The following is a 230,480-nucleotide window of genomic DNA, read 5'->3' on the forward strand; positions in this document are numbered from 1 at the left end:
CCCCGGCTGCTCAGGGGGAGGGGACCAGGGAGGAGGCTGGTGCTGTTGCCCAGAGGAGAGGTGATGGGGCCTGAGAAGAACTGCAGCAGAGAACCAGCAGGCCTCGGGGGGCGGGCTGGCTGTCTGGTTTAGAGACACAGGAAGTGTGAAAACAAGAACGACAGGAGCAGTCGGAATAGTGGTTACCTCTGGGCAGAGGGGGGGGTAGGACATGAGGGAACTTCTTGGGTGCTGAGAAATTTCTGTCTCCATTTGGGTAGATTTCATTAAAAAAGAAGAAGGAGGAGGAGGAGGAAAAGAAGAAGAAGAAGAGGAGGAGGAAGAAGAGAAGAAGAAGAAGAGGAGGAAGAAAGAAAGAAAATCCCAATGGCCCAGATCTGCCTCGAATAGCTGAGTAGGTAGGGGTGCAATTTACTGCGGTGGGAGGGAAGACTGGAAGAAATGCTGACTTGGAAGAAAAGATCAGCATCCTGTTCTCTGTTTAACCAATCTCTGGACATGTAAATTGTTCCCAGCGCATAGGATAAACAATGCCAAGACAAGCGTCTGTGTGCATGCAGATGAATTTTCCTACAAGTAGAATTTCTGGATCAGAGCGTGTCCTAAAGACTTTGGCTTCCCATTGCCAACAAGGTTGTCTCTATTGGCAGGACTGCCAGTGTTCATTCATGGGTTCGTCCATTCCTTCCGTGAGTGCCAACTCTGTGCCAGGCCCTGTCCCGGGTCCTGGAGACACGGTGGCAAAGGAGACAGGGAGCTAGGGAGATGGCTGCCACGCCCTGCCTGGAACGCCCGGTCTGGGATGGAGAGCAGGGTAGGAAGAGGGGCCCTCTTGTTCAGCGGGATCCACTCAATCCTGAAGGGGTGCACACACTGAAAATGCTTGCCCATAACCTTGGCCTGAAACCAGTGATCACCTGTTTGTAGCGACTTTTCTTCTAGAGCTGGAGACAGCCAGAGCCGGAGGAGCTCGGGGTGGGGGGGGTGGGGGGGGAGGGGTACTGCAGAGAGCACAGAACGTGCAAAGGTACGGAGGGGTATGGAGCAGGGAAGCAGGGCCAGGCAAGAGGTTTGAACTTCATCCCCAGAGCAATGGGAACCAGGAGGGGATTGCATTAGGGGAAGGGCTGGTAGGGATGGGGGTGGGGGGAGGAGTTGAAAGTCTGTTGAGTAAGTTCGATGCTATCTGGTCCACAGAATTTGCATTTAGGTCCTCCACACTTGCCACGAACTAACAACAGCTTATACACAAAAGAAGTATGGCTTTTAGTCAGCAAAATTAATGTGATCTTAAGTTATATTTACAGAGGTTCACTATCAAGACGTGGAGAGATGGCCAAACTAAGGAGAGGTGGTCACATTTTTTAAAAAAGTTCCAGAACAATAGCTATAGTATCCATCCCCCGCCTTTTTTTTTTGTACAAACAACAGCAAATATCCACACATAGAAACAGCCATCCGGGGCGCCTGGGTGGCTCAGTTGGTTAAGTGACTGCCTTCGGCTCAGGTCATGATCCTGGAGTCCTGGGATCGAGTTCCACATCGGGCTCCCTGCTCGGCAGGGAGTCTGCTTCTCCCTCTGACCCTCTCATGCTCTATCTCATTCTCTCTCTCAAATAAATAAATAAAATCTTAAAAAAAAAAAAAAAAAAGAAACAGCCATCCATTTGTAGAAGCAGAGAAAAAGGCCTGGAAGTAGGGACAGCCAGCCAGTAACTGGGCATCTCTGGGGAGAAGGACCAGAAAGGTGGGGGACTGACCATCTCTCCTTAATTACACACTTCTGTATCGTGGGAGATTTTATTTATTTATATAGTTTTTAAGGATTTATTTATCTATCTGAGAGAGAAAGAGCACATGAGCATGTGGGGAGGGGCAGAGGGAGAGGGAGAGAGAGCCTCAAGCAGACTCCTCGCTGGGTGCAGAGCCCGACTTGGGGCTCGATACCGTGGCCCGGAGTTTAAAACCCAAGCCGAAACCAGCTCAACCGACTGCACCACCCTGGCACTCCCGGATTGTGGGAGATTTTAATCAGGGTCTCATATTTCACACCATCCAGCCTTGCTTTAACTTCCCGTTTAGAGGAAATATGGGGGATGGAGGAATACATTCCATCACACCAAAAGGCAGCGAGGGACAAATCTAGGGGGTGAGGCTTTCCCTGGAACACCTGGCTCCATCTCTCCAACAGGTCACTGTCACAAAAAGGGGGCACACTAGCTTAGAACCCCGAGGACATACAATCAGATGTCATGCATGCCCCGCTTGAATGCCAGTATGCACAAACCAGCTATGAAAAACAGGGTGGGGTTAACTGAGAAATCTTTTTTCTTTTTTTTTTTGTAAAGATTTTATTTATTTGAGAGAGAGAATGAGAGACAGAGAGCATGAGAGGGGGAGGGTCAGAGGGAGAAGCAGACTTCCTGCTGAGCAGGGAGCCCGATGTGGGACGCGATCCGGGACTCCAGGATCATGACCTGAGCCGAAGGCAGTCACTTAACCAACTGAGCCACCCAGGCGCCCTTAACTGGGAAATCTTAAATAAAATCTTGCTTTAAGTAAGATGAGAATTGTCTGAAATGGAAACATGGAAATCACTGGCAGATTAAAGCAGGTCATAAAACAGTGTATTTTGCTTGGTCCCCCACATGAAAGCACATCAGGATCATTAAATCGGCCCCTCCGGGGAACAATGGACATTCTCCTATAAAGCTGCAGCACCTCCTCATCCAGTGATCCTGTCGTGTGGGGTCTCAGTCCGGAAAACAAAGCCCTAACCTGGGTAAGCACCTGCCTGGTGAAAGATCTGGAAGTCTAGTATTTGAACAGCTATGATGTCTGGGTGGTGGGGATGTGACATTTTGGCTTATTTTTGCTTGTGTATTTTCTCATTTTCTTCAGGCACGTGTCCTGTTTCTGTGATTTAAAAAAAATATTTAAAAATATACGCGCACATTATGGTGCTTTTGATTTTATTATTTAAACGTCAACGGAAGCACGAGTGGTAGCCTAAGGCTCCCCACCTCCACAGTTAGACCCTTCTTTCCGTTGTTCAGGCTCTTTCAAAAAACTTATGTGAGACCTCAGGTGGAGGAGAGACGCCCCCCCGCCCCCCAAACCCCAGGAAACCGCGCAGGGAGCCAGGGCCCAAGCCTTGTGCCCTGGAACCGCGCACCCCGGATCCGCGCACCCTGGGGTCCTGCGTCTTGGCTTCGCCCCAGCGGCGCCACCGGATTGTGCGTTTGGTTTGATCAGAGTCAGCCAGAGTGGGTTCAAATCCCAGCTTCCCCACTCTCAAGCCGGAGGACTTGGGGCAAGGCTTTGCGGCTTTTTCTCATCTACCACACCCGGGCGATGGCAGCTCAGCTCTCTGATAAGGACACTACCTCCCACCTTTCCTCTATAAACGTGGGCAGCAGCCCCCACCAAGCTGTTCTGAGGGTCCCCGAGATGCCCTCTGCGCCGTCCTTCCCTCCCACGCCTGGGCCCTTCAAGTTCTCACACAGGCTAGCAATTTTCATTAATTTTGGTTCAGTTCCAAATCTGGCTTCCATGACAACCAAATGCAAGGCCTAGTCCTTGATTAGATCTTGGATTAAAAAAACCCCAAAACCTCTAAAAGACAGTATTGGGGGTAATTGGAGGAATTTGAACGTGGGGTGTAATTGATAATATTATTATATTGAAATTAAATTGTGTAGGGTAGTGGTTTGTGGTTTTATAGGCATTGTCCTTAACCGTAGGAAATACACAATGAAGGGTTTAGGGTTAAAGTTTAATTTAGATGTCTGCAAAGTGCTTTCAAATGGGTCAGCAAAAGGGATAGAGAGGTGGCTCAATGGGAGAACATTCACACTGGGTGGATCCATGGGAGGGACACATGAATTTGTCGTAGTGGTTTTTCGTAGTAGTCTTTCCATTTTTCTGTAGGTTCAGATTCTTTTCCCCCAAATAAAATGCTACCAATTTTCTAAGAAGGAGGCTCTTGCTTTCTTGTATTAGGAACGGGGTTGGGAACTTTTCTCCCCCTTCTCTCTCTTTCCCCTGAATCCCCCCACTTGGGGCACAGGGTTGGGTGTTAACACATGTGGTGGGCTAGCCTGGGAACCTTGGCATTCTTCTTAATGCTGTCCCCAGGAAGAACTGCCACAAGCACACTTCTAGAACCACCTACCCCCCATCCTTGCTGGGCCGGTGCAGCCTGGACATGGGTTCAGGATCATGTCTGTTTGGTCATTGCTGGCCACTGTCCTCCAGCTTCCACCAGGAGATGCTCTGAGCAATGTCCCCACCCAAAGGCCCACATTTTTTGACCAGAACGATAAATAACTCCACCTAATTTAGACTGAACCAACTTCACTTAGTCCAGAGTCGTGTTTCTGTATATGGGAGGATGGTCATCGTACCCTTGGAGAGTCTGTGGAAATTACAGAACTTCTCCCATAAAAATCACACACACTCATTGTGCATGTCATGTCAAGAAGCTGACAGACTGTGTGAAGTCCACCCCCTGGCCCTAGGTTAAAATTTGGTAGATCAGACAGAAATGGGACACAACCTAAATGTCCTTATAATGGAATACTAGTCAGCAATAAAGAGGAGTAGTCTACAGATACATGCTATGACATGAATGACCTTGAAAATATGGTGCTCAGGAAAAGAAGCTGGACGCAAGAGACCATACGTTATTGACCTATTTACGTGAAATATCCAGAAAAGGCAAAGCCATAGAGACAGAAAGTAGATGTGGTTGCCTGGGGTGGGGACAGGAAATAACAGTAAATATCCAAGAGGGAGCATACTGGGGAGATGAACTGGTTTAAAGCTGATTAATGGTGATGGTTGCATAACCTGGTAAATTTATTAAAAATCACTGAATTGCACCCATGAAAAGGGTGAGCTACATGATATGCAAATATGCTCCATAATGTTATTTTAAAATGTCACTGGGCTAGAACATATTGACAAATAGTGTTTTGTTTTGTTTCAAAGAGACTTACTTTTGACAGGCCTGCCCACCTCTGCTGGACACACGGGGCCTCATGATTCAGACTCATGATCTAATCCCTGACCTCACACCCTTTGCCCCCAAACCCTCACAGGTTTGTTCTGCCCCAACTGGGTTGTGCGTCCCTGGGGTGGGGGTGGGGCAGTGTGTCTTACCACGGTGTCTCACGGCCTACAAAGGAAGCTGGCCTCCTAATACTTGTCTAAGGAGTAAAAGAAGGAAAGAATGGTGTCATTCCCCCACCCTTGGGGTCTCCAGCTGCATCTTTTACACGTTCATCACATATCTAACTACTCTCTTTCCCCATGGCTGGGTGCTTGAGAATATCTTGATCCCTCAGGAGAGCATTAAACTTTGTTCACTGTGTTGCTGGTTGACACCTCATGCTCACTCCCTGGAAATACTTTAGAGTGGTGTGGGCATTAGCACCTAATGTTTCTTCCGTTTGGCAAAGGCCTACTATGTGCCAGGGGCTCCATGTGTGTAATCTCATTTAACCCTTGTAACAGTCCATAGTAGGTACTATTATTATCCCCAGTTGGCAGATCAGAAAACTAAGGCCCAGAGAGGTTAAGACATTAACCCAAGGTCACACAGCTGGTCAGAAGCAGAGCCAGGATGTGAACTTAGGGCCTTTATGCCGAAGTCCAGACACTTGAGACTAAAAAACGGATCATTCCCCCTTCCAGAGGGTACATACACCTCTGGGTCATTCAGTGGACAGGAGTGAAATGGTATCAGTCAGACGTGGGGGTGGGAGCTCGACCCCTTGTTAATGCCGAAGAACTGCATCTTGGATAATTTCAAGTATTAAGAAATAGACACTTTATCAATACCTGTGAATGGTATTGCTGCGTCAGCTAGGGGTCCTTTTGTTACCTGGGCGCTCTTTTCTACCTCTACCTGCCTCTCCTGCTCTCAGATACATTCTCTCCTCTGCTTTGTCTTGCAAAAAAAAAAATCGCTTCTTCCTTGGTTCAGGTTGCTGGCACCATCTAGTGGTTAGAGTTGGGAACTACACCAGCCTCTCTGCCGAGCCTCCAGGTGAGAGGCAAGGTTTGGGGAAATGAACGCCTTCTGGTCCTTCTCTCTTGGACAAAAATACAACATTCTTCAGGTTACTAGATTCTCCAGATGTGTTCAAGCTACCTCTCTGGAGGCCACCCTAACTCTAGTATTTAAGTATAAACGATTTCATTGAAGGAAATAACATTTTGCTACAGTAGTTCCTTCTGCTCTCTGTATAAGGAAAGCTCCAAGCCCCCTCCCTTTGACCTTCCTCCCCGAAAGGCATCTCCATGCCGAAATTGGGGTTTATCAATTCCTTGTCATGTTTCGTTTTTACTTTAAACGTGTATGTATCCATAAACGACGTGTAGCACATGCGCATTTTTTTATTACAATTTTTAATTCCAGTTAGTTAACATACAGCATTATATTAATTTCAGGTGTATAATATAGTGACTCAACAATTCTTTACATTACTCTGTGTTCATCGTTAAGTGTTCTCTTTAATCCCCATCACCTGTTTCGCCCATCCCCCCACCCACTTGTCCTCTGGTGACCAGCAGTTTGTTCTCTATAGTTAAGGGTCGTTTCTTGGTTTGTCCCTCTCTTATTTTTCCCTTTGCTTGTTCGTTTTGTTTCTTAAATTCCACATATGAGTGAAATCATATGGTATTTGTCTTTCTCTAACTTATTTCGCTTAGCATAATACTCTAGATCCATCCACGTTGTTGCAAATGGCAAGATTTCATTCCTTTTTATGGCTGGATAATACTCCAGTGTGTGTGTATCACATCTTCCTTATCCATTCATCAATAGATGGACACGTGGGCTGCTTCCATAATTTGGCTCTTGTAAATAATGCTGCAATAAACATAGGCGTGCCTGTATCCCTTTGAATTAGTGTTTTTATATTTGGGGGGTAAACACCCAGTAGTGTGATTACTAGATTGTAGGGATAGTTCTATTTTTAACTCTTTGAGAAGCCTCCATACTGTTTTCCACAGTGGCTACACCAGTTTGCATTCCCACCAGCAGAGCATGAGGGTTCCTTTTTCTCCACATCTTCGCCAACACTTATCATTTCTTGTGTTGTTGATTTTAGCCATTCTGACAGGTGTGAGGTGGTATCTCACTGTTTTTTGTTTGTTTGTTTGTTTGCATTTCCCTGGTGATGAGTGATGTTGAGCATCTTTTTGTGTGTCTGTTGGCCATCTGGATGTCTTCTTTGGAGAAATGTCTGTTCATGTCTTCCATCCATTTTTAAATCAGATTATTTGGGGTTTGGGTGTTGAGTTGTATCAGTTCTTTATATATTTTGGACACTATCCTTTATCCGATATGTCATTTGCAAATATCTTCTCCCATTCTGTAGGTTGCCTTTTAGTTTTATCAACTGTTTCCTTTGCTGTGCAGACGCTTTATTTTGATGTGGTCCCAATAGTTTATTTTTGTTCTTATTTCCCTTCCTCAGGAGACATATCTAGAAAAATGTTGCTATAGCCGATGTCAGAGAAATTGCTGCCTGTGCTCTCTTCTAGGATTTATGGTTTCAGGGCTCACAGGTAGGTCCTTTTTTTTTTAATTTTTTAAAAAGATTTTTATTTATTTATTTGACAGAGAGAGACACAGTGAGAGAAGGAACACAAGCAGGGAGAGTGGGAGAGGGAGAAGCAGGCTTCCCGCCGGGCAGGGAGCCCGGTGCGGGGCTCGATCCCAGGACCCTGGGATCATGACCTGAGCTGAAGGCAGACGCTTAACGACTGAGCCACCCAGGCGCCCCTCACAGGTAGGTCCTTAATCCATTTTGGGTTTATTTTTGTATGTGGTGTAAGAAACTGGTCCAGTCTCATTCTCTTGCATGTAGCTGTCCAGTTTTCCCAACGCCATTTGTGAAGAGACTGTCTTTTTCCCATTCCATCTTCTTTCCTCCTTTGTCGAAGATTAATTGACCATATAATTGTGGTTTTCTGTTCTGTTTTCTTGATCTATGTGTCTATTTTTGTGCCAGTACCATACTGTTTTGATTATTACATCTTTGTAATAGAGCTTGAAGTTGGAGCGCATGTGCATTTTTAATAGATAAATAAATGGTGTGCTGTGCCATATCCTTTCATTATTTCCACTCAACTCTGGTTCCTGAGATTTACAGACATTCATACACATAGTTTCAGTTCATCCATTTTTATCTGCCACAGAATATTCCACTATAGGACTAGACAATGGTTTGCTTATCCACTCCCCTCATCATGGGAAATTAGGCTTGATTCCAATTTTTAATATTACAAACAGAGCCTCAACAAACATCCTCAAATGCATCTCCTGTGCACATGTATGAGTCCCTCTAGGGCTGGGCTTTATACCCTCCATGCTATGAATGGGCTGCAGGTGGGCAGCTAGGAAGAGGCCAGGGCAGCCAGAGCCCTGAGCTCAGTCACCTCATCCAGCAGCCCCTCCACTGACCCCAGTGGGATGTACTCATACGTTCATTTTCTTCATGTGCCATAATGTGATAAAGGCTTGAAGAGTGGAATTTCTGGGTCACAGGGCACACACACCTTAACTTTGCCAGGTATTTGCCAAATTGGTCTTGTCTTCTACCTTATCTCTTTAACTGACTTTGGGGGGCTTTTGCTCCCCCCAAAGATCTGGTTGACTGCCATTTCCTGGGTATGTAGCTTAGGACTGCAGAGGATCCAACCATTCATTCATTTCACAAATATTTATTGACATCTGTGCCATGAGTAATAAAGTCCCCATCTCTGACCTAGGAAGCTCATGTGTTTGACAGCCTCTGTGAAACTGGAAGGCCAGCATGTGAATTTGCAAGCAGGGTGAAATCTGAGCCCCTTTGCTATTCTTGACAAGACACCCCCCTTCTCCACCATGTGCAAAGCAGTCACAAGCCTGAAGGGTGCAAAGAGAAGGGTCAAACTTCGTCTCTTTTGAAGGGTATGATGTTAATTTTATGTGTTAGCTGGATTAGGTCATGAGATGCCCATATATTTGGTTAAACATTGTTTCTGGGTGGGTCTGTGAGGGAGTTTCTGGGTGAGATTAACATTTGAATGGTAAACTAAGTAAAGCAGATTGCCCTCCCCCGTGTGGGTGGGCCTCATCCAATCTGTTGAAGGTCAGTAGAACAAAATGCTGGTAAGAAAGAATTCTCTGGTTGAGTGAATGAATGAAAGGACCTAGGTCTGGAACGGGGCTGAGCAGCGCTGTTGGGCAGAGTGAGAATGGCAGGGCAAACATGGGGGCCAGGTTGGAGGACACTGGGAGATCCGCACTATAAGTGGATCCCTTTTTGGGAGCAGTCCTTTCCTCATTTGCATGGTCCATACCGGGGGATGCTGCCCCTACCCCAGGCCACAGCTGGCTGGATCAGGGGGCACATAACCCAGGCTGGGCCAATCAAATCTCTTCCCTGGAGTTTGGAATTGGGGTCAGGAGTGGAGGGGGGAGAAGAAGACCGTGAGTGTGTGGTCTCTGGATGTCTGGAGTAGCACACACAAAGCCAGGTGCTGTGCAGAGAATGGAGCAGATCCACAGAGGGAAGGTGATGAAAGAGAAGGAGGGGGAGAGGCGGGCACTCTGGGCCTGACTCAAGTCCCTCCCTTGACCCCCAGAACCTCTGCACTTTAGGTGAGGTACTGTGAGTCTCCCCCGGCCTGATGATCCACTTCCTTTTGCTGCTTAACCCAGCACCGGTGGTTTTTTTAGCTTGAAACCCACAGTCGCTATGGATGCCATCCATTAACCATCTTCTCCCGCATTGGGTTTGTGATCCATCTGGGCAGCGGATTTCCCTTGCCCACTGTGTTCTGTTTATCAAGTGGGTTGGCAGCCCTTGAGCCCACACCCATCAGGAGGTCAAAGGGAGTGGCTGGGTCCCAGGGGGAGAAGAAGCCAGCTTTCAGTTAAACACATTCTGCCGAGAATTCACGAGTGAACATCTGAGACTCAAGTGGAAATAAGTGATTGCCAAGGACACACGGCCTGCAGTGGTATGGCTGGGTTTTCAATGACAAGAGGAATCTTCTGGGAATGATGGTCCCCGTGGTGATGGTTTCGTGGGTGTATACAGATGTTAAAACATATCAAACTGAACACTTTAAATATGTGCAGTTTGTTGCATGTCAACTTTAGCTCAAGAAAGCTGTTTAAAAGCATATGTAGGGCGCCTGGGTGGCTCAGTTGGTTAAGCGACTGCCTTCGGCTCAGGTCATGATCCCAGGGTCCTAGGATCGAGTCCCGCATCGGGCTCCCGGCTCCGTGGGAAGCCTGCTTCTCCCTCTGACCCTATCCCCTCTCATGCTGTTTCTCTCTCTCTCTCTCTCAAATAAATAAATTAAAAAAATTTTTTTTAATTAAAATAAATAAATAAATAAATAAAAATAAAAGCATATGTAATATTCTATAGCTGTAAGATTTCCTAGAAACAAACTGGGTATCATTGTATGCAAAGTAACAAACAAGAGAAGGAAAACACCAACCACGGTGCACCCCCAGGAGAACCCTTCTGTATAATATAGACACTGATAAGACTTGGGTGAGAAGAGGCCTTAATGTAAACAATCGGCATTTTAAATAATCTAGGCTTTTTGAACCTTTTTTGTTGTCATTATTTTTTGTGACCTTCTGAAGCTCAAAGAGGTGGTGATAGAGTCAGGATTTGAATGGACCTCTCCGAATCCTCAGACCAGCAGCTCACTAGCACCCTCTAGTGCTTCCCTCCCCAGGTCTCTCCAGCATCGGGTGGGTTCCCAGTCTATCAGGTGGGGTCACCTCTCCTGACAGTCAAATCCAAAGCTCCCCAGGAAACAGGTGTGGGTCGGGGGGAGGGGGGGGGGGGGGCGCTGTCTCTGGTCCTGAAAATCTCAGCCAGCAGGGAAACCAGAGAGCCGAGACCTGTCTCCTGCAGAATCACACCCTTTCAAGACTTTTCTGGTCGCTCTTTCAACTTATGACAGCCTTGAGGAGTCAAGCTGGTGGTTTTGAATGTTTTTGGTCAACAATTTAAACATTGAAAGCAATGCTCCAACAGAGCGATGATAGAAAGCGTAAAGGGAATGGTACAGCATGAGGGCCAGGGGATGGGTGGAGGGTGAAGAAGGCACCAGGCTTCCAATGACAGTAACAGAAGATGGCAGCCAGCGCAGGCTTGGACAATTTATGAAACCCGAACAGACAGCCTTAAGATAGAATGTGGATCTAAATGCCCAGAATCACTCCCCTTTGTAAGATTTGTAGCAAAAATTAATATGAATGGAGTAGTAGTTCTAATGAAGTGGTCACTCAAGGCCACATCAGTGCCAGCAAAATGGCAGAATTAGCATAGCATCAAAGCTGTCTTACGACAGTTTTGGTGCCTAATGGCATCTAAAGAAAATATGAAACTCCCTCAGCCACCGAAGGACAGTATTACAGCAATTAATAAAAAAGAACCATTGGCTGTCACTACCTACCCCCTGATCTGACTTAAACAGTCTTCATTTTCTATAGAATCCAGGTTTCTAGATCTACATTGCAGACCTCAGAGTACTGGAAGTTCCCATTCTAAGGCAATGTATCCTAAGATACTGTAAATGATAGTGATTTTTGTCCATTTGAAATAAATAAGTTGTTTTATTAAAAATTTTAAAACTTTCTTAAAAGAGCAGGAGTGGAGCACAAAGCAGTGTCAGAATGATTATGTAGTTGGGGGGCAACTGTTGGGCTCAGCTATGTTCACTCCTGGGGCTCCAGTGTGTCTTGGTCCCCCAGAGAGCTCTTTGTGAGGGGGCTTGGAGGTCCTCTACTCTTACGGCCATCTTCCCGCCCTCCATGGATTCCAGTGGCCAACTTCACAATAAATGACCAAATGGCAAGTCAGGAACTAGTCACACTTTTAGGGGAACAAAATGCCACAGAAATGTGTAGAATAGTACAAACTGGGGGCTACTTTGGCACAACACCCCTGCCCATAGTTAGTTGATCCAAGGTCGAGATACCTGACCCAGGTTGGGCCAATCAGATTCTCTCTCTACGAGGACAATGCCAGAGCATCAAGGGCTCAGAGCTCCTGCCACTCACACCCCGCCCCTGGGGTCCTCCCTCCTTTTCACAGATATAAAATAGACAATTTATCCATTGCACATATGTTGCATTCAGTCTTTCGAGCATTTCTGCCCATCAAGTGCAATTTACACACTCTCACAAACCAACTTCAGTTTAGAAGAATTAAAGCTTGTGTGATTAGGATTTTTACAACATCACTGATGATCAGACAGTAGCACAGACAAAATTACTTTTTTTTTTAACAAAAGAAACCTTTTATTTTAGATTTACAGAAAATCTGCAGATGGTACAGAGAGTTTCCATATAGCCCTCACCCAGTTTCCCCAGTTATTAACATCTTTTTTTTTAAGATTTATTTATTTATTTATTTATTTGAGAGCGAGAATGAGAGAGACAGAGCATGAGAGGGGGGAGGGTCAGAGGGAGAAGCAGGCTCCCCGCCGAGCAGGGAGCCCGATGCGGGACTCGATCCCGGGACTCCAGGATCATGACCTGAGCCGAAGGCAGTCGCTTAACCAACTGAGCCACCCAGGTGCCCCCCAGTTATTAACATCTTAATGTTAAGGGCTCCATCCTCCTGAGCCAACCACTTCCCAAAGGCCCCTCCTCTGAATACCATCACATTCAGAATATGAATTTTGGGGGATGAGAACATTTAGTCCATAGTGGCATCTCTGGCCCTCAGATCAGAGTTCGCCTTATTGGAGAGTATGCTATCCTTGAACGTTATTCATATTTATTGAGCAACTACTGTGTATGTGGCACAGTTCTGAGAATTAGAGAAACAGGACACAACAGATAAGTTCCCTCCTGAAGCTCTCAGGCCAGTGCGAGAGATGGACAATAGACAAGGACACAAACAGGGTGATAGGGACAGTGGGCCATGGGGGGTGGAAGTGGAGTTACTTTAGATAGGGCAGGTGGGCTTTAAGCTGAGGCCTGAAAGTTCTTTGCCAGGTGGGACTCTGAAGCAAGAGTCCAGGCAGAGAGAACATGGTGCTCAGGAGAGAGACGGAGCTGTGGGTTTGAGAACAAGGGAGTATGTGGGATGTGAAGGTCTGGGAGAGGAAGGCAGGGGCACATCATGTAGGGCTTTGCGGTCAGAATAAAAAGGGTGGATTTTTTCTTAAGGGTTTTTGGAAGCCATTGACAGGTTGAACGCAGGGGTGACATGATCCCATCTGTTGTGAAAACACCACCTGTCTCTCTCATGGGGAGTATGGATCAGGGAGGATGAGTGCAGAAGCAGGGGACCCCCTATGGGGCTACTGTGGCCATCCATGATGGAGGCTTGGACTAGGGATGGCCCAAGGAGATGGAAATGGTGACTGAAGAGCTTTGGAGAGGTTTTAGACATGGGGTCAGCAACCTGCTGATGGATTGGAAGTGGAGGCTGGGGGAGAAAAGAATCCAGGACAATCACTAGCTTTGGGTCTAAGCAACTGGTGGAAGATGGGTCCACTTCCTGAGATAAGGACCATGGGTGAGGGACATGTTTGCAGAAAACAATCAAGGCTTCTGTTTGACTGTATGGGTGCTGAGATGTCTGGAGAATAGCCAAATGGAGATGTCCAGTGTGCAGCCAGATGCAGGGTCTTGAGGGAGAAAGTTGGGGCCCCTCACCCAGGGAGAGAGGAGAGAGAGAGAAGGGGTCTAGAAGAGAGCCTCAGGGCAGGTCAGTACTGTAGAGTGGGGAGACAGGGAAGATGTGGCAACAAAGAGGCTGATGGTGGAGAGGAAGAAGGCCATCTGGCTAGAGAACCAAGCTCCGGATCCATACATAAGTCCTCTCCTAGAATGGGGGAGGCACCAACTACTTACACTAAGTGCAGAGTTAACATGGAGGATGAAGGGTCAATGCCTACTAAGCAGGGTATGATTTCCGGGAGGGGTCTTCACGTGTTTTTGCTCATACATCCCCTCTGTGCATTTTTAGATCGACACGGAAAATTTTCATCATAAGCTTAAATGGTTACAAAACACCCGATTTCCTGTCTATTGTACCAACATTTTAAGCTGATAGTTACTTTGCTCTTCTAGCATACTCAATGGAATCTCAGCCCATAGCAATTTTACTCATTGTTCAGGTCTAAACTGAGGTATGGAGGAGAGCCTTCCCCAACCTGCAGATTGGGTAAGGTGCCTCCTCCATGCATCCCGCATCACAGCACTGACCACACTGGATAAAACCCATCTGCTGCCGGTCTGTCTCCCTCACCCCAGACCGAGAGCTCCGTGAGGACAGGGTCTCTGTTTGCCCTGCTCCTGCTGTATCCCCAGCATACGGCACTGAATCTGACACAGAGCCAGTGTTCATTAAATATCTGTTGAACGGTTAGCTGATGGGTAAACTCAACCGGTCTCAGCAAAGGCTGGGCCAAGGTTACCTGGGCCATTCTCCTCACTGAACCCAACAGCCAGAGTGATCTTTGTTCTGACCATGCCGCTCCCTGTGTGAAACCATCTGTGGCTCCCTATGGCCCCCAGACTCCTTAGAGCACTTGCAGGCCTTCCCATTCCAGCCTCCCCTAGCTCTGCATCCTCATTCTCACCAGCCTCCAGTATGTGAGATACTTCCCCAAACTGCACTTTCTGTTCTCTGTGTAAACGTTCCGCTCCTCACTTGTTGCTTGAGGAACTCTTTGAGTTCTCAGTTTAGACGGAAGCCTTGCCTGCTCCACGGCCCCTGGGCCTCTCCCGCCGCTCAGGGTGGGGCCCTTGCCCACCGTCTGCCTTTGCCAGAGCCTGGAGGCTCGGGACGGCCAGGGCCACTCCCGCTCCTTCCCGGCTGTCTTCCCAGCACCAGACAAGTGGCCGGCCTTGCAGCACGCGGAAGGACGCAACGGGCTTCGGGGCTGACTGTGCGCCAGGGTTCGGTTGGCCGGGGCCCCCAGAGCGCAGAGCAGCGGTCTCAGGAAGGCAGGCAGGTGGGCAGACAGGGGAGAGGCTCCCTACAGCTCCGGGGGAAGGGATGACAAATGACAAAGCCAAGTGTGGGGCTTCGGAAAAGGTCTAGGACACCGAGCAGTAGGAAGCAGGCGTGGGGTTCGCGAAAGCCGAGGCACTGGACAGCTCTCGCGCCACGCACAAAGATGGCGACACAGAGCCCCGCCTCCGCCGATATGGCCGTTCCGAGGAGTGGGTGGGCCTGCGGGGCGGAAGTGACGCACCGGAAGTCCGGTTCAGCTCTCCGGGGGCGGGCCCCACGACGCGGGGGTTGGCGGGCTGCGAGTGGGGCGATGTGGCGGGCTGGTCGCCTGCGACGTGGTCGCCTAGGACGTGGGGCGGCGCTGGGGCTGCTGCTGGCGGTCCACGCGGTGGCGGCGTTCGAGCCCATCAGCGTGGGCCTCGCCATCGGGGCCGCGTCGGTGCTCACCGGCTACCTGTCCTACAGGGATCTGTACTGCCGATTCGCCGAGTGCTGCCGCGAGGAGCAGCGGCTCAACGCGTCGGGTAGGGCGGGTCGGCCCGCGAGGGGCGCGGCGCTCACCCTGAGCTGGGGCGGGAGGGAGCACGGACGGGGCCTCGGTCCGGACTCCAGCCCTGGAAGCCGTGCCCTCCGAGACCCAGGCTCCAGATCGTGGGGCTCTCTGCTCAGGCTCCTTCTTAAATGCCTCGGACTCCCTGCGAGTACAGTAAGAAGAAGCTGAAGGCAGCGTGTCCAGCCCTTTGCACCATGTCAGTCCTATTAAGTAGCTTTCTCTGTGCATCGGCTACCCAGAAAGCCCACATTTGGCCCTTGGTTTTCTTACGAGCCAGCAGGGGTGGCTGGGGAATAGCATGCAGCTCAGTCAAGAGAGGGCTAATCCTTGGATGAACGAACACGTTTAGCTTCCTTATCAGACACTGGAGTATTAAGGAGGACATCCGTCTAGTGCATATCCTTGGAAGTGGCATCGTGTGACAATGCACCCCGAGGTCCTGCCTCTGGGCCAGCCCTGGGGTTTGGCAGATGCCCTGCTGGACCGCTTGCTAATATTGCCTCTCGCTTTGGCCAGCTGGGGAAAGTGCTGCTTTTCTGGTGCCTGTTTAATGTGTATTTTTCTCTCTGTTCTCCGGCTGGCTCCTGCAGCCCTCAAGCTGGAATTAGAGGAGAAGCTGTTTGGGCAGCATCTGGCCACAGAGGTGATTCTCAAGGCGCTGACTGGCTTTAAGAACAACAAAAATCCCAAGAAACCGCTGACTCTTTCCTTACATGGCTGGGCTGGCACGGGCAAGAATTTTGTCAGCCAAATTGTGGCGGAAAATCTTCACTCAAAAGGCCTGAAGAGTAACTTTGTCCACCTGTTTGTCTCGACTCTGCACTTCCCTCACGAGCAGCAGATAAAACTGTACCAGGCAAGAAAATGCTGTTACTGTGTCCACCAGCCACTCGGACTGGTCTGGGTGACCTGCTCACTAACTCTGGCCTCTGCTGCTTCTCTTTGCACTGCAGTAGCCCTGGGCCCCCACTGAGTTAAGGCACACTTGTCCCCAGTAACCCTTTGCTGTTTGCAGAGCTCTCCTACAGCTTTTTTTCTCATTTGATTCCAAAAGCATACAGTGGGGTAGCTGACCTTATTTCCACTAAAAGATGGAGCCAAGAGAGGCGAGGGGACTTGCTCCTTACAATCTCTCTGGCCTTGTGGCAAATCAGAAACTTGGGCGCAAATCTCCAAACTCCCTGTTTGAGGCATAGCCACGTTCTGCAATGAATGAGTATGTTTACTGTTTCCATCCCAGCCCTTGGTGAAGCGGAGCAGTCTTAAGTGATTTGTTCTGAAACGACTTCATTAAAATCTCCCACCTATGATGCAGCGTCTGCAGTTAACACTCAGCAGTTAGCACTGTAGGCTAGAGGATTTTTTTCCCCCTCAGTAGCTTTTATTTCCTTTGTTCTTCACATCCAAATCCTAGGCGTTGCTTTCTTTATTCAAATGAAAGCCTCGAAGAACCCAATCTTAAGACCGTTCCGCCTTTTGACATATTCTGTCTACATTTATATTAAGTTGTCTAGTAGGGTTCTCATTTCAATGGCCATTGTCCTTATAAAGATTAATAGTTCTGGGTGCCTGGGTGGCTCAGTCAGTTAAGCGACTGCCTTCAGCTCAGGTCATGATCCTGGAGTCCCAGGATCGAGTCCCACGTCAGGCTCCCTGCTCAGCAGGGAGTCTGCTTCTCCCTCTGACCTTCCCCCTCTCATGTGCTCTCTCTCTCTCTCTCTCATTCTCACTCTCTCAAATAAATAAATAAATAAAATCTTTAAAAAAAAAAAAAGATTAATAGTTCTACTGTTAGGTGGGGACCTAAATAAGAAACAGAAACTGAACTGAACAAGAAAGTGAAAGTGGCTATTTGCCACACAAACAGCCGGGAAATTGCTGGAAAGAAGGAATAAGTTTTTTTTTTCCAAATTCTTTCATGAATCTCTAGAAATACAGTAATTAGATGAGGGGGCCTCTGGAGCCGTTCATGTTTTGGGTTGGAGGGCTTGTTGCTTGGGTGTCTTTTTCTCAGGAAAGCATAGGAACAGTGCTTTCCATGAAATGCCAGTTCCCTTGTTCACTGCATTGTCCGGGCACTGGTTGGGGGCACTGTGCAAGCCTGAGTCCAGTTTCTTATTCCTCAATATGTCTGCTAAAATTAACTTGAGATTTCAGGCCACGGTGAGCTGAAATGATGGGCTGGTTAACAGTGAACTGATCAATATTCACATATCTTGCTCCTCTTATACCTTTAAAAAGTCACATTTAGCACATCATTTGAGTTAGGGAAAAAACTTTATTTGCATTTGAGCACCTGTCAGTTTTCACTTTTTATAAAGTTATGGAAAAGCTGTTACCCAGTGAATGGAGATTAGGATGCAGTTTCCAAGAGTTCTTTGTAAAGGCCCAGAGAGCTCCGATTTATCATCTGGGAGAGCATGAGGAACTGTGCCATGCTTCTGCTCCCCTTGGCACATCCTTTGAGCCTTTGCATCCTCTTTCTTTTATGTTTGGTTTAGGACCAGTTACAAGGATGGATTCGGGGTAACGTGAGTGCATGTGCGAGCTCTGTGTTCATATTTGACGAGATGGATAAATTGCACCCTGGGGTCATCGATGCAATCAAGCCATTTCTAGACTACTACGAGCAGGTTGATGGCGTGTCTTACCGGAAGGCCATCTTCATCTTTCTCAGGTCAGCGGGAGGTGTTTTCTCGGGGGCACACAAGCCACTCATTCTCCCAGTGCTAGAATGAGGTCCTGGCAACCGTCAGCACTCTGTTGCCCAGGGACAAAGGTGCCTGGCAAAAGTGGATTGTTGACGGTTTTTTTTTTTTATGTTATGTTAAGATTGTTGACTTTCTTTTACTTTGGGGTTGCTCCAATTGGCATGGCAAGGAGTGTGAGAGCTGAAGAAAATGAATTAGATATTGCTGATAACAGGCAATTTTGTTTACCTGCCCATGCCTCCGAAGGTTGTCAAAAGTCAGCATTGTGTGGCAAGTTTTGTAAAAGCAGATTTCAAGCTCCGTGAGGGCAGACGCTTATTTTGTCCTTGTCCAGGAGCACTTAGTAAATATTCCCCAGTTGAGAAGAAACCTCAGAGCAGGTATGATCCTCGATTAGACACAGAATCTAACTGTAATTTTTACTCTGCTTCTTTGGCAAATTCAGCAATGCTGGTGGGGACCTCATAACTAAGATTGCCCTTGACTTTTGGCGGGCGGGAAGAAAGAGGGAAGACATTCAGCTGAAGGATCTCGAACCCGTGCTTTCTGTCGGAGTCTTCAACAATAAACACAGTGAGTCTCCCAGGCTGAGGAGCCCCCTGACCCTGCTAGCGGAGTCCCCTCCTTTAAACCTTCCATAAAGCCACTGAATCTGTGGGCCTCTGTGGCTTCTCTGAAATAGGTACTTAGTCTTCGGGCATTCCATAACAGAAGCCGGTTAGCAGGGGTAACCGACCAGTCCTTTTACCAGGCTTGTTGCACGCTTGATAAAAAGAGAATCTCAAGGGGTAGAGACATGAAGGATATACTGTGGGTTGGGATCAGAATGGGCCCTGTAAGCGCAGTGAGCTTGGCCAGGTGACAGGGACAGTGATGGGAAGACCCAGCTGTGTCTTGCTTTGCAGGTGGCCTGTGGCGCAGCGGACTGATAGACAGAAACCTCATCGATTACTTTATCCCCTTCCTCCCCCTGGAGTACAGACACGTGAAGATGTGTGTGCGGGCAGAGATGAGGGCCCGCGGCTCTGCCATCAATGAGGACGTTGTCACCAGAGTGGCAGATGAAATGACTTTTTTCCCCAAAAGCGAGAAAATCTACTCAGACAAGGGCTGCAAGACTGTGCAGTCACGGTTGGATTTTCACTGACCTCTTACTCAAGTGGGCTAAGAGACTGCTGGGAGCTCGGCAAGCGAGGATCTTGCCTTCCGGAAGCACTTCGAAGCCCTCTTTGGGGTTTGCACTTTGCACCTGTGGACTTTCGGGACGTAGAAGTTTCTAAGAGTTGAGTTTTGAACAGACACCCATCTGTTGAGGGCAGTTGTCATTTTGGACCTGATAGCAACCCATCTGTTAACTGCGGTGGAAAATGGACTTTTAACCACCCTCCCCTTGCTGGCCTTGACAGAAGTGCCTTGCAGACAGCTATGTGAGCGAGACCCACAGCACCCACACCTCAGAGGCTGCTGCTCTAACTCAGGGAGTTCAAGGGCCCTGCTGCAACCTGGGGAGCATTTGGTTTGCACCTGCTGAAAACCTGTTTCTTTGCACAGAGAGTGTTCACTGGCTTCAGGAATTTTCAGTTGAAATCAGTGGCACCTTCAGGCGCAGACAGTGTCCGGTGGAGATGTGGCCTGCACACGGAACATTCTCGACCAGGTGATCTCTCTGCCTGTGGTGTGGGGTCTCCACCCGAGGCCACTGCAGCAGCCCAGGACCGACGGCCTCGCAGTTTGTCCGTTGCTTTGGCTGGTCGTGGAATTCCTTTGCCGTCCCTCAGTTGGTATTGATCTCAGCCTGCCTTGTACCACTTCTGCTCCTGCACTTCAGTCGCTGCTAGATTTGCCCCTAATCACACCTCATCATGAGAGTCAAATCAGAATGAGGCTGTTGGTTTTGAATTTGAGCTCTTGGTTCCCATGGTGAAATGTGTTACAATTTATGCATGGATCAGTCTCTCACTTTATTCCAGAGAATCATTTGAAAGCCATAGGACATGCTCAAGTCTCCCTGGATGCCACACGCCAGAGTGGTCAGCTGGCAGAGTCGGCTTTGCCAAAGAAGTGTGAGTACTGGACACAGAAATGCTAGAATTTTCAAGGATATGTATGTTTTTTATGATGTTTTTACTTGTGAATCTTAGATAATAGAAAAATATAGGACATGGCTTATTTTAAAACCTGGGAAGGACACCAAAAAATGGAATAATTGCCCATCCCTTTATCAGAAATCTTAACAAAAACAGTATGCATTTTTATTGTTCAGTCCGTGGCACAGCTGTAGGTCAAACAAGGTCAGTGTGAAGCGGCTGGTCCCGGGTGTCCTCTGATGACGAGCACCCTCTATGACAGCGCTAGGCTGGACCGCCCTGGTCACCGGGAAGTAAGACAGATTCCAGCCCGTGTGAATTGGTGTCACAGCTGCGATGCGACCACAGACACTTTAGAAGAACAGCGTGCAGTGTGTTCATACGGAAGATGTAGAAGGAACATCCTTACGACATAGGAGTGCCTTACAGAGGGTCACCTTTAGTCTTTTAAAAATGCCAAGTTAAGGGGCGCCTGGGTGGCTCAGTGGGTTAAGCGTCTGCCTTCGGCTCAGGTCATGATCCCAGGGTCCTGGGATCGAGCCCCGCATTGCACTCCGCCTGCTTCTCCTTCTCCCTCTCCCTGCTGCTTCCCCTACTTGTGCTCTCTCTCTCTCGATTTTTGATTTAAAAAAAAAATGCCAAGTTAAGGCTTAAAATTTTTGGTTTTGTGTTCTTGCATTGGAGCCGAGTTAACAATTCTTTCATAACCCCATGTCTGGTCAGGGAGAGACAAGATTTTCCCTGTTCACAGTGACGCAATTCACTCACGACGTGTAGGCCACTTTTGGACTTGTAACCTGAAGAGGCCACGGCTGACCACAGCCCAGCCTCCCTCGCCCCATGTAAGAGGTAGACAAGAACTTGAATTGACCTACTGAATATGAAATAAAGCCTACATTTTATCATGTGACATGTCACTTGCAAACCTTTTTTTTTTTTTTTTCTAGTTTATTTGGTAACTCTGGAAAGTTTGAGCTTGGGATAAAGGCTGTTCAACAGCTCGGGTGTCAGGTTTACTACACCCCAGACGTACTGGCGGGTCATCTGCGTCAGACAGTCGGTATTGACCTTCAGAGCTGCCCCCCCCCCGCCCCCCGCCACACACACACAGTTACACTGGATTAGGTGATGGGTTATACACTACAGTTCCACAGATGAAAATGCAGGAAGAGCTGGACTTCTTTCTAGCAAGTGTTCTCTCCTAAAATTAACATAGGAAGGAAATTAAGGCAGTGGGAAAACAGGACTTCCTGCTGACATTCTGCACCTGAGCAAGGCCGGGCTCAGCCCGAAACCAGAACTGGTACAGTGAAGTCCTCACTCGAGCGCACTCCACCTGGCCTCTCCTCTGTTGGCGAATCGTTAACACCAACCCTCTTTCCAGGACTGAGGACAAGCCAGCTACTTTATAGAAAGTTCAAACCCTCTTTGCCAGTGTCCCACCCACTCCCCCCATTAATTGAAGGTGCTCAAGTCCCAAGACAGGACTTTCCAGGTCTGTTCCCAGCCTTGTGCAATTTCCAGTCTGCCCCGTACTGCCTCATCTACCAAGACTGAACTTGCCAACTGAGGTCAGGGATTCCTGGGTTCCCTAAGTAGGGGCGCCCAGGTGCTGGGGCTGCCATCTGAAAGGGAGTAGCTCGATCTGTGACTCCTGGGGATAGGACGACAGGCCGACTTCTGCTCCACACCAAGAACCTTCCAACACTTGGGATGCCTGGGTGGCTCAGTTGGTGAAGCGTCTGCCTTCGGCTCAGGTCATGATCTCGGGGTCCTGGGCTCGAGCCCCGCATCAGCCTCCCCGCTCAGTGCGGAGTCTGCTTCTCCCTCTCCCTCTGACCCTCACCCCTGCTCATGCTCTCGCTTGCTCGCTCTCAAATGAATGAATAAATCTTAAAAAAAAACAACTCCCAACACTTGCAGTCATCCTTAGAAGGCCTGGACGCCCTTGAAGAGGCTCTCTGCAGGCCAGGTACAGGCAGAGGGGTCCTGTGGCAGCCGGGTGCCAGCTGGTCCTCTGGGCCTGCAAAAAAATGGGCCCCTGTGCGCACTTAGGTACCACCCCCCACAGGAGCCCCACCCGCCTGCAGGCACACATGGGTGTGGCACACACCAAGGTACGTCTAGTCTGTGGTGCTCTGTACTCCTGCCTGGCATCTCAGCTGGGGTTGTCTCTCGATTTGAACTCTATGGCTGGGTGTCAGGAGCGCCATGAAGCCCAGTGCAGCTGAGCGAAGAGCAAGAGCTCTCAGGATCCTCAGAGTGCCTGCGTTAGACGTCACTCCAGCCTGCACTGCACCTCTTAGGTCTTAATTCATAGCTAAAGCACCTAAGACCTACGGTGGAGGGTTTTTTTTTTTCCTCCTTTAAAGATGTATTCACAAATTACGTGCAATTTTATTGCAAAATGGTAGCTCTTCTGTAGTTATAAGTAAAAACACTTCTCAGCATCCTCAGGGTGGATTGGTGGTGGGGGGAGCAGCTAAGAGGTTTTGGGAGTTCTCATTAAACAACAAGAACTAGCAACGAGGGGCGCCTGGGTGGCTCAGTCGTTGAGCGTCTGCCTGCAGCTCAGGTCATGATCCCAGGGTCCTGGGATCGAGCCCCGCATCGGGCTCCCTGCTCAGCGGGAAGCCTGCTTCTCCCTCTCCCTCTACTCCTCCCCTGCTTGTGTTCATTCTCTCTCAAGTAAATAAATAAAACCTTTTATTTTATTAATAAAGGGCAAGGGCAGGGTGCCTGGGTGGCTCAGTCGTTAAGCGTCTGCCTTCGGCTCGGGTCATGATCCCAGGGTCCTGGGATCGAGCCCCGCATCGGGCTCCCTGCTTCGCGGGAAGCCTGCTTCTCCCTCTCCCATTCCCCCTGCTTGTGTTCCCTCTCTCGCTGTGTCTCTCTCTGTCGAATAAATAAATAAAATTTAAAAAAACCCAAAAACTAGCAACGAGTACAGTTTTTAAAAATATGGCAAAATAACACATGGCTCATTCAGGGATGGAAAAAGGAGAAGGGTCTTCCTTTGCAAAGCTGAAGGACTGGCAAGTGAGACACTGGAAATACTTTTATCCAAGGAAACTGTTTCTAACAAATGTTCACAATGTTGCTAAGATCATTCCCACAGTTCACAATGTTACTGAGATCAAAACCTTTGGAAAGGGGATTTAAGGCTTATCTGTGACTTGCCTGAGTGTGTCCCCTCTTACGCACTCATCCTTCTATCTAAACAGTTCATTGCCCCTTGCGATGGTCAGCCTGGGACAGGTCTGATCACTGCTCCAGGCTTGGTCCCCAGTTATGCCATCCTAGGGACTACGTGCCGAGAACCCAGGCTTGGGCTTTTTTGCAGTAAAGATATCACGGTATGCAATATGATGACAGGAACTTAAAAAAAAAAAAAAACACACAAAGCCAGAAATGTAGTCTGAAAAGTTTCTCATAATGTTAAAAACCATTTTAAATAAAGTCACCACATTTTCAGTAAAACTTAGACGTCCTTCCTTGAAACAGAAACACTTGAAATTAAAACATGATTTTTAAAAAATCATGAGCCTTAGGCTGAGCAGACTGGGAGCTAGCTGCTTCCTCCTCTGAAGGCTCCAGGGGCTGTTCCGAAGTCCACGATCTGTAGGGTCTGATGCCTGCAGGCTCCGCTGGATGCAACCTGCCCAGGAAAATTCCCATCCTGTTCCACAGGAAGCGTTCCCTTTAGTCCTCTTCTAGAGTACGGAGCCTGGGGAGGTCCGGGAAGAGAGCTGGGTGTTGAGTACCTTCTCCAAGTCAAAGCAGTGACTCCGGGGCCGTCAGTCATCGTAGTAGTAATCTAACTTGGTGAACACCGTTTTGCAGCCTTTGTCAGAGAAAACTCTCTCCTCTTTGGGGAAAAATGTCATCTCGTCAGCCACTTTGGTTACAATGTCCTCGTCAATTTCAAAGCCTCGGGCCTGCATTTCGACTCTGATGCACATTTTTAGGTGTTTATATTCCAGGGGGAGGAAGGGAACAAAATAATCAATGAGATTTCGGTCAATTAAGCTGCTATGCCAGAAGCCACCTGCGAAAAAGAAAAAGGTGTTGTTCATCCATCGTCCACCTGCCCCCCCATCCATCCAACACACATCCACAGGGCGTCCACTGGGGGCCAGACTCGGAGGTGGAGCCCGCAATCCAGTGAGTCAGGTGTAACCCGGGCGCTCGGTGCCTCCACGAAAGCCAAGCACAGGAGACGTGGCACCTTCCTTAGGCCTCTGGCTCAGGGGAGGCCTCTCGGATGGACCTACAGATCCGAAGTGGGAGAGAGGCGCACTAGCCCAGGGTGCCAGGAGCTCGCAGAGAGGCGGAGTGGGGTGCAGGGGGAACCAGCTTTCCAGGCTGGCACAAGGAGGGAGGAGGCCCCAGGGGAGGATGAGCTGCTCCCTTACTTGGGGAACTTGGGACTCACCGGACAGCGACAGGGCAGCTGCCTGCACGTCCAAACCACGCAGCCCGCACTGAGGGACCAGGAACTGGAACCGTCAAGCGCGATACTGGGTGGTGGCGGTGCTCTGGTGGGGCCACAGGACACAGCCTTTGCTGTGTTTTCACCCGGGACGAGTGAAGGCTGGTTTTCCAGGAGGACCCAGCACACGCTCCCTCCCGACGACAGCGCGCCCGCCGGATCGCACCCAACGCCTGCAGAGGTGAACGGCTTCCCTTCCGCTTTGCCGCTTCCTTCTGGGGCCTCAAGCCTGGTCTCACTCTGACACCAATTCCCATGTGTGTGGGGTTTTGTTTTGTTTTTTTTTTTCACACCACCAAGCAATTCTCCAACACCAGCTGGGTGCGCTACACAGTTCAGCTCAGTTAAAGGACACCGTTCAGGTACAGCCCGATGGAAGAGACGCAGAGGGCAGGGAATGCAGAAAGGACGTACAGCTTCCATGCCCCCTCCCAGAGGACCACTCTCCCCAAATCTCCACATGTTCAACCCAGAAGCTCTCTGAACTCCATCCTTCTGGGTTTTTATGGAAGCTTAGTTCCATAGGCATGCCTGATCAAATCATTGGCTATTGGCGACTCATCCGACCTCCACCCCTGTCCTCTCCCCAGCCATCAGGGAATAGGACTGAAAGTTCCAACCCTCCAGTCACATGGCTGGTTCCCCTGGAAACCGGACTATGCCCTTCAGATGCTTCCCCAAAGGACCCTTATTAACACAAACTCAGGTGTGGTTAACAGCTTTGTTATGAGTATCAAGACACTTTTATGGCTCTTGTTACTTAGGAAATTCTGAGCGTTTTATATCTGTGCCAGAAACGGGGACAAAGAGCAAATACATCTTACTATAAATCATAATTTTCCTTTCCCAGCAGTGCTTTGCACAAAGCTGGTGCTCCATAAAGATCTCACTGCCTGGATGGGGTGGAGTCGGCCGTGGGAAAGAACAAAACTAATGGCCAAGCAGTAACAAAGGGGGGACAGCTCGTTTCCTGAAGGCCTGCTCTGCGTCGCGCAAGCCCTGGGCCCTGGGGAGAGAACCCGGAGCCGGGCAGACATAGACGCTGCCCTCGGGTTCACAACCTGACAAGCCAGTATACAGACGATTTCAGATCGTGCCGGGGCTGTGAGCACTGAGATGGGATGAGTGGGCAAGGAGGACAGGCTACTTGGCCAGAGTGGGCAGCCACGGCCCGGAGGTGACCTCTGGGCAGAGAGGGCACGACAAGAACCCGACCACAGGAAGAGTGTTCTGGCGAAAAAATGATCTCAGATGGGGTCTCTTGAAAAACCAGCTACGGACCAATCCCCATTTGTACCCTCAGCCTGAGTGTCCCGCCGGAACCCCACTGGAACGGCCAGCCATCTGCCCCACATCTCTACAGGGGTGCCGCGCTCACTGTCCACGCCTGTCTCCATCTCTCACCCGGCCCCACAAACTTGCAACTCTGCAGTCTGTCCCCCAAAATGGCAATGCCACCCTTCCATGGCTCAAGCCGGATCCTTGAGTCAGTGTGCTCTCATTCCCACACCAATCCCTTAGGAAATCTTATTCTACCTTCTGTAGGTTTCTCCCTTCAAAACGCATCCTCATCCCACCATGTTGCCCGAGCCCACCACTAGCATGAGGGGCTGGGCCACCAGCATCTGTCCCCTGGGCTGCTGCATAGCTTCTGCCTGGTGTCCCTGCCCCTGCCGCCTTCAGTCCATTCTCCCCCCAGCAGCCAGCGTGGTCCTGTTAAAACCAAGGCTGGTCACGTCACTGTTTGCTCAAAACAACTCCAGGGGCTCCCTCCTCCACTGGGAGTCAAACCCAAAGCCTCCCTATGGCCCTCCAGGCCTTCCATGACCAGCACGCCCAGTGCAAGTCTTGCCTCTTATCCAACCCCTTTCTCCTTTGTTCCTCAGTGCCACAGTGACCCTGGGCACACCCCCACCTCAGTGCTCCTGCATGTGCTGTTCCCTCTGATTGAATGCTGTTCCCTGTGGTAGCCACCTGGCTCACCCCCTCAGTCCTCGGATCAGCTCAAATATTACCCTCAGTGAACCATCCCTGATCACTCTATTTAAAACTGCAGCCCATCCTCATTCCAGCACCCCCAAAGCCTCGTTATTGACTGACTTTTTACCTATTGGAGAGGAAAATATATCTCTACTTCTATATAGATGCAGATATCCATCATCTGACCCATTTCCTTCCTTATTTATTATTATTAGAATGTAAACCCCATGAGGATAAGGATTTGCTTTTGTTCACTGCTATGTCCCCAGTTTTTGGACCGGTGCCTGCCACCTAGTAGGTGCTCAATAAACACTTGTGGAATGAATGAATGAGTTCAGCCATCTGCCTGAGGCTGCAGTCAGTAAATGGCTGAGCCAGGTCCACGTGATTCTGAAGCTTATACTCTGGAACCCTTTATAACCCCCCAGAACGTGGGTTCTAGGCAACCGGCCTCACCCTGATGAAGCATTTAGGCTAAGGTTTCTAGTGCATGTGTTCATACTGTTTGCGTGCCAAGGAACCATCTAACAGATTACAAAATATCCTGGCTTTCATCAGTAATATTCTGGCTACACAAATGGATATACAACACCCGATACTGTTCACGTATCTCTGCAGTAAAACGAATTCCTTGTTTCAAAGGAGAACTTTTGTTTTCTAAGCTCAAGAAGGAACCTGAACAGAGCAGACTTAAATGGTAACAGTCAGCCTGTGTAGCTCCCAGGTTACCCGGTGAGTCATTCTGCATCATGGGGAGTTCCCACCGCCAAGGGTTCAAGGTCAAAGGTGCGTGAGTTCACTGGAAAAACCATGAGCTGGGCAGTGAAAAGCTCAGGCTCTGGGACCAGAGACACCAAACAGGCTGGGTAGCCTTGGGCAAGCTTTGAGCCCCCGTTTCCGTGGGGACGATGACAGTTTCTACCCCATGAGGTTATTGTGGAGATCAAAGGAAATCTGCAGGTAGAGTTTCTACAAGGCGCCCAGTGCAGAACAAGGGCCCACCCACTGCTTGGCTGTTAATCTCGGGCACAGAATCTCTTCAAAGTTCCAGGGCAGGGGCGCCCGGGTGGCTCAGTTGGTTAAGCAGCTGCCTTCGGCTCGGGTCATGATCCCAGGGTCCTGGGATCGAGCCCCGCGTCGGGTTCCCTGCTCGGCGGGAAGCCTGCTTCTCTCTCTCCCTCTGACTGCCACTCTGCCTACTTGTGCTCTCTATCTCTCTGTCAAATAAATAAAAACCTTTGGGGGAAAAAAAAAAAAAGTTCCAGGGCAAAACACAGAGAGAAAAGGACCCGACAGGTCCTTTCTTTTGGAGGCACCTATAGCAGCCTTCCTTGCTCAATTGCTTGCTTTTCTTCCACAAAGGAAAAGGATTTAGCTAAAGAAAACAGGGAACTAATCTTTAAGACCTTGATGATCAAGACTGTCCCTCTTTCTTTAAAACAGCATTTTCCAAACTTTAGGGTGTATGAAAGTCACCTGGAGTTTAACACAGATTCTTCCAAGAAATTCTGCCTCAGTAGGTCTGGGGAAGGGACCAAGAATTGGCATTTCTAGCCAGCTCCCAGGCCATGGCGATGCCGAAGATCTATAACTTAGGGACGCAGGATCACGAACGCGAGGGATTAGTAACGGCGGGCACTTACTGTTCTTGTTATTGAAGGCCGACACAGACAAGGCTGGCTCCATGTCTTTGAGCTTGATCTCCTCCCTCTGCTTCCCACTTCTCCAGAAATCTAAAGCCACGTCTGTGATCCTTTCTGCTCCAGCATTGCTGCAACAGAATTCTGCTGAGTGAGTTCCGGGTTTCGTTCCGAAGCCCACGGACTTGGGCTCAGGGTTCTTCAAGCAGGTCCCCGCCCTGACCTTACCTGAGAAATATGAAGATGGCTTTCTGGTAGGAGACCCCATCCACGTGGTCATAATAGTCTAGGAAAGGCTTGATGGCATCTATGAGGCCGGCATGCATCTTGTCCATCTCATCGAATATGAAGACGGACCTCCCACAGGCGCTCACGTTGCCGCGGATCCACAACTGTAACTGGTCCTGAATGACAAGGGGGAAAAGCCAAAGTTCTCAGCGAGTGCAACAGAAACAAATAGCAGAGAAGCATCAGCGCTACAAATGCTTCCACAATGGTCGCATTCACAGAGTGCTTACTGTATGCTCAGCACCATGCTAAGAACTTTACACACACAAGCTCTTTGGTTCCTCACCACAGCTCCGTGCAGTGCGGGTTATCACACCCATTTTACAGATTGGGAGACTGAGGCATAGACTGCATCATCTCGCCCAAGATCACAATATTAGTATGTGGTAGAGTTGGGATCTGAATCCTGCCCTGCCTGGTTCCAAAGCCCCACACTGACTGTAATTCCTGTGCTGTGCGGATATCATAGCAATGCTGTGTCACTCAGTTGCTGGTCCTTTGTCATTTAAATGGCGATGTTAATATGTATCCCGTGTCCACCGGCCTTCTTCAGTCCCATGATTACACAGCTGGCAGGTGGAAGAGTTAGGACTCACAACCAGGTGTGTCTGCTGCCGAAGTCTAAGCTATTCATCAGTGACTTAAACTGTAAAAGCAGTTTACAACACTTCGGCTAAACCACCTCAGGCCTTTCTAGAAATGTTTCCTCTTTTACAAAATGAGTTAGAGGTGATGATCTTTAGGTTGGATGTGATGACATCCACGTCTAACCCCACTTACTGAAAAGAGTAGCATACAGAGCCTGTTTTCAGCAACCACCACGAAGCTGGGATGGTGTAACTGCTCCATACAACCTCAAACCCTCCCTAACTTCCATACCTTTCAGAGGAGGAGCCCACACGTGTAGACGTCTTCAGGGCTCACTCACTCCAACACAGAATTCCCAAATCCCACCCCACGACAAAGAAACCGGGAACCCGGCATCATCCAGGAAGGATTCCAAAATTCTGCTCTTGCCTTATACAGGGTGATGTTGGAGGCATGTGGAAAGTGCAGCGTGGCCACAAACAGGTGGACATAGTCACTGTTCAGACCACCCTCGTAAATATTCTCCGCGATGATCTTGCTGACAAAATTTTTGCCCGTGCCCGTCCACCCGTGCAGAGAGAGGGTGAGAGGTTTCTTGGGCTTCGGGTTGCTTATGAAGCCGGACACAGCGTTTAAGATGACTTTCTTTGCAAGATGCTGTCCAAAGAGCTTGCTGTCCAGATCCTTCTGCAGCGCTGGGAAAAACAAAGCCAGTCAGGGAGGGGGTGTCTGTGTGTCCGGCGAAATCTGGCTACGTGTGCAGGCGCGTGTGAGAGCCCGCAGAGCCGGCTAAGCTCTTCGAGCACCGCGTGAAACGCTGGGGTGCGTCGTCAGCACTTGGCCCGCAGGTGGCGGTGGGCCTGCAGGCCTCCCCGGCCAGCCCTGCGCCTCCTCCGCGCCCCGCAGGGCAGGGCTGCGCGTCGGCCGCCGCCCACGGCGCGAGCAGACTGCCCACCATCCCTGCTGCCTCGGGCTGGAAAGAACCGAAACTCTCGGCGGAGGAAGTGGCCCGGCCCGCGGCCCGCCTGCTCGGGTCTGCGACCAAACCGGTCCGTCCGTGGTCGTGGCCGGGAGCCAGGCGCCACCCCAGCCGGGCCCCGCCGGGGGCCCGACGCCCGCCTCGGACGCCCGCCCCGCCCGTCCTACCTTCCCGGCTGAGGCTCCGCTTCTGGCCGCAGCACTCCGTGAAGAGGCAGTAGAGGCGCGGGTAGATGTAGCCGGTGAGGACGCCGGCCAGGGCCAGTCCCAGGCTGATGGGCTCCACCGCCCGCACCGCCAACGGCGCCAGCAGCAGCAGGCCCAGCGCGGCCCGGCCCAGCTTCATACCCGGACCCGGGCCGCCCCGCGCGTTCTCGCGCTACCCCAGACCCGCGCCACTGCCAGAGCGCGCTTCCGGCTCCGCCCCGGCGCGGCCGCCATCTTTGTGCGGGGCGGGCCTCCCCGCGCCGCCGCCGCCGCCATCTTTGTGTGGGGCAGAGCCCCTGCCTGCTTCTGGGAGGTGAGCGCAGGGGGCCGCTGGGGGCGTTTTTGAAAAATAAGACTATTTTCGGGGAACAGTTTTAGATATATGGAAAAATGGAGAAGACAGTACAAAGAGGTCCTATACACCCTCCTACGTAATCTCCCGTATTAACATATTAGTGTTTTACACTTGTTAAAATTAATGAACCTATATCGATACAACTAAAGTTCGTACATTTTCCCTTAGTTTTTACCTGATGTCCTACATCTGATCTAGGATCCCGTCCAAGATACCGCATTACATTTCCTTCTCATGTCTCCTTAGGCTCCTCCTTGGATAAGACTGTTTCTCACGCTCTCCTTGGTTTTGAAGACCTTGACAGTTCTGGGGGAGTGCTGGTCAAATCTTTTGTAAGATACCCCACTATCGGGATGTGATGTTTTCCCATGATTAGACTGGGGATATGAGCGTTGGGAAGGAACATAATTTACAAGGGTAGAGTGCTATTTTCACGACATATGAAGGATACATACTAGCAACATTATTTATGACTGTTACTGACCTTCACCACCTGGATGAGGTAGTGTTCCTCAGATTTCTCCACCCAAAAGTTACTTGCACTCATTCACCCATTCATTCATGGTTTTGAGGATTGCCCATGTGTTGGGTTATGGACTAGACCCTGGGGATTCAAGAAAAAAAAACAAGGCATCCATGATTCCTGCCTTCACTGATCCTGCATTCTAATGGAGGAAAAAATAGAAAAATAAAAACTATCTCCATTTTACAGATGAGAAACCAGACTCAGAGGGAAAGAGATTTGTGCAAGGGTATAATACGCAGTGAGCAGGGCTCAGCTCAGCCTCCAAAGCCGAACTCCTCTAGCCACAACACCCACTCTAAAAATCAGCCCTAGGTCAACCAACCTGCTCATCTTTTCTCATCTTGACCTGTGTTAAGTGCCTCAGGAAAATGACAGCACAGGGGGCACCACCCCGGCAGCCAGCAGGCTGGAGCTTGTCCACATCTCTCAAACTCAGTGAGAAAATCTCTCAGTAACTGAGTTTTGCATTTGAGCTGCCCACGCCCCAGGCTCTCAACACATTACCTAGTGTTGGTAGAAGGAGACACAATACAAACAAGAAGGTTGGATTCGTTTCATATTTAATACTTAAGTGCTGAAAATGATAGAAATTTTTTCTTTCTTAATGAAAAGAAATAGGTAACTTTGTAAAAGTCAGAAAATGCCAGTGTCCCTTTGATTCCATCCTAGATTTTTCTGCTTTCAGCTCGATCCGGCATAAACAGTGCAGGATGCATTTCTGAACTCCAGGTATTTGAACGTAGAATACACGATTGCATATATTAATAATTAACAGCACAATCTAAAGGGTTTCATCTCACTCTGAACACAGCTGTTTCCTCCTGCCCTGGGGCCAATATTAAGAGAAAGTCAACATATTTACAAACAAGATTTAATAATGCTCACAAGAATAAGAGTTTGCCCTCAAATAGGGAAACTACACGTTGTTTTGTTTCAAAAGGTTATAAATGCGGTGCCTGAAAAATCCAGCAGGTAAGCAGCAGGGCTAATAGAGTCTGTTTTTGGAATGGTCTGCTAGCAAATAAGCAAACTTCTGTCCAGGAAGCGTCTTGTTGGGGCGGGGGGAGGGGTACGGAAGGCACAGCGCTATTTACATCCCATTCTGCACTTTTCCCTTTCGCCACCCTTAGTACCGTCTGTTCATCTTCTTGAACTTCTCATAGTGATAGTCGTCGGTGGCCTTCTCATTAGCAGGACGCTTGCGGTTAGGAGGGGATCCTACAAAGGGAAAGAGGAAAAGCTGTTTCCCATGCTGCAAGCCGCCAAGAGGCTCTGCTTAGGGTAGGACCATGCCTGTCTCATTCCACACAGGAGCCCCAGGTGCCTACCCTCGTGAATAGGAACATAGTAGGGCCTCAGTGAATACCTGTTATTGAGTGAATGAAAATAAACAGAGGGTGGGGCTGGGTGACAGTATGGTGGCGTATGGTGACACAGCATCAGACTAGGTGACCAGTCGGTGGGTGCAGTGAGAGTTTGACTAGGTACAAAGTGCCCAACACTTTCAGATACAACTTCTTTTACCCCTCACCGCAATTCTAACAGGGGCATGTTGCCACCACTGTCCAGAAAGCTTAGGTGACTTCCTCACGGTTGCTCAGAAAGTGAAGGGAGCTTGAGAGTGGAAGCCGAGTCTCGTGACTCCAAAGTCCTTGCTTACTATGTGTGAATGACACAAAGCTCTGGGAATCAAAGACTACGCAACCAAGATGTTACAGAAACTAATTTCTCAAGTGGGAGGGAAGGGAAAACAACAGCCTGGATTTTTCAGAAGCCTCAGCAACTTTAGCATTTCCTTAGGACCACCCCGTTGTTGATGAAAAGGGAGACCCCCCCGCCCCCCCGGTGCTGGTTAGCATGAGAGAAAGGGGCTCAGGAGGATCAAATAGCCCCATGTCTAGAGAAGCCTTTGGCGACTTCTTGGTATGTAGCTTAAGGACAAATACAGTGTTTAAATAGGGAAAAAAGAGAAACAACCGAAGTGTCCAACCAGAGGGAACTGCCGTATATCCATACAATGGAACATGAAATGGCCACTGAACAGGAAAGTATGTATTTACTGTCACAGAGAGACATGCAGGGCACACTACTGAGTGAAACACTATGAGATCCTATTATATATGTATACAATATGCGTTTCTATATACATATGTTTTTGAAGTCTGGAAGGTTGTACGTAAAAATGTCAACGCGTTCATCTTTGGGTGACACTATGGGTAACTTTGAATTTATTTTTGCTTATTGAAATGTCCCAATTTTTTAAGTCTCTAATATATTTGATAGCCCAGTGAATCCTCAGGGCAACCCCAAATGGTTGGTTTTATGACGGTCCCCATTCACAGGTGAGTAAACCGAGGCTTGGAAAGGGGAAGGCAAATGGCCATGGTCTGGAGCATGGAGTGGAACCCGGGTGCCCTGGCCCCAAAGTCCAAGCTCCACCCCTGCAGAGGCCACCCTGCCTCCATAGGCCCTGATGACTGCTCCAGGCAGCCCTGAGGCCTCTGCTGTACTCACGCTCAGGCTCTGGCTTCTCCGTGTCACCCACTCTTAAGGGTCGGGCTTTGGGCTCTTCTTTGTTTCTCCGTATGGGGGCATTGAGCTCCTCATGATAAACTGGATCAAAAGAGACCAGGGGACACATCAGACAGAATATGGGAACCAGGGGACCTCCCCGGCAGGGCAGGGCTACTTCCCCAGAAAAGCTTACATCGGTTGTGCTGCACGTAATTCACGGCCATGTTGGTGGGCACGAAAGATGTCTCGCTGTCTTTCTTCTTGTTCTGCTGCTCTGCCAGCAGACGGGCCTTGGCATCCTCCGTGGAAATGATATTTTTTATTTTAGCGCTGCAGGGAGAAAGAAGCCATGCCATGTATTAGATCATCTCACTGTTGGTTCTCAGACAGAACTGACGGTCAGGCTGGAAGCCCACCAGTGCCTAAGGAGATCCTCTCTTGGAGCCCGGTGCTCCACAGTTGACCTGCTCTCCTACAGTCCCATTCTCACGTGTCCTCACAGCTGTCGGAGATATAGACGTACTGTCCTCTCCTGATCAAGAGGAAACTGAGCCTCAGAGAAGGAAAGAGAACTGCTCAAGGCCCAGAGCTAGTAAGGCCAGAAAAGAGGCAAGAACCCAACTTCCTACTACACCCAAAGAAGATTCTGACCATCGTATTTCTTCCATGACAATCCAGTGGGTTAGAGCAGATGTTTGGCAAAAAATAAAGAAGAGGATCATGAGATGGGTAAGCCTTTAACATTGCTCCTGCCAGAATAAAGGAGAGGAATACAAGGATCTGATTAGAACAGCTGAAGAACTGTGAACAAAGATTAAATAAACACCTGTATACAAATATTGAATCATTATATACCTGAAACCAATATAATGTTACATGTTAATTATATCTCAATAAACAAAACATCACACTTATGCGTTCAGGAGACTTTCCCTTAAGTCTAACAACACTGACCAATCCTTTAGAGACACTGTGGGCACAAGCATCTCAGCCTGCCAAAGAAAAGATAGTTATTTGTGGGTTTCCAAGGAGACAGGTAAGAAACAGTCCCCTTCACTGGAAAGCAGAGCGCTCTTCGGTGGGATAGGGCAGGAGAGAGGCCAGAAGGGGTCTGAAACGTACTCGATGCCTAGGTCCACCTCAGGGATGCCACTCAGCATCTGGTTGGAAAGCATCTCTTCTGTCTTCTTTGCTGAGGAAACACGGATGTTTTCAGGAAGTTCGTAAAGACAGTCCTCTGCATTCTTCGGCTTGACTTTCTGTTCCTCGTGTTCTACAATCCCTTTCCTCTTCTTTAGCTCTGTCTCAATGTACTTCATCCTGAAATGAGAAAGCCATAAGCCTCAGGGAGAGGCAGGAGGCTCACAAAACCTGTCTTTAAATTTAGTGGTCCCCGGGGCACCTGGGTGACTCAGTTGGTTAAGTGTCTGCCTTTGGCTCAGGTCATGATCTTGGGGTCCTGGGATCGAGCCTCATGTCTGGCTCCCCACTCGGCAGGGAGTCTCCTTCTCTCTCTCTCAGCCCTTCCCCCCTGCTCGTGCTCTCTCTCTCTTAAATAAATCTTAAAAAAAAAAAAATTCTCTCTAAAACAACAACAAAAAACATTTACAAAATTAGTGGTCCCCAACACTGGCCCACAGCGCAGTGATGGTCCATGAAGTTTTCATCAGTCCGTGGAAAAATGAGAAACATAAAAATAACCTGAGTTTTTTCAGCTTAAAGCACCAACCTCTATTATGAGATTATGCCCTCCCAATCTATTGGTGTTAATATATGTAAGGTTCACCGAAAACAGAAAGGTAATGGCAGATGGTAGTCATCTGTTCAACAGCCTTGTTAGCAAAAAAGTGGGCAAATCCAATGTTTATTTCTACAGTGTTTAGTTACTAGTCAAGGAATCTAAACTCCCAAGAACCACTTTTTAAAGAATTTTTAGAAAAGCCTGGGAAGTGGGGTGACAGGGGCCACCTTTGCTGCCTTTGGATAATTCTAAAAATGTCATCTGTGACTAAACATCTTGCACTCTATCTGGCTGGAGCCAACCCCGAACTGCTCACAGCCAGACTGATACCCACATGTCAGCATCCTCATCCCTTCGGTTGGTTTCAGCGGAAAATGATGTCCCCAGGTGGAGGTCTTCCTCTTCGCTGATCCTATAAGGAGAAGCAATGTAGCCCAGTCTTAAAGTCACAACTTAGTGAGGCCGAGTTTGATATTATACAAAAAAAAAAAACCAAAAAAAACACAGAAAAGTACAACCTGTTTATGGTTGGGAAAAAATATATATATGATATGTAAATAGAAGAAACAGAAGCAAGCAAACTGTTGGCCTCTGGAGATTTCTCTGGGGAAGGAGTAGATACTTTTATTTTTTACTTTTCTATTATTTTTATAATTGTGTTTTTGTAGGTTTCTTAAAAAAGAAAAACAAAACTTCCACATGGGTTTGAGATACACTAAACAATGCACCTTGACAAAAAGAGAGTATCCGCAACACACTTCAAGAGTTTTTGTTTTGGGGGCGCCTGGGTAGCTCAGTCAGTTGAGCATCTGACTCTTGATTTCGGCTCAGGTAATGATCTCAGGGTCGTGGGATCGAGCCCCACGCTGGGCTCTGCGCTCAGCTGGGAGTCTGCTTGAGATTCTCTCGCTCCCTCTCCCTCTGCCCTTCCCCCAGCACGTGTGTGGACGTGCACTCTCCCTCTCTCTAAAAAAAAAAAAAAAAAAGAGTTTTGCTTTCATTTGTTTTTAAGCTGCATACCCTTTACACAGCACGAAGGATACCTCAGGATGTCCCACTAAAGCTGCTGCTGCAGGCCCCAGCTATCTGGAGTCACACAGACCCAGGCAGGGGCTACAGGTTAGTGTGTATCAAGTAAGGTCTGCACTTACTTATCTTTGCCTCTTTCCTTCAGTTTCTTCATGTCCACCATACCGCCTGTCTTCATCTGAAAGGGATCATCCTGCAGAAAGCAAACATAGCTGAGAAGAAGCATCTATATAACTGGCAGCGGACTTTTTTTTTTAAACACAATCACCCACTGGAGAGCAGCCACAACTCCCCATTACCCAGGAAGGCCCCCACAACTCACCACTAGGGTGGTCTCTTCTTGTACCTTCTCTCCCACCAGCAGGGCCACAGCACTGAGCAAAAACAAAAAGGAAAAGTGAGAGAGTAAGAGTGTGTGAGAGTGAGAGACAGAGAGAGATAGAAATTGCATAACTGAGATATGAGGAAAACACTTAGGAAGTTTGTATGTTGCAACATTAGAGCAAAGGCAATTTCTGAGGAGTGGGCACCAAAGCCAGCTGGAAAAGCCTACAAGCATAAAACAGAGTTCAGCAAGTACTTTAGATGCTGGGTGGGGGGTACGGTGAAGTGGTACACTCTCCTACAAGGCCATTTGACGTTATCGTGGCTTGGAAATCTCATTTCTAAGATTTTGCCTTTGGGGAACATGAAGCTGAAGACAAATGTAGAAAAATACTTATCGCACCCTTATTTCTTACACCTTATTTGGTGAACTTTTACAAATGACCTACTGTCCCCTACAAACGACCCCTAAGTAGGGGATTAGGTACGGCACATGCACGGGGTGGGATACTATGCAGCCACTAAAAAGGGCTTTGGAAAATGTTAATGTCTGAAATGTGAGGGAAAAAAAACAGATTAGCCAGAACATTAAATGTTTTAGTATATGTGCTGCCGAAGCGAGCACCAGAACATTAAATGTTAACACTGGTTACCTGTGGATGGGAGAATTATGGGCGCTGCTTATTTTTTTGATTACACTTTTCTAAATTTTCCAAACTCTTAACAATCAATGTGCATTTCACAATCGGGTGCAATAAAAACACGAGTTAGTAACCCGTTTCTGCACCTCTGGGGCAAACCTCAAGACCACACAGCTCAGGCCATCTCCTGGTTAAACGTCTTTAAAAGAACGCTGGACTCCTTTCAGGGCAGTGGAAGGTGTACAGTGTGTTAAGAGAAGGAGCTACGTCGGAGGAGATAGTTGTGATGGCGACTCAGGCAGGGGCGTGTCTCTGTCATCTGCGCCTCCTCCTCCGGGTCCCCCCGCAGGCACCCACCTCACCCCGTTGGGCCTCTTCCTCAAGTTTTGCACCTCGCGGGTCTCTTCTAGTTTTAATCTGAAAAAAGGCAATGCACAAGATTGAGAGACCCTCCGCAGAACTCAGACTCAAAAGGCAGCTTCGACTGGCACCCCTGCTCAGATGCTGAGCCGCCAGCACAATGGTCCAGAAGGCGACCCTGCGCTTAGACCCATTGGGTGTCAGACCCACCGTGCATCCTGGGGACACCTCTCCCTATTGTGCGGCGGCCTCATCCCTAGGAGCCTCAGTTTTTGTCTGCAGAAAGGGACAATTTCCGCTCACAAAGAGGAGGATGGCCGGTGATAAGTCCCGCAGCCGGCTCTCTTCTTGCCCCTTGGAAGCCCCATCCCAAACGCACCGAACCTCCTCTGATTCCTGCTCATCTTCCTCCGACTCTGAGTCGGCCCGGCGCCGGCGGAAACTCTTGCCGGTGACCGGCATCGTCGCGCCGGCCCCGCGGTCCGGACGCCGGGCCCCTGCACCGTGGCCGGGGCTGCTTCCGGCGCGCAGCAGTGAGGTCAGAGCGCAGGGCTCACAGCGCCAGCCCCTCCCGGCCCCGCCCCAAGCCCTCCCGGCCCCGCCCCCGACCTGCACTTTCCGCCTGGCCCCGCCCCCATCCGCGGCGTCCGCCTCTCCCGATTGGGCGGGCGAGGGGAGGAGGCGGGGCGCGGCCCGCGGGCCACACGGCCCTGCGCGGTGCAGCGGTGGGTGCGCTTGACTGACAGGCGGCGGCGGCGCGGTTGCGACGGCAGGTGAGTTCCGGGCCGTCGCCGGCTGCTTCGGGGGGCCGGGCCTCTCCGAGCAGGGGCTACCCGAGCCTGGCTCCGGGCTGGCTGGGGCCTGGCCCTGCCAGGTGCGCAGAACGCCGCTGCCAGGTGAGCGGAGCCCGGGACCCCCGGCCGCCGCCGCCCTCTCCTCTCCTCCGGCCGGCGCCCAGGGGGTGTCCTCTGGGGCCCCGATGCCCCACTTGGAGCCCTGGGGGGCTCGTTGCTTCTCCGGAACGGGGGCCGCCATCTCTTTTATCTCTGCGGGGCCTGACCCAGCGTTGAAAGCACGAGTGTGGCGTCTCGGGGCGCTGACTTATTCCCCCGGGGTCTGGGCCCTGACGTGCATTTTTTTCTTTAGGGATAAAAGATGACCACTTCTTAGCAGTGGTGAATTAAAGCCCTGGCGCCGACTGCCCCGCTAATGATGGCCTCCAGCCACTTCATCCCCGCGTCCGATGTTTTGAACCTACTCCTGGAGGGTTTTGAGGGGAGAGGGCCCCTCCTCGTGTGCTTGCCGTCCGCCTCCCCGGACCTTCAGGGGCCTTGTTTTCGTCCTTTGTCACGAGGACTGTCGCTCTGCCCTCCGCCCTTTCCACCCCGAGGATGCCGTGAGGCTTAGTTTATTTGAAAACAAACAAACAGGCATCAACGAACGCTTAGGAAATAAGTAAATATATCAATGCTGGCTTACAGGACTTTTAGGAACCTCTTAAATAGTTTTCCTTTTCTCAGTATAGGCCAGTGCTTTTCTTTGAAAGCACTGCCTCGTATTAAGCGCTACTGTGTGGCAGGCACTGGGCTAAGCATTATCTCGGTGAGCTCCCACAGCAATCCTATGAAGTAGATCGAGTTATTTTTCATTTTGCAAACGAGAACTTTGGTTCAGAGAGGCAGTAAGTGCCTGAAGTTACACAGCTGGAAGGTGGGGCAGGGATCAGTGGCAGGCCCACGTCTGCTGCAGGTTATGCCCAGTACCCAGCACAGTAGAAGCTTAGTAAATGTTTGCTGCAGCTGCTGTTCTTATAGCTCATTGGCTGGGGGGAGGGGCTGACGGAGACTGTTTTGGTTTCCTCTTCTGGAAGACCATTCAGACGCAGGGCAGCACTTCTGGAATGCCTTCCTTTTCTCTGGAACAGTCTCTCCTGAGATTGCTGTTCTCTCCCTTGGACTGAGACAAATGAATTCAGGACTTCTTGGAACAGCTTTTTGGCTTTGATCGAAAGCCGTATATTAAAATCTCAAAGTCTTGCCTTCTGCAGTCTGGTTCAACCAACCCCAGATGCACCTGGGAATCACTGGACACCCTGTCCCTGCTGGCTGAAGGGGAAGCTCCCAGGGAATTGCTGCAGGAACCCAGGGAGTCCGTGTCTGCAGACATCACCCTTTCAGAGGTAGCTCTGATTTTGCCCACCCAGCTGCCCTCCTACTAGGAGGAACTGGACAGCATCAAGGAGAGGGCCAGAAGGCCAAGGACATTTCTGGACCCTTCTTCTCTTCTGCCATCCCAGGAAGGAGCATCTGGTACAAATGAGCCGGGGGCCAGAGTACCCAGTGCTACTCACCTCCTGGGCTGTGGCAGATCTCACTGTGACCTATTTAGCAAAAGCTGTGCTGGAAACGTAGCAGCTGTGAATGTGGCAGTGGGTCGCCAGGCTAAGGGACTGCAGACCCTCTAAGTCTTGCTGGGCCTTTTTTGAGGGGTGAGATGAAACTGCTTCTCAGAGGGAGCCTCCGGGAAATGTGGGTTCTCTTCAGTTCAGAGATGTGTCATGCTATAGGCTTGAGAGTTTAGTTGTTTAAGGAAATTACGCGTTTGGCTTGACTTTGGGTTGGTTTGCGAGCTCCTTCCTGGAGCCTGGCTTGTTTCAGGGTTCAGTGAACATTAATGTCTAGGTAGATTTGGGATGCAGCAAAGCAATTGTAGTTTGCAGTTTGGCTATAGTAAGTGTTCAGTAAAAGTTTGTTGGACTAATTATTCAGATGGTCACTGAGCTTTTACTATATAGAGCAGGCACTGTTCTAAGTGCTTGAAGTATGCAGGGAGCAAAAGAGATGAAAGATCCCTGATCTAGTGGACTTCAGGTTCTTCTTTTTTTTTTAGATTTTGTTTATTTATTTATTTGAGAGAGAATGAGAGCATGAGCTGAGGAGGGGGTGGGGGGAAGAGGAGGAGCAGAGGGAGAGGGACAAGCAGACTCCACGCTGAGGGCGGGGCTTGATCCCACCACCCTGAGATCATGACCTGAGCCGAAATCAAGAGTCGCACGCTCAACCAACTGAGCCACCCAGGCGCCCCTGGACTTTAGGTTTTAATAACATAAGTATGTAAAGTATATTAGAAGGTGATGAGTGGTATGGAAATAGAACAAGGCAAGGGAATTACGAGTGGGAGGGGGTATTGAGTTGCAAATTTAAATTGGTATATTCTCATTTGGGATTAGGTCGGTAACATGATAAAGCAGTGGACTGAGTTATAGGTCCTGACCCTCAGTACAATCCCCCGTTCTGCCACCTTACCTTGTGACTCTGGGCAGGAGCCTTCTCTTCTCAGAGTCTCTTGCCCCACCGGAGTCCCTCTTCTTTCATTTACTGGCTGTGTGACCTTTGGCGTGAACCTCTCTGACCCTCTCCTGCTTTGCGGTTTTAGGGGTCTTAGTCTGAGTTCTGCTTATACTTACGCACTCTAGGGTTTGTGGCTTCTCAGTGACTGGGGCCAGTCACTGCTTCCAGCCTGCTGACCCCCAAAGACCACCAGCCTGGGGTGGCCCCAAAGCCATGCCCTCTCCAATTAACTGACTCCTCTAGAGCCTGGGACAAATTGCAGTGCCAGGCTTCAGAGGTGTTATTGTAGACTTCAGGAGTTTAAGTTGAGCAGAAAATGCTTTGTGAAGCATGACTCAGAAGTGGCTCTTGTGAAGGAGGCCAGGGGAAGCTGCCCTCCGAATGTGGGTGTTTGGCTTGGAGGAGGTAAAGATCATCCCCACTCCAGGCTGGCTGGGGCTGTTGGGGAGACTGTGGAGCTGACAGTTCAGAGCACTGACTTCAGGGTGGGCAGTCCCAAGGTCAAATTCTGGATCAGCAGCTCAGTAGCTGTGTGACCTCCAGCCAGTTACTCCACCTCTCTGAGCCTCAGCCTCTCCTCCAGTGATGGGCAGGCAGGCAGGAGATGGGTTTAGCTCCCAGTTGTTGCCTGCCCTCCAGGATGGTGGTAAGGATTCAGTGAGGTCTGTTAGTGTCAGTTCCAGTACACGGGGCCATTCAGGGTAGGGGTGGGTAGGGTGGGTAAGGCAAATGAGGAGCACTGGAGGTGTGGGAGAACAGAGGTGTGGGGGAAGCAAGATTTGTCAAGGCAGGAGGAGGCTGAGGGTTCTGCTTGGGAGTCAGGAGGTTGTTGGATTCTTAGGGAATTAAGACTGGGTTGACGGAAGGGATATATTTGGGCTTTAGGAGAAATGGAGTTGCTTGGAAGCAGGGCAGAGAGAAGAAGGCAGGGGGGAGGGAAAGGGCTCATGCTCTGAGGGCCAGAGGGTCATGGAGGGGTGTGGACAGGTGTGTGGAGTGTGGGATGGCTGGTGTAATAAGGATCAGAGCAAGTGGCTCTCTCTGTGTTAGTGGGGACTTGGCAGCACCCCTCTCTCGTCCTAAGGAACTGGCTTCCTAGCTGGGAGGAGGAGGTGGCCAGAACTGCCAGGAAAATGATGAGTAATGGGCACCCTAGGCCTGGTCTGAGCGGCTGATGCCAGGCCCAGAGGTGCTGCCTGCCTGCCCGCCCGCCCACTGGCTGGGGGCACTTTCCCCCTTCCTTGCTGCAGGTCCCAGGGAGGGAAAAGTGCCTGCCCTCCCTCAGGCTGAACCCTCTCGGAAGCCTCACTGGGGCCTGCAATGGGTGGGCTCTGAGCCAGACCTGCCAGGGCCTCCCTCCCCCAGCTTTCTGTGCCCCAGGAGCAGAGGCTGGCATGGCCAGTCGGGAGAGGGAGGGACCTTGCTGACTCCCAGCAGCACAGCTGCTTTCAGGGGCCTGTTCCTGAGAGCCAGCTCCCTCGGCAGCATAGGTTTCTTTTTCTTTCGGTTTTTATTAAGTGCCTGCTGGGTGCACTCCAATTATTTGCACAAAGGCAAGAATGGGAAGCGCTGTGAAGGCAGATACAGCCTGGTTCCTTCCTTGCTGTGTCGCTTCCTCACTGTATGGTCTTGGGCAAATGGCTTCCTGTGTCTGGGCCTCCATTCATCCTCCCTAAAATGAGAAACAGCTTTCCTTACGTGAAGAGTGTAGGAGAAGCACTGGGCATAGTGCCTGGTCAGAGTCAGCACTGTCCTGGGCCACAGAGCCCAGGCTGAAAAGCTGATGGGGGGCACCCTTCGGCGTGTGACTCACATCCCCACCTGTCTCAGTCCCCTGATCTATAAAACATGGCCAGTAACACAAATTATAGCACAGAACATTTCTGAGCGTCCTTGCTTTGCAGGTAAATACAGACCCTGAGCAACCCTGGAAGTCCACGTGATCAGAATGCTAAATCCTCCCTATGCATTGTCTCCCTGCACCCTCCCATAACCCTAGTTGCCATCTTTGCCCCCATTTCACGGGTATGGAAACTGAGGGGCGACTGATTTACCTAAAGACACACAGCTTGCAAGTGACCAGCAAGGAGCTGAACGCAGGGCTAGCTATCTCATTGCCTTCTGGAATTAGGGTCAGCCCCAGGGCTAACGTATGTGAAGCAGCCGACACAGGGGAAGGGCACAGGAAAAGGTGGCTGGCTAGTAATGATCGCATCCCTGGTGGCTGTGTATAGCTACCCTGGGGTTAAGGGCAGGGCCCAAACCTGGCGTGTGTTACATTACCCCAAGCCAAGCCAGTTGGGTACCAAGATAAAATGAAGTGAAAGCTTCTAGGCAGCAGAGAAAAGTGGAGTGCAGACCTTATAGACCAGGTGTTTCTGACGTTTCAGGTTCTATGTCGGAAGAGTAAACACCCAAAGTTTACAATACTACCGCTCAACTTTGCCCTTCCTACAAACTGTTTTTAAACATCAGCTTTGAAAAAAAATGTTAGTAAACCTCAAACTTCCTTTGTTGGGCATGCTCATACACTGGTGGTAGGCAGATAAATCTATATAGTGGATCTAGAGAGAAATTGGTCAGTGTGTATCCAGAGCCTTCAGCACATACATTTTTTTTTTTTTAAAGATTTTATTTATTTATTTGACAGAGAGAGAGACAGCGAGAGAGGGAGAAGCAGGCTTCCCGCCGAACAGGGATCCTGATGCGGGGCTCGATCCCAGGACCCTGGAATCATGACCTGAGCCGAAGGCAGACGCTTAACGACTGAGCCACCCAGGCGCCCCCAGCACATACATTTTGACCTAGTAATTTTTCCTGGATCAAAGATGTAGTCCAAAGATTTATATTTCAAAATATTTCTCACTGCCTTATTTATAATGGCAACACACACACACACACACAAATACCCTAAGTGTCCAAGAGTAGGAAAGCGACTAAGTAAGGTGTAGCTTAAATTCTATGTGGGACATTAGTCAGCCATTAAAAATGAAGTTGTTGAAAAGAAGTTTATTGACAGGAGAAATGTACGTGATCTAAACAGAAGAACCTTGTATACAAACTGTATCTGTTATATTCTAGTTTCGTTTTTTAAATTAGGCATTCCTACACATGAACAAGACTAACACAGTAACCATCTTACCCCCACCCTCAGGTGGATCACAGGTGATTTTTATGCCATTTTATGTTTGTCAGTGTTCTCCAGCTTCTACAGAGGTGTATATTAATTGTATTGAAACTACACAAAAAGCCTTTTTCTATTTTCAGGGTAAGGGGGAGGCGATGAAAAATTTTAATCCAACACGGAAGTTATTGAGGCAAAAGCAAAGGCGTTAAGAGCAGATCTTCAAGTGAATGAGTCACGTGATGAAAGGTTATCCTTTCAAGCCACTCGGGTAGCAGCTGAGGCACTTCCTCTCTCGGAGCTTCTGGGACCACTCAGATGCTGCCCCCTCTCTAAAATGGGCCTCAGGTGTCCTGTTCGCACCCTGGGGGTCTGGAGAGCCCCCAAGGGATGGAGGTCATGCTTCCCCAGTGTTCTCTCAGGGACCTGGGGAAAAGCAAGCCCCACCTTGGGGATAGAGATTACTTAAAATCTTTTAGGGGCTCCTGGCTGGCTCCGTCGGTAGAGTATGTGGCTCTTAATCTCAGCGTTGTGAGTTTAAGCCCCACATTGGGCATGGAGCCTACTTAAAAATAAAATCTTTAAAAAAAATAAGGGCTTTTAATCAACTTTATTGAGATATAATTTACATACAGTAAAGTGCATGCACTTTAATTTTTTTTTTAAGACTTTATTTATTTATTTGAGAGAGAATGAGAGAGAGCACATGAGAGGGAGGAGGGTCAGAGGGAGAAGCAGACTCCCTGCTGAGCAGGGAGCCCGATGTGGGACTCGATCCAGGGACTCCAGGATCATGACCTGAGCCGAAGGCAGTCGCTTAACCAACTGAGCCACCCAGGCGCCCTAAATGCATGCACTTTAAAGATGTAGTTCCTGAGATTTAACAGGTATGGAGACCTGGCTAAATCACACTCCAATCAAAATCTAGAACATTCCAACACCACAGAAAGTTCCCTCTTTACAGTGTAGCCTCACCCTCTGCCCCAGACAACCACTGTCCCAATTTCTAACACCTTAGGTTAGTTTTGTCTGTTTTGAAATTCCATATAAAGAGAATCCTAGAGTATGTGCTCTTTTATATCTGACTTCTTTTGCTCAGTTTAACGTGTCTGGAATTGACCCATGTTGCTGTGCATATCCAGGGTTCTTTTTGATGCTGAGTAGTGTCCCATTGTATGAATATAATGGTAGTTGGCTTCAGTCCCCTGTTGTTGGACACTGGGAGGTCTTCGCAATTTTGGGCTGTTACGTATAAAGCTACCATGAATGTTTGCATACAAATCTTTGTGTAGAGGTATGTTTTCATTTCTCCTGGGTGAATATCCAACAGTGGAATTGCAGGCTCATGTGATAAGTGTGTGCTTGACTTTGTAGGAATCTGCCTGGCTATTTTCCAGCTTTTGATATTATTTTACAGTCCTATCAATATAGGCAAATTCCTTCACATCTTCAGCAACCCCTGGTATTGAAGATTTTATTAGTTCTAGATGTTCTTGGTGCTGTGAGATGTTATCTTGCAAACGATGTTGAGCATGCTCTCGTGTGCTTGTTGGCCATTCTTACCTGGTGAAGTACCCGCTCCATCCTTCACCCGTTTCACAAAATTGGACACTTTATCCTTCTTTGGGTTGTAAGAGTTCTTTATGTATTTTGGATATTTGTTAGATACATGTACTGTGAACATTTTCTCCCAGGCTGTGGCTTGCTTTTTCATTCCCCTAACAGCATCTTTTGAAAAGAAAAATGTTTAATTTTGAGAAAGTCCAGTTTTTCAATGTTGCCTTTTATAAAGAACACCTTCCGTGTTCTAAGACCTTTGTGGACTCCAGAGTTGCAGAGATTCTCTCCTAGGATTTCCTCTAGAAGTTCTAGAGTTTTAATGTTTGCTCTCGTTCAGTCTGAAGTCAGGAGAACTGGCAGCCGGGGCCGTGCTGGGGCTGGTGGTGGAGGGATCAGGGATGGGGGGTGGCGTGGGTCCACCCCCGCTGGGGGAGGCGCATCTGCAGCAGTACCCTGCTGGCTACAAAGACGGACCTCAGAGGCTCTGCAGGCTTTGCAAAGCTCCCAAACCAAGTGTACCCAAAATTGGTGGACACGGGGCTTGAACTCACATTGCGGCAGCAGGTGAATCCAGATTGGGAACGTGGATGTTAATCACCTCCTCTTCCTCATAGATTTGTTGTCTCCAGAGCATACAGGCGCTTCCCCCAGAATAAACAAGACTGTACAGGTGGGACAGTGCAGAGTTTTAATCCAAAGAGGTGGTTTTGGGGCACCTGGGCGGCTCCGTCGTTAAGCGTCTGATTTCGGCTCAGGTCATGATCTCAGGGTCGTGGGATCGAGCCCCATGGCCGGTTCCCCGCTGAGTGGGGAGTCTGTTTGTCCCTCTCCCTCTGCCCCTCCCCCTGCTTGTGCTCTCTCGCTCGCTTGCTCAAATAATAAAACCTTAAAAAAAAAAAAAAAGAAAGAAAACACGAATTTCTGGAAACAGAAGATGAGGAAGAGAGAAAGCTTGTTGAAAACATGAAGGACTGTTTACCTCTCTCTGTGGCGGGTAGCAATCGTGTGAATGAAGTGAAGGACAGAAGAGTCGGAGGAAGGCAGGGTGCTGCCGGGGTTGAGAACGGTGAACGTTGGGGGTTTTACAGTCCTAAGAAGTGTGTTGCTAAGAACACATGCGCAAGACTTGAAAGATGTCACCGATCACGTATGCTCTGAGATGCGCAGCAGCAGGAAGGCCCGGAGGCCTCCGGCACACGTGGAAGGAGGGAACGCGTGGCTCAGGCGGAGGAGCCGCAGATGCAGCCGGTGACCAATGTGAAGGCCAGAGGCAAAGGTGGAAAACCGAAGGGCTCTGAAGCTGAGCTCCAGCGGCGCCACGAGCAAATGAAGAACTAGAGGAAAAAGAATTAGGGGAAGATGTTGTCAGTTTGAAAATGAGAAAGCCAACGGGGCATCTCAAGGATGTATTTTATTTTATTTTAATTTTTTTTTAAAGATTTTATTTATTTATTTGACAGTGAGAGAGGGAACACAAGCAAGGGGAGAGGGAGAGAGAGAAGCAGGCTTCCCGCTGAGCAGAGAGCCTGATCCCAGGACTCTGGGATCATGACCTGAGCCGAAGGCAGACGCCCAACGACTGAGCCACCCAGGCACCCCACGAGGATGTATTTTAGAATAACCTGAGTCTTCCAGAACCTCGGAAAAGAACAAGAAGAAAGGGAAGAACTTTTAAACACTTTATTGACCATCAATTACATAAAGTCTATGATCCATGTCTAAATAAGTTTTGTGTATGATGTGAGGTGGGTTAAAGGTCATTTTTCCCCCATACAGAGAGCCTTTGTTGAAAGGACTGTCTTTTGCCCATTGAATTACATCAGTACTTTTTTTTATTTTTATTTTTTAAGATTTTATTTATTTGAGAGAGAGAGCATGCACAAGCGAGAGGGAGAAGCAGATTCCCCACTAAGCGTGGAGCCTAATGCAGGGCTCGATCCCAGGACCCTGAGATCGCAGCCTGAGCTGAAGGCAGATGCTTAATCCATTGAGCTGCCCGGGCACCCCTATCAACAATACCTTTTTTGAAATCATTCGACCACATTACGTGCGGGTCCAACTCTAGACTTTCGCGTCTATTACCTTGAGCCATATGTCTTTGTTTAAGCCAATGCCACACTGACTTGATTACTGAACCTTTATAGAAAGTCTTCAGTCAGAAGTTATAAGTCTTCCAACTCTGTGCTTTTTCCAGATTGTTTGGGCTCTTCCAGGTCTTTCTTTCTGTATACATTTTAGAATTAGCTTGACAATTTCTGCAAGAAAGCTTGCTGGGATTTTGATTGAGATTGCATTGAATCTGTAGCCCAATTTGGGCAGAATGGATATCTTTTTTTTTTTTTTTTAAGATTTTATTTATTTATTTGAGAGAGAGAGCACATGAGATGGGGGAGGGTCAGAGGGAGAAGCAGACTCCCTGCCGAGCAGGGAGCCTGATGCGGGACTCGATCCGGGGACTCCAGGATCATGACCTGAGCCGAAGGCAGTCGCTCAAACAACTGAGCCACCCAGGCGCCCCAGAATGGATATCTTAATATTGAGTACACCAGTCCACGAACATGGTGTATCTCTTCACATATTTAGATCTAATTTAATTCCGTGCATAGGAAGATTCAATATTTACATTTTTAAAAATATTTTTATTTATTTGTCAGAGAAAGCACAAGCAGAGGGAGCAGGAGAGGGAGAAGCAGGCTTCCTGCTGAGCAGGGAGCCCAATGTGGGACTCGATCCCAGGACTCTGGGGTCATGACCTGAGCCAAAGGCAGACGCTTAACCGACTGAGCCACCCAGGTGTCCCTCAATATTTACATTTTTAATGGCCGCACGGTACAACAGTGTGGTTGTATCATTATTTGTCCAGTGCCTGTTGCCGTTCGCTCAGATTACATCCAGTTCCCCCATTATAAACAGCGCATATCTTTGTCATTCTGTCTTTGCACATACCCTGATTACTTAGAAAAAAATCTGGAGCCACGTTAACCCTCTGGACTCTTCTTCGCTATTTGCCTTATTTAAACTGGTGATTTGTGTGCAGTGAGATGTGGAATGTCAGTGATCTGGGCGTATTTTGGTGAGGCCCCAACAGCACAGTGATTTAGAACAGGAGGCAGCAAACTGTGGCAGCAGGTCCTGGGTTATCTTGCAGAACCCTGGAGCTATTAATTAAAAAAAAAATAGTTTTAATACATTGTAAAAAGAAAAAAAAGTGCAAAGAAGAATATGTGATCAAGATTGACACGGCCCACAAAGCCTAAATTATTTACTGCCTGGTCCTTTATAGACAAGGTTTGTCGAACCTGGATTCAGAGCCTGGCTCTGTACCAGACAATCTGATCGAGTACCCACGCGTGACTGACTAGCTGAGGATTGACTTTGGCCAAGTCCTGTAGTTAGTTACTCAAGCTCCAGTTCTCTTTCTTCTGTAAAACAGGGGCAATGAGGGTACATGGAGGGTTGTTAGCCACAGGGCTCTCTTTTTTTCCCCCTATCTGAAGTTGGAGGAACTTAAGTAGTCTGATTGCACATGTGAATCCAGATGGGCCCGTTGCCATCATCCCTGTCCTGGGCACCGCTCATGGCACTGGGCATCAGGCTCATAAGCTGGCTCTGCCATCTAGCTGGAGAGATGGGCCACACACCAAAGACACTCCCTCCCCTCTCTTCCCAGCCTCCTGACCGTACTGCAGCTTGGCAATGCGATGCACTTGACCTCAGTGGAAATGAAAAAAAAAAAGAAAAAAAACCAACAACAATCCTAAAAATCTGGCTTTGAGTGAAGAGGCTTGGAATTTAGAACCTTGAGCCCATCATTGTCATGTGACCATTTTAAATGTTAGCTTCTAACTGCCTCTCTCTCTTTGAACTGCCCACATCTGGGGGACTGTGGCCCAGCAGGGAAGGGGGGGGCAGTGGCGACACGTGGATGGACTCAGTTGTGCCTCTAGCCTGGGGTTGCTCAAGACTTGGGGGCCAGGGGTTCTGAGCAGCACAGGATCCTTGGGAGGCACCAAGGATGATCTGAGGGTCTCGGGCATGCGTGGAAGGGGCTGAGCCTTCCGTCCAGAGGGTTAACAGGTGGTGGCAGCCAGAGGGAGCATTAGCTGGAGAGCCCTGTGGCCCTCTCTTACAGACCCTTGAAGGTCTCTGCTCTCGGGGATCACAGGTAATGCCCAGCAGTGGCTAATGAAGGGTCCAACACCCCCAAGGAGGGGCTGGCCCTATTTGCCAGCTCTGCACAAGCCTTTAGCTACCCTGGGAGTGTTTTTACTGTCCCCGTGGTTGGACTGAGGAGCCTGTCCAGCCCGTGGATGCCTCAAATGTCCAAAAATTCACTTGCCCCTCCCAGGAGGAATTCGGGCCTATTTTCAGCCCCTGGTTGGTGCGAAGAGTGGTTTTGAAATAACAGAGCTGCATGAAGTGCGCTGGTTTGTCCCCCCAGGTTCCCTGCCAGAGGCCTGCACTCACCCCAGCCAGCGCAGCGCCCCACCACTGCCAGCTGTCCACGGAGAATGTGGATGTCAGCTGCTTCCTGGGGGTGGCGCTCTACACAGAGGTAGGCCCACAGCCTGCCCGTCTGAAGCACGGACCGAGGAGGAAAGTCTTTTAGGTGAAATAACGGAACTGTGGTTGTCTTTTTTCTTTTTTCAAGTCCTTATCTTTTAGAAGAACATGCGCAGATGAAATGAGGTGGTATCTGGGATCTGCTGCAAAAAAAGAGGAAGTGGGAGGTTGGGCTGAAGCAGGGTTGGCCACTCAGGGCTCAGGGCTGAAGCTAGGTGATGGGTACATGGGAGTGAGCCATGCAGTTCTGTCTGCTGCTTATGTTTACATTTTCCCAAGTTAAAAAGAGAGCGAACACAGGTGGGGCCTTACGAGTCTGACCAGCTTGCAGGTCAGCCTTAGCTCTCGCATTCCTTTCTGTGAGACCTGAGAGAAGAAGGAACCCCTATTTCCTAATCTGTAGAAGGGGCTTAATCACAGCTGCCTGGAAGATGGCTGGGGGAGTTTGTAATGAGCTAATGTATGGAGACCACTTAGTGTGTTACCTGGAACCTTATCAGCACCCCGGAACAGCTGTTCTGGCTGGGAGCCTGGGCTCGTCGTCCCCTGGCTGGCCACTTCTGGTGGGGAGGGGCCTTCCAGGAGAGCTGGGGGTCTACCTCTCTCGGTGGACACGCAGCCTCTGCCTTCGATCCAACCACCTTGGCTCCACTTCATCTTTGGTTGGTTTGGACCTTGTTGGGCAACAGTTTGGAGCTAGAATCAACAGTCAGATTCCTGGGTGCGATTTCTGCTAAACTTTTGGGTGGCTGAAGCAAATTCAGTGGTTTCTTTTTAGGCATTTTCTTTGGCAATAATTGTAACTCACAGGACGTTGCCACAAATGTCACTCAGTCTCCCCCAGCGGTACCACATCTTTGGCATGTCTGCAGTACGTACGGTATCCCAGCCGGTAGAGTTGATGGTGGTGCACCCCACGGTACTTACGTTTTACCAGTTTTACACGTACCCATTTGTGAGTCCTTGAGCAATCCACTGGGGTCGATGTTACCGTCACACCCAATTCTCAGAGAAGGACAGTGAGGCTCAGAGTAGTTACGTGGCTTCCCCGAGTCACCAGCCGATGTGTGGCAGAGCCAGGGCCCGAGACCAAAGTTGTGCACTGAGCCAGTAACCACATGCCTCCCTCCCCAGAGGCTGCCGTTAACCCAGTCTCCCTGCGTTTTCTCGTAGGTGAGCCCAGGCCAGAATGGGGGACTCCAGGGACCTTTGCCCTCACCTTGACTCCATAGGGGAGGTGACCAAGGAGGACTTGCTGTTCAAATCTAAGGTAAAGGGTCAGACCTTCCGGGGCTGGGGCCCATGCCCAGGGGCACTGCCTTCCTGAGGTACAGAGGTTTCTGAAGGTGGTGGAAGAACCAACTCTCCGAGAGTCTCTGGTTAGCCTTTTGTGTAAATGGAAGGGCTGGTGTCTGCTCGAGGCCTTCCGGGGTCTGCATCCTAATGGCCATTAATTATCACTTAGCTCACTCCATCTGGGAGCCGCTAATGCTCTGTGCATTAGCTGCTGGAGCGGGTGCCCAGAGCCTTTCCAGGGCAGGGCATGAATCACGCCTTGAGAGTCCATGGACATTTTGACACATGTGACCTGAGGAGGGCCCTGGGCAGGCCCAAAGCAAGAAGGTGGGCCACTCTGAGTGGGGAGGATGTGTCTTTGTCTGGAAAAATATTTTGAATCGGCGCAATACTTTTCCTGTGGTTCAGAATCAAACAATATAAAAATACCAGCGTCAAGAAGTCCCCCTCCCAGCCTCTGTGCTCCCCCTCCCCGCCCCCCCTTTAGGGAGCCACTTACAGGAGTTTCTTTTGTACCTCTTCAGAGTTTCTTTATGCAAATATGCTTATTTTTCATTTCCCCTTCGTTCCATAAAAGGTAGCATGCTGCAGACACTTTTGTAACTTGCTTTATTCACCGGACAGTGTATCCTGGAGCTCTTTCAATCCTGGTACATAGACAGTTTTCTCACTCTTAGCCCTGGCGTTGCATGGTATCTCGTTGTATGGACCCCATAACTCAGCCGCTCTGGGCAGACACCACGGCTCTTCGCATGTGGTGAATGTGATGCTGTGATGAATGGCCTCGTGGGAGTGCCGCTGTGTGCCAGGGGGTGGGGGGTGATGGGGTGGGGGGGTGGAGAAGAGTGTGTGGAGGACACTCCCGGGAATGGGGTCTGGGGTCAGATTCCTAGACACACTGCTGGCTCTTCTTTCTGGGCACCTGATGCTGGTCCCTCAGCCTCCCTCCACCAGCAGGTCCTGGGTGGCCTTTGGCCTGAGCTGGCTTAGCCTGGGCCCACAGGAGGGATCAGGCCTTCAAAGGACCTGTGGCTTCTTTTGAAGTAGTTTCGCTTCTCTGTGATCTGGAGGAGGGGCCGAGCAAGGCTGTGGTGCAAATATTTGCATTGTCTAACGCTGGGTTCTGAGTCTGCACAGAGAAATAAATAAGACAGACCGAGGGGATTTTCCTCCAGAGGAGGCAGGAATAGGGGGATCTGAGGGCAAAGACGTGAGCAAGGAGGGAAAGTCTGGGCTGGCCCACGGCAGCCTTTTGGAGGGGCATCTGGAGATGTCTCAGGCCTGTGTTTCAGGGAGCATGTCTTCCACCCTGCTCTGAGCATCCAGGAACCTACAAAACAAAATGACGATTGTTTTAAAATACCAGAAGGGGGAGGGCTCTGAACAGGTCAGTCGGGGTGGAGGAGATGCAAATGGCCGAGACACCTCTGAAAGAAGATGCTTAACTTCACGAGTGGTTGGGGCTATTGCTGACTAGAGCAAGATGATGGCATTTCCATCTGCCGGACGAACCACAAGCCGGTCGGATCAGAGCTGACAGTGATGGAGGGAAGGAGACCACACACATGGTGGGGCTGGGTAGGCATTCCTGTCCCTTCGGGGATGCCATTCCCCTTCTGGGAATTTATCCAGCAGCAATGTAAGTACCAGTTATAAAGATACAAATACAGCAGTATTCATTGAGCACCATGTGTAAGAGGAGGAAACCGGCGGCAGTCTGAATACTCATCAAGAAGGGAACAGGTCAGTTGTGCTGAGCCCATAGCGCGGGGCACCGTGCAATCGATCATTGCAGAGGACGAGGTGTGATGTCTGTGTGCAGACTCAGGAAGATGACCATACAAAGGTGGCAGAAACATGCATAGTATGATCTGATTTTTCCTAAAATCACACCCCCTCCCCTAAGTATACGCATATGCATTTGTATCAGAAGAAAGTATGGAGGGACATGTTTCAGATTATTCCGGCACATATTTTTATTACACGTTATATCCTCTACTTCAAATTATGTATAACATGTGTGTGTCATCTGAACTGTTAAAACAAGCATACCGGGTGCCTGGCTGGCTCAGTAGGTAAAGCATGCGACTCTGGATCTCAGAGTTGTATGTTCCAGCCCCAGGTTGACTCAGAGCCTACTTAAAAAAAAAAGTGTAGGATACTTTCGTTATTCAAATGACTGAAAGGAAAAGGAAACCCCAGAAGATGAAAGTAAATTGTGAAATCAGGAAATCACAAAGGAGATGACAAATTCAGGAAGGTCAGGGGCTACTGATGGATCACCTGCTGCCCGCAGCACCCCCAGCGGGAGACCCCGTCTGACCGCGGACCTCAGTTCCGACCTTCTTCACCTCAGCCTGACGGGGAGCCCATATTTAGGCATGGCCACAAACTGGGCTTCGTGAGAATGAGAAGTTCCCGAGGAAGTGTGGGAGGGGGAGGCCTGCTTTCCCGATGGGGGGCTCAACGACCCAGGCTCCCCAGCTTCCCCGTCCCAAGCCTGCTCCATAGCCCGGCGGGACCTCTGAGCCTCAGTTCCTCATCTGTCCAAAAGAGGTGCTGCACAGGGTGCCCGGGGGGCTCAGTTGTTAAGTGTCTGCCTTCGGCTCAGGTCATGATCCCAGGGTCCTGGGATCGAGCCCCGCATCGGGCTCCCTGCTCAGCGGGGAGGTCTGCTTCTCCCTCTCCCACTCCCCCTGCTTGTGTTCCCTCTCTCGCTGTGTCTCTCTCTGTCAAATAAATAAATAAAATCTTTAAAAAAAACAAAAGAGATGCTGCACGGACTGGTGGGGATGACGTGAGCCATGTATGATAAACTTAGCCATGGTCATCCTCAGCAGGTATCCCTCTTGCTCTGGCTGAGCCCCATGTTGAAACTGCTGTCAGAGCTGGCACTTAGAATTCACCTCAGCTGATGGAGGCCCCTTGGGCTTTTTGGAGGCTTAGCTGGAATTGCTGTTCTAGACAGGTACAGACAAGATTATTTTAGGGCACAGTTTTTATTTTATCTAACAGAGAGAGCGAGAGAGAGAGAGAGCGCACAAGCAGACGGAGTAGCAGGTAGAGGGAGAGGGAGAAGCAGGCTTCCCACCAAGCAGGGAGCCCGATGTGCGGCTCGATCCCAGGACCCTGGGATCATGACCTGAGCCGAAGGCAGATGCTTAACCGACTGAGCCACCCAGGCATTAGGGCAGGTTTAAGTTGTAGCAAAGAGACCCTGAAATACAGTATCTTAAATGAGGTAGACATTTCCTTTTCTCATAGAATAGTCCAGAGCTAGCTAGGATGGCAGGGTGGCCCTGCCTTTCCCAACATGTGACTTTCATCTCTGAGTCCAAGGTCCGCTCCTGGCTTTGCATCTGCATTCCAGCCAGTGGAAGGAGGAGAAGGAGCTAGGGGGGTGCACAGCCTGGAAGTGACATATATCACTTTCACTGTCATCTCGTTGATGAGAACTGAGCCCCGTGACCACAGTGGGGGCCGAGAAACAGTCTGCAGCTGGCTGGCCATGTGCTCAGCCCAAATCCACACATTCTGTTACTAAAGCAAGAAGGGGAGATACTGGTGGACAAGAAGCAGGCTCTGTCAACCAGAAGACCAGAAACCTCGGTGTTTTCTGTGGTCTTCAGACGTAGTGATCTGCCAGTTTGTACCAGGCGCTGTGAAGTCAGGGGGGTAGACAAAGCAGACCGCCCCTCTTTCATGGAGCCCAGAGTCAAGATGGGGAGAGAGGCTTACACAGAAAGGGAGAGTAGAGGGCACGATAAAAGAGCATATTAACGGGTCCATTGATTTAAGTTTCAAATGATTTTACGGAGGAAAATGTTTTTGTAGCACATAACGAAATAAAATTCAAACAGTAAAGTCTGAAGTGCCCTGTGAAGAAGGACATTTAGATTGGCAGGCTGGTGAAAGCCTTTCTGAGGCAAAAATGCCTTTAAGTGGAGAGCTTTGGAGTCCAGCCGTTGGTGCCTCCGGCTGGAGCGGCTCCTCCAGGCTGCTCACACTTGGCTCTTCCTCTCCCACAGGGAGTCTGTCAGTCGTGTGGTGTTACTGGACCCAACCTGTGGGCCTGTCTCCAGGTAAGGCATCCTTGTCGCTGTTGGGGGTGTGGAGCTTGGTCTAGACTCTGGGCTGGGAGCGTCCGTCTCTGGTGGGCACTGCTGGAAACCTCAGGTGGGGACACAGCCTGGATGTCTCAGGGGCCGGGCCCAAGTCAAGAGGGCGCCAGAGTGAGGGAGAGGGTCTGGGCGCCAAGCAGCCAGGCCTCAGCTTGGCCCACGTCTCACTGTGTCCCTACCTGGGCTTTGTGCAGGAGGGCAGCAGCCCAGAGCACCTTGCCCACCTTACTCCGAGGGCAGGGGCAGCTGTCATGGTAGCCGTCCTGTCCAGCTGGAACCGCAGGGCATATACAGCTGTTGTCCTGTGTGGTGGCAGGGCCTCAGTCGCTTGTGGGTCCTCGTGGTGGAGACGGGCCAGCCCCGATCCTCGCTCCTTCCCTCTCTCCGCAGGTCTCCTGCCCCTATGTTGGCTGTGGAGAATCCTTCGCTGACCACAGCACCATTCATGCTCAGGTGAGTGCCGTGGCCAGGAGCGCGGGTCCCGCGGGCAGATGGCCCAGAATTCAAGCCCCGGCTCCAGCAGCCTCCCAGCTCCATCTGCCCCCGCTGGGCCTCGGTGGCTACGTCTCTAAAATAGGAATAAGCGCAGCAGGGTTGCTGCAAAGAAGCAAGAGCTGATATGCGGGTGCAAGCATATGCTTGTGGCATGTGCATGTGTTTGGTCAACGGCAGCCCTGGGCATTCCTTGCTGCAGGATGAGCAGATGCCGAGAGCTTCCAGGCGTCTGTCCTGACCGCGCCTCTTACCGAGGCCGCCCCGATGCAGCCGCGGGGCTCCTGCTGGGCCAGTGTATCCTCAACCTCAGTTTGGGTCTTGCCCTCTAGGCGAAAAAGCATAACCTGACAGTGAACCTGACCACATTCCGGGTGTGGTGTTACGCCTGTGAGAAGGAGGTGTTCCTGGAGTGGAAGCTGGCAGCACCCCCAGCAGGCCCCTCACCCAGGGTCTCGGAGCCGGTAAGGGGGTGCAGCAGGGTCAGCGCAGGTGGTGGTGACACACGTCGAGGGCAGGGCCCTGTGACCCAGGCGTCGCTGGAGCAGGGATTGGTGGGTCCCAAATGCTTGCTGAGCCCCAGCTCTGGGCCAAGGCCCATAAGGGGTGTTGAGGACACACAGGTCTTCATGGGAAGGGCCTCCCTTTGGGAGTTTGCAGGCTGCGGGGAGGCTGTGTGCAAGGGCTTGTGGGAGCCCAGCCTGGGGCCTATGGAGAGCCCCTGCCACCCCAGCTCTAAGACGTATCCCAAGGGAATCCCCAGTGGTCGCTGCGGTGCAATTCTCTGTGGAAAACGCCTGGAAACCCCCCTGATGAGGCGCCGAGCAGGGCCCTGTGCAGCACCTAAAGGTGGTGGGCCCGGCAGGCCCGCACGTGGAGGGCAGTCTCGGGCTGGGGTCAGCACGCCACTGTCGGGCTGGTCAGCTGCCGTGTGTCCTGCCTCCTCCACAGTGACACAGCGACCGTCACGTGGTAGGCGCTCCCTAAGTGTTTGTGGGATACGTTTGCAAACGTGGTAGATGTTTATGATATTTTACAAAAAGACTATAAAATAGTACATGGACAGTATCTTGTTTTGGGGGCCTGTGTGTATTAACAGTTAAAAATCTACATAGCTGTGTATAGACTTCTAGTGGTTGTCTCAGGAAAGTTGTGTTGTCTGCTGTTATTTGTTTCTTTTTTTCCCCAAATTTATGACAATTAAGATAATTTTTTATTTTTGTAAATAGAATACAAGTTCCCGGGCTGAGGCCACCAGTGCCGTCTCTTTCCAGGGTATCCTCTGCTCAGATGGGCTGACTCAGTTTAGGCTCACGGCTGGGGGCTGGGCTTCCTTTCCTTTCCTGGGGGGCACATGGGCCTCGGACCCCCACCCCTCCCGCCTCACCTCCCCGTACTCCTCACTCAGAGTCTTCCACGCAGGACTCTCCACCGCCCTCCCACCCGCTGAAAGCTGTCCCTATTGCCGTGGCCGACGAAGGAGAGTCCGAGTCAGAGGATGATGACCTGAAGCCTCGAGGTAGCTGACCCTGGAACAGGGGGCGCTGTGGGGCTGGGCCGGGGGCCTCAGCACTGCACAGGGAAGGGCAGCCTGACCCACAGCCTGAAGGCCCGTAGAGCGCGGTGGCTCCCCTCCGAGTGCCGGCCATCCGGCGGAGTCCTCGCGGCCTGCCAGTCCTCATTCCCTGCCTCAGCTGTGTGACCCTGGGCAGGCCGGTGCCCCTCGGCCCCTGGGCTCAGCTGTGCAGGGCAGACGCTGGGCCCGGCTGGGTGGAGGGCAAAGGAGTCCGTATGAAACACTCAGGTACCCACAGCTATTATGAGCGGGAAGCACATTAACTTACTTGGCAGATTTCTGGGGTGGAACACCAGCCATCTATGTCCTCCCCTGTTTGGGTCCCGGGGGCTCGGGAGCCACAGCTCATCTGGGAGGGCAGGGCGCTCACCTTCCCTCCCCCACGTGATTGGTTCCTAGGCCTCACGGGCATGAAGAACCTCGGGAACTCCTGCTACATGAACGCTGCCCTGCAGGCCCTGTCCAACTGGTAGGTTGTCACCTCACCTGGGAGCTGGGAGGCCTGGAGCTGTCGCCAGGTGCCCTGGAGGTAGCAGCAGCCCCCAAGCTGGGCTGTGTGTGCTACCCACAGATGCGTGTATATGGATCCACCTCAAAAGCCCTAAAAACACACGTGTCCTTTGACCCAGCAGTCCCTCCGGCCAGAATTAATCCTAGGAAGGTCAACTGAGATGTGGAGCACGTTGCCTAGGGGGATGTTCCTAGCCCATTATTTATGGAGAACGATTTGATGGTCCACATTTATTTATTTTTAAAGATTTTATTTATTTATTTATTTATTTATTTATTTGAGAGAGAGCGAGAGAGCATGAACAGGGGGAGGGGCAAAGGGAGAAGCAGACTCCCCGCTGAGCAGGAAGCCTGATGTGGGGCTCAATCCCAGGACCCCAGGATCATGACCTGAGCTGAAGGGAGACGCTTAACGACTGAGCCCCCCAGGCACCCCAGTGGTCCACATTTACAGGCCGGTTTTACAGTGAGTGCAGGACAGTATTTATCAAACGGGAGGGGGTCAGAATATGGCCAGTGGGAGGAAGGAGGTTATTGAAGCTTTGTGTGGTACAATCCCATTTGGGGGAGAAATTCCTAATTTCTACCTAGGATAGGCTGTTAACTCGGTGAGGCCAGGGCATTTCCTGTGCCTGGCACACAGATGTCCCACTTGGTAGGGATTCAGTGCCTGCATATGTGAAGGAGGGGGGGATGTGTGCATGGGAGCGTCTGGAAGGATATGCCCCTAAAATCTTCCGAGTAGCTGTCCTCACATGGTAGGATTAAAGTCTCTTACTGTTTGCCAACCTCTAGATGTTCCAGTGTTTCTATCATGAATATGTGTTTCTCAAGTAATGAGATAAGTTAACTTGAGGAAAAGGGAAGATGCCTTCAGGTTGGGGAAGGTGTCCGCAGAGTGGGCTGGCGGGAAGAACAGGCACTGTTCTCTATCTAATCAGGCAGCAGCCGTCCCCTGACCCCACGGCACCTGAAGCCGGCAGCTCGGCAGCCCTGGGAGAGGGAAGGGGGCTGTTTTAGCGTCTCAGGGTGGCCATAACAAAGCATGGCAGGCAGGGTACTTTAAACTTTAAACAACAGAAATTTATTCTATCTCAGTTCTGGAGGCCAGAAGTCTGAGGTCAAGGTGCGCGGGCGAGGAGGGGGAGGGCTTGCTTTGGAGGCCTCGCTCCTTGACTGCTAGCTGGCTGCCTTCTCCCTGTGTCTTCACGTCATCCTCCCTCTGGACGTGTTTGGGTCCAAACCTCCTCCTCGTAGAAGGACTCGTAGAAGTCATATCGGACTAGAGCCCACCCTGAGGACCTCCTTTGAACCTAATTACCTGTGTCCAAATATAGTCACCTTCTGAGGTCTCCAACATGTGGATTTGGGGAGACACATTTCACCCTGTGACAGGTCATCTGCAGGCATTTCTGGTTCAGGGGCAACAATATGCCCCTCCGGCTTTTGCTTCTCCAACCAGCTCTTTCTTTTTTTTTAAAGATTTTATTTATTTATTTGAGACAGAGAGAATGAGAGAGAGAGAGCACATGAGAGGGGGGAGGGTCAGAGGGAGAAGCAGACTCCCTGCCGAGCAGGGAGCCCGATGCGGGACTCGATCCCGGGACTCCAGGATCATGACCTGAGCCGAAGGCAGTCGGTTAACCAACTGAGCCACCCAGGCGCCCTCCAACCAGCTCTTTCTAACCAGTGCCTTTTTTAAGCCGGCTCTCTCCCTGCCCCTAGCCCTCCACTGACCCAGTTCTTCTTGGAGTGCGGAGGCCTGGTGCGCACAGACAAGAAGCCAGCCCTGTGCAAAAGTTACCAGAAGCTGGTCTCTGAGGTCTGGCACAGGAGACGGTGAGTGACTGAGCCCCTGACCTGGGGCAGGTGCCTGGGGCTGGGGATTTTTCTCTCTGCCCCTCGACCGAGCACTACCTGTGCCTTCAGCCCCTCACTGCGCGCTTGCCACACTTTACCTGTGTGATCCTTACGGCGACCTTGTTTTACAAGTTGGGGAAATTGAGGCTCGGAGAGATTTACGTATCTTGCTCAAGGTCACCCAGCTTGTGAAAGAAGGAGCTTGAATTTGAAAGTGGCATTGCCCCGAGCCCTCAGCCACTTTCCAGATGTGTGTGCCGAGGCCCAGGCACCACCGTGCATGTGGGAGAGACTCTCATGGGCCGTGGCTGGTGCCGACAGGGCAGGGGCTTAGCTCAGTGTAAATGAATTTTAAGACCAGAAGTTTGGATTAGACCTGTTTCCCCAGTAAAATTGGGAATAACTTAAAATGAGTGCATAGAAATATGCCAAGTGTAAAAGCAGATTATAAAACAGTGTGATGGAATATAATTCCTATTCTGTCAGAAGCCAAGTTTGTTTTCTGTGTGTGTCTGTTTTCATGGAAAAATCCGGAAATCTTAATGGTAGTTATCTCTGGGTGGTGGTGCTATTAGCCGTGATGTTTCTTTGCTGGGCTTTTCTGAAATTTTAGATTTTTCAACATGAACGTGTCATACTTCTGAAATGAGAAAAAAACCACAATAAGTGTTTCAGAAAGAAAACAGTTTTCAAGCAGACTTGTCCTAGACTACCAGGAAATGATGCTGAGCCAGTCAAGAGTTCTTTGCCTGGTTGAGCCGTGACTTGACGTTTTCCTTCTTGACTGTGGGGATGTGCGAGCGTGCAAGGGCTTCTGGCCAAGTCAGCACCTCCCAGGGTTGCCGCAGACCCCTCACTGAGTCTGATGCAGCCGCCCCAGGCCGCCTGCCTAGCAGCCCTCGCGGGATCGTGTAGCTCTGAGCGGGCCACGTGCGCTAACGGGTCTGGTCTTCCTACAGCCCAAGCTACGTCGTTCCCACCAGCCTGTCTCACGGGATCAAGTTGGTCAACCCGATGTTCCGAGGCTATGCCCAGCAGGTAGGCCGTCCGAGCTGTGCAGGGGACACACCATTACCAGGCCTGGCTCTGAAGCTCAGACCAGCGTGGAAAATAGCAGTGCAGCTCAGGGTTACGGGGCGGGTCCGCTTACTCCCTGAGCCCTTCGTGTGTGTGAGGACACGGTAGGCTCCTGAAGCCTGCTGGTGTTCTCCTCACTGGACAGCGTGGAGGCTGAGTCCCAGCCGAACAAGTCACTTGCCCTGGCCACACGGCTGGAGATTTGACCTCGGGCAGTCTGACCGCAGAGTCTGGGCGCCTCAGCGCTGCGTCCTTTCTCATTCCCCTAATCACAGGCAGAATTTCACTTTTATTAAAGGAAACGTTTGATAACTAGTTTTGGTAAATATAGGGAACCCTTTGGAAATCAACGGTACTTTCTATTGCATAAACTCATGGGGCCAAAACGAAGCAGAATGCAGCCACATGTATGTCCCAGTCCCAGGCTGAGCTGATCGTTCACGTGGTCCAGTACCCTGCCTCAGACTGCCACACGGCCTGGGGTTTCACTGCTGGGCTTGTGGGAGGAGCTGGGCCTGTCTGGGCGGCCGTTCCTGCAGCCCGAACGTGGGGGCCAGGAACAGGGCAGCTGTCAGGCGAGAGATGCCTTCCGCCCTCTCCCTCGGCCCCCAGCACCCTGCCTGCCGTCCCTTCCCAGGGGGAGGGTTGCTGGGTATTCCTCTGCTCACACCCTCAGTTGGATGAACACCAGGCTCCTGACCGAGAAGTCCAGCGCTGCCCGAACACCACCCTTTCTGGGAAGTGATAATGCCCTCCATGGTCACAGTTCACCAGCTACCGTTTATTAAGTTGTCACTACCCGCCCCACAAGGACAGCTCTGTTTATCCTCACAGAACTCTCCTGAGGTGGGTCCTGTTGTCACCCCCATGTTATGGGTAAGGAGCTGAGGCTCAGAGAGGTTCTACAGCTTGCTCAGGTCACACAGCAGAGAGCGGCAGGGCGGGGGTCAGGCCGAGCTGAACCATTCCCCAGGCTCTCTGTGAGGACCCCATGGAGCAGGGCTGCTGCCTAACACCCAGCTGGATTCCAGAAGCATCCCTGTCTCTGGTTCTTAGACATAACACAGGGAACATTTCTGAGTCTGAAACGTAGGCACGGCTATGGGCCTCTGTTAATGGCTGGAGATTTTAGCAACAAACACCGTACCTCTGTTAAAAGGAAGAACCAGAGAGAAAAGTAGATGGTGTATCGGGGCCCGTTTCTTAAAAGAACCTCCCAGGCTCCTGACACAGGACCCACAAATCCTCTCTGCTCCCTTCTGCAGGATAAGCTAGTGGTTGATTTCTCTGATCTTCAAGTTCAATACTTTGCTTGAGGAAATCCACCCAGAGCCCTCCCTTCCCTCTCCCAGAACTCAGAGGATGAGGCTCTTGTCCCCACGCCAGTGACAGAGGGCTGGGGAGGCTTGGCTGGGCCTGGCCACTCCGTGACCCAACGCTGTGTTGGTCGGGCATGGGGCCAGGGGCACTGTGACGGGCAGGACGGTGAACCCGGTGGCCCAGCATGGCACCTGGTACCCCCAGTTGTTGGAGACCAGCCACCGCCACCGTGTTCTGGTCTTCTGAAGTGCCTGGGGGTGCGGCACTCGGCTGGGCCCCGTGGGCAGGTGTTGGAAGCCTCGCTTCCCAGGCTTTTTGCTCGGTTTGGTGACCTAGTCAGAGGTCAGAATAAAAGTGCCACTGCTGTGATTCAAGGCCCAACCAGCCTGAAGTGGAGCTTAGACAAGTCATGCCCACGTCTCTGGGAGGGTGCCATCCTGCCTCTGGAGCCTGTCCCCGTACCACAGGCCACCGTGGCAAGGGAAGGGGCGGGCCCCGGGGGCTGGCAGGAGGACGGGGAGAGCAGGGAGGCCCAGAGGAAGGCTGGAGGATGCAGGCAGCCTGGCCTGGCGGCTGGCATCACCCCTACAAAGCCAGCTGAGCCCTCACGTGCACTTGTGTCTTATGGGTCCCCTTCCTGCTTCCACAGGCTCCCCGCCCACCCCCAGGGTCTCCTCATATAGGCAGCAAGGTGACTTTGGAGGCCAAACGCGACCCCTCCACTCTCCCACACTGAGCTGGAAGCAGGGCTATGGGTGCTTGGGAGCAGGACCCGGGGCATGACACGGACGCGGCTCTGCCGCCTCACAGCTGCGTGACTGGGGAGGGGTGGCTCAGCCCCTCCAGCCACAGTGTCTGCTATAGAGCAGGGTTCAGGACAGAGCTGCCGTGGAGGCCTCTGGTAGGGCTGCTCAGGGCGTCTGCCCGGGCGCCACAAGCACCCGCGAGCTGGATCTGCTGGTGTCTTCGGCAGCAGAAGCAGGGGGCGCCCGCGGCGGGTTCCTCCACCCCGGAAAGCCCTGTTGACGCAGCCCCTGCTTCCAGGACACCCAGGAGTTCCTGCGCTGCCTGATGGACCAGCTCCACGAGGAGCTCAAGGAGCCCGTGGTGGCGGCCGCGGCGGCGCTGGCGGAGGCGCGGGACTCGGACTCCAGCGACACGGACGAGAAGCGGGAGGGCGACCGGAGCCCGTCAGAGGACGAGTTCCTGTCCTGTGACTCGAGCAGCGACCGGGGTGAGGGCGACGGGCAGGGCCGTGGCGGGGGCGGCTCGCAGGCCGAGGCGGAGCTGCTGATCCCCGACGAGGCGGGCCGCGCCATCTCCGAGAAGGAGCGCATGAAGGACCGCAAGTTCTCCTGGGGCCAGCAGCGCACCAGCTCCGAGCAGGTGGACGAGGACGCCGATGTGGACACGGCCATGGCCACCCTTGACGACCAGCCCGCGGAGGCCCAGCCACCATCGCCGGGGTCCTCCAGCCCCTGCCGGACTCCAGGTGCCAGACAGCGCTCGGGGTCGCCCCCGCCCACTTGGTCCGGCACCTCCTGCGTGCCTGTAGCGTGGGCCGACCCACTCAGAGCCGGGGTGTGGCTCAGCCTGCCCGGCGGCCTGGCGGCCCCGCACCCCCACTGGACACTGAAGGACGTGTGTCCTGCGGGTTGGGTGGGGGCTGGGGTGGGCTCCTGCCTCGGGCCCTGGGAGGTGCTCGCTGGTCCTCTTCCTGACGGGGCCCCGGAGCCGACGTGGTTCCTCCCAGCCCAGCCCTGGTCCCCTCTCCGCCCCCAGAGCCAGACAACGAGGCCCACATGCGCAGCGCCTCCCGCCCCTGCAGCCCCGTGCACCACCACGAGGGCCACGCCAAGCTGGCCGGCAGCCCTCCCCGGGCGAGCCCCGTGAGGATGGGGCCATCGTACGTGCTCAAGAAAGGTTGGCAGGATTGGGCAGGGAGGGGGGTCGGCGGGGCATCCGCACGCGCAGCCGGGCTGGGTGTGCAAGTTGTGCCGCGGCTGCCTTTCCGAGCAGCAACACCTCCAAACCCTCCTCTGACGCCACTGGGGTGCGAGTGGGGGCGCCCCGTCTTACAGTGACCCGGGCCCTGGGAGGGGACCTGCATACCCCACCACGTGACACACACAGACCCCCGAGTCCCAGCCAAGCAAGCCCCAGTGCCGCCCCTTGTGGCAGACAGGCCGGGGGGGCTGGGCCTAGTCCCATGCGTGCCCCCAGCCCAGGTGCCGAGCGCCGGTGGTCGCAGGCGGAAGGAGCAGCGCCACCGCAGCGTCATCTCCGACATCTTCGACGGCTCCATTCTCAGCCTCGTGCAGTGTCTCACCTGTGACCGGGTGAGCCCTGCGAGTGGGGAGCCACGGGCCAGCCTTCGGGGGCCCTGGTGGTCCTCCCTCGGGGGTGGGGGGGAGTGGCTTCTCCACCTGATGGCCCCTGCCCTTCTGGAGGGAGAGGGCCCTGGCTGCCTGGTTCCCGGGTCCAGGGTCCAGCGAGCAGACCCTCTGTCCTCCACCTGCCATCTGGTGGCTGGGGTCCAGGCTGCAGACTCTGCTTGGTCTGGGCAGGGCAGAACCCTGGAAGATGGAAACCCAGGCTGACCTTCAACCGCACAGGTGTCCACCACAGTCGAGACGTTCCAGGACCTGTCACTGCCCATTCCTGGCAAGGAGGACCTGGCTAAGCTGCACTCGGCCATCTACCAGAACGTGCCGGCCAAGCCGGGCGCCTGCGGCGACAGCTACGCCACCCAGGGCTGGCTCGCCTTCATCATGGAGTATATCCGGAGGTAGGCCTGCCTTCCCACCTTCCTGCCTGCCGGAGACGCGAGACTGCCCTAGCCCTGGCAGGCAGCAGACCACCAACAGCAAAGTTCAGGCGTTCGCAGGGCCAAGGGCAGGGTTTGGAAGGGCGCCCACAGCTGGATGTGCAGATGTTGCCTGGGCGGGGTGGGGGCTTCCTCAGCCACACTGGGATGGCCTGGATTGGGTGGGCCCGCAGGTCTGAAAGCAGGTAACGACAGGGGGGTCACCAGGCGGCAGCTAGAAAGGAGGGTGGCAGCTGGAAAGTGGGCCTGGCCCTGTGGGGAGAGCAGTGGGCAGCTTTCTGGAGCCCTCACTGTGTGCCACGAGGTCCTCTTTCCACCTACCCGATGTCAGGAGCCCATCAGCCCAGATGATGGGCCAGTGGGACCGGGGTCCCTTCACAGATGGGAAGGCAAGGCTCCGGGAGAGGTGATGTCTCTCTCCCAGGGACACTGGGGCTGCTGGCTGGGTGGTCCCAGGTATTTGGCTGCAGACGTCTGCCCATCCCACCCACCTGGCCAAGCCGCCTCCCTGGGCCCAAAGTGACCAAGTCTTAGTCTTGCCTGGGCCCTGGCACCACCCCACCAGCCCTGTTCTGTCTCCCTAGGTTTGTGGTATCCTGTACCCCCAGCTGGTTTTGGGGGCCGGTCGTCACCCTGGAAGACTGCCTTGCTGCTTTCTTTGCTGCTGATGAGCTGAAGGGTGAGCGGAGTGGACTTGGCTGGGGAGGGGTTTGCTGGGTGAGCATGCAGCTGGTTTCTGGAACTCACTGTCAGTATCACCCCCACCCTCCTCACCGTCAGCCTAGGCCTGCATGTCCCCCAGCCCCACTGCCTGGAGCGCTCTTAGGGCTTCCCCTGTTTTTCTTTTGCTTACCAGTTTGGTGGACAGAAACGATACCGTGCTTTAATTTTGCATTTCCTCGGTTACCGATGGTTTGGGGCAGTTTTCATTCGTGTTTTGACTGTTTTATTTCCTATCTTGAAATTTCCCACTCCTGTCCTTTTCCCATTTTTCTGTTGAGTGCTGGGCATCTTACTAACCTTTGGGAAAGCTCTTTTAAAAAATAAAATTAATTGTGGTAAAACATACATAACCTAAAATTTACCGTCTTAACCATTTTGAGGTATACAGTCCAGTAGCGTTGTGACTATGTTCACGTTGTCGTGCGGTCACTCTCCAGAACTTTTTCATCCTGCAAAATGGAAACTTTCTACCCCCGAGACGGCAACTCTCTATTCTCCCCTCCCCCAGCCGCTGGCGCCCACCCTTCTACTTCCTGTCTCTGTGAACTTGACAACTCTAGGGACCTCATCTAAGTCAGCTCGTATGGTGTTTGTCTTTTTGTGACTGGCCTATTTCACTCAACGTGATGTCCTCTGGGTTCATCCGTGTTGTAGCAGGTGTCAGGATCTCCCCCCCCCCTTTTTTTTTAAAGATTTTATTGATTTATTTGAAAGAAAGAGCGAGCAAGAGAGAGAGTGCACAAGCGGGGGAAGCAGCAGAGGGAGAGGGAGAAGCAGACTCCCCTCTGAGCAGCAAGCCCGATTCGGGGCTCAATCCTGGGACTGTGGGGTCATGACCTGAGCCGAAGGCAGATGCTGAACAACTGAGCCACCCAGGCGCCCCCTATTTTTAATTTTTTGAGGAACCTCCATACTGTGTTCCAGGATGACTCTGCCAATTTCCATTCCCACCAGTAATGCACAAGTTCCCCCTTCTCTACATCCTTGCCAACGCCTATTATCTCATTTTTTAAAATCTCTTTTTGAGTAGCTATTCTAAAACAGGTGTGGGGTAATATCTCATCGTTGCGATTTGCATTTCCCTGATGATGAGTGATGTTGAGCATCTTTTCATGTACCTGTTGGCCATCTGTTTGTCTTTGGAAAAATGTCTCTTCGGTCCTCTGCCACTTTTTGAATGGATTATTGTTTTTTTTGCTATTGATTTGAATGAATTCCTTACATATTCTGGATATTAATCCTTTATCTGATACAGGTTTCTAAATATTTTCTCCCATTCTGTGGGTTGCTGCTTTATTTTGCAAATTCTTTTGTTGTGTAGAACTTTTTAGTTTGATGTAGTCCCACTTGTTTATTTTTACTCTTGTTGCTTGTGCTTTTGGTGTCCTATCCAAAACATTGCCAAGACCAATGTCAAAGAGCATTTTCCATATGTTTTCTTCTAGAGTTGTATGGTTTCAGGCCTTCTATTTAAGCCTTTCATCCATTTCACTTCAGGGTAATTTTTGTGAGTGGTACAAGACAAGGGTCCAATTTCATTCCTTTGCATGTGAATATCCAGTGTTCTTTTTTTTTTTTTTAAGATTTTTATTTATTTATTTGACAGAGAGAGACACAGTGAGAGAGGGAACACAAGCAGGGGGAGTGGGAGAGGGAGAAGCAGGCTTCCCGCTGAGCGGGGAGCCCGATGCGGGGCTCGATCCCAGGACCCTGGGATCATGACCTGAGCCAAAGGCAGACACTTAACGACTGAGCTACCCAGGTGCCCCAATATCCAGCGTTCTTAACACCATTTACTGAAATGACTCTCTTTTCCCCCATTGAATATTCTTGGCTCCCTTGTCAAATATTAGTTGCCCATATATGCATGGGTTTATTTCTGGACTCTCAATTCTGTTCCTTGGTCTATGTGTCTGTTGTCATGCCAGGAGCATACTGCTCTGATGACTGTTGTTTTGTAGTATAGTTTGAAGTGAGGAAATGGGATGCCTCCAGCTTTGTTCTTGCTCGAGATTGTTTGGCCATTTAGGCTCTTTTGTAATTTCATGTGAACTTTAGAATTGTTTTCTATTTCTGTGGACAATGTCACTGGACTTTTGATGGGGATTGCATTGAATCTATAGATGGCTTTGGCTGGCATGGACATGTTGACAATATTTATTGTTCTGATCCATGAATGCAGGGTATCTTCTCACTTATTTGGTCATTGTGTAGAAACAGCTCCGTCTTTGTCCCATCACTCTTACAACACTCCTGACACCAGATGCATGGTGGTTTGCCCATACCACGTGGTTATGGGACACCAGCTGGGTATTGAGAAGTCAACTCAGTTGTGATACTGTCACCTGGGGACAGCATCAGGTCCCACATGTTAAGGACTCAGTCCTACAAGACTTCCCCTCCCCAAGAGCCAGTCACAAGTCCTGCTTGTCATCTGTGCTTCAAACTGATCGGCTATAGATCGAAGGTTCCAACCCCTCTTCCTCGGGTTTGATAAATTTGCTAGAGCCATTACTTACTAGGTGACTGGTTTATTATAAAAGGCTGTAACTCAGGAACAGCCAGATGGAAGAGATGCACAGGGCAGGGTATGTGGGAAGGGGCGCAGAGCTTCCGGTCTCTGAGCTCGCTACTTTCCCTCGGTCTCCATGTGTTCACCAACTCCAAAGGTCTCCAAAGCCCATGCTATTGGGATTTTTATGGAGGCTTCTTCACGTATGCATGATCAGTTATAAACTCCTGTCTGTAGAACACAAGTGTGGCTGAAAATTCCAAACTTCTAATCATGGCTTGGTCTTTCTGGTGACCAGCCCTGATTCCGGAACCATCCACAGTCATCTTGTTATTTATTTATTTTTTTTAAGATTTTATTTTTTTTATTTTGGAGGGACAGAGAGAGTGAGTGAACGTGTGAGCAGGGGGAGGGGCAGAGGGAGAGGAAGAGAATCTCAAGCAGACTCCATGCTCAGTGTGGAGCCCGATGCAGGTTCAATCTCATGACCCTGAGATCATGACCTGAGCCAAAACCAAGAGTAAGACACTTAACCAATGGAGCCATCCAGGTGCCCCTAGAGTCACCTCATAGAACAAAAGTCACTGTCATCACTTAGGAAATTCCAAGGGACTTAGGAATCTTGTGTCAGGAAGCAGGGTCAAAGAGCAAATATCAGGACAAATGATGCTCCCAGTGCTCTTACCATTTAGGAAAGTACAAGGACTTTAGAAGCTCTGAGCCAGGAACCTTGGGCTGTATTTTCTATGATGTCAGAGCCCTCTTTGTCAATGTCTCTCATCAGTGTCATATGGTTTCCAGCATACAGATCTTTTACCTCCTTGGCTAAATTTATTCCTATGTGTTTTATCGTCTTTGACACAATTGTAGATGGGATGGTTTTCTTTATTTCTCATTCAGATATTTCACTGTCAGTGTATAGAAATGCCACCGACTTTTTTATGTTGATTTTGTACCTTGCAACTTTACAGAACTCATAGATTTGTCCTAACAATTTTTTGATGGAGTCTTTAGGTTTCCTAAGTATAAGGTTATGTCACCTGCAGACAGTCTTACCTCCTCTTTTCCTATTCGGATGTCTTTTATTTCTTTTTCTTGCCTAATTGCTCTGGCTAGGACTTCTAGTACTGGGTTGAGTAGGCGTGGTGAGAGGCAGCACCCTTGTTTCATGGCTGATTTTAGGGGAAAAGCTTTTAGCTTGTCACTGTTGAGGATGAGGTTAGCTGTGGACTTGTCTTATGTGGTCTCTGTTGTGTTAAGGTATGTTCCCTCTACACCCAATTGTTGAGAGCTCTTATCGTGAAAGGGTGTTGAAATTTGTCAAGTGCTTTTTCTGTCTCTGTTGAGAGGATCATATGATTTTTATCCTTTATTCTATGAATGTAGAGTATCATGTGCATCGATTTGTGTATACTTGCCTCCCACAGTTAAATTCCATTTAATCATGGTGTGTGGTCCTTTTAATATGATGCAGAATTCGGTTTGCTAGAATATTGTTGAGAATTTTTCCATTTATATTCATCAGGGATATTGGCCCGTGGTTTTCTTTTTTTATCGTGTGCTTATCTCCCTTTGGTATCAGGGTACCCTCCTCAGTTTTTTGGAAGAGTTTGAGAAAGATTAGTGTTAGTTCTTTTTTAACTGTTTGATAGAATTCACCAGCAAAACCATCTGGTCCTGGACTTTTGTTTATTGGGAGGTTCCTTGTTTGTTTGTTTGTTTGTTTTTATTATTGCTTCAATCTCCTTACTCATTATTGGTGTATTCAGATTTTTTCTTTCTGCATGATTCAGTCTTGGTAGGTTGTATGTTTCTAGGAATGTATCCATTTCTTCTAGGTTATCCAGTTTGTTGGTGTACAATTAATTGGCTGTAGGGCCTCTTATGATCCTTTGTATTTCTGTGGTGTCAGTTGTAAGAGTCCTCTTCCATTTAGTTTATTTGAGTCCTCCCTCCCTCTCTCTCTTTCTCTCTCATTTTGCTGACCTAGCTAAAGGTTTTTTCAATTTTATCTTTTCTGAAAACCAACTCTTAGTTTCACTGACTTTTTTTCTATTCATTTTCTCATCTCTGTTTTACTTATTTCTGCTCTAATCTCTATTCTTTCCTTCCTTCTGCCAAGTTTGGGCTCAATTTATTTTTCCTTTTCTAATTCACTGAGGTGTAGTCAGGTTGTTCATTTGAGATCTTTCTTTTTTCTTTTCTTTTTTTTTTTTTTAAAGATTTTATTTATTTGAGACAGAGAGAATGAGAGACAGAGAGCATGAGAGGGAGGAGGGTCAGAGGGAGAAGCAGACTCCCTGCCGAGCAGGGAGCCCGATGTGGGACTTGATCCCGGGACTCCAGGATCATGACCTGAGCCGAAGGCAGTCGCTTAACCAACTGAGCCACCCGGGTGCCCGAGATCTTTCTTTTTTCTTAATGTAGGTGTTTATTGCTATGAGATTCCCTCTTAGAACTGCTTTTGCTGCATCCTGTATGTGCTGGTACATTGTGTTTTCATTTTCGTTTATCTTGAGATACTTCCTGAGTTCCCTTTTGATTTTTTCTTTGACTTGTCTGTTGTTGAGGCGTGTGTTGTTTGTGAATTTTTTAGTTCTCCTCCTGTTCATGGTTTCTAGTTTTATACTACTGTGGTTGGAAATATACTCGATATGATATTCATCTTCCCAAATTCATTAAGGCTTGCTTTGTGGCCCAGCTCCTGGAGCTGTCCTGGAGAATGTTCCGTGGGCACTTGAGAATGTGTATTCCGGTGCTGTTGGATGGAATGTTCTGTATATGTCTGTTAGGCCCATTTGGTCTGTAGTCATTCAGGTCTGGTTCCCTTCTTCATTTTCTGTCTGGATGATCTGCCCAGTGTTGAAAGTGGGATATTGAAGTCCTGACTATTATTGTATTGCTGACTATTTCTCCCTTCAGTTGTGTTAATGTTCACTTGAAATATCTAGGTGCTGCGGTGTTGGATGCATATATTTGCAATGGTTACGTTCTCTTGTTGAATTACTGCTTTATCACTACATAGTGACTCTCTTCGTCTCTTGGGACAGATTTTGACTGAAAGTCTACTTTATATGATGTCAGTACAGCGTCCTCTGTTCTGTTGCTTTCCATCCGCAGGGAATGTCTCCTTCCATCCCTCTCTCTCTCAGCCCGTGTGCCCTTAAAGCTGAAGTGAGTCTCTTGCAGGCGGCATATCGGGTTGTGTCTCGTAAGCATAAATCGTTATGTCCACCTCGGCTCCCACTTCCGGTCCCTGCTCACCGTTGTCTGCATTTCCTGCCCTAGGTGACAACATGTACAGCTGTGAACGGTGTAAAAAGTAAGTGTGTGTGTTCTGGGCTTTCCCCCCAGCGGTCCGTTCCCACGCCTCAGTCTGTCTGTGTCCCACGTACTTCCCCGGTTCCTCCAGAGAGTTTGACCCTGACCTCTCCGAGGCGACCGTGTGGGGAGGGTGCTCGCCGGGCCCCTCTGCCCGCACACTGGGATGCTCACCGCTTCTCCCCCGTTCTTCCCTGCCAGGCTGCGGAACGGGGTGAAGTACTGTAAGGTCTTGCGGCTGCCCGAGGTGAGTGGGGCAGCCTCCCGCCGTCTCTGCCTGCTGCTGGTGTGTGGTGGAGCGGTCGCCCTTTGCCTCAGGGAGCCTGAGCTGAAGAGGCCTAGGGCAGGGGGCATCTCCTGCTTCGGCTGAGAGACCTGCTGCGGGGGGAGGCTCTGGCAGGTGGAGGGGCTCATCTCTCCCTTTGTGACTTGGGACCCTCCCTCAGCTCCCCCTACACTCTGCAGGGGTGGGGTGGAGGGTGCCACCTGGAGGAAGACAGGTGTCTGGGGAGGGACGTGGCCACCAGGCCGTCTGCATTGGGGAAGGCCATTCTGAGGGAAGTGGGTCTGAGTGAGCCCTGAGCACAGGGGCTGGCTTCAGCCTGGTGGAGGGAGAGTGGGAAGAAGCAGGCAGGCAGAGCTCCGAGGCAGGAACGGGCTTGGCCAAACCCAGGAAGGGCCGCGTGGCCAGAGCGCAGAGGAGCGTGGCCCGGGATGCGGGTGCTTGGGTGGTGCCGAGCAGGTTTGGGAAGCCCGCGTGGAAAAGCTGTGGGGAAGTCAGTGCCACAGAACTGGTAGTCAGAATTCTGATGGCCAGCTTCCTGCCTGGCCCAGCGCTGCCCTCGGGCACAGCCTGCGGGGGCGCCCCTGCCCAGGGCCGTGCAGCGAGCTAGCTCAGCTCCTGCGCGCAGCTCTTCCGAGTGGCCAGCTGGCCAGTGAGCGGGACCCCTCAGCTGGCCTGGGCCTCCGGAAGGCTCTCGCTGCTTCATTTCCTGTGCTCACCTGGAGGGCGAGACCTGAGTGGGCCAGTGGGTGTCCCAGAGCCCGGCCTTGAGCCCCCGCTTCGTTACCGGGGGTCACAGGGCCCCGGCCAGCCCTGTCTGGAATGACCGCCACCTCCTCCCTCACCCCCCAGATCCTGTGCATCCACCTGAAGCGCTTTCGGCACGAGGTCATGTACTCGTTCAAAATCAGCAGCCACGTCTCCTTCCCCCTCGAGGGACTTGACCTGCGTCCATTCCTTGCCAAGGAGTGCACGTCCCAGATCACCACCTACGACCTCCTCTCGGTCATCTGCCACCACGGCACGGCAGGCAGTGAGTCAGACGCCCCTGCCTCACCCCTGTCCCCGTCCCCTAGGGCATCCGTGACCAGCCTGCCCCTCCCGCCGCAGGTGGCCACTACATCGCCTACTGCCAAAACGTGATCAACGGGCAGTGGTACGAGTTCGACGACCAGTATGTCACTGAGGTCCACGAGACAGTGGTGCAGAACGCCGAGGCCTACGTGCTCTTCTACCGGTGGGGCCCCGGGCAGGCTGTCTCGGCGGGGAGGGGTCCGGGTCAAGGACAGATGGGTGACCTGTGGGCCGGGATGGCCAGCCCCTACGCCCTGGGGCTTTACTCTGGGTGCCTGTGGTAGGGGGTGGAGCCTGGACGGTTCTAGGCCCCGGGCAGTAAGGGTTCCAGCTTGTAAGAAAGAGCCTTCTGGCTGTGGGGAAAGCGGGGAACCCAAGAAGTTGAGTTTGGGTCTTCCCGTAGTTCTCCTGTGGGAGTGATCGTGGCCCGCACTCTGGCAGGGGTGGTGGGGCCGCTGAGATGCTGCCAGGGGCTCCGCTACCCACCCCTGCCCCACCCCTGCCCCATCCCTGCTCTACCCCTGCTCACCCCTGCTCTGCCCACCCCTGCCCCACCCCTGCTGCAGGAAGAGCAGTGAGGAGGCTGTGCGGGAACGGCAGCAAGTGGTATCCCTGGCTGCCATGCGGGAGCCCAGCCTGCTGCGGTTCTACGTGTCTCGAGAATGGCTCAACAAGTTCAACACGTTCGCCGAGCCGGGGCCCATCACCAATCATACCTTCCTCTGCTCCCACGGAGGTGAGGGTGCCTCCTCTGTGATCGGGGTGGGGGGAGGGGGCGGGCGGCCGAGCCCCCAGCACTCCATCCCTGTGCCTCCCTCCACAGGCATCCCGCCCCACAAATACCACTACATTGACGACCTGGTGGTGATCCTGCCCCAGAACGTGTGGGAGCACCTGTATAACAGGTAAGGTGCTGTGCCTGCTCCTGTCCGGGCCGCCGTCCACAGGGCCGGGAGGGGCCCCCACGCTACCTAGAAGTAGCTGCCAGCCTCCCTGCGCGTGACTGCAGCGACGACACTTGCGGGCACCCGTCGGACCCTGACAGTCGGGAGGGACAGAGACTGGCTCCAGCAAAGGCCAGCAGGGCCCTCTCACAGATAGTCCCCGGTGTGCTGGCTCGGGCCGGCCCAGCTCGATGGCCTGGGGCTTGTGTGGCCTGAGGCCCTCCAGGTTCAAGTCCCTCAGGACCAGAAACGTGGCTCTCATGTCGAGGACCTGCCTAGGCCCGGGTCGCTCTGCAGATGGGCAGGCGGGATGTGCCCCCCTAAGAGAGTAATCAGACAGGCAGGGGAGGCCTCTCCTCGGACAGGCTTTGCCCCATCCACTGGCAGGTCAGGTGCAGACTTGGCTGGTGGTGGTGGGTGGGTCAGAGCCCCATAGGGAGATGTGTCCCCATATCCCGTGGGAATTCACCTTCCTACCTGCAGAGGGACAAGCTTCTGCCTCCCTTTGACACCGTCCTCGGGATCTGGCCGGGTGGACTGTTGGCCACAGCGGCTCCTGCCCAGTAGCCAAGAGAGGAGGCGAGAATGTTAACCCGCCCTTTAGCCTTTAAACATAGCTTTGTGACATGCCTGGGCCAGGTGCGGGGCCGGGTACTGTGGGCCCACGGCATGCAGGTCCCCCTGCCAGTCGCGTGAGGGAGACAGAAAAGTCAACAGGCCCGAGCACTGGGCACCCAGGGCAGCATCAGGGAGGCTCCCCGGAGGAGGAGGAGAAACCCACCAAGTGGAGGGCAGTCACGTTCTGCCGCCTCCCCTCCCGGACCCCTCCCCTCAGGGTGCGCTCACGTGCTCTCTCTCTCTCTGCCCTCCCCCCGGGCGCAGGTTTGGGGGCGGCCCCGCCGTGAACCATCTGTACGTGTGCTGCATCTGCCAGGTGGAGATCGAGGCGCTGGCCAAGCGGAGGCGGATCGAGATCGACACCTTCATTAAGGTGCGTGCGGGCGGGGGCGGGGTGCTGTGCCTCCGGCCTCTGGGGGGGACATGTGGGGAGCCGGGGACTGAAGAGCCGTGTGCGGTCAGGCTCTGTTTGGAAGACCTGTCCTGTGGGAGAACGGAGGGGCCAGACGTTGCAGGCTTTGCTCTCAGAGGGTTGGGTTCCGGAGGCTCAGGTCCCTCTGCTTGAGCAGCTCTGGAAAGAACAGAGCCCTGCTGTTTGGGGCTGGGTGACTCTTTATTGTGGGGGCTGTCCTGTGTGTGAGAGGACAGTTAGCATCCCTGGCCCCCCGCCTGCCAATGACCACAAAAATCACCTGCACACATCGGCCATGTCCCCTGGGCGGCAGATCTCCCCGCTAGTGAGAACCACGGGGCTCTACAAAGTGACACGGAAGGTGTATTAAGTGAAAAAAGCAAGTGGCAAAACGACCCAGGATGATCCTGTTCAGGAAAGGAAGCAGGCGTGTGTGAGGCCCGGGGCTGCTCGGAACAGGGTGGCCGGGGACCACCCGCCCTTCGGGGGTGGATCGTGGGTGAAAGACAGTTAAGGCCACTGAGCTTTGTGCCCGTGGAAAAATGACGGGTCAGAAGAGTTAATGGAGCAAATCAGCGCATTCAGTTAAGTGGGGGGAGCCGCATCGGCCTGTGGTCTCGTTTGGAGAGATCCCCCCAAGTGTTCCCTGCAGACGTTGGAGTGGTGGGACTTGTCTGGGAGCCCCAAGTTTTCTACCTGGAGTATCTGGTGTGTTCTAAGAGTTGGGGATGAGGGGGAGGGTCAGCGGGGTGCTGGGCAGTGGTGCCGACCCTCCCCTCTGCTGACTCTCCCCGGCGGCCCAGCTGAACAAAGCCTTCCAGGCGGAGGAGTCCCCCGGTGTCATCTACTGCATCAGCATGCAGTGGTTTCGGGAGTGGGAGGCCTTTGTCAAGGGCAAGGACAACGGTGAGTGGAGCACGGCCCCCCGCCCGCCCCCGGCACAGCTGTTCCCCCGCCCCAGGGCTGGGATCACTGTCCCGTCCCCCCTACCCCGGGCCAGGCCCCCCAGCGCCCCGGGCCAGGCCTTCTTGCTGTAGCAGGACAGGAGCCGTCTTGCTCACCCCTTCCTCACGTCCTGTCCCTGCTTGTGCCCAGACAAGGCTGCCTCCCAGAGTCATCCGCAGTCCCCGGCAAGAAACAGCAGAGCCCGAGCTCCACACATGGCTCCCAGCCTGGGGCTGGGGGGCCTGGCAGGGTCAGCAGGTTCTGTGCCCGGGACATTGGCCTTTCAGGGCCTAAGCACCAGCCAGGCCTCGGGGCGGGGGGAGGGGCCTTGCTGCCGTCCAGGCCCTGCTGGGCGGCGAGGTGCCAGGCGCACCCCGGGGGCTCCCTAGGGTTGGGGGAGGCAGGCAGGCTCGGCTGCGCTGGAGAGTCGCTGGCAGCCCGCGCTCGGGCCCCGGCTTCGCCTTCAGCCAGCTCTTCCCTGGGCAGGTCCTCGCCCTGCCTCTGGGAACAGCTCTCAAGTCCCACGGTGGCTGAGGATTACGTGAGGTTTGGGGAAGGGTGCTCTGAAGCCAGTGCCCGAGTCCCAGAAATCCCTTCTGTGGATGAGCATCCGGTGCCCCACACCTGCCCCTGTGAGGATGTCACACGGACCCCGTGGGCCCCGGACGGCCTCTCTGGGGTCGCGGTGTTGGAGTCATGCCTTGAGAACGGCTCTCACCTGTTGAGAGCTGGAGGGCCGTGTTGGGGACCGGGGGGCTTCCCGCTGCTGCAGAGGCCCAGAGGCGCTGAGCCTGAGCTGCGTCTGTTCCAGAGCCCCCTGGGCCCATTGACAACAGCAGGATTGCACAGGTCAAAGGAAGCGGCCACATCCAACTGAAGCAGGGTGAGTCTCGCCGGCTCCAGGCCTGCCTCCCCGGCCAGCCAGCCTCCCCACGGTCCCTCCTGGCTGCCAATCAGTCCTTCCGGGAGCCCCCGCCGCTGCTACCCAGGCCCTGTGCTGGCCTCTGCCTGCCCTTCGCGGGCACCCCCCCACCCGGGAAATGGGTGGCAGCGGAGATGTGCCTTCTGGGGTCCTTAGCGGACGGACGTCCCCGTGGAGCGGCCCGAGATTGCTCTTGAGCAGCTTTGCACGGAAGCTCCCTCGTGGGGCGCAGACCTCCCGGAGCCCCCCCAGTCAAGACCATGGCTTCCCGGACGGGGTGAGGGGGCACGCGCAAGCCCAGCCCCGACCACGTGGCCTCTGGGGCCCCGCAGGAGCTGACTACGGGCAGATTTCAGAGGAGACCTGGGTCTACCTGAACAACCTGTATGGCGGCGGCCCCGAGATCGCCATCCGACAGAGCGTGGCCCAGCTCCAGGACCCAGAGAGCCTACACGGGGAGCAGAAGATCGAAGCTGAGACCCGGGCCGTGTGACTTGGTGGGCCAGTCTGTAAGTCCCCTCCCTTTGCAGAGACCCTCTCCCGTCCCCTGTGCGTTGGAAGAGTGCATCCCTGAATGCACCTTCCGTGAGGCTGTTTGGAAAAACCCTCTCGTGGGCCCCGCCAGGCTGAGTGACCCAAGTGTCCCCACAGGCCCCCGCCTTGGCCCTCCTCCCTGCGGAGGGCGTGCTTGTGCCCGGAAGAGAGGCTGGCCGTTTGGGAAACCCAGATGTGTAAAGAGACAGAAAAGTCGTTTGGGTTCCAGGGAGTAATGTCGCAACCAGGAAATACATCCACTTCGGGCTCTTCAAATGACCAGGGCTCTGCGACGTTCCTTAACTTGGGTCTTTGTGCCCACTTGTCACGGTCGTTGTGTCCCCCACCCGCCCCCTCGCTCGCTCGGGCCCAGCTTGGGTCCCTGGAGCTCCAAGTCAGGGGCTGTGGCCTAGGGACTGAGGGGTGGGAGGAGCTCCAGGCGCTGGCCAGCACCCGGGATGCACAGCGGGGAGCTGGGGTGCAGAGGCCCGAGCTGGAGCAGTGGGGGTGCCGGACCCAGCTCCTCCCTAGGCCCCGCTTCGGCCCCGGTCCCCAGTGTCACAGAAAGGCCCCGGAACCCTGGGCTGCTCTCAGCGTTTCTCCTGCAGGCTGACGACTCTGGACTCCTGTGCGGTGGGGACCCGGGGTGGGGGTTGTTTCTGGAGGCAGCTGGTCCCTGGCTCCCCATGCTGCCGAGCTGGCCCCACGGTCTGGCTGTCGCTCGTCCCCACCGGGGAACCAGGTGACAAGTGCCCCGTGTCACTGTGCTTTGCTGCGAATGCGGCCTCCCTGGGGGGCTCCCTGTTTCTCGCCACACTGTATGGGGAGCCCAGGGAGCTGTGGCTCTGGGGCAGCTCTCAGTCGGCCGTGGAAGCCCGTTCTGGATGCTGAGCCAGGCCACGCTGGGGCGCTGGGATGAGCCCCCGGGGCTGGGCCTTGCCTCCGGGGGCGCCCATGCCCCTGGACGAAGCTGCTGGGGCCAGATGCCCACCTTGTCAGGGCCAGAGGGAACGGGGGCGGGGAAGGGGCCTCAGGACCCAGGCCCCCACATGCCGTGGCCTTCAGTCTCTCGAAGCAGATGTGGCTGGAATTCCAGCAGAGCCCCAGAAGCTGGCGCGGCACGTAGCTCACTCTGCAGTCCTTCTACCCGGTTCCTTCCCCACCGAGGCAGCATGTGATCGAAGAACAAGCCGCTCTGGAGTCCCTTGACATGTGCTACAGTCTTTTGAAAGTTCCTGCTGCAGCCAGCAGGCGACCCCGTGGTGGGGCTGGGCGGCCACACGTCGTCACCCCACTGGTGACAGGTTCTGCGCCAGGTTGTAAACTCGCCGCCCCGTCGGCGAGGCCTCGTCGGTGTTCAGAATGTCCTAATAAATACATATGCGTTCCCCACAGCCCCCCGCTGTCGTCTGTGTCCGGGCAGCTCACTGTGTTAGCGGGGGGCCTGAGCCCGGGGTGGGGGGGTCGGCGGTCCACACCACCACACAAGGGAGGGGGCTTGGCAGGGCTCTGAAGCCAGACAGCGTCTGGAGGCTGCAGGAGCGGACGAGGAAGAGGGGGCCGCGGACACATCTTCCTGGAACCAGCCCGGACCCAGAGAAGTGGGGCCAGATGTGTGTGGTGGGGAGGGGTAAGGCCAGCACATCCCACCGGCCGGGCCCCTACTGGCGCCGCGCCCCCGGCCACTCGGCCACTTGGGGTGACCCCTGCGAGCTGGGGTTACCCTCCCTGGGGTGGGCAAGGGCTCCACAGCTGGAGCGACCCTTCCCTCCTCGGCTGACGGCAGACATTGGCTCCTCCAATCACAGCATCGCAGTTGCTGGGGTCGTACCCGGGGAGTTCCCCGGCACTTGATGATGCTAGTGTTTTATTCTCCCTGTGGTCTTGGTTGGCTTTTGTTCATACTTGTTGGGGTTTGGTGGGGAGAGAAGAATGGGAGGTTTTCATGTGTTATCTGAAGCACATGTGCTTGTCAAATCCCATCAGATGTGAGTGTGCAGACCCATGTTCAGCATCAGGAATGGTTACCCCCGGGTGTTGCCATCACCGGGCCCCGTGAGCCCCTGTGGGTCCCTCCTGAGCACAGCCGCCGCCTCGCCCCGCCCCAGAAGTAGCTCCTGCCTGTCCTTCATCCTTCACTTTTCTTTATAGCTTTCCCACGTCGGTGTGTATCGGAGTCTAAGCACTATCTTTAGCTTTGCTCACATTTGAACGTTGTACACACGGAATTCGTGGTACGGATTTCGTGATTGGCCTTGTTTACCGTGGAAGATGAGAATGAAGAAGGATTGCCTGATTTCGGAGGTTTGGGGACACTCATTGTACGATGGGAAGGTGGGGGAGAAAGAGGGAGGTGCCAAATTGGCCTTAAAATCTTTCTTTTATATTTTCCCTTGATATACCAGGCTTTTAAGTGGCTCCACCAAACTCAGATGCTGGAATCGGGAGACAAAACAGGAGACTGTGGATGTTCACAGACTGGGTGGGGCCGGGAAGCATGGGGCCAGGAAGCCCGGGGCAGTGGGGAAGCCACCTCCTGTCTTTCCTCCCCAGGCATCCCCTCCCCCACTGCCGTCGGGCTCCTGCCTTGGGCTGGGCCTGGGCCTCCCTCCAGCAGCCCCTCTTAGAGGAGACAAGAGCCTCTACCCACAGACGGGGGAGCGTGGGGGCCAGCGGCTGCCCGTGCTTCTGCTCACAAACCCGCATCAGAAAATGCATTTGCAAGGTGCAGGCCCCCCAAAAGTGTAGCTTCCTACCTTGGTTCTAGTTGGAATTCAGTGCAAACATAAATGATCCTGCGAGTCTTACACCACCTCGTTTTGAGCCCCACAGAGCCTCGGGGGAAGCGAGTGGGGTTTTGGAATCACACCTCCCTCTGGCTCCTCTGCCTGCAGCAGAGAGGAGATAAACGCCCTGAGGAGAAGCTATGAAAAGGGCAGTCCACACTGTAAGACAATGTGTGTTCTGGAAAGCTGTCCCAGGGACGCGTTAGGATGCCGTCTCCAGCCCTTCCTTGGATCTGAGAGCAGTGAGCAGCCTGGCCCAGGTGGTGTCTGGGGAGCTGGGAGGGGGGACAGGGCACAGCCTGGTGCCACCGGTGGGAGGATGTGCACACTGAGGGGGCAGAAGGCTGCCTGGGATCCTTCCCGCCCCACCTCACCCCCCACCTCCTTCCCGGGCCCAACAGCCGAGAATGAGGAGATCCCCATTGTTTCCTCCCACAGCTTTTAGCCCCTCAGCTCTGAGGACAAAGGCACAGGGGGGCCTTTCTCCGATTCTGCTCCACCTTTTGTGGCCCAGCAATGCCCCCAGTGGATGGGAGGTCTTTAAGTACAGGTCGCTTGCTATACCATCTGGACAGGTAGTGTTTAAAGATTTTATTTATTTATTTGACAGAGAGATGGACAGCGAGAGAGGGAACACAAGCAGGGGGGCGTGGGAGAGGGAGAAGCAGGCTTCCTGCTGAGCAGGGAGCCCGATGCGGGGCTCGATCCCAGGATCCTGGGATCATGACCTGAGCCAAAGGCAGACACTTAACGACTGAGCCACCCAGGCGCCCCTGGACAGGTAGTGTTTAAACCAGGGCCTCATGGATGCACTTCGGGGGAAGCAGCTCCTGATGCTCACAAAGTGGCTGCTGAGTGCCGGTTTGCACTTTAATCCCAGGTCCGAGAGGGTGCTGGCCACAGGCTTGCTGCCTCCTCTTCTCAAAAAAGAACAGCAGAGGCCAGGGAGGGAAGGCGAGTCCTCCTCCAGCCAGGGACGGGGCTTCCTCACTGCCCAGGACTCAGGGACATTAGCCCCGCTGCGCTAGGCCAGCCGTTTCTCTGGCCGGCCGCCTCCAGCACCTTCCCTCCCACAGGCCTGCAGCGCCTCACTTGGCTGCAGCCATTCAGAGTTGGCTCCCCGGGCTGTCCCGTGCGGCCAACAACTCCAGAGATCTCTTTTGCTTTAATTGAAAAAAAAGAGGGACACTTGACCCCCCCACCCCCACCCTCCGGCTCAGCCCGCTTCCATTGTGTTCTTGGTCACCCGGTCCCCGACACGGGGTGTCCTTCCCTTCTGTGCTGGCCCCTCTCCCGCTAGGGGTCGCCACCGCCTGTGCGGCCGTGTTGCGGGGCCTGGGTGCGGCTGGTGCCCCTGAGGCCAGGAGAGGCCGCGGGGGGGGGGGGGGGGGCCGGCCCTGCCCCGGGCGGGCTGCTGAGTCTCCCAGGCCCACTGGGGGAGCCTGACCGACAGGTCTGCTGCCTTGGGAGTCAGGAGCTCTTGCTTTTTTGAAGGTCACTCACATCCGTTTGGGGGAGGAGGTGAAGGCCGAGGTGAAGCCTGGCCTCTTACTGGTGGCCTCACCTACCGCCCCCCCTCCCCCCCAGCAATTCTGCTGCGACCTCACTCCCTCCCGACTGTACTAAAACAGCTCTGAGGGGCCTTAGGACCTAAAAAGGTGGGCACAAATCATTGTACCTTCCCCCTAAGGCCTGGGGTGGGATTCTCCATGCTGGCAGGGAAACAGGGCTTCCCGCTGCGCACATCCTGGGGGAGGGGGCAGGCTGGGGTCCTCCCCGCTTCAGTGTCGCACAAGCCCGGGGTTACTGCAGCCAGGCTACCAAGAGGGTGGGCTCGAGCACTTGCCAGAGCAGACTGCCCACAGAATGCCAACATGCCCCGTGGTCCCGGCACCCCCACCCCCCACAGTAGGGGCCCTGAAGACCTAGAGTAGCTGCCTGCTGAATGTGCATGGAAAACAAATTTCCTGCTCCTAAGGAGCCCCCCCAAATCCCTGTACTGAACCGACCTGAATCCCACATCAGTGTCCCCCACAGCTTTTCCTCCAGCAGGTGGGGTGGTGGGTAGAACTAGTGGGTCGCAAGTGCGCCTGAGCAGATGGCTATGTGACTTGTCCTGGGTTCACGCAGTAAATCAGTGAGGTGCACACGGGCCCAGCCCCAGCCGCCCTCCCCCCTCCCCCCCTCCCCAGACCCAGCGGCCCCGGCCTGCTTCCGGGCCCGAGGTCTCCTCGTCCTTCGTGCCACAAAACAGTCCCGTGACCACATAACAGAGGTTATACTTTTATTTAACATTTAGAAGATTAACATATAGTTACAAGGTCAATATAAGCCTTCCAATGGAAGCACTGTATTTGGTTTAATTCCATCTCCAGAGACAAATGGGCAATTCCAGAACCTTCACAATGGCAGGGGGCCGTTACGACACTGAAATGCCTCCAAAGTTTAGAATTAGTGCCCCACACAAAAATAAACCAAAACGTTTAAAGGTGCTCAACATCAGGCTAAAATAGAATTTTGGACCACTCTTTAAAGAAGGGTTTTCACGGCACCAGTGTGGGGAGGCAGAGGTGTGAGGAAGTATGAAACTAAGATTTCTGGAAAAATACTTAGCATCCATGTCACTTTTTCGCGTTCCATAAACTCTCTCCTGTAATTACAGATGTCACCAGAAGGCCTGAGGGGGGCCTCTGTGCTGCGAGATAAGCTGCTACAGCTTATCTGGCCTGAGCCTCACAGCCTGGAAGCTTCCGAGGTGAGCGCGCTAAACCCCCGAAGGAAAACCCCACCACAGCTTTCCATGCCTTTTTTATCTTGCAAAGGAAAAACTGGCTGAATGACAAGTTCCTCTCTTTCCAGCAGAAAAACGTTGTTTTTAGGTCATGTTCAGGGCAGGTGCTTTAAAACTTAGTCATTCTTACAACAACACTATTCTAGCATCAGTGGAGAAACGACAGGCGTGGGGGGGCGGAGGGGGGCCCGAGAAGCAGATGGAGAAGTTCCCCTACTCTACGGGAACTGGTCCATACTCCTATAGAGATGATTTCCCAGGAGGATCCCCAGAGTAAAGGATACACTTCAACTATCCTCTAATGACTTATCTCCTTGAATGAGCTCAGGTTTGCAGCGCTCCCCCCGCCCCACAGCGGCACAGACCCGCCAGAGGCGGGGTGGGGGGGGTGGCAAACACCAAGGCTAACACGGAGAAGCACTAAGGATCCGTTCCTTTCTGGACGCACGTGGTACAGAAGGGAATAAAAAAAAAGGCGCAGGGGTTACAAGATACGAGCATATTCTCTATTGGGCTTAACAGACACTAAAAGAACAAATCACTGCAGTTTATACCATTTTCCCTATGTTGTGAGAACTGAATCTGTCCTGACCCCAGAATATGAAAGATGCAATGCACATGCATTACTGAGGCTCTAAAATCGATTTAAAAAAAACCATTTAGCATCCTTGTGGAGTGGAGAGCGGTCAGCTTGGCTTGGTGAGATTCAGAAGTTCCTAGAGATTCCTGACCCCACCCACCCCCCACACCCCCGGGGCTGGTGGAGGAGCCTCCGTGGAGCTGCTGGGACGGCCTGGCCTAACCACACACCTGCATGTCTGCAGGGACTCGGGGGAGGCCCTGTCCCCCTTGCCCCGGGGCATCTGGCAAGCAGCCCTCTCACAAGGTGGAGGAGCTCCCCGCCGCCGTGGGGAACGGAGGCCTGCTGCCAACAGAGCAGCCCCGAGACCCCCATGGCCTCAGCCATCCAGGCAGATAGGCAGGTAGTCTTTACCCGAAGGGCCTGGCCCCCTTCAGGGCAAGAGAGAGACAGAGACAGAGACAGAGAGACAGAAGAGGGGGCGGCTCCTGCTCGCTTGCTTGCTCGCCTTTAAACCCAAAGCCACTTCTCTTCACCTGCTTTCCCCAGGCATTTGCTTGCTGGAGGTTTCTCTCGGAAGGGGGTGTGTGGTCGAGCTCAACCCTGGTTTACTGAGAGGAACCCTGTTTTGGCCACTGAACACAGGCCCAGCCCTTAGCACCTGTCCTTTCTGTCCCTTCGGCTCCCGTAAGACATCCTTGTCTTAGATTCATAAAGGTCGAGAAGAATTGAGGATGTTCGAGGTGACCACCTAGTTACCAACAGCCAAACGAGAGAAGACGGAGGGCGATTTCCTTCTTGGGCTTTGGATGGTGTCTCGTTCACAGAAACTCGCAGCCAGTGACTCCTCCCGACCGTGTCTGCACCAGAGAAGGGAAGCTAGGCTGCTCTAAGGCATGACTGGCCACGGGCTACACGGCCTCACGTTTTCCTCAAGGATCCGCAAGAGGAAGGGAACTTCGCTCAAAAAGCCAACTCCATCCAGTCTCCGTGGCCCTCGGAGCACGTGAGAACATGCGGAAGCCGTGGCCGCAGGACCACCTGAAGGACCGCCAGCCTCACAGGCTCTTTGGTGAGGAAAGCGCTAGAATCCTAAGATGCGAATCTCGGGAATTCACGGGAAGACGGGAATTGTCACTTTGCAAGGAGCTAGGGCCGAGGTGAGACGCTCGCTCAAGTGCCACGTCCCGCAGCTCCCGTTCCCAGGGCGATGGCAGGGAGGTGGGCTGGGACCCTCCCTCGCCTCGTGAAAGGTGGATGCTTCTGCGTGTGGCCCTGGAGATGGAATTTACTTCCGGTGTAGACCTTTCCAGGCCACGGAGCACAGGCTCCCAATCAAAACGTGTGTGTGCTCGCGCGTGTCACGCCATGGAGGGGATGCATGCATGCGTGTGCGTGCCTCCGTGTCCCCCAGCGCCCCCCACGGACACTCTCAGGCCAGGAAATGTTGCAAGGGCCGATGTTTAGTATGAGGTGAGGCCCCCTAACCAGAAAAGGACCACCGAAGAGTCAACGGACTCTTCGGGACGCGGGAACCCATCCATGACATCCGGGCGCTCAGTCCGCCTGGTGCACGCCTGACCCTCCTTGTCCAGATTCTGTTAGTCTCCCCCGGGGACACCGGTGGCGAAGTTTTCACGAAAGGCACAGTGTGAACCATGGACGGGCCAGGATGCGCCAGGCAGACTGAGGGCCAAGGCAGGGGCCCGGGAAGGAGGGAGCACGTGTCTAGCTGCCTTCCGTGGCCCCGTGTGGGGTGGGGGTGGGGGGACGGGGACAGGGACAGAACTGCCCCCGGAGAGGTGGCCGGACGGGCCGTGGGGGGAGCCGGGCCACGAGAAGCATGCTGTCGGAGGAAAAGAAAGAAAACGGCAAGCAGCCGCCTGGCGGGTGGGGGGGGGGACGTGGCTTGAGGCTGAGATGTCGTCGGAGGGCCGCGCGCCGGCCCAGCCCGGGAGCCGTCTGTGCGCGGGCGCCCGGGCCTGCGGAGACAAGCAGACCGAAGGGTTTCTCCTGGGAAGGCTCACCGAGGCTCCGGCTCCTGCAACCGCCTCTAGGAATCTACAACACAAAAAGACAGAAAGAGAAAGTGTTTAGAGGGAGGCCGGCGGTCCGGGGTGGGCAGTCTGCTTCGTGGACTGCGCCACCCGGGAGGGGGACAGCTTTAGAGCAGTGGGGTGTTACCACGGGGCACGTCTGAGATAAGGAACTTTCACGGTTTCAGGTCGCCTCAGGGGCTAGCCTTCCCTGCAGGGAAGAGAGGCCCACACGGAAGACCCACGCCCACCCACCCCCGGCCCCTCTTTCTGGGTCCGCCGAGTCGGCAGAAAGAAACATGACCCGCTTCCCAGGAGGATGCAAGGAATTTCAAGGCCCGATTCTCTCTCTGACCGACACTCTCGGTGCTTTACAAAAAAAAAAGTAAAATCTTGGCGAAAAGGAAAAACGTGTCACTCAGCGTCTACTCAGCAATCAACAGTGAAAGTTCTTCATCTGGAGGGGGTAGGAGAGGAAGGAGAGACAGACTCATAAAGCCCTCAGGTGCACGCAGGGCGAGACAGAGAAGGTGTCATCACTTAAAAGGCGAGGGGGGGAGGGCAGAATTTTAAAAAAGCATTTGGCTGGAAAAGTTCCCCATGACTGAAGACAAAAGAGTTAAATACCCGGATTACACAGAATCATTTTCTCGGAAAGGTGAAAAATCATTTAAAATACACAACACTGAGAAAAATACGTTTATTAGAGAGGCAGATACGAGGGTACAACTAAGAGGAGCCAGACAGATTCTTTTCTTTCAGGGTGAGAAGAGAGAGAGACAATCATGTTGGCCATACTGGAACAAAACTTACTCAGAACACAAGTGTCTACAATAAACTCAAGTCTGGAGTGGCCGGCAGGGGACCTAGTCCTTCCGGCTTCCCCCGCGGGTACAAAAACAAAAATGGTCATTAGGCAGCAGAAGCACCAATAAAACAAACAGACAAAAGAGTCAAACGTTAAAACAACGAATTCAAGTCATCCTTTTAGTTTTTAAATGGCAGTATATACAAATAGATGGGGGGTGGGGGGGTGGGGGGGTGGGGGGATTACGGACATATTTAACAGAAAGCAATTTAAAAAACCAAACTGAACCATAAAAGACAGTCACAATCCAACAGACCCATTGGACGTTCCTCTAGTCTAAATATTTTGGCAATTATTAAATAGTCACATTGTAGACGACAACACAAACACACACACACACACACACGTGTGCACGGGCACAGAACAGCTGCTTTGAGTTCCCCGCGGGCTGGGAGGGGTTTGGGGGGGCAGTGTTCTTGGGGGTGCCGAGCAGATTGAGAAACCAGGTGGGGAAGACAGGTTTCTACGCATACACGAGTAATCTCTAAATGTGTCTCTAAAATAAAAGGAGAAAACTTTACCCACAAGCCGAGACTTGACTTCTTTCATTTTAGCAGATAACCGGGGGTCGGGGGAGGGTAGAAAAAAACAGAGTATGCTCTGGGCAGAAATGGGAATTCTGATTCTTTGGGAATGGTTTCAGGACCTCTCCTGATACTTGGTGCATTGACCGGCGGGCACCAAGGCACACTTGTTCTGTCCCTCCTCCGCAGCTGCCTGTGCTAAGGGCCTGAGGCACACAACTTAAAATCATGAGCATTCAATTACACGCCCAAACCCATACACGCCCCCCCGCCCCCCATAAACCAACTGAGCCATTTTTCTGAATCAAATTTGCACAACTGTTAAGAAAAAACCAAAAAACACAAAAACCTAAATAAACCCACAACAACGTCATGGAATGCCATACTTTCCAAGGGAGGCTTCCAAAGGCTCACGTTGTCTCGGCCATTTTAAGACTTTTTCAGTGTTTGGTTTGCTTCCTGTAGCAGTTCACAGGCTGGAAATGAGTCCCATCATCGGACAGAAAGCTCTGGTTTTAATATCTGAGGTCCCCCGTTCGCCTGGGTCCGTGCCTAGTGCTGTAACGTCCCCTAGCTCGTGAAGAGGGATCCCCGTGGTTTCAGGGCCCGCTGAGTTACTTGCGGCAAATATTTAAAAAGGGGAACAGAAATGATTTTCCTGAGAGGTCTGGGGTCCAGCGTGAATGGCTTTATCGATATTACATCAGCAAAGGTAGAACAAGGCAAGAGAAATCTGAATCACAAAATGATATTTTAATAAGCAGGCGGACTGATGTCAGTTTCCTGCTTTGGGCATTATTCTACCATTATGTCAGAAGTCACCACTGGGGGGACACCGGCTGAAGGGTACACGGGATGGCTCTGGACTGTCTTTACAACTTCCTGGCAATCTGTCATTATTTAACAATAAAATGTGTTTTAAAAATCAGGCTGTCATTAACATTTACTAAATTCCATTTTGGTGGTCCTTGGGGAATGTAGCAAACTTTCTGCTAGAATCTACAACAAGCACCTATAACTCTGGCCAGGTGCCACACCCCGATGATAAGCAGCTGTTGATTTTTAAATCGGCTTTTTTTTTTTTTTTTGGTAGAATCAGCTTTGAATTGAGCTTATAAAAGGAGCTCACGATGTAAAAGCAAGGAGCTAATTTCCTATTTAAAAGTAGGAAGGACATGAATAAATAATTCTCAAAGCCAAATAAAAAGTAAATTGGAACTTGACACCTTTATTGTGAGCCATTCATAGCTGGTTCTCCGTGACCTCAGGGTAGATTCTTGAAATGGGCACACACATTGGGCTGGGTACCCATCTCTATGCATGTGATCGATTTCATTACCTATGTTGCCAATTTAAAAATGCAAATCCCCACGTGACCCAGATCCCTTTCAAGATGGTGAAATACTTCATTTTAGTCTGGCTATAGTTCATTATATAAAACGATTTTCAGTAAATTCATATTTTGGGTCTTAAAGATGTCAAGGATTAAAAACAAACAAGCAAACAAACAAACCAAAAACCCCAAACACCTCTGTGAAGTGAGGAGCTGGGGTCTGCGTGTAGAAGCAGCTGCTGCTATTTATAGCCCCACCTGGGGAAGTGTGAGCTGAATACAGCTCCACTTGCCACAAAACCTCCAACAGAAACGCTGTTTTTTGTAAGTGATCGAAACAGCACCAGGGCATCTGATCGACTCTGTCAGTGGCAGCGGGGAGCTCAGTGGTCTCCTGTAAAAGTCAACTGGTTAATTGTTAACCAAGCTTTTCCAGATTTCAGTCGGTTGTCTGGGATCGTGCAGAGGGGAGAGGATAATCATGGCGATCTACCAATGATCTTAAACACGTTTAAGGAAAAATACACACGTTTAGTACCAATATAGGACTCGTCTTACTCTTTCCTCAAGGAGGGGGAGGTTTTATTTATGATTTCCTCCAAAGCAAATGATTGTAAGATTAAACAAACTAGCGTAGTTCAAGTTATTAAGTTACAAAATGTAACACTTTCTAAGGGGGTTCCATTTACGGCAGTTGCGAGATAGAACTGGAGATAGAACTGAAGTCTTACCCACCCCTCTGATGTGTGTGGACCTTTAAATTCAGAAATAGCGATTAGAAGCTAGAAGGCAACTTTCTTTTTTTTTTTTTGGATACCTACAGATACTGCCAGAAGAACTGTTTATCCGATTTCAAATGACAGAATTGTAAATTGGCAGTTGGCAGCTTTCCGCGTCATATTTCATGAGCAAGTGAAACGTGATTATAGTCAAAACTAGCCATGGAAATTCGGGTGTCGAATGCCTACAAGCCCACCACGTGGCCATGTGACAACAGGCACTCCGGTCCGGTATCCTCCAGCCACGCTTTGGAAGAACCGCCGGGAACAGTCATAGTTGTGGGGAGAGACAACTCCAATTTTTTTTTTTTACAGTTTTTTTTTTTTTTTAAGTTGTATTAAATATAAGTCTTAGCACCTTTGGCATTTTTGTCCAAATAGACTTCGACGTACGAAGTGGGGACATAACCCTCTTCGTCTTCATTTCTCCGAATGCGGGTCCACCCGTCGCCTTTGTCTTCCTCGATCACGTACAGTGTTTCTCCTTCAACCACGGAGATGGTCCCTTCATTCTGACCTGGAGAAGCAAGATCAGAATGAGTCAGCTTCTCGTCACATCCAGGCGGAGCGCAAACAGGGAGCTTGGCAATGAAAGAGGTGCAGCGGGCGAGCGACAGATGCACGGACCCCTCCCCCGTTGCCCTGCAAGGGCTCCTCCTACCACGCAGAAGCTTCCAGGCCCCCCACTGCAGCTCTCCGGGACCCTTCTCCAGCTACCCCAGAGCCGCCCCCTCCCCCCGACCCCGGGAAGCCAGGTGCTTCCCCAGGGGACATCTTTGCTCTGCCCTTCCTCTGTCTCTCGCGAGGAGCATACCACCGGTGGCCTTAAATGACACCTTTTCAGACACTATCCCCACTTCTCTCTCTCCCATCCCGGTTCTTGCCGGTAGCTAAGCTTCCCCTTCTTGGGCCCGAAACACGTGTCCACTTCCAACGTCGGCCCTGGCTCTTAAACCTGGCCTCGCTGTGTCTCTTCCCAAACTACATCTTTCTCCTACCTTTCCACTTCAGGGGGCCCCCAGGAGGGCACCTTCAGGAATCCGCTCCCTTTCCTCCCGTCTTTGTTCCCTGCTTCCAGTCAGCAGGGGCCTGAGCAGTTTGCTGACCGTGACCTCTCTGGGCCCACTCTTTAATAACGGGGGTCCCCAAGACCACTTGCTAAGATAACTGCCCAAGTATAGCGCCCCACTGCTCACACAGAATTCTCAAGGGCAGACTGTCTGGGGAGCTGCTCACAGGGGGGACGTGGGAGGCCGGGGCACGGGAATGGGGTTAAGTTGGCGACATTGAACCTGGTGCTTTCTTGTCGCACTGAACACGTGGTCTGTCGTGAGGAGCTCTGGAAGATCCATCTGTCCCAGGGCTTCCCAAACCTCCCTGAGCTCGGACGCTTCTTCCACAGCATCCTTAATATCTTTCTACGGGACATCGTTCTGGCAACTCCAGGCTAGTCTTTCGAACCCTTCATCCCTGTTCTCCGATGGGCCCCACACACGGGACAATACATGTCCTAAGGTACAGCTCTAAAGGTATCAACTCCCTGCTCAAACGCTTTCAATAGCTCCTCAACTGTGGCCCAAAACAATCCAAACGATTCTTGCCCACCTCCCCGCTCAAGGACACCATTCCTAGCCTCAGATTCCACTACTCCTACCCAAGACGTCTAAGCTCCAGCCACACGGGCCCCTGCTTCTCTCACCTCCCTGCCTCGGGTGCAGAGCAGCCTGGAGAGTTCCCTGAATTAATTCTCTTAAGGAAGTGAGCTCGCAGTCCCATGAACCCCCATGGCTCCGGACCCCACCTCTGTAAGTGCTGTCAGCTGACCTCCCCCAAATGTTTGTCTGCTCTCTCCGGGGGCGGATGCCACACCGACCCGCCCGTATCCCACCCCTTTGGGGGCTTTACAAGACAGGAGCTCCTGGAAATACTGGGCGAACGGATGAAATCATCACTATTTCACGCTATCCGCTACAAGTAAGCTGCACGGAAACTGTTCCATTGTACGGACCAACAGGCAAAACGTGTGGCCATGAACCAAATGATGATGATGATGACGGTGAGCAGAACGATGGGGTAAGACGAGAGAGAAAGATCTGGAAGAAGATCACAGCAGGAGGAGGGACAGCGTGCGCAAGCGGGGAACCAGGCGGACGCAGGTCACCTTCGAATGTGTAGAGGGCTTTGCAGGTCCCGATGGCGGGCAGGGGCTCCTCCTCATCAAACTCATCGTCGAAGTCCGTGGCCAGCACCTTCACCTCACCCTCCTGACTCTGCTCCTCCGTGTAACTGCCATCCGGGCTGCTCAAGAAAGGAAACCACACAGCAACTATAGCGACTGCCCAGTGACGCGCTTGCACCCCACCCCCGGACTGCCGTCACCAAGGCCATCGCAGGTCACCCGCGTGCTCCGTCGCCGCCCCCCGCGGCACTAGGGACCCGCGCGGTGGGGAAGGGGCAGGTCAGGCATCTTGGGCTCTTGGGAACAGAGCAAGTGCCTCACGCTCATCTGCAGCCTCCAGAACCGGGCCCTGAACACAAAGCAAACCTGCTCCCCGCCGGACGCCAGGCGCGGTACAGATACTGTACCTCTCGCGGTCCTGGGCACAGTTGTTGACCGTGGCCGGGTTCTGGGCGTCGAACATTCCACTCTGCCGGCGGGCCTGCTCGCTGCGCGCCGGCAGCCTGCCTTCCACCTCCGCCAGCCAGGCCTGCGAGCAAAAGCCACCAAAGATGCTGCTCTGAGCTCAGCTGAGGGCCCGGCCAGGGAGTCTTACAGGCCCCAAATTCGGGGGGCTCAATGGTCACTGAAGCTGAGACTCGAGAAGTACCACACAGGGGGGTCTCTAGGGTCTCTGCATTCAGCTGTATAAGGCACCCACAGGCAACTGCTCCTAGTGCATCTCACGTTGGAGAAGTAGAAGCAAACGTGTTTAGGCAACTGTCACAATGGGGCAGAAAGAGCGCCGGACTGTGTTAGACTCTTGGGCTTTTTTTTTAACTTTTTTTTTTTTTAAAGTAGGCTCCATGCCCAGCGTGGAGCCCGATGCAGAGCCTGAACTCACAACCATGAGATCAAGCCCTGAGCTGAGATCAAGCGTCGGACGCTTAACCGACTGAGCCACCCAGGTGCCCCTCTACTCTTGGGCTTTTTAAAACAGCTGTGTGATTTCAGGTAAGTCGCTTCTAGTTCCTTCTGGTTCCAAAAGTTTGTGACCGTGAGGTCCCACCGGAGAAGAGGAGACTCCTGCCGCACGTCAGCGGTGACTCAGTGTGAAAGCTACACTCACCTTTTCTTGTTTTGAGGAGTATGTCACTCTTTTTAATAGTAAAGAAACGTATATACAGGAAATCAAATAAGATAAAAGATAAAATTATCTTGGGCAACATTTGAAATAGTGTAAAAAAGGCCAAAGGATAACAATGACCAGGAAGGAACATTTCTAGGTTCTAAACCCTCCAACAGTAGTAACTGATTGACGGATTCTAGGAAGAATCTTAAAAAGCTGTATCTGACCCTTCGTTGCTAGAAGTAACCGATTCCGACTGGAGCGATCAGTCACTGATATATTTTTCCATGTTCTGTAGCCTCGAAATTTGTGGGTAAAAGAAGCCTTCTGTCCATAGCTCTCGAGTGCTTCTCTCTCCCTCCTTAAAACATTTATTATTTATCTTTCCTACTCATTTCTAATTTGTGTCTCTCAGAGGTTGTCACCTCTATGACCCTTTGATGATGGGTCCTTTGTAAGAACCATAACGTATTTGACTTGATTTTTTTTCACTTCTGGATTCACAATGGCACACTGGCAGCTGTATCCATTATCAATAGGCGCTGGAACAGGACCGACTAAGCGAAGCACTTAAACCAAAGAACAACGCGTCCAAATACAACCGTGCATGTCGGTTTTAGGGGACATCCTGGGCAGAGGGCATGCCGAGGGGCAGAACAGCTGGTGGGTGACCACTTTTCCTTTTATCACAACTTGCCAAGCCCCCCCGACACCCTCCAGCCGCATCTCTTGCATGAAATCGCTGGTGTTCTACAGCATCCACAGCCCTTCCTCGCTTTCTTTTTTTTCCAACAGAGCTTTTCACCACCCACAGCGTTTTCATACCTCAAATTTCTGGGATTCTAGCCGCAGTTTCTCTATATTTTGGCTGACTTCGGTTAATTTGTGATCCAAACTGGCTGGGTCTCCCATCTGAGGATTCTTCAGGTAAACATCTTTCATTTTTGTTATGGCATCTCTGAAAAAAAAAAAAGATGGAGCAGGACATGGTAAAGGTGAATGTCACCCGCCTAGTGTATTTTCCCATCATCTTGCATGCCGTGTGAATGGGAGCGCGGGAAGGCGATGTCACCACGTGGGTTGGAAGGGAGTATTGGGGCCGGCTTTCATCCTAAAACTCCGTAAGAATTCTGCTCCCGAGGTCTGTATAATCCAGAGATGGATATGAAAATTTCGGTTGCCTTTTCTGAACGGTATGTGGTACCTCCCTCTGCCCTCAGCAACTGAGAAACATAAACCCATCCTGTGCCTTTGCCTTTTGCCCCAAACAACAACAAAAACAAACAAAGCCCAAATACCCAGGCGCACATTTTTCGTGCAAACCGAAGCTCCAGCCCGCATCCTGGTCTTGTGGGCTACCATATGTTCCCCTCATGGAGAAGCACGGTTAACTGCTTTGGAAATTTTATTACACACTCTTTCAACTATTAAGAAACCAAACCCACAGTTGGTATCCATGACAGGCAGGTGACTGAGCCTCAAAGCTACATATCGCAAGATCCCACACCCTTCCTGAAATCGTGTTGGCGGCCCGCCCACAGCAACCTGAGTAAATGAATCCCCACAGGAGTGCTGCAGCCAAGCTTGGGGTTATCTCTGGGACCAAAGAGCTCTATGAATTCTGAACTCTGGTTCTGAGAGACTTTCAGTAGGGTTCGAGGTGTTAAAAGTTTAGAGCAAATGACTCTGCAGCTGGTAAGGGGGCCAATTTTAATGAGCTTCAGTAAAAGGCAGCCTCAACCTGTTATACAACATAAGACCAATGAACCAAACCCTATTTTGAGTCATGGGAAATAGTTTAACTGAAAATACAGAAATAACAGGAAGAGAATTTCCATGAGTCCTCACCAGGCCTGGGCCCATCCCCTCGCATCTGAGCCCTTCTGAGCCCTTCTGACCCGCTGCTCCTTTGTGGGTACTGACTGTTCACTTTCCCTGAGGTCCCATCTCCACTACAGCCCTCCCCCTCCACCTGCACTCCCCGCGCCCCCTGACTTTTCTCCACTTCCTTCTTTCCCACAGCGTGTATTGCTTTCCAACATTATGTAAGTTGTTATTATGCTTGTTATTGTTTATTGTCGGTCTCTTCCTACTAGAATGGAAGCTCTCGGGCTCAAGCTCTTTTGTTAACTTGGTATCTCCCCAGTGGCGGGACACTACATGGCACGCAGTAGATGCTCAGTAAGTATCTGAGATGAATAAATGCTCTTACTACAAACAAGCTGTAGTGTCTGCCTTTACCAAATTCCTCCCTTGACTTTATGCCTACACCTCGAGCTACTGTCCTACCTCTCTGCAAAACTTCTCGCAAGACTTGTCGAGATTCATTACCTTTGATTCTTCTCCTCCTGTCTCTCCTGGTAGGTCTCTCCAGAAGTTTAATTTTGTTCATCTTTTCAAGGAACCAACTTTTGGATTTGTTGATCCTCTTTGTTGAGTGCGTATGTTTTTCTATGTCACTAATTTACACTCTTGCTTCTGTTTTCTTTGGTTCAATTTGCTGTGCTTTTTCTAACTTCTTGAGATGGACACTTAGCTCACTGATGTTTAGTGTTTTTTGTTTTTAATACATATGGAAGGGTATCATTCCCTTTATGAGTGTTGCCTTAGTGACAGCCCAGTAACTGATGTATAATATGGGTTCAGGTTCAGCTCTGCTCCAGTATCTTCCAATGTCTCTTTTTTTCCTCTTTGTTGTGCTGTCAGTGTGTTTTTTTTTTTTTTTAACATATAATGTATTATTTGTTTCAGGGGTACAGGTATGTGTTTCCAATGTCTCTTATGATTTCCTCTTTAGTCTTTGAGTTATCTAGGGCTACATTTCTTAATTTCTAAATGTTTGTTATTGGTACCCAGCTTTACTGCAGGCTTCAGAGAACACACCTAGAATGGTGTCTACCCTTGGATGTTTGTTGAGATTTGCTTTATGAAAACAGGATATGCTCAATTGTTGGAAATGTTGTGTGTGTGCTTGAAAAGAATGTGCACCATGCAATTATTGGATAGACATGATTGAGGTCGATTTTGTCAATTATATTATTTAAATATTCTACCCTGAATCTGTTAATTTGTTTTACTAGTTATTCAGAGAAGTGCATTAAACATCTCCCCCAACAGTGATGTGTTTGTATTTCTTGTACATACTCATGGCAAAGGGTTAATAGTATAACCTTTTTTATGTCTTGAGATCAGACAGTCCTACAGCTTTAAACTGGGCTGTTTGTTACTCAAAGCATTTAATGTTATGAAGTTGACCTTCTTGAGCTTAAAAGTTTGAGGGTTTTTTTGGCCTGAAAGTCAGTCTTCCTCTGGCTGGCACTGGTCAACCAGTGCGTGGGTGGTATATCTTTTTCCATTCTTTTATTTTCAATCTGTCTATACCTTATGAGGTATGTTATTTTTTTATACCTTATGAGTTAGATGTGCCTTTTGTAGGTAGCATACAGGTGGATTTTGGGTTGTTTGTTTTTCAGTCTGAAAATCTAATTGGGACATGTAGTCTGTTGACACTGAACATATTCATTTTATTTTATACACACTATGTGCCAGGCATTGGTCCAAGCACCTCCATACACTGACACATTTAATCCTCACTATTAACTTCCTTTTCAAGATGAGGAAACCGAGGTAAAGTTAAGAGGTTAAGATCAAGAAGAGGTTAAGAAGCTTATCCAAAGTCTGCAACAGAAATAGGCGGAACCAGGTTTGAGCCCAGGGTATATTAATTTATTTTTAAGTTTTATTTATTTAAGTCATCTCTGTATGCCATGTGCGGCTCGAACCCACAACCTGGAGATCAAGAGTCGTACACTCCTCTGACTGAGCCAGCCGGGCACCTCTAACCCCAGGGTGTTTTAAATCTGCCCTCACACTTTGTGCTTTTGATTAGTCCTGCCTTGTCCCTCTTGTACAAAATGTAAGTTGCATGAGAGCAGAGGTTTTCATGTGTTTTGTTCATCGCTTTATTCCCAGGATCTAGGATACTTCCTTGTACACAGTAAATGCTCAATAAAGTCACCCAAGTGGCAGAGAAATTTTTCTGTATAACTATTGGACAATAGTGTCCACGACCTTCTTCAATGTCGTTTCAGATACCCGAGCCAGAACTTCTTACTCCCATACAGAATATTACTTATTCAACACCCTGAGATTTAACTGGTTTATATATACATGACCCTTTTTATATATGGTCCCACATGTAATAAAAAGGATAAAGAAAATTTTCATCTCATGAGGTGTATTTCTAACACAAAACAAAACCGAAGTTAATTATATGCGCTGTTTGTTATGCACTGTACCAGGGTTTATAAAACTACCCATTTGGGGCGCTCGGGTGGCTCCGTCGGTTCAGCATCTGACTCTTGATTTCGGCTCAGGTCATGATCTCAGGGTCGTGGGATTGAGCCCCGCATTGGGCTCTGCACTGGGTGTGGAGTCTGCTTGAGAGTCTCTCTCTCCCTATGCCTCTGTATGCCCCCACCCCCACGATTTCTCTCGCCCTAAAAAAATAAAAAATAAAAATAAATAAAACCACCCATTTTTCAGGAGTTGCTCTACCAGAAGTAAACGAATAAGCAACTACTTTTCTTTTGCCATGTACTAAACTGTACTGCCTCCCCAATTTTGTTTTTCTTGGCTTTTTGCATAACCAAATTTTAACCCCAGCTTCGCTGTAACTAAATTTTTTTTAAAAGATTTTATTTATTTATTTGAGAGAGAGAGTGAGAGAGAGAGCACAAGAGGGGGGAGCGGGAGAGGGAGAAGCAGACTCCCCGCTGAGCAGGGAGCCCAATGCAGGACTCGATCCCGGGACTCCAGGATCATGACCTGAGCCGAAGGCAGTCGCTTAACCAACTGAGCCACCCAGGCACCCTAAATTTTTTTTTTTTAAAGATTTTATTTATTTATTTGAGAGAGAGAGAGAAACAGCATGAGACGGTAGAGAGCCAGAGGGAGAAGCAGGCTCCCTGCTGAGCCGGGAGCCTGACGCAGGACTCGATCCCAGGACTCCGGGATCATGACCTGAGCCAAAGTCGCTCAACCAACTGAGCCATCCAGGTGTCCCCGCCATAACTAAATTTATGTAGAATCACTTTTTGGCCTGTGTACAGAGCACAAAATCTCAAGTTATCTTTTAGAAAATCTCAAATAGATGAATGATTCACCTAATTCACTCTGAGAATTTATAAGGTGAGAGACAAATAATAAAGTGGTTTTTCAATCAGATTCATTAGCAAGTAACCCCTAAGTGACAGAAAAGATCTACAGGTTATAAATGTGGGAAGGGAAGCGCAAATGAAGAGATATCAAATCTTTTCTTATTATTTTTTGCATATATACCATCCTGGGATCAAACTTACAAAACAGCTCAGAAAACCAGGAACCCCAGCAGTGGGATCCTGATGCAGAAGCTTCTTAAGAGCAGGCAAACGTCATAACTCTGATGGCCGGTGGTGTGTGTGTAATAAGACATACTATGATCTGTTTTCTAGACACTATCAGTACGCTCTATAACAAGATAAGGAGACACGGGAACCTCTGGAAAGGTTGGCTGTCACTTATCCTCAAACAGAAAGACAAGGACATTTTAGACCCAAAGCTAGAACGTGGGGCAAGGGAAGGGGGCAGGATTCACACCACGTATCTCTTCCTCATTTGTACAAAAAACTCAGCTACATACGTAAGATTAAGAAAAAAAGAAGAGGGTGGGGGATGGGTGAAACAGGTGAAGGAGACTAAGGGGACACTTATCGTAACGAGGACCGAGTCATGTGTAGAAGTGTTGAACCACCATATTGTACACCTGAAACTAATATAACTGGAATTAAAATTTAAAACTTAAAGAGAAATCAAAATTTAAAAGTACAGAAATACAGAAAAAAAAAAAAGATAGCCAAATGTATTTTGTTCTCCAAACTGAGAGTAAAACCTATTTGTTAAAAGAATTCTCCCGATCTGAAATGAAGCCATCCAGTAGACCCTCCATGAAAAAAACACACGGCTGAAATAATCACTTCTCTTGAGGCTGTTTTAGGATTTCCCATCTTTCCACACTGAACCTGAATTTCTAAATAAGTAGTATCGCTCCACTCTACCTTTGATCCATCTCCTTTTGAATTTCTTTATTTAATTCATCGACTTTCTGCTGCAGCTTTTTCCTTCTCTGCTCGGGCGGGAGGTTGCTGAAATCCTCTGGCGTGGCGCCCTGCAAATGCAAACAGGCATGAGCCGGCGCTCCTCCTTGAGGACAGACACCGAGTGAAGCCCGCAGGACACATTCCCCAGACACCAGGGGATGCAGATGTCTGCATGTGTTCTCATGAACTAAAGGGAAACTCTTTCCCACGACACCCAGCTGAGATGCAAGATCAATGCATGCAAACTGCAAAAAAGTCCCACACACCGGTTCGGGGTCCAGGCTTGCTGGCCAAACCACCTCCGCCAAGGCAAGGAGCAAGGCTGCAGGAGGAGGGAGGGGAAGAAAAAATTCTGCCCCCCCCCCAAGAGAATCGATGAAAAACAAATTCTGAGGCAGATTCTTCACTTGCCCGTCAGTGCTGGTAGCCAACACTGGAGCGTGAAGGAAGTTTGAGGTTTCTGCTCCCTCATACAACACAGGGACAAGTGCCCCCATCATCAACGGTCTCATGTCGAAGGCACTGTTTTACTCCCTACTCGGAGTCTTTCCACTTCGCCACACAGGCTGAGGCCAAAAGTTTCCATCCCCACCAAGTGACAGATGGGACGTCTGGTTCCTCAGAGAATGTGGTGGGGGGAAGGACATTAAAACATCTATTCTCCCCCTCTCTCCCCTCCACCACCCCCTGCACTCTCCCCTCCGCGGCCTCTCCAAGTCTGGTCACTCCTTTCTGACATCTGTAGGGTGACCTCAGCAAATCCACATAGAATGCGCCCCCCGACCTCCACACCAACTTCCCAGCGCCCGAAATCCAAGCCAGCTGTTTCCAATCCAGCAGAAGGAGCCTATTTGGATATCTTGATCCCCTTTCAGAAACAATTAGTAGCTTTCCTCGGTGCAGACGATTGCAGTAGAACACATCAACAGCGAGCTTCCAGACTCCTGCAGATGCTTACGTGTCAGAAGCTGCGGCTGAAGAGGTCGGTGATCAAGTGCCTTTGCTTCAATGAAGCGATTTTCATAAAGAAAGAGAAACCTATTCAATCACCAGGGAGAAGCCAAGGAATTTTAGAAGAGATTTTACTTTCGAACCAATGAAACAGGCTGGCTTGGGGGCGTGGGTGGAAGAGAGGACCCGGGTAATATAATTCCAAAACTGAGCTGAATTTGCCAAGCAGCTGACATAGTGCTTGTGACCAGGTTCCTTGGCTGCTTAGGACAGAATGCCAGGGCTGTGCTGGGAGCGTGTGAGGCAGCCGAGTTTAGCCGAAGGCCACGCACAGGCCTTTCAGCTGATGTTCTTAGACTCGTGCGGGCGTGTGTACGTGTGTCCGTGCGTAAGAGAAAGAGAGGGAGAGATGAGTGAAACCACAACACAAGCGGCTAGTCCCTCATGGCAAGCCAAGCAAGCTCAGTTGCCTCTAAAGCTGAGATGAACCAAACTCATCTTCAGGGTAGAAATAAATCAGGCTCGTTTTTTCTGTCCCCTATGTGATTATCGTGTTGGAATACTGGAGCCTGAACCGTGTGCTTTTCACTTCGCTCAGCTCCGTCACCGAGCCTGAAAGCACAATACCTTGTATTCATGCTGATTTTACTTAAATCACATGAGCATGTTTTCCAAAATTCAGGGGATTGTTCTGTTTTGTTTTTTAGGTGCTGGAATGCAACAAAATAAAAGACGCGCTGCTTCAGAAGCCGGGAAATCCAGGGAGCGCTCAGTGTTAATTCGTCAATAGTTCCGAAGCCTAACGACGGGCTAGGAGCCCCAAAGAATTTTTTCTACAAAGAATGGAAAAGTTCTCATCTCTGCACTGGTGAATACGGTAGCTACACATGGCTACTGAGCATTTGAAACACGGCCAGTGCAACTGTGGAACTGAATTTTACGTTTTTATTGGATTTTAATTCACGAACATTTAAATAGGCACACGCGATGGGTGCCTACCATATGGGACACAGGTGTAGACTGTGAGCAGGTGTAAGGTTTGCAGTGTATAAACAGCACTTGCGACTTATTAACAGATACCCTCTACAGCAAAAAATTTAACTTTATTTACGAGAACTAAAACCCATTAAATAATAAATGAACGAATTAGGTCCCTTTCAATAGGTAGTCTGTGTTTCTGTATTGTTATCTAGAAACTAATCTCGCGAACCATGCCTCAAACTTTGCATTGCCCTTGGAGATTCAGGTCACGGCTTCTTCTAGATCCAAAGGTGCGTCAGGTGTCTGGAAGCACCTTAAAATGCCATTAAGGCTTGGATTATTTTAAACCATATTCTGACCTATGATTCATTTTGCCATGAAGGAATTTATATTTCTAGCTTTGAGTCAGAGCAGACTTTCTGAAATCTTTGGAGTGGCCCAGTTTGGAAAGAGACTGGCCCCAGAGGTGGCGCTGGTTTTGCAAGAGGGGGTCAATGCGTATATGGATATTTTAAGTGGCTAAGCCTCTAGGAGGACCTTGTTTCACACTTCCGGACTCAAACGCTTGCTTCTGAGCATCTCTCCCCAATAGCACAAGCATGAGCTGCTTCTTGAGAGTTCACACTTTTTTTTCACCCCAGGCAATGCTTCACTTTTTTACTGGCTTCCAAGTAATGGTATAAAGCAACAATTCAATACCAGGTTGGTCAAATGATTTTTATCTCAGACAGAAAGACCGCCTAATTTATTAATACTATTAGCTTTTGCTGCTAGCCCCTCAGCAAAAGAAGAAATACAGAAAGGGCAAAGAAGAAACCCTGGTACCTGAGAGACTCCTACTTAATTGATCCAGTTTCTCCCAAATTCATGCTGCCACCGAACGCAGTTCATTGAAACATTTAGAATGTTTTCCTTCTCGTAGAGACCTTAATTAAGGACTCGTCTGGGGATTTTATTTCACAGTCTAAGAAATGTTCCATTTAATGAAATACTTGTTTTCTCTAGGGTTGGGTTGGTTGCCAAATACTGAGTCAGGTTGAAAAAATTCTGGATATCCACACATATATGTATCCATGTACACACATACAAATGTGTATATCAGGACAGCCAGAAACTATTATCCTGCATCATCAACAGCAGTGCATAAAGTAGCTGACCTCATTCCTGGTTGAATTGTTGCAGCTTATCACTGTCCATAATTTTAGGACATTCTCAGCTGTGGTGTTGAGAACTTACACATATCTCAAGTATAGTTAGGGGTTATAGAGTTAAGGGTTTCTTTTAATAAGTTTAATGATTAGTCTGTTTACTAGGGCTATGCAATTAGGTAGGAACAACGTAGAATACTAAGTAAATTATTTTAGAAAGGCTTAGGAGGCTCTTTTAACTGTCCATAAAGTCATCTTGTGATTTCTTAAATCAGCTATGCACAAGGCACCCACGTATTTATGTTGCAACTTCAAGATCCCATTGGTTGCGAATCTTGCAGGCTGCCTTGGACCTGAGTCTGAGACTGGCACCATTCCTGCACATCTCCCTCAGGCTTTCCGTGTTTTTTATCTGCTTCTGTGGCTCCCAGGGAGGAGCATCTTTAGCTGTTAAATTTACTTTTATTCCAAATGATCCAATAAATAAACTCCCCGATATCGAATATTTATATTTATGCTCACATTTAAATAAAGTTTATTAACATCTGTCCTCCTCTTAAGGCCCAAATAAGAAAGGAAACCAAATCATGAGTTAAGCGTTAATTTTCTTAGCAACTTGAAAAGATTAAGATCGCCCCTCGTAGATTCTGGACCTTTGGATTGCAAAGGTCTAACGAAGAAACACCAACGAAAGCACACGCAACAGAAACATACACCAAAAAACCTGATTAGATTCGGGACATGCATAGAATAATTGTGCTTACCAGCTTGAGAGAAAGCTTCACGTAAAAATTGAAGAGGTAATGGGAAAAAAAGAAAGAGAGACAACACATCAGAAGAAGAGGAATTTGGTCAGTTGCATCGTATTAACATAACACATAAATTCACCTGTCGCTTGTGAAAATGACTTGCAGTAGATCTGTGCAAACGTTCACAAGAGGGGCTGGCCCCTGCCAAAACCTTCCTTTAGCTGCCACGTTGCCAGGGCAAAGAATAAAGATAGAAAAGGAGAGTTTCTGTTCACAGTTCTGTGTGGATCACATCAGCCTGGATATTAGCTAAAATAAGTTTGCAGTTGGTGACACATGCTGATAATAAAAGACAAAAAGAGTCACATCGCCTTTTGTTCACCACGTTTCACATGGAGAGTTTTACTTACAGGGGGCGTCTCAAGAGCAATTGTTTCCACAATGTACAAGTAATGTATTTATCTTGAGGAACTCTAATAAATGCGAACACTGGCATTTCTCGAAGGCATGAAGGCAAACTCTTGAATGGGTGAACAGGTAACTAGGGGCTGGAAGTTGCTCTAGGAAACCATCTGCAGGATCCCGAAAGCCTCTCTGCACCAGGCTGGAGGCAGGATGACACTCTGGCACCGCTAACCATGCCCCGGAACGGTGGAAGGTGTATTCAGGGGCTCTCCATCCACTCTGAGCCCTACCCACGGGGCTTACACAGCACTTGGGGAACTAACAGGGGTAGCTGCCCTGAAAGTTACTGTTAGGAAACAGAGAGCCAATTATCTCAACTACCCAGGGGTACTCCTTGCTATGGGTTTCCTGACAATTATCAGGAGACAGCTGGTGCAATTTTGCTGGGCCTGGAGATTAGCAAAGGTAGAGCGATTACTGGGCACAAAACAGATTAAAAGGCATCTCCAAATAGAAAAAAAGAAGCATGTGGCTCTTCGTTAACAGGTGAGACATGCTCTATGGCTGGAAAGCAGTGTTTTGAGAGCGCGGTGAATTTTTACTTAGCTGTCATCAATCCTAAAAGTTCAGGCAGCTGCAGCAGGATCAAAAATATGTTGGAGACAAAGTACCAAAGAAAGCGCCCTCTGATTTTAAATTGAGAGTGCAGGGTGTTAAAAATTCCTTAACCGGATTTTAAAAATCTTATTCTTAAGATGAACTCAAAATGGACACTTCTTTTTAAATTGGCATCAAGCTTTTAAAGAAATCACCCCTATGGGGAAAAAGACTTTAAGGAAAGAAGCAGTAAGACAAAATTTTGGGAGAACGAGGTACGTACATGCACACTCCTGACTGTTCTTGTGGGCCCCTCCTGTGAGCTTTAGCACAGATCGGTTTGTCACGACTTGAGTTTTACAGACAACACTCAGGGTGCACAGCAGAAAACTTTGCAAATATCTTCCCTACAAAGCACACTACCCCTACAAATGTTTTCTCACACATTATTGTCTAAAGACCTGACGTTTGAACTCCGTATACTACCTGTTCTCTATTCGGCTAACTTCCGTTACTTATATGCATGTATCAATTATATATTCTTTCTTAAGCGTTCCCAAAGAAGCATTCTAACACCAAAACTAATAGCATAGGAATATTACCACTTCATAATAAAAAAAAAAAGAGTCATTAGGATTGCAAATAAATCTGAGGACCCACAGGAAGTACCGGACTTTCAAGACAGATTCAATGTTCTGAAGTGGACAGCAATGGGTCATCTACAAGAAGCACCATCACGGGATGTGGTATTCTTGTAACGATCCTACACCGGTTTTCGGTCTTAAGTTGTAAGCCCACCAGTTAGATCATTTAACATTAGGAACCGAATCATTTAAGAGAATACTTGTGAAGACTGCATTAAGTGCATTGCGAGACATCCGAGGAGCTAAAAAGCTGTCAGTTTCAGGCAACAAGTATAGAGGCTTGGGGGCCACACATGTCAATAACACATGAGGGGGTCACAGAGCCAGCGGGTCCATGTGTTACTGCTCAGTCACAGGTACTAACCTCAAGTACGAAGAAAGGGGACAGTGAAAATAAATATCCAAGTAACTGTGTTTAATGAAGGGCCGTGGGAAGTCACGTGACTACTCTACGACCTCGCTCACGCCCCAGTGATTGTTTTGGTTCTCCAAGCGTCATGGCATAACCCCCCGACGGATCCACCTCTTTCGAACGGGGATGTGGGTCCTCGTACGAGCTACACAACTGCCGTGTGTAAGAGTGTCCTTCTCCGGGCACCACGCTCTGCGGCTGCGTTTATGGGTGAGATTCACACCCATCGTAAAATCACACCCGCTGACATCTCAGATGGCAGTCACGATCAGCGAGGGGGGGGCAGAGCCAAGCTCGGTCCATTGGCATTTTGAGGCAGCTTGGTTGTTCTTGGGAAGTTGGGTTCCCTTTCCCACCCAAGCTTTCCAGATGAAGTAGCTTGGGGTTGAATTTATGCTAAGAGTGAGGCCCTTCCCCTGTCCAGGTCTCCCCGGGGGGAATTTCACTGCCAGGTCCCCGGTCTTGGTGCTGTCATAGGGGTTAGTACCTGTGCTAGGTTGTATGCCCTGGCCGTCCCAGGTGAACTTACAACATAGTCCCTAGCTTCAAAAGCATACGTGGGTTTCCCTATCGTCCTCTTCATGAGTTCTTTGTGAAAACTGAAAGACTGAGTCTGCCAATAATCAGCAAGAGAACAAGATAAAATAAACAAAATGAAAGTAACCATGAAATTGTAACATCTGACAAACAATCGGTAAGGGTTTTCCAAACCTTTTGATCAACTTCGGTGGGATTTTTCCATGCAATGAACTCTAAAACACAGGGGAGCTAGGTCCATATTTTAGATTTAGAAGGCCCTTGCCCAGAGCAGAAAGAGAAATCTTAACTTAAGACAACAAAATTACATTTGTAAATTGCAAACCGAGACCATACTATCTACTTTCATTTTTCCTTGACTTAGGTAAAGATGAGAAAATGGTTAATAATGCTCAGGTGGCATACTTTAGAAATGTTCAGTGAAACAAAATTTTCTTACAGATGCCAATGATGCACAACAAAAAAACATTTTATCCTGGTTAATTATTTAGACACAAAATCGCCTATGCTAAGAAATGTCTGCCTAGGATTTACACATTCGGATAATAGGAACAAAGGATTGAAACCTGGATCTGAAAGCTGCAAAACACAATAAATTAAAAGATGTGTTAAAATCACAGATCTATTATTCTAGGACACTTTTCCTTCCTTTGGCACAACAGTCTTAAAGTTAAAAAATAAGAATAAAGGAAATATAAGGACAATATCATTTTCATCATGGGCCCTGTAATCCGTGTACCTTCTGGGTTGAGATTGCTTTAAAATCAAATTTATTTCCCAAACTTCAGATTTGTTTTTTATTTTTGAACTTCCTAATTTTACTTCTGTGATGCATTTCCTTTTTCTTCTTTTTTTTTCTTTCTTTTTTGTTCACTTCTACTTCCTGAAGGAAGGTACCTCAAATCTGACCCTCACTAAGAACAGGCTGACCCAAAACGAAGGAAGCAGAAATGTGTTTCTATTTATTTACTAATTCTTCTAGAATGTGTACGTGTGCGTGTTAACTCTCAGGAAAACAAAGCATTGAGAAAAAAAATTTTTGACTGAGTTTTTGCTGAGCACAGATTTAAAGAGTAAGAAATAAAATTCACTTTGTTAATTACAATTTTTAAAAGAGGGATTTTCCTCTAAATCATCATAATAACTTGTTTCTCATTTCACTGTGTTTGAAGGGTTATATTTTTCTTAGCCATCTTTCCTGTACACTTATTGATTACTGACATTCTTTGGTCTTTTCTTAAACATTTACAGAACATCATGAAACACAGATTCGGAAAACCACTTGCAACCAACAGACTGTGTAGTGTTGAGAGAATGAAACAGACACAGAAACAAATGGTAAACAATCACAAATATTCAGCATACTCTACGTGAGGTTCCAAAAGACCATGCAGAGGTACTTATTAGAAATATAATAAATGAGTGCCCTGTAAAGGTTTTGCAAGTGGCAGAGAGATGGGTTAACTGACTGACAGTTAACATGAAACTTTACAATGTCGCAAAAACACCCTGGCCAGATGTTGGAAATTCTTCCATGAGCAAGTAGGATGGACGGGGAGTTTTAAAAGCCAGCCTGATCGAGCCAGGAACTGAGATCTAATTATAGAGCTCAACACGATCCATCATCCACTTCTGAAGCTACACTCTGCCTTCTAACAATGGCTCTCTTGAAATCTTGAGGAAATTACATTTCTAATTCTTAACCTGATATGCTGGGAAACCTTAAGACAAGATAATTTCGCCAACTATATGTATTCTTTGCATAAAATGTTGAGATTCCCTTATTAAAGGAACTCTGCATATAAAGAATTGGGGGGGAGTTGTACTTCATTCTATTTATTTACTTATTTTTAAAATACGGAACGCTTCGTGAATTTGCATGTCATCCATGCTGAGGGGCCGTGCTAATCTCTGTATCGTTCCAATTTTAGTGTATGTGCTGCCCCTTGTTTTAGTCACAGCTATTATACATTTACCTTCTTTCTTACCCAAAGGAAGGGAAGAGTAAAAATTATGTTTGTACGAGAACACATCCCACGGCCGCTGTATTGCAGTCCCCACAGGTCAGGATAAAAGACCTTACTGGGCACACATGTCTGTTTATTCTTGATCGCCACGCCTCATTATTCATTATATAGGATATTTGGGGATGGCTTAGACGACACTGATCAGTTCGATTTATTTGGGAGCCTCCAAACGACTTTGTTCCAATCTTTTACTGTAAACCAAACTGGTAACTCCTTTTGGTTACAGGATCAATTGCACAAAACTGTGAATTTGGCACAGGTGATCCTGATTCGAATGGCAAGCTGGGATCTAAAGGACATCCACTCGTGAGTCAACCATATTATAACAGATGCTCCCTGAGTGTGGACTTCACAGAACCTCAGACAGTGAGCTTTATCTCTTCCTAACTTCATCTTTTTAGGCCTCAGTTTTCTTATCAGGAAAATAAGGATGTCGTAGTACCTAGGCTCACAGGGCAGTTGAAGAAAAGTAAATGGTCCCATGGAACAGTCTGGTACATGGTAAGTGCTCAATAATGTCAGTTGCTTATTATCTCAGCCTCTAAAGATAAAGCCGGCATTAGGTCTCTTCCAGCCAACAGATATTTTATCACCATCTTATAAGTTCACCAACACAGCTGAAGAAACCACTGTAACTTCGTGCCATTTCCCCTTCGAACCCCGAAGCTTAGCTCAGAGAGAAGTATCTTTGTGACACTCACATTGTTTCAGTAATTATCAAGCAAATACTTTCTGAGTCTACAGTGACTTCCAATTCCTCATCTCAGATGTCGTTGGCTTTAGAAACTGAATCTAAGCTTCCTTTTTTGGTAAAATCAAGGTAGAATATTAATGACTTAGAGGTTTTAAAAGAGAAGTAGAGAAAAGACTTTCATGTGCTCGAGACCAAAAAGACTCTGGGCCGGCTGGCTGGCTTTCTCTTCTTCTTTCCATCCATTCTGCTTCCTTCTTTCTTCTCTCCTCCTCCTATTGTGGTTCTTCTTTCTAGCTATGGTGAATCCCAGGTCCTTACTGTTTCGTGTTATGGAAAAACACAATGGATTCATTCACAAACAAAATAAGTCATGCAGAACGACACATGCACTCAGAGCGCACGAGAGAGACGGGATTCCAGAGCAGAACTTACCCCACGCTTTAGGCTCCTGAAGCAGTGGATTTTGGGTTTGGAGGTCATGAACTCGTTGAAGCGATGGGAGAGGGGTTCCTTTTGCTGCTTGGGAGACTGGGGGCCGTTGGGAACAGCAGAGGGTGAGGCAGAGGCAGGGGGAGGAGGGGGAGGCTGATGGGGGGATGTTAAAAGGGACATAAGCTACATGTAAGATGGAGCAGTGACAGAGTAAAATCAGAAACAAGAAGATAAGACACAAAACAAAAATAAGCATCAAATAATATTTGAAATCCAAAGCAAGTAAAACACAAACGATTAAATATTTAGGCCATGGTCCAAAAGAAAACATGTAGAATATGACAAAAAGTGGAGGTTTTAGTAAGTAAAGCAATGGAAGAAGAGCAAGAAATCTCTGACAAGAAGCTCATGCAGACTCTCACATGCAAACTACATTTCCGATTAGTTACGCTAAACCAGTTAAGGCCAGAAGGGTAAAGAGTTCTAAATCATCTAAACCACCAGAGCTTGATGAGAGAACGTAAAGGACCTTAGATGCCAAGGTTGTCAAAACAGCAAGACAGTCTTTGAAAAATTAAATATGCAGTTATTCTCAGCAGAGCACAGTAATGTGACGCCCAGGTTAACACTGTCATGCACCTATGTACCACGCTACCAAAAGAAAGTGCACAATGTTCATGGAGGTACATGTTAACATGAATTCAAAAACAAAGCTATTAACCCGTGGAAACAATTTCAATCAGAGCTGCTGATAAATTGTTAGAGAGAAATCTTGCACAGTGCCCTCTCTCCCAGCCGAGGGGACCAGGTGGCTAGCGGACTTAGCAGTGAAAGGCATGATGGGGAATGGCCGAGAGGTCAGTAGAGGTCAGTGTTAGTGTGGGTGACACAAGTCAGGGGGCAGTGCATCTGAAATAAGACAAATGGCCATGGCAAAGGGACCACCACCAAAGAGAAATCATGGTTTAAAATAAAATAGTATTCTAGCTCTTTTTTTGCATTCTGTGAACTACATACAGGCTTACATTCTTAAGTTTTGTTTTGTTTTGTTTTTTAAGACTAACAGAGAAAGTCAAAATCTCCACACTTGATAAAACTCATTTCACACTGGTCCAACCATCAGTACCTTATTTTTTTTGATGAAGGGCCATAACTTTCCTTTGGATTTGCCACCAAACTTGAGCTCTGGTTTGCCTTCTCCTCGGGAATTTGAAAGGCTGTTATCTGACACAGTGCGTTTCATCGGCTGAGTGTAATCCTCAAATTCAATGTCCCCGGGCGGCTCAAACCCGGACTTATAAGCTTCTATTACCAGCTGGGAATCCTGAAATTACACCCATCAAACACGAATGCATTCAAACACGTGCAAATACTTTCGACACAACGAATTTTGATGGCTTCATACAGATGCTATCGTAAAGAATTGTATCTCTATAGTTATCTATAGAATTTTATCTATATTGATTAATAACAGATTTTTTCTAGTAATATTTTTATCATTAGAAGGAATAAGCACTATTCGAAAAGGTATACACCTAGCTGAGATGGAAAGATATTCTCAATAACCATTTTTCCGCAGCTGGAGAATCAAATATTAAGTAAGAAGGACTTTGCTAAAAGCAGAAAAAAATGGGCTACTGTTATGCACTTCCCTTGAAAAATACAGTAATACAGAAGTCTGGTTCTCACCAGGAGTTCTTAAGGTAGTTTAAAGATTTTTATTATTTATTTATTTATTTGAGAGAGAGAGAATGAGAGAGAGCAAGCACATGAGAGGGGGGAGGGTCAGAGGGAGAGCAGACTCCCTGCCGAGCAGGGAGCCCGATGCGGGACTCGATCCCGGGACTCCAGGATCATGACCTGAGCCGAAGGCAGTCGCTTAACCAACTGAGCCACCCAGGCGCCCCAAGGTAGTTTAGCATACAGAAAGTCAAACCAAAGAGTAGATAATCTCTCTCACTTCTTTGGTTCATTGTGGTTCAGGGATATTAATTCATTGCATGATTTTTCCTTATGGATGCATTTGTTCATAGACCCTCCCCCACTCACATGCAAAGCTCTCGTCTGTTTTTCCTCTACTGTATCCCTAGACCTAGATGGTGCCCAGTGAGAACTGTGTGCAATAAATGCTGAATAAATCAATGAACTGAACGCCTATTCTAGGGTGTGCACCCTGCTAGGAACTTTGGGTGCTACATCTTTCTCGGGGTCGGGTGGTGCAGATAAATGTGTAAGGCGATCACAATCATGATGTCATAGATAGATAGATGTATACATAAAGTATTACAAAAGCACATGTGATTCATAGTAACATTGAAGTCAATGATCATCTGACTTAAAAAAAAACACTAGAGAAGACAATCTGGAAAGATTTCAATTTTTTTTTTTTTAAAGATTTTATTTATTTGTCAGAGAGAGAGAGAGAGAGAGCACAAGCAGGGGGAGCAGGAGAGGGAGAAGCAGGCTGCTTGCTGAGCAGGCAGCCCGATATGGGGCTCGATCCCAGAACCCTGGGATCATGACCTGAGCCGAAGGCAGACGCTTAACCAACTAAGCCACCCAGGCATCCCTGGAAAGATCTCAATTCTTAATATAAGTCCACATTTTGGTATGTCATAGCTATTTTAGCTACTACTTACTTTGTAGATGGGCCACAGACTGCTGATTATCTTCCAACAGCCAACTACCTTCCCTTTTAGCAATAGGAACCCTGATTTTAAGCTGGGCACCTTGCCACCCACCTAAAGGCTTCATTCCCCAGCCTTCTGAGCAGCAGGAAGTGGCCACCTAAGTTTTGACCTCTGAGATCTCTGAGATGTAGACAGGATGGTGTGTAATTTTAGGAAGACTCTTTAAAGGGATGGCATGGGTCCTTCTCTATATTCTGCTTTCTGGAATTTGGATGTGATGGCTGGAGCTCCAGAAGCCATACTGAGTTTGAAGGTCACATCATCAAAAGCTGTGAACTAGGAGGAGCCTGAGTCCCTGAGAACTTACAGACCATCTGTCCATGCCAGGGCTGGACCCTCTGCCTGCAGACATTTTTTTATGTGAGAGGAAAAACAAATGGCCTTGTGTAAGACACTACGGTTCTTGTTACATGCAGTTAAACATACGCGAGCAGATGCAGATCTACAAGCCCAGGTGTGCCAGTGACTCACTGATGTGCTCTAATGAAAACAGTCATTTGATTAAATGGAAATTAACCATACATAAATAAACCAGTTTGAACTTCTAAGTAATCATGTGATTCTGAGACTGCTTTAAGGGGGAGAGGGGACATCTAGTTTGTTGGAGGGGGGGCTAACAGAGCTGGGAGCTTTCTGTCCTCCTATCCCATTTAAATAATTATTCAATCACCTCTTTCAAGTCTTTGCACAAATGTAACTTCTTGGTGTAATAGCCAGCCCCACCCCCTCAGGCACTTCCTAGCATCCTTTCCTACCTCATTTTCCCCCAAATGCTCATCCTGTTTTAACACTCTAAATAAGGTTCTCATTTATTTTGTTACTGTCCGTCTCTGTCTTCAGAGCTGTGCCTGGCACTTATGAGTCAGCAAGTGAGTGAGTGGATTCAAACATGTGCCAGAAACAGTGCTTGCTTTAGAAATAAAAAGGACAAGGTGTGTGTGGGGGGGCCTTAAGGGAAGAACCTGGGTTTGGAACCAGATGGACATATTCACTATATGGCCCTGGGCAGGGCTGCAACCTCTCCGAATTCGAGGTTCTCCTCGGCGGGTCGCGAGCACACCATGCATGGAAGGAAGTAGGTGTTCAGTAAATGTTCAGGGAACCATTTCATAAAATTACCATCAGTGTTTCTCAAAATGAAAACACGAAGAGGCGGAGATAAAGAGCATGTGTGATCAAAGGAAAACTAGAATAAAAATAGCAAAGATCAAAGCAGCAAGACCACAACTAACTTTGCTAGGAGCCGAATCTGCAAGAGAAGATAAACTTGAGATGCACCACAAGAACAGAGCAGGGATGTTCAGAAAGAGGAAGGGAATGTGCCAGGAAAGATGATCTGTATGGATTAAGAAATATCTGACCCTTGAATTCTCAAAAAAGAGCAAAATGAAACCTTCATTCAGGTAAACCCCTGAAGGAGGCTGAGGGAGTGAGCCAGGCAGATATCTATGGGGAGAATATTCCAGGCAAAGGGAACAGCACAGTAGGAGCATACTTGTGAGTTTTTTAGGAATAGTAGGCAGGCCATTGTGGCTACAGCGCTGGGGAGAATACAGAATAGGTGACGTCAGACAGATAAATGGGGAGGGAGGGTGTTCCAGATAGTTTAGGACTTTGAGGCCACAGTGGCTTTGACTTTTCCTGTACGACAGAAGCCCACAGAGGGCTCTGAGCAGAGGAGACACGTGACCTGACTTACTGTAAAAGAACACCTCTGGTCTCTGTGTTAAGAATGGGGTGGGGAGCAAAGGTGGGGAGACATTAGACATCCCCTGCAGTAATCCAGGCTCTTCCTGCACAATCCAACTGGATGGAGATCTTGGATCAGGAGGGTAACAATAGAGGTGGTGAGAGCTGTGTGGATTCTGAATATATTTTGGAAGTAAAGCCAATAGGATTGGCTGACACATTGATGCAGATGTCAGAAGAAGAGGGTATCAAAGATGACTCCAAGATCCATGCAACCGGAAGGATGAAAATGCCATGACGGAGAGAATGAAGACTAAAGGAGGTGCAGGTTTGGCAAGACAGATCGGGAGCTCCGTTTTGGATACGCTAAGCTTGAGGAACGTAGTAGACATCCAAGTGGAGAAGCCACTTGGCAGCTGAGTGTATGAACCTGCCATGGAGGGGACAGGTCCAGGCTGGGAATGTAACATGTGTGATTCAGAGCTGAGATGGGACTTAATGCTCCAAGGGTCTACGGATCACTCTAAGGAGCGAATGCGGAGAGTACACAGGTCCAAGATCAAAGCCCAGGGGTACTCCCAAGTTAAATGGTAAGAAGAAGGAAAACAAGAACAAGCAAAGGAGACTGAGTCAGTGAGGAGAAAAGCCATCACAGTATGGTTTCCTGGGAATCAAGTGAAGGAACAGCAGATAGGAGGGTGGTCAAGTGGGGGCTAGTGCTGCTAAGAGTTCAAATTCTTGAATGAGAACTTGAATGAAGGGGCACCTGGGTGGTATTAAGCGACTGCCTTCGACTCAAGTCATGATCCCAGGGTCCTGGGATCGAGCCATGCATCAGGCTCCCTGCTCGACAGGGGGCCTGATTTTCCCTCTCCCTCTGTCACTCCCACTGCTTGTGCTCTCCTGCTCTCTCTCTGCCAAATAAATAAAATAAAATCTTTAAAACAACAAAAAAAAGAACTTGAATGAAAACTTAGAAAAGACCGTTGTATTTAGCAACATAAAAGTCGTAGGTGAAAAAGAATGATCAGTGATAAAATGGGAAAACAAGGCTCCCATAATGGGAGAAATATCCTATAAATCTAGGGTGCTCACAATTTCCCAGGTAAAACTGTTCAAGGGAAACCATCATTCAGACATGATCTTGTAAAATTGGGAAGTTTCAAGGAAAAAGACATTTCCAAGCTTCTAATATAAGAAATTAAAATCAGGCTTGTTTCAGATTTTAATCAATGCCAGAAGTCAATGAGGCTAAGGAAAAAAGTCAAGATTCAACAGAGGTGAAGGCTTACCTTATAAACCTCACTATTATTATTTCCCTTTAAAAGACCGCTCTCCACAGTCATTGGTGACTGTTGACATTTTAAATAGGGCGATGAGAGAAAGCCTCACCAAGACTATTTCTTGATCTCCCTCCATGAACCAGGCATCTATGAACCACCAAAAGACTTTGTCCAAGGGGTGTCTGGGTGGCTCAGTCAGTGAAGCATCTGCCTTCAGCTCAGGTCAGGATTTCAGGGTCCTGGGATAGAGCCCCAAGTTGGGTTCCCTGCTCAGTAGGGAGCCTACTTCTCCCTCTGCCCCTCCCCCTGCTCGTGCTTTCTTGCTCTCAAATAAATAAAGAAAAATCTTTATTTTTAAAAAAGAAATTAAAAAAAAAAAGATTTTTCTGAAACCGAGGATGCAGAGATGTCCAAAATCAATGAGGTAATGGTGGTAAGAAAACGGGAAACTGGACTACATGGATGCATGACCAGTCACATGTGTCTCAACCAAGACATGTGTTCAGCAAAAGGACTGTCTCTCTTTGGAGATGCTTAAAGGAGATAAAACCGTCAAATAAAGACATGTTCATTGTAAGGAAAGGATGGTTTGATCACCTGCACCTACTTCTTGGCATAATGTAGTTTTATGGGGGAAACACAATAAGCATTAGTAATTTTCCTCAAAAAAGTTAGCTGAAATCACTGAAGAAGGAGGCTCCAGGTGAATAGATGTTAATAAAATAGAGATCAAGGAATCCTAAAATCAAAAAAATATGCCTGCTACTGGAACCGTTCTTCCTACAAACACTTACTAGTTAACACATTTGGAAGTGTTTCTGCACATTGGGTTGATAACAATTTTTTTACACAGATGGCCTTAAATATGTTAATACACCTAAAATGTCCTTACAGCAATGAAGAATCTATACGTAAGATATGTTCATACAGGAAAGACCACTTTGGTCCCTTGCCTAGACTCATTTTAAGACGCTCTTATGACAAAGAATACTTATGACATCGCTTTTTGTTAAATATTTGGTTTTGCAAAATAATAGATGTTTGTAAAACCCTGCTGGTGTCCTAGTTGATATTTTTGTTGAGGGAAATAGGTTTCTAGGAAAGTAATCCAAATGAATGACATTGGCCCTCAGTAGTGTTCTCAGACAGACGATTGTGCCCTAGAGGGTGGCTCAGTTGGTTGGGCGACTGCCTTCGGCTCAGGTCATGATCCTGGAGTCCCGGGATCGAGTCCCGCATTGGGCTCCCTGCTCGGCGGGGAGTCTGCTTCTCCCTCTGACCTTCCTCCCTCTCATGCTCTCTGTCTCTCATTCTCTCTCTCAAATAAATAAATAAAATCTTAAAAAAAAAAAAGAGTTGCATGCTCTTCTTAAAAAAAAAAAGAATTATCTGGTCTGCAAAATGTCAACAGTGACCTAAAGAACCAGATCCCGGTGTGGGGAGTTACTCAGCCAACTGACAGGAAAACAATTTAATTCTGCAATGTCTCAGATTTACCTGTGTTTTCTGGAAAAGAAAGTTGAGAGCTAAATCCAAAACACCGAGAGTTGAACAGAACACTCAGAAGTGGTGTTACCACTGCTACAAAGTACTCGTGAGCACTGGAAGCAACTACCCATCTCGAGATGACTCAGTGAGGTCACTGTGGACGGCGGCAAAGAAATAATGGAACCAGGAGTCCTTCGTTGTAAATTAAGTCCAAACTACAATACTTACATTCTTCTGATCGATGGATTCGGCTGCCTTTACTATTTCATCCAAGCATTTCCCAATGATTGGGATCACCTGCCGGTCCACCTCTGCATAGGTCTTCATCGAGTCCCCGATTCGCGCTATCCTCCTTTCCTCCATCTCCTGTATTTTCTGCAACATTAGATTTTGTATGAAATTAATTTGGTCCACTATGACTCACGGAAGTTGTTTTCAGCGGCATTGTTACCTCAAACAAATAGTCTGGGATGGAAATAGGCCAATTGGTAGGGTTAGAGCTACATGATCATTATCATTATTGCCTCCATCTTCACCAGCTGTACACATATTTTATGAGTTGTTAGGCTGTCCAAATGTATACTTTATAGGATTCCATCCCAATTTCAGTGAGAACCCCAAGCTCAAGTGCTTTTATCATTGACACCATTTGGTGATACATTTCAAACCTCTCCTCCGCCTTTGATCGGGTATTTCACTCTACCAAAAGCCTGGTGTGGTTAATGGTCTCAACCCAACACAGGCTGAGAGGTAACTGTGTATCTTCCGTCTACAAGCTGGAGGTTCTTGATTCCTGTGTGTGTAGACATGAAGAAGCAGATACTTGTTATTTTTTCTACAACTGGACCCCAGTTCACAAGTTGTAGAAGATTCCCAAAGTGGGAGAACATGTCTACAACTTTTCTCATGCCATTTCTGACAACCTAAAGTAGCCAGAAGAAAAACAATCCAAAGAAAAGGACTGTCATTTGTTCAAATTCTACAACCGTATGAATTCTGCTAGGAACTCCTAAAATTAAGTTGGCATTTTATGATCTGATTGGTCCTTTTAGCAAAGAGGGTGCTAATCTAAGAACTGTACTTCTAAGACTAGCAAAGAAAGGCTGCAGGTGCAAACTGAGGACATCTGGAAAGGTCACTGATTAACCTTGAGATTAATATTATATTTCATCTTATTGCCAGTCAATGCTTGATATATATATATATATATACCCTTTTTTTTAAAGTAGGCTCCATGCCCAGAGCAGAGCCCAACACAGGGCTTGAACTCATGACCCTGAGATCAAGAGTCAAGTGCTTAACTGACTGAGCCACCCAGGCGCTCCCTGGATGCTTTCAAAAGTGACTTCAGTTTGAGGAAATTTAGAATTAATATATTAAATACTCAATATAAGCCCAGCAATCATGATTCCAAAGCCATGTGTCTCTAAAGGCAAAGCCAATCCGAGAAGCCTGAATTACTTACCTGAAATATGTTGGGGATGTGAGTATGGTAATATTCGTGCTGCTCGTGGTTGAATTTCTGGAGAATTGATGAGTAATCTGCTTTGCTGTCCTCTGCCATTTGGTGACGTACTTGAGCTTGCTGTCGCGCCTGGGGACAAAAAATGAGAGTACCCCCGTGTTTAGATATAATAAGAGCCTAGAACTGCAAACCGCAGGGGTTTGCAGTCAAATTTACCTCCAATGTGTTATATTTTGCAGGTGTTATTTTCTAGAAATTGTTTAGAATTTGAATTTAGTTTAGGTGAGGATGTGCATCCTAGTTTTTCACAAACCCTACCATTCTCTATTGTCTTAACTTGGCATTACTTTCTAGTTTGACACAAGTATCCCTATTCTTTATTGTCTGCACTTGGCCCAATTCACATATTTATGTTACCTAGATGGCCCCTGTGGGAATCTATGCTCATATATTTTTATAATAGTACACATATTTTATTTTTTTTATTTTTTTATTTTTTTATTTTTTTAAGATTTTATTTATTTATTCATGAGAGACAGAGAGAGAGAGAGAGGCAGAGAGAGAAGCAGGCTTCCCGCGGAGCAGGGAGCCCGACGCGGGACTCGATCCCAGGACGCTGGGATGATGACCTGAGCCGAAGGCAGACGCTTAACCATCTGAGCTACCCAGGCGCCCTAGTACACATATTTTATATAATATATATAGTTTTTTTTTCTTAAGGAGGGGATGGAGGAATCCATACAATTTTTTAAAGATTTTATTTATTTATTTGAAAGAGAGCGAGAGCATAGAGGGAGAGGGAGAAGCAGGCTCCCTGCTGAGCGGAGAGCCTCATGCGGGGCTTGATCCCAGGACCCTGAGATCATGACCTGAGCTGAAGGCAGACACTTAACCAACTGAGCCACCCAGGCACCCCAGTCCATAAACTTTTTTATCCAATTCTCAATGGAGTTCATGAATTACAAAGGCATAGGAACCCTGATCTATATGGACCTTTCTAACACTTCCATGATGTTTATTATTATTTTTACTTATTATTTTTTAAAAAGATGTTATTTATTTATTTATCTGAGAGAGAGAGAGCACAAGCCGTGGGAGAAGCAGGCAGAGGGAGAAGCAGGCTCCCTGCTGAGCAGGGAGCCCAATGCAGAACTGGGATCATGACCTGAGTCAAAGGCAGATGCTTAAACAACTGAGCCATCCAGGCATTCCTATTTTTATTTTTTTAAGTAATCTCTACACTCAACATGGGGCTTGAACCCAGTGATCAAGAGTCGCATGCTCCACGAATGAGCCAGGGAGGCATCCAGATGTTTACTTTTAGTATACAGTTTAAAGAAGTAGTAAATATTTGGGGCGCCTGGGTGGCTCAGTCATTAAGCGTCTGCCTTCGGCTCAGGTGATGATCCCAGGGTCCTGGGATCAAGCCCCATATCGGGCTCCCTGCTCAGCGAAGAGCCTGCTTCTCCCTCTCCCTCTGCCTGCCTCTCTGCCTACTTGTGCTCTCTATCTCTCTGTCAAATAAATAAATAAAATCTTAAAAAAAAAAAAAAAAGAAGTGGTAAATATGGTGCCCTCTTTGTGTTTTTTGTTTGTGTATGAGTATGTGCTATCTTGTGTTTTCCTGCATTGACCTTCTCCTAAATAATCAATAACAAAATTCATACATTTGTTTCTCTCTTCTAATTCATATTTTGATTAATCACACACCCACACGAAAGGGCGCAGAATCGATTTTATTTTATTATTTTTTTTAATTAAGTAGGCTCCACACCCAATGTGGGGCTTGAACTCATGACCCCGAGATCAAGAGTCACATGCTCCAGTGACCAAGCCAGCCAGGTGCCCCTGCAGAATTGATTTTATTTTATTTTTATTTTTTTTATTTTTTAAAGATTTTCTTTATTTATTTGAGAGAGACACTGAGAGACAGAGAGCACAAGAGGGAAGAGGGTCAGAGGGAGAAGCAGACCCCCCGCTGAGCAGGGAGCCCGATGTGGGACTCAATCCCAGGACTCCAGGATCATGACCTGAGCCGAAGGCAGTCGCTTAACCAACTGAGCCACCCAGGCGCCCCCAGAATTGATTTTAAAGCTTGAACAAGAATGCCTGTAAACTCTGAAGTCATCCACAAATACCACTGATGGTTACACTGGAGATCCCACCTTGGATTCATCTAGCACTTTGGAGATGTCTTGAGAAATATGACCTCATGAATCTCAAACACAGTTTGAAGTTCATGCAGGGCAAAAACCACCCCCTGTCAGATGAAGAGTGGCTTGGCCAGCAGGTGACTTGGCCAGTTACCAGACCGAGCCAAAAACACAACAGGAAAAGGACCTTGTTCCAACATAACTACGGGAACTTTTTGTTTCTTTGTGTGTTTTTTGTTTTGTTTTACTAAACCTACTCGTTTTTTAAACGGACAAAAAAGAACATGGACGCATTCAAAAGTAAAGTCAGTGCCCCACTTTCTGTTTGATCATCTAGCATCTACTACCAGATTTTCCGCATCTTGGTGTTCTTTATGGTTTCCTGCTTCCGTGACTTGGAGGCTTCACCTGATTTTCACTTCCTTGACACATTTCACTTATCAGCGTGTTGGTGAAAGCCCAGCGTGGTCATTCAGAGCTGCCTCCTTCATTCTCTTCTCGAACACTTTTCAGACAAAGGTTAACAATATAAATATTGCCAAACTGATTTCCTTATCAGCTGAGGTTCTTTTAGGTTCTCAAGGCCCTTAGGGATCTCAAAACCATTTTTATCTACTTCTCATCTCCCCTTGGTTACTTCAACGGCCATATTCTTCCTCTTTGTCAGCAGCCTGTTAACTCCCTTCCTGACCATATGCTCTGGCTTCCGCTTCTACCGTGTCCACTAGTAAATATATTAATCTGGCCCCCACAATGTTAAGTCCCCAGCTACCCTCAAAAATCTATGCCCTTCCAGTATACACTAGCCCTCCTCTGTTTAAATAATAGCTTTCCCACCTACGCGCATACCATCTGTTCATCTAATGTTTCCAACACAAAAAACCTTTTAACTCTTTCAATTACTTAGAGTTTTATCATGTATCACTTTGTTATGAATATGAAAAAAAAAAAAAAACCAAGGAAACTCCCAGGTAGACCTCAAATTTCTAAAAAATTCTCTATTTCGTTTACAAACCTTTCTCAGAAACAGTCTTACCAAAATTCAAGGTGAGGGGGGTTGTTTCCTCATCTCCCTTGTAAATAAAAGTAACAAGTAACAAGACGGGAGTCCCCTTATTTATTCTGGAGAAATTATTCGAATTTGGTGAGTTTTTAAAATAGCTTCAGCTCTGAAACAGAGAGCTGAATGTCATCATTATGCACGTGTAGGTATGTGCATATGGACATGGACACACGTACACACACACACACACACACACACACACCATGAGCGGATACAAGCTTCCTGACAATAAACCCATCATACTAACCATGAAATGTTTTACTCATGAGAACTGGGGCGCCCTGCTGGAGTACCCCACTACCATCTGGTTGGAAGTGGCAATGATCCTCTCCTCTCAGTTCCCCTAAATCTCTAACAATAATGTGTTTACGTGGGTTATATAATTGCTTTCGTTAGCATACTAACTCATAATAGTTTCACGATGCCCTTTACAAATTTTATCTACAGTGATCCCAAAACATAACTAGGGACCACTAGATGGGAACTGTGGAAGAAGCTGAAATCAGGAAAAAAGTATAAAACTCCAGCCCTGGAAAGTTAGCTGAGTAAAAGAAAACAAATCAGACAATCAGAGGGAATGGGTCTACCTTTTATGTTAAAGAAGCATGATCTCTCTGGGAGTTTTTCTTGAATGCAAAAACGTGGACATAAGGTTGCAAAGTGTATGTATTCCTATATAGTCTTTGTAGGAATTTTCCTACAGTCTCTCTCTCCCTCCACCCCCTCTCGCTCACTAATAGGATAGAGAAGCACTTAAAAGCAGTAAAATATTGTCGCACATCAAATTCTGCAGGGCTGAGGCAGGAAGACAGGACAGTCTTGTTCTCAATCCCAGCATCCAGCTGCTTTGAATTAATACCCACTTTTGAATCCCGGGCCCAGGAATGTGCCATTGTTCTGAATAGTTTTACTATGGAAAATCTATTTTTGTTTAGTAAGCTGTTATGTTTATTTTGCAATGGAATTAGAAGGAATCTTTCTCTAAAACTAGCATTGAGTCAGTTACTCATTACAAATACATTTTTAAAAATATCTTTAAAAGTGCTTTTGAAAACTTATCCGAAGTAACCAGTAACTAGATATTTTAGAGAGTGCATCTCCTAGTCTAAGGCTAAATGAAGATCATAAAGATCACTCTTTCTCCTCTCTGTTTAAGTCAGTCTAAAAATAGTGACTATTATCTTCAAGAGGTACTTCCTTCCCAAGCCACACCATAAGCTTGTATCTTGCTTGCAATTAAAGTTATCATTCTAAGAATACAAGACACTGCATCTTGTAGGGCAGGGGGAAGTTCAGAAGATTTTTTTTTTTTTTAATGAGTCAGTTATAGAATTTAGAGAAAATATTTTTAAAAAGTCCAGAATGACCACAATCACCTGAGGCTGTAAATCACAGACATCTTTGAATAAGATCTAGACCACTTTCACTGTCAATCAGAAAGGCTGAATTTAAACTTTAGAATTTCTTTGACAAACCCTTGGGAATCTCCCCAAATAAATCCAAACAGGCCTATGTATGTACCTCTTGAGTATGACTTCACTGGCTTTTTACACGCCCCCTCTAAATGTCCCATGGAAGTAAAGCTGGATTGCCCAAAAGGTCAGAGCTGCAGTTTCTAAATAAAGAAAACAATAATTTAGAAACTGAACTGCAGCCCAATGCTTCTAAATCCTAATGGGTTTAAAGATAAAAATACTGTAATCCATTTAGTTACTTAAATTTAGACTATTAGCATTGGCCAAAATGTGCTGCGACTTCCTGTTCAGTTCAGTGTTATTTTTTCCCCTTAATATTTCAGATATTAAGGAAGAAAACAACACTGTTGGCTCAGTCTCAGCTGTCATGAGCAGAGAATATAAGGCGTACTAAGAAACATGTTTGCTTTCACGTGGGGCACATGGTCGATTTGCTTAAGAAATTATACACTTAGGTCTTTTCTCAGGGCTGCTCATGGCTTTTGACCTTTTCACAAAAATGGGCAAATATGCACTGGTTCCATTTATATATTTACGGTAAATAAATAATGAGATTTATTAATTTTTTGAACATGGCCTCAGACCTCCCACATTTTTATATACACTGCTGTTCCTTAAGTGATAAACCATTTACTGCAGCAGTGTTCAGAGGTTTTGGAAAGCCATTTTTTTCCTTTGTTAAAAGCATGTAATAGAACAAATTTAAAAGGCCCATCCTTTGCTCCCAAAAATCTGGGGTGAGGAATAATTTACAGTTACCACTGGTAGCTCAAACGATAGTAAAGGTTCTCCCGGGCAGCTGTACTTTCGATGTTTTATTTCATCATTATCATAAAAAGAAACCAACTGTATTTTAGGCTGGACGGAAAAGGGGGCTAAATCGAGATTTTATTCGGAATTCATGATTTTGCACCCCTGCCAGGCTGCCTGTAATTATTATCCAATAGCTGGAGACTTGGGGCAGCTCCAGAGCTTGACTGCCATCACTGGGATCCAGAAGGGTTAGCAGCCTGGGCTGGAGGCACAGCAAGGATCCAGTGGGTCTCTTGGCTCCAAATTCACCCTCCTTCAAATCATCTGAGCCACTGACTCAATATTGTGGATAAAACTGGGGAGCCTGGCTGGTTTAGTCAGTAGAGCATGTGACTCTTGATCTCGGGGTTTGTGAGTTCAAGCCCCACACCGAGTGAGGTAGAGATGACTTAAAAAAATATATGGTGGATAAAATTAAACTTATAAAATTTAATAACCTGGATTATCTGGCTTCTCTCCACCTTTAGTTCTTTTTTCACCCGATTACAAAAATTTGCTCGCTGTAAATAATTCCCATTTACAGAAATGGGTGGTTTAGAAAGTCAAAGTGCCTGCTCATTCCTCTGTCTGATGATCACTGGGAATGTGACAACCTGGAGTCCTTAATTTGTGATCTGTGAAAACCGAGAGCAGATAAGGCAGCCTGGGGCAAGTCAGTGGGAAGTTCCAGAAGCACAGCTGCAGTGATGCCACCGAATGACACCAGCACGTTACAACGATCCCCAATCGACAGCTGGCAAACTTGGTGATTCTCAGAGTGGCAAGGAGCTCCGACCAACAGTGCACCCTTCCTTAGACACGGCCGGGTTAATGAGAAACACACATGCCTTGGCAGCATATGAGGGAGGACAGGCCACTGAATACTCTGACCTATTTTTTAGGTACTTTTGAGATCCATAAAAACAGCAACTGGTGGGGACGCCTCAGTGGCTCAGTCGGTTAACCGTCTGCTTTCGGCTCAGGTCATGATCCCAGGGTCCTGGGATCAAGTCCCACATGGGGCTCCTTGCTCAGCAGGGAGTCTGCTTCTCCCTCTGCCTGCCGCTCCCTCTGCTTGTGCTCTCTCTCTCTCTGGCAAATAAATAAATAAAATCTTAAAAACAAAAACAAAAACCACACAGCAACTGGTGGAGAATCCCTGAAAACTCTAGTTGGTATACTGGATTTCTCTAGGATTGGTCAGTAAAGCTCATCTCCCCAAGTCCTTGACTCAACAATTCTATTTCTGGGAATTCATCCTCATGAAATCATTTTATTCATTCATTCATTTTTACGTTTATTTACTTTTTAAGTCCTCTCCACACCCCATGTGGGGCTCGAACTCACAAACCCCAAGATCAAGAGTTGCACATCCCACTGACTGAGCCAAAAGCCAGGCGCCCTGGTAATGAAATCATTTTAAATGTTCACAGAATATATCCATCACAGTATTATTTATAATAGACAATAACTTGAAGCAAATGCCCAGTAATGTCATTGGTTAAAGATATCTCATAACCTTGATGGCCTAAGGTGTAGCCTATAAAAAAAAATTGTAGAAGAGTATTTAATGACTAGGGAAAATGAAAGCTGTATGTGATTTAAAAAAATATTTTTTAAGTTTCCAAAACAGTATTCACAGCATAATTCGATTATTGTAAAAATAAGACATCAATAGTGATCACTTCTTTTACGAGTGATTAAGGAATATTCTATTTTGCCAAAAAGATTAGTTAAAGAAACAAATTCTAATGCTGAATTCCAGAAACTTAAAAGCTGAAGAGGTAACGGCTTGCCTTTGAGATCCACCCCCCCCCAAAAAAAAGAAAAAGAAAAAAAGAAAAAGAAAAAGAAAGAAAGAGCTCTAAAAAGATAATGTAGTAGAAGGGATACTAGCAAAGGAAGAGATGAAAAAGTTCTCTGTCTGGAGCAATGTTGTTATATGATAAATGGCATTGTTTAAATTTCCCAGCAAACTGTTGCATCTAGAATACATTTTTAAATTCAAGACTAAGAATGCATTTAAAAATTCCTATTCAGATGGAGTGCTGGGAGTTTTTGTTGGAGCCTTCCAGGCCTGGGACTTGCCAAAACAATGAGTCTGTCTCTGATAAATTATAAAGGCAGCTAAAATACAAAACAGAGAAAAACTTCAAAATAAGTTAACCAAAGAAATATGCTTGAAATATTTCAGCAATTTCCTGATTTTTTTTTTTCCCCAACAGTCTTACAACTTCTAGCCCCAGTATTGTAGGTTACTTTGGTGCATAGTCACTGAAACAGAAGGAGAGTACACGGGAAGATAGCAAATGAGACCAGCATCTCAATCCCACATGGGCCATTCACTTGCTAAACAGTTTTAAGAAAAGGCCTTCTGTTCCGCTATACCCTGGTTGCCTTATTTGAAAAGTAGAATTTGAAATATCTATTTACTCAAGGTGAGTGGCCATTTCTGCTAAAAGAGAAGCCAATGCTGATATTGTTCATTTTGAGGTTGGCAGCGCTCCAGGGTAGGCTCGTGAAAAATTTGGTATGAGCTCAGAGATCTTGGTAAAATATAAATCATGGTCTCCAAGACTTGGCTCCCTTCTCTTCCCTGGTTTCTAATGCACTGCCATTGGCAAGAGACTTGAGTTTTCAGTTGTGGCAGGGTAGAAATGGATTACCTCTTTCTCTTCTCCCTCTCACCTTAATAACTTCACCCCAGAATATGACACTCATAAGGTTTCAGATACATACAGCTGAAAATGACAGCCTAGATTCTAGGAAGTTAATGCCCAAACGATCATTCTCTATGGCCGTGGTGCTACTGTGAAGAACAAAAATATGGAATGCTGTTCTAGAAAAGATACATTCCTCAGAAGACGAAAAAAAAAACAGTCATGTTACATTCCCGAAGGAAAGAAAAGAAATACAGGCTTCCTGTTCTGAAGAGATCTGATGTGTTTTTGGTGGTAGGTTAGCAGCTATTCACCCTGAGTACCCAAGTCACAGCAGATGTTTAATCAGTAGGGTTTAATTCTAAAAATCTTCCATGTGGTATTCAGCATATCTCATCAATGAGTTCAAGACATAAGACCACAGACCCTTTATTTTAATCTCAATGTTCCTTTTTCTCTGTTTTTCTTTAAGCTGGGTGACACCTAACAAAACTTCTCTAGTGACCAGACAAGACAGCAAGGAAGCTTGTTAAGGTCTCAGGCTATGGGGTGGAGTAGAGGAAGTGTGTCCTCTGAGAAACAAAATCTTAAACTTGTATGTATTATACAGATGGTACAAGAATTCCCGACCCAAGTAATTAACATAAAAAGCAGTCCCAGGTTGTCTGGAAGAAACCAATATAAAATCTTACTGGGTTTCATATAATCCTGCTTTTATGAGATTCTCAGAGAAAAAACCATCCCTATTGAAGACACACTCATATGAAAAAGACAATAATAATCATAAATGCACAAGGGAATAAACTACCGTGAGAGGTGATACAATAGAAAAATTATCACCATAAGAATTTAAGCTAAAAGAACAATTTGGAAGAAAATATAAAACAAGAATATGTAAATACTTTATTTATTTGAGAGCGAGAGCATGGGGGAGGGGCAGAGGGAGAGGGAGAAGCAGACTTCCCACTGATTGGGGAGCCCAATGTGGGGCTTGATCCCAGCACCCTGGGTCATGACCTGAGCCAAAGGCAGACACTTAACAGACTGAGCCTCCCAGGTGCCCCCCCCCTTTTTAATACCTTATTTTACTTATTTTATTTATTTATTTATTTATTTGAGAGAGAGTGAGAGAGAGAGGGAAAACAAGAATATTTAAAATAATTAAAGAAATAAAAGAAGCAATAGAACTCCAAGAAAATAATAAGACATTATAAAGATGAAGCATATCTGAGAAAGAACCAAATGGAATGTCTAGAAATAAAAAATACAGTCACTGAAATTTTAATACATGAGTTAAATAATAGAATAACTGAAGAGAATTCATGAAATAGCTAAGAAAGTTACACAAAATGTAATATATAGAGATAAAGAAAGGGAAGGAATGAAAACGAAGTTAGGAGGCACCTGGAATAAAATAAGTTTCACACACAATTACTGTGAGTCCCAGAACCAACACTTTGAGAGAATGAAACATAGGCAACATTTGAAGAGTTAACACCTGAAAGCTTTTCCTACATTTACAAAAGGAACAAACTCCCATTTGAGCCCCAAGCAGGAAAATTAGAAATAAAAAAGTGTATACTTTGAAACATCATAGTGTTTCACCAAAGGCAAAGATAAGGTCTTAACAACCAGGGAAGGAAAGTCAAATATCTACAAAGGAATACAATTAAGTAGACAGCCAACTTCCCAAGAGGAACGATCAGTGATAAAAGACAATGGGATGAGATTTCAAAATGTGTTGAGAGAAAATAAACGTCATCTGAGAATTTTACACCTGGTTAAACTATCACACTTGAGGGAAGGCAAAATAAAGACATTTCAGACAAATAGTGAACTTACTGCTCACAAACCCTCATGGAAAAAAAAGTAAAACAACCTATCATCCAGGAAGGAAGAAATGTAACCCAGAGAGGAATCATATGTAAGAAGTAACAACACTGGCCCTGCCTTATATGTCTACAGCGGTTAAGAGTAAAGAGCTCATTTAACATAATCTAGTAGCCACTTAAGGCTAATGATAATTCAAGAGCTTATAGCCTTACACTTTTTATCCAAAAGAATTCTAGAGGGGGTTAAAAGTCTTTTAGAAAATATAAAGCACTTTTCCAGTGTGAGTTTTTTGAGAAGGAGGTTCAATAGCATTTCATCAGGGTCATGTTCATTCTGCCATTTGGCTTTTCTTTTAATATCTGTCATAATCTGTTCTCATTTCATCTCTCCAGGAGATCCTGCTTAGCCCCCTGTCCCACCAGGCAGGTCAACATGGGTAGCATGTTTCCCACAGAGCCCTGGATGGGGTTCTTTCCACTCAGTTGCTCTCTGTCTGCTCCATCTTTTCCATTTCTGCACATCGTTCATCTTCATGCCCCAATTCTGTCCTCAGGCCTATCTCAACAACCTGTAATCTGCATAGAGCTTTTACATAAGCAGAATCCATGAACGACTTTGAGCTCCCAGTATTTGCTGCTCAGAGGGTCAGGTGATTTTACATATGATGTATCTCATAAACCATTTTTTTTTCAAACTGCTATTGTTCTAATTATCTTCACCATGCAGTTTGGCATATAACATATGATACTCTATCTTATTCTCCAATGGACTCAAGTTTTCCTTGTCTCTCCATTTCATCATTATTGGCTAACAAGAGCCCTCATGAAAGGTACCTATTGTAATCCTATTGAAGCTATGCATTATTTGTTCAATAAATATTCTTGTGGAATGCCTACATGCCTAGAATGTTCAAAATATCAACTGATTCACAGTAGGTCAAAGGAGCAAGACGCAGGAGGAAGGAGCCAGAAGTAATCAAAAGAGAAGGACACAAACAGGCAAAATACAGATGATGACAACAGTGTTGACCAATTAACTGCAGTCCAAAAACAGTCCTCTCCTTTATGTGTATCCCATTCCACTTAAACCTCACAACAAGCCCTTGTGGTGCACAATATTATCCTTATTTCATAGACTAGGAAACACGCTCAGAGATGAAGCAAGCTGCCTCATGCCATACCATTAGTGAGTGGTAGAAACAAGATCCGAACCCACTTCTATGTAGTAGCAAGATTAAGAACGAGCTCTTGGCCAAGCAGGCCATTCATTATCAGTGAAAATTAAAATATTTTATTAAATGATAGGGCACCTGGGTGGCTCAGTCAGTTAAGCATCCAACTCTTGATTTCGGCTCCAGTTGGGATCTCAAGGTTGTGAGATTGAGCCCTGAGTCAGGCTCTGCACTGGGCATGGAGCCTGCCTGGGATTCTCTGCCTCTCCCTCTGCCCCTACCCAACCCCCCAAATAAAACAGAATAAAATAAAATAATTTTATTGAGTTGCCATAAGAAAGCCTTTAGAACAGTGAGTGCCAAATGTCTGACGTTACACACTCACATACACACATCAATAAGTGAATATCATTTTTATGAATTTAATTCATTTTTATTTTGTATGCATATTCATATGTTCATATATAATATATATATTTAGATTCATATTATTTTTATTTAAGTCATCTTAATCATCAGGTCTGGGGTATGAGAATGTCTTACTGGGTTCCGTTAGTATGTTGCAGATTAACTTGGAGTTTGTCAATGGTTATACTTTTAGGAACACTAAAACAAGGCTAAGGCAGATTCTCATGTCAACATTTTAATGTAAATAAATAATGCATACTGGAACTATTTCATTGAAGAGGCTTTCAGAAGTATTTCTTTTCTTTCTTTTTTTTTTTTTTAAAGATTTTATTTATTTGACAGAGAGAGACACAGTGAGAAGGAACACAAGCAGGGGGAGAGGGAGAAGGAGAAGCAGGCTTCCTGCAGAGCAGGGAGCCCGATGCGGGGCTCGATCCCAGGACCCTGGGATCATGACCTGAGCCAAAGGCAGACGCTTAACGACTGAGCCACCCAGGCGCCCCAGAAGTATTTCATCTCTATATAAATTCACTTTTGGTAACACCTCCACCCCCAACATTCCTGATATTCTTGAGATTTTGACATTTTGACTTCCTTGTTTCTTTTTGGATGTTTATTTAACCAAACTCCATTTTTTTTAGCATAAAAACTACTTACTTCAGAAATAAGTAAATGAAAATTAAGGTTTACAATATAGAGATAGTAACAATTGGTAGCAAATGAACTAAAACTTGGAGCTGAATGCAACTTGAATACTTTTGTGTGGAACACTTAACTGTAGTAAATAATTGCATGTTTCAACATTCCTATCACAAATGCATTTTTTTAAAGTTTATTTATTTATTTATTTTTAGTAATCTCTACACTGAACATGGGACTCAAACTCATGACCTGGAGATCAAGAGTTGCATGCTCTACCAACTGAGCCAGCCAGGTGCCCCCCCAAATTCATTTTTAATGGTAAAACTAACATGGAATGTCACAGCCTTTAAAAAAACACAAAACCCATCCTACTAATGTTCACTTATGACACAGATCAAAGTTATGTCCTGTTTCCAAATATAAATACATTTATTCCACATCTAATAATTGGAGAAAATTTCCATTAAATTCCATTTCCCATGTGAAGTGTCAAAAGAGGAAAACATATCCATTACTACCCAGGACAAATATTAAGAATAGAAACAACCAAAACCATTCAGGATGTTCATTTAATACAGGCATACTGAGAGAAAAAATACACAGAATATAAACTCTACAGATAGAGACATAAACAAGAGAATAACAGAAGTGTTTTCTCTAGAATCTTTGATTTGAACATTGATCCACTTATAGCAACAATATCCATTTTTGAGAGTCTCTTTAAATTGTACACATTTTTCTCTCGTCGTAAATAAAAAAGCATTTTAAACCAAAAAAGATCAAGCTGCAGTTGCAAAATGTATTTCCTGCGTTCAGACTAACCACTTCCTCTTTCAAAAAAATTTTTTGGTTGTTTTCTAAATTGTTACAGTGAACAATTCCTTCAGGTAACCAGTCAGACATTTGATATGAAACAAATTTGGGAAAAGCACTGAAGATATTACCATGTTCAATAAAGATGTCAAACCTCATAGTTAGAGCAAGGGCAGTGAAAAAATTTAATAGTACAATTCCTTATACGTACAATGACTAAAGTAGTCATCTTGCAAGAGGCTGTTTCCCCAAATGGTAAAAAAATTTAACACTCTGCTATTCAGCTGGCTTCAGTTAGAATAGAAGTAAGCCTACCCTGTCAGTGCTTACGGAGTCCTCAGCACGGCTTCCAACTAAAGAAACCTTCCTCAACTGCTACATTTCATTTATTTTACTGAGATAATTATAAAACTGATAATCATTCAAAGTAAATTCCTTCATTCTTATGTAAAATTAGCATAGATTATTATTTTATTTTTCCCTTTAAAATATTATATTATGAAACATATGATATAAAAAAGAGCACGTTTATTTTATTATAATCAGAAACATGAAGTTTTATCACATACTCCTTACAATTCTACCTTCATTCATAAGTGGCTCAGAAGTTCCTAATCTACCTCACAATAGGGACATCTCTGTAGAATTTAAAAAGCAAAGGACGTTCACAGCCACATAATTTAGAAGCCATAATATTACACAGAAATGGAAATGCAAACTCCCCGAGAAACTGACCCGCTCTTCCGGGTGCTGATGGTTGGGATTTGGATTTAATTTAACTTTTAAAACATTTCCTCAAATCAGGTTATATAACACTCACGAGTAAGCCGGGTAAGGAAACTTCTCCCATCCTATAGAGAATTCCTCTGGTTAGCCAATATTCAGAATTGCAATGAATTTGAATAAAGAAGCCATGTTAACTGTTTCATGGCAAACAACTGCCTATAAACTTCAGTAAAAGATTCATACAAGATAAATGAAACTGGACCTCTAGGAAGGAGAAACTGACACCAGAGTTTAAAAACATAACTGGAACTCACTAACAATTACTGTTGCTACTTGTAACCACTAACTGCAGTTTTTGTTAAACAATATCCTATTTTGCATTTAGAAATTATGTAAGAGCCAGCAGTCACAAGGCAAGGGCGAATTAGAGAAAGGGAATTATTCATTGCCTGACATGGGTGAACTCCGTGTAATGCATGCATTTAGAAAACACTGTTCTCTCTGTTCAGAAATATTAGTTCACATTCCATTCATTTTGATAACCTTTTCCTTTTTCATCCCAACACCACACTAACCAGCTCCGGCTCTATCAGAATGCAGAGATTAGGCACTGCTCCTCACCCAAGTTTGTCTGGCATGTAATTCTTCCAAAGCAGAGTGACAGATAAAACCTGACTATAAAGGCTTTGTCACCAAAATGCCACTGAAGAGTTGGTTAGAGGGCAAACGGGAAAATTCACAACAAAGAGAGTTGAGTACCAGGAAGAAACTGAAAAGCAAGCTCCTTAAAGTCAAGGAATGTGTGATTATGTGCGGCCACCAGGCTTGGCCAGCACATAGTCGGTGGCTAATGGGTCAGGGAATGAACAGTGAACATGAACACTTTGCAACTTAGGAATTCTTCAACCCGTTACATGTTTTTTGAAAATGAGACTGAGACCATTAAGTCATGATTCCATTAGAATTCCCTGAAATTAAAAAAAAAAAAAAATAGGTACAGGGTAACTCCATGTTTAAATAGAAAAAGACAAGTTCAGGATTTAGTTGGGTAAAAAGCTGTACCAAGCAGAAGCAAAGTGCAAGAAAAGAATTAATAGAAACATTTTTATAAAATAAACGAATAGTTACTTAAAAATTCTGATTCTTCCAAAGAAATCTCTAAACTACATAAAGGTTGAAATACTGACTCCATTAAAAAGTAATCAGTTGCCCATTTGTCTACACACTATGCTCTAAACCTGCAAAAAAAAAAAAAAAAGGGAGACTAGATGAAGAGTTTAATTGCTCAGAGTGTCAAGGAACAACGGTCCTTTGGCACCAAGTCAGTTCTGATGGCGCCGGGCTTCTGAGCGATGGGGCCAGTGAGAGACGGTCTCTCTGTGCAACTAAGCATGAGCCTTAAAAATGTGTGACTTGGAAACAATAATATTCTGGTTGTCTAGGCTTTTCCATTATACAACAATATTTTGATAGCAATAATGAAAATTGTAAGATAAAGCATCACCCACCTAACAATTAAAGGCATACCAAAAGGCTTTACTAAGGTAAGTAAAGATATTTTATTTTTTTTAAAGATTTTATTTATTTATTTGACAGAGAGAGAGAGACAGTGAGAGAGGGAACACAAGCAGGGGGAGTAGGAGAGGGAGAAGCAGGCCTCCCGCTGAGCAGGGAGCCTGATGTGGGGCTCGATCCCAGAACCCTGGGATCATGACCTGACCCGAAGGCAGACGCTTAACGACTGAGCCACCCAGGCGCCCCAAAGATATTTTAAACAGAAAACAAAGGGTACCAATCTTTTAAAAAATATATACTGGTAAATTAGACTTCATTAAAATTGGTAAGTTGTGCTCATCAAAAGAAGTGAGACATAAAAATATACTGTATAATTATATACATACCTATGAACATATGTATAAACACATACATATACACATTCATAAAGAATACCTCTACACCGAAAAGAAGGAATCTATTTTTATTTATTTATTTATTTTAAGGTTTTATTTATTTATCTGAGAGAGAGCATGAGCAGGGTGGAGAGGGGCAGAGGGAGAGGGAGAAGCAGACTCCCGCTGAGCAGGGAGCCTGATGTGGGGCTTGATCCCAGGACCCTGGGATCATGACCTGAGCTGAACGCAGACACTTAACCGACTGAGCCACCCAGGTGCCCTGAAAATCTATTTTTAAAATGAGCAAAAGATTTGGTCACTTTACAAGACAGGTTATTCACATGGTTCAAAAAATGCTCAACATCATCCTTTATCCAGAAAATGCAAGCACAAATTAAGACCATTACAAGATTTCACTCCGCACTCATCCAAAAGGTTGAAATAAAAAGACTGATAAACACCTATTGTTGGTGAGGATGAGAAGCAACCCCTAGAGGAGTGTCCATTGGTACAGCTACCTTGTCAGGCACCGACTATGTGCTGGCCAAGCCTGGTGGCGGCACATCATGCCAGAGCCAGGTACACACCTACGACCCAGGATGCCACACCCAAGTATATACCCAAGAAAAGTGAGAGATGATGTCCACCAGCAGCCACATATAAATATGTTCATGGTAGATTTTTCCTTAATTTAGCCTCAGTATGGAAGCAATCCAAATTGCCCACAAACACAAGGAAGGATAAACAGATTGTGGTATATCCACACATGGAATGCCACATGGCAATCACAAGTGGGCAACATAAACAACAAAAAATATGCACCATATGCAACAAAAATATGAATCTCACAAACATAATATTGAGTCAGAGAAGCCAGACAGAAGAATATGTGTTGAATAATTTGTATGAAATACAGAAGCAGGCTAAACTAACATATCATAGAGGTCAGAATAATAGTTACCTTTGGAGCGGGGGAGTGTTCAAGGGAGCCTGTTGGGGTTCTAGAAATGTCCCCTATGTTAGGTGGTGGCACATGATTTCATATATGTGTGAAAACTCATTGAGCAGTCCACTTACGATGTGGCCACCTTGTTGTATGTAAATTCACCTCAATAAAAAACTTTTTTTTAAAGTAAGCTCTATGCCCCATGTGGGGCTTGAACTCATGACCCTGAGATCAAGACTTGCATGATCTACTGAATGAGCCAGCAAGGTGCCCCAATAAAAAAATTATCTTAAACATTCTAGAAGGACACATATCAAGTGGCAAGAGTGATCATGTCTGAGGAGGGCCTGGGATGGGGGGAGGTAAACAGCATAAAATACTTTCGCCTTATCCTCATTATTTTACAAGAGAATCCTGTATTTGAGTAAGACATATATTGTTTGATTTTTCCATGTTCCCTTGCAGTCCTTTGACTTCTCATTATTACAAAACAGATGGTAAGGACTATATTTTCCACCTCATTAAAAGGGAGGAAGAAAGGGTCTGGTTTTACTTTCAACATAAGCACATGGATCATGAGCCACAGGATGACCTAGTCTGACATATATTGGTTCTTCTGCAAGTCCAGAGCACCTAATTCCTAATCACTAGAACTCATGTTAAGTCTTCAAGTTCAAACCCTTCCAACAGCTGCATTTGGCAAAGGAAAAGAGACTGCATACTTCCTTGAGTTTCATCACCAATAAAATCCATTCCATTGAGCTATTTCCTTCTGTCATCATTCCTCTGAGGAACATGGCATCCTTACAACATCCAAATCTATTCACTTGCCCAGAGATAAAACTACCAGTTTTTCTTATGTCTATTTTACAAACATATATTTATTTTTAGTTAAACTGGGTGCCTGCCTCAAGGACAACACAAACCCTCTTGTAAGCAAATTACTAAATATCTGGCTACACACTGATGGTGAACACAAAGCAAGTCTACTGATGCTCCACATGGACTTGGGCAGATTCAGATGATTTGAACAAAGTGCTTATGAATAAGTGTGGGGCATTTAATTAAAAAAGAAGAAGAAGAAGAAGAAGAAGAAGAAGAAGAAGAAGAAGAAGAAGAAGAAGAAGGAGAAGAAGAAGGAGAAGAAGAAGAAGAAAATCAGGCTCAAACTCAGATCCTAAGTAGTTTAGAAGATGCATGCACATATAGTTCACATCACCTGTATCATCACACCCAAATGTAATCTAGAAAAGTCCATCCTGCTAACAGTGGGAAGGGTTATGTCTTTGTAAACACGGTCATATCATTCCAAGTGTGCAGAGCTGACTGCTGTACAAGAAAGGGTGAGTTATTTCTAATACAGTCAGATAATTTAATCATTTGTGGAAACGGGGGAAAGACATTTATATTAGATTCAAAGACTGTCAGAAGTCACAATGGGAAATTACATTATGTAGCAACAAAAACTGAAACATCACATCCTTTCAGCTTGATACTGACGAGAAGCTTCACTGGCGATGAAGCAGAGCACTGATCTAACAGTCAAACTGCCATTTGTTTGGGGGAAATTACAGTGCTCTAAGTCATACTCTTAGGCAAAAGAACTTATGAATTCCAATGTTGTGACACTGCTCTAACTGCTTCGAAGTTGTGATGCTAAAATCGGGTAATTTATCATATCCTTGGAGAGGACGTAAATGGTACTTGCGTAAAAATAACAAAATGATGTTCTTGGGATATGAAAAAACAATATATCCTTGGAAATAGTAAAAAAGAGTCAAGCAGAACAATTCAATTTGGCCAGGACCTATCAGAAAGTCCAAAAGCCATAACTGGACCCGGCAACTGCACTTCCGATAACGAACCTGGGTCTGGCCTGAGGGAGATAAACAAAGGGAAAAAAAATCATCATGGAAATTTCTGAACCACACAAATGGCCAGAACTCACACAGCAGGTGTGGATCTCAAACCCCCAGTTGGAAATTTAGATTGACACAGTCCTGGCTTGGGAGCAACCCCAGGGAATGTCAGCTCCCTGGAGAACTCCTTTTAAACCTTGGACACAGATAAAATCCCAAGGAACACACATTCATAATCACCCAGTCTGTTCTGTACCTCACATGTTTTTCTGCTGTGATTTATACCTTTTTATAGGACTGAAATATAGGACTATGACCTTGGTACAACATAAAAGCCTTGCTAGTCTGTATGCAAGTTTTCACAGTATGTTAATGTTAACTGGGAAGATATTTCCCCCTGTGTGAAAACGATGGATAACTACCAAAAACTACCATTTGGATCAGATTTTTCATTTTGATGAAAGTAGTCTCATCAGAAATGAATGCTCCCAAGAAACTAAATCTCTGAAGGTCCTAATACTCCAAAAGACCCACATCTTGAAGGACAAGGGCTATAGTGCTCGATGCAGATGCCCAGTTTTACAGGGTTGTTGTTCTGGTTACAAAGTTCTCTAGTTGTTGAGTGATCTGTTTCTAGGCCTATTTTCCCCCCAGAAGTCCTGTTTGGTTTTTTTTTGGCAGTATTTTTTCAGAACGTAAGGTTTGCAACAATGCACTTATGGTATTATAGCAGAAATGCATATATCACAAAAATACACAAGGAAATGAGTCACCATGAGCAAGTCAGCAGAAACAACAAATTGAAGAATCAGGCCCACAAAGATTGTAGATGCTGAAATTAATTAAATAGAGAATATAAAATTGGTGTATTAAATAAGTAAAATATGACATGAAAATGTGACAAAGTCACAAGAAAATAACAAAAAGACTACACAGATTTTAAAGAGAGCCTAAAGGAACTTCTAGAAGTGAAAATGTAACTGAAATTAGAGAACTAATGCATACATTAAACCACAGATTAGACACAGTTTAAGAAAGAATTAGTGAAGTGAAAATTTTATCTGAAGGAATTACATGGGGCACAACAGAGAAAGACCAAGAGATGAGAAATGGAAATACAGGTTAATAGGCAGACAGGATACAGAGTAGAAGTTTTAACTTACACCTAATAATCAGAGTTCCAGATGAACTAGCAGAATGAGAGATAGACACGCGGTGGAAAACAAACTCACCGAATCAAAAGCAAGATAAAAAAGAAATTCACAGATAGATACATTATAGTGAAATTTCAGTGAAGAACTAAGACCAAAAAATATATCTCCATAGTTACCAAGAAGAAAAGGCATTATCTTCAAAGGATTAACAGTTACACTGACTTCTTCCCCATTGCGACTTAACACAAATGAGAGCCAGAAGATGGAAGAATTAAGTTCCTCCTCCAGGTAGAATACATCGCCTTAGGATTGTATACATGGAGAAATCATCTTTCAAAAATGAGAGTGATGATCACTCCAATCAAACAGAAACTGAGATTTTACTGCAATAAATCTCTGCTAAAGGCACCTCTAAAGGATGTCCTTTGGGAAGAAGGAATAAGATCCCAGATACAAAAAGAAATGGTGAACAAAGAAAGTAGAAAGCACACTTAGAGGACTGTATAAAATTATGAAAGCCTAACTTGTATAATGGAACCCCAAATAATTACAAATAAACTGCGATAATCAAAGGAAGCTGGTTTAGTTAAAGGTTGTTTGGGAAAACATTAGTAAAGATTCCAAATTACTTCATAGTTTAGGTTGAATATGTATGTTAAAATATCTAGGTCAACCAATAAAAGCACAGAAAGAGAATACATAATCTCCAATCTTTCATATAGGTGAAAAACGGAATGAAAAAAGTAAAAACAAAAACTTCAAAACTGAAGAAGGCAAGAAATAAAAAGTGTCAGAGCAAGAGGTAAGGGAACACAGAGAAAGTGAGACAAAGAGAAAACAAGATGAGATGGTATACATGAGCCCAAACTCTCCAGGGGAAAGGAAAAGACCATCAGACTGGATGAAAAAGAAATCTAGCCATGTGCCATTTTTGAGGGACCCATTCAAATATGATGACAAAGAAACATGTAGAATAAAAATTTGGGAAAGATTTGCCAGGCAAACACTAGCCCAAAGAGCTGGTATAGATCAGGCGAAACATACTTCAAGGCATAAAACAGAACTGCAGAAAGAAGTTCACTACACATGGATGAAAAATCAAAACACACTGAACATATTATAATTCTAAAATTTATTTATTTATTTATTAAAAGCTTTCTTTTTTTCATATAACTTTTTTAAGTAATCTCTACACCCAATGTGGGGCTCAAACTTACGCCCCCAAGATCAAGAGTCACATGCTCTACCTGAGCCAGCTAGGCAGCCCTAAAATTTATTTATTTATTTATTTATTTATTTATTTATTTATTTATTTATTTTTAAGATTTTATTTATTTATTTGACAGACAGAGACACAGCAAGAGAGGGAACACAAGCAGGGGGAGTGGCAGGCAGAGGGAAAAGCAGGCTTCCTGCTGAGCAGGGAGCCTGATGCGGGGCTAGATCCCAGGATCCTGGGATCATGACCTGAGCCAAAGGCAGATGCTTAACAACTGAGCCACCCAGGCCCCCCTAAAATTTATTTTTTAATAAAATAACTTTACAATAGAAGAAAAAAACTGAGAGAAAATGACAAATCTTCAACTGTCATCATCATGATAGTTAACTGAGGGATCATTGGCCACTGAAGTAAATGGCTTTGAGCTCCTTGCACATATTAACCCCGTTAATACTCCCATCAATCCTGTTCTTCTGTGTTCCCTTTTTACAAACAGGAAAAGTAAAGCACAAAGAAGTAACTCTCAAAAAATGATACAACAAATGGCAAAAAAAATCTTCATGATGGGAAGATTTGCATAACATCATCAGCAAGCTGGATCTAATGAAAATACATACAGACGGATAATACACATTCTTTTCAATTACTTACAGAATGCCAATAAAAGCTGACCATGTACTGGGCCATAAAACAAGTCTTAACAAATACCCAAGACTCAAACTCAGACTTCCTAGAATGATGATGCAATTAGATTATAGAAATCAATAAAGAAAAAATAAGTTTAAATGTCATACAATTGGAAATTTTTATTTGTTTTAAAGATTTTATTTATTTATTTATTTGAGAGACAGAGTGAGAGAGAGAGAGAGAGCATGAGCAGGGGGAGGGGCAGAGGGAGAAGGAGAAGCTCCTGAGCAGGGAGGCCCACACAGGGCTCGATCCCAGGACCCTAGGATCATGACCTGAGCCCAAGGCAGACGCTTAACCGACTGAGCTACCCAGGCACCCACAATTGGAGATTTTTAAAGAGGCTTCCAAATAAATCACAGGAGACATTCAATAGTAAAGGAAATGAGAAGTATCTCAAAATAAACAATAGGAGTACTCCATACCAAAATTCATGGGTTGCAGATAAAATTGTACATAAGTGGGAAATGTGTTACTTTTTTTTTTTTTTAAGTAGGTTCCCAATGTGGGGCTTGAACTCACAACCCTGAGATCAAGACCTGAGCTCGAGATTAAGAGTCGGATGTTTAACCGACAGAGCCACCCAGGCGCCCTAAGAAATGTGTTACTTAAATGCTCACATTAGGAAAGATGAAAAACTGAAAGGAGGTAGGCAAGAAGAAAGAAATCTCTGAAAAGGCAAGAGAATACATCCAAAAAAGAGGAAGGCAAAGAAGAAAAAGAAACTAAATGAAATAGAAAATAAAAATAGACAAGGGAAGCTCCATGATAAATTTGGGGTTCTCAGAAAATATGAATAAAAATGATTTCAGAAACCTGACCCTGGTATAAATAAGCAATATTGGGAATCGATAAAGGGGGGAGTACAACAACACAGGCAGCAAACACTAAGGTGAGAGAATATTATGGGCAACTTTAAGGCAATAAATTTGAAAGCTTAGGATTAAGTGGGTCTATGTTTAGAAAAATACAACCTGCCGGCATTGACCAAAGAGGAAGCAGACGATGATGACAATGATGAAGGAATTGACTCCATAGTTACAGACTTTCCCACAGTGAAGTATTAAGAAACATTCAAGAAACAATTCATTAAAATTTACATATATTATTTCAGAGAATAGAAAAAAAGCGCAACATTTTGAAACTAATAAGTAAAGCAAACTAGGATGGATAAGAAAGAAACATTATAGATCAATTTCAACGGGCGTAGATTCACCCCCAAAACTCTTCAGTAAAATATTAACAAAACAGAATCAGAGTATGTATGTATGTATGTATGTATTTACTTATTTATTTTTAAAGATTTTATTTATTTATATGACAGAGAGAGACAGCGAGAACAGGAACACAAGCAGGGGGAGTGGGAGAGGGAGAAGCAGGCTTCCCGCTGAGCAGGGAGCCCGATGTGGGACTCGATCCCAGGACCCTGGGATCATGACCTGAGCCGAAGGCAGACGCTTAACGACTGAGCCACCCAGGTGCCCCAGAGTATGTATTTAAAAAAAACCCATCACCACTGGTTGGATTTGTCACAGGAATGCTAATTTGGCTCAATATAAGAAAACTGACTCGTGTAATCCATCACATTCATGGATTAAAGGAAGCAGAAAAAGTATCCGATGGTATTCAACATCAAGTCAAGTTGGGAAAAAACCTCATGACAAAAAAGGAAAAGAAGGGAATCCCTTAGCTGGATAAAGGGTTTATTAAAACCGTGCTTCATGGAGAAATGTTTGAAGTACTCTCTACATTATCAAGAATCGGGATAAGAAGGTCCACAATGCGGCTTCTGCCAGCATAATGGCGGCCATGGCCAACAGAGCAAGATAAGAAAAATAAATAAAAGGCATAAGGATTGAAACAGCAGAAATAAAATTTGCTGGTGATAGGACTATCTCTAAAAAAAACCCCCAAAAAACAAAAACAAAAAACAAAAAACAAAACAAACCCACAAAAAACCCAAGGTGGAAATAAAAACAGAGTTTAGCAAGGCATCTGCCCCTAACCTTAATATATAAAAGTCATGTGTTCTATACTCCATGTGAATTAAGTAAAAAACATAATAGGGAATGAAAAAAAAAATCAAGTCCGAAGAAAATAAATGAAAGTCTGATTTTGGTTATATAATGGTGGAGAAGAGGCAAAATTATAAATATACTCTTTGGAAATACATACACCTGTGGTAAAGCTGGGACACATAGCGAGGAGGCGATTAACACCAAATTAAGGAAAAAATACACCTGTAGAGTGGGGATCAGGAGCAGGAAGTTAGGGACAGACTTCAAAGGCATCAGTAAGATTTTCTTTCTTAAGCTAGCTTGTAGATTAGAAGTATTCTTTTGGCTCTTATTCTTTACACTGTACTTATATAATATACATTATTTTATTTTTAAGAACAGGCTCTGAAAGGTAAAATACCTTTTATTAACAATAGTTGGATGTTTTATTGTTTTTTTCCCCCCTTTAGCTGTTGGCAGTTTCAGGTATTTCTGTAATAAGCATGGACAGCTTTTATATTAAGAAAAGGTCATAAAAGCAATTTCTTTTAAAAAAATCTTTAAGTGAATAAAAATCACTCTGATTTTACATTTATGATAATAAAATATTTGATAAAGAATGCATACCTTTGCTAGGTATGTCATGCATATACTGACATACCTCATTTAGCCCCAAATGATTTTTTGATAAACTCTGGATCAATCTACTTTATCTCAGTCACATTTTAAATCCCTTGGGGAGTTGGTTATTTCATAGGAATTTATGACAAATTGATGGTAATTTATGGTAACTATCAGCTCATTAATATATCTTTCGGTAAAGTCTCGCCACTCCAGCTCAAATAGAGACATTGAGGATGTGTATTTTAATATATTAGATAATTATCGAGGAAGGCGTGCTAATATATACCTAGGCTTTAAGCGAGGAATTTGGCAGACTTGGACAAGTAACTAAATAACCCACACTATTTTCCAACTAAACCCATCTCCCATGAATCTGGCAAAAGTGAAAGAAATCTATGAAAACGCTGTTTCTCCCCACGTAAAGCATGACGCTGCAGATGCCGAAACAGCCCCGGGCAGCCATGGGATGAATACAGTCATTTAACAGCCTAATGTTGTTTACACTGCCTTGATAACTTTTAGAAAAAGAAAACTCAGCTTCTCGGGAGAAAGATGTGGAACCACAAGAAGGTACAGTTCGAGCTTTATGATATTCCAAACTGCGACACAAGTCCATTTATAGAAGAGCCCTTGATGGGACGCCCAGATGCAACCTGCTAACAACCTGAATGAATCACCTCCAAAGTCAGGCCAGCCTGCGAGTCCCTTTATCTCCCCAACGGAAGCATTAAGCCACAGAGCTCTGCCAGATGGCGCGGAACTGGTCTGCTCTGGCTTTTAAAGGGACTGACTTTTTCTTTGAAAAGCCATTAAGGGAAAACCACAGACTCCGGACGCCCCCACCCCCAACCCCCACCTCGCGAGAGCCACTCCTAGGCGAAGTCTCCCAGTCATCATCCTGGGGATGACACAAATCCACAAACTGCTCCAGTCACAACACTGGAGACTCCCCAGAAGTCAGCCTCTGGTCCCCATGATGGGGGACAAAAAATGCTAACAGCTCTTCCCAGGCTGAGTGGCCTTTTGCGGTGACATGAAAAAAAGGAGAGCTTGGGGACAGGCAGCCTGGGAGGAGAGGCGACAGGCATCAGGGCAAGTGAAAGAAGGGAGCTCACTGCCACCTCACCTTTTCAACATCTGCTTTGGTGACATTGATGTCTGCATCCATCTTCTCGAAGTACTGCTGTGCTCTGTCCGCCTCTTTGCAGTCCCGTTCAAATCGTCTTTTACTCTGAAAGCAAAGGCAAGTGGTGACAGGAGAGCAGGTGTGAATGAAGCCGCAGGATTCCTATGAGAACGTATCATTTTGTCTCAATCCCCCAAAGAGCTTTCTCCTCTGAGCTGCTTGGTTGTATGTCCTAACATCAAAGAGTTATTCTACAGTCTGCATTTATAACCACCCCACCTGTCTAACCTTTGTGCTTTCCATATGAGTTTTTAGAAAAACACTCTGCTTGAGCTCTTTGGGCTCCACACTCTGGTCTCCATAGTGGTGTCTAGAAACAAATGCGATTCAAATTGGAGAAAATCTCTAAGGGCATGGCATCCCTTTGGTGTTTTCGTTCTGCACTTGCGGATCGATGCAAGCTCACATTCAAATTAGAAAGTCTACAGGCATTTCTTGAGCTGTTTCTTGTCCACTTACTGATTCGAGTTGTTTCCAGCAGATCTCTATGTGCTGTTGTGCCTTCCGCCCATCGTGGAAGTGCTAGAAGCAGAAAACACAGAGGGATTAGCACCCCCTCTTTCTCATATTCACACGTGAGAAAAAAAATCCATCTGCTTAAATTAATATTTCATTTTTTTTAAGTCGTCTCCACGCCCAACGTGAGGTTTGAACTCATGCCCCTGAGATCAAGAGTCACATGCTCTACCAACAGAGAGCCAGCCAGGCACCCCCTCAATCACATTTAAATACTATCTAGCACGTGCATGCCAAAGAAAGGTAAGGGTTAAAAAAAATAAAGAGGAAGTGAAAATGCAAACGGTCACAGAGTTCCCTTTAAAACTTCTGATATGATAATATTGAATTCTAAGACCTACATACAGCACTTGGAAAAACAACAGGAATGTTCGTTAACACAACAATCACTTAGATCTTTATTTTTAATTGCTTTGAGGAGGAATTCACGTACCACACGATCTACCCATTTAGGTTGTACAATTCAATGCTCTTTGGTGTAGTCACAGAATTATGCAACCATGACCAACAATCAATTTGAGAACATTTTTATCCCCCCAAAAAGAGAGCCGGTATCTCAGCTGTCATCCCTCCCCACCCACTCCTCCCCAGCCTTAGGCAACCAGCACTCCACTTTCTGTCTCTATAAATTTGCCTGTTCTGGATTATTTCCTATGAATGGACTCATACAATATGAGGTCCTTCTGTGACTGGCATGATGTTTCCACTGGTACCTAATGTTCACTTAGCAGAATGTCTTCAAGGTTCATCCACGTTGTCACGTGTATCTGTACTTTATCTCTTTTTACTGCCAAGTGACACTCCATTGTCTGGATATATACACATTTTGCTTATCCATTTACAGCCGATGAACATTAGGGTTTTCCCAGTTTGGGGCTATTATGAATGATGCTGCTACAAACATTTGTGTAAAACTTTTGTGTGGATGGATGTTTCCATGACATTGGCCTTTTTAGATTTAAAAATAAATTCACTCCCCCTGCTATTTGCAAAGGCCCTGAGGCAGGTAAGTGCCTTGTGTTGACTAGTAAGGATCCTAGAGGGCTAGACCAGGGTGAGCCTCAAGAACATCAGGAGAGGGGGTCAGAGAAGAAAGGACCAGACTGTGTAGAGTCTTGTAGACTTGTGGTCTGAATAAGCTGGGGAGCCATGGATCACTCCAAGTATAGAAGCGCCATGTTACGAAGGAAGGTTCCAGGTAGGAGCGTCTCTCCAACCCTGGTGACAGGAGACTTGGACCACAGGGTAGCAGTGCAGATGGTGAGCAGGGGTCAGACTCTAGGTGTCCTTTGGTCAGGAAAACTCCAGGATCAGATGTGAACAGAGAACTGAGGTGTCACGGTGACTCTGAGGTTGCTAGCCAGAGCTTTGGGGGGGCGGTGCTGAGAGAGGCAGGTCTGAGGGGAATCAGACACAGCTTTAGACGTGTTAGGCTGACATTCTAGGAGATGCCCAAGTGGACAGCCTCACAGGTAGCTGGATGGCTGCAGGAGAGCTCAGAGAGTGGTCAACGCTAAAATGATCAGCGTCGTCAGCATCAAGCGGGTGCTCGATGCCGAGCCACAGCCTGGACGAGATCACCAAGGGAGACGAGATCCCAAGGAAAGACCAGCTAGAAACACGTGGAAATATTAAGAAAACGGTGTCCTTTTTATCCAGGGGCCTAAAATCACCAGCGTTTCCTAAAGCCTTCAACTGTGACATCACCAACTTTGTCAATGTGGCGGGAATTTCCCAGATCCGTTCTCCACCCTATTCTGTGTCCCCAGAGGCTGACCTGCAGGGACCACATGCAGGCTCCCTTGCCCTCCGGCTCTGTCAGATTTGCCACAGAGGTTCTGGCATATCAGAGGGCAGGAATTTATATCCACCTGCAGCTTCCTCTCGCTAAGATGCTCTGGGTTGGCTGGGTCCTCGACCCAAGGCCACAGCTCCCATCAGGCACTCCTATGAAGTGCCTACAATGCACCCCTGCCCCTGTCAGACTGAGAAGCCACAGCAGCTTCCCACCCTGACTAGCCCCGGGGTTCTGCACCAGCCCTGTTGCTTCTCCTGAACCCTCTCCACAGCAACGTAAATGTTCCTTTTACTAGACAACCTTCCTTCAATGCCTGGGCTTGAATGGGCCGTCTGTGTTCCAATGGACAAGGTAAAGCTCGGTGTGTGTGTGGGGGGGGTTCCACGGCCAGAAAGCAGGCAGAAAGCATGACCGACGGAACAGGTCCCCTCCGCACAGCCTCGGACCTTTCCATCCCCCCCAGTCAGAGCCTAGGGCGGGGCTGAGTCACAAAGGAGGACAGGAAGGAGGAGACCAAATCAGATTTTGGTTTTTTTAAGAACAGCACTCTTTTTATAAGGGAGTGTTTTCTTGTCTCTCTTTCGAGGCCACATTTCATGTTTTAAGCGCCTTTTTATGGCAAGTTTTACCCATCCAGCAAATTTTTTTTTGGTCTCTATGAATCCAAGAGGAGCCCCCTGGGGGCTTCATTCTTCAAGTTTCATAACAGACACAGGGATGAAGCCGAACAGAGATTGCATTTAAGGCTAGAAATAAACAAGCAAGACAGGATCAAGGCAGTGGAAGTAGAAGGAGAGCTGAGGGCAGAGCTAGGAAAATCTTGAACTTCGGAGGAAGTCCCAAATGCAAGTGGGTTTTCTGAAAGCCACATATATCACTTTAACATGGAATGGAGGGCAGGACTGAGGGAGGTCCTGGGGGGTGGGGGGGTGGTAAAGAGAGAGGCAGACAGGGAGGCAGAGAAACAGGCTTTGCCGTGCCCTCTCAGGGAGGCCCCTGGGCTCCTGGAGTCCTGCCCAGTCAGAAGCCACGTTCCTGAATTGTCAAGAGGACGATCCCCCATTTCGCAAGCAGGATCACCGTGTTCTGCGATTTGCTGAAAAGATCTCCCCATCCCCCTCCCCATTTTACATTGAGATTTAAAGACAGACATAAAGGGGAGGGGAGATGCCTTAGCACCAAACTCAGACCCGTGCTCTGGGTTTATGCTCTCGAAATGTTTTCACGAAACACAAGGCCAGTCCTGGGCTGAGAGAGGAAACGCACACAAGAGTACGCAGAAGGCGACAGGCGCTGCCAGGAAGGCTGACTGCGCTTTATCATCACAGGAATCTTCTCTGAAGACAATAGATACCCCACCCCACCCCCGCCACACACAAACACACATACACACACACACACACACAGTCATATTCTGGGAGCACGAGGGCTGACTTTTTTTTTTTTTTTAAGATTTTATTTATTTATTTGAGAGAGAGAGAATGAGAGAGAGCACATGAGAGGGGGGAGGGTCAGAGGGAGAAGCAGACTGCCTGCCAAGCAGGGAGCCCAATGCGGGACTCGATCCAGGGACTCCAGGACCATGACCTGAGCCGAAGGCAGTCGCTCAACCAACTGAGCCACGCAGGCGCCCGCGAGGGCTGACTTTGATTGAAAACCCACACAGTAAATTCTCCCGCTGCTCCTTCGTTTAATATTTAAAAATAAAGGTGAATTTATTTTTCAAGCACGGTTGTGCACCTTGACTTGACTGATGATGGGCTTTCTCCCTTGAAGGACTCCTCAGCCCCAGTTCTGTCCGACTAAAACAACCATTTGAGAACTACACTGAGATCCTAATGTCTCCTGAGACGTAGGGAAAAATCAAGGTGTCCGTGATTTTCCTTCTAATGTATCTCTCACGGTATGTGTTCCTTCAAAATTCATTTGGCTACAACACAGAAAAAAAATACGTGGTGCTGCCTGATCCCTTAGGAAATCCGGGGGTGGAACCCAAGGTCTCCTGACCGTCCTGAGCGTACCATGACCTAGACAGAGGTCACCTGGGTCCAGTTCTCTCTCCCCTCCTTCAATTGGAAAAGCTAGCTAACAGTTACAAAGGTAAACAAGCAAACCAGCTTGCCAGATGTGTGTGTTGTTTTTTAACAAACAATGGCAAAGCATTGCTTTGCCAGACAGTGAGCAAGTGTGTATCTAAAGAGTGTGCCTCCCGAGCTCTAAATAAAGAGGGATTGTTCTCTAGAGAAAGATAATAAGTCTTTCGGAGCCGCAAAGTGAAGTCATCACGGCGCTTTTCTCCTATCAGCTGAGACAGGAAATGCCATCTCTAGGGACCCAGAGCAATGCTCCTGACTTTCTCCTGTAAGCAGGATGCTTTCATTTCTCTTCGGAGGTAATAACAGACTTTTGAAAATGCTTGATGGTATCTCAGCTGACAGCGAAACTTACTTCCATTTCAAATTTTTGGTTGGACCTTAAAAATATACAGGTAGAATCTATATAAATAATAAAAGCATCCTTCCAAATTTTTTTAGGGTTCTCCCAGTGACCAGGGGCGGCTGAGAGAAGAATCACAGGGAACCTAAAATAAGCAAGCACTAACTTCAAGAAAAACTACAATGACAAAGCTTCTGAGAAGGTTTTACTGGGCTCCAAGAGATCATACTCAGGCTGTGAAAATGTTTATTATTCACACTCCACAATTAAGTACAACAGCTGCTCGCTTTTACTCTATTTATATATAATAGACCCTTAATTTTTAAAACTCCATAAAAAAGCAAAATATGGCATTGATGTGAGAACAGCCACTTCCAAAAAAAAAAAAGTGGAAAAAGAATAAACACTCAATTGAGGACAGTCAACCATCTGGAATTTTAAAAAAAACTCAGATTCCACAGATGAAAACAAAGGAGCACAAGACTTGAAAAGGGCAAAGAAAAAAGGAGCTTGCAGAAAATACGTCTGTGACAAATGTTATAATTTCCTCAAAACCCACAGCGTGGTGGGTCTGAACACTAGCAGATTCTATGCCTGACTCGGGATTAATTAATGCAACTATGAATCTCTGTGGCAGAGACATGGATGGGGACTGTGGAGGAAACTCAAATACCGTCAGCCCTGCTCAAGGGAGCACTTCGCCCCCTCCCTCCAATCCCAAACCATAAACCTAGGCATTCGTGATGGCAGCCGCATTCTGATTTATACAGTATGGTCATATGATTAAATAAATATGATTAATTCAGGAAGGTCCATTTTCCTTAATCCATTTGTAACACAAATACCTTCTTGGTGCACAAGTTCCAAACATGCCTACCTCCCAGTGTCAAGCTCAGTCGCTGAACACTACCCATCCCCCCGACCATCTGGGCACCGGGCGGGGGACCCCACGCATGGTCCAGCAGACACTGCCAAGTTGTCTTTACTTCTCTCCCAGTGTGCCTTCTCCCCACTGCTCCTGTCATTCTCATGCTGGCTTTTGCTACCCAGATCGCTCCACACACGTTCACAATTTACCTGGACTCCAGGAGGCTTCTATCTATTCTTCAGAATAATCCCTTCTTTCATATTCCTTAAAATTCTAATTGTTTTGAAGAATCTCGATTAACTCTTTTTTTTTTTTTTTTTAAGTTAGCTCGGCGCCCAAAGTGGAGCTTGAACTCACGACCCCAAGATCAACAGTCACATGCTCTAGGGACTGAGCCAACCAGGCGGCTCCTGATTAACTTTTAGGATGAAAGAATCTTTTTTTTTTTAAGATTTTATTTATTTATTTGACACAGAGAGAGAAACACAGCTAGGGCGAGTGAGAGGGAGAAGCAGGCTTCCCGCAGAGTGGGGAGCCCGATGCGGGGCTCGATCCCAGGACTCTGGGATCATGACCTAAGCTGAAGGCAGACGCTTAACGACTGAGCCACCCAGGCGCTTCTAGGATGAAAGAATCTTAAAATGATCAATATTAAGCAGTGATGCCCCTCACTTGAGCCCTTCTGAGGGTATCAATCTCTTACTTCCAAACCCAGACAAGGAGAATCACCATCAGTAAGAGTTTCAGATAAAGTGCCAGGTTGACCAAGGGTGAGACTTTAGGGGCAGTAATCCTTCCCCAAAAGGCTGAAAGCTCTTACAATCAAATTCAGTCATTCATTCCACGAATGTTAATTGCATGCCCCCAGGTGCAGGGTGCTGCTCATGCTGGGTGCTGTCCTTATGAAACCCAGTGGACACAGTGGTAAGAGAAAAAGGACAAGGGGACAGAGAGGGCGGCTATGGGTGCAGTGACATTTTAGATAGATCTGGATGGGGATGTTTCTTGAACAAAGTAGAGGCATGAACTTGCAAAGGTCTGGGGAAGGAAAAACCCTTCTTCAGCTGGACAGTGGAGATGCCCTGAAGCAGGAAAGGGCTTCGTGTGTTCATCGAACAGCTGACGCTAATGTGATCAGACCAAGACGAGAGATAAGGCAGAAGCAGACAAGGGCTGGACCAAGGATGGCTTCCCAGGCCACGTGAGTGTGAGGGAAAGCTACCAAAGGACTGAAGAAGGGAAGGGACGTGGTCTGATCTGCATTATCACGAGGTTGCGCGGGCTGCCGCGTGGAGAATGTACCAAATGGGGCAGGCGTGGCAGAGGGACCAGGGGGGAGGCTGCTGCACTTGCTCACGGGACAGCTGGTGGCACAGGTGGAGACGGGGAGCTGCGCCATGGACCACGGGGTGAGCCTGGGAGCACAGGGATGAAGTAGGAGGCTTGGGGCAATCCTCCAGGTGAGATGATGAGGGACCGGACAAGGGGTGAGAGGTGTTTGGATTCAGAACATTTACTGAAGGTAGAGCCGACAGGACCTGATTATTATATAGAAGATGGGGTGTGAAGGACAAAGAAGTCCTGGGTGCCCTATGGTTTTGGCTAGAACAACTAGGTTAAAAAGGAGTGCCATTTACTGACGGGAGGAAATGCAGATTGATACAGGGGTGTGATAAAGGAGTTTGGGGGATCCAAAGTTTCTTTTTGGATGGGATAAAAAAGGCCACTGCATGGCACAGCTCTGAGGCATCATTCCCAGTGCTGCCGGGCTCCAGGGGACATTGGTGTGCTGGGGGATGCTGCATCGGGCACATCAAGGGAGATGGCAAGCAGATGCCTGGATATAAGAGAGTCAGCTGGGACACAAAACATCAGTCAAGTAATTCCCAGTTCTTAGAAGAAAAAGAAGGTCTCGTTCCAGCTCACAAGGGAGAAACACAAAACCCAAAGTTGCACTTCAAATCCAGGGAATCAAGAGCAGAATGTCAGCCTCCTGATAACTAGGTATGTTATCCCATAAATGCTAGGATAAAATTTTAATGATTCTGCAGGTGACAGAACCACAGCGGTGACAGGGCCTTGATGAATAGCACGCTCCTATCACATGTCCTCTCAAAACAAAGAAGACATAACAAAACCAAATACACCTTCTACAGATACATTAAACCAGGGGCTATCAGTGGGTGTCCCATCAGCATGACACAGGCAGAAGACCAACAACTTCTACAGGGCCCCTCGCTTTTGGATTTTGGATTTATTTAAGTAAAAATGGTAACCCCAGTAAAGAGGAACTATTATCGAAACCCTCTTCTTCCAGGCCATGAAATCAAAACTCCCTCTTGGCTTTCTGTGCTTTCTTCCCACAGGTCCTGGCTTTATAACAGAGTACCCCCAGTTGCATCTCAATAGGACCGAAAAGATCAGAAATAGATTTGTAATGACTTGATCATATACGTAAGGCCCCTTTTATTTTTTGCATTCCTTCATGCTAGGCTTTGTCTGTTTGCTGTAATTTCTTATAAAAACATGTTCTAAACATAGTAGGGTCAGTTCATGCTACAAAACTGCCTTATAGGAAATCAAGTCCCTCCCTAAGTTGCTAAATAGGACCTATCCAATACCTAACTTTGAGATGACTGAATCTTTTAGTATCAATTTTTAAACATCCCTGAAACCTCAGGGAAAAAAATATAACTGGTCAATTCTAAGTAATGTGGGGTCTTGTAAGCACTCTCTGTTTATAAAAATTTTAGTGAGTCACTGAAGGTATTGTATAATTGTTTCCTCTAGAACTTTTCAGATAACCACTGCCAAAAAGCGATTCTGCTCCTGGCCAATATTTTGTAATGAGCCATACTTTCCACCTGTGCAGAGAAGTTTACTTGTAGCTTCCAGTAAATGCTGGCCGGAACCTCCTGACTCCCCTTCTGGAGCTACAAATCTCCATAAATCCCTCTTATGCGTTTAGTGGTGATCACTGTGGATAATCCTGAGACAGACTTGAAGGCTGGAGATGAACCAAACAATCTCTCTGAAATCTCTAATAACTTGATTCAATGTGCAAAAATCGCCAACAAGGGTATATTTACCTTAGTTCTTATGGAGGAATATATCTGATAGCAACTCTGAACTACCCACATTTCAGATCGGCTAATTCACAATCTCGTTGATCATTTCAGTGACTTAGGAATCTCATCTATACTTCTGTTAAAGACCAATACTTTAGTAAACGACCAAAGCTTAATTAAGAACCATAAATCATGTATGTTTGACCTCGTACTCTTTTTCTGGGAATTTAGCTTGGAGGAACGATCCCCACCCCATACACAAAAGAGCTATTAAAGTAGCGAGTTCTCTGCAGTATTGTTTATATAACTAAAAGTAAACAATCAGAAACTGGTAATAGCCTACAGATCAAATATTAAAGAATTAGTTAAGTGAATGATAATAGCATTAGAATAATGCCTAGCCACTAAAATTCCGATGATTAAAACTACATATTTTCAAGTAGAAAAATAAAAACTGCTTATGATATCAAATGTGGAATAAAGAAAAATATAAATTATATCTATATAGGACTAATATGCTTAAGTGTTTTATATATGTAATATATTTATATAGAGATATTACATATACGTATCTATATTAGTCTCTGATACAGAGACATATCAATATCTCTATGTCTGTGACATCTAGAAGGTAACTTAGAAAAATGAGGATTTTGGTTTATAAAAAGTTTGAGTTTTTTTCTTTTTTGTAAAAATATTTTATTTATTTATTTGACAGAGAGAGATAGCGAGAGCAGGAACACAAGTAGGGGGAGTGGGAGAGGGAGAAGCAGGCTTCCCACGGAGCAGGGAGTCCGATGCGGGGCTCGATCCCAGGACTCCGGGATTGTGACCCGAGCCAAAGGCAGACGCCCAACTGACTGAGCCATCCAGGCACCCCAAAAGTTTGAGTTTTTGTTCTCTAATCCAGAGTTTTGGTAACATTCTTTAACAATACTGGCAACTAATACATGAATCATAGCACCCCCCTTCAAGAAAGGGGGGAAGAGTACATAAAAGAAATAGAAGTTCCCCCCCTTTTTTTTAAAGTAGGCTCCACACTCAGCATGGAGCCTGACGTGGGGCTTGAACTCACAACCCTGAGATCAAGACCTGAGCAGAGTTAAGAGTTGGATGCTCAGGGGCGCCTGGGTGGCTCAGTCGTTGGGCGTCTGCCTTCAGCTCAGGTCATGATCCCAGGGATCTGGGATCGAGCCCCTCGTTGGGCTCCCTGCTCAGCGGGAAGCCTGCTTCTCCCTCTCCCACTTCCCCTGCTTGTGTTTCCTCTCTCTCTGTCTCTCTCTGTCAAATAAATAAATAAAAATAGAATTGGATGCTCAACCGACTAAACCACCCAGGGCCCCAAGAAACAGAAGTTCTTTTTGCCACATGGTCAGCTAAAAGAGAAGAATATTGTATTTACTGTAAATCTGTCAAAATCTAGGAAAATCAGGCATGTATAAAATTCCCAGATTTTACACATTAAAACTAAGCATGCTGCCTTATAAAGAATGTTGATTCCCAGTAATTTCTACTGAACACCAGTAAATCCTAGACATTGTCACATAGTAAAGATTTATTGATAATTTACATATGCAGACAAAAAACTGAATACAAAGCAAAGGAACTGTCACTGTGTACTTTGATTTACGTTCGCCCCAAAGACTGGCTCCTGATTCTATTCTCTCTAAAGAGAAGGCGAGTATCTCGCTAAAAATATAATTTCTGCAGCGGAGCCCATTAGGTGAAGAAATTAAGAGCACGCTCCCTGCGGGCTCCCAGGACTACTCATGCAATCTGATGGAAACTGTTGCTGGCTCAGACATTAGGCAGGAAAGAATCTAAACTCCTTGCAGACAGCAGGTCAAGGTTTCCTTTTAAAGAAGTTACTTTTGAAAAATCAATGAATTTTCGTAACAAAGAGCCTACAGATTTGTGTCTCGGGACAGACACTGGTTATTCATGATACTACGCAAGAGAGCTGCATGTAACATGAGAACAAGGTAGGTGTGGACATGGCTTGCCTAAAACCCATCTTTTCTCCAAAGAACATGAACAGCATGAATAGGTGTTATCCTGTTTTACAATGGGAGATTTTTAAGACTTCAAGGACAAACAGCTGGCTCATTATCATGAAATGGCCCCCAAGATGGGAAGAATGTCCATCTCTCCCTCTACTTACTTCCTTCTTACTACCTTCCTTTCAAATCTAGAGGGAAGAAAACATCTTTTGCAGAATGAGCTCTTTTTCACCATGCAGATCCTTGTTAAGGTTCATCTATTCAAACATGGCAAAATCTAGAGGAGAAATCATTTTCTAGTAGTATTCCAAACTGAACTTGGAAATACTCTACATGCAATAATGAGATCCAGCAGTAATCCCGTAAATTTGAAATCATCCCTTTGGGCAGATAGGATTTCGCCACTATATCAAATGGCCCAAAACGTATTAAACTAATGGTTAACCAGACTGGTACTTAAGCAAGACATGATTTCTGGTCAGCTATGAGAAATACTAGCTAGACCTAAAATGGTGAAAGCAGCTCATTTCAATGCCATCCATCAATTCAACATTTTTAAAAAGGTCTTTTTACTTTATTTTTTAAAGATTTTTATTTATTTATTTGACAGAGAGAGACACAGCGAGAGAGGGAACACAAGCAGGAGTGGGAGAGGGAGAAGGAGGCGTTCCGCGGAGCAGGGAGCCCAACGCGGGGCTCGATCCTAGGACCCTGAGATCATGACCTGAGCCGAAGGCAGACACTTCACTGACTGAGCCACCCAGGCGCCCCTGGAGTCATCTTTTCAAAAATAAGTAAGATCACTCACTAATAAGAGTCAGAGAAGCCAAAAGGGAAAGCTCTAAAGGAGAAATATTGGTCCTTATGGTTCGACTTCAAGGAGCACCTTATCTACCAACTCACTGCCCATGAAGATGTTCACACTGTTTAACCCGGCATCCTTGGATGTAAGTTAAAGAATGTCACTCAGTGGAAACAAAAACATGCATGCAAACGTGTGCAGGTTTAGGGAGACACCCAGCTCCACCCCTGGGGACGGTCCTGACTCCCTGCCTTGCTGGCTCCAGCCTCCTGGTCTGGGGTAAAATGTGTAATGGTCCCCCTCCCCAAGGGGTGCTATGAAGATGAAATGTAAAGCCTAATAGATATCAGTTATTATAATCCATGAAAATGAAGACTTGAGGCCAAACAATTAAACAGACAATATAATCAGAATAATTTTTAAAGTCACAGTGTATCAATATACAACATAATGCCACATTATGCAGTCATTCAAAATAATGGTAAATATGTCGAAAAAAACCAAAAATGTTCACGATGCATTATATTAAAACACCACAAATATGCATTTGCCTACTGATATTCTTTCTTTCTTTCTAGAAGTTTAAAAGGTTCCCCAATTTCCTAAAATGTCATTTTAATGTAATTACAAAATGCTTTAAGACAGCATGGTGTTTGCAGTTCTTCCCAGGAGAACATCTGACTCAGATGTGTGCTTGTAATTTTCCCTAAAATAAAAGGAACACTACATATTGCAAGATATTATTTAATGTGTATCTGTATCACCTATAATTTACTCTATAAATTACTGTAATTTCTGATAAAAAAAGGAACAGAATTCAAACTACTGATATGATGGACTGTACAAAAGACATATGATTAGCAGTGAGTGAATAAAACAAAAGGACCCAAACATAACACAAAAAGGAAATACAAGGATTCTCTACTAGTAACACAAAGTCTAAGAATGAAGTTGAGTCTAAGACTGCTTCTCTCTACTTCTAATTCTTTCTTCTACCCTGGCACACTTCCAGGTGCTTGGGATATAACAGGAGCCAAGAAAATTCTTGCCCTCACGGAGCTTACATTCTAGTGTGAAACGAAAGGAAACAAGCAAATATATAAAATGTTAGATGCTGGTAAACACTATGGAAAAACAGTAAAGCAGGGAAGGTGGTGGGAATGAAGAGGGGAAGGAGAGAATGGACTTTGTAATTTTAAATAAGGTGGACAAGACAGACCTCAACAGGACGATATTCCTGAGAAGAAGTCAGCAAGTGAGTTTTGCAGATATCTGGGGGAAAAGCTTTCCAAGGAGAGAAAAGCCAGTGCAAAGGCCCTGAGGCAGGATAACATGGGGCGAGGTTGAGGAGCAGCAAGGGGGCCATGTGGTTGGAGGAGAGGCATTCAAAAAAAGTAACAGGAAGCCAGGTTATGTGGGTTCATATCTCATGATTCACTCCAGAAACAGAATTTATATTCTGTACTAAGGTAAATGCAGAGAGTTCTTGTTTGGGGTGTTGGCTAAATTTCTAAGCTATATGGGTGGATGAAGGTCAGTCAAGAGACACAAAGCACTGAACAAAGAAACAAACAGGAAGAAGGTGTGAACTTTGCAAGGTTGAGGGAAGTTCAAGAACCCAGGGAAGCAGTCTAACATCATGTTCAGATTTACTGTATTGACTTTATGATTATATTAGGTATTTGTGCTTCATTCTGTTTCTTAGTATTCTGTTTCACTGCTTCCTTTCCATCATAGAAAAGATCTTTAGGGGCACTTGGGTGGCTCAGTCGTTAAGCATCTGCCTTCAGCTCGGGACATGATCCCAGGGTCCTGGGATCCGGCCCCGCGTCGGGCTCCCTGCTCAGTGGGAAACCTGCTTCTCCCTCTCCCTCTGCCCTGCTGCTTGTGTTCCCTCTCTCGCTGTCTCTCTCTGTCAAATAAATAAATAAATAAATAAAACCTTAAAAAAAAAAAAAGATCTTTAATGAATGGTCTGGAAGATGCTGTCATCTAATCTGGGGCTCTAGTGCAAGGTTTCTTAGTCTGGGCACTACGGACATTATGGACCAGGTTCTTCTTTGTTGAGGAGGCTGTTCTGTGCATTGTAGGATGTTTACCAGCATCTCTGGGTTCTACCCACCAGATGCCAATGGCAACCCCCCCCAATCTAATCTAAGCAAAACTACCTCCAGATACTGGCAAGTGTTGCTGGGGTGGGGAGAAAAATTATGCCTAGTTGAGATCCACTGCTCTAATGTGAACAGATAAAAATTTTATCTCAGTTTATGAACTGAGTGGTTTTTTTCCCCAAACGAACAGGTTGATCTTAAGCCATATATCTGTTCCTAACTACTAAACATACCCAAAGCCATGTGTTACCTACTTATAGCTTAGTAAGAAGTAAACTCGTCAGATGTTCCAAATACCTTCCTGTCTCAGGGCCTTTGCACTGGCTGCTACCTCTATTGCTTGTCCCAGGCAACTCCTCCTCATCCTTTGAGTCCTATTAAAACGTTAGCTGTTAAGGGCCCTGGGAAGATTCTCCCTGATCCTGAGCACGAGCATGTTAGGTATTCCTATCACCTCCTCCTACAGAACCTGTACTTACACTTTGTAGCAACTATCACAATTGCAATTAAATAATTAGTTTGGCCATTATTATTTAATATCTCTTCCGTTTCAGCAGGAACCCCATCTTCCCTGTTGGCTCCTGCTTCTCCAGAGCACCAGAAGAATTATGGTGGACTCGAATTTAAATGAAAAAAGTATTATCACAGGCCAGCTTTAGTTCTTTATTACTAACAAATTATGATGCACTGCGGGGCGCCTGGGTGGCTCAGTTGTTAAGCGGCTGCCTTCGGCTCAGGTCATGATCCCAGGGTCCTGGGATCGAGCCCCGCATCGGGCTCCCTGCTCCACGGGAAGCCTGCTTCTCCCTCTCCCACTCCCCTTGCTTGTGTTCCCTCTCTCACTGTGTCTCTCTCTGTCCAATAAATAAATAAAATATTTAAAAAAAAATTATGATGCACTGCATAACCGGTCAGAGAACAATGACACAGACCAAAGCGTAGAAATAAATCTTTTAGGACAAAACCTTGACTATGAATATACTTTGTGTGAGCGTACCTTTTTCTCCTTTGTTAATAATAAGAGCTATGCAAAGATGATACCGAAGGTAGGAGGAGCAAAAAGGACCTCTTCGTTAGATGATGAAGGAGCCAAAGAACAGAGTAGATGGAGCTGAGGTCATCTTTCTGGCTTTGTGAACACTTTATAAGCATTTATTTTAATACTATTTATTCCACACCACACATACCATCTTATACTGCTTACTCTTTTTATGTCTGATATCCTCAAATATATTTAAATTCCTCAAAGGGATTAGTATCCTAGGGGTCCTCAGATAAGTTTCAGTGTCTGAGAGACCCTTATAAAGACCTAGAAGCACCTTCTAAGAACAGGGTCCATAACTTTTATACAATTCAGTTCAAGACCACCTTATATGACTATTTAATTTGAAAGCTTCTAGGATATTCCCATTACCCCTGGTCCATCTCTTAGGAAGAAAAAACAAACTTTTGTTACCGATTTCCTCTCCTGCTTCAGTTCCTGGACATAGCGGGCTAACTCCACAGTGATGTTCGAGGTCATGTTCTCGGAGATAACTTCATGCTGCCCAGCGTAATCATTCATTTCGTTCAGGGTGGAAAGGAAAGCTTTACAAGCCGTATACCTACGGAAATGAACACACACCGCTCTTTTTCAAACAAGGTCCCCTCTGTTAAAACACTGTATGCGCTGACGAAACATTAATTAAAATCAGGTTAATGTGCATCAACGTCCCATAGGACCCTGACAGTTCATTACTCATAAAAGTGTTCTCATCGAAATGGCTCAGAATTAATTACAACTGAAACACTTTGCATTTTGTGACACCGAATCACTCTACATAAGGCAGTATTTGGCTTTGTTAATACCTGGTCCAAATATGACCCCAAATACCGATACATACTAAATATGCCCTAATGCAATGGATGTTTAGATCCAAATTAGAAATATAATACTTTTGGGCTGTCCATGTTAAGGTGCCTAAGTTGCTGACTGAAAGGGACATATTTCTCAGTGAAAGAGACTCCTGGTAGTACAAAAGCAAATCAAGACTGTGGAATGCATAATCCACACTTCCTGTATTTGCTTAGATTATATTCTAAGCTTTTCCCAATTACCTTAATTGAAACAATCTGGAATAGGTCTAGTGACTCGGCATAAGTTAGCTGAGTAGGGTTTTTATTGTTCTCGCTGCCAATTTAAAAACTAGCACAAATATGAATGGGGAATGCAGCTTATTTTTGTAGATTTCCTTTCTCCTTTCCTTCAGACATCATCACGACTGGCATAAAGATATCAGCACATAATCATCAGCATTAAACAGACCTGTATTCTTCTTCCTCCTTCGAGTTCTTTTTAGGTTGGTATTTCTTTGCGAGGTTCCTAAAACAAAAATGCAGAAATGTCACCTTCTATAGAAAGATGATTGAGAAATCAGGAATGAAAGATGAAGTCAGTGCTTTTTGTGTACAAGTAAAAAAAAAAAAAAAAAAAAAAATCACAAAATGTCCGCAGCTGAAATCCATTTATTTCCTTTTTTTTTTTTTTTTAAAGTCATCTCTACACCCAACATGGGCTGGAACTCACGACCCCGGATCAAGAGTCGCATGCTCTTCCAACTGAGCCAGCCAGGTGCCCCTTGCTTCCTTCCATCTTTCTACATGGGTGATAAAGCTCTGGTTATGAAGGACTTGCATCTCTTTGAATCTCTGACCTCAAAGGTAGAGCACGTAAGAACAGAAAGGGGCACCAGCTGGTGCTAACCTGGCTGTTACGACCTGACTTTAATTGGAGAGTACAGACCATGTGTACACATGCAGCCGATTTCATCTGCAGCACCGAGCTGAGGGCGAGTTTCCCTCCAGGCCACCGTTCCCTCCTGATCATCTTCACAACGATCCAAGGAAAGTATGTGGACTATGTCCAAATGTTCAAATTAAAAATCCAAACGCCGGGTGCCTGTGTGGCGAAGTCGGTTAAGCATCTGACTCTTGGTTTTGGCTCAGGTCATTATCTCGGGGTCGTGGAATCGAGCCCCTTCAGGCTCTGCACTTAGCGGGGAGTCTGCTTGGGATTCTCTCTCTCTCTCCCTCTCCCTCTGCTCCTCCTACTCGTGTTCTCTAAAATAAATAAATAAATCTTAAAAAAAAAAGTCCAAGTGCCAAGGGCATGTTGGCAAGGCTGTGTGGCTACTCCCCCAAAGAGGAATGAAAAGGAAAGGAATCTGGGGGCTGTTCATGCTAAGATATTTAATTAGGAGGACTTTTAACCTGCCCAGCAGGTTTGCCCTGAACACACTCAGATGAGACAAAATCACTCACATCTCTCTTCCTAATCTCACCTCTGGGTCAAGAATCCAGACAATCTCTACATTCAACACCCTTAAATTTACACAAAAACCATGGGGTAAGCCTGGAAAAACAAAACTCATGCACATGGGTCCCATCGGCTGATTTCTCGTGGGACCTGACTTTGGTCGCTGTAGTTTAGGGAAATAGCCAGAAGAGGCTGACTAATGGTCCACAGTGGGGGTCCTCACTTGACCACATCTCAGTATTCACTTCCCTGTTTATCCTGTGTTTCTATTCCTCTTTCCTAGTAGTTACTTTCATTATTTCACATTTTCTTGTATTCCCCCTAAATCTACAGATTCACCTAGAAAAAAATGTACCATCATAAGTTTACAATTTTGATCATGGTACATTTTACGTACAAAGTGGATGTGATTTCATCTCTAACAGGTGTTACTAGATGATTTGAGGCAATGGACTTCAGTAAAAAGGACACTGCTCTGGGATGGCGTGACCCCAGACAAACCAACAAGCAAGTCTGTGCATCCAGCTCCTCATCTGTGAGTTCAAGGGGGTTGGATGAAATGACCTCTATTGCCCCTTCAAGTTTTCTGAGGGAATATGTAACACCCAAGAATATCGACTGTTGCAATTTAAAGTGAAGATATGGGGACGCCTGGGTGGCTCAGTTCGTTAAGTATCTGCCTTGGGCTCAGGTCAGACTCCCAGGGTCCTGGGATTGAGTTCCACATCAGGCTCCTTGCTCAGCAGGGAACCTGCTTCTCTCTCTGTCTGTCGCTCTCCCTGCTTCTGCTCTCTCCCTGACAAGTAATTAATAAAATCTTTTAAAAAATAAAATAAATGAAATAAAATGAAGATATGAAGGGCACCTGGATGGCAGACTCAGTAGAGCATGGGACTCTTGATCTCGGGGTCATGAGTTCAAGCCCCACACTGGGCATAGAGCTTACTTATAATAATAATAATAATAATAATAATAATAATAATAATAATAATAATAAAACATGTCATATTTTCTCTGCTGATACTCTGGATGCATAGTACAGTTTACCTAATAAGTCTAGATCCAAAAGAATGCTGAAAAATAGCATTTCTTTTAAAAATGTGGCTTAGGGGCACCTGGCTGGCTCTGTTGGTAAAGAACGTGCAACTCTCGATCTCAGGATTGTGAGCTCAAGCCCCAACGGGTATAGAGATTACTTAAAAATAAAATCTTTTAAATAAATAAATAAAGTGGCTTAAAGAAAAAAATAATGCAAAGGAGAGAAATCTTGTTTGTTGAAAGCACAATACAGTTCTTTGAGTTGGTTTACCACAGTCACTCCTTAAAAGGTAGATTTAGTAAAAACAGTCCATCCTACTCACAGCCGGCAGGGATGGAAAGGGGAGCACATGGAAAGCAGACGACCATATAACCAATAGGTTCTTTTCCACATATGCGTAGAGTAGCATATATGGGATTTTTTGGTAGAGAGGAAGAGGAGTGGGGGGAGGGGCAGAGGGAGAGAGAATCTCAAGCATGCCCAGAGAGGAGCCGGACGTGGGGCTTGATCTCACGACCCTGAGATCTTGACCTGAGCTGAAATCGAGAGTCAGATGCTTAGCTGACTCAGCCACCCAGGCGCCCCAGCATGTGAGATATTTTTAATGCATGGTTTTAAATATTAACCATTTCTCCTATTAACTATAAATTACAAATTGAAAATATCACTGTGAAATTCACATCTTATATAAAAATTCTTTCGCAACTGTTATTGTAAAGGTTTATTTAAATCCACATTTTCTGGGGCACCTGGCTGGCTCAGTCAGAAGAGTGTGCGACTCTTGAACTCGATCTTGGGGTTGTGAGTTCAAACCCGAGGTGGGGTGTAGAGACTACTTAAATAAAACAAACAAAAAAAAACCCCACTTCATATTTAAAAAAATAAATTAAAAAAATTAATAAATCTACATTTTCTTTTTAGCTTCCAGTCCTAAGTCTTCATAAAAATAATTTAAATTTTATATCCAGTTGAAGGAAACATAGCTTGAATATAGAAAGGTAAAACCAGCACTCTTTTTAGTTCCTTCTTACCAATCCAATCCTAAACAGGATTAAAGACCACAGGGGGGTGAGGGGGGAATATTCTGTTGTGGGTGACAGCCTGTGGAGACCGTCACGTTGTGATGAATGAGTCTCACTTTGACCATGTTAGCATATATAGCCTTCAAAATGTTTCTTAAAAGCACCAATGAATAATTCACTCTATAAAAGCCAGCAGAAAACTAAAAGCTTAAGAAGTCTGGAAGGGAAAATCAGGATTTTTCTCTCAGGGACCACTAGAAAGAAAGATCAACTTTCATTTCCATTCTCTGGAGATGGGCTTTCTTGCCCCTATTTTGTATGAGGTAACTTAAAAAACAAGCAAGAAAACAAACCACAAAGAGCAGCTTTAAATTTATGGGATCTTTCTGAGAAATTTTAAGTGTTTTATATATTAAACTTGCTCTTCAGACAGGCTAATTAAAAGCTAAGAGAAAAATATAATCCTCTCATAAGGATACTGGATTTTAACTTGGTTGATCCGAAGAGCCACAGGGAAGCTTTTAAAAAGGAGATACCTGGGCCCAGTTCCAGGCCCTCCGAAATGGAAGGTCCAGGGTTGGGTCCAGGAATGTTTTGTTTTTTCTATCTTTCTTTTTTTTAAAAGCTCACCACAAGATTTCTGGATAAAGACAGCAGAATAAAATTCGATCAGAGAATTGTGATTTCCCAACAAGAGGTGAGAATTAAAAGCCAGGACAATTTTCAACAGCAGAAAACAAGCCAATGAAGAAAGAAGCATAACTTCAGCCTACGCACTTTGAAAAGCGGCAACCACGGTGAGGGACGGAAGATTCTAGGACCGCATGGAAGGATGCTGCCCCCACCCTCACTGCCACTGTGGCAGGGGGTGGGGTAGCGTAGGAATAAGCCCACGAAAGCCTGAAGATCAATTTAGACAATAGTAAACTGAGGGGTGAGTAAGCAGTCAAGGAACAGTGACAGGAAAGCTCTGAGAAGAAGACACGCAGGCCGCCCACCCAGGTTCCAGAATTCGGGCAGGAGCAGGGGTCACCACCTGGATCCTCACGTTCCAGGGCTCCAAGCTGGATGCCTGTGGAAGCTCATCCCTAACCTAGGCATTCCAAAGGAACAGGATATATCTCTCAAACAGAACCTCTAACAAAGTTCCAGAACACACTCAGAGTCTCAAAGACAAAATGTACAAAGCCAGGCCCTTCGCCTCACCCTTACCCCATAATGGTGCTCAGAGGTAAAGGCCAACAGTTCTAGACGCACAGCCAGGAATGCTCAACTACCCTCTATCAGAACCAACAGCAGCACTGATGTTGTTTATGCAGGTAAGAAAAGCATGCTTAGGAAGTGCATGTGCCTTATCTCATTAAGTCCCCTTAACAACCTTAGAAAGGAGGAATTACTATTATTCACATTTTACAGATGAAAAAGATGAAGCACAGAGAATATATGCCCCAAGTTGTGTTACTATTGAATGGAAGAATCAAGAATGCATGCCAGGTATTGGGGCTCTAGTGTCTGTTCTCTTAAGCACTTCACTGAACTGCCCATATTAAACATAAGCGAGGTAAAAAGATATGTAATACAGAAGAGAAGGAAGAAAGGTGGGAAGGAAGGGAGGAAGGAAGGAAGGGAAAGAAGGTAGGTTGGGAGGAGTGAAGGAAAGGAGGGAGGGAGGGAATGACGCCCCCCCCCCAAAAAAAAAGAAAGAAAGAAAGAAACCAATCTGGAAGAAAAGAAGAAAAAGAAGCAAAAGCAAACTCCTCCAGAAAATTTTACACTACAGACAAACTTAATAAAAACACAAAGCCAATGAAGCAAGGACTTCCCAGACCACGGGCTAAAATAGATGGCAAAGTTAAGGAAATGAACTAAGAACTAAAGCATACCACTACAGAACTAATAAATAAAGTGGGATGGATATCAAATTTAACAGAAGAAAACTTTGAGATAATCATAATAAGGAAAGCAACTAACAAAAGCAGAAAAAAAGATTACCTAAAGAACAAGATGCTTTAACATAAGGAAAACTCATATTTCTAAAGTATATATAACCCAGTAAGTAGTACAGAAAAAATATTCAGATGTAATTGAAGAAAGTTACCCTGAAATAAATGAAGAACTGAATCTGCATATGAAAGGGCTCTAAGGAAACTGACAAACAATGATCATCGCTTGGCGATGTTATCAAACTGCTAAATGGAACAAAAAAAATTCTTCACATATATAGTCAAAGCAAGTCACCTACAAAGAAAAAAGAAATCTGGCTGGCCCCAGACTTTTCCACCAAAAACCAATGCAGCAACAAAGTTTGGAGAGAACTAAAATATGACTGGAGAACAACCAGGTCAAATTATTATCAAGTATGGGGGCATTCTGAAACAGGAACAAACAGGAGTTTGTTTGTATGAAGGATTACTTCATAAACTCTCATTAGGGAAGGAAATATTCATATTTCTCTTGATGCCAAGAGACAGGTGGAGAAGCTGTGGTAGAGGAATGGAGGTGAGCATACGTTTATATTTAAATACAGAATTAAGGGGCACCTCGGTGGTTCAGTCGGTTAAGCATCTGACTCTTGGCTTTGGCTCGGGTCATGATCTCAGGGTCATGGGATCCATCCCGGCATCGGGCTCTGCACTCAGCACAGAGTCTGCTTGAGATTCTCTCCCTCTGCCCCTCCTCTACCGTGCACACACATACCCTCTTTCTAATAAATAAATAAATATAAATAAATAAGTAAACAAATAAATGCAGAATTAAGACAAATTAACTGTGGGACTGTGTTAAAGACCAAATTATATAACTCAACTAGAACAGGAAGCAAAACATGTATTATTTTCTTTATCTTACTTAGCAGTGAGTCAATTGAGCATGCTTAAAATTGTAATGTGGAGTTAAAAAAAAAGTAATGACATCCTACAAGTTTTTTATAATCTTTCTGCTAAATCTTATAAGAGTTTAATATTTATGGTTCAGAAAATCCTGCAGTTTCACTTGTATGTACTTTTTATGGTGAAAGTAAATGTAAGTTGAATTCCTTGTATATACAATATATGCAATATATTTTATAAAATGATTTCTACATAGTTACCCTTTACTGACAATGAACTCCGATTAGAAAAAAAAATTGACCAGGACATGAATGGGTCATCAAAAAGAAAGTATAAATGGCTCAAATGTATAAAAACAGGCTCCACCTCATTGATAATAAGAGAAACACAAACTAAGGCTCAGACTCTCCAATTTTTACTTATCACGTTGGCAAAGATAAGAAAAGACTGGTACCAGGGAGCGCTGAGGGTCAAGGTAAGTAGCACTGCCCGAGGCTCTGCTATGAGCGGTAAGGGTCACAGTCTCTGAGCGGCAACTTGGTGAACTCTATCAAAACCACAGAGCTACTTTTAGGAACTTTGTCTCTAGACAGGCTTGTACAAGGTTATGCATTGCAACTTTGTTGAGAGTTGCAAACAACTGGAAACAATCAACACGTCCACCAAGCCAATGCAATATTATAAAACCACAAAAATAATGAATCCTTGGAACAATCTCCAGGATGTAGAAAGACAAGGGCACAAGGGACTGCTGGGGAAGCAAGGAAGAAAACACACCCTCATTTGCCTGTGTTGGCATAAAATTTCTCAGGAAGGATAAACAAGAGACTGATAACATTTACTGTCCCCAGGGACAGAGTTAAGAGAAGGGACCCTTCACGGCACACCATTTTCTACCTCTGGCATTTTTAATCATATGAATTCATTATCATAACAAATAATTTAGCTTTTAAAAAAAATTTAACAGTTGCTAAGGGCAATCAATAGTTGGTTCTCTTCTATAGGTCTATGAAATGTTTTAAAATTTTATTAGGCATTATTAGGCATTTGACCTTACATTGCCTTGAAGAAATAGTAACTATAGCAAGGGTCAGTAAATGTTTTCTGTAAAGGGTCGGAGAGTAAGTATTTTATTTTATTTTATTTTTTTAAAGATTTTATTTATTTATTTGACAGAGAGAGAGAGTTAGTGAGAGCAGGAACACAAGCAGGGGAGTGGGAGAGGGAGAAGCAGGCTTCTTGTGGAGCAGGGAGGCCAATGCGGAGCTCGATCCCAGGACCCTGGGATCATGACCTGAGCTGAAAGCAGACGCTTAACGACTGAGCCACCCAGGCGCCCCTGGAGAGTATTTTAGACTTGCAAGTAGGTCATGCTCAGGTGGTCCCCGTTAGCTAGTCAGTTGCAATTGTTTTCAGAAGCAGCCATAGACAATACATTAATGAATGGATGTGGCCGTGTTTCTGTATAACTTTATTTATAAAACTAGGCAGTGGATGGATTGGGACATAGGCTGTAATTTGCCAACCCCTAAACCTACACAAATCAAAGCCCTAATGATCATCCTTTGCTTCTAAAATAAGTTGGTGTTCTTTTTTCTCTAATGCCGAAAAAAATAAAAATGATTTAATGCCAGAAGCTTCTCCAAAAAGATAGCGTTGCTTTTTCAACATCATACTGATATTTCAAGCAAGCATTTGTTGACCATGCTTCAGTCACCCTGGCCTTTCCATTCCTTGAACATGTTTCCACCTCAGGACCTTTGCACTTGCTGATCCCTTGGCCTAGAAGAGCTACCCCTAGACCTTGGCATGCCGGCCCTCTCTCTTTGTCCTTCGGTTCTCCAGCAACAGGTTTTCCCTGGCCAGTCTAGCTAAGTAACCCCCACCCACCATCATGCTCTATCACATCACTGGCTTTTCTTATCTGGGATGATAAATGCTATCTTTAAATGATTTAATTTTTTGCTTGTTTGCATGTGGTCTGTTTTCCACAGTGAGAAGGTGAGCTCCAAGGTGTCTCGTTCATTAGAGCTCCCCTGGCACTCAGTTGACACACTGTTGGTTGTTCTGTTGGTAAGCCTCATCAGCTCTCATAGGCTGGGCAAACACATGATTCTCCTCGGAGCAGTGGGGACCAACCATCTTAGAACGGGACCTGTCGATTCACTCTACAGCTATTTACTGAGTACCTATTATGCATTAGGCACTGTTCCATACTACCGGGATACTTCAGTGAATACAACTCAAAAACCCCTGCCCTTAAGGGGCTTCCATTCTAGCAGGGAGGAGTGGAAGGCAATGAGTAATAAATATGATATATAAGAAAATTGTAAAGAATGTTAGAAAGTTATTAGTGCTACGGAAAGACTGTAAACTACAGCAGGAAGATGAGGTAGGCCTCACTGAGCAGTTAACATCTGAGCAAAGACTTGAAGGGAGGCGAGAGGGTGGGCATGCGAGGAACATAGAGGTGATACCCATACAGAAAGGCGAGCCCTGGGGCAAGAGCGTGCCTCGTGTGTGTGAGAAACAGCAAGGAGGCTGGTACAGTTAGAGCCGAGAGGAGGGAGAAGGAGGAAAGAGAGGACGTCAGAAAGGTTGGGGGATATGATCACATAGGGCTTTGTAGGACATCCACAGTAAGGATTCTGGATTTACGGAGTGAAATGGAGAGTTGGAATTTTGAACAGAGTGCCATGATCTAGCTGCTTTGTGGAACACAGACAGACAAGAGGGGATAAGGAGGGAATAAGAGGAACCAGTTAGAAGCCTCATAATAACCCAGGTGAAAGGTGATGGAGACTAGAGCACAGTGGCTGAGGTAGAGGTCATGAGAAGGGGTCAGATCTTGGGTAAATTTGCAAAGTACAGTCACCGGGACTTCCTGATGGCTTAGATTGGGGATGGGGGTGGGGTAGTGGCTGAGAAAGAGGGGACTTCTGACTGAATAAGGAACAGAGTTTCTGACCTAACAAGGAAGGAGGGAGCAGCTCTCAAATGTGTGGGGAAAAGCTGGGCTGTGCAGATGCAGATTTTAAGCGGACAGATTCGGTTTCAGACACTTTCTATTTCAAATAGGTTTTAGGAGATAATGCATAATCTGTGTCAGAGTCCAGGACAGTGGTCTAGCTTGGAGGTACATACCTGTGAGCCATTGTCACGTGGATCATACTTAAAGCCAGATGAGATCACCAAGGGAATACAGATCGAGAGGGGGAGATGACAGGGATTGGGCACCAGGGCACATCGGGTAAAGAGGCAAAGGCAAAGGAGGACCCAGCGAGCGGGCTGAGAAGGAGCTCAAAGTGAAGTAGGAAGGAAGCCAGAAGACTAGAATTACAGAGGCCATGCAAGGAGGAGGAAGCATCCACCCCATCAAAGCTGCTGATGGGTCAAGGACGCCGGATTGAGGACAGGTGATTGGGTTGAACCATACAGAAGTCACAGGGGCCTGGAAGGGTATTCTGGCTGAGTGGTGTGCGGTGAGTCTAAGGTAGTGAGAGGAGAGGGATTGGAGACAGCAAGTAAGAACACTTTTGAGAAGTTTGGCTGCAACGGGGAACAACGACATGGTGGCACTGGTGGGGAGAACCACCTCAGGGAAGTTTGTTTTTGAATGAGGGTGTGCTTGTGTGTCGATGGGGATAATAACCCAGCAGGGAACGAAGAACTGAGGACATGGGAGAGAGAACCACTGGGGCTGAGTTCCAGAGCCAGAGGGAGGGGGGACACCGAGTGCATAAAAGGGGGGCCTGGATTTAGACAGAAGCATCTCGGGGTGGGGGGCACAGATGCTGAGAGTCTGCAGACATTCTCTTCTGACTGCTTCCATGCTCTCAGTAACATAGCAAGCAAGTGGTGAGGATGGGAAAGGGGGAAAGGAGATGCTGGGTTTGCAGAAAGGAGAAACTGAGTCACTTTGGTGAGTGGGGCAGCAAATCGACAAAGGATAGAAAGGATGCTTATGTATCGGCATTGAGGACCTGGCTGAGGGCTCAGTATCAAGGAGGAGAAGACCAGTCTGAAGGGTTAGTAATGGTCTTGAAGGCATTTGTTCAATTACTCCTGATCTTGTACATCAACTTCTCCCAACAAGTATAAATTGAGATACCTCTTAGGGATGTAATGAAACAATGTTAATAGTTAAATCTCAGGGGGCGCCTGTCTGGCTCCGTCAGTGGAACACGGGACTCTTGATCTAGGGGTTGTAAGTTTGAGCCCCATGTTGGGCGTAGAGTCTACTAAATATGTATTTAGATCTCAGGAAAAGTACTTCTCAAGAGATTGCCATCAGATCCCTGATACTGATCCTCTGTTTCAACTTGTGATCCACAAGAGGGTAAAACAGTCAATGGAGAGCCATCGTATTTTACCCTAAACCCACACTGGAATTTGCATTCTTTTCCAACAGCCTCCCATTTTGTTACTTGCATCCTCTGTCCCTCACCTAGGGTGATGAGAAAGGGCAAGAAGCCAGGTGCAATCCAGAGGGGGAGCTAAGAAAGCCCTTTCCCTTCATGACACAGAACCAAGCAGATACTTGCTAAGTGCTGAATTAATGGCATCTAATCATAAACCTCCCAAACAAAACAGGATCATGACAAAGGTGCCAGGGAAGACAAGTGTAAGCTAATACAAAAAGAAAGGCAACAAACAGATAAATCCATAAGGTGAGACCGTATTTTGGCTAAGGATGTATGTAACCCATTTTCACACCAAAGACATTTTATGACGAACAGTGCGATATTTAGATAATCAGCATGAAGCAGCCCCTTCCCTACTGCCACATTCAGGATGTGAGGCTGATACACAAAGTGCCAGAAATCAATCTGGATTCAGCAAGTCATAACGGTTACAGTTACTTCACTGAGCAATATGTTTTATGTTTTCTTTACTCAATAGAAACAAAACTTGTCATCCATAAAAACAATCCAGATGTACCACTCAGGTGCTTATTTATAAACAACACCAGCTCTAAAAGAATCCATCTTCTCTCAGTGACACCTGACATAACCCTCCTGCAGACGCTCTTTGGGTTCAAACGAAATGTTTCTATATACCAAAAGTCATCTGGATCTTTAACAGGTCTTAAAACAATCTGCACCAACCAATTCAACCAAACAAGAAATCATTAAAGTCTGTGCCTGCCACGGCAAGTTCCAGCTTTGTTCTACCAACAACTTTTACATATTTTATCTAAAAGCAAAATTTCTTGGATAATTTCATCATTAAAGATGTAAGCAGTCCAAGCACTTTTAAAATGCTGCTCCACAGGGCTCTTAACGGGCTGCTGGACGGAACTCAGATCCGGAGAAGCATTTTGGAAAGCTGTCTACTTAAAGCTAACACCTATGACCCCACAGTTCCACTCCTGGGTGTAGACAGACTTCATATCCCCAAACAGGAGACAAGCAATCGCCTAGTGGCAGAGGAATGGGTGAACTGTGGTATACTCACACACCCAAACACCAACCACCAGTGAAAAGAAACAAGCCACCACCATATACAGCCACATGAATGAATCTCCCAAACATAATGTAGAACAAAAGAAGTCAAATACAAACAGTGCCTAAGAAGTCAATACATTCAGATGAGGTTCAAAAACAGGCAAGACTGTCCATGTCATTCGAAGTCAGAAGAGTGGACCGCCATGGGAGGGTGGAGCACCGGAAGGGGCCAGGGGCCTCTGGGGCTGGGTTTGCCTGTCTCTCCATCTGGGTACTGGTGACACAGGGGGGTGTTCACTCTGTGAAGATTTCTGGGGCTGAACACTTTTAATGTGTACTTTTCTCTCTCTATATATTATATTTCAATTAAGAGTTTTCTGAAAAAAAAAATAAGTAGCTCCAAAGTTCAGAAACTATCCTTCAAAAAACAAAACAAAACAAAAACCCAGAGCCTAAGGGCAGTAACTCAGTTTTTATTTTTATTGTTCTATGGAAATGAATCTTCTCTATCAAAAGCAATGGTTTCTAATTGAAATATCACCTTACATAAAAGGGGAAAATATTTAAAGGATTATATATTCACAGTATAAATGAGAATATAAATTATTGTTACATCCATTTTGCAGTTAACAAATAACCTTTTTCAATATCAACTTACCTGAGTTGCTTTGCATAGCTGAGTTCGATCTCTGTCCTTTCCTTTACAAATTTGATGTATTTCTCAAGAATGTCAATTCCCCACTGTGTGTGTTTTTCTAAGTTGTCAAATTGATCCTGTTTAAAAAAACAAACAGAGAGAGAGAGAGAGCTTATAATCCTTCTCTGTGATTAATATAATTTCAGTGAACAATTCTCTCAACAATATGTCGCTGTGTAGAAAGCCGTTCTAATATTTTCCATGATTGTACTGGGTGCTTTTCTTGTTGAGCAGTTTTAAATCAACATTACCAAATTTGGTTTGAAAACTGTCTGGGGTACTGAACTCTGACCCATTCGTTCATGTTAGAAACATGGTTTGGGGATATAGTTAATGTCCTGGTGCAAAGGAAAATATCTTTTCCAGATTCCAAAAACTGAGAGGTGAAACACTCACATCAACTCAGTCCTGCTTGCCAGCACCTTACCTGTTATCTCTGAGTTATTCAAAACAGCTCACTGTAAGTTGGGGCAAGCAAATGGGAACAAGAAGAGTTACAAAATACTGCTTTCTTCAAACAGATAAATAAAATGACTCATGCGGACCTTATTCAAACATTTGAACATTTATCAAACCCACACTGTGGGCCAGGAAAGGAGCCGGGGAACCGAAATGAACGGAAATAGAGCCCCTTCTTGCAGAGTGCCTGGAGGTTCCTAGCCTGGAAGAATGAGAGGGGGTGGGTATTCCAGCAACAGCTACTGCAAAAGTGGGGACACATCCAGGAATCTGAGGATCGGAGGGGGGGGACGAGACTTGTCCCTCTGGAGCGAAGGTGGGGGGGAGGGCTCAAGGGAAGGATGGTGGTGGGTAAGAAACTGGAAAAAGTCCCTGCCCATCACCCCAGGCCTCAAACAACGAGCAAAGGAGCTCAGCCTGTCCAGTGCGCACACGTGAGCTGCTGAATTTGCAAGGAGAGGGGCACACCCACAGACATGTTTCCAATCGCCAGGAGGTGGAAGTCAGGAGATAGCTCCTTAGTCCAGATGAGAGAAAACAGGAGGAGAGGGAAGGACGTCCAGACCCGTAACAACTAGAATCAACTAGTCTTAGCGGCCGATTGCAGAAGGAGACTGGAAAGGAATATGAGGGAGAGGCAGGATTCTGGGGGCCTCCCTGCCTCTGGCTCTGGGGACTAGAGAGTCGATGGGCAGCAGTTTGGGGTGAAGTGACACGTTGCGTGAGGGAGTGACATGTCCGGAAGGGAGCTGGAAACAGAGATCTGCTGGGAGCTCAAGGAGGGAGGCCTGTGAGCTGGTGGATCTGAAGCAGCACCCAGGGATCCCAGGAGAGGGTCAGCAAAGTCGGCAGCAGCTTTGCACTGAATTAGTCAAGAGGGCCTGGCCCAGGAGGGAGAGCCCAGAAAGGCCTGGGAAAGCTAGGGGAGTGTCAGCGCGACATTGCAAGGAAGGGAGAACTGCCTCCAGAGAACGATGGACCGAGTGCTGTCCCCGGGAAGAGAGCAGGAATAGAGAAATGCAGGTTCTGGCCCCACCCTGGGACTTCACCACCGGGGGCCACCAAACCGAGCAGAGTGTAGTCATTTGCCTAAAGATGCAGAATCAGTGCCTGCCTAATTTCACAACTCAGTCATGAGGATCACGGGAAAATGGAGAGTCAAATCAAGTCTAAAAAATACAAAGCCACAGTTTAATCCTATCACAGGTGTTGTGCGATCCTATAGGACACACTTGGTGCCATCCTTCAGCTTGGTTTTAAAACCTAGCACCTCCCACCTTTTACCTGTCCTCGTGCTTTCATCCTGTATTCCATTCAAAGCTATGCAAACCAGAAAATGAGTACACAGAGCTCCCTAGAAGTCTACCTTGGGTGGGAGTGGGCACCCTGCAGAGCCAAAAGCACTTTGTCTCCAACGTCAGAAATTCTCTTCTTGAAGAAAACTCATTTCCTCAACCTTACGCCCGCCCAGGCCCACAGGACAGTTTTAGAAACTAAGGTTTTATTTTCCTGGAATATTTTTCTCATGAAAAAGAATTACTGTAGAATGTCTTTAAATCCAGTAATTGTTTACATTATCATAAAAAACAAGGGACAACTATTTAAGGTATTCGTTGATTCTTGGTCCCCAATAATATATTCCACGGACATCTAGGTTCCACTTCAAGGAACACTAGTCAGGAAGGTGATTTATTTATGTCCTCTGTAAAGACAGGGGTTGTCAAGCAAATTAATAGTGTAAACAAGACTGTAGGTCACTTCAAACTACTTGAGAGAACAAATATACAAACAATTCAAGTAATGATTACAAACCATTCCTAGCTATTTAGAGCAAGGCTTCTTTAAAGCTCTGGGCTGGTTGGTAACCCTTTGCTAACCAATTTCATAGATCCTATTTATTTAAAAACTCCTTTCCAGACCCCTCCCTCCATTTGAGAGTCGTCTGTTTCATCTCCCATCTCCAGAACCTTACTGTTTTCAGTAGTTATAGGGTTTCCTTGAAAACTTGTTAACACCATCTGCTCTTAGATTGTCCTGCTGATAATCTCACTACATATTTTTCCCTATGAATATGCGATTTTTTTTTTTAGCCTTGATGTATAGAATACAGAGCAACAGCTTTTGATACCAAAACTTTTTTTAAAAAAATCTACATTTGAATTGAGTCTACCTTAAAAATTACTGGCCCCCAACCAACAATATGTTTTCAATAAAGTTATCTGTATTCAGGAACATTCTGCAAGCTGTAATAAAGCACTAAAATAAGGTCAAAATAAGATAGAAGATCTTAATACTAAAAACTTTACTCAGTAGCAACAAATAAACTAGTACTTGTTTGTCAATATAATATCATTCTTTTTTTTATTTTTTAATTTATTTTATTTTATTTTATTTTTTTTAAAGATTTTATTTATTTATTTGAGAGAGAATGAGAGACAGAGAGCATGAGAGGGAGGAGGGTCAGAGGGAGAAGCAGACTCCCTGCCGAGCAGGGAGCCTGATGCGGGACTCAATCCCGGGACTCCAGGATCATGACCTGAGCCGAAGGCAGTCGCTTAACCAACTGAGCCACCCAGGTGCCCCTATTTTATTTTTTTTAAAGATTTTATTTATTTATTTGACAGAGAGAGACACAGCGAGAGAGGGAACACAAGCAGGGGCAGTGGGAGAGGGAGAAGCAGGCTTCCCGCCGAGCAGGGAGCCCGATGCGGGGCTCGATTGGGATCATGACCTGAGCCGAAGGCAGACGCCCAACGACTGAGCCACCCAGGCGCCCCATAATATCATTCTTTTTATGCTGTATTAAAACATCTCTTGGGGTGCCTGGGTGGCTCACTCGTTAAGCATCTGCCTTCGGCTCAGGTCGTGATCCCAGGGTCCTGGGATCGAGCCCCACATCGGGCTCCCTGCTCCGCGGGCAGCCTGCTTCTCCCTTTCCCACTCCCCCTGCTTGTGTTCCCTCTCTCGCTGTGTCTCTCCCTGTCAAATAAATAAAATCTTTAAAAAATAAAAAATAAAAATAAAAAAATAAAACATCTCTTGGGCGTCTGGCTGGCTTAGCGGGTGGAGTGTGCAATTCTTGATCTCGGGGTTGTGTGAGTTTGAGCACTATGCTGGGTGTAGAGCTTACTTAAAAAAATAATGAAATGAAATAAAATGTTGTCACAAGTAAAATTTTTAAAAATGTTAAAACATCCCTAGTGACGCCACACTCTACCGCTCCCATCACGTGGATTGCCCCAGCATGGACTTTTTTGACAACAGCTAAAAGCAAATTCAAAACAGATGAAAAACTAATCAACCCACTTACATTCTTGACCAAAATGTGGAAAACTTAATGGAAAAACATTCCAAATCTTAAAAAGACTCCTTTGTGAGCAAATATTATAAATGGCCCTTGAAAAAATAGCCTTTGCCACTTTGGAGATGGGGCCATTATCAAAAATGCACCCCTTCCCTTGTGATGTTACATAACAGCAGTTCTGAAGACCCCTCTGCCCTCTTAAAAATCATTAAGGACCTCCAGAAGCTTTTATTTATGTGGGTTATGGCTATCAATATCTACTGTATCAGAAATTAAAAACGGACAGTTTTAAACATATTAATTCATTTAAAAAGACGACACTAGATCCATCACCTGTCAAAATAAATAGCATTGTTTTCTTTTTAAGAACTTTCTTTTCCAAAACAACAACAACAAAAAGTGAGAAAACAGGCACTGTTTTACATTTTTGCAAATCTCTTTAATGTCTGGCTTAATAGAAGATAGCTGGATGCTCAGATGCTTCTGCATTCAATCTGTGTGATTCCTCACTTTGGCTGAAATATGCGAAAAAAATAAGACTTCATGCAGATATGTAGTAAGAAAGTGGAGGAGTATTTCAATAGCCTTTTTAGATAATTATAGCTATTATTTGATACCACACCAAGACTCAACTAATAGTAGCTTCTTAAAGGTTAGTTGCAATGTGAAATGTGAAAACATCCCCCAAATTTTTCATATGGGGTTACAATAAAATGCACTTGTCGATCTTGTACTTTGAATGGATCTTTTACCTGCACATGATTGTATAACATTATGCACTAGTCATTTAGAAAATATCATTTCACTGATAACTTGCAGATCTTCCAAGTGTTGCCAGATTTCATTACAAAATATTTTAAAATCACATTTGTTTATATTACTACCTATCTCAGCTTTTCCAATGAGTATTTTTTTAATTTTTAAATTTTTTAAATATTTTAAAGATTTTTAAAAAAAATTTGAGTGAGAGAGAGAGCACAAGTGGGGAAGAGGGGCTGAGGGAGAGGAAGAAGCAGACTCCCTGCTGAGCAGGGAGCCTGACCTGGGACCCAATCCCAAGGACCCTGGGATCATGACCTGAGCCGAAGGCAGACGCTTAACCAACTGAGCCACCCAGGCATCCTATTTTTTTTTTATAAGCTCTATTCTATGGGGCTTGAACTCACGACCCCGAGATCAAGAATCTGATGAGTCTTTAAATACTGGGGAGGGCGCCTGGGTGGCTCAGTTGGTTAAGCGACTGCCTTCGGCTCAGGTCATGATCCTGGAGTCCCGGGATCGAGTCCCGCATCGGGCTCCCTGCTCGGCAGGGAGTCTGCTTCTCCCTCTGACCCTCCTCCCTCTCATGCTCTCTGTCTCTCATTCTCTCTCTCTCAAAATAAATAAATAAAATCTTTAAAAAAATAAAAAATAAAAATAAATAAATAAATACTGGGGAGCTATCAAGCTCACAGTGGCAAATGCAAATTTTCCAAAATTCTAATTTTCACTTAAAAGCTAGAATTCCATCATTGGCAACAAATAGTCATTTCCTTAAAGGGACAGGCTCACTTCATTCATGTTTGAGAAAATACCTGCCAAACGCCCAAGAGTTTGTTCGCCAGCTGTTCTCTTAAGTAAAAATGGTGTGCACGAAAAAAGCAGTTATTCAGCTCGCAACACAATTACCTGAGTATCCTGGTAACACTAAGTGCTTTAGGCATACTTCCCATCTTGTCATACATACTATTCAAAAGGTGTATATTCAACAGTTGAGATTTAATAAAATTACTAATCTTACTGTTTCATCAAGGGCATTTAAAAAAAAATTTTTTTTTAATATTTCACTTATTTGACAGAGAGAGCGAGAGAGCACAAGCAGGGGGAGCAGCAGAGGCAGAGGGAGCAGCAGGCTTCCCGCTGAGCAGGTAGCCCGATGCGGGGCTCGATCCCAGGACCCTGGGATCATGACCTGAGCCGAAGACAGACGCTTAACCATCTGAGCCACCCAGGCGCCCGGAAAGCTTTGTATTTCTAAAGATTAAGGAAGGCAGATAATATATGACCTAATGGAAAATTGTGTTTAATGTACCAGTGCCTACCATATACACACACACACACACACACTCAAGAATTAACTCCGAAATCGCCAAGAGAACTGCAAATGGATGTTTCCAAGGAGCTGGGTCCAACGCGATGGGCCCCCTCTTGACCTCTTATTGCTCCCTGAATTCGCAATTACTGTAGTTTCCAATTATTTTCAGGTCTGGCGTAAGCACATTGAAGACCGAACCAGAAGAAGTATGAACCACGGGCAGTTGTTTGGGTTGTTACATCTTCATCAGAGTTCCTGAGGCATCCTGAAGTTCAACACAAATTTTTGCCTTCGTGTACCTAGCAACTCATCGGTCAGTACCAAGACTGGTCTCTCTAGGTCAGTATAGAATGACTACTCTTGGCTATGCTTGAGAAGTCTTCTGAAATCTGATTTTTCTTTCAAAACCTGCAAAAGAAGTGACACAGGAACTACTTTCAGAAAAGCTAGTTGCTTTATTTTTTGTTTTGTTTTGCCTTTTTTTTTTTTTTGGTGCTGAAACCCGGGACTGAACCAAGCCAGTTGCTTTAAAATGAGGAGATCCAAGTCAGCCTCAAGGAAGTTGTTCTCCAAAGTGTAGGTCAGTTTTTTTTTTTTTTTTTTTAAAGATTTTATTTATTTGACAGAGAGACACAGTGAGAGAGGGAATACAAGCAAGGGGAGTGCGAGAGGGAGAAGCAGGCCTCCCACGGAGCAGGGAGCCCGATGTGGGATTCGATCCCAGGACCTCGGGATCATGACCTGGGCCGAAGGCAGACGCTTAACGACTGAGCCACCCAGGCGCCCCGTGTAGGTCAGTTTTTAACACAGTACTTCCTGTCATTGAAAAGTGTACTAAAACCGACACAAATTCAAAATCCCCGGAACAAGCCGATCTGGTAAGAAACTAAGTTGCTGACGTTACCTCCGTGTCAATGGCTCAGACTCAGAGGAAGGGTATCCTGAGGCCAGCTCTCAGTCTCCCCAGGTGACTCACCCAGTGAAGAGAATTAGCCTTTCCATCTCACTGGGTCCACTTCCGTCCATGCTGTCTAGAACACTGTTTTAGGATACTCTAATTTAGGATAAATTCACTTTCCGAAGGACTAGGGCACTTTGAGAAGCAGACTTTAAATGGCTCTATTTGAACAGAATCCCTTGGGATATTATTACTGGTATTAGCTTCCTCTAATCTTTTTTTTTTTTTTTAAAGATTTTATTTATTTATTTGACAGAGAGAGAGACAGCGAGAGAGGGAACACAAGCAGGGGGAGTGGGAGAGGGAGAAGCAGGCCTCCCGCGGAGCAGAGAGCCCGATGTGGGGCTCGATCCCAGGACGCTGGGATCATGACCTGAGCTGAAGGCAGATGCTTAACGACTGAGCCACCCAGGCACCCCAGCTTCCTCTTATCTTTGAGAGAAAAGTGTCAGCATGTATAGATTTACCCAGAGTAAATGTAACAAAACCCCCATTTAAAACATTTTTTAAAAATCAATTAGGTTCTGAATATTAAAGTAGCTGTATATATAGGAACAAAAAAGTTTTATAAACCTTTACAAACAAAAATGTATGCTCATGAATACCACCTGAAATTCTAGATCTCAAATTTGAAACAAAGACTTCAATTAATGTCCATGGACAAATAAAAAGAATTTTTCTCATAGATACTATTAAAAGTAGAAATACCCTTGGGGTGCCCGGTGGCTCAGTCACTTGAGCAGCTGATTCCTGGTTTTGGTTCAGGTCATGAAACCAGGGTCCTGGGACCAAGCCCCACGTTGGGCTCTGTGCTCACTGGGGAGTCTGCTTGAGGATTCTCTTTCTCCCTCTACCCCTCCCACTGCACCACTTGACGCGCTCTCTCTCTCTGAAATAAATAAATCTTTTAAAAATGCAGAAATACCGAAATATGTATTTTCAACATGAAAGTGTCAAACCTTGAAGTGATGAAAAACCATTACCCAAAGGAAATTCACTGTTTACACAGAAAGAACAGATAAAAGGTAAAGGGCAGCAGTAGAGGGTTTATTTTAAGGAGCACAGACACCTTCTGGTTTGACAATAACAAGTAGACACAGATTCTGTAAAATCACACATTCATCTGCTATTTCCGAAATAGGTTCTGTGAATTAGGAGGGGTGCTCCCCTGGGTTGAAAAGGAGGAGTCTGGGACATAATGGACGAAATAGGAGCGCCAACATCACAGTGTCATGGTTGGACAGTCAAGTTAATACGAAAGATTTTAATTAGAAAGGAAAAGCGCACAAAATGGAAGGTTTTATTGAACTCCGAATCTCTTTAAGATGCAAGTCCACAAATTGCCATAAAAACCAGATGCCAATGGAGGCATGTATATTGTAACTAGCCACAATGTACCTAACTCTGTTTCTGTTGTAAAAATAAAAATACTAAGGAACTGTTCTATTCACGGCTTTTTCCAGCAATGACATTCTGAACCCAAAAAGTAAGAATGTAAAAAACACAGGATGAAAACGTATGTATGAGTTAAAAAAACAAAACAAAACTTTAGGGGTGCCTGGCTGGCTCAGTTGGTTGAGCGTCTGACTCTTGATTTCAGCTCAGGTCATGATCTCGGGGTCCTGAGAATGAGCCCTGAATCAGGCTCTGCGCTCAGTACAGAATCTGCTTGTCTCTCTCTGTCCCCGTGCTTGCTTTTGCTCTCGCTCTCTCTCTCAAATAAAATCTTAAAAAAAAAAAACAACCCAAACTTTAACAGACGCTTAAGAGGCAACAGCATGTGGATGAAGTCCGTGGTATAAAGAATGTGGAAAAGCACACAGAATCTGAAAAGCTGCATTTTCATGTTTTTATGACAATAATTCTATTGTGTAAAAGGGCAGCAGGGAGGCTGGTGCTGGATGTACAACAAATGGAACGGGATGAACAGGAGCAGACTCGGGGCTGACGAATGCAGGGATGACCCCGGCTGAATCTTACACTGCATCCTGAAATGACGAGAGAGGGTGAAAAACATAACTTGTACCCAAAGCATCAGAATTCTGACTCTCCTGGAGTCTGAGCGGATGAGATTTGGAGGGGAGATTGCTATGGAATGTATTCCTTCAAGAAGCCGCAATAAGCTTCTGACCTATTATGTCAGTGTTCTTAGAACACAGTAGTCACTTTCGGCTCCCCTTCGTTCCCCTGGATACAGTAAAAGCAACAAACAAACAAAAATAAACACCTGTGCCTGCCCCAAAGACAGAGTGAAAGAGATCTCAAAGAATACCATTTTCAAGGGGGAAAGAAAAAAAAAACATTTTAAAGAGTGCTTACTTTATTCATTAAACAACAACAACATGGGGCACCTGGGTGGCTCAGTCGTTAAGCGTCTGCCTTTGGCTCAGGTCATGATCCCAGGGTCCTGCTCAGCAGGAAGCCTGCTTCTCCCTCTCTCGCTCCCCCTGCTTGTGTTCCCCCTCTAGCTGTGTCTCTCTCTGTCAAATAAATAAATAAAATGTATTTTATATATATTTTATATATAGGGAGCCCGATGTGGGACTCGATCCCAGGACCCTGGGATCATGACCTGAGCAGAAGGCAGACGCTTAACGACTGAGCCACCCAGGTGCCCCCAAAATTACTCTTTTGTCTAGACGTTGTCCAATATCTTAAGTAGAAGAGGAAAAGTATGAAAGATGATGCAGCTGTAAAACCCAGGGTTAGAAAGATGGCTCTAACATGGAACCAGAGTGGGTTGAATCAATCAGTTCTAATGGAAAGACAGAAACTCATCACAGAAAGCAAAATCTCGCTCTGTGTAAGAGACAAGCAGACAAGAGATGTAAAATGCCATCTCCCGGTGACAGGATGCACAAGCTTTGTCCAGCCGTGATTGTGACATGAACATCTTTAACACAAATGTTCAGTGTCATTAGTGTCTGGCTTCGGCCTGGAAATGGAATCCACTTGCTCATTTCCTGGTGTCTATACATCTGCTCAGCTGAGCCTGACTATATATGAACTGGTCTCTCGTCCTGAGCCTGCTCAATCAGCAGACATGAGAGTTCAGTTACCTGCCCTCCTCTGACTGCCCCGCGTTCCTTTCTTTAAACCCTGGAGAACTAAGCATACCTCTCCAACATCCCACACTGTTCTCTACAGGTGATTCCCGCCCCCAGGAAATGAGTTCAAGACCAACCTAAGGGAGGAAGAAAAGAAGGAGAGGGAAGAAGGAAGAAACCACACTCTACCAGAACACTGAAGGCAATCCAAAGGCTAAACGAGAACAAAGTATATAAGCTACATTTTTAATGAGGAAAAAAATACCCCCAGATTTTTAAAGACCTGACTCATTTCTAAACTCTATAAATATTTCCATGTGTGTGGGGAAGGGGTGCAAAATGTTACAGAAATATCATAGGAAAAAAAAAATGTTAAGCCCTATCATCTGAAACTTAGTTAATATCAATGCAAAAGCTTTTCCAAACACTTAGCAATTAACTCACTTCCAATTTTAAGTAAAGATGGTTAAGCAAACGCATAGGTGTTGTTCTCTTTTTAAAACAAGGGATCCCAACTCTCCAGCCCACTGCCACAGCGGAGCATCTGACCCAAAGGACCCACACGACAGATTAGACTGGACCAATCAGAAGCTCTCCAGGAAGAGGTGCTGGAGCTAAGAGGTGAAAATTGTCCCTGTGCGTGCCAAATTAGGGAAAAAACACTGGTCTGCAGAGATGGGAGACATTATCCTGGGCGTTCAAAATGGATGTACCTGTGAGCTTCGTACTGGCTGGCAAGGGTCCTTTGTGAGACTGGCCAGTTCTTCCAGCCCCTGGTTCTGTAAGCTATTCCTTGGGACAGACCCTCTAGGCCAAGAGTCTAGCAGCTACCATACCCATCCCATCTTCCCTTTGGCAGAGTACCTAGATTATATCTTTTCCCAGCTCCCTTGCAGCTAGACATGGGTTGTCACCCAGGCTAACCAGATGTGTGGGATATCTATGGTTGGCTACTGAGAAAGGTCACCCTCCCTAAAAACTCCTCCTCTTCTTGACTTGACATGATCATAGCTGCCTGTGATGCTTGGAATTGCTACAGTCATCCTGCAACCACGAGGAGGAAGCGTCCCTGATATGCTGGGATGGCAGATGAAGTCACTGGACCTCAACACCAATCCCAGAATGGCCTGCCTCTGGACACTCTAGTGTGAGATGATATGTGTCCTTATCATATGAGCCACTGCTCTTTGGGTCTCTGTTACTTTCAATCTAACCCATACACCCCTGTCTCTTTCCAATAAATTGCAAGAATTCAACCATTTCTTATTGAGAGCTGACCATGAGCCAAGCTCCATGCCAGGCACTAGAATTACAGAGGAGGACAGTGGAGTTTTAATTAAGATCAAAGGCAGTGGGCGCATAGAAGTGTGGGATCGGTTCTGGATGTGGGATTAGGGAAAGCCTTTCAGAGGAAGTGATGTTCGTGCTGAAACAAGAAGGAAAAGGAAAAGCCAGCTAGGCAAAATGGGGAGAAGCCGGGAGGAAAAGGTGGGGGAGGGGGAAGCAGGCCAGGCAGAGGGAAGAGAACGTGCAGAGGTGCCAGGAAGGAAAGAACAAGACAAATTGAAGGAAATGAAGGCTATCCAGTATACCTGGAGTGTGAAGATATAAAGAGGAAGAAGGGTGTGATAAGGAGAAAGATCAGCCAGGGCTTTGGAGACCACAGCCAGGGTTCCATAGGACAGTTTTCTTTGAGTGTTTGCCAACTAATACAATCCCTCTTTCTCTCTAAGACTTCTTTGTGACTTAGAGCCTGTGTTTTAAAATGATTAAATGAGGGGCGTCTGGGTGGTGCAGTCGGTTAAGCATCGGACTCTTGGTTTTGGCTCAGGTTGTGATCTCAGGGTCCTGAGATTGAGCCCCATGTCAGTCTCCACACTCAGCATGGAGTCTGCTTGTCCCTCTCCCTCTGCCCCTCCCCCTGCTCGTGCTCTCTCTCGCTCTCAATAAAAATAAATAAAATATTTTAAAAATAAGTAAATAAAATAAAGTGATTAAATGAGGGGTGCCTGGGGCTGGCTTAGTCGGTGGAGCATGTGGCCTTTTATCTCAGGATTCTGGGTTCGAGCCCATGTTGGGTGTAGCGATTACTTAAAAATAGAATCTTAAAAAAAATAATAAATAAAATAAAATCTTTAAAAAATAAATAAATAAGGGGTGCCTGGGTGGCTCAGTCAGTTAAGTGTCTTGGTTTTGGCTCAGGTCATAATCTCAGGATTGTGGGGTCGAGCCCTGCATTGGGCTCCCTGCTCAGCACAGAGTCTGCTTGAGATCTCTCTCTCCCTCTGCCCCTCCCCCAACTCATGCTCGCTCTCTCTCTCTCTCAATAAAAATAAATAAAATCTTTTTGGGGTGCCTGAGTGGCTTAGTCGGTTAAGCCTCTACCTTCAGCTCAGTCCTGAACCCAGGGTCCCTGGATCAAGCCCCACATCCAGCTCCCTGCTCAGCAGGGAGCCTGCTTCTCTCTCTGCTCCCACTCCCCGTGGTTGTGCTTTCTCCCTCTCTCTCTGACAAATAAATAAATAAAATCTTTTTTTAAAAAAAAGACATTAGAGAAAACCGGAATAAATGAAGAGATATGAGCTATGTTCATAAATTAGAAGGCTATCTCCTCCAAATTATCTGTAGATTCAATGTAGTTTCAGTTAAAGTCTCAGCAAATTTTTGGAGAACATAATCCAAAGATTCAAATGCGAAGGTCAAACAATAGCCAAAACACGCTTGAAGAACAATGTGGGGTAATAACCATATTGTACACTGACTCATAATAAAGTTAATTAAGAAGCTGTGTGGTACTGACCAGGGACAGAAAAACGCAAAGAACAGAACAGGCCCATGCAAAAATAACTTTGTATGGAAAAGAGGAAGCCATACAGAAAACATAGAGAACCTGATGGCTGAGGACCTGGGGTCTGGAGCTAGAATGGCTTAGTTTGAACTCTGGCTCTTTGGAATGCCAGCAATGTCACGTGGGGCAAGCCACTTAACCTTTCTGTGTTTCTGTTTCTTGTCTAAAAAGGGGGGGGGCTAAAAGCAGGATCTATTTGTAGGGTTACTGTCAGGATTAAATGTTATCTCATGCTGAGAACACTGCCTGCACATGGTAAGCCCTCGGTAAGTGTTAATCATGACGACCACCACCACCACCACTACCATAATCATCCGCCAATGGGGGAAAGAACAGGCTGTTCAACAAAAGGTGCTGGGAGAGGGGCGCCTGGCTGGCTCAGTCAGGGGAGCATGCAACTCTTGATCACAGGGTCGTGAGATCGAGCCCCACATTGGGCTCCGTGCTCATCGGAGTCTGCTTAAGTTTCTCTCTCCCTTTCCCTCTGCTCCTCCCTCCTGTGCTCTACACAGAAAAAATTTTTAAAAAGGTGCTGAGATAATTGAATATCTATTGGAAAAAATGAAATCAAACCTCTATTTCTTACAATATATAAAAACCAATTCAAGATAGATTAAGGATCTAAATGTAAAAGTTAAGACCATAAAGAAAAAAAAATTAATAAACTTGACTGTATAAAAACTAAAAACTTTTGGGGCACCTGGGTGGCTCAGTTGGTTAAACGTCTGCCTTCAGTTCAGGTCATGATCCCAGAGTCCCGGGATCAAGCCCCGCATCAGGCTCCCTGCTCAGCGGTGAGTCTGCTTCTCCCTCTGCCCCTGACCCCACTTATGCTCTCTCTCTATCATGCGTTCTCTCTCAAATAAATAAATAAAATCTTAAAAAAAAAAACCTAAAAACTTTTGGTCATGAAAAGATACCCCAAGGTAAGTGAAATGATAAAGGATAAACTGGGAGAAGATATTTGTAACACCTATGATCAACAAAGGATTAGTATCTAAAAAATATAGAAAGAACACTTTCAAATCAGTTTTTTTCAAAAGATGAAATAACTCAATTGGCAAAGGGGTAAAAATAAGAAGAATTTTAAACATAAATGATATTTAGCCTTATTCATAACCAGAGAAAGGCATATTAAAACTACAAAGAGATACCATTTCACAGCCACCAGCCTAGCAAAAATTTAGTCAGAAAACACCAAGTGTTAACAATGCATTGCAGTGGGAAGGGTCATACACTGCTGGGGACCTTGGAAAAGAAACTGGTTTTGCCTAATAAAGGTGAACTTGTGGCCCCTGTGTTACACCTAGGTATCCCTCCACTACATATATATCTTAAGGTCTAGGACCTAGACCGTAAACTCTTGTTCATGTGCACAATGAGACATGAGTAAGAATGTATGTAGCAGAATCATAGCAGCAAAATACTGGAAACAACTCAACTGTCCATCTCATTTCATTTATATAAAGTCTCCAAACAGGCAAAACTAAACAATAGATTGTTTACTGTTATGGTCATTAATGTCACTCAGTGACAAAAAAATTATAAAGAAAAACAAGAGAGGGGCGCCTAGGTGGCTCAGGCAGTTAGTGGCTGTCTTCGGCTCAGATCATGATCTCGGGGTCCTGGGATTGAGCCCCGTGTCAGGCTCCCTGCTCAGAAGGGAGTCTGCTTGTCCCTCTGCCCCTCCACCCCACTCATTTTCTCTCTCTCTCTCTCTCTTTCAAATAAATAAATAATCTTTTTAGAAAATCAATTAAATAAATAAATAAAAGGAAAAAAGAAAAACAAGAGAATATTTTTTCACACAAAATTCTGGGTAATACTCAACTAGGGAGAAGGATGTGATCAGAGTGAGGCCATAGGGAGCTTCTGGGGGGCAGAGTAATGTTCTATTTCTTTACCTGGGTGGAATGTACATGCAGGTTCATTTTACTGCTATTTTTTTTTTTAAGATTTTATTTATTTATTTGAGAGAGAGAATGAGAGACAGAGAGCATGAGAGGGAGGAGGGTCAGAGGGAGAAGCAGACTCCCCGCCGAGCAGGGAGCCTGATGCGGGACTCGATCCCGGGACTCCAGGATCATGACCTGAGCCGAAGGCAGTCGCTTAACCAACTGAGCCACCCAGGCGCCCTACTGCTATTTTTGTATACATCATTCTATACATATATGTTTTCATATATTCTTTTGTAATATGCCATAATTAATACTTAATTGTTAGTTTACAGTTGGGTTAATGGGAAAATCTTCAGTATAAAGAGAAACTCAAGATCACTCGAACCTCTGCCAACTGGAGGTCAAAATTGAAGTTAAAACATTTACGAAAGCAAAAATGAAGTCAATAGAAAAATCTATTACATAAAGTATTGAACTATTACTTGAGTGATGGGCTTCCTATTTTGTTCCCATATAAAATATAAAACGTTCTTAGAAAATGGGCAACACTTTAATACCCAAGTATGGATTGATTATTGATTGTTAAAGACTTCACACTTAGGGGAAAAACTTTTTTAAAAAATTCAGGACTGGGGCGCCTCGTTGGTTCAGTCAGTTAGGTATTTGGCTCTTGGTTACCACTCAGGTCATGATCTCAGGGTTGTGAGATCGAGCCCCACATCGGCTTTGTGCTCAGCGGGGAGTCTGCTTGAGGCTCTCTCTCTCCCTCTCCCTCTGCCCACTGCCCCCACAGTGCTCTATCTCTCTCTCTAAAATAAATAAATCTTTTTAAAAAAAATCCAGGACTATTATTGTCTAAAAGCCGAAAATATTTTTCACAAACCACCACAGGAATGTAACAGATAATTTTCCTCAAATAAAATGTTTATGAAGGTTACAAGAACACAAAATATTACAGTAACCAACATACCCTATACCAAAATCACATTTACCTATTCATTCATCCAACAATATTTTACTGAGCACCTGCTATGTGTCAAACACTATTCTAGGAACTAAGACCACAGCAGCAAACAAAAGACAGAAATTCTCTATTCTCACGGACCTTAACTACCAGTAGACCCATACTGTACAAAGCTATAAAGAAATTCCAGAAAGATTGGTTTACATTCCCATGAGAACTACTAGGTCTTCAGACAGGAACACTTTTAAAGCCCACTGATACCTATTAGCAGAGGTGACAGTCAAAATATTTAATAAACAATTCTCAACAGATTCCCCACCCAATCGGAACAGAGGCCAGCTATGCCTTGGCATCCCGGCTGCAAACCACCCTGCCTGTGGCCCAAATCCCTTCCAGAAAGGTGAACAGAGTACTACTAACTTACTGAACCCTGACCAGGACTGAATATCACCATCTGTGAAACAAAAACCAACCAACAAAGAGGAAGAAAGCTTTGCTTATTTGATAAGCAACTTGCTTTATATATGTATTTCTTTCATTATTTGGGAAATTAACCTTTTCAGACATGTTCATTAGCCTTTGGATTTTCCTCTTGTAACCTTTCTCTCTCTTTTTAAAAAAATTTTATTTTGGGGCGCCTGGGTGGCTCAGTCATTAAGTGTCTGCCTCTGGCTCAGGGCATGATCCCAGGGTCCTGGGATCGAGCCCCGCACTGGGCTCTCCGCTCAGCGGAAAGCCTGCTTCTCCCTCTCCCACTCCCCCTGCTTGTGTTCCCTCTCTCGCTGTGTCTCTCTCTCTGTCAAATAAATAGATAAAATCTTAAAAAAAATTTTTTTAGTTTTTAAGTAATCTCTACTGGCAACATGGGGCTCGAACTCACAACCCCAAGATCAAGAGTCCACATCCTCCATCGACTGACCCAGACAGGTGCGCCCCTGTAACCTTTCTCTTCTTAACCTTTATTTATTTATTTGTTGGTTTATTTATTTATTTGGAACTTTGTATTTATCTTATATTTTGCATAACCCCTTCATATATTGAGACTGCCATACTAACTCTGTCATATTTGGTATACATGCTGTTCCTAGTTTAATTATAAATTTTATATACATTTTTGGCATGGAGACATATAAATGCATGTTTACCTCAGGGGGTTAGAACTATGAGGGTCCCCCCCCCAACTATTCTGTTCTTCTCTGTGCATTCAAAATTTTCTTCACTGGGCATCAGGTCTGATTATCAATATAGTATTATACTAATTTAATTAATGAGTTACTATTTTAAAGACACCTAAGGAAATCACATAAGTAAATGTCTATTATGAAGTAAGTTCTACCTCCACTTTACTCTATTACCATTCCCTTCTTCGGAGTAATTAATGACAAAATAGCATAAACATAGCCATTTTATTCAAGTTTGAGGTTTTCAGTAAAAGGAAAAATGTCTCTACTGATATGTCACGTAACATTAAGTAGAAATCCAGGATTCAGGGGCGCCTGGCTGGACCAGTCAGTAAAGGGTGTGACCCTTGATCTCAGGGTCACAGGTTCAAGCCCCAAGTTGGACATGGAGCCTGAAAGCAAGAAAGAAAGGAAGGAAGGAAGGAAGGAAAGAAGGAAGGAAGGAAGGAAGGAAGGAAGGAAGGAAGGGAGGGAGGGAGGGAGGGAGGGAGGGAGGGAGGAAGGAAGGAAGGAAGGAAGGAGGGAAGGAAGGAAGAAAGGAAAGAAAGAAAGAAAGAAGAAAGAAAGAAGAAAGAAAGAAAGAAAGAAAGAAAGAAAGAAAGAAAGAAAGAAGGAAGGAAGGAAGGAAGGAAGGAAGGAAGGAAGGAAGGAAGGAAGGAAGGAAGGAAGGAAGGAAGGAAGGAAGGAAGGAAGGAAGAAGGAAGGAAGGAAGGAAGGAAGGAAGGAAGGAAGGAAGGAAGGAAGGAAGGAAGGAAGAAAAAGAAAAGAAATCCAGGATTCATTTCCAACTGTCTTTTCCTCCAAATTCCTGAGTCTCCGGCCAAGTGCTGCTACCTTTACATGAATCCACTTACCAAAGGTGCACTTGGCACTCTTTTTAAACATTTTTTTTTTATTTTTAGGAAATCCGTACACCCAACAGATGGGTGGGGCTCGAACTCAACAACCCCGAGATCAAGAGTCATGCACTCTACAAGCGAGCCAGCCAGGCACCCCCCATGCCCTTGGCACTTCTTCCAGTGGAGTTAACACTAGTTACCTCTCTCACTCGGCATGCCTCACCCGTACCTGACTCCACATCCTGCCCCAGTCAAGACTAACATGGCACAACCACCTGCCTGCTCTTTGATAAGTATTTGCTGAATGAATGAATGAGTCCATGGAAACTTCTCCAACCATCACTGTAATCCTGCTGTGTAATTCCTTCCAGCCCATGATCACAGTAAGTTTAGTTCACATATGTAGTTTATTATTCTGGATTTTAGGAGAATGCATACCAGCTGCTCTCCAAAGCGCTGGGGAATGCCAACTGCGAGCAATAGAAGAGTACTCTCCTCCCACAGAGCTACTGAAAATGGTATTTACAAAGAGCACACTCACATGAAATTTTACATAAATAAAATGATTTTTTTTTCCTTCCAGTCATTCCATTAGGAGGTCTCAAGTTCCCAAGATCAGGTGTAAAAAAGTTTTTAAAAAAATTCTGGTACATGGCTGCCCTTCCTAAGATGTTGCCAAGGAATGTGAGATAGTTAAATGTTTAGTTCCATCTAATCCTAGTTTAAGTGTTTTCCTTTCATTAATTATACAGGGTAGTCTGCTCTGCTAATAACCAGACGCTATTCAAGTTTTAAAAGTAACCATTAATAGATATTTCAAAGAAAACCCACCACGTCTGGCTCTATTTTGGAGTGGCTGTAAATTATTTCAGCTTCATCTTACTTCAATGTTTTGAGCTCCTATTTTGCATTACAAATTTATTTTGGACAAATGCTAATGTAACTAACACACGAAGCATTCTCTGCTTTAAAAACAAACCAAAATGAGTAAACTAAACACGCACAGCACTGCCGATCACACAAGGCACTTTTCTGCAGGAGTGGGGGAGGGGGGTTCCAGACTCACAGCACAAGACACAAATTGCCCGTGCTCCAGCCAACACCCTCGCCCCACTAGCAATAAGTCACTTCACTTCTGCTTAGTTTCCTCACCCAGAAGTGAAAACAGTAATAATACCCCACTTAATGCCACTGAACTGTACACTTGAAAAATGGTTAAAATGGCAAGTTTTATGTTATGTGTCTTTTACCACAATAAAAAAAAGTTTATGGAAAAAAGAAAAAGAGTATTAGTAGAAGTCAGAAAGATCACGTTGGGCCAGACCATCTAAGGCCATGCTGGCCATTAAAAGGAATTTTGGAGGGGTGCCTGGGTGCCTCAGTAGGTTAGGTGTTTGTCTTCGCCTCAGGTCATGATCCCAGGGTCCTGGGATCGAGCCCCACATCGGGCTCCATGCTCAGCAGGGAGTCTGTCTGCTTCTCCCTCTACCTCTGCCGCTCACCCCACTGGTGCTCTCTTTCTCTTTCTCTTTTTTTTAAAGATTTTATTTATTTATTTGACAGAGAAAGACACAGCGAGAGAGGGAACACAAACGGGGAGTGGGAGAGGGAGAAGCAGACTCCCTGCTGAACAGGGAGCCCGATGCGGGACTCGATCCAGGGACTCCAGGATCATGACCTGAGCCGAAGGCAGTCGCTTAACCAACTGAGCCACCCAGGCGCCCTCTCTCTCTCTTTCAAATAAATAAATAAAATCTTAAAAAAAAAAATAAAAGGAATTCTGGAGTCCACTGGGACGTCACTGACATACTTTGAGAATAGTGAATTTATACTGATATTGTTTATTGACCCTCTGTATGCATTTCACCCCTTCTAAGTTTCCACTTTATCATGAAGACTGCAAGGCTAAACACTATGTTTCTCTTGTACTTAGGGATCTGAGTTTGGGTTTCTAGAGCAAGGTGGACTCTCATGAGATTTCAAAACCAAAAGAGGCAATAAAAAAAATAAATAATGGTACCAACTTAGTAGAGCTGTTGCGACATAAAATGAGTCAATATAGTGTAAAGTGCTTAAAACCAGCACCGAGGAAATAAGTAGCTAAATAACAGCTTACTGACAAATTAAACATCATAGCAGTATCATAACTATGACCATATCATAGGTCAAGCCATTAACATTTGTGTCCTAAAAGCGCAGGTAAAACCATCTTTAACACTAGACTCCATTCCCCCTTTTCAGCACATCAATTAGTCATGTTGTGAGCTAGTGACTAATCCCACACTGCCCTAGAGTCTGTGAGCAGAAATCCCAGTGTTCCCAGGGATTTCTGGCAGGACCATCGGAAACCCCTAATTCACAGGGAAGCGCCCGTATCTCTTCAAGACATGACGCAGATGCAAGCGATTTTATTGATCCAGGATGTATTGGCAACTCAAGATAATCCACCAGGTCAATGTAACTGGCTACATCTTCTGGCAAGGGTGTTAATGGTTTAATTCCAGTGTATCCAATTTTGTTAGCGATATCAATCGGGCTAGTCTTTTTCTCTTTTTTGCAATCACAGGTAAAAATTTGGTAAGATTCATTTGAAACAGACATCATCTATCCTGAGTTCCCAGTCTCCTGAGTATAGATGTTCAGGTCGTGGGTAATAGTGATCATGGCTACCATTTCCAGTGTCCTTACTGCTTGCATGCTCTGCTCCAAGCATTTACACAGTTCATTCAATCTCCACAACCGTCCTAGGAGGCCGACACTGTTACTACCCCCTCACTCGAGAAGGGTAAAAGAGGCACAGAAAGGTTAAAGGTTAAAGGACTTGTCCAAGCCCACACAGTTATTAACTAGAAGAGATAAGATTTGAACCCACAGCTCTGGAGTCTATGTGCTTAACCACTTCTCTAGACTGTTGGCTCAAGATGATCCTTGCTCTTGATTTCTTCTGGTGTTGTTTGCCCACATGGTGCTGGGTCCTTTACAAATCTTGTATCTATTGCACCCACAATAATCCCATGGCAAAGTATTATGTCCGTTTTTTTGACAGGAGATCGCAAAGCAAGCTGTAATGGCAGAACTGGAATCTGAACCCAGTTGTGATTCCAAAGCCTGTAATTTTAGCCTTTATGGTGGTGGAAAAAGAGTTGAAAAACATTCATGAAAGAAGTTGGTAAGAGTGAAAGATTCAGCGGCTTTGTTGGGGTTGGGGGTGGGGGTATTTATGGTGGTCACCTGAGTCAGGAACCCACCAAGCATAGGTTGAATGCACGTATTTGAAATTTTTAAGTGGAAAGGAGGGAGCTGGCCTCTGACCCAGTCTTAAAGATAGTAATAATACTCTTGAATCTTCAATAGTAGAGTTTATTTATTTATTTAAGATTTTATTTATTTATTTGACAGAGAGAGACACAGCGAGAGAGGGAACACAAGCAGGGGGAGTGGGAGAGAGAAGCAGATCCCCCTGCTGAGCAGAGAGCCTGATGTGGGGCTCGATCCCAGGACCCTGGAATCATGATCTGAGCCGAAGGCAGGCGCTTAATGACTAAGCCACTCAGGCGCCCTTATTTTTTTAATTTATTTGACAGAGAGAGATAGCGAGAGAGGGAAACCTGCACAGGGAGCTGGAGAGGGAGAAGCAGGCTCCCTGACAAGCAGGGAGCCCGATGCAGGGCTCAAACCCAGGATGCTGAGCCGAAGGCAGACACTTAACGACTGAGCCACCCAGGCGCCCCTCAACTGTAGAGTTTAATGCAAATATTAAAATGTAAAATTTTTCATGTCTACTGTAGATGTTATCTTATAAAATACTGAAACAAAATTACATTTTTCCGTGTCTTTCAGGCAGTGCAATGCAAATTTCCAGGTCATTTTAAACCGACATTTATTCCAGATAAAGGAAATAAATTCCAACCATACAAGAAGAGGTTACCTTACAATCATCATAATAAGGGGTACTATAAACAGCAACTAAAACAATAGTCAGGTTCAAGTTTTGCTTCAAGAAATATTTAAAACGAATAGCCTTGTTCTCATCTCAGTGACCTGAAGCACCTCTAACATAAAATTCTGCTTGAAGGTTAATTTGTTTGTTTGTTTGATTTGTTTACTCATTAAAAATAAATGTGAACAGAAATACAGGCCACCCAAGTGAACAGACCATAGCCTCATTATTGCAAGATAACACTATTATGAATTTGAATTTTTAAAATATTCTTGAAAATACAACCTCACTTTCTCTTTTATAAAAATAGAAGAAAAAAATAGAAGATATATAACTCATAAATGGGATCTTCAGAAAGATCTTATTTTATGAATCATACATCAATAAAACATTATCTTCTAAAACACAATGTCTTTTTAAAAGATGGGGGAAAAAAACCAATGCAGATGCTTTTAAGTTTAAAATAAAACCTGTAGATAATTTTTTTCCTTTTCAACAGCTAACAGCTCCAACAACATAGTCGATGATTGGGGCGCCTGGGTGGCTCAGTTGGTTAAGCGTCTGCCTTCGGCTCAGGTCATGATCCCAGGGTCCTGGGCTTGAGCCCCGCATTGGGCTCTCTGCTCAGCGGGGAGCCTGCTTCTCCCTCTGCCTCTGCCTGCCACCCTGCCTACTTGTGGGCTCACTCGTGCTCTCTCTCTCTCTCAAATAAATAAAATCTTTAAAAAAAAAATACAGTTAAAAAAATAGTCAATGATATAATAGGTTACTTAATGATCTTAGTGTACTGAACTGATTTTTTTAAAATTTAACATACTTTCTTTTTTCCCCCAGGGGCACCTGGACGGCTCAGTCGGTTAAGCACCCCACTCCTGGTTTTGGCTCAGGTCATGATCTCAGGTCCTGAGATTAAGCCCTGCGTTGGGCTCTTGTGCTCAGCAGGGAGTCTGCTTGAGATTCTCTCTCCCTCCTCTCTCTCTGCCCCCCACCCCCCCTCATGCACGCTTCCTTGCTCTCTCTCTTCCTCTCTCTCTCTAAAATTAAAAAAAAAATCTTTAAACATCAAAAAAAGATATGTGTACTTTTTTCCAGCAGTTTCAGGTTTACAGAAAAACTGAGCAGAAAGTACAGAATTCTCATACATTGCACCTATTTCTCCAACCCCCCAGTTTCTGCTATTATTAACATGTTGCATTAGGGTGGCATATTTGTTCAATTGATAAGCCAGTATTGACACATTATTATTAACTAAAGTCCATAGCTTACATTAGGGTTCACTTTGTGTTGTATGGGTTTTGCCAATGGAAAATGTCCTATATCCACCATGACAATATCATATAGAATAGTTTCATTGCCCAAAGAATCCTCTGTGTTTTCACCTATTCATCCTTTCCTTCCTCCTAACCCCTGGCAACCACTGATCTTTTTACTGTCTGCATAGTTTTGCCTTTTCCAGAATGTCATATAGTTGGAACCAGATAGTATGTAAACTTTTCAGACAGCTCTTTCACTTAGCAATATGCATTTAAAATTCCTCTGTGTCTTTTTGGGGCTTGATACCTCATTTCTTTTATTGCTTGAATAATATTTCACTGCCTGGATGTATCACACTTGGTTTATTCATTCACCTATTGAAGGGTACCTTGGTTGTTTCTGAGTTTTGGCAATTACAAATAAAGCTGCTAGAAACATCCATGTGCACCAATATTTTACCCTTAAAAGGGAAGTTCTTTTCTTTCTTTTCTTTCTTTCCCTTTCTTTCTTTCTTTCTTTCTTTCTTTCTTTCTTTCTTCCTAGTGACATGATAACAAAACAATTACAGAATTATTTTTAAAGCACACTGACTGTACAGAAAAGTCAGGATTTCCTTAAACTAAGTGAACTTTCTCTTGGATGGTTCTCTCTGCACTATCAGGCATTTATAAGAAATACTAATGAACAAAAAGGACATGGAGCCTCGGTTTGAGAATTATGAATAATTTAATTGTCGGCATGCCTGTGTAATTTTTTTTTCAGGCCCTATTTGCAAAGACAGCATAAATCAGCAGGACAAGATTCACTTCTCCAGGGAAGCCTCTTGCAATTCGCCAGACTTAGCTGGCTCCTCCTCATGTCTGGTCTCAACATTACGTATCCTGCTCTTTGTGGCAAGAATCAGAACATAAATCCACATTTATCTGATTAGGAAGCTCTATGACAGCAGCCCCCGCTGTCTGTGCTCACCCCTGTATTCCCCCAGGACATTACAGAAAGAATAAATATATTCGCAAAAGTACTATTGTAATTAATATCTAAAGAGCCAGTGTTAGTGAGAAATTCCTTAAACTTATAAACATACTTCTAGTTTTGAGACAATTCAAATGACATTTCATACACAGCTAATTAAAAATTATTGTAGTGGGGAGGGCGCCTGGGTGGCTCAGTCATTAAGCGTCTGCCTTCAGCTCAGATCATGATCCTGGGGTCCTGGGATCGAGCTCCACATCGGGCTCCCTGCTCAGCAGGAGGCCTGCTTCTCCCTCTCCCACTCCCCCTGCTTGTGTTCCCTCTCTTGCCATCTCTCTGTCAAAAAAATAAATAAAAATTAAAAAAAAAAAAGCCTAGGGGCGCCTGGGTGGCTCAGTCGGTTAAGCGACTGCCTTCGGCTCAGGTCATGATCCTGGAGTCCCGGGATCGAGTCCCACATCGGGCTCCCTGCTCGGCGGGGAGTCTGCTTCTCCCTCTGACCCTCCTCCCTCTCATGCTCTCTGTCTCTCATTCTCTCTGTCTCAAATAAATAAATAAAATCTTAAAAAAAAAAAAAGCCTACTTAAATATTGTAGAAAGAAAAGAATTACTAAGGTTCACTCTAACTTTCATTATCTCAAAATTACATTAGTAGACCTGACATATAGCATATAGAGAATACCTGGATTATTTTAAATGCAGTCAAGAGTCTACTTTTACATATAGTTACTTACCTACTACTAAAAATAAGTATATATGGATACAGAAGGTGTGGTTTACGTATATACAGTGGAATATTTAGCCACAAGAAAGAAGGAAATCCTGCCATTTGCAATAGCATGGAGGGCCCCTGAGGGCATTATGCTAAGTGAAATAAGTCAGAGAGAGACAAATACTGTATGTTCTCACTTATATTTGGAATCTAAAAAAGCCGAACTCCTAGAAACAGAGAGTAGAGTAGTGGTTGCCAGGGACTGGGGGGGGCAGGGGGGAGTGGGGAGATATTGATTAAAGGGTACAAACTTCCAGTTACAGGGTGAATAAGTGCTGAAGATCTAATGTACAGCATGGTGATTATAGTTAATAATGCTGTATTATATACTTGAGAGTTGCCAACAGAGTAGATTTTAAACGAGCTCACCACACAAAAAAAGAAATGGTAATTATGGGACTTGATGGAGGTGTTAGCTCACTCCACAGTGGTAACCACTTTGCAATATGTAAGTGTATCAATGTTCATGTCAGTTATCTCAATAAAGCTTGAGGTAGGGGAGCCTGGGTCACTCAGTCAGTTAAGCGTCTGACCCTTGGTTTCAGCTCAGGTCGTGATCTCAGGGTCCTGGGATTGAGCCCCACATCAGGCTCCACACTCAGTGTGGAGTCTGCTTGGGATTCTCTCTCTCCCTCTCCCTCTGTCCTTCCCTGCAGCTTGTGCTCTCTCTCTAAAATAAATAAATATAATCTTAAAAAAAAAAAGTAAAGCTGGAGGTAAAGAATAGAACATAGCTAGATTATACTAATAGAATTTCTACAAACTGAAAATTCTGTCCCCTGAAAACCTAAAGTGGGGACTTTATTTCAAGCAAGTAAGAATCACCTTTTGCTGGCTAGACATGGCAAAATAATACATCAAAAAAGACAATCAAACCAATATAGTCTTCCCTCAGATAAAAGCCAACATAAACCAGCCAAGATTGTATTTTTGGATTAAGCTGACAAGTCGAATGCATTGGTTTCATAAAAAGTCTTTATGGGTTTGATAGTGATTTTTTTGGATGAAAGATACATCCATGGAGAGATTTAAGAAAATATTTCAGAATATCAATTTTGTAATTTGCTCTAATGTTTACAAAAATCATGAGTAAAGCTCCAAAACAGATCATCATGACTGCTCTATCTGGAGCCAAAATCTGCCACATAAATTCAAATTTGGCAATAATTAGCTGGAAAGAAATCAACAATTGTGTGATTTGTTTGTCTCGTTGTTTGGTTAGGTTTTCAGAGCGATGGCTGGCCAGGGAGAAACCTCAAGTTTCTCGAGTGGTCAAAGGCACAATGCTGATTTTATCTATCTAAACACTGGACTATTTTAACAAGCCTCCACTAGATAAAAAACAAAACAAAAAAAGGCTCCAGAACTGGAAAGTAACCACTACAAGCCCCCTTTAGAGCGTTCTGATGATTTGGCCTTTTAGGCAACAGAACTGTTTTAATCACATTTCTCAATGGGAATGCTAAGAGGGAAATTCCCGTTGGCTCTTGAAACATTCACATAATACAAATGGCATCAAGAGGGGCGCCTGGGTGGCTCAGTTAGTTAAGCATCTGCCTTTGGCTTGGTCATGATTCTGGGGCCCTGGGATCGAGCCCCACATCCCCACATGGGGCTCCTTGCTCCGTGGGGAGCTTCTCCTTCTGCCTGCTTCTCCCTCTGCCTGCCATTCCCCCTGCTTGTGCTCTCTCTGACAAATAAATAAAATCTTTAAAAACAAAACAAAAACAAAAAAATGGCATCAAGAGCAGTGACTCCACCTAAGAGACTCTGACTCCACCTAAGAGACCCCTGTGAGATAGGTTTATTTTCACATCAGCAATATACATGAACATGGGCTTTCTTATTTATTTATTTAGAGAAGGAGCACAAGTGAGGGGAAGGACAGAAGGTGAATCCCAAAAAGACTCCATGCTGAGTGGGGAGCCTGATGCAGGGCTTGATCTCACGACCCAAAGATCATGACCTGACCCAAAACCAAGAGTCCAATGCTTTACCAACTGAGCCACTCAGGCGTCCCTAATCAGGGTACTTTAGAACTGCCTCTAACTTTTCTTGTGTTAGGCATTATTCCCCACCACCCCCACCGCCGCCTTTTTGGTTTACTAAATGTTTTCTATTTGAGACCCAACAGGAAAATAATCACTTTAAAGAACTACTATTTCCAGGAGCGCCTGGGGGGCTTAGTCAGTTGAGAATCCGCCTCTTGATTTCAGCTCAGGTTATGATCTCAGGGTCGTGGGATGGAGCTCTGTGTCAGGCTCTGTGCTCAGCATGGAGTCGGCTTCTTCCTCTCCCTCTGCCCCTCCCTGCTCTCTCTAATAAATAAATAAATACAATCTTTTAAAAAAAAGACTGTTTCGGGGCGCCTGGGTGGCTCAGTTGGTTAAGCGACTGCCTTCGGCTCAGGTCATGATCCTGGAGTCCCGGGATCGAGTCCCGCATCGGGCTCCCTGCTCAGCAGGGAGTCTGCTTCTCCCTCTGACCCTCCCCCATCTCACGCTCTCTGTCTCTCATTGTCTCTCTCGCAAATAAATAAAATCTTAAAAAAAAAAGACTGTTTCTGTACCATGTAAACTCACTTCAACATAAAACCAAAAGGTACTAGTGACAACACTGAGTTACCAACAAGAACAATGAATTAATAATAATATGCCACACCAGCTCGGCAGAGATACAGTCTCATTGAAACCTGAAGTTTCTTGCACTCTGCTCTGAATGCCTGAAAAGATTCTAGGGAGGTGAGCACCCGAGAACTTAGAAAGGCTCCCACTGTATCAAGTGACCAGCAGCTTTCAGCCCTTCATTCCGCCTCTAGGAGCAACAGAGAACATAAAATGCATGGAGGTCAGCGCAGAATTAGACTTCCTTCTACATCCTCCATTACTAAGACTAATTACACAAACATTGAATCATGGAACACTTCATCTAAAACTAATGATGTAATGTATGGGGATTAACATAAGAATAAAATAAATAAATAAATAAATAAATAAATAAATAAATAAAATAAATAAATAAATAAATAAATAAAAATATACTAAGACTAATTAAAATACTAGTAAACCGATATACATAGATTCCCATCTCTGTTTTAAAAAAAAAAGGATTCTCCAAAACAATGTCAAATTGCTGGCTATTTTTTCAAAGTACCCCTGATTAAAGATCACATAAAACTGGTCATTCAGAACAGATGGGTTTTCAGGTAATGAAAAATTATTATAGCAATTTCTAGAAATCTCACCCCTATTAAACTTAAGGACAGCTATCATGTCTTCCTATCTATCCCCCACGGCAGCCAGCTCAGTGCCTTGCACAATACGTGTTTGTGGAGGTGAGTTGCAACACAGGTAATTGGGAATAATGTTTATAGCCAATCTAACTATGGTAGCTTTTAAAAAGAACTAAATAGTTATTTTCAGTCACACACTGTAATCACAGTAAGGTGTAAAAACGTCAACCTTGACCGCTCATTGTGAGCTCCACTCATTCCCTTCTACCTCGGCTCACACTTCTCCATACACTCGGAGAAAACTGCCACTAGCCACTAAATACTGGTTTTGGTAGACAGGTGAACAACTGATTGGTGGAAAATTAATTGGCAGAAAGAACAATTCCCAATTAATTCTCTGAGTCTGGTTTAATGTTGTGGGTATAATTTTAAATAGTGCCTAATATACCCTTACACCCTGTTTTGCAACAAGATTATGTAGACAGTCAATAGGGAGACTTCAAACATGACACAGCAATCCTTTAATTACTTGGGAAGCATTTCCAGAACCCTTCTGAAGAGTTAAAGATCAATTGTTTTATACAGCATTTACAATGGCTTTTAAATTTCCAAAAACCAATGAGCTTCCCAAATTACTTCTTTGCCATCATAAAGATAACTAAGATGCCCAGTACCGATCTGTTTTGTATCTTTTTTCTTTTTAAAATTGAGATGAACTTCACATAACATAAAATTAACCATTTTAAAGCAAACAATTCAGCACCATTTAGTACATTCACAATGTCGTGCAACTACTACTTCTATTGAGATCCAAAATATTTTCATCACCCTAAAGTAAAAACCTTTACCCATTAAGCAGTTACTCCCGATTTCTCCCTCTCCCAGCCCCGCAAACACTGATCTGTTTTCTGTCACTATGGATTTACTTATTCTGGATATTTTATATAAATAGAATCACACAACATGTGATCTTCTGTGTCTGGCTTCTCTCATTTAGCTTCATGTTTTTAAGGTACATCCAAGTTGTATCGTGGGTCAGTACTCCATTCCTCTTTATGGCTGGATAATATTCCATTGTGTGGCTAGACCACATTTTGTTTACTCATTCATTCATTAATGGACATTTGGGTCATTTCCCCCTTTTGGTTACTGTGAATAGTGCTGCTATGAACATTCCTTTACAAGTATTTACTAGAACATCTATCTTCAATTCTTTGGGATTTATACCCAGACATGGAACTGCTGGATCACCTGAGAATTCTGTTTAACTTTCTTTTTTTAAAGATTTTATTTATTTGAGAGAGAGAGAATGAGAGAGAGAGAGAGAGCATGAGAGGGGGAGGGCCAGAGGGAGAAGCAGACTCCCCGCTGCTCAGGGAGCCCAGTGCGGGACTCGATCCCGGGACTTCAGGATCATGACCTGAGCTGAAGGCAGTCACTTAACCAACTGAGCCACCCAGGCGCCCTCTGTTTAACTTTTTGAGGGACCACCAGTTTTCCACAGTGGCTAAGCCACTTTACATTTCCACCTGCAATGTACGAGGGGTCAATTTCTCTACATCCTCCTTAACATTTGGTATTTTCCACTTTCTTGGATATAGTCATTCTAGTCAGAGTGAAGTAGTATCTTGTTGTGGTTTGATTTGCATTTTCCTGATGACTAATGACACTCGCCATCTTTTCATGTGATTGCTGACCACAGGTATACCTCCTTAGAGAACTAATGTCTTTTATCCGTCACTTCTGTGACAATAAATATAAATAACTTTAATCTTTACTATTACTTTTTTAAAACTGGCCCTTCTTGGGTGCCTGGGTGGCTCAGTCAGTTAAGCATCTGCCTTCAGCTCAGGTCATGATCCCAGTGACCTGGGATCGAGTCTCCGCATCTGGCTCCCTGCTCAGAGGGGAGTCTGCTTCTCCCTCTACCCCTCCCCCCTGCTCATGATCTCTCTCTCTCTCACACGCTCGCACTCTTTCTCTCTCAAATAAATAAAATCTTTTTAAAAAACACTGTATTAACCTGGAAAAAATGGACATAGTAGAAATGAGTAACTTACAGTTTTACAGAAATATTCTAAAAATAGGGCCCATAAATTGTCCATGTAGGTCTCTTGTGTACAGATATTAAATAACATTGAAGAAGTATCTTGCTTTTACTGTTAAGTGTACTGCTTGGGGGCAAACCCTTCGGGTCCCCTCCCTCCTTGGGAGCTTTTGTACTATCACTTTGCTATCGCTCAATAAATTGCTCAATAAACCTTGCTTTGCTGCCCACCACTCGTCTGGTCTACCTCTTCATTCTTCGAAGTGGTATGACCAAGAACCACGGGCACCAATGGAGAAAAAAATCCTGCAACATTTTTGGGGGCTCGTCCAGGATATCCACCATCATTAAGGACAACTAACCAGTAAAGGTCAACAAACTCCAAATGGTGGTGGTTCAGATGGAGCGTCACATGGCAGTCAAACCAGACAACTACAGGGGACCCCTTGATAGATCGGGACTAGAGGAACCCTGACTGCTGCCCCATCCAACACCCCTAACCAGCAGGAAGTAGCTACAATAGGTCATCGTCCTTTTTCCCCCAATAGCAGTTAGGGTTACCTCTTCAGAGGGCGGAATGATGAAGGATAACTGGAAGGCAGGCAGGGACAAGGGGCCCCCACCCTAAGAGGAAACCACTCTTTTTTTTTTTTAAAGATTTTATTTATTTATTCATGAGAGACAGAGAGAAACAGAGGGAGAAGTAGGCTCCCAAGGAGCGGGAAGCCCGATGCGGGACTCGATCCCAGGACCCTGGGATCATGACCTGAGCCGAAGGCAGACGCTTAACCATCTGAGCCACCCAGGCGCCCAAGAGGAAACCACTCTTAAAAGGATTTTACACTGCCCTGGAAGGAGCTCTTCACCCTTACCCATAGGACAAAAACCTGATTGGATGACAGGTGCAGGGAGGGTTGATCAGATTAAAACAGCCAGCCAACAAGCCCAGAAAAAGCCCTAGACTTAGAAACTCCAGTGGCAACCCCTTTGAGTCCCCTCCCTCCTTGGGAGCTTTTTACTTTTACTTTGCTATCGCTCAGTAAATCGCTCAATAAACCTTAAAAAAAAAAAAAAAGAGCCCTGCTTGGTATACTAATCAGGCATCTTTTACATAATTACAACTAGGAAATGCACAAATTTTTACTAAGAGTTTACAAAGCTTTGGGTCTAAAAGCATAGAACAACATGCTCTGTTTTAATATCCTCAAGAATAAAAATGTCAAATAGCTGCGCTCTTCTTTTTATAGCAAGAATGAACTCAATTTTTAGAAATACAACTGCTATTGTATACCAAGTTATACAGTTATAAATATTGTCTTAGGAGATTTTTTTTTTCAGTAAAGGTATGACAAAAAAGGACACAGGTATGGTCTAAGTGTATAATGGTATAGTGTTAAAAGAGACAAGCTCTTCGGGGCACCTGGCTGGCTCAGTCGGAAGAGCATGCAGCTCTTATTCTTGGGGTCATAAGTTTGCACCCCACACTTGGTATAGAGATGACTTAAATAAATAAATAAACTTAAAAGAGAGAGAGGGAGAAGCTCTTATCTAAGCCTGCTTGTTTTGTTGATAAAACATTCTTGGAGATTAGATTTAATCTAGCCGCTCTTTTCTGAGTTATTACTATGCCAGTACCTAAAATGAGATCATTCTGCGTTACATTCTGCATTAGCCTCTTAGCAATGTGCTCACTTGTTAAACCACATTCGCATCCTGCTCGTCACCACCTAAATGGAAAATTGAATAGAGGACTCGAATAGTTTACAGAAAAGAAGATGGTTCTTAAACTTTGAAAAGATACATGAAAATTAAAACCACATCGAAACATCACTTTTTTAGCCACTGATTAGCAAAACAGTCGGCCACACGTCAGGGGGGCTGTAGAGAGCGCACAGGCTGTTCGGACCTCTTCGGAGGGTGGTTTGGCCTATCTAAGTTCTTGGTGTCTAGCCTCCAAACACATGCAAAACAACATATGAGACTATTAATCTGTACTATTTTTTAAAAATATTTTATTTATTTATTTGAGAGAGACAGCATGCATGCACCCATGAGCAGGGGGAGGGGCAGAGGGAGAGGGAGAGGGCAAGAAGCCGACTTCCAGCTGAGCAGGGAGTTCAACGCAGGGCTTGACCCCAGGACCCCAAGATCATGACATGAGCCTAAGTCAGACACTTAACCAACCGAGCCACCCAGATGCCCCTAAACTGTACTACTTTTAATGGGGAAATATATTGAAAACAATCTAGATGACCACAATAAGTTTCAATATATCCATAATACTTTTGGGGCACCTGGGTGGCTCAGTTGGTTGGGCAGCCAACTCTTGGTTTTAGCTGGGATCATGGGCTCGGGGTTCTGGGATCGAGTCCTGAGTCAGGCTCCATGCTCAGCGGGGTGTCTGCTTGAGGATTCTCTCTCTGTCTGCCCCTCTTTCCCTCCCACCCCCCGTGCACATGCTCTCTCTCCTCTCTCAAATAAATAAATAAATCTTTTTTTTAAAAGATTTTACTTATTTATTTGACAGAGAGAGACAGCGAGAGAGGGAACACAAGCAGGGGGAGTGGGAGAGGGAGAAGCAGGCTTCCCGCAGAGCAGGGAGCCCGATGCGGGGCTCGATCCCAGGACCCCGGGATCACGACCTGAGCCGAAGGCAGACGCTTAACGACTGAGCCACCCAGGTGCCCCTAAATAAATAAATCTTTTTAAAAAAAGGTTTTGGGGGCACCTGGGTGGCTCAGTTGTTAAGTGTCTGCCTTCGGCTCGGGTCATGGTCTCAGGGTCCTGGGATCGAGCTACGCATCGGGCTCCCTGCTTAGTGGAAAATCTGCTTCTCCCTCTCCCACTCCCCTTGCTTGCGTTCCCTCCCTCGCTGTGTCTCTCTCTCTGTCAAATAAATAAATAAAAACTTTAAAAATTAAAATTAAAAAAAAGGTTTTTAAAAAAAGAATTGATACTTTTGGGGCTACCGGCTGGCTCAGTCAGTAGAGCATGCAACTCTTGATCTCAGGATCATGAGTTCAAGCCCTACTTTGGGTCTAGGGCTTACTTAAAAAAAAAAAAAAAAAAAAGATTAACAGTTACATTAAGAAGAATGAGGCAGCTAAAGGAAAAGAGAACACCAAGATAATGTAAGTGATAAAAAGGAAGGCATAAAAGGTGTGAATGGCATAGAGAAGGGCTTTTATTTACAAATACTTGTGAGCTTTCTAATACAAGAAATTAGTAACAGTGGCTGCCTCCAGGGAAGGGAAGGGGTGACTGGGAGAAATATGTACCATGAGCACAAGCTGCTTATTCAAAAATACATGAAGAATTGGGGCGCCTGGGTGGCTCAGTCATTAAGCGTCTGCCTTCAGCTCAGGTCATGATCCCAGGGTCCTGGGATCGAGCCCCGCTTCAGGCTCCATCCCAGGGTCCTGGGATCGAGCCCCGCTTCAGGCTCCCTGCTCTGCGGGAAGCCTGCTTCTCCCTCTCCCACTCTCCCTGCTTGTGTTCCCCCTCTCGCAGTGTCTCTCTCTGTCAAATAAATAAAACCTTAAAAAAAAAAATACATGAAGAATTAAGAAATAAGTCATGCTTACGAAGTCACCACTTTTCCCCAGTTTTGCATCTTTAACAGAGACTTCCAGCATGCTGACCTGGGTCAGAGTTCATTTCTGTGTGTAACTTACATGAAGGATGTCATTGAAACGAAACTGCCTGCAAGTAGGGCTAGAAGGAGGCGGGGAAGGACCAGGGAGCTACCTGGGAGAGGTGCATTCCTGGCGGAGGGCGAAGCCAGGACAAAGCAGTAGGAGCTGGGGCACAAGCAGGCTGGCTTGCCTGAAGGATGAGAAACCACGATCAGCTGGAAGAGACAGTGTGCTAGGGGTTGTCTAAATTTAGCTGTAACTCTGGGATGCTGGGACCTTGTTAGGTCTGCACTCTGGTCTGAGACTCACCCACTCTGTCCGTATTAGGCAATCCAGGTTCCTAAGTGTTCTCCCCATAGCACCCTTGGAGATGCCTACAGTATCCAAAGGATGGGTCATTTTTTTTTTTATTCTGGGCATTTAGCATTTTACCCAATTTCCCTGAACTCAGCCTTTCATCTACGTTAGCAAATCCTACATTCCCCCTAGGTTCTGTCTTTTCTCCTTTGCTTTCTTTATTTTCACCCCATATGAGACTGCCTGGTCCCTAAGGATTGGCCCACAGTTCAAAGACTACCAAGTAAATAGTGCATACAATAGTACCCTTGAATCTCCCTTTGAGCTATCCTGGTCTCTGCCACACTGAGAAATCAAGGTAAGTGTCATCTTCAGCGTGGCCTACCTTCGCAGTCATTTAACAGCCAGTGGGAACACTCCAGCCATGGGATCTGGATGGGGTCTGTGCCTCAAACAGGTCTTTTTTATAGATCATCCCATATTGGTGATACCTCACTGAACACGACTGACATTTCTGCAACTGACTTTATTAGGGTTTTCAATCTTTTTTAAATAATCAAAGGTAAATTCTAGATCTGCTGGGAGGTCTTCAGAAACATTTTTTTTTATCTCAGCCAACTGCTTGCAACTCCTCCTGAGGGTTTTCTTCTCCTCTAATGGACTCAGACAATTACTGGAGCTTCGTAGCCAAAGAAATCCAGAAAGTGAAGAAGAACGAAGCCATCAGCCTGCATTCTTCTCCATTAGGTGGTTGAATATTTTTATCTAGAAATGAAGTACCTGATTACCGAAAGTCTTTCTGGAATGGAATTATTTACCTCCCTTATTTACTTGCTGATCTATCAAAGTGACAAATAAACAAGCCATTCAGATTTCTCGGCCAAAAAGTTCTTGTTGAGCAAAACAGTCCCTGATATTTTTGCATATGGAGTCACACCCAAGACATTCAACCCACCTACAGAGTGCCTGACAACTTAAGGAATGTGTCCAATGATTCTATTTATGTGTCACTTTTGGAATTGTTGAACCTTTTACAAACCTCCTATTAACATTATTAGCATTTCTTTGAGCTAGTGTGGGAACTATACATAAAACCTCTCAATGGAGTTCCTAGCCTTGGAAGTAGCTACTCTACGGTAATTGGCATTGATGTGTTTGCGCTTAAGATGCATTAGTACTCCTAGGACAACTTTCTCAGCGTCAGTCGATCCCAGAACTCAGGTTACCTTAGAACACTGGAGTTGAAGGGACTTGAGGTCGCACAGTCTAGTTTATACCCAATTCATTGATCACTTCTACACCCCAAATAAGGAAATGCCCATTTGGTTTCTTTTGGACATGAGATTCAAAACATGAATGAAATATCATCACAACCAGCAGCACATAAGGTGACTAATGATGGCCAATGCTCATATAGCTCATTGTGTCAGACATTTACTGCTCTTAACTATTCATTAATTCACTCGATATTCTCATTGAACGTGTAAAGTAGGCACTATGATTATCCCCATTTTATAGATGAAGGAACTGAGCTTAGAAGACATGCCGAGAATTATTCAGCTAGTTAGGATCAGGCTATGGGCCAGGCAGTCTGACTCCAGACCTGAACTCTCAAACAATACTGCACACTAAGTTGTAGAAGTCTTGTGAAAATAAAATAGAGGAATTTTTAAATAAGCACCCGTTAGAGACTATGTAGCCAAGTCCCTCACTCAGAGACGGAAGACACAGAGTGAATGAGTAGGAGAGACAGAATTAGATCCGTATGTTTAGGTTTAGTCTGGCAAATTCATTGGCTCCAGAACACTGATTGGATTTCAAAAGTGAAACTCTAGAAAAATTCACATTTTATTTGATATTCCTCAAACAAGACTTCTGAAGTGGATCAGCATGGCTTCCATTTCAAAGACAAGACGGATTTGGGGGAGAAAAACTGGCAAAACGATTTCTTACAAAAGGGAATCGCAATGAGCTGTCCTCTTCTGCAGGTGGATGGCTATGACCATAAAGAATGACACAGAATCATTGTATTCAAAGTGCACAATCTTGTGATGAGAACCTTAGAACAAACTATTTAAGGAGTTTCTTTTTTCCCATAAGTCTTCATGTCAGAGCTTCTCAGTTTCCTATTCCATCACCTTCAGAGAAAATAAGTATAAAAATTTATCTTTAATGTTTTTATTAATGTTCTTTCCCTTCTCAATTTCATATTCTGAGGGATTTCTTCAAAAAGAAAGTAATCTTATTTTTCTCTTTAGGGTAGAATAAGAGGTTACATGGTAGTCCTGTTGTTGAATAAATAGAGAAAGGGCAGTGTTACTCTTATCTACTATGACATCCAAGGAAATTGTTCCAGATATTATTGTAAAATAAATCACCCCTGAAACTTAGTGGGAAAGAACCATTTTATTATGGGTCAGCTATTTGACAGGGACAACTTATCTCTGCTCCTCCCTGGCTGGGGACCCAAATGAAAAAGCTTGAAAGGCTGTGGGGACTCGATGGTGGAGGGCTAGAATCATCTGGAAGCCTTTCACTCATATGGCTGGCAGCTGATTCTCACTGCTAGCTGAGACCTCAATTGGGCTGTCAGCAGGAACCTCTAAAGTTGGCTTCTTCATATGGTCTGTTGATATGGACTGTCTGGGCTTCCTAACAAGGTGGTCCTGGGTTCTAAGAGTAACATCCCGAAAGAACAAGGCAAAAGTGCACACCATATTTGTGATCTTGCCATGGAAATCATAGGGCGACCCTTTCACCCTACCCTGTTGGTCAAGACAGTCCAAAGATCTGCCAAGGTTCAAGAGGAGGGGACATAAGCCCTCTCCTTCCTCTGAACAGAAGGAGTCACATTCTACGAACATGTGTTTAAGCGTCTGCCTTTGGCTCAGGTCAGGATCTCAGGGTCCTGGGATAGAGCCCTGCGTTGGGCTCCCTACTCAGCGGGGAGTCTGCTTTTCCCTCCTCCTTTGCCCCTCCCCCCTTTACCCTCACTCATGCTCTCTCTCAGATGAATAAATAAGTCTCTCTTTTTTTTTAAAGAATGTGTGGGGGCGCCTGGGTGGCTCAGTCGTTAAGCGTCTGCCTTTGGCTCCGGTCATGATCCCGGGGTCCTGGGATCGAGCCCCGCATCGGGCTCCCTGCGTGGCAGGAGGCCTGCTTCTCCCTCTCCCACTCCCCCTGCTTGTGTTCCCTCTCTCACTGTATCTCTGTCAAATAAATAAATAAAATCTTTAAAAAAAATGTAAAGAATGTGTGATATTGTTGTGACAATCTTTGCAAAGCAGAGTCTGTCACCATTCAAAGTAGAGCTCCCCCCAAAGCTGATTTTACTTGATGATCCAGTATTACCAATTTTAAACTATCTCTGAGAAATAGAAAGAGGAAAATTAAACAATATCAGGTACAATAGAGATCTCAGTCAACAAGGTGTGAATTGAATAATTCTGAACATTCCCTATTCATCTCCAAATGTCAGAACAAACTCTCAGAGAGGTAGAGTCTACCCTATTAGACCATCGGCAAAACCCTATTAAAATGATGCATGTGTGACATTAACTTCTCTGATCATTACCAAAAACAGAATGCCCATCAGTAGCCATTTATTTTTATTTTTCTCATTTTTGAAATGGTACATTAGTTTTACTTCTAAGCATATCAAAGCTTCAGGATCTGTTTATTGTGCTCTTATAACAATTTACAAAACCAATCAACTCTTTTTTTTTTTAGAATTTTATTTTATTTTTTTTATTTTTTATTTATTTTATTTTTTTTAAAGAGTTTATTTATTTATTCATGAGAGACAGAGAGAGAGAGAGAAGCAGGCTCCCAAGGAGTAGGGAGCCCGATGCGGGACTCGATCCCAGGACCCTGGGATCATGACCTGAGCCGAAGGCAGACGCTTAACCATCTGAGCCACCCAGGCGCCCAAAACCAATTAACTCTTAATAGTCTACATTTCTCCCGATATAAAACAAGTTCCACATAATGATTCTCAGTAAGGTAAGCAGTTCAGCAAACAGAACAGCCACTGTCCAAAAGGGCAGGGTATTATGACAGTTTTGCTAAGTGACGGAGTTCTAAAGTTAAATAAGAGTGCGTGGAGGGGAGTGCCTTTCTGGCTCAGAGGAGCATGTGACTCTTGATCTCTGGTTGTGAGTTCAAGCCCCACGTTTGGCATAGAGATTACTAAAAACAATAATAATAAACAAAAAAAAAGAGTACTTGGAAGAATATCACTGTAACAAGAGCTCAGAATTTCACCATTTTAATTCTAGTTTTTCTGATTACCCAAACATATATTGGGCAATCTGACCCAAACAGACCCAAACAGCCTGGACCCGTTCCCAGAGTTCCAAATGCATATATTTAACTATCTACTTAGCATTAAATATACTTCAATATCTAATAGGCATCTTGCAAAGATGTCCAGCACAATACTTTTGTTCTCCTCCCCATCAACCCTAATCCTTTAGTTCCCAGTATCTTACACCCTTATTTTTCTCCCTTGCATTTATCATGATCAGATACATTATAAAGAGGGGTTCCTGTCTGGCTCAGTCGGTAGAGCATGCAACTCTTGATCTTGGGTTGGGAGTTCAAGCCCCACATTGGGTGTAGAGATTACTTAAAAGTAAAATCTTTACAAAAAAAGTCTTTAAAAAAGATATATATATATATATATATATATATACATATACATACATATATATATATAAAGATTACATATAAGGGCAATATTTTTAATGTTTTGTTTCACTGACATTTTCCCTCTGCCTAGAATAATGTCTGGCCTATAGTAAGAGGTCAATACTATTTGTTGAATGAATTAATGATGATTTAATGGTACCTGAGTAAATCACAACTAGAGAACCATAAAGAACAAAGAGTATCTTAGAACGGTCGTTTGTTGTAAGTGGTTGGCAGGGTAAGAAAGGAGCTCCGAAATGTGGCTACATTTTACATTTCTTTTTTTTTTTTAATTTTTTTTTAAAGCTTTTATTTATTTATTTGAGAGAGAGAATGAGATAGAGAGCATGAGAGGGGGGAGGGTCAGAGAGAGAAGCAGACTCCCTGCTGAGCAGGGAGCCCGACGTGGGACTCGATCCCGGGACTCCGGGATCATGACCTGAGCCGAAGGCAGTCGCTTAACCAACTGAGCCACCCAGGCGCCCCATTTTACATTTCTTATAAAGAATTAAAACGAGCAGAAACTGAGAATGCACGACCTAGGAGAGCTTTTCAAATGACAGATTCTCAGACTTGCCAGTTTGGGAAATGCTGTAAAGTGAGAAGTTGATGAACACCCACTATCAAATCTGGGTACTTGGATGTAATCTCAGGAATGCAAGATTGAACAGAGATTAGAATTAAAAAGGTCTAAACATAATTAAATACGCTGTAGACTCTCTAAAGAAAGAATAGATTAAAGAAAAAGGAATCATCTATATAACATGTATGAAACAGACTCTGTTCTATCCTTAACGCAAATCTATCCCTCCAGAAGAGATAGAGGCCTTAGGTTTCCATGACTTGGTGTCACAAGCCATTAAATTCATCCAAATCTATTTTGATTTGATGCTCTCCAAGAAACTTTGTATAGAATTTAGCTTTCCACATGGATTAGCCTATAGGGAGAAAACATGCAGATCGGCAAATATGAACAGCTCGTCTCTTTACGGATATACTTCTCATTATAAATTTAAAATCTGCACTTCAGCTTATTCATCAGTCTTGGGAATTTGGTTAGCGTAAGTCACCTCCAGGCATACTGAAAATCCCAAATCTGTTAGCTTAATAAAGCTGAGGTAGAGACCTTTGGCCAAACCCTGTCACGATTGTACCACCAGAACAGAAACAAAGAGAGCACCAGAAAGAAGTGACTGTAGGTTCTGGTTCTGTGCCCAACTGAAGGACAAAAACACCTGAGGCTGACATACTATTTAACCCACAAGCCAAAGTGGTGAATTGGCCTCATCCTCCCAATCCCCTGGCTCGCCACTCAAGACACCCTGCTAGATCTTCTCTAGGCATCCAAGGCTCCCTAGCAATTAATTCTACCCTAATGCCACCCAAATAAAAATAAAACTAGGGGGTGCTCTGTACTCTAACCCGTGCAATGAATCCAATCAGCCCATTAACCTAGCAGGGCCTACTGCAATCTAGCTTCTGTCCAACCCCCACCCTGCAGTAAGGAGACTACAAAATGGACCATGTGGCTACCTGCTTTCCTCACTCCAAGGCTATCGTGTGTCCTCAAGGCAAATCCACAGTGCTCATATAGTTGTCAGCCTCAGTCTACCTTTTTAGGCTCCTCTTGATGTGCTCTGCTCATTCTCCAGGCCCATGTCCTCTTATACGTATGGACCTTTGGACATACCATTTACTTCCTGTTCCTGGAAGGCTTTGTCTGGATCACCCTCTTAACCTGACCCCCACCCCACCCCCGGCACCGCTTCACCTGTGTAATTAGCTAGTCCTTCAGGATTCCACATGGATGCCACTTCTTCCGCAACTGAGTCATATTCCTGTGTACTTATTCCCGTGGAGCTACCCCGACCTTAGTCCTTGTCACACTGTACTGTGATTTGTCTATATTTCTACACCCCTACTGGATTACAAGCTACTCGAGGATAAGAACCATGTCTTGGCACTTAGTAGGTGCTCAAAAAAATAGGTACTGTGGACAAAATATGGATGTCTCCATCATACACATCACATCTGTATCATTTGATATAATTTTTATAATTTTGTTTAGTTTCTTCTTTTACATACTAAAGTCATAATTATTTGCCACCTACATCACCAATCCTCTTACCAAAAACAGTAATAGCAATCTAGAAAATAAATCTATCCAGGGCACCTGGGTGGCTCAGTTGGTTAAGTTTCTCCCTTCAGCTCAGGTCATGATCTCAGGGTCCTGGGATGGAGCCCCAAGTCATCCGTCATCCAGGCTCCCTGCTCAGAAGGGAGCCTGCTTCTCTCTCTCCCTCTGCCCCTCCCCCTGCTCATGCTCACTCTCTAATAAGTAAATAAAATCTTTAAAAAAAAAAAGAATTAAATCTATCCTAGGATGAAACTTTTCATGCACATCTTAGTATCTTTTGAAAATTGAACAACGCAAGTAGATAATCTTTTTTTTAAAATGAAACTTGATTATTCTCTTTATTTAATGATTAAATCCTCACTGTACAAATGAGAAATCTTTCTTTTAAGTATAATTAACATACAGCATTATATTAGCTTCAGGTATACAATATAATGAGTCAATAATTTGTATACATTACTCAGTGCTCATCAGGATAAGTGTCCTCTTAATCCCCTTTATCTGTTTGACCCATCTCTCTACCCCTCCCCTCTGGCAACCATCAGTTTGTTCTCTATATTTAAGATTCTGTTTTATTGTCTCTCTTTTTTTCTTTGTTTATTTTGTTTCTTAAATTCCACATATGAGTGAAATCAAATGGTATCTCTTCCTCTGACTTATTTCACTTAGCATTTTACTCTCTAGGTCCATCCATGTTCTTGCAAAGGCAAGATCTCATTCTTTTTTATGGCTAAGTCATATTCCATTATATATATATATATATATAATATCTTCTTTATCCATTCATCTATGGGTAGACACTTGGGCTGTGTCCATATCTTGGCTATTGCAAATAATGCTGCAATAAACATAGGGGTGCATATACCTTTTCAAATTAGAGTTTCTATTTTCAGTGCAGCTGGCTGGCTCAGTCTGTAGAGCAGACGACTCTTGATCTCAGGGTCATGAGTTCAAGCCCCATGTTGGGCATGGAGCCTACTTAAGAGTTTTTGTTTTCTTTGGGTAAATACCCAGTAGTGGAATTACTGAATCATATGGTAATTCAATTTCTAATTTTTTGAAAAGCCTCCATACTGTTTTCCATGGTGGCTGCACCAATTTACATTCCCACCAACAGGGCACAAGGACTCCTTTTTCTCCACATCCTCACCAACATTTGTTCTTTCTTGTCTTTTTGATTTTAGCCATTCTGACAGGTGTAAGGTAATATCTCTTTGTGGTTTTGATTTGCATTTATCTGATGATGAGTGATATTGAGCATCTTTTCACGTGTCTGTTGGCCATCTGGATGTCTTCTTTGGAAAAATGTTCAGGTCTCTGCCCCCATTTTTAAGTGGATTATTTGTGGGGGTTTTGGTGCTGGGTTGTACAAGTTCTTTATGTATTTTGGATATTAATCCCTTATCAGATATATCATTTGCAAATATCTTCTCCCATTCAGTAGGTTGTCTTTCTGTTTTGTTGATGGTTTCCTTCACCGTACAAACGCTTTTTATTTTGGTATAGTCCCATATTGTTTAAACGTCCATACTACCCAAAGCAATCTACAGATTTAATGCAATCACTATCAAAATACCAACATTTTTCATAGAACTAGAACAAATAATACTAGATAACCTACTTTTAAGCCTAAGTAAATTTAATTCCAAAAATTTTGAAGTCACGGTGAAAAATATATTTTATATGCACAAACACACTGATAAAATCCAATTTCTTTGCCCAAACATTGCCAGGCATTTCCATATATGTCCATCCTAAGGCAGATATTTTTAAGTTTCTTAGTTTTCTTTGCTAAGTAGAAGTCAAACTCAAACTAAGCCGATATGTAGAATAATTAATCAGATTGTGGTCTCAAGCAGCAAACATCCAGCTTTTGGGGGGACATAATGTGACTTCAGTATAACTTTTTTTAGAAATTGAAATAGAATTGACATATAACATTATTGGTTTCATACATACAACATAATGATTCTGTTTGTATATACTGTGAAATGATCACCACAGTCTAGTTAACATATATAGTTACAATTTTTTTCCTGTGATATGACAGAATAACTTTATCTTTTAAAAATTTTTTAAAAGATTTATTTATTTATTTGAGAGAAAGAGCATGAGCAGGAGGGGTAGAGAGAGAAGAAGAAGAGGCCAAAGAATAGGTTCTATCCCACGACCCAGAGATCACAACCAGAGATGAAACCAAGAGTCAGATGCCCAACCGACTGCGCTACCCAGGTGCCCCAATCACAGAATAACTTTAAAAAAATATGGTAATAATAGCCAAAGAGAACTATTTCCCCTGGACAGGTAACATTTAAATTATACTTAAGTACACCCAAGTATATTGCTAAATATTAGTATGGTTAGTGTTTTGGAATGCATTTTTTAAAAAAGATTTTATTTATTTATCTGGAAGAGAGAGAGAACACGAGTGGGGGAAGAGCAGAGGGAGAAGGAGAAGAAGCAGACTCCCCACTGAGCAGGGAGCCTGACGTGGGGCTCAATCCCAGGACCCTGGAATCATGACCTGAGCTGAAGGCAGACACTTAACCAACTGAGCCACCCACGTGCCCCTGGAATGCATTTTATATTTAAAAAAATTTTTAAAGAAAAGAGATAAACGTGCATGGTTTCCTAAAATCCAGACATCCTTTCCAAAGCAATGATTTCCAGGCATTTTCCTACTATTATTTTATTGTTAACATGTAAAAAGAATTTTAAATTAAAGGACAAAGACTTTACTGTGAAAACCAGAAGGCTAGGACAGTGAATTGCTCATTTTTCATGAGTCCTGCTTGCAGCAGGGGAATTCTGCAATTGGTTTCCAAGGAACAGGGCTTTTTTCCTTCCCATTATGATATTAATTCATATTTACCCCTCACCTCTCATTGAACCAGCTCAAAGCACTTTACAAACAAGCACTCACCTTTCTGCTTTTTGGTGAAGAGGAAGCAAGCATCATCATACCACTTTATGGGTGGGGAAACAAAGGAACAGAAGTGTGAGGGCTTGCCCAACACTAATAAGTGTTAGGTTAGGCAAGGAGCACAGCCCAAGCTGGGCCCTGCTGGGCTTTCTCTCTCACCTGGCAACGCCCACACCATTTTCCCAAGGACCTGTTGGGTGTTTTAATGCATTTCAGGAACCTGCTCTCAGTTTTGGTCGTGCAAACAAAAGTATAAAGGGAATAGATCCCTTTAAAGGTGCCACGTTTTCTTTTGCTGTAGGTAGTAGGGGAAATGTTTTTGTTTCTTAGTCCCCAAGAACCAAAACTTTGAAGGTGCTGCATGGGACAGCCAGAGCACCCCCAAATGGTCAATATCTAGAACCTCTTCATTCTTTCCCAATTTAATAAAAAAAAGTACTTTTCCACAACAACAACAAAAATACTTTACAGCAAGACATACTTTCGCAACACAACAAAATCAGAAACTTGACCTTACTCGTAATACCTTTACAAATTAATTTCTCTAGGGGCGCCTGGGTGGCTCAGTCATTAAGCATCTGCCTTCGGCTCAGGTCATGATCCTGGGGCCCTGGGATCGAGCCACATCGGGCTCCCTGCTTGGCGGGAGGCCTGCTTCTCCCTCTCCCCCTGCTTGTGTTCCCTCTCTCTGTCAAATAAGTAAATAAAATGTTAAAAACAACAACAAATTAATTTCTCTAAACTGGAAAGGAAAAACAGTAACTTTGGATTTGAAAGAATGAGTGAATCACTAGACACACACAGAAGACACCTGCTAGAATATATGCTTCATTCATAACAGTTTCCACTGCAGTAGTCAGCCCTGTGAGTCACTGGTTCTCAATGCTTCTCAATATGAGTAACAGCAAAGGTTTTAGAAAGCAAAACTGACATCACTGATGGAGAAATATGAGTGAGTGATGGGTAGAAAAGGGCTTGCAAGCTACGAATACAGAAGATGCACTTTTCAAACTACATTTGTCTAGTGTCAGGAAAAACAAAACAAAACAAAACAAAAAACAAAACACAACACAACCAACCCAAAACCCGTAGCACGAGTGCTAGCATTCGTTGTTTGATGAGTCTGGTCAGTAGCTTCACTGCTCTGAGACTCATTTATAAAATGGAGAAAACTATTAAACTCACATGGTCCTTGTTAGCCTATGAAAGGATACATTTAAATCCTCTAATAAATGTGCACTGGGCACTTAACAATTGGGTTCTCTCCTGTTTTCATATTTTAAGAGATGGGCAGAAGAATTTTGGTTTTCTGCCTGATTCCTCAGAAAAGTGAGGTGGCCCTGAGTGGCTCGGTTGGTTAAGCACCAGACTCTTGATTTTGGCTCAGGTCATGCATGATCTCAGGGTCAGCTCTGCAATGGGCATGGAGCCTGCTTAAGATTCTCTCTCTTCCTCTACCCCCCGTTCTCTAAAAATAAATAAATAAATAATAAAAGATACATTAGAAAAGTGAGGTAGCAGGTTAGCATTACAACACGTGGTGGAGAAAACCAAGGGCTCTAAATACACCATGTGGAGCCAAAAAGATGAGACAAAAACGCCAACATATTGACTACCTTCAAGCTGGATGATGAGTATATAAGGGCTCGTAATATTACTTAATGTAAGTATGTTTGAAAATGTCCATAATAAAAAGTTCAAACAACAACAATATTTTTGAAGGTATTAAAACTTAGAAATATTTATTTTTTAAATTTATTTAAATTTATTTTTTATTAAGTAATCTCTATGCCCAACGTGGGGCTCAACTAACGACCCTGAGATCAAGAGTCGCACACCCCACCAACTGAGCCGGTCAGGGGCCCCTGAACTTAAAAAAATGTTGAAGTCTGAGGGAGAGGGCTCTTACATCCCAGAGATGTGGAATTGAATCTCTACTTCCTGCTCTGTGAACTTGGCCAAGCTACTTTGCCCTCCTGAGCTTCAATTTCCTCTCTTATAAAAGGGGACGTTAACGGTGTGGCTGTAGTCAGTGCAGAGATGTGCCTCTCAGGTCCCCCTTCCAGAAAGAACTCGTTGCCCAGCTGCAAGGAATATAGTTAGCAGACTCTAGGGTCTGCCTTATCTTGTGAGCCAAGGTCATGGTCTTCTTGTGGCAAACACCAACCAAAGACTGAGAAAGATGGAGGCCAAGGTCACACGGTTCTTGGGGCGGCCCTTGGCCAATGAACGTGCAAGGCACAGCAGCGGCCTGGCCATTTCTGTCCAACGTAAGATTCCTTGAACAGGTAATCTTTGTGCTGGAGCTGGTAGAGACTTTCTCAGGCTGCATCCTAGTCCTGTGGCTCCCTCTCCCAATCACACTTCCTTTCTCTTCTCGTCACAGGTGTGTATCACTTCCCAATAAAACCTTGCACTCCTAATTCCTTCTCAGCATCTTCTTCCCAGATGCTGGCATGAATGGTACTAACCCCACTGGATCCTTGGGAAGAATAAATGAGATGATGGTTGGAAAATACTTTGTACAGCACACGGGACATGATAAGCTCTCAATAATCTCAACGTGGATGATAACTACTCAACAGTGTGTACAGCGATAAGGCATGGTGCATGTGAAAATATTACAAGAACTATAGAGTTTATGCAATTTAGAAGCTATTTCTACTTTTATAACCCATAAAGAGGGCAGAGAAGTACAAATGGGGACTGTACCTGCTGAACTTTATACCCTAAAATCACAGATGTTACTCTAAGAGTTAATTCTTTGTAAAATCTTCATTCTAATTACTAGACTGGCATGTTCTATATTTCAAAAAACACACAATATAGCTATTGTGATATTGTAGCTTAAATGTGAACAGGTATTATAACTTTTGCAACAAGAAATTGGAAGTTTCATCTTTTTGTTGTTGGGGAGGTGGTGGTTTAAATCTATTTCTAGTATGGAACAACTGAAGTTGTTTAAGCTTTCCATAAATTTAACACAGAATTTACAAATCAGATGAGATTTATGAGTTAAAAGTTGGCCCAATGGGCGCCTGAGTGGCTCAGTTGGTTGAGCGACTGCCTTGGGCTCAGGTCATGATCCTGGAGTCCCTGGATGGAGTCCCGCATCCGGCTCCCTGCTTGGCAGGGAGTCTGCTTCTCCCTCTGACCCTACCCCCCCCCCTCATGTGCTCTCTCTCTCATTCTCTCTCAAATAAATAAATAAAAAATCTTAAAAAAAAAAAAAAGTTGGCCCAATGGGAAGACCATGATTAATCAATATTAAAAACTTGTATACTCTCAAAAAAAAAAAAAAAACCCACAACTTGTATACTCTCAACTAACTCTCTAATATAATATACATATTTGGCCTTTTATGATTTTAACATTTTTTAAAAGATTTTATTTTTAAGTAATCTCTACACCCAACATGGGGCTTGAACTCATGACTCCAAGATCAAGAGTCATATGTTCTACTGACTGAGCTAGCCAGATGCCCCAGATTTTAACATTTTTTAACTAGATGCATTACTAGCCTGAAATTAGTATGAGTATATATTACTAAAAAAGGAAACAAATACTTCACTATAAACACTAATTCTAGAAGATTTTACACCCACATTCTAAAATCTAATTAGTTTAATTTCCCAGGGCATTCATGTATTCTTGGTAGCTTGCAATTTTTAAGTGTCAAAATAAAGCCTTGTTTTTAAATGTGGGTGGTGTTGATGAAACAAGTATGAGTAATACTTGCAGGAAACACAATATTAGCTTTAGCTAGGAAGTGGATGATACTTGAATAGTCCTCCAAAGAGCATTTTCCGTGTTGCACCGATGTAAAGCAAGAGTTATAATGTGGTCACCCAGTAAGCCCGGACATTTACAAAACTCCATTATAGTGCCTGAAATACAGTGTTACTGACCAAAAATGCAGTTTACACAAATTTTCAGGATTATGTCTAGAGTATAAAGTGAAGGCAACAAGCTGATGAGTGAATCAAGACTTCCAGGCCTCCCATGTTTTGCTTGATATCTACTAACCAGAAAAGGTGGTGCAAAGCCTATTTTAATGGCAAGGCAGGGATGACAGAATTAAACTGCACTTAGCCTATCTTCTGAGGCAATTCTGCTCCACTCACCACAGATCTGGCAGGAATGAATGTCTCCCCTGTTGGTCTTGCTATGTTTTATCCCAAATGGAAATCTCTGAATTGTTAAAAACAAAAAGCAGAAGAGCTATGAGCTGTGAATCCTGCCCTACATTTAGCATTCTACAGTAAGAAGAGGTAATCATTCTCCCAAACCTGGAACTATTAAGTTAATTACTCCAAGATTAAGAAAGAATCAGTAATCCTAGTTTACAATTTTTTTTTAAAGATTTTATTTATTTTTGACAGAGAGAGAGTGTACAAGCAGGGGAAGCAACAGGCAGAGGGAGAGGGGGAAGCAGGCTTCCCACGGAGCAGGGAGCCCGATGTGGGGCTCGATCCCAGGACCCTGGGATCATGACCTGAGCCGAAGGCAGACGCTTAACGACTGAGCCACCCAGGCACCCCCTTAGTTTACAATTTTAACTCACTGTAAAGTGTTCTTATATCAAACATACCCATACATAGCCAGCATAAGCAACGTGAACGGCAAAGGAGATAAATCTTCAAGCCTTACTTTAAAAGTAAAAAAGGGGCCTAGACTGTGCATATTTGTGGGCGGGGGTATATGGGAAATCTCTGTACCTTCCACTCAATTTTGCTGTGAAACTAAAATGGCTCTAAAAAATAAAGTCTAGAAAAAAAAAACGGTGCCTAGAGTTATCAAAAATGTTTACAACTGCCAAGGGGCAGAAAGGTGTTAAAATTACCCTCCCATTACTTTAAAAAAGCAAATGTTAAAACAAAAGGGAAAAAAGGATCCATTCATTTATTCAATAAATATTTACTGAACTCCTACTATGAGTCAGGCATTGTTCTCAGTAGAGTTGGTAAATAACTCTTCCACTGCTACCTCTAAAAAGGGCTCACCTCAATCAATATCACCATATTCAACATACTGTGGAATGTACATTGCATGCCTGGCATTGTCCTGGACACTCAGGTTAGAAAATGTCTCTGCTTGCTTTCTTGCTTTTGATATTTTGGGCTACTCAGTTTCTTATTGGCACCAAAGTAAAGCAATGAAGATGTCAGAGAGGACATGGGGAGACCACAAAACTAGGTGCTGTCACTTGGTCATTTGTTAGCGGCAAAGATTAGAATAATTATAAGGAAAGCTAAAATTTCCAGTGGGTTTATTTATTCTTCACGTTAATGAGCATGTGAATAAAAAGCTGAAGTGAAACCTCGGTAACTTGTCACTTCCCTCTACTAAGTAAGTAACAAAAAACATTCAAATGTAAGAAATTCTTGCTCGGCCATTTCTCCAATGACCACTCACAATTTCAACAAGTCAGCACAATCAATTTATACTATTAACATTACCTTTTGTAACAAAGGCTTGAGTAAATGCATTTTGGTTAATCTTAGAAACATAAATCTCTCTTTTGACTCTGATTTTGCAGACTAGAGTTAAAACCTACTTTATATGCTTTCACCAAAATAAGTAGATATCCTTCAGTGTATATAACATGAGTTAGATCAGTATATTGCACACAGTAGTTGTTCAATAAAAAAATTAAGAATTGATTAAGAGGGAATAATATGCAGGGCATGGGTTGCGGGGGGAGCCCGGCTGGCTCAGCCAGTAGAGCATGCAACTATTGATCTCGGGTTGTGAATTCGAGCCCCATGTGTAATGTGGAGTTAACTTAAAATTAAAAATTAAAGGGGCGCCTGGGTGGCTCAGTCGTTGAGCGTCTGCCTTCGGCTTGGGTCATGATCTCGGGGTCCTGGGATCGAGCCCCGCGTCCGGCTCCCTGCTCAGCGGGAAGCCTGCTTCTCCCTCTCCCACTCCCCCTGCTTGTGTTCCTTCTCTTGCTTTGTCTCTCTCTGTCAAATAAATAAATAAAATCTTTTAAAAAAAATTAAAAAATTAAAAAAAAACACACAAAAAAGTAAAAACAAAAGGGACTAGTATTAAGAGTTGTACAGAAACTATTTAATTATATCCTAATCACTTTAAAACAGCCATTTATACTTTGTTATGACTTTCTGATACAAAAATAGAAAGCCTCCATTAAAATACAAACTAATCCAATAAAGTTATTACGAATTATGGTTTTGAGTTCATTTTTATAGTGGTATTAACTTCCTGACATTTCATGATTTCTCCAAGTTTCCTGGAATATGAAAGTTTACCCCTATAGAGATGTTTAAAAAAAAAAGGAGAGAAAGGTTTTACTTCACCTAAGGAGGACGTGCCTTAAGAGCAGGCCTTATGTGTAAAGCGCCCATTAGAAACCCGTAGGTTTTAAAAGCCTGTGCAGATCTTGACTAAAGTCGTAAAATATGTGTAAAACCTGGTGGTATTTGTGAAGGTCTATGAAAGCTGCAACCACCTGTTACAAACAACTCATGCCCATCCAAACCATAGCGCTGCCTCCCTCCACCTAGAAACATAATTCTACCCACTTAGGATTTTGCACCCCATCGTTATCTCCTTACCCGCGTGCAAGAGTCCAAGCCACCATTCAAGGAAAACCCTCAATGACTGCTCTGCATTGGGCTGTCCAGCGCTGCCCAACACAGTACTTCACCCAGTCTCTTACCACTGAAGGACTGGAAGCTTCTTTTTCAGAATCCTTCATTATTCCAATTAAAAAAAAAAAAATCTCAAATACTAATAAAATAAAGCGGCAGAAAAGAGACATTTTGTTGCCCTTATGCTTCCTGGCATTTCACCTTAAAACTCAAATACTGTACCTCTTTTATTAGTGCAAATAATGTGTTTATTCCTTTCCCCCTATTAAACCATAAGCCACTTAAGCCCAAAAGCCCATACTCCAGTGAAATGCTTTTTTTCCGTGACTCCTCACTGACATATATTTGCATATATAAGACTCTAACTGACGTGTTCTTTCTTGGAAACTTACCAAGTGAAAAAATTTTCAAGTAGTACACACACCCCGCCTTAAAAATCTTTTCCACTTACTTTTATTGTAAAAAATTCCAAGCATACACAGTAGAAAGAATAGCATCATGAGCCCTGTTATGCTGATCACCTAGCTTCAACAATTACCAACTCGTGACCACTCCTGTTTTGCCAACATCCCCACCCCAATTTATTTTGAACCAAATCAAGACTTCCTATCATATATTATAGATATTCCAGTTCCTATTTATTTTCAACAACATTGTCTTTGCTTTCCCTCCCACCCCTCCACCCCCTAAAAGAAGTGTACAGAATAATGCAGGTGATTGGACCTACTCTACCATTTTCTTCTCAAAGCTACCTTCTCTTTCCTGATCACCTTTTATGTCATTCACTAACATCACTGAAATGTCCACCTTGTGTTCAGTCCCTTCGACCCTGCCTATTGCACTTAAAAAATATTGCCTTTTGGGAGCCTGGGTGGCTCAGTTGGTTAAGCGACTGCCTTCGGCTCAGGTCATGATCCTGGAGTCCCTGGATCGAGTCCCACATCAGGCTCCCTGCTCGGCAGGGACTGCTTCTCCCTCTGACCCTCCTGACCCTCCCCCCTCTCATGTGCTCTCTCTCTCTCAAATAAATAAATAAAATCTTAAAAAAAAAATATTGCCTTTTTTCCTCCACAATCCCTTTCTCTTGCTTGAACAAGCAAAAAGAAATTGTGCCAGGATTTCTCTTATCTTGATAAAATTTACTTCGGATTTGTTCGCCCACCCCAGATAAGCTAAAAGGAGCCCAAGGGAGTGGAGAAGGAATGGAAGAGGAAAAACACACTGCATTTAAAATGATAAATTTTGCTTAAGGAGGTAGGTACAAATATTTAAAACCATCAGTTATTTTAAAATTTGTATTTGTAAACATCACCTGAAATCTTGAGTCCCTTTAGACAGAGAGTGTTTATAAAATCAATCACTGTAATTTAAGGGAGCTATTGCCTTCAGGATTTTGGTGTCAAAGACAGTAGCTGTTTCTGAGCCTAAGAAACGGTTATGTAAAAACAATTAAAGCCAAAAAAAAAAAAAGATTAAGGGAGGATGCGCTGTTTCTATCGCTGCTCTAACCTTGTTTTATTTTGACGTGAGATTTCTCGGCCTCAACTCAGACAGCAACCACCCCCCCACACACACTTTCTCCTCCACACCCTTTACAAATGGAATTCCGAAAGGAGGCACTTTCCGAGTTCATCATGGGAAATGGCTCATCTTGAGAACATTTCAGTGCAATGATTGAGATTTCATCCACTCCTCCCCCACCACCCCGGCACTGCACTGCCTATCCCTTGCCCAGTGATTTCCCGGGGAATCCAGAGAAAGGCAGAGAAACAAGCCCTACGCCACCAGCCACAGCCTCTCCTCCCCAGGGATGGCTTGTGCACTGCCTCGGCATCCCCTGGTCGCCCGGCTCCGGGGAGACAGCTTCCAGCAAGAGGTTTCAGACACCGCGCTGCCTGTTTACCCATCCGCAGCCCTAGGTTAAGGATCTCAGAGGGCTCCCCTCGCCGCCAACCTTCCCCATTTAAGACTGTTTCCTCTGAGCAGTTAAAGAATTCTTTCTCCCGCGAATGCCTCCTTCTGAACGTGGTCACACAAGATCTCCCTCTAACTCCGATTACTTTCCCCTCCAGGCCAAACGCCGCAGTCCCCACCGCAAATCCAGGATCTGAGCTGCTTCTTTAGAACTGCAAGTGCGCCCCGCGCCGCCACAGGTCAAAAGTCCTCGCCTCTAGAGGGAAGACACCACTTCTCGCCCCTGTACCCCCAAACCCAAGACCTGAGACCCGGCCCGGCCGAGGCCGCCCCGCCCCCGAGAGGAGCGCCAGATCGGCCCGCACCTCCACGGGGAGAACAGCCCTAGGCACTCGCGGCTGGGGAGCCCGAACAGATAACGCAGCCCGGAAAATCTGAGGGCCTCCACGCCCCCCTCGAAGCTGGTCAGCCGCGCGTCGGTTACTCGCCCCGAGGGATTAAGGTTGCTCTTTCCACACACCACACTGGCCTCGGGGCGCCGGGGAGAGGGAGGCCGGCCCGCGCCCCCTGCCCAGGCCGCCCGGGGGACCCGGATCCGCGCCCCCTGCTCCGTCCGCAGGGGGACTCAGATCCGCACCTCCTGCCCAGACCGCCGTGGGGGGGAGCCCGGACCCCTACCCAAGCACCGGCGTGGGGGGACACGGGTCCGTGCCCCATACCCGGGCCGCCGGAGTACCTAGATCGGCACCCCCTGCTCAGGCCGCCGGGGAGGGGGGACTCAGATCGGCACCCCCTGCTCAGGCCGCCGGGGGGGACTCAGATCCGCGCCCCCAGCTCAGGCCGCCGAGGGGCCCCAGATCTGCGCCCCCTCCTCAGGCCGCCGGGGAGACCCGGATCCGTCCCCCTCCTCCTTCCCACACCAGTTCCCCTCGCCTCGAAAGGGCGAATCTGGCTTGCACCTCTTGCTCGGGCCGAGGCCGACGAGGGGCACCCAGCCCCGCGTCTCCTCCGCAGGCCGCGGGGACCCCTACCAGCGCGCCATCGCCTCCACCGAGGCAGCCCGGCCCGCGCCCCCTGCCCAGGCGCGCCAGGCACCTTCCCCCCCACTCCCCCAGCCCGGCGGGCCCGGCCCCTCACTCACCCAGAGCTCGGTGCCCCAGCTCATGGTGCAGGGGGCGGGAAGGGGCGCGCCGCGCGGCAGGCGCGGCTCTCCGGTCCCCCTCCCCGGCGATTCCCTTCGCCCCTTGAGATCCCCGCAATCGAGGAAAGCCCGGTGCGCGCGCGGCCGCCGCCTCCTCCGGCTCGCCGCTCCTCGCCTTGGGTCTCCTCAGCAATTCCTCCTCCCCGTCGCTCCTCAGCAAAATGGCCCGAGGAAGCAGCCGCCGCGGTCGCCGCAGCGCCCGCCAGCCCGCCCCACACCCGGAGAGCGAGAGGAGGGGGAAGCGAGGGAGGGGCGGCGGGAGGGGGCGGGGCCGCGCCGGGGGCGGGGCTGGCCTGACAGCTCGCGCACGCGCGCGCCCCGCCCCCGGCCCCGGCCCCGCCCCCGGCCCCGGCCCCCCCTCCTCCTGGGCGCCCTCGGGCCGACCCGCACCGCCCGGGGCTCCTGAAGGACGCAGAGGGAGGCGGGAGGGCGGCCGGGACCGGGAACCGGGAGGACTCTCCCCGCCGACTTCTTTATTATTAGCGACCACACTCTCTGCTCTTAGAACAACCTCTCGCCTTTGAACGAAGCCGGCCCCTGTTATTACCGGTGCTCCACCTCGCCAAGCACCAATTTGGACTTAAGGACAATACTTCTCCTTGGCAGCCATTTGAGCCGACCACAGTTCGCTCGGGATGCTCTTTCCCCACCGCCTAGCAGCCGCGGAGGCCCGAGGTGCCCTGCAGACTTGCGCGATGGGAGTGGGGCCTGGTTCGGTGAGGATACAGATGGGGACCAAGAGCGACCAAGCAGCTCTGAGCGGCTGGGGAAGGAATCCAGGGGCATACAACCAGTGATTTTCAATCTCTGAAACCAGTGGTTCTCAACTTGTTCGGCCAAGAAACGCTCAGACGTGAAATCACGTTGCCGCTTAGTGGCAAAAACGCTGGGTCCACAGATAATGTGTTGGATTCCAATCCAGCCTCCCGCATGTACTAGCTGGGTGGCCTCAGACAGTGACTCCACCTCTCTAGAAGCTCAGAGCCCCTGGCCTGCCATATGGAGGTGAGAACTATCCATCTTACCCTGTGCTGGTGAGGATCAGGAGATGAGCACCTGTTACTCGGCCCATGGTTGGGAAACTGAGAGCAGACTTTTTTTTTTTTTTTAAGATTTTATTTTTAAGTAATCTCTACACCCAAGGTGGGGCTCGAACTTACAACCCTGAGATCAAGAGTCCCAAGCTCTGCCCCGACCAGGCACCCCAAGAACTGATTTTTAAGTAGATACTCCCCTTTTCTTTCTCTGTGTTCCAAAGGTCTACACAAATATTTCCAACAAGATATGTTGAACTTTTGGAGTTCCAACTTTCATCTCAATCATTGCGTCCTTTCTCCCCAACTTTTCTTTCTCTCTTATTTAATACTACTGGCTTTTCTGAGTAACTCTGAACTAAAATGGGCCCCATTTTAGAAATATTGCACAATGATGCATCTCTCCAATACCTACCACCCCACCACCACCAGCCTCCACAAATTTATCATTCTCCTCCATGAAAGGGTGCAGCTGAAAACCCTTGCAGATAAACCTACAAGTCTACTTCCTTTGTTGGACACAGTTAACAATAAATTTAAACTGTCAAGACTGTTTTGGTCTGTCTTTTTTCAGTTACAAGTTCCCCCTACTCATTTGTTTTTAGTGTGTGTGTTTAAATATTTTGCTCTCACTGTTACCCGGTCTGAGAACTCTACTCCAGAGCCTCCTGGATATGTAACGATCAGGACAGCCAGCCACTTACTCCCAAAGCAGATTAATAGCCAGAGTGAGTTGGAGGGCTCAGAATTTCAAACAATGCCTCACAATTTAGTCTGCTATTTGGAAATGGTAAGTGAAATGCAGGTTAGCTTACAAGACCTTGCTCAGTAATCAACTCAATTTTCCTTCCTGCCAACACTTAAATATTTTTCCAGTCAAATACAATGATCTAATCTTGACTGAATTCTTGGAGACTTCTCAAAAACAGAGTGACCACTTGTGAAAATGTGCTAATCAGGAGGAAAAACAACCTGCTGCTCTAAAGAAGGGAAAGAAGAGAAAGGGACAGCAGAAGAAAAAAAGACCACATGACAGTGAAACCTTTTAAGGTGAGTAAGCAGGAAATAGTTATAGGAACCCATTAGAAGCCACAATAGCAGAACTATATGGAACCAGGTTAACTAGACCACACTGCAAATATCTTTAACTTCATTAAGTTTGGGTGGTACCTGGAAAAGGTTTGAAAATGTCAGAATCTTCAAAAAAAAAAAAAAAGAAAAAAAGGAAAAAGGCACCACTGATCTCAAGACAATGGAAACAAAACAGTCTGGATCAAGAGAAGCCAGCAGGGGGGGGGGGAAAAGATAAAATACAACACAGTGTTTTCTAGGCAGAACTAAATCTACTTCCGTTTCTCTTATGGTGAGGGAATAATTCTAAGACAAAGAATTCTCACTATTAACAAATTACTGTGACCTACTTAGGAATCAATTATCACAGGGGGTATTCTGAACCCTCTCTACGTAAGTGTTTGAATTACATAGAGGGTCAATCGAGGTTAAGCACACCTGATTCACCTCTCAGGAACATTTGAAGAACACTGATTTACAAAGTTCTGATCTCGGTGGGTGCCTATATAAATTTTCACCAAAAAGCCTGATCATGTGGACATTATTAGAGACCCTATACAGGTCGCTGTGTAGTTAGAGGCCAAGAATTCTACCAGGGCTTTTTGACAATTCTAATGCTGCTAGCAAATAATAAACATCTCACTCAGGACCTCTGATGTATAGATCTCTCTACCTACCTTATCTTTTTTACAGGAGATAGGTTTGGTATTTGTTAAATCGGGATTTTAGCATCCCACTACTTACTAGATGTGTGTGTGACCTTTGCAAGTTAACTTAAACTGAGCTTCTGTCTCCTCATTGGTCAAACAGGGACTTCGTGGGTTGTTCTAAGGCTGAATGAGGAAGCTGGAGGGGCACACTGGCTTTGGTGATAGCACAGAAAGCTGGAGAGCTCTAAAAAGATGGAAATAATGCTAGTTACTTCAAAGATTTGTAGTAGCACTTTGAAGATTAAAGAATATGGGTAAAATGCTTAGCACTTAAGGGCACCAATATTATTCCTCTTCCTTTCCTCTTGTTTTCTGGAGGATTTTTACTTATTGTACGAAGGAACACAATCCTCGACACACTTCTGATGTGGCAAAGCGGCTCGCCTGAACTACAACTAACTGGTTGTCTACTGCTGAAGTACTATTCATAATGACCCTCTCGGGACTTTTTTCCTCCTTTAAAATAGCTTCCATTAGTTTCTAGTTTAAAATTCTCCATTTGTTTAGCATTCAGACTTCTCACTAAGGACCCAAGAAACCAGTCAAGTGGAAAAAGTTGGAGTGGGATAAAAGTAGCAAGTCTGTGGTGAGTAGAATCTTAAAACTGCAACCAATTTTTGTACCTGATTGTGGAATTCCCCTGAAGGTCTATGAAGATGTGCATGAAATCAGGAAAAACCAGCTGTCCTGTGGCTGAGCAAGTTACACACTATGCCACCAAGTTGAGGGGAAGTGAACTTGATGTTTTTCTCCAACTCATGGGATTTAAGACATGCCAGGGCCTAGTTTTTCCAAGATGACTCTCTGCAAGAAGACTCGATGGGCTTTCCCCATGCCCCAAGAAATGACATTTCAAGTCGAAGAATGAAAGTGACATTTGACTTCTGAATGTGTGGCCAGTCGCCTATTTCACCTCCGGTTCTTCACACTGTGTTTCTAGAGGTTTTTGGTCCGAACTGTCAACTCTTTCGATAAAAACAAATGGTAATCATACCTTGTTACAACCAGCAAATATTAACCCACTAATTTCTATAAGGTTTCTGGAAATTCCTAAACTGATACCAAATATTATTAATAGTATTAGGTTCAAACTATAAATTCAGCTACCAGTGGCAAACTTTAGTGCATCTTGCAAAGTTAGAGGAAATGGAAAAATAAAATAGACTTGACTGAGATAGTGAGGTTAAAAGTCAGGTTTAGGAGATGAGTCTTCTTTCTAGCTCCTCCAGGCTTTTTCAGTCGATACCTTCAAGTTTAATGTCCCGTAGAAAATGGTGCCAGGGAGAAGAAGGCATAACTTGTTCTGCTACTCAACATGTCTGTTTCCAGTTACAGCGTCATGATTATGCAAATAAGCTTTTCTTGAAACTCTGAAATTATGTGCCTAAATATAATTGCCAAGATAGTTTTCACTGAATTTGAAAAGTTAACTGTCTAAAAAACACTTCACTTTAAGTCTTTGTAATTAGCGTTCCCTTTCTTAATTCTCTCAATTTCAAATTAATGACTGGCACAATATAGCGCTCCAATACCTGAAGGAAGCTATTCCTTATAAACTGGACAGATACCATTGGTATGTGACCCTGTGAAGGTCACATAATAATTCCCAAGGGAAAAGAAGCAAAGAATAAGAAACCAACTTTAAGCTCTTGTAAAATTGTTTCCCAGAAACTAAAAGACAAAAGCTTTCTATTTTATAAACTATTTAAATGTTTCATGAGTATCGTATCACTTAATGAAATTAAAGACTTTTCCTGATCATTCCATTTTTAGAAGCCTATTAGTATATTCAAGTTGAAAACCAGAGAGTCTCAAAAACAGAACCTTGCTTTAAAAAGTAAACAACAGAAATACTCCAAAGCATTGCAGACTGCCTTTAAAAATGAAACTGCCAGGAACTCTGTATTTTCCACCGACTCAACGCCGCTCCTGAAACCAGTCCACTCATCACCTTTTCTTTGAACTAGTTTCACAGTGAAGTGAGAATCAGTTAACTGTCTTTGAAATCTCGATTCCAAAAAGAAAGTATCACTTATTTTATGTTCCTACTATGTTCTCTCATTTTGCTGATTTTTAAAGTGCCTTCTGAAAATTTTTCTAGCATTTCATTTTTTTCTTTTTAGATTTTATTTATTTATTTGACAGAGAGAGACACAGCGAGAGAGGGAACACAAGCAGGGGAAGTGGGAGAGGGAGAAGCAGACTCCACGCTGAGCAGGGAGCCCAATGCAGGGCTCCATCCCAGGACCCCGGGACCATGACCTGAGCTGAAGGCAGAGGCCCAATGACTGAGCCACCCAGGCGCCCCTTCTAGCATTTCATTTGATAACACATCAGTTACTTATATTCTGGGCTTTTAATTTTTTGAAAGATTAAAAATGGTAAGAATTAGAAAACCATGTATGGTATAGTGCAAGATGCACAGACCCAGGTCTGAAGCAGAGGAGGTTGTAGTCCTGGTTCTAAAGATACTTGGCAGAAATTGTATGATCTTGAGCAAGTCAACTGAGTTCCTTGGATTTGTTTTCAAATTTGCTAAACAGATAGATGGATCTGTTGATTATCTAAGGACTCTTCCAGCCTCGTATGCAAATGATTTTTTACAACAATGCACGACAGAGATGAAGTACTGGGCTTTGTGGTTGGGGCCTGAATGAGCGTTCCATCTGCGTCATTTATAAATGAGCAGAGGCCTTTGAATAAAGTAATCAACCCAGTCTCATCCTTTAAAAAAAGGAATGAAAATATATACCTTATAAGGTTTTTGTGACATTAAATGAGATAATGTATATATAAAGTACCGAGCAGAATAGTTGGCAAATTTAATCACTCAGTAACTAAATTTAACTACTATCATCTCCCTTTGTGGATTCTTAGAATAATAGTTTCTCGTTCTCAGTTTATCTGCAAAATGGGGTAGTGAGATCAGATAAAAATTCTGTTCAAAGATGTAAGATTACATATTTGTAATAGATGGCCAAAGATCAGAGGCTGGGGTAGGAAGAGATATGCTTCACCCAGTAAACTGCCTCTATCTTCCTGGCTCCACCTTAGTGCCCTACTTTCGCCCTTATAGAGGGTGACACCATTTGTACGGGTTATTGAGAAGGGAGGAATTCAGATTCATGATTTTACCAAAATTGCACACAGCTAAAAAATCTAGTTCCCAACCCCCTCATCCCTCCTTCCCCCATTCTGTATTTTCCCAACTGATTTTTTCTTTTTTAACCTGAGTGCAGCCCATTAGGGCCTTTAAAATATATTAAATATTAAGATATGTTCATTTCAGTTCCTAGTTCCAATTAAAACTTCACGAATCATATTCTGTCATAAAATACACTAGTGGTTTTTACTTTCTCTTTTACTTAAGTGAGTTCACACAAAAAGCATGCATTACTTACTTGTATGGCAAGCTGAAACAGAATCTAAAAACTAAACTTGGCTAGCCTATTGGCAATTTTCATTAAGCATGTTCTTCTGTAACTTCTTGACAAAATGGTGAGAAAAGGGAACCAACTACTGAATTCGCTATTGAAGGTCTCCCTATAAATCCCACCGATTAGAAGCAAAGAAAGTTTCCACACGGAACTAAGAGAAAAACGTTGAGACTCCGACTCTCGAGGTCACACGAAGTAGCACGAGGCAATATAACACAGTATTTAAAGGTTTCCTTTTGACTGTCCACCTGGAACAAATGACTTAATTTCTCAGGGCCTCAGTTTGCTTCCCTGTAAAGTGGGGATAATGGTCATACCTACCTCCTACCTCACCAGATTGTTCCAAGATCAAATGCAATAAGGAACACAAAAGGCCTAGGTACCAGTTAAGGGCTCAATCAATCGTATTACTGCAACCATTTCGTCTGAAATTTCAGTGTGAGGTGCCTCGACACAACCAAGGGACCTTTGACAAGCCAGGAACTCTATTTTCCACCGACTCAACG

General features: G+C 45.9%; 5 protein-coding genes and 1 non-coding gene across 27 annotated transcripts; 2 read left to right on the plus strand and 4 right to left on the minus strand.

Annotated features, from left to right (window-relative positions):
* Positions 1 to 15,262: 15,262 nt before the first annotated feature.
* On the plus strand, positions 15,263 to 21,263 carry TOR1B (torsin family 1 member B). The gene is made up of 5 exons (XM_045883321.3): positions 15,263 to 15,526; positions 16,146 to 16,411; positions 18,057 to 18,232; positions 18,712 to 18,839; positions 19,172 to 21,263. Exons 1-5 carry the CDS (start codon positions 15,313 to 15,315, stop codon positions 19,411 to 19,413), a joined length of 1,026 nt encoding a protein of 341 aa, XP_045739277.1. The 5' UTR covers positions 15,263 to 15,312; the 3' UTR covers positions 19,414 to 21,263.
* Positions 21,264 to 23,765: 2,502 nt separating this feature from the next.
* On the minus strand, positions 23,766 to 31,133 carry TOR1A (torsin family 1 member A). 4 transcript variants are annotated; one of them, XM_064579734.1, is made up of 5 exons: positions 30,488 to 30,779; positions 29,771 to 30,036; positions 28,694 to 28,869; positions 28,469 to 28,596; positions 23,766 to 24,304 (listed from the first exon to the last, which is right to left on the minus strand). In XM_064579734.1, exons 1-5 carry the CDS (start codon positions 30,663 to 30,665, stop codon positions 24,258 to 24,260), a joined length of 795 nt encoding a protein of 264 aa, XP_064435804.1. In that variant the 5' UTR covers positions 30,666 to 30,779; the 3' UTR covers positions 23,766 to 24,257. The 4 variants fall into 4 exon arrangements, with proteins under 4 accessions (XP_064435804.1, XP_045739279.1, XP_064435806.1 ...); XM_045883323.2 differs by having other exon boundaries at positions 23,766 to 24,401; positions 30,488 to 30,754; XM_064579736.1 differs by having other exon boundaries at positions 24,164 to 24,304; positions 28,469 to 28,609; positions 30,488 to 31,133.
* An 817-nt stretch (positions 31,134 to 31,950) lies between these two features.
* Positions 31,951 to 38,556, minus strand: CUNH9orf78 (chromosome unknown C9orf78 homolog). 2 transcript variants are annotated; one of them, XM_045883324.2, is made up of 9 exons: positions 38,396 to 38,556; positions 38,014 to 38,073; positions 37,014 to 37,065; positions 36,814 to 36,884; positions 35,997 to 36,074; positions 35,044 to 35,241; positions 34,115 to 34,251; positions 33,922 to 34,020; positions 31,951 to 32,625 (listed from the first exon to the last, which is right to left on the minus strand). In XM_045883324.2, exons 1-9 carry the CDS (start codon positions 38,476 to 38,478, stop codon positions 32,534 to 32,536), a joined length of 870 nt encoding a protein of 289 aa, XP_045739280.1. In that variant the 5' UTR covers positions 38,479 to 38,556; the 3' UTR covers positions 31,951 to 32,533. The 2 variants fall into 2 exon arrangements, with proteins under 2 accessions (XP_045739280.1, XP_045739281.1); XM_045883325.3 differs by lacking the exon at positions 38,396 to 38,556 and adding an exon at positions 38,227 to 38,379.
* A 113-nt stretch (positions 38,557 to 38,669) lies between these two features.
* Positions 38,670 to 79,368, plus strand: USP20 (ubiquitin specific peptidase 20). Of its 9 annotated transcripts, XM_054509458.2 has the most exons (27): positions 38,719 to 38,789; positions 49,721 to 49,884; positions 50,492 to 50,659; positions 51,787 to 51,883; positions 55,938 to 55,991; positions 56,421 to 56,483; positions 56,855 to 56,986; positions 57,945 to 58,041; positions 58,498 to 58,567; positions 60,334 to 60,447; positions 61,428 to 61,506; positions 63,910 to 64,357; positions 64,648 to 64,788; positions 65,089 to 65,204; positions 65,481 to 65,653; positions 66,277 to 66,371; positions 72,216 to 72,249; positions 72,450 to 72,495; positions 73,384 to 73,564; positions 73,642 to 73,768; positions 74,172 to 74,341; positions 74,429 to 74,510; positions 75,432 to 75,540; positions 76,383 to 76,485; positions 77,336 to 77,407; positions 77,779 to 77,955; positions 78,098 to 79,368. In XM_054509458.2, the coding sequence occupies exons 4-26, from the start codon at positions 51,803 to 51,805 to the stop codon at positions 77,937 to 77,939; spliced, it is 2,748 nt and encodes a 915-aa protein (XP_054365433.1). In that variant the 5' UTR covers positions 38,719 to 38,789; positions 49,721 to 49,884; positions 50,492 to 50,659; positions 51,787 to 51,802; the 3' UTR covers positions 77,940 to 77,955; positions 78,098 to 79,368. The 9 variants fall into 9 exon arrangements, with proteins under 9 accessions (XP_045739288.1, XP_045739284.1, XP_064435235.1 ...); XM_045883328.3 differs by lacking the exon at positions 49,721 to 49,884 and having other exon boundaries at positions 38,689 to 38,789; XM_064579165.1 differs by lacking the exon at positions 49,721 to 49,884 and having other exon boundaries at positions 38,689 to 38,789; positions 79,046 to 79,368.
* Positions 79,369 to 83,036: 3,668 nt separating this feature from the next.
* Positions 83,037 to 223,901, minus strand: FNBP1 (formin binding protein 1). Of its 10 annotated transcripts, none has more exons than XM_045883336.3 (17): positions 223,663 to 223,901; positions 170,482 to 170,597; positions 158,498 to 158,554; positions 157,649 to 157,796; positions 143,053 to 143,115; positions 142,534 to 142,638; positions 117,294 to 117,422; positions 116,057 to 116,203; positions 109,805 to 110,002; positions 108,679 to 108,861; positions 102,946 to 102,960; positions 99,060 to 99,169; positions 93,790 to 93,922; positions 92,264 to 92,385; positions 91,839 to 91,978; positions 90,036 to 90,194; positions 83,037 to 86,198 (listed from the first exon to the last, which is right to left on the minus strand). In XM_045883336.3, the coding sequence occupies exons 1-17, from the start codon at positions 223,684 to 223,686 to the stop codon at positions 86,191 to 86,193; spliced, it is 1,857 nt and encodes a 618-aa protein (XP_045739292.1). In that variant the 5' UTR covers positions 223,687 to 223,901; the 3' UTR covers positions 83,037 to 86,190. The 10 variants fall into 10 exon arrangements, with proteins under 10 accessions (XP_045739292.1, XP_045739293.1, XP_054365436.1 ...); XM_045883337.3 differs by having other exon boundaries at positions 91,839 to 91,975; positions 223,663 to 223,900; XM_054509461.2 differs by lacking the exon at positions 83,037 to 86,198 and having other exon boundaries at positions 86,860 to 90,194; positions 108,679 to 108,831.
* LOC123850322 (U6 spliceosomal RNA) lies at positions 107,377 to 107,484 on the minus strand. Its single transcript, XR_006792288.1, has one exon. It is a non-coding gene; the product is annotated as a U6 spliceosomal RNA (small nuclear RNA).
* Positions 223,902 to 230,480: the final 6,579 nt, after the last annotated feature.

Source organism: Mirounga angustirostris, unplaced genomic scaffold (genome assembly GCF_029215605.1).
Source record: "Mirounga angustirostris isolate CCGP_5_RB_7025 unplaced genomic scaffold, mMirAng1.0.hap1 SCAF_15, whole genome shotgun sequence".
Taxonomy (NCBI): Eukaryota; Metazoa; Chordata; class Mammalia; order Carnivora; family Phocidae; genus Mirounga; species Mirounga angustirostris.

Coding starts and splice junctions, on each gene's coding strand:
- TOR1A (XM_045883323.2), bottom strand. CDS start 30,665: ATGAAGCTGGGCCGGGCCGCGCTGGGCCTGCTGCTGCTGGCGCCGTTG. Junction 30,037..30,487: donor GCGGAGCCTCAGCCGGGAAG/GTAGGACGGGCG, acceptor TGTTTTTCCCAG/CGCTGCAGAAGGATCTGGAC. Junction 24,402..28,468: donor GGCCTTCAATAACAAGAACA/GTAAGTGCCCGC, acceptor TCTTTTTCGCAG/GTGGCTTCTGGCATAGCAGC.
- TOR1B (XM_045883321.3), top strand. CDS start 15,313: ATGTGGCGGGCTGGTCGCCTGCGACGTGGTCGCCTAGGACGTGGGGCG. Junction 18,233..18,711: donor GCCATCTTCATCTTTCTCAG/GTCAGCGGGAGG, acceptor TGGCAAATTCAG/CAATGCTGGTGGGGACCTCA. Junction 18,840..19,171: donor AGTCTTCAACAATAAACACA/GTGAGTCTCCCA, acceptor CTTGCTTTGCAG/GTGGCCTGTGGCGCAGCGGA.
- USP20 (XM_045883332.3), top strand. CDS start 51,803: ATGGGGGACTCCAGGGACCTTTGCCCTCACCTTGACTCCATAGGGGAG. Junction 51,884..55,937: donor ACTTGCTGTTCAAATCTAAG/GTAAAGGGTCAG, acceptor CCTCTCCCACAG/GGAGTCTGTCAGTCGTGTGG. Junction 60,448..61,427: donor GAGGTCTGGCACAGGAGACG/GTGAGTGACTGA, acceptor GTCTTCCTACAG/CCCAAGCTACGTCGTTCCCA.
- FNBP1 (XM_045883334.3), bottom strand. CDS start 223,686: ATGAGCTGGGGCACCGAGCTCTGG. Junction 143,116..157,648: donor TGAAGCAGGAGAGGAAATCG/GTAACAAAAGTT, acceptor TTCTGCTTCTAG/CACTTCCACGATGGGCGGAA. Junction 91,979..92,263: donor TGTGCCCAGGACCGCGAGAG/GTACAGTATCTG, acceptor TCCTTTCTTGAG/CAGCCCGGATGGCAGTTACA.
- CUNH9orf78 (XM_045883324.2), bottom strand. CDS start 38,478: ATGCCGGTCACCGGCAAGAGTTTCCGCCGGCGCCGGGCCGACTCAGAG. Junction 37,066..38,013: donor AAGAGGCCCAACGGGGTGAG/GTGGGTGCCTGC, acceptor GTTTTTGCTCAG/TGCTGTGGCCCTGCTGGTGG. Junction 36,885..37,013: donor AAGAAGAGACCACCCTAGTG/GTGAGTTGTGGG, acceptor TGCTTTCTGCAG/GATGATCCCTTTCAGATGAA.